Genomic DNA, 288,358 nt, shown 5'->3' on the forward strand with positions numbered 1-288,358 from the left:
GCTTCTCTACTTGGTAACTTGCAGTGGATTGCTCTTCCAAGCTCTCAATTTGATTCTTTCTCTCCTCGCAACAGGTTTTTTTTTTTTTTTTTGCATTCTTAAATGCTTTTACATCTTGTCCTTGTTCAGATGACTCCTCTTTAGACTGAACGTTCATTTCATCTTCTCTCATAGGTCATGTCTTCTAGTTTTCTGATCTTTTTGTGATTGATCTATGCCTTTCTTACAGCATAGTTTCTGACACTGGGCATATTAGATCAGCCAAGCCTTCACCCATGCTGAATACGTACCTTCTTTATGTCCCACTTATATCTTATTGATGTCATTACTAATATGCCGTGTTTTCTGGGAAGTGCGTTCTGTTACAGGTAGCATAATCGGGATTTTTGGCTGTGGTTTTAACAGAATCTGTGACTTGCTTTTGAAGATGCTTCTGTTCCTATTGAATGAAATGGGACACAAAGGCACTCGCTCTTCAGATGGCTATGTTTGAAATCTGTAACCATGGAGAATATTTATACATCTCCCTCTGCATCTGAGGCCCATTCTCATTCTCACTGAGGTTATTGTTAGCAAGCTCTGACAGTGCTTGCAGTAGTCTTAATTTATGCTGTAAATGATCTTTCCTGTCGGACGAGGCAAAAGATTTTTCTTAGCCACAAATTCCAGCCTATTTCTGCAAGTTGGAAAGGGATGCTCTTCTCTTTCTTTTTATGTGAAAAGAAGAGCTTGTGCTTCCACACCCTGCTGTCAATTAAGTGGTGTGTTCCCTGCAAGTAGCTTGTCGGTCACGTCAGTGTCACTACATGACAATGCATTGCAATGCATTCAGTATTGTGGCTAAACCAGGAAAAAGTAATCTATAAAAACCCATCGCCTCTTCATGTTTTTATATATTTTGCTGTGGGGGACATTCTGTGAGTCTCCAGATGAGAGAATCGTTATATACGTAACAATATTTAAATGTCTAACTCCTGCTTAGTTTCCGAAGCTTCCATTGAGTAACTAGCTGTTTGACTTCTGTGTTGTAATGGATAGAGCCTTGAAAGTATCTTTTAGACATGCTGCAATCATATGAGGGCTAACGTTGAAAATCATACTTGCTCATGGACACTGCCCAGATGAAAATATAAAGGGGAAGTTCAAATGACTGCAACATTCAAAGAAGGCTAAGTCTAGCTGAGTCCAAGGGAACCCAAATACGTGTTTGTGACTCTTTCCCTTTTTGCTGAAGGAACTCTGCTGTTGAGCAGTATTGAGAAGCAACAGGCTAAAGTGTGTGCCTCTGTCGTGGTTTAGCCTCAGACGGCAACAAAGAACCACGCACCGCTCGCTCGCGCCTTCCTAATACAGGAAGAATCGTAAGAAAAGGCAGGACTCTTGGGTTGAGAGAAAGGCAGTTTAACAGGACAGCAAAGGGAACAGGCAGGCAAACCACCACCACCACCACCACCACCACCACCACCACCACCACCACCACCACCACCACCACCACCACCACCACCACCACCACCACCACCACCCGATCGAGGCATATACAAACACGATTACGGAACCGCCGCTCCCCGCCGCTCGCGGGCCGGACCCGGGACGCCCCAGCCCGCTTTTAGCAGCAACTTCCTGCCCCCTCCCCCGGCAGCTCAGGGTGGGCGTGGCTCACATGGCATGGAATACCAGGAAAAATTAACCCTATCCCCGCCGGAACCAGGACAGCCTCTCAGTGGTGCAATGATGGGAAGGATGGAGTGACCTCGACAGTAGACAACAGAAAATAGGCTCAATCCTGGATGTTGTGCTCTGTCTTTGTCACTGAGAGTATGTGAGATGTGAATGAGTAAATAGGATTACTCTGATCTCTGGGTGTTGTTCAGGATTGGGACAGGATTCAGTATCTCAACAGATGAGTATCTCACTGAATACCCGTGACTGAGAAAGCTTTGCCTCAGAGGAATGCAGTGAGGTGACGTCCTGGAGCAGTTGGAACCAGGTGTCCTTATTCTAAGTGGCTGCATAATATGGCGGTTTGTTGCTGTGCTGCTCTCTGAACAGCTGGCTGGTTTAAGATGATATTTTTGTTTAGAGCTGTGTACAGATTGCCCAGTCATATATATCTGAAGGATTTTTTTTAAAGAAGGATTACATTTATAGAAGAAAAAAAAAAAACCACTGCTTCCTTTTCAGCCCCCTTTCTCCCCCTGCCCAAATGAAATTAGCAGTCAGAAAACTGACTTGTTACTAGTTAGAAAACATCAGCATTATTCTGAATGCTGACAAAATCTTGCTTCTCAGTGAACTGCAGCATTTGCCTTCCCTGCTACAAATCAGTTGCTAGGAAGGAGGGTAATAGATCTGATGATTTTGTGGGTCCTGGTCCTCAGCACATACTCTATCCTGGCTCTTGCAGCCGGCCCAGCAGCTGAGAATCTGTCCCAGACATTAGAAACTCTTTATCACCATGCCTTTCAATCCAAATCATATTAACTTTCATTTGCAGAGAGGTTGCCCTGACATGGCAAAGATCATGAGCTGTATTTTGCAGATGCTGTTACTGCACAACAGCTGAGTTGGCCAATGTATCTTTAATTTCCTTTTGGCATCCATCCCAAGGGACCATGCAATGAGCAATTTCCTCAAGCATAGTATCAGTAGGAAATTCATCTTGTTCTGAGCCAGCTACGTGATCTAAGCAGGGGACAGTGTGATTTTTTCAGCTCTGGTACTCTGAAAAAGAAATTGGAATATAAAATCAGCCTTGGTACTTGGATGCCTGTACTTCCCCAGTGGGCATTTCAAGTGACACAACTGTTTCCTTATCCTGACATTTTCTTAGAATTTCCTTATACTGTAGCTATCAGTAGGTTGTTTACAGCGTACTGTATAGTCTACCAAACCTATGCAAATATTTTATTTCATGGCAAGGAGGGACAGTTTAGAAAACAAAACAAAACTAGGCAGGATGGTATTATATTTTTGAGTCTTTAGAATCAGTTCCTCCATTATTATTTGTCCTCCTTGGTTTCTAATCCTTATATCTAAAACCACACCTATTTTTCTCAACATTTACTTCACCTGTCACTAAATTTTAGTGGTTTTATCTGATTCTTATCTTTGTCTCTCTTTATCTTCCCAGTTGCTAGGTTGTTCAAGTGTCTTGGGTTTCAAAACCGTTCCTCACCCTCTATTCTTCCCGTTGATCTTTTTTGAAGTGATGGAAAGCTGTGTATGCATTACTTATGACGCCTTGGATAGATTTTCAAGATTTCTCCTGAGCTAAAGATTTTTGTAGAACCTCTCACTCCATCCATGTCACCGTACTTCATAGTTCACATGGAATTTTTTGTGTCTGATACCTGTTACTATTGTATTGCCACATTCCATGAGTTCAAATACAGGGCTTGCTTTGCTGTAAGGAGTTTGCTGAAACTGATAATGCAACTTAGTTGTTGTTCTCATCTCCTCCATCCATTTCTTTCCCTTCAGGTTGGATTTTTGGGGTTGAGACTTGCTGCAGAGGTGAATCCTTGAACCTGTTATGTGTCTGGGACAGGAATGCAGGTCACTATGATAAAAAAATCAATTACTACTTTGCTGATTTAATCTAGTTTCTGTTTCATGATTGACAGGTGCTCAGGTACATCGGTCCTCAGTCCCTCTCAGCTGGAGTATTTTGACTGTCCATAATGCACAGAATGTTTGGGATACAGAGACTTCAGTGTAGATTAGTTGCCTCTTCCACCTTCTCGCTTTCTTTCTTCTCTCCTGGTGGGTTTCCCTCTGTGGTGGTAGTTTCTTGGGGGTTTTCTGCTTCTTTGTCAATCCTTGGGCACCCACCTAGCTTTGAGTTAGGACAAGTTTCATTGTCTTTGCTTGTTTTGCATAAATGTACTTTGCTTTTCTTGATAATCAGCCTTGGTCATCAAAGTCTCCCTCCTTCATGACTCCTGCTCTCCTCTTATCATATGATAGGTCAGATGGTGCCTTCAGTTCCTGGTTTTTTGAAACAATTTTCTGAAGTCTTGTTTGGCTTCTCAAGGCATCTGGCATTTGCAGTCACACAATGATTGTAAGTGCATGTGGATGTTGCAGTCTGTCCTCCCTTTTCCTTGATGATTTTTGAGGTGATCAACTTCAGCTGCATATGATGGAAATAATTGAGGAGCTGGACATCTACAAAGAACATATGGATGTATTTCCTGCAGAAAGGGAAATCAGCTCATTGCAGATATTGTTGCTGCTTCTTGGTCTCAATTCAGGAACACAGGTCATGCTTGCCTATCTAGTGTTTATTATCTCTTCCTCTGCATTATTTTATTTTCTGGGAACTTCATTAATGTCACTTTTTTGAAGGAGAAACTGTTAGAGCACTTTTTGTTGCTTCCATTGTCTTTGTTCATAAATAGCTGACTTACAGATCCTTCTCTATTTGCCAGTGGATTACACACTTTAAAGATGTTGACCAAGTGCACTTGTGCAAAGCCTTTGTACAGAGAAAGGTGAGTTTAGAATTATTCTTTAGTCACCTTTAATCTGAATTCAGTGTGACTTATTGTCACCATGCTAGAATCAATCCTTGACAAACATGAGTATGCACGCTAACTTGATGGACAGTCTATTCAGCTTCACCTGTGCTGTTCTGTCCTCTACCAGATGTCTCAGACGTATTCTGATGCAAAATTACATATTCATAAATATCTTTTTAACCTCAGGCTGGTAACAGTTGACTTGGTCTTTTTTATTTCAGAAGCTGTAAATGCAAATCATTTTGTTCATGCAAAGTCTTAGTCTTCCGCTGAATTAAATTGTGTAAATTAATGGTGACTTGTAAGATGAAGTATCATCAAGACATATAAAAATATATTTGTACTTGTAGCAACTGTAAATGTGTTGCCTTAAATTTGTCAACAATGAATTTCTACTTAAGGAATGTTCTTTACTTTTCCCTTCTTCTTCCTAAATGACTATTTATTTTATATTCTGTATACATTTCCCAACCCAGAGGTAAACCCACATCTTTCTTTCATACATCTTTGTAAAACTTTTGCAAGATTATAATTATTCTTCATGATTTCCTCTGAATGTCGTATATGTTTTTTGAGAAGGGATGTCGAAGTTAACACAGAACTCAGGGTGAGGCAGTCAGCTAACATACATTCATTCCCTTTTTCCCATCGTGATAGTTTGAGTTTTTATATTTTGCTTTATGTTTTCCTCTCTACTTACTATCAAGCCAGTTTTATATAGAGCAGTTTGGCTGACCTTGCTTTGTTCTGTTCTCTTATTTTGGAAATGGCTTCAGCTATTTTAGGAGTTGTTAATAATTTTGCCTCTTCAAAAGAGAGCATAAACTCAGTAAGCATGCAGACAGGGCATCTCTCCACCTAGGACATGATAGCTATTGACAATAAACAGCAGGCAGGGTGAAAATAAACACAAAAAATACAGCCTGTCTCTTTGGGTTAGAGTTATTTCAGTAGCTGTGGCACCTCTTCAGGACAAGGGAAAACCCACCTCCCAGCAGGACCCTAATCACAAGCCGTGAGGGAATAAAGAGCAATAAGGGGTTTTGTGCTGCTGACGGTTCCCTCTAAATTGAGCTACTATTTTAAGTACAAATATAGAGTGTGAAGCACTCCGATGGTACAAATTCTCTGAGGACTGGCATAGTTGTTTTTTTTTTTCTTCTCTTGCAACACAGTCAGTTGTGAGCAAACTTGTCAGAGTTTGCTTGATTCCCAAGCAGGAGTATCACACTGCACTTTTTGGGTGGGTTTGGTTTTTTTGGTTTGTGTTTGTTTTTTCGGTTTTTTTTTTTTTTTTTTTTTTTTTTTTTTTCACCCAGAACTATTTCTGGTGCACAGAACTTTCTTGTCAAGGGCAGCACACAGTTCCTCCATGGCTTTTGCTATAATATCATGGTAGATAGAGCATGTGTCTTATCTCTCTTTCTCCCAGAATTTCAGAGGTTTGACTTGGATCACGACAAAAATACCAGAATATAGAAGTGCCACAAAAATAGTTCAGGAAGCAGAAAAGATGAGGCTTGGGAAGTTTTCAGTCCTTTTTCCAATAGCTCAAACTTTGGACACTTTGTTCAGCCTTTTGACATTTGAGGTTTGCACATCTGCTTGAGCTTGCCAGTCATCTCTGAATGTTTTTGCATCATACTATATTACAAAGATGATGCTTAAAGAGGAAAAATTATAGCATTCCATTAAGTCAATGATCAGAATTAAATTGATGACTAATGTTTAAACTTTGTTACAAAATTAACTCTAAGCTCCAGGCAATAATTACTCATTATTTTGAACGATACAGAATTCCATTAATTTGTAGCCATCAGTGCTGGAGAGTGATTCAAGATCAAAGCCGCCCAACATGAGCTAGCTGGAAACCTATCACCCTGTTATATATCTGTGGGACAGGGTGAGTATTTTGCTCATGTCATCATAGCTCCTAATAACACAAATTTTTGGTGAAATGGTTGAGATTAGGAGGAACGATGGAGAGATGGTGCCTCTTTCAATGCATCACTGAGCCAAAGCCTACCCTAGCTGAGATTTGGTGGTTTTTGCTTAAGTTATTTGTTACCACTTGGAATGATTTGTATCCATTTGCTGCTCCATGCACTTAAGGTAGAGGAGGTACATGAGAAGGTGGGAAGAGCAGACAGCTCCTATATGTATTGCAAACTGAATGTCAGTGATTGTGTCTGTGCCTTTAACCCCTTAGTTTATTACTGTAACAGTAAGGAAACAAGAGACATCTGCTTTGATTTGGAAATATCCATATCACCCACCAGCTGAGAGAAACTAGGAGAAAAATAAAAGTGGAATTGAGTCTTGAGTCTCCAACTCCCAAAATATAATAGCAGCAGTGACACTAAGGGACACCCTGGAGGAGCAAGCAGTGATGTCTTCATTTCAAAGAAACCCAAACTGGACCATGATATTTTCTCTTTTGCATCATGCAGTTTAGTCCTCCTGTAGGTTGTAGGCCTTCCTTTGCCTTCCCAGTCAAGTCAACCTGGAAACTGGGTCAAAGCTAAGCCTGCCACAGGAGATTTGAGCATGGAGGTGATTCCTCATGGACAACTTTGGTCCAAGCCAGTAAAAAATGGAAAGATAGGGTAGAGGAGAAGCAATGATTTGCGAATAGCACTCGCTCTCACAAAGTGCTACATGAGTCAGTATGTCTGATGGCAGTAACAGTTTCAAGTTAAACAGTGAGGAATCTCATTCCTTATGATCACACAAAATCAGGTGTATGAATGTTTAAAGTATATTCTAAATGGTGACCATTGCTTTATGGTACACAAGCTATATGCTCTGTTGTACACAAGCTGTGTGGCTGTGATAAAACTTTCACTGTCTTGGTTTGGGCTGCTTAATGCAACATAATGAAAGATTTGGGGTTTGTCTTAGTTTTACCCGAGAAATTTCCAAACAGAACTGCAAAATATATTAAGCATAAACATTAGTATGGTAAATATTCTATATAAAACACATAGGACAAAGTGCTCTTCAGGGGGCTGCATGGGTGATCAGTTCCTTTCTAATTTAAAAAAAAAAATAATCTGTGAATTTAAGCTTTCAAGCTACAGAAAGTTGAAGTCTGATGATATTAAAGGATCATATCCACAATATACATGCTGTAATGCATTTTCATTGATCATTTATATGATTAAAAGTTAATAAATAAAACAGTCACCCTACAACCATCTCTTTCTTACATGGATTAGCTTAATTCACCGCTACGGGTTTCATCTCTTCAGGAATAAAGCAATACTCACTATGGGAGTAAATAGTATTTCTTGTAAACCTTGTGTATTGTGGCTTGCATTCAGCCCTTTTCCCTGCAAGTTTTTTGATTATTTTTTTACTGTTCTCCAGTTCATGAAAAGAGCCATTTGACTTTTTAGGAAGGCCTTGTGTTGTGTGTTGACGTTGCTATTGTTTACTGGATTCTGTTTGGCAGAATTATTGTCAACAAGTTTTCCTCATCATCTCTGTTGCTGAGTTGAGAACTGTTGCAGAAAAGCCTGAGCTCCAAGGGGTGGTCATCATCATTGACCTCCCTGGAGTACAGGCATGGGATGGTCTCCATACACTCTTCTGAATATTTACCTTACTCATCCAGCTTACACTAAACCCAGCTAATATTTGCCTTGAGTGTCATTAGTTGTATTACTGCTTTTTACACTATTTGCCTTTTCTTGATATTTGACTTTTTTGTAGTCTGTGCTTTTCCTGCTGTTCCCTTATGGCTGTTTCTTATTTGCTTGTTTGCTGGATCAGAAGCCTATCTGACTGCAGAGGAGAAGGTCTGCTATGTGCATAGCTGCAGGTGAAACAGCCCATTCTTTTGTTACTGTACTTTTCCTAGCAAAAAGCAAGCTTTGGAAAAAAGAAAAGTATTTCTCTTGAGGAATCTGAATTTTGTTTAAAAAGTCAAATCAACTGCTGAAAAAGTCAAACTCGGTTACTTAAAAATGGATTGTTGGCACTCTTTATGTCTGTGGTTTTGGGGCATAAAGAAAAGTATTTACCATATAAGCTTGCTGTGGGGATTGGTTCCTCACCCTCTGGGGCACTGTCTGTAGGTGAGTGGAGAGTGGACAGGACTTTTCGTACCTTCAAAAAAAGTTCAAAACTTTGCATAGTCTGTCCAACTAGGTGAAAAGCAAGGGCATGGGACTGTATTTCATGCTGTGAGGTGGACTCTTAACAGCTGCAGATCTGTTGATATGTGCCTCTGGAGGTGCCTGTTTCTGCCGTCTCCAAGGACAGTGATCCAAGTCAAGCTCCCATTCAAGTCTATGGGTCAGATCCTGAGCTGATGGGAATGGTTGCATGTAAATGGAGACAATGTCTCTACTGATGTGAGGATCTGGATTTAGGCTTTTTGTCAACCTTTTGCATTGAAGCAGAGTTATAAGGTACATTAAACCCATGGTCTCTCATGTTGGTTGCTGGAGATGGGTGAGGTACAGTCTAACTGAAAAGCAGTTTGAATGAGTTTTTCTGCTTTTGTGATTCAATGACACTTTCAGAAGTGCAGCCCAAGAAATGTAACATCATAAAGGAAGACTGTTCCTACAACTGTAGTTCCTTAACTGCAATTAAGATAGCTGGCAAAAGGCAAATCTCAAAGGACTTCTGAAAAATGTGTGTAACTGTACTGGGAAGTAAATGGAAAGAAGCTCACCCATTTCCTAATGAAAGTTCTGGGTTTGCTGCTTCAGTGCAAACCTCGCAGTGTTTCTGCACTGCATATGAATTTATGATACAGATATTTTTCTATGTGCCCCATCTGTCTCCATGTTCAATATTGTTTTTCATTAGATGAGAAAACACTATTCTGAAGAATGGGATAACTTAAATGACTATGATCTTCTGTTTGTTGTGATTCCTCTCTAAAATATCTAGATATTTTCAGTGTAAACATCACAACAGTTAGTAAAATCTTACTGAATTCCAGATCACTTTCTCTGCTCAAACTTTGGAAAACAAACAAAACTGGAGTTATTTTAGAGTTCTTAATGCCTCTAACATAAAAGAAGAACTATGTTTGCTCTTCCAGACCAGTCCAAAAGTTCATCCAGTCTAGTAAATAGTCTCAATGAGTAGCTACTTGGGGAAAAACTCAGGCAAAGAGTATGTGAGACAATGTGTGCCTAAAATATCTTTCCACACATATTTTTCTTTAGCTCTTGGTAATCTGCTGAGTACTGTTTTCCAGACTGGGCAACTGTGGCTGGGCCATCCTGATTAATATACACCAATGATGAATGAGTCTAATTTATTCTTCAACCTATTTATAATTTGGCTTCCACAACAGGATGTTGTGGAGAGCTCTGGAATTAAACTAAGTGTTGCATAGGGGAGAAAAAGATCTTGTTTGTTTGTTTTCAGTGTGCCAAGTAATTTTGAGTCCAAGCACAGGAAATGTAAGCCTCTCAAACCTCTCAAAAAACATTTCATGCTTGGGATGAACGTGACGCTTTCCTAGTGCTGAAGTTTCGCATATAGCTATAAAGGGCTCAAAACTGGTGGTCTTTCAGTAATACCACCAACTGGTGATATCTAAACCTGGGGCCTGCATCCATGCTTTAAATATTTATATTTTTTTGCTATTTAACTTTGGCATTGTAAATGATGCCTGCTCTTGTAAAGAAGAGTACTTTGTTATGGCGGCAGAGGGATCCTGTGCTCTGTTGTAGAGTTCTCGAGGGAAATCTTTAGGTGGTAGTTATGTATTGAAAATACTTGCACCAAATGGTAAATAGCAATTAAACATTTCTAACAAGTCACGGCATCCATTATGCAAGCATCACTGTTTAATTTTTCATCATCTTTTCCTCTGCCAGTTCTGCTTTCCTTCCTCAGAAATATCTGCTCTGGTTTGAATATATTTAAGAAAAAAAAAAAAAGGCGGGGGGAATAAGTCAGGTCTCTCCTTTGGGTGCTGTCTGATAGATAGTACAGATTCTTTGTGTTTATCTCTAGGGAATGGTGGCTGATGGTGAAAAACAAGAGCATGTCTTAAGAAAAATTACATACAGTGGGTTATTGATATATTCTTTGTACGCAGCCATTTGATTAGAGCCACTTCTGTAATAGAGTATAATAAGACAGAGAACCCAATTAACAGTCCACCAGGAGCGGTGATGATGGTCTTTGTGTCCTGTGAACTTATATCAGGATTTAGTTAGGCTGGAGGCTACGGCATTTACTGAATATTTTCCCTCAGTGGCAAGAGATGCTGGCTTTGTTCCTTTAAGGGGAGGAAGCAACATGAAAACCAAAAGAAAGCGTATCCAAAGGTTGCTAGCAGCAGCAGAGGATGGGTAGGCTCGATTCTGTTTAATTTTGCTTCACAATTTACTTTATAATTACAGATCTCTTCTACCTAAACCCCAAATGACTCTATAGGAATAGAGCAAGTATGCTACTAATTAAAAAAACCAACAAACAAAACAAAACCAACAACCAACAAACTTCACAGTAACTTGGGGTGACTCAGTTCTGTTGTTTCTAGATGCCCTTGAAGTAAGGAACAACAATACGTTCTTTTCTGTAAAGATATATTTACGCATTTATGTGAATTGAGGTCCTGATACAGTTAGTTCACAGAGATGCAGATATTTACAATGCTTATCTACTTTCTTACTGATATTTTTCAATTGCTAAGCAAGAATTTATTGAGGGCATTGTCTTCCTAAAATGACTTATTTCAAGAGTGATGGGCAGATCTCAGTATGAGTGAAATACTTTGCAGCATGGAGTAGAGCTATATGTGACTGGAAAGAGTCATGCTCGTGATTATTTTGGAAAGTCATGCCGCTCTCTATTTCAAGAAGTAGGACAATGCGTGTTGTTGCTGAGAAAATACAGCAGCATGTTCTGAGCTGTTGTTATATCTCCTAATAGCGGTAGACATAAAATAGCACATCTCTGATGAGTGACAAAGAGCAATCAGTCCTAGCCCTCAAACTGGCTTTGGTAGCTTGTGACCTTCCCACCAAGAGATTTCAGGAAGTTCATGTGACCTTCTTGCTGGTTGCAGCATTGTCAAGACTATAAGTCACAAAGTTTTTGTTTTATGATAGGACAAGCTGTTCAACACAGAACGGACAATTTCATTGTCTTTAGCAGGACCTCGGTGTTCACTGTGAAGTACATCTACAGCTGATGTAGAATTTCCCAAACCACTGCCTGTTTCACCCTTGTCAGCTGTAGGGATTCATACCTTCACAAAGGCAGAAGCCAAAAATACTGAATTTAGATACAGGCAGACAAAGACTGGTAAAGAAGAATTATTACAGCCCCATTTTACCTTGGGAATGCATGCAAGCCTGGTTCTTTCCCCCACATAGAACTGCACGTAAGTCCTGCTGTAAAATTTGGAATGAAACCTTGAATTAACTAGAAACTTATCCTACCCCTTGCATCTTCAGTTTACTGATTCTTATATTCTAAGAGTCATTTTTCTCTGATAAATCCAAGCCCAGCCTTATCTTAGAAAATAAAGATATCAATGCTCTAAGTTTAAAGTGTAAGTTTTAAAATGCCAAAATAAAGCTGCTTTTGCAATTTTGGTGGTTTCACAAAGTTGTAGGCAACTGAAAATAGGATCTTATAGTGGGAAACGTTGTTGAATTCTAGTTGCATTAATTATAAACTGGATTGTATATGGTCCCTTGTAAGAATAACAGTAACAAGCCATTAAAGAACAAATCTACAATGGTCTCTTATGGTAATAGAAAAATCCTGCTGGCTTCATGAACTATGTTAGCCCATGGAGTCCATGTAAGGACTAAACCACCAGAAATGGCAATCTCATCCTTTTCTCATTTTCGTGACTTCTGTTGCCTACAGCAATGTTTGATATAGCTGCTTTCAGACCCTTGCCAGAGAGGCTTATTCTCTTTGCCAGGCCCTGGAGTTTTCAGCATTACTCAACTTTAGCTTTATTTAGCTAGGATTCTTTTTTCTTTTTTTGGCAGTCAATTTTCCCTTGTTAAATTCTGAGCACTCTGGCACTCAGTCATTTCAGTGTAATTTATTCATGTTCACTTTGGTTTTCCTCCATGGAAAATTAAAAGATGCTCTAACTAACGTGTCTGTTACCCTCTGGAACTGTATCCAATAAACCTCCTCTCCCACTGGGCCCTCCAGTACAGCCATGTCCAAGAGAGATTTGCTTACTTCAATTTTATTGCTGTCTTGTAAAGCTATTCCTATTCTGTGTTTCAGCAGGTAGTGCTCTCATTGGACTTGCGGAAATATTGCTTGTGTTGTCCTTTTTGCTAAGTATCTTTGAAGGCATAGTGTTTAGCAAAAATTTCTCATCCTCTCTAGCAATATGCAAGCTGCTGCTACTTTCACACGTCTTGAGCTCCTCTTGGTTTAGACAAATTTATACAGTCAGATTGTTACAGGACTTCGTTAGAGCTTCAGCCTGTCTTGGATCTGGTCCTTTGTACCTAAGCCTAAAAGAGCGAGCCACAGGTGTCCTTCCTGTGGGATCTGGCAGCTTTGCAGGTTCCCTCCAAAGCATGTAACTTTGTACAAATATCAAAAGGAGTTGCCTTGGTAACAGAACCTCTGAGCCTTCATTTAATTTCAGAGGAGCAGAAGGTCATATGCCCAGTCAGCAGAGCTGTGTGTCAGGTACTAACGGTGGGGGGAGAGAGTTAGTAAGGCCAGAGGTACTTTTGTTTTTAAATGTCAAGAACATTGAAAACCATGTGAGAAGCAAACGATAAATTTCCTTGTTGAAGATAATGGCTGAAGCAAGTGCTTTGCTTTCATGAGGAAAGAGGAGTCAGCTTGCCAGGAAACTATCCTGCTGTCTGCACCTGCTTAATCATGCTGTTATCACAGGTGACATTATCATTAGCGCGGTCATAGGGACATACCCTCCTGTCCCCAACAACAAATGTAAGAGACATCCTCAGACACTGCCAGCCCAGTGTAGCTCTGGGGGGTTACATTGAGGGCAAGGAACAGTCACAAAAATTGGACTAGGCCTTCAGCTGGTTTAAACACTGCTGTTCCACAAAACATCCTAAATCTACCCTACGATTCATCATAGAAAGGTGAAACCCTATTTCCCAAACCCTTTTTCCTGCCTTTTAGTGATTTATTTTGTGTATCTGATAGCAAGTGAGACTTTAAAATCCTGCTCAATTAAACGTGTTTGCTTAGAAGCTGAGTGTATTGTTATTGCATAGAGCAAGTACAGAAACCATGTCAAGGAGAAGAGCCCTGATGGCTGACTGAAGCACAGATGGTCAGCTCTGTGGTGATGATGTGATGAAGAGGGCATCTCTTTGTTGTTATGGGATGGGATTCTGCTTGCAACTGCCTCTGTATGCAGAGAAGCAGCAACCGAATGTGACAGTGGCAAGCACAAGTGAACACCGTAACTGTTTGAGGTTTCTCCATAGGGGTTGAGAGTGCTCAGCCACACAGCAACACTGTGCAAGGAGCAAAAAGCCCAGCTCTGCCATCCTTTTTTAGGCATTTTTCTGAAGTTCTGCTCTAGCCTGTATTGTTCTTAAAGTAGAATTAGTGAGAATGATTTGGAGGCCATAACTAAGCTGTATATGCACAGATAAGCCAGCAAACATGAGAGGAGAAAGCTGGTAAGGGGGTGAGTGCTCTGAATGTCTTTTCTGAGTCTGCTGACCTGCACCTACCTGTCCAGTCGAACTAGAGCATTGGTGTTGCACTTCAGTTCTTGTTCTCCAAAATCTAGATAGCTTATGTGTGTGCCTACCTGCCTGGACCAGAGAAATCAGGAGAAATAGGAAGAGAGGAAAGGACAGACTGACTTGAAGCCAGCTGTGTATTTCACACATATTTCGTGTGGCCATCAACTTGGTATTGACATAGCCCTCAGCCCTTTGGCTCTAGTTCCTTGTGATGCCTGTTGTCTTGCTTAACAAACAGAAATGAGTGTGGTTACCATTTAACCTGCCACTGTTCATCTGACACCATTTCTGATGAGCCATTTCCTTCCCCATAATTTCCTGACTCTCCATATGGATTGCCAAGTATAAATACAGATTTTTGAAGATGGCAAGCAAACTTGAAGCTACCTTACGAGCAACCAGTTAAGTTGTCGATAACAGTCTGTGCTTAACAAGGTCCTCAACAAACGGGATGTTGCTCAACACCTACCAACTCTGACACCACTACATCATGGATTGATGGAGTTTATTAAATCTGGGCAGAGCATTTTATTCAAAAATATTTTGCTATGAAACTGACAGTTTTCTAGGTCATGTTGTCCCTGAGGGCTAAATTGTAAGATGAGGAATGGTTTTGATTAGAGAACAGGCAAAGAGTATCTGTCAGTGATAACTCTTCTACAGGTGACTGCATATTCATTCTCCTGACACTGGCTCTTCACTCAGCTGTGACATTTAAAATAGAGAACTGGAAAATCCTGAGACAGAATGGCAGTCATAACCACTTTAGATACGGTACAAAGAGGATTGGAAGAAGTCAGTATGCTGTGTTACTCTCGTGTTAGAGCTAATTAGAAGAAGAGAGGATCAAGTGTTCCTGCTCGCTCAAAGCCCTGGTTTACTGCCTTACCAGCTGCTCTGCCTCCCTCCTTTCTTCATATATCCGTGACAGAAGAAGCAAATTTCCCCCACAGAGAGCGTGTGCAAGTGGTCTGCTGTGGTCATGAGGCTCAGAGGGAGGTCTGCTGGGTCTCAGTTCTGTAATTGTAAATAATAAGCCTCTTGTGATTCCTTCTTTCATACTGTGGCTTCAAGTTGTTTTGTGCAGATCCCTGACATTCTTGACAGCCTTTGCAGCTCAAGACAATCCTGCCTGTCAGGGCAGGTTATGATTTTTTCCTCTACAGCCATTGTGTGATCACTTTCAGGAATGCTGCACGCAAAACCCTTCCTGGCATGAACCATGCATGGCTTTTTAGGAACTCACTCCCTTTGAACTGACATGGGACTTTCTGGAGCAATGTGAAAACTGACATGCTGGATACTCTCACAGAGTCTTAGTAACCTCACTATGCCGACAGAGGAATGAAAAGTAACTGTGTACTAGGCTCCCTTAACTGGGAAATGATAAACCTGTTTGTACAGAGCAGTGATTCAGATCACTAAGGTTTGAAAAACCACTGCGTCTCCTCATAATCAGGTTGAGGTTAAGTGGGAGACATATAAGAAAAATCTTCCTGAAGGTTGTGGTTAATTATAATTCCTTAGGTGCTGTTGTCAAAACAGTCCTATTAGGCAGCTATTGTGCAGAAGAAGGGTCACTTTCTGCTGCTTTGACACCTTGAACTACATGCAGTGCTGCTGCGTTTGGGGCATGAGAGACTTCTGTGAGGCCAGCTTGATGCCTTATTATATCTTGTAAGTTCTGCTTTGGAGGTTCCAGATAAATGTACGGAATCCTGATTACATTTTCTTTCACTTGTAAAAACAAGGAATGGGAGAGTACAAATGGTCTGCCTAGTTCTCAAAAAGCAGCACCAGCACTATTATAGTGCATAAGGTTGTGGGTTTTTTTCCTCCCTTCCCAATTTTACATAAGGCAAGCTTATATAGCACAAAATTATACTCGGAAAGCATTTTAATTCAGCTTGATTGGAGTATCATGAAGATCTTAAGTGTATATATGCAGACAGAACTGGAAGCAAGAATTATCCAGCAGCATTATCTTTTAATGGCTGTTTCTATTTTTGTCCTAAATTCATTTGATTAGAATAATAGCTAAAGTCTTATGCAGTATACGGAGAAAGCATCACTGATGGTTCAGTTAGCAGACAAAGGGATAAATACATTTAATTTCATGGAAACTTTGTTAGATGAATTTGTTTAATGCCATATCAACACTTTGTTTGGTTTTAGCTAGAAATAATTAAGCAGGAACGATGGCTAACAAGTCACCAACTGGCAGAAATGAACCATTAGAAGAACAGATTAGTTCACAGTGAACAAAGAAGCAAGGTCGCTGTTAAGTATCTTGATTATCTCAAGATGTCTCATGATAACCAATTATTCATCTTCTGAGGTATTCTTCTGCTTTTCAGAGCTTAAAACTTTTAGAGAGGGCAGCAATTTAGGCTGAATACTTATGGTAGTAAGGGCAAGGAACTGAACCCCCTTTTTCTACAGGATGCATAGAAAAGAGGTTTTTGTATTGCTTATGAAATAGGTATACAGTTGGAGATACTGCATTTTTATTGGGTTTCAGCGTATTCACAGTCATCTGTTTTCTTTTTCTCTCTACAGATAACTCTACATCTGATGTATGAAATTTGGGTAGTCTATTAAAAGATTTTGGGCTAGATACTAGACTCTAGAAACTACAAGGTAAGATCTGTCTTTCAGTGCTTTTGGATGCATTTACATTGTCTCATAAAACAAGTGCTGTCTGTATGTGCAGCTATAATAAGATCTTCAGTTTGGATTTTCATTGGTCAGGTGTATTATTTGATGTTCTGAAGATGATCTCCAAAGATTAATTTCTTTCCATCTCCTGCATCTTGCACAGAGATCCATTTTTTATTATTTACCCAGCACAGTCTTCAGGTTATTTGATAATGCAGCTGCTGGTATTTGCTTCGTGAAACCAATTGTCTTCTGAAGGTAAGTGCCGTGAGGCCCTCGCTGCTTGTTATTATAATGATAGTTTTTCTGTGAAAATAGCAGCACACTTATACTCAGGTTCATAAAAGTATGCTATTCAGAGCTTTATACCATACAGTCATTTGCAAAGAAAAAAAAAAAAAAAAAAAAAACAGACTAGGCGAAGCTCTCCACAAGCAGTGGGTAGAGCTCATTCATGTAATGATATCACTTTGAAATGGATGCTACTGAAAAATGCGTGGTATGTAACTAGCTGCCATTTCCAAATGTCATAGAATTTTTTGCCCTTAGAGGGACAGCAAAACCTAGATCAGGTTAGTTTTAAATTTAATATGGCTTGCTCTTGTGATATATCCAGGCTTAGAGTTGAGAGAAAGTGAATAGATATTGATTCTGTAAGTCAGTTTTCTATTAATCTTGCAAGATTGTTAATGATCTGGGTAAATTGTTTAATATGCATTTGCATATTTTTAGCCCGTATCTTTTAGTAGGTCTTGCTTTTCTTAATAGATTCATGAATAGCTACTGAACCAACTGCGATCACGTGGGCACTGAATTTCATTGAAAATTATTGACTTACCTTCTTGTGTCATGTCAAGAAATGAGGCAGATTTAAAAGAGGAGGCACATTTTTATGAAAAAGACATATTAAACAAAGATGTACTACTTTATCTTTGCATTTGCATTCTCAACAAACTGATAAGAAGCATCAGTGGCATAGATTTTTAGATAGATACAAAGACACGGATACAGATGCATGCAATAACCTAACAGTTATCTTTCCTGGTGTCTGCATAACAGAGGCCTTTTCTTAATGATTTACCTTATTCCGAGATTTCTGATGGCTACATAAGGCAACCTGAGCAAAGTCTTAATCCTAGTTTATCAGTACTAGGAGACAATGTTATGTGATGTGTGGGCTTGGATAGTATACTATTTCCTGGATAAAGGTTTTTATTAAATAAAAGGGTTTACTTAGCTTTATTTCCCCTTGGGGAACTTCAGGAGGGGCGCAAATAGTTTCTAAATCTCTTTTGTGCTGCCCTGAAGGACTGCAGATTGCTACTTGGCTGCACTGGGCCTGCCTCAACAGAGAGTGTGAGAAGCTAGTCCTTTGCTTCTCTTCATTCCTTCACCTTGTTAAGTCAGTTCTGCCTATATTGAAGAAGAAATGAAAAATCTTTGCTTACAGGAGGAATTTTGTTCTTATGTAGGCCTTATCTGGGGACAACTTCCTAAGTGGTAAACCTACTTGAAGATCTACCCAGCCCTTCTTCAGAAATTTCTCACAATGTTGTTTGAAGAGACCCTTTTTGTTTGAAATAGACCAAATCTGATGTTTGGATTGGATAGCTTGTGAATAGAATCTTTCATTTAGAATCATTCATTCATTTGAATGTGGTTTAACAGGATATTTTATAGGTGATTGGGTCCTTCATTTTAAATAAAAGAAGGGTCTAAATTGTGGAATGGGCTTTGACTCCTACTGCCCCTGATCCCCACTCAGGTCTGCTTTGGCCAGTACAGCAAGACGGGAGGCTACCTGTGGAACGGCTGTTACTGTGCAGCACAGCAGGAATGATGTCTCTGAGCCAATGTGAGAAGTAGCCTCCCAAACAAATGTCATTTTGATAACATAATGCTTATTTATAGCATGCTGCAATTTTTAGTCTTGCTCAGGATCAGGGTCCCAATTTGCAAGCACACAAAGCATTTTAATTTAAGTTAATAGAGCAGAGGAAAGGGAAAGGAAAGGAAATAGGGAGGTAAAATGTCTTTTTCTCTGCATGGACAGAAATGGGAGTAAAAACCCATTGTCCTGATCCCAGCCCCGTGTTCTGCCTCAAGACCTGCTCTGCTGGAATCAGCTCCCTTGAGATATCACAGATGTCATAAATTTTGTGTCTGACCGACTTTCTGCTCATCCCCTCTCTCCTTTCTTGGGCTGGCCAGGGCACACAGGCTGCGGGTTAATTATTTCATCTTCCACTGTGGGGAAAGTGCGCAAGATTCTCAAGTGCTGGCAGTTTCAGCAGCTCCCTAGGTAGTCATTCCTGCTCAATACCAATGTCACTGACTCTAGGGCTTTTCTGCTTGTTCTCTAATTCTCTTTAATCATATGCAGCGGTGTGAGACAGCATTCAGCTTTTTGGTTTGTTTTTCTTGTTAGCCTTTCATGCTTGATTCAGATATCTTGAAGTTATGCAGAGCCCTCAAATGTTTTGATGAGTTGGAAAGAGAGTAAGACACACAATTAAGTGTAACAAACCCATTCCTGTGACAGGGCACCTTTTAGTTTGTCCATCCAGGAACTGTAATTCAAGCAGCACAACAAATTAATATTTCATTGATGGCTTCTCTGGTCTGGGGGTGTATTAACTAAAAGCTGTTGTGCATGTCAACAGGAAAACAAGTATGTTTTCATGGAATGGCAGAAAGCTTGCAAAATTGATGTTGGAGGCCGGTAATTAAAACCTAAACACTGAAGTACAGTCATCCACTCCTGGGAGGAAGGTGTATAAGAAGGGAAACTCAAGTAGTCTTACTCTAACCTAAGGACATTTCAGACTAGATTGGAAAAAGGCAGTAGAATGCTGCATGAAGCATGTAGAAATGGCACTGCTTAGCACCTTCCCTGGGGTAGAAACATGGAGAGAGGAGCCCATGCTGGAGCAGGTTTGCTGGCAGGACTTGTGACCCCATGGGGGACCCACGCTGGAGCATTCTGTTCCTGAAGGACTGCGTCCCATGGAAGGAAACAAGTTTGTGGAGAACTGTCTCCTGTGGTTGGGACCCCACGCTGGAGCAGGGGGAAGAGTCTGAGGAGTCCTCCCCCTGAGAGGAATGAGCAGCAGAGACAATGTGTGATGAACTGACCACAACCCCCACTTCCTATACCCCCGCACTGCTGTGGGGCGGAGGTTGAGCCTGGAAAGAAGAGAAGGATAGGGGGAAGGCATTTTAAGATTTGTTTTTTATTTTTCGCTACCCTACTCTGACTACTAATTGGCAATAAATTAAATTAATTTCCCCGAGTTGAGTCTGTTTTGCTCATGATGGTAATTGCTGAGTGATCCCCCTGTCCTTATCTGAACCGATGAGCCTTTTGTTATTTGATCTCTCCCCTGTCCAGTTGAGGAGGGGGAGTGATAGAGCAGCTTTGGTGGGCGCCTGGTGTCCAGCGAGGATCAACCCACCGCAGTGGATGATGAATAAGGTGTCAGGTGAGGTTGTTTACTTGGAAAGCAAAATGGAGGAAAGCAACCCTATAGAAGGAGACAGTCCTTCAGGAGGAAGGCAATTGCTGAAGGAGCACAAAGCTGTCACTAATTCTTTGCAAAGTATTATTTATGTGGGTTAGATTTCTGTGAGAGAAAAATTTAGATTTAAGTCAGAATATAAAAACATACCAGATACTGGTAATTGGATAAGCATTTATGGGAAGAAAAATTTATGAACAATGTTTTTCTTGTTTATATTCATCTCTCCTCCATCACAAGGCCTAGTGTATTTCCACTACAAGCAAACTTTATATGGACTGAAACACAGTGAATCCCATAAACTATTTGGTAGTAGGAAGAGAACAAGGGAATACTAAATATGCTGCAGGGAGAGGCTTGGTGATGAAGGAATTTTCTTCTTCTAAAGCTGGATTGAAATAACTTTCATATAAGAATTAGAACTGACCTATCTCTTCACTCAGAAATGAAACCTTGAACTCTGTTTAGGTTAAACCTACAGAGGGTTATGTGGTCTGGATGGCTTGCTATATTATTCTCTTTTCAAAGACCAGTCTAGTAATTTAAATGTGGTCTAACTAAAAGTACAGCCCTACTAAAATAAACATAAAAGAATAATTTTTTTCTCCTTCCAGAAGCTTTTGTGTTTTCCTTGGGCACAGTGATAGTCTTAATTTTCTACTTTGATAATTATGTTGAGTTATATTTCATTTAATGTTAAAAACACTTACTGAGTTCTCCCTGGGCTGGTTGTGTATCCCTGCTTAAAAAATAGATGTTTATACTGACTGGTTGTTTGAACCATTGCAATTATGTTAGACCCATTGCGTACGCGGAGTTAAGTTTCACATTTGCTGGATACTGTTTTTAATGCATCAGCAATGAGCGTATCTGAAAACATTTATTATGGCTAGGATAGTTTCAGAGAGCTGTGACTGACAGCTGAAAGTTGCTGAGCTGATTACCTGGAGCATTAATGCAGTGCCATCCCTTAGCCCAACCTTGGCCCTAAGCCAGAATGGTATTACTCTTTCATAAGATAAACCTCTGAGAGCAAAACATTTTGAATACAGATTTGAGCAGCAGTGAAATGAGAGAAGCAGTCCAGGTCAGATCCTCAGCCATCGTAAATTGGTCCCATCGGGCCATGGAGGTGTGCTGCATTTTGACATTGTTCCTTGGAGAGCTTCTCACCGGACAGGTGCAGATAAGGAAAGCAGATTTCTCAAACTGTAGGCTACAGATAAAAACTAGAAAAATGTTCCTATCTTTAGGCCGGAGGCTTGGAAAGTCAAGCTGGCTGCTGCTGCTCCCAGGTGCAGAATTGCCGTTTGGGGGTGGGAGATAACTGTGACTGCACCCCACCTCCCTCTCCAGTTCCCTCTGAAGCATGCCTCTAAGCCTTGATGTCTCTGTCCCAGCCCTTCCTCTTGCTATTCAATTCCTGTGCCAGAAGTAGCCTTGCACAGCCTGGCCTCCATAACCATTCACCTCATGATGAATGGAAATGTAGATCCCAATCTGGCTGTTTACACACACGCAGGCACAACTTTGGGGATCCATGCAGACACTCCACAGAAATGCAACAGCAGGCCCAGTGTGCCTAAACCCATGATGATCCCTACACAGCATGGATGGCTCTCCCACTTTTTTGGCTCCATGGCTTTGTTCTCATAGCTGATGTGCTTTCAGTCGTCTTTGAGTCAATAACACAAGCCCAAAAGGCAGCATGAATGATAAGGAGCTGCTTCAACATGCTTCTCCCTTAACAAGCCAGTTGTGAAATTGTCATTAGTTGTAGACACAACAGAAAAGATATCAGAGGTTTTTACCATTCAGGAGATTAATTGTATCTCATGGGGACCAGCATTGTGCTTTACCTAAGCTCATCCAGGCAGGAATTGAACAAAACCTGCTATGCTATTGCCTGAACCAAACTCAAACAGAAGCAGCTCTGTCATATCAGGGGACCACTCATAAAGGACTATGCAGACTAAACCTTATCAAGAAAGATATAGTTCTCGTAAATATTAATCCATTTTACTCAGAGGCAAGAATCTCTGGTGCTTTGTAACTTTGAGAATAAAATAATTTGAATTCCATGGTGCAGGCTAAACAGGAAACTAATAGTCAAGCAGACTGTAGCGGTGAAAGAAGAACGCATTTTCTGGCTTTCAATTTAGAGGTTGCGTAAGTGGAAGAAAGGCAGAAAATGTAATATTTTTTTCCCTGCAATTTTTTATCCTTTGTAATTGAAATACACCTGGCTGTAGCATATGTTTCCATAACTGCCAAGCTAGGCCAAAATGGGGGGTTTCAGAATGGATTAAAGGGACAGGGCCCGTTGAAAAGCACTTGGGCAAATTGCACTGAGAACAAAGTAGGTGCTGAATTCTTATTGAAAATCGAAAGGAGCAAGGCTTTTACTTCTATTTGTGTCAAAGAAAGTCCTTCTTAATGATGTATTCCATCTTCAGGCCTCATTCACACAGAGCTGGGTGGGTTTTTTTCCTTATGTGTTGTGTTTTTTAAACCTACTGCTTCCAAAGGAAGACCCCTTGGTTGAAAAGGGGATGTTCATTACTTGGGACTGCATCCAGCAAGGTACTTGAGTAATGAGAAGGTGGCCTGGCAGCCTTCTGACGTGCTCAGGTGGAACCCGTGTCCTGTAAAGCGCATAGGGGAGAGAGCTTGGGGTTTGCGAAGGAACTTTAATTCTAATCCAAACCAAGTAATAAAATTTAAAAAGAGGTGTCATGAATTGTGAATCTGTTCCAGATTAAAAATTAAAAAAAAAAAAAAATAAAAAAAAAATCAAAAGTTCTCTTATGGCACCTTTTCTTGGTAGCTATTTTTACTCTGACAGGCTGAATGTTCTTTTCCTGCTACGCCACTTAGTTGTGCTCATTTTGCTTTTGCTGACAAACCTGCAGATTTAGGATGAAAACAGTTTGCAGCTGATTAAAGATGGTGTGCCTGGCAAATTCTTGCTAATCTCTCTTATTGTGCCCTTCATAAAAATGACAGTCATGGTATAAATCCTAGTTTAAATCAATACCTGCAAGTGCTAATCTCTGAAGAGGAAAATGTCAAATACCTCCTGCTGTGTGCAAGGACTCAAATTGTATGGCATCAAACGTTAAAGGCTACGTAAATTGTTCACCTTTTCTCCTTTGTCTAATGCTTTGTACTTTCTTTTCTGTCATTCCTTATGTCATTAACCATTCTCACATAAACGGTGCCATACTGGTGATAGGTGTCATGAGGACACGTACAGTGCAACATTGTCGTTTCTTGCCCTGTAGTGGAGCCACCATTGGTCTCACAGAGACATAATGTCTTGGACAGTGTCCTAAACTCTGGAGTCAGCTTTCTTTCTTACCTATGGGACCTCTTCTGAGAAATGTTTCTAAAAGCTCTGAGTGTTAGTTGCATATTTAGGTGCAACATAGCACTTCAGGTGACCAGTGCTAGGAATCCTGGAGCCAAAGTCAGTAGTAAGATTAGTCTCTGTTTTGGGACCCTAAACCCAGCTTTGAACACTTACAGTCAATGCCTATGGATGCTTTTCTTGCTGATGAACATTAGGACACACAGTGGTTTTAAAAGCCTGCTCTTTGCTCAGAAGTGCCAGAGGGCAAAAGCAAATAAGTAAACTGTAAGACTGAGAGGTCGCTTAGAAATGAGAACGTAGTGTGTTTCAAGGTAAAAAGGCTTTACCTGTCCATTCTGCATCTGTTCCATGTCTGCAGAAGTGTATGCTCTTTTTTTTTAAATTAAGAAAAGTGGTTAGATCATATTAGCTCATAAAACTATTTCAGAACGTAGAGAGAATTTCTGCTTTCACTGATTCACAAGCTGCTTGTGAATCTCAGTGCATTTGGGACCCTGATTCTAGGAAGCAGTTGAAATCATAGCTTTTTTTTTTTTTCAAGACTGAGATTAACAAACTGAAACTCTTCATGTAATTTTTATAAATTTTAGCAATTTGATGGGGTTTTTTTTATAAGGTACATGCCTGACTTTTGTTTGTCATTGATTATTTCCATTGCTAAAATACCAAGCCAAATTTCAAAAATCCTGAATCTCCTTTCATTGCAACCTTAGATAAAAACATTGCTGATGCTATCTCAGCCCAAGGAAAATCCAAGCAATACTGTGTCACTTGCATCTTCGGTTATGTTTAGGTGCTCTGTTTCTGAAATATGTTCTAGAAGCTCTTCAAATACAAGCAGCAGAGAGTGTGTCAGGCAGAAGTAATTAGAGCTGGGGGATCCCTGTAATCTTGAGAAACAAATTAGTTAAGTATTAAAAAAATCAGTCACACAGCAGCATCTACAGCCACACTGGATGAAAGGCTTCCTAGGAACAGACACCTGAGTTTTGGCCGTGTTCCCTTGGCCACGGAACAGCAAGAGAGAGGGATTACTGCTGGAAGAGGGGTACCTCCTTGGTATTTCCAAATGGACAGTTGCAGATACCCCAGGAACGATTGGGTCTGTGCAACTGACTCTTATGGGGGTTTTGTGAGACAGGGAGAACTTCTCTTAGAAGAGAAGAGAAGCTCTGGTCTCCTGAGGATTTTCCTGTGTGTTTTCCAACAAAAGCAGCTTTCAACTGCCATCTTTGAGGAAATGCCCTTGGATTGTGCATACTCACACTGATTCCCTCCTGTAAAAATACAGTCAGAAAGAATATATCTAACAGCTATCACCTTTTCATAGCTCTGCAGCTGGGAGGAATGCCACTTTTCTGTCATTTCACAAAAAAAGCTGTAATTTCTTTCGGTTTTATGGCAACTTTTGGAAGCCAGCAGCAAATAAGTGTTGGAGAAATAACACAGGCTTATGAGTAGCAAATTTGCACCTTTATACCCAAGACAGCTAGTGCCAAATTCTGTTCACATAAACAGTCCTGCTGGGGAACACCACGTTTGTGTGAAAGCATACTTTGGGGCACGGTCTGCTTTAGATATGTTTACTATCAAATAAAAACAGTGCAGAATTGCAATCCGTTCTGCCTCCATTGCATTGGTGAAATTTCTGTTGACCTCAGTAGGACTTGTGTTGCCTGTGGCTGAAGCAGCAACTTTCCTTTTCCTGGAATGAGGCGATTTAGTTCATTTTAAGGGATGGAAATATCTCACACCTCAACGTTTTCATATTTCAATAAAGATTAAATGTAATTCAAGTAATCTCTCAGGAATTTGTGTGGTGAATCTAGTAGGCGGATTGAACCTTATTGTGACTCCAGGGAACTGCATGATAAATCAACAACTGTTCACCAATTGGATTTATTTGCAGCAGCTTAAAGGCATACTGTAATGGTGCTGTACTGAAAAGGTGCTGTGTTCCAGCTCTTACAGATGTGCAGAGAGTGCACTAGCTGATTATTTAGAGCTAGTTTTAGGTGCTTTTCAAGATACTATGTCAAATATTAGAATCAATAGATATGGAGATGAACATTTAGGCTACTGGGCAGCTGTACCAGAAACGCAGGCTGTTGCAGGGAAGCTGCCTGAAAGGAGGCAGACAGGAGGCAGCGGGTTTGCCATGGCAGAGAAGTACATCTCATTTACACATCCTCTTAGCTTTCTTACTTCCCATAGCAGTTTCTCACACTGTTCTGTTTGGGCTCTGCACAAGTTTTGCCCCCATTCCTTTGAAGAAAGTGACTCCTTGACTTCATCACTCTTGCTGTGTTATTTCCGTCTCTACATTTTCCTGGGCAGCATGCGAGGGCCAACTGGTAGGGTGTAATCATCCTGGCTATGTCCAAGTGGGAGCAGGGCTGCAGCTTCTTGAGACCTTAAAACCATTGCATCTTCCAGGTTCCCTTTGGCTCTGAGAAAGGAGAGGACCAGCATGTGGTTCCTCCCATGCTAACTGATCCAGGCAGTGGTGTTGTGCAGGGCAGCTCAGGAGAGCTGCAGCTCAGTTTCCTCTTCAGGGAGGCTCTGAGACTGACCTCCCTTCCCAGTGAGGTCCTCAAGGTACAATAAGGACCTGAGCCATCATATTTGGATCAATGGCTCACCTAGGAGCGGTTAGGTCTCCTGTATTGTTTTGTAGAGAAGGTCAGGTCAAGACAGACCATATATTTTGGGATTTTTGTCCTCAGTCATCCTTGGTCTAATGTAGTTAGAACTGATAAAGGCCGTTACAAAAGGTACAGTTGTTATCCTGCCAGAAGGATGTGTACTACAGAACATGCCTTAGGAGCAAAGGTCTAGGACGTATTCAAAATCATCCCTGCCTTTGTAGAATTTCTGTAGTCTAAAAAAAAAAATAAATCAACTGCCATGTTTGGCATTTGCTCAACCCACAGAACTTAGTTATTATCTATCATGGGCTTGTAATTTTATCATGGGCTTGTAATTTATCCATTAGCTGCCAAGGCCTGCTGATAGACTTTTCAGAAATCTGTCACCCTCTGATAAAATGCTTAGTCTTAGCTCTTTGCCTTTCTTCACTGGGTAGTCGCAGCAGATGTTTTGTTTGTAATACAGGAAAAACAAAGTTTAACAAATTTTTTGCAAATCCACAAGGGGAAATGAAACTTCTAGGCAGATTGTTTCATATGCATGTTTCTTGAAAAAAATTGCCTTATATTAAGCACTGCCTTTTTATTTTCTTTTATTTTAAGAGAAACATTGGTACAAAGAACTGGGAGTGTTCTACCGATTGAATTGCTGAATGCACCACATCCCAGCCTTTTCTATAAGCTTAGCAAACCATATCTTAAAACCTGTTTCTCAGCTATAGGATAGCACCTCACTCCTCTAATGCTTTTCTTCTAATGCTTAGTCATTTAATTTTCAGTGTAATTATGCCTCAGTATGGCTTATTAACACACTTTTTTTCTTATAACAATACTGCCCCTGGCGTTTCTTCCTTGCCAGTCCTTTCCCATAGATGCGTTATTTGTGATTCTGTAGCTGTGATTTTCAGAGCAGTACTATTACTTCTCTTCTGTTGCTTTGACTGGTTGAAAAAACCCAGCTGGACTTTGCAACTATTTGGCTTACTCTTGGTTCCCATGACTGTCCATGTTTTTTTTTTTTCTTAATACCTGCAGCATTTTCAATGTTTCTTGAATCTCAGTGATGAGAATTGTTCATATTAGTCCAAATATTCCCAGTGCAGCTCATAAAATTCCTGACTAAAGAGAGACCCTGCTTTTGTCAGAAATGTTAGGTGACTAAGAATTGCTAATGACTATCAGCAGAAAGATAGCTAATAAATACTTCAATCTCAGATGCTCTTTCACTTTAACCTTGCAGCAAATACCGATTTTAAGATACAGTTTCCTTTAGATATGCGTGAGTAGTTCCTGTGATGTTATAATTATGTCTTCTTTCCAGAAGGCATTCTCCCTTCTAGCATTTGCCTGACTTCACTTTGTACGTTCAATAAAAGAAACACAGATCTGACATCTTAGCCAAATCCTCGGAGGTCAAGAAAACTGCAATAAGCCCATGTGCCTGTAGCCACAAAGCCATCCTTCTCCTGCTATCGTGAGCACCAGCTCACAGCTCGCTCCTGCTTTGATTTTCCGGTGACCTTTTGTTTTGGTGCTCAGCCCTGTTGAGACTCTCATGAGTGATGCTACAGAAGTGAATGGAATTGCTTTCTGAGCAGAGAAATGCCAGACCTTAAACAGGCAGCCAGGAGAGTGGGGGATAAATGACTCTAAGAGTGGTCTGTTCTTGAGAAGGAAAAGCTTGTTTCTCTGCCAAAAAGTTACAGTCCCTGTAGACTTCAGTCAGTTGCTTCTGGAGGGAGCAAACGTGAGGTTTTGCATTTCCTCATAATCTTTCATGCAAATGTTCCAATATTTGGATGCCTTATTACATTAGATATGCCTAATTTATATAAATGCCCCCATTTTGTACATGAGTGCAACGCTGGAAGTGAGTGGCAGACCTGAGGGGGAATTCAGTCTCTGAATTCATGTATTGGAGCCACAGAGCTCACCCACTTCCCTCTGAGGGCATGCTATCATCACATAGGTTTTCCTTTTTAAATCTTATTGTCAGCATCATCATCTATCTTGTATATGTGAGTAGTTCTAATAAGATGACTAATATATTAATAGCAATCACTGTTCATTTTTAATATTATAAACAGACTACTTAATTATTCTTCAATGGCATAATGTGTACACTCAGCCCATGTCTATACAGCGGTGTCAAGCTGTGATAGTCACCTGTTAACCACAGTGATTCAACGTGTGATTTTCAGAGTACGTACAAATGAATGATATTGGCCCATCTGCACTGGGCTATTTCAGGAAGAAATGGTACTTGCAAGGTAGCAGGAGGGGAAAAGAGATGTTAATCAGTGGCTGGTATTTGCTGGATTGGATGAAATAGAAAAGAGAAAACAAATAAACAAAAAAAAATCCTGGACTTGTCGTGAAGGGTCTGTTTTCTGGCCGAACCTGTGAGGGAATTTGTTTCAGAAAAGAAGGGAGAGGGGGACTGTTGTACTTGGACATCAGTGGCGTCTCTCAGGCAAGCAGCACACCAGCATTGTGCCCCATGCCTTAGGCTGAGAGCACAGCACGCAGCTCTTCCTGCTCCTGCTAAATGGTTCAGAAACTGATTTATAGACACTTTCTTGAGAGCTAGCATAAGGGACATTCACTGATTTTATCTAAACTGATTCAGTTAAACTGCTAAAACTGTTTCTTCCTGTTATTTTTTTTTTCCCCCCAGTGTGTATTCAAGGCCCTTGTAGGCTAAAGACAATAGTTACTATTAGTGCTAAACTGCTTTCATCCCTGGACCTCAAGTGCTTTGCAGGGATGAGTAAGTGTTATCAATCTGATTGAACAGTTACACGTGCCCAATTACAAAGGCTTGAAGCAATTGTTGGAGAATCTATTGAATGAAACTCAGGCTGTAGGGGCTCAGAGAGCGAAGAACGCTTCCTTGACCCACTTCTGTAAGTCTGTGTCTCGCTTCTCAGAGCTGGAAGATGGTCGTGTGCATGTTTATCAGAGTGAGGGGACATATAAGGAGAAGTTTGAAGGAAATAAAGGTTACTTTACAACAGTTCTTGGACCTTTGGAAATTAAATCTGTGTAGTATTGAAAGTGAAAATAACTATTTGGTTTTTTGACTGACTTGACTTCCTCCACTGAAAGTACTCTATCTTTGTCCTGAAATAGTTTAAAGAGAGATGGAATGGCCATGTATTTCTCCTAAAACTGAGTGATATGACTGTTAGAAATCACCTCATTCTTAGGATGAAATCTGTTGAACGTGAACGTATAGAGCTGTTCTGACTGCTGAGCTCAGGAATATGGGAAGGGTCCTTGCTGCTGGCTTAATGAAGTTGATTTGTTGAAACAGAGGCAAATACCAATCAGCTTGTCAAGTCAGTAAAGCAGATACGGCCATCCAGGGCATAGAGTACATTCTATTAAAGGGTCTGTCTTGGAAAGGAAGAAAAAAATCTAGCAATGGAGCAGAGGCTGTAGGTGTTAAGATAGTAAACATGCGGGGATTTCTTGTGTGAGGGGCTGAATATCCTCACTTGTTATCTCAAAAATGTAGACGTGGAAGGATTATAATTTTGTAGCTGTTGCCTGGGGTCCTCAGCTAAGAGTGAGGAGTTCTAGGCTCTAGTCCCTTTTCCAAGACCTTGCTATATTTCTTACACAGTGACTCCTGAATACCAAGTGCATAAGCAGTCTTTTTGCCATGTCTGTGCTTTAGTTAATTACAGGCTAGGGGATTTCAGGATTGCATTTCTGAACGTGGCTAAACTTTACCTCCTCGAAGCTTTATGTTCTCTTTGGGATATGCTACCATTACACTTTGAGTCATAAGCCTTACATATGTAGGATTTAGTTTCTGAAGTCAGAATGAGATTTCAGTAGTTTCCAAAATTGAATTGGGCACGCATTTTGCTAAGGTGGTTTCAAAATGGAGGTTTGAGTTCTTGTATCATTCTATGCTGTTGAAAACTTTATTCAGGTTTAGAGGTAATAAAAACGTTCATGCTTTTTTACTCCTCTATTTCATGCTGTCAGATTTTTCATTAACGGCTTTCACAGACAATTCAACAGTTCAAGTAAAAAAAAAAAACAAACAAACAAATTGAAAATAACTTTTTAACTTTTTTCCAAATTCAATGGACCAATGAGCTAACCCAGTGGTGCAGTGAACTGGCAAAAAGCCCTGGCTTTACAGCTGTTGTACAACACGTAAACACGAGCTGTAACCTACTGTGCTGTCCCTTGTGGAAGGATTTGTGAAGGTGAATCGTGGAAGGGGGTAGCCATCAGAGGGGGCTGCAGTTGTTTTATAAACGCTTCTGAGCAGGCTGAGGTTTTCGGTTAGAGTAATTGAATGTCTGGTTATGGACTGTGTTTATTACTATGGTAGTAAACAGAAGAGTTGAGGCGAAAGTTAGAATAAAATCTCTTACCATATAGATTCGCTGAAGCGTTGTACGCATATTTTTGGAGCAGCATGGCTGGCACCACTTCAGTGAAACCTGCGTCTTTTACCAGCTGTTAGAATGGTACCCATACAGGAAAGAGCTCAGAAGAGAGGCACTGAAAGATTTAGAGCAATGCCACCTAGTGATATAATATAATCTTCCGATATAACTCAATTTTAATCTTATGGGCTTTAAGATGCTTATTCCTTTACAGTACTCTCTGGTGATTCCACTTACTAGCATTGAACTTGGACATCAAAAATACCTTGAGGTGTAGTTAGAGCTTTTGCTCAGCACCAGCTTAGATTTGTAGGTATGGCTCATAACCCACCGAGAGCAGCGGGCAGAGCTGACCAGGAGGAGCCCTCTTCCCTCGCTTTTTTCCTGTCTTACACCAGTTAGTGGCTGAAAGCTGATACCGCTACTTAGCAGGAGGGAGTGCATCTGAATCTGACCATTTTTAGCCTTTGATGCCTGATAGTGAATCATTTTTTTTTCCCCCCAACAGCTGCTTGAATAAGGTGACCATCTGTTCCTTCTTAAAAAAAAAAATAAAATCCTTTATTCAATGCTTAATGTTCTACAGCCTATATCAATTGAATATAGGGTATACTTTGTCCCACATTTCAGCAATAATCACACAGAAGAGTCTATACAAAGACCAGTGGCATGATTTGATAAGATCAGTGATTGTCGTGTTGCAAATAGAACACTGCAGACTTTTCTTTCTATTTTCCAGTGTTCTTTTTTTTTCTGTTTTTCATATTTCTTCTCATTATTGTATTTCCTGGTAATGCAACATTTAACAGCCCCTTTAATAGCCAAAATTTTTTGGACTGTTCTATATTACGTACTTCCATAAGGTTGAACCGATACTTTTCCCACTGAGATTATTTTTGCCTTGTGATGCCTTTCATGATGTTGGTGAACCTGCTGCTTAATTTCCTCATGCAAGGTATCATCATGGTTCAAAGGGGTGGCTCCTGAGAATAACCTGAACAGGATACAGCTAACACATCCTGCCAAAACAAACCTTTGGGCAAAACAGCAATGCACATTTGGGGAGCCAGATGCTTTTTCCTCTTTATGTTTTTAAAATAGTGGTCCATGGGTTGGCCAAGACCAGTGTCCTATCAAATATATTAGGAGAGATACGTGTACAAAGGCAAACCTGTGGTAAAGACCAGACTTTTTGTTTCTTTTTCCATCTACATTCCTTTGTCTTGAATTTGAAACTGTTGATTTCAAATGAAGTGTCACCCTCTCCTCTTTCTTTGGTGGTGTGGTACTCTTTTTCTCTGAAATAAAATCCAAATCGAAAATTTGCTGAATCCCAAGCCCTCCCTTTGTATGCTGATGCAGCTCTGTTCCCATCGAGAGGTAAGGGTTGAAAAGAGATAACAAATTACTGCAAAGTCTCTTGAAGGGCCACTTCCACCCTTGAAGCCAGCATGGTAGCTCTGATGGAAAATAGGTTCTCACTGCTTAAAATCTGATTGTCTAGCAAAGTGAAAACAAAACCAAAATCAGACCCAAGAGATACCCCAAAATAAATTAAACTTTAGTTTTGCCTTAACAAGATGTTTATTGAAGACTTGATCTCTCACCTGCTCATGGCTTCTTTATTTTCTACGAGTAAAATTAAGATGTAGGCAAACATCAGGTTTTTGCAGTGGTTTAGAAGTGAGCTCTTGAGCAGAGCCTGCAGACATTTTTGTGATGTTCATTATAGTTATCGCACAGCAGAAGTAATAACAGGAAATGCATTTCTTTATGAATAGAATGATGATATGAGAGCAGTTTAGGGGACAAGCGATGTGTTTTTCCTAATGATTTATTTGCTCATATTTTTCCTTTTTTTCTTAAGCTGTCAAAATTGACTTTTTCAATTATGAATGTGCAGTGGCTTTTTGGTGAATTGCTTAGGAAGCCATGATACTGCTTAGTGTCACAATATGTGCGTATACACTTCGTAATGATTTGGAAAGGGACAGCACTACAGAAAAGAAGGTGTAGGAATAGATGGGTTTGTTTTCATGCCAAAAATCCAGACAAAATTATTTCTGCCAGGGGAGAATTTCAAAGAACAGATAGGCTTTGTCATCCATCTCCCACTGAATTTCAGTAGGCTTTGTATGGCCTGCCTTTTAGAAAATCCTTCCTTTTTCTTTACAAAAGGCTGTTTATTGTTGTTGTCTACAGCGAAGCACTTCTGAACCTCAGACTGGAATGAGGTTTCATTGTGCGAACAGTCTTAGTAATCATTATATGAGGTACATGTGAGATGGAGGGAAAAATTCAAGGTTTTATTTCTCCCTGTGCCTTTCCCATTGCTAACTTGTCTCCTCTGTGCCAGCTGTGTCCTCTAGCAAACAGCTCTTTGTGGCACAATTGGTGACAGAGGGTCAGGATGGTGTGTGGTGGCAGCTGTACTCAGTGCCACCATGTCGGAATGTCACACACTCTGACCCTCCCGATGTCCAAGCCGGTATCTGCAGAAGACTGTCTGCAGCATCCTCTGAGCTTTGTGCCCCCAGTTCTTGCCCTGTGCCAGCATCCCAGTTCCAGCGCCTCTGTACCAGGCATGCGAGAAGGTCACCGGTTGCAAGGGGAAAGGCTTTTAGGCAGGGCCTGGGAATGAGACAGCTGAATGTGACAAAATCTAAAGCTCTGCAGAGATCCTGAAGGAAATGAACCTTAACAGGGGTAAATAGCTATTAACTTAAAACTGTTATTCTGGCATGATGCTTTAAGCTAATTTGGGGGTTTTCTTTTCTATTTTTTATAGTGATGATTAAGACTTTTTTTAATTCATGATGACATGAACTAAAAATCACCAGTATGCAGCCTTTTCCCAGGGGTAGGGGGTGAACTGCAGGCCTGTGAAATCGATACAAGAAAGAGCATGGACAAATTCACCTCAGTCATGTACCAAGCTACTTAACTCTGGCAGTACTTGGCAGATGAATTATGAGAAAAGTCATCGAAGTAGCCCAGCAGAGATGGCGGAGATATATTTTTCCTATCTTTGCCTCTACTTTTCAGTAGGCTGCAAGGCTTTAATTTGAAACAGAAAATACAGAAATTTTGTAAGTAAGTTTCATCAAAAGGATTTTTATACAATGGAGTCTTGAAAAGTTTATTTTCCTGTCAGCAAGAAGAACAAAGTTAGTAGTGGAAGAGTTTAATTTGCCTTTTAGAAACTTGGAATCTCAAAGATAAACTTGAAAGAAACCTACATTTATCTGAATATATGGTGCCGTATCTCTAATTTATGGAAGCAAATTTGAGTCTGCCCATGGAGACCTTTCAGCTCAGATAGGAGCAGCATCTTGTTTTATTTTCACTTTTGCCTTTATAAATTAATTTTTCTGTGATCATACCTTTTTTTAGTGCTTGAGTTTAAAAAAAAAACAAACAACACAACATGGCTGTTCTAATTAGCTTTCTTCTTGATAGGAAACAAAACCTGAAGTTTTAATACATAGAAATTAAAAAAATATTCTGGAAACATACCTTTGTTTCATACTGACGATTGGTAACTACTAAGATAAAAATTATTAAATATGCTATGGGGAGCATAATATCTTTGAATTAACAAAATCCAAAATGCAATGGACAATAGTAAATGCAAAATGTTCAACATTGTTTAATTAGGAATAAAACTTTTGGGTTTTATCCAACAAAATTGTCATGGAAACTGTCAACACTGCGTATGGGTTTTGATTGCAGTAAACTGCATTTTTGGTGGACAGCTGTTTTGTCCCATGTTTCGGCCAAACATTCCCAATTAGTGCTCCACCAAAGTTGAAGAGCTCGTTATTAGTTGTGCTAAACCTGTGTGTTGTCACCCATTTCTCTTTATCAAAGAGATGAGCAATTACAAGGGCTCAGAAAGTTGAACAATTACTGATCTTTCTTCCTCGCCTTCCCTGAGCCTTTCTGTAATTCATTTGGGACACAGTTAGGAGATTCCCAAAGCAGTTATATTTGTTAGTAATTCATGGAAGTTTTATCACCCATGTGGCTGGAGTTCTTGGAGGCCGTTTTATTGGAGTGGCTTTTTCAGTCTTTCTTCTGATGCATGATCTCTGTCCCCCACTCCATCTACCCAGCCATTTGCCATTTTCCTTTGGCCTAGTCATTCCCATGGTTCACAGATATCTTTTACCTTGACTTTCTTCTGCCTGTCTGCTGCTATTGATGGGGTTTGGTTTTGTTCTGTGTTTTGGGTTTGGTTTTTTGGTGGTTTGGGGTTTTGGTTTTTTTTGGTGTTTTTGTTTTTGTTTGTTTTTTTTTTTTTTTACACTAGTATTTCCAGGTCTCGCTTAGGAGCTTTCTTTCATCCATTGTTACCTTCTAAAATGTCACTGAGACCATCTGCTCCAAACTGACTCTGCTGAGCAATTCTAGTTCTCTAATATCATTTGCACAGACCTCTTTTCCAGACTGATTCGGTCTTCAGTAAAGAACTCGTTAGCATAAAACCCAAACAAGCCTGGTAAATGCGACAAGCATATCCTTTTACTATAAATGAACCACATATTTTCATTACTTCTAGTACCTCTCTGCCATGGCTGCCTAAGCTGAACGTTTGTCTACATGGATGTTAAGCAGTGGCTAAGAGTCAGATTCAGGAAACCGCTCCAGTACATGGGTAATCATATCCCCATTTAGCAGACAGACACGTACATGCTGTAGTCCTGGTGAAATCCATGGGGCTTTCAGCAAGGACCTAAACTTAAGCGTACTCAAATGCTCAGTTAAACACTCTTGTTTCAAGGGCTTTACTTTTCTGGTTTGTGAACATGTATTTTACATGTAACATATTTCTCTCTGTCCATGTTGGATTGTAAACTCATAAAGTAAGCATGGGAGATTGAGGAGGAAATTACACCTTTCCTTTTCTCATCCTCTTTGCTTGGCCCTGCTGGCCTGCAGTCAATGGATGCTGAAAACCAATTCTTGTACTCTTCTTATTTACTTTTTGCATTATCATGTTGCTAAATTAGTACATACAGTTCTTGTTTACTCTGACACTTGGCAGTATAACACTTACAAGTGTGTGTTGAGAGGATTCTGCCTGCAACTTAAAGTCTAAGTAACTAGAAACTGTGGATTAGGTTACCAGTCTTCCAGTGTCCTTTAAGCTTGAAAGGTCCATGCAGCCCCACATGGTGACAGCATGAAATATTTCATTTTAGTTCTTAATTCCTGTGCCCGGTAACTGCCAGCCTTCCTGTGTTCACATCTTAGATACAAAGTGTACCTGCTGTAGCTCTCTCTTTTCACTAACAGCATTTAACATAATATATAGCAGATTGGGAGCCATGTGCCTGTAAATAGTGCTGCCATTGTTAATACATTTGTAACAGTAATAAAATATTCCAATAGTATAAAGCAATGAAAATGCTCAGGTGCATATTTTTAAATAGGGCAAATGATCTTGAAATTATCTAAGATAACTGTATCCCGATCTTTTTAATCTAGAACCTCTGTGCAGAAACACTGGTTTTGCTTGGCTTCGTCAGTTTGCTACGATAACTCATACACCCATCTTTTCATCATTGCGCTCAAATGGCCCAGATATGTTTTATGAAAACCCTTCTTGAGACAGCCATGGCTGATTTGGCAATTAGCCCAAAGTGGAGCAATAGTAGCTGTGCTCTCTCTGAGCTCATTTACCGTGCTTTCTGCTTTGCTTTCCTCATACCCGTGCTGCACAGTATCAAAACAAACCAATTTAAAGCTTGCTCTTAGGCGCTGTCATAAGATGATCCACAGCACGGCTGATCCATAGATGTACCTTTAGAGTGCTTGTTCTGGAATCTTTCTGAAGTGACTTTTATTCTGTAGCTGAAGTGGGGCAACGCATTGCAGTGAGTTGGTCCACTTAACTGCCGTGGTAGTTCCTGATAGCATTTTTCATTTCATACTGTACATTCAATTACACAGTTCTCTGGTGTTCCTGATATGCAGAGAATATAAGGCTCTAGTTTTTGCTTTTCTTCAAACTGGTCTGTTCATTCCCAGTCCAAGTAACTTCTGAGCAAGATTGTCAAACGATACTGTTTCACTTTCTTTCAACCGTGGGCTTTTTAATGCGCATCCAATTCTTTCCTTTTGAAGTCTCATGCCTTTTTAGTCCCATTTCTGTTGCTCCAAATGCAGGTATTATCTTTGAGCCTGCTCCAGACTCCACTTAAAGCATGGTTTTATGCTCACCAAACGGCTTCAGAAAGATAGGTTTAAGGGAGACTCAGAGTTGTGTAAAAGGATTGTCATCTGTTTCACTCTCTCATAACACATGAAATTTGATTATTGCAATATTCTATTTCCAGTTCTTCAGAATGCTACTGCTCACGCATCTGCTAGGATGAACAATTAAAGATGAAAGCAATGTAAATCTTGTACTTAGGACTCGGTTGACTTTGACAGCAAGGAAATGAGTTCTTACAGCTTCCTCAGACATACTGGTCTCTTTTGTCACGGTACCATCCTGTGTGGTCCCCAGGGAAAGAAACACCTCCTGGAAATGTTGGTGCTTTGTTGACCTCATACAGAATGCCAACAACTTGTTGTAAAATAATCGTAGTAATTTAATGGTTGTTTATGGTTGTTTAAAGATGTAGTCAGCAATCCATTTGGGAACTGGAATTGTTAAACTGATTTTATATCATTTTTAAACCCTATTGTAGTCTTGACTGGTAAAACTACTAGTGTTGTTTATTCATCTTCTCGTAGATGAGCCAAAATTTATGGGAAACCTTAATCTCTTTTACTGGACCAACTGATGAAGTTGGGGGGGGGAAAAAAAGCAGGTTTTTTGATCCATCATGTCTATGACATTAATTGTGTCTGAGAGACCCTTGCTATCACGTGACATGTCAGTGAATAAATTGGATAAAAAATTAAAATGGCCTTTATGAAATAGACTAAAAACTGATTAAATGCTAGGTTCTTAAGTATGATTACAAAGTGGGAATCATACTTAAGTATGATTACAAAGTATGATTACAAAGCAACTACAATTGCTGAAGTTGATTTGTTTTTGGAGGCGTTCCGGAGGACTGGGGCCAAGAAATGATCTCTGTAAGATCTTGCTAAATCCAGTACATCAATGTAAATTCATTACTGATAAAGTTAGTAGGTTAAAGGAGGAAGTTGTAAAGTGTAACAGAGAGGAGTGCTGAGCAATGTGGACTGTTCGGAAAGCTGCATGCAAGTAAAGGAAATGTATTTCAATAAAGTAGGGTAATATATATCTAGGGACAAAGATCATTGGCCGTGCTGGATATAATAACCTGTCCTAGAGAGCGGCAGTCCTGAAGAGGGCTTGAAGGAGATGAGGATTGTAGGAGTCAGTGTGGGTGCTCTGCTGCGCATCAGGGAGACTCGGTGGTAAGGAGACTGAATGAAATCCTTGGATGGTGAAACACTGGTTAGCCAGTAAGAAGAGAAATGTGATGTAACGTCCATTTAACACTGACCTGACTTCTGCTGAAAAAATATCTGATGCAGCAATGGCTCACAATTCAAGGAGTAAAAAGGTCTAATGGGAATGGTTGAATCATAGAATGTGTTGGGTTGGAAGGGACCTTTAAAGGTCATCTAGTCCAACCCCCCTGCAGTAAGCAGGGACATCTTCAACTAGATCAGGTTGCTCAGAGCCTCATCCAGCCTGGCCTTGAATGTCTCCAGGGATGGGGCCTCCACCCCCTCTCTGGGCAACCTGGGCCAGTGTCTCACCACCCTCATTGTAAAGAACTTCTTCCTAATGTCTAATCTAAACCTGCCCTGCTCTAGTTCTAAATCTGCCCTGCTCTAGTTAGGAAGAGGTGGAAAATATATATGCCTGACATGAAGAGACTCAGGGAGTGCTTATCTAGATATCTTTGTCATCACAACCTTAAAGCTACCATCTGAGGAGGAAAAGTTCAATAAAAGTTCAGTAGTTCCATGGACAAATTCATAATAAAAACAACACCTAGAAGTCAATGCAGGATGAATCAGTATTTTAAAGATAGGCAGAGTTACATCTTTTTACTGTAAGCACTCCTTGGAACATTCCACAATAGCTGTAATAGATCAGCCTTGATTTTTCACTCAAGATTGGTACATTAAAGAAAAAGAAAGGCTATAGACCAGAAGCAAGAATTAATACAGATAAGCCTACAGCTTACATAAAGCACTAGGTTAGAAATGCCAGTGGTCCAGTCTGGTCTGAAACTTCTGTAGTCATCAACTCCTAATGACCGTTTTTCTTTAAATGGCTTCTTTGAACTGAGTTTTTTCTTCTTGGTGTTATTCAGATTTGACTTTTTAACCCAGTCTTTCCTAACCTAATCTCTCTTTTTAAATTTTTTTTAAACATCATCACATAGACAAAAGCTCTATATCATGAGGTTTATAAGCTAGAGCCCAGTTGGTGCTATCTCCTCAGCATTGCAATATCCCTGCCGTATAGTTCTTCAGTGGCATCAACTTGCAGAGCGGTATGTCAGGTGCAGGTGGGGATGTCAGGAGATATACAGTGAATGATTTAGTCGTGCTCCTCACCCGGACCTGCAATATGGTCCTAGTTTCTGAATCTGTGCAGATTCTTGTCTTGCTGCTTTGAGGGAGCCAGGGGGGCTGCTCCATTGCCTTTGTTATTGATGTTCCTCTTTCTACAGACTGGCAACAAAATGGAAAGAAGCACGTCAACTGACGGAAGACCTCTAGGGGAAGAAAGGCTTATATATATATGTATTTTCACAGATAGGAATTTAAAGTAGAGAAAATCCCTTTCCCCTGCTTTTTTTTTAATTTTCCTTTAGTTTCTGATCGCAAGGAACAGCTATGGATGGAAACCAGTAGGGTCTCCATCGACTGTCAAGCAGTCACCAGCAGGTATTACTGACCCGAGAGTCTCATGGGCCCCAAGTCACCTGGAAACACGTCATGCAACAGGATCTGCTTTAATACTGGGAAAGATGTTCTAAGGAGAGGTGTTGCTGAATATTGATGAAAACAAACAACTTGGCTTAAAGAAATAACGTATAAAGCTGTTTATAATAACTGTCTATGCTTAGAATAGGCATCTAAAAGCTGAATTCTATTGACATAGTCTCTTAATGAGGCTGCAAAGATGTTTTCCTTCTCTGCTGTGCCATTTCTAATGTTTTACCTTTCCCTTGTGTTTGTTTTTTTTTCAACATCAGTCATTCATTTACAGCACTTTGGTTGATTTAAATGGGCTTTGGATTAGGCTCCAAGTTACCGTTTCCCTTCTGTTTGAATAGGGATTTTCTTTTATCCAGAAGAAGGAAATCAATAATCTGTCATGACAAACCAATGCTCATTTGGATTCACAATCACGCAGTGAGCTCTTCTGTCATTTCCTAAAGCATTTTAGGATAATGGAAGAAGAGTTTCACTTGTGATCTTTGCTGTTTCCCTTTTTTTTTCCCAGATTGATGTAAATTCTGTACTCCATTTGACCATTTTTAGAATGGATTACAGTAAATCTATCATTCTGTTTGTTTTAAAGGCAGTACTAACTTTCCATGTTTTCTGTGCCCCAAGTCCTGTGCCCAGGGGACCATTCAGGGATCCATCAACGGATTAACCTTTGGCATGACAAATTAACAAACATCTCTGTAGGAACAAGCTAAACTATACCTTGACGTAAGTTTGCATATTCTGTACCATTTGTTTCCACTTGGAGTTTTGCAGATGGCAGATTGTTTTTTACAGAGACGAGTTCCCATCCCCTTAGGTGCTGCCATCTCTCCGAAATCCCACCCGCCCCCCATCCTTGGCTGTCTCATTACAGGGGATGCCCAGGTGCTTTCCTGGCAATGATTTCCCTGCAAACTCATGTTTGGGGATTACTGGGGGAGCCCGGATCCATGCGTGTCCCTGCAGAGCTGAGCTGCTTGGCGGTGCAGGCTAGTGGTCAGAGCAGAGTGGGGGCCCTGAGGCTTTCCCCAGCTTTGTGCTAGAACTGCCTGACTACCTCCCTTCTGCAAAAAGAGGGATGGTGACATGTTGCCGATTGCCCCGTGAGGGGCTGATGTGGGGTGCAAGCTGGAGGGAACAGTGCAGGGGTCCCTCCCAGACACTTTGTGGTCGCGGGGCTCAAAAAAGAAGCTGGCTACCGGCCCTGCAAGCCTGGGTTTTGCCAAGGTGTTCAGCCCTCCTGACCCTACAGCCACCTGCGTATCGGCTCCTGCTCTGGGGCATCTGGGTCCACTCGGACACCACTCCCCCGACCCCAGACCCACGGGAAGACTAGCTGGAGGGACTGGGGCAGGACTGGTATGGGGGGTGCTGAACCGGGGCTGCTGTGTGGTGTACGGGTGTAATCTGGGGTACGTGGGGGCTCTGTAGTGGGGATTGTGAAGGGTGTGTGAGATGTGTTGGGGGGTGCGAGGCGTGGGTGGGGTATGTAGAAGGGGGTGCGCGGGGCGTAGGGGAGGCGGGAGGGGTGTTGCGAGGGCCGGGGGGTGTGCGATGCGTGCCGGGGCGGGGGCCGGGGCGATCCTCCTCGCCCATGATTGGCAGCGCGGCGATCTCCCCTCCCGGCTGGTGCTTCCCTCCGGCCGCCGCTGAATGAGAGGCGAGGAGGGGCCGGGAATGCGGAGCCAGCAGCGCGCACAAACGCGCTATCCCTCGCACGCACATCGCGGAGCAGTCCCCCGCAGCCCGGCCGGTCCCCGCCGCCCAGCTCCCCTCCTGCCTCCGCCGCTTTAATTTTTTTTTTATTTTATTGTTTTTCCCCCCCGCTTCCTATCTTTTGGGCGCTTCCCCGCCCGCCCCGCGGCGCGGCGGGCTGCCTCCGCGGGCGCGCAGCGCGGGGCCATGCCGGCGGGGCCGCCGCTGCTGCGGGGCCCCTTCCTCCTCCTCTTCCTCCTCCTCTTCTTGCTCTTCCTCGGTGCCCCTGCCCGGGGAGCCGTCTACACCAACCATTTCTTGGTGGAGCTGCACGGCGGGGGCCAGGCGGAGGCCGAGCGGGTGGCGGCGGAGCACGGCTTCGGCGGGGTGCGGAAGGTAAGTCCCCGCGCAGGCTCGGGGTGCTGGGGAGGTGCGGGGAGGCGGTGCGGTGCGGTGCGGTGCCGTGCCCTTCACGGCGTCCTCCCGTGAGCATCCTGCCCGCGACTTACCCGGGGAGAGGGGATGGAGTAGGGGCGCGTCCCTCCTGTCACCACCTTAATCCCCCCCTTCCCGAAGGGATTTTAGGAGTAGCGGTGCCAAGAGCCATTGCAAGTGCTCCTCAGCAGCGGCCCAGAAGGGTGATTTTCTTGGACTGGAAAGCAGAGGAGTTTCCCACATGGTAACTCGGTGCCTTTTGACTTACTATGTAAACATCCTCCAATTGAGCGCCCATCCTGCGGGGTCGGGAGCCGGGGCTGGCCGCCCGGGGCTTCCTGTGGAGGGCTGCGCTCCAAACTGCTCGGAACACTTGAAAAATAACTAAAGCCGTATCTCCATGGAGAAGCTCACACACAATTTAAATGGGAGATGTCTTAAAGGGTTTGACACTCAAGTTTGTGTGGCTGGTGACTTCTTAATATTTAACCTCACAGAGAAACAGGATGCTGAACAAGCTGCTTAATATTAAGCATGATAAGCAATTAGTGCTTGTATCTAATAAATGTAAGTTGTGAAACTTAAAATGCCATTGGAGGTTGTTTTCTCTCCTGAGGTCCCAGGAAATCCAAGGGAGCCTCGGTGGCAGGGAGTCTCTTCCTAGGTCCTGGGGAGCCCAGCTCCAGTAGAAATCTCCCCTATTCAAATAATAATTAGACCTCTAAGTATTTTAGGGTACAGTCAGATCTGGGGTGAAGACACGGAGAGGCTAACAGAGTGCCCTGGTTAATACAGTTCCTGGCAGATTTAATGCCCAGGCAGCACTCGGCTCGGACACGGAGGGAAGGCGAGCTGTGAGCATCACCGCTGCAGCTTGTTTGGGTTTTTTTCTTTCCCTGGTAGTTATGCAATGAGAGCCTGATCCTACTTCTAGGGAAATGAACGAGAATGGTACCCAAACTTGCATGAGTGAAATGGATCAAGACCTTGATTTAAAAAAATAATAAAAAAGCATATGAAGCGAGACTCCCTCCCTCGGGCTGCCTTGTCTCAACTCCAGTGGGGGCTCATTAGAGAAATGAGGACAAAATCACTGTTGCTTTGACCACAGCTAACTCCTGCTGCTGATAAGATGCTTTTGTTTTGGGCTCACAGCTTTGTTCTGGTAGTGATGGAACTGGGCTGCTGATGCCCTTGGGAAAGGATCCCTTGTGGGGATTAGGTCTTGTTACGTGAAACTTCTTAGATATGATTCTTTGGTCAGTCATTTTCCCTTCATGTTCCCCCTCTGTTTGCACTCCCTCCCTCCTATCCTGGGGATATCTGACTGATAAGGCCTTAGGGTGTGCAGAGCTGAATTTCTTCCTACTTTTGTTAGGTGCTTTCAGATGATCCTGTGACCCACATGGGGAAGAGACAGGGAGAGTGGGGATTTTGTAGGATGAAGAAATGCAGCTTCTGGGCTGTTACTGTCCTCTCCCCTCCACCGTGCCTCTCCCCAGGCTGCCTCAGGCACATTAGGAGATATACAGATTCTTCATGGAAATCAATCTTGTAGCTCATTTCGGCAGAGAGCTGGAGGGAAGTCCCTCGGGTGTGCAAGAGGAGAGTACCTGCTTTCCAGTACGTGCGGTGGGGGGGACTGTTTCCCATGGATGTGGGTGTCTCTAGGAACGAAGCCTGGCAGAGCTGTGGCGTCATGTGCGTGTGCTCGTGGGATGGGGGGGGCAGATGGTGGCAGTGGCTCCTGTACCGAGCACACGCTGTCCCAAGAGGTTTTCTAGGTTACATCATCCCAGTCCCTGAAAAGCTAGAAAGCCTCCCACCCCTCCTCCACAAATGCGAGAGGAAATAGCACCCTACTAATTTTAGGCAGTAATTTTAAGGAATAGGAAAAGTTCATAGGGTTTGGCATTTAGCTGTCTGTGCTGGAGGATAATCCATGAGAGGCTGATGGCAATCTCCGTTCTGCAGCAGGGGAAATCTGTAATGGGGCTTGGGTGGAGATAGTCGGCCGTTAGTAAAAGCTTGTGTCATCTATTCCAGCGTTTCTTCAGTATCACTGAACAGAAGAGTCTCCTAATCTGTTTTGCTATCATCAGGCTAGTCTAGCATCTCTGCTTACAGTCTGCAGACTCAGCTTTCATGGTGATAACGACAGTGCAGAAAGTTGAACATGTCCATGTGTGCGTATGGAAACAGAGATGTTAGTGGTAAACTCTCAGGGGAAAGTACCATGCGCGTAGATATGCTGTCTAATGAAATATTAAAAAAATACCAGAAAAAAACCCAAATTGTACCACAAGAAGAAGTTATCTTTGCATACTTCAACTACATGTACTGTTTGGATAATATAATGAGTTATTTACTTAAACCAAATGCCGTTACCTTTACCCATATTGGAGAAGAGCCGTTGTCTGAAAATAATCACCTTTATTTCAGCGCAGGGAATTTCCCAGTATGAGCACAAGGGCAGATTCAGCTTTTTTTCCTGTGTGGGGACTTAAGAAGTATATGAGAGGGATTTCTTTTATGCATGGTATTGTATCATAGACATCTTTTAATATGACTTTACGGGAGCTGATTTTTAAATTACATATTTTTAGCACACATGTTTTTTTCCTAATAACAAACAATCTCTGAGGAAGTGCGTACTACGTTTACTTAACAGCAGATTTCTGCAGAAATACAAGAGAAAGCATTGCCTTGAAGATTAATGTTATGAACTGTGTGATGTGCTTTCTAATTGATTCTTTGGCTGTGCTTCCTACCATCATTCTGAAACCGCTACGAGATTTCAGGTGGGCTAAAATGTGTACTTTAAATTCAGTGCTTGATGAATTGATTAAGAAGGGCTTGGTACTTACGTAAACAGGTGCCTATGTTTAGATCTAGGATCCTAACATCAGAGAGAGTCTCAAAAACACTGGTTAATTTTTCTTTAGCCTTCCCTGAATTAATCCTGAATACGAACCTCTTTGTAACTCTGATTGTTTTCTTTGATTTATTATTTTTTTTAACATTTGCAATTTTTCAATCCATTTGTACTTGTCAAATTTGATTCTATATATTCCTGGTGAAACAGATATTGTGATAAAGCATTATTTTTTTCTTAAAATGGTTAGCCTTACCATCTTCGAGCATTTAGGAGTCATGAGGACGCCCCCTAATAGCTAACTGTTAAATTGTGAGAACTGCAAAGGGAACAACTTTCCCCCCCCCACCCCTTCATTTTATTTGCCTCCTGGCATGGTTGCCACCAGAATACGTTTCTTAATGCAGGCTGAAAAAAGCTGCTTTCTGACCTTGCCTTGCAATTCTTAATTCATTTCTAACAAGGAGAGTTGGAAGAAGCTTTTGGAAAGGTCTCCTAATTTGGAGATCAGAGTTTAGACACCTCTTTCCATTTCATCAGCAACAGTGAGAACAAGACAATTACAAAATGCCACCATAAGTAAGTATTCCACCTCTGTTAGCATTGAGGTGAAGGGTTTTAAACAATTAGCATTCAGTGGCCTCAAATTTTAAAATAAGAAGCAAATACAGATTTCAAAACATGGAGAATTTTATGTTCCCCAAAGCTGGTCTGTTTTTCCTTTGGTGTATCACCCGCTCACCTCTCCCTCTAAGCCTTGCAAAACCTGAGGTAGCTCTCACAGCTGCGAATTTTCTGCTTCCCATTTTTGCTTAGGAGGCTGCTGGTTGAGGACCAAGCTTTCTGGATTTGGCCAGGAATTTCTGGATGAAACGTTGGGAGCTTGGCGTGGTTTTTTTTTTGTAACATTGCATAAATACGGACTCATTGAAAGCAAAACTTAACAGATAAAGACAGATTTTTTTTTTCTGCAGCAGCCCACTTCTGCATCTAGGCTGGGAGCCTGGGAGTTGGGAGTTGATGTGGTGTGGAAGGCAGACCAGAAGGCAGAATAACGGGTTTGCAGTTTTGGGGCTCTTTGCCAGGATCTCCTTCAGGGATCCTGAAAATTTCACCTCGGGGTCCAAACACTAAAGCCCTGAAAATCCCTTCCTGTGTAGATCAACCCCTCAATCTGGAGAAGAGGTGTTTTCCTAGCTTGGTATTTAAGGTGCCAGGATATGCTTCTGCATGCCTAGAATGCACCATGATGGACAGATGGGACTCCGTGCGTGTAAAAAATGCTGGTTGCAGATGTGGCCTTATTTATAGATATGCATGTTTATATACATATACGTGTTTCGTGTTCCTTTTCCCTAAATAAAAAGGGTGACTTCTTAGCCAGGCTCGTGGCTGACCCTGGGCATATATATATTATCCAGCCAATTGTGCACATATATGATGGTCCATGCTTTACAGGTAAACATGCCTGTGTTGCCTTCACACGTGCTGCTAACCCAAGTTTGGGCTAGTCGAAGGCAGAATGGAGGGTGCAGATGTGCTCCAGTGTGGAAAGAGTTGCTGAAGCAATGGAGCATCCCGTGCAAAGAGGAGGCAGAGAGCCCGGGTCTCCTCGCATTGTGCCTGCTGGAGTCCTCAGACTTGAGATCAAGCCTCTGTCTGCAGTGTTTCCGTGCACTAATACATGTTTAATAATTAATTAGCTTTGTGTTTTATGCTGGCCTAGAGAAAAGGATGCTTGTTTGCAAAAGTAATTCTTATGGAAATAGAAAAAACCTCTTAGAAATGGAAGGTACAATGTAAATTTTTTGAGGAAACCAAGAGCTTTAATTTCCTAGATTTCACTGTTGCGATTTTGTATTACTAAGATAAGAACAAGTAAATTCCATGCAAATGCTAATTGTGCAACTACTGAGATTTCAATAGGTCATCTCACCATAATAGCAAATGCTTATGTTTCCAAGAGATAGTCTGAGCTGATATGTTTAAATTAGGGGGAAGAAGCAATTAACTAGCAGGAAAAATTTGATCCTGCTGTGGGAAGGCACACTGCTGGGTGATGATGGAGAGCGCTCTTTTCCAGAAAAGCCCTGGAAGAAAGTAACTGGGGAGACAGAGCAGCCGTCTGCGTTTGGAGGGATCCTTGTTGGCTCCTCACAGGTGGAGTCCAGGCATATCACTGGGCACAGACTAAGAAGTCCCATTTGCTCCTATTTACAGTCTAGAGAGATGTTAGTGGAATTAAGTGAGAGTTTTGCTGTGGTAGGAGAGAATTTGCCTCATATGTGGAAATACTGTATTTCTTTCAAAACAATGCTTTTTTGGTATGGAGTTTTGTTTGTTTTGTTTTGTTTTTTATTTTGCATTCTGCCTTGGATGCAGAAACAGCCCCAGGAGCAATCACTGTAACTGGCTAACTCAGAACAAAAAAAAAAAATCCCCCGTTACTTAAATGTGCTTGCTTATGCACGTGAAAGCTGTAATCTATCAACAAGAAGAAGAAGAATGTAAACCACAGGCTCAAGTACATCCCTAACCCAGTTTCTATAGAGCTCCTTCTCTATCAGAGACTCAAACCGACTGCTTGTTGGCGGTGAGTGTTCTGTTTGAGGTATGAAAATAATTGCCTTGTCAGATTTTCGTCGCATTTATTATTTGAGTGTAAAACAAGAAGGTCAGACTCCTCTACTATAGATCCCTGCTGTAATTGCTCTATTACTGTTTTGAATACATGGTGTAGTTCTGTTTCTTGGCAAAACACACACATTAAACATTACCTTTACAGATAAGTTTTGTTTTGTTTGCTGAGCTACAGCTCAGTAAACACAAGGATACCAAGTTCTGGGTATTTATAATTTTGTTTATATCATATTGCTTGAACTCATTGGTGAAATTGAACATGTGGTAGGGACCTAGGAAATAAGCTGTGCATAATTCTTTTTTCACTTGTTTTTTTGATGCTCCAGCCCAACTGGGGATGTTCAGTTATTTGTTTTCATTTAAATTGCGTTTAGTTTTTCCAGTGTCAAGGAGAGAAAAATACAAAGAAACAACATACGAAGAAGTGAACAGCATTTCCAGAAAGCTGTGATTCCGGCACACCAGAACTGATCATGGTGCGTATCTCCTGCAGTCTAGCCCCGAGCTCCTGCCTGATGAAAGCTTGTTGCGGAGTGGTGTGAAGGCACCAGGGACAGCTTTCTGCTCCAAGAGGTAGCTCCAGGTCTGAGGGGCTTAAGCAGCTGAGGAGCATCGGTGTTCAAAGTGTGAATGCTGGGGAGTGCCGCCTGCTCCTTTTCCACCTTGCCAAAGCTGGTGGAGCAGGAACAGCTCACTCAGGTTCGTCTTTGCCAGAGGCTGCCTGCGCACCACCAGACCACAGCAACCTCCCACGCCAGCGTTTTCAGGATGGTGTAGCACCATGGAAGGCAGATGCTGCCAGTGGCCCCCTGACTTGTTTTCTAGAGCCCTTGCTCCAGAGAGTACTTGTGAGATGGGGCAACCACTGGTGGAGCAGCCACATGCTCTTTGTTGACATTGTGTGTCAGGAAACAGCTTGTTGCCCTATACTGTATCTTCTAACCCAGGTGATGGTCCTTTTCCTACTTTTGTGAAATCCCTTCAAAGTGTTGTATGGAGTGACTTCAGCTCCCTGGGTTATTTCTCTCCTTTGTACACCTCTGTGTAAAATAATCATGATGGCACATGGAGATTTTTGTGCTGCAAAAAGAGGTTCAGGATTTGCACCGAGAGAGACAGGATTATTATAGGGGAAACAGGTCTCTTTCCATCATTTCAAGTCCACCAGTTCCTAAGCTATTTTGGACCTGAGCTGTGGAACTTAGAGTCAAAGGTGTCATTTTAATATCAGCACTAGATAAACAAAGATCATATGGTATCACCGTCCTGCTCTCAGCCTGAGATCTTCTTTCTTCTGCCCGGATAGCTTTCTTGCAGATGACTTTCAGGCTATTTCTGGACTCTGTACCATACGGATATATTCGTTGCCTGTATGTGTTTGAACTCTGGGATCCCTTATGCTGTGTCTCTGTCTGGGGCCCTACTTGAAGCTCTCATTCCTCTGGGTCGGTTTTCCGTGTGTTGAGAGCAGTCTGGAGCTACTTCTAAGAGTCAATATGGGTATCTATTGCTATTACCTACACCAAAGTTGAGTTTGTCCCCAGACCTGTGGTTGCAGAGCTGTGCAGCAAAAAGATAACTGTTTTTGTAAGAGCACCCCTGTCTTGAAGACTTGGGTTTTGGCATCAGGCCAAATGAGCAGATCCTATTGCTGTGCCCACAACCAGACCCGGATGGTTTAGGTTACTGCGGATGAGGTAGAGCGTTTTGTTTCTAGCTTGGGAATTCAAATCCAGATTAAAACTCTGGACCAAAATAAATTGCCAATTCACTCTCAGCTCAAAGTTCTTCCATTTGAGAGCCTGTGGCATCCTTGGCATTTGTTTATTAGCAGGCAAACAGTCCCAGAGGCAGACTGTGCTGCTACGCTTGGCTCCTTCAGAAAAGCACTAAGGTGCATTGTGGGGTGCATGAATGTGTTCTCTCTTAGAACCAACCTTTATGTGAAGGTGGAAGATAGCCTTCTGTCCTCTCAGAAAATATGACTGGTGACAAGATGTAACACCCTGCCCACCCTTAGAAAATTTTTACTGTGACTGTACTGATGTAGTTTAAATGGGAAAACAAACCCAGTTGCAGCGCTGTTACTATCAATGTAGGAGTGCTAACATCTTTAACTCATTCCACATCGGAACAATATTAGCAGAAATTTCATTTAAACTAGAGCTTTTACCAGTAAGACCACACTGATTTTTAAAAAAAAAAAAAATAACAAAACAAAACCAAACCAGCAACAAAAAGGGGGAAAAAAAAGCACGAGACTTCCTGGAATAGTTGTACTGGTAATACTTTACAGTGGAGCTAAGTAGAAGTTTGCGTGTGACCCTTTCCCTCATCCATCTATGGAATTATTCCAATTAAAATTAATCCGTACAACTGAAATTTCAAATGCTTGTAATAAAGCACTTACTAAGTAGTTCCTGAAACATATGTAGAATTTATTTGGTAGACAGTTTCAATTAGTAAGTCCTGAGAAATGTCCGTGCTCATGGAAGATTCTGTGAGCTGGAAATCAAGCCAAAATGCTAAAATGAATGATAAATTCTGCCAGCTCTTATTAAAAAATTATACCTGGAAAACCCTCCTGTGCAGTTCTAGTCCGTAGCCTGGGTGGCTAGTTTCTGTGCGAGCTGTAGTAACAAACTCAGTGGTGTAGCTAATGGGTCTAAAATTTACCTTCGTTGTGTAATGCTATCCTAGTCGTCAGAATCCCGGTTGTTTGTTTTTTTTTTCTTTCAACTTTTTCAAATAATTAAATGGGTCAGGTCCCTACAGGATGCTGGCTGCATGGTGGCTATAAATATTGCAGTGAGCAGCCCAGAGCTTCCATCCATCACTGGCCTCTGGTGGGAGGAAGCCAAACTGCTCAACTATTTGTCAAAGACAGGATTTCTCTAAGTAACCTGAAGCAGTCTGGTGTATTGCTCTTGCTGTAAATCAAGGCAAGCTCTACGTTTAACTCTCCTAAGTTCATTGAAAAAGCTAACCCTATACTACTGAAATGGAGATTTAATTTCAGCTCAGTGGTCCTAGGCTGTGCTTTGGGACAGAGAGCGCTGTTCCAGAGGGAGCCAAATTTGGTGTTGTGTTGTCTGAAATTCCGCATGGCCACCACACGCAGTTTATCAGCCGTCATGAAATCCAATTTGGTCATGGATTTATGACAGTAGCTCGAAAGTCTAACTCAGCTGAATGCTGGCTGTGTTCAGCAAGTAGCAGGAACTTGGACCTAAAAAAGGAAATTGTGATCGGGCCCCATCTGACCATTTATACACTGGGATTATAAACAAATAAACTAGGTAGTGATAGCTCTAGTTTACTCACTGAAGTACTGAACTGGGACGTAATGTTCTTTGTCTTGTATTACCTACCTTCTCAAACAAAACTTCTGTGTAAATGTTACATTCTTAACTTCTTTGTCCACAAAAAGCAAATGGAAAGAGTGACCTCAGTGTTTACATCAAACCGGTCGGCATGTGTGTCCCAGATACTCATGAGTGAACTAGATTATTTGCTTACCTGTTGAGTAGAACGGTAATATGTCAGAGGTGCTTTCTCCTAGAGTACAGAACCAAACTGTGGAAACCTGAAACCCAACAAATATATATTTTATTACTATTATTATTAAGTAGAGAAACTGATACTGTTATTAGGCAGGTGTTGGATATCAAACTAGAGTCAAACAGGTGAGTCTCTTCCTTGTATGGGTAGTAAAAGAGGTGGGATATCACCTCCCCTCTCCTAATGACAGGAGAACCTCCTTTCTGCCTACTCATTCTCTATGAAACACGTGTGAAACAAAGGAGTGATTCTGAAATCTGCTCTATGGGCGAACACTGTTGGTTACCGTGCAACACCAAGTTTAAGGCTTTTAGTTGCAGCCAAGATATGGTGAATAAACTATAACCATGGCTGGTGGGTTCCCATCGGTCCCACAGGGACCTTATACTTCCCTGTGTCAATTAATGTTAGAACTCTGTTTCAACTGAATTTAGTGAGTTAGAAGTTACTCTGAACCAAATGTAGGGCGGAGCTGTCAATTCTGCATTGGGGTGAAGAAGTATCAAAACTCAGAACTGGAACACCTTTGCAGGTTTGGAAAAAGCAGTTGTTAACATTGGTGGAATGACGGTTGTGGGTCAGGACATCATCTGAAGTTTGGTCTTCGCAGCATTTCTGTCTATTAATTTTTACATTAGCATTTAAACCCCAATACTTCACAGGCGAATGTACTTCTCTTAACTATAAAACTATTCCATTTCTCCTACAATTCAGATATAGCTCAGAGTAAAACCCAGAAGACAGAACAGCAAGTGGATATTTTTCCTCTTTCTTCTGATGTGGATTAAAGAATTCAATTTCATTCTGTAAAATCCCTTTTTTTTCCCCTTCTAACTGAACATATTTTATTCACATACAATATGTTGTACCTTGTTAGGGAAACCAGTATTCCAGGCTCTAAAGGCTGAAACATGCTGAGTGATTAATTAAAAACCTACGTTTGTTGCTGCTTGACTGATGTAATAAAAGCAAGACAACATATTAGCACACGCTGGATTGACCACAATTTCTGCCTCCAATAAACTTCTGTCATTTATTAATTGGCAGTAACAAACAGTAAAAAGACTTATTTCACAGCTGCCTGAAAGGTCAATGAGGTAGGTCCTGGGAGGAAGGGGAAGAGGTGGTGGTGCTATTTTCTTTCCTTTCTTATTGTTATTCCTAGCATCGAGGCAGATTTGGGTCATCCTTTTTCCTCCATCTAATATGGAGCTCTTGAACCCACTCAGAGCAGTTAGTCTCAGTTCTGAAGTGACGATTGTACTGCAGTATACTGGAGCTGAGAGGATCTGTCTCCAGTTCGTGCTGGTACAAGCAGTGGAAGAATTTGCCTCTGACCTGGTCTTGTGATGGTGGGGATTAAAGTCCATGACTTTCTCTTAGCAGCGTCAAGCAACTTTACAAAAATAAGGAAAACAGCAGTGTCCCAAAATTTCTCTTTCCCTTGGCCTCACTGAAAATGTTTTTCTTAAAGCTTCCTTGCCCTTCTCTTCTTAAGCCTACTATCTTAAGGTTAAAAAAAAACCAAGACAGAAGCAACGGCATGCCCCGCCCCCCGTATTTTAATGTCACAGTTTTGTTTCTAATTGTTAGCCATAAGCTTCTCTCCCGTAGAACACATACTTTTCTCCAGGACTCGACTGCTTCTCTGGGAACTGGAAGACTTGTTCAGTGTGGTCTAACAGAAACCTCCCTGTGAAGCACTTTCTGTCAGTGGGCTATTGCGTGGCAGCCTGGCATTAAACAGACATGGAGAATAAAGAAAAGAGTAAAAGTTTTGAATAGACAGAGCACTGCAAATCTTCCTTAAGTGTTGGTAAGGGCTAGCATCTTTGCATTAGTGCAATTCACCTTTTCTGTGCTTTCTTGAGTAGCTCTTGTCAGTAACCAACTAATTTTGGTCTAAGCTGCTTATATAGCACTACTTCATCAGAGCTTGAGTTCATGAGGTTCCTTTTAGGTGCTACATTAGCTGAGCAGTTGCACACATGTTTTTGTCCTACACACTCTGCTACATGGACATAGATTTAAAAATAATGCCGAAGTGCTCTGCTGAAATGTCAGTGAGCAGCCGTGTCTTGCTCCCTCTCCATCCTTAAGATACAAGTACCAGTAATTTTTGGCTGGGGCACGCTACGTCTTAACGCTGTTTTAAAAATAGCAAACTTTATCTCATGGCTTTTATCTCAATGTTTTTAGAGTTGACATGACACCGGGTTCCGGTGTGACAATAGTAGTCAACCTGTTTGATTACACGCTTAAAAGGAGAGCCGAGCTGTAGATCAGGAATGAGGCAAAGCGGCCGTTGGTAGCAGTGCTAATTGCTGTCAGCAGTATCGATCCAGCTTACTTAGAAATGTACCATGGTCACTTAAATTTGCAGACTATAACTAAATCAAGCTGTTTCTTATAATACGAGTTTACCCTAAAGCAGATGTACTGATATGAAGAAGAGACTTCCATCATGTATTATGTAAACATATTAAAATATTTACCCAATATCTGTTGCTAATGAGGTACCTGATTACATACACATATATTATATGTGTAGATATATCCATTAATGTATGTTGACAGTGGCACTTGGCATTTTATAGTTATAGCACAGTCTATAGTGCTGTGCAAACATAATTAAATGAATCCTATCAATAAATAAAATAAGTAAACAAGTAATTATTAGACTGCGCCGTTTCACATGCAAGGCAACTGAAATAAGAATATTACAGCTGCAATTGCCTGAGATTCTTGCAACCTTAGTAGGTGCTGGGGTCCTGAAGATGCTGAAACTCATGTCTTGTGAGTATTAGTCCTGGCTCTGTCCTACAGCAGAATGCTACCGTGTGAAGCAAAAGCAGAGAGGGGAAAAAGCAAATGAAATGGTCCTGGATAGAATGATCTTGGTGAGAAGGTTATTTGAGGTGTGAAAGCTTTCACAGAATATTATCACCCTGAGAGATGCTTTGAAAACAGAGCCTTGAAAGAGTGGTGGGATACCCAGAGGAGCCCCATTGCTCCAAGCAGGAGACAGGCACTCGGAGCAAAGGTTTTGTTTGCCTTTAGTAATTAAATGTAGAATCAGCAAAACCATATTTGGGGTGCCATCCTTTTTTTCCCTGTATTCTTAGAGCATTGACTGTCACAGGCTAAATGAACTACAGTTAATTAACTCAGTCTAAGTACTGAGCAGCTTTCTGGCTTATGTCACTTACACTGCAGAGTTGTGGAGACCTTCAAGTCACTACTAACATGAGAAATTAGGGAAGCTAAGTCTAGGGGCAAGTGCCCCTAAAGAATGTCTGGAATATAATTTCTGTTTGTCTTTTTCTGTTTTTTTTTTTTTGAGGGGGATTCTTGGGGAGGTCTTTGGGGTTTTGTGTTTTGTTTTGTTTTTTAACACAATGAGTAAAAGTCTCCCAAATTGTGGAGAAAAATCATTTTGTGCTACTGATTCCTGTTTTAAGAAAATTTAATTGATTCACTCTGATGGAATCGTATTTATTTTATTTTCTAAATGATGTGCATGTTTATCGGTTGCGTGTGTGGCTGTTATGGAGCCGCGTAGTTGAAGGATTGGAGGGGGCTGTCTCATTTTCCCAGTGGCCGTTTGTTGTTGCTAAAAATGACAGCACAATTGTCAGATGCTCACAGTGACTTTTCTGGGTGCTGAGCTCCAGGATCCTTCCTGGTGCCTAGGGCTTGGCTGAGGTGCTCTTCTTGCAGGATCCTCAACAAGAGGACATAATGACAATTGCTAAGCCTCCCCTTCATGGCTGTCAGCCAAACAGCAACAATCACCTACTCCAGGTGATGATGATCTGGATTAATCCAGACAGTCCAATGCAAGTGCTAGTGTATTATAAGCAAGAACATTCTCCTCCAAATCTGGAAAGTATCCTGCTTTCAACAGTGCACGTGGTAGAATCGATAATGGGTTTTATGGTTACTGGTGAGTAACGGATAAAACTCTCTAAAATGCCCAGATCCATTCACATGAACTAGAATAACTCTTTTAAAAGCCTCAAATGGCTTCTTCAATTCACTGATAAAACTATCAACAAATCCACAATCTTGTCGCTGATGACTTATATGACTGTTACATGCTTGCAGGATGAAGCTCTTCAGTGACAAAGTTAACAGCGATATAAATACAGTAAAACATTAAACCTGTATTATTCATTCAATTGCAAATCAAATTGCAAATACTGCAAACTTGAAACCAAACTAATGGAGCAGTGTTTTATAAGTGCTTGGAAGCACTGTGTGTGATAACGTAAGAACAAAACTGATGAGAAAATGAGGACTAGAGATTTAACATCAGAATTGACCTACCTGAATGTGGACAGATGTGCTCCTCTTATAGTCTCTGGAGTGAAAGAGGTGCTCCTGGGGCTCAGTTCTGCTCATTTTAACATGGCCGCCTAAAATAGGTCAGATGAATAATGCTCTGAAAGTGCCTCTTTTTTTTTTTTTTTTTTTGCCATGAATTGTATGGGGAGCTCAGATGAATTCCACAGGGACAGACTGGACGTGTAAGTGTAATAACAGTCCACAGCTGGTTCCATTTCTTCCATTTACTTCCCTGTATTTACTGAACTCCTCATGTCCAGCTGTTGAGAAGACTGTTTAACCTTGTGGTTGCTGCATGCAAGAGGGACTGGACAAAAGGCTTTATTTTATCCTTTTGGATAAAATAAAATCCAAAGGCATATATTCTGCAAAGTCTTTGGATATCACATTTGACTCTACGCTGTTTCTAGAGGAAAAGACATTTCACTGTGGGGGTGAGGGAACCTTTCAGAAACCGTTGGAAACTACTTCTGCTGGCTTGAGAGAGACTGAACAGAACTTTTTAAGCAAGGTTGCCACATTCTTACAGGATAACCAATATCTAAATAACAATGGGAGGTAGCCTTTATACCGTGCATATCACAATATTTCCATTGGCTTCTGGAAAAAAGGAAGAACTAATAGATCAATGATCTCTCAACCAAGTAGTCACAGTCCTTTCTTATTATCACCACCTGTTGCTGATTCCCGTAAGAGGTGGTTAGAGGTGCATATGAAACAGCTGAAAACATATGTAAGTATCTAAATCAGGCATTTCTGAATTATTTTGTAGGAGAAATGTACTGTGTGTTAATCGGTTGATTTCACAAGGATCGTCTTAAGATGAGATTTACATTTTGGGAGTGTGGAAGCTACGGCTAACACCTCCATCTGCCAGATTTGCCAAGACAAGCAGATTAGGCTTTGGTGGAGGCAGCTAAACAAGACACAGGTGCAATGAGAAACATGCCAGGCAGACTGAGTCATAGCACTCCAACCTGGACCTGACTGTGCCAGTCTTCAGGGCTGTTTGCGTGGATCTTTGCACTGAGCCTTCGGAGTAATTATAGCATGCTAATGAGAAAGTGTGAAATCCTTGTCGGGGGCCTTGGGGACATAGTGGACTGGATTCCACATTGGGTAAGCTCTGGCGCAGCTTTAGTCCTCTGTGCTATTTCACATTTCTCCACCAACATTTGAATTAATCCTTTCTTGGTTGTGCTTTATTCTGTGTTATTTGGTGACTGGGGCTGCCTGTGTTTCTAGCTGCCTCTACTCTTACGTGGCCCTCGTCACTGTAGTGAGTGAGTGAGCGCCTTTGACTTCAGACTTGGCTCCCGTCTGTGTATTTAAAAGTAAAACGATTTCTAATGCTGATTGGGGTGAGGGAAAATGAGAGAAAGAGACTTTAAAAATTCATATTGAATATTTATAAGCATCCTTAGTGCATTTGGTGAAACTGGGATGAAAAGGTTTCTAAAAGGTTTCTAATTTCTGCTGGGAGGCACTTTGTTGTGCTTCAACTATAATGGCAACTGAAGGAGTGAGGCCTGTGGAGGCTCCAAATACATTTACTCCTGCCAGGTTTAGGTCGTATTTTCTGTTGGTGTAATTACTGAGCAGTAATGGGATGAAAGAGCTCACCTGTGCAGATTTATGGCCCCTTTTAAAGTCAGGAGCTGTGCTTGGGCTCTGTGGGGGAGGTATGCTTTGTGTTAAAGTATACTTTATTTTAAAAAAAAAAAATCTTTTAAAAATTTCTTTTTAATTTGCAGGATGGATATTGTTTGGTTTTTTTCCTCAGAGCAGACAAAGGATTTCTTTAGCACCAGTGTTTGGTTGAACCCTTGCATGCCTGGCCATGTATTCATCCTAAGGCAGGCAAGGAGCCCTGAGGACGAATCTTATTCACTGACAGATCCATTTATGCCGATTTTGGTGACAATCCAAAAAGGCAATCCTGGGGTAACTTGTTATAAATCATCCTTTGCTTGTATTTTTAAATTATTTTGCTCAAAAGAAAGTGATTACAGACTGTTGTCTCCACTGGTAACTTGGGAGAGGAACCTTAACAATAGGTTCAAGTGCACCGTTTTTGGAATATTACCGTATCAGGGAGAAGTCGTTGGAAATGATGCACAAAAGCTAGCAGTGTACTTACTGAAGGGGTGCTGTGTTACATGGTACAGCATGAAAGGCTGCATGGGAAGACTGGGCAGAGATCAGTCCCATTAAAATAGGAGGGGGCCATCCAATCTGTTCTTAAGCATTCTGTAAGCACCTTAATTTGCCTGTGAGATGTATGCAGAACAAATAGAGCTCTGAAATGAGTCAGTAAAATTTAATGTTAAAGATAAGCCTGGGAACTGAGGTTCCTCTTTATTTTTCTGTTGTATTTGTTACCTCTTAAAACCAGTGACAGGCTGTGAATGGTGGACCTCTTGCGGAGAGCCAGGTAAAGTACTGATACCACTGGCAGCTTTATTAAACATATTTTTAATTATTCTAGCCTTTATTTCAGCTTTGTAGTACCTTTGCTGCAGATAGGCTCTTCTGGTCAGATGACGCTGATGCTCTTACAGTGGTTTTCAGTGTTAATTCTGCCCAAGGTGGCCCCAGAGCTGCTGTGTTAGAATGAGGAGCAGTGTCTGAGTTTAGTCTTTCTGTGGCTTCTTTTCTTTAAACCCCTGCACTACTTTGGAGCAGATACTGATGCCCTTTGCTTTCAGACAGGCAAAACTACATCTGGTGTCACTGGGTGTATTGTCCAAGGCGAGACTGCAAAAGAAGTGCAGTTTGATTTTTTTTTTTTCCTCTCTCAAGTAGACAAAATAGGATGGGAGCCATCATCTCCAAGGGAGCCGTGTGTGCAGCCCCATCCTAGATCCAGGTGCCTGTGAGGAGCAAGGTGCCTTTTACCTGATTTTTTCCTTCTTGGAGCAGATCAGTAGTTGAGGGCTCAGCAGTGGACCATGTTGTCTTTTTCCTGCTTCTTTCTGTACCGAATGGTACATCCCAGCCACTGCTTTCTAGATAAACCTCTTCCATTGAAAGAGTTTTTTCTTTCCTCCATTTAGTTGAACACCGAATTTTTAAAAGCTATTTTCTGGTCCGCATCCTTTTCAGGAAGGAGGTTAAGCTGGATTTCATCTTTACTTTAGATAGTGTTGTTAATAACCACAAAGAGGTTGCGAATCTGAAGAAAAGGAGGAGACAAGTGCACATATAAGGTTTTGCTCTACTTGCTGTGTTTTATTTGTGATTTTGGTTTTGTTTGTTTGTGTTTTTCACCAGTAATTTTATACAAATATTGCAAGTAATGATGTGCACGTAATTCCTGAGATTCTCAGAGTCCTACTTTGTATTGAACCACATTTATACATCAAGGCAATAGTAGATCCTTTTCTTACTCTAAATAATCCTCCTCCCTTGAATATTCAAGTGCTTTCCAGTTATTAGTTATCTTACATAATCGCTAATTTTTCTCTGAGGGCAGGAAGCTTTGCTTCTGTCTTACAAAAAGAACCTGAGCCACCAGGCCGAGCGCATTATTTCCTTGTGTTACAGGCACAGCCTGCTGCTGCCAAAATAGGAATTGTACTTAAATAAGATTCTAGCTTTGCAGCGAGAATATTCCAGAGGAGCTACTGCTGGTGACGCTTTGGAGTTTTTTGTGTGCAGGAGCTCTTCTGTTTTCATTTCACCTTATTACATGCACTGTTCGTTTTGCTATTTGCTCTTTTGCTCTAGCTCCAAATTGGAGTGGATCTCCTGGAGAAGCGAATAGCAGGAATATAAACCCTTCTGGGAGCTACCTGTGTCCTGCCAGTTGGTCGCTGCAGAGGAGTCACTGACTCAGTAGCAGGAGCTCATCAAAACTGGAATGCTTCAGGGATTGCTTGTGGTATTCACAGATCTCAATGCAAAATCCTCATCAAAGCATGTGATGTTTTAGGCCCTTTTCTGGCATCTACATTCTGTCTGTACATTCCTTAATTTTAAGGATTTACTGAAGAGTTTAGATTCTTCCTGCAAATTGCTTGGTTTCTGCTCTTAATTATCCACAATCCATGGTGTTTGATCATGTCATATTCCAGGTGTTGCCTCACTTAGCTGTTTTCTTGTCTTGTCCTCCCCAATTTCATTGAATGAGTGTGAAAACCTTGTGAACTGGTAAAATATCCGAGTTCCTTGGTGATTATGGCGATATCTGTGGAAAGAGTGGAATAGTCTCAGTCAAACTTACTCATGACTTTGTCCATAAATCTGGTCATTGTTGTACTAGTTGCAATTGCTTTTGCTTATGGTCAGGCTTGAGTACGCCAGCTTTAAAAGTTTACTATATAATATATTGCTTCATTTGAAGTGTCGCTAGAAACTAACCCTTCACAGAAAACGAACAGTGAATATGTGTGATATGTTTCCAGATATCCCCAAAATTGCTGAGAGTCTTCCTTAATGGAGGAACATCAAGATCAATATTTGACTGGAATTGATTTGAATGGTTCATACTGAGATATAAAAAGAAGGAAAATAGCCTGATTTCACTAAGAGAATTAGAGGGGTAATTGGGCCACAGCTTGCGATGGATGGTAACGGTTAGCATGGCGAGATGGATTTCAAGCTGTAACTGATCTTGCTGTTTAGGCTTTTTTCCCTGCATGTTTTTGAGAGTAACGTATCTGACATGGGGGAAGGCCTGTTTCCTGGACAGTCAGATCTATTGCCAAACTCTGGATTATGGAAATACCCGATTACCCAGTTGTTGAAGATGCCAGTATAGGCTTTTGAAAAATAAATCTGCATTTTCAAATAGGACCTAAACCCAGATGGAATTTGAGCCTTAAGAGCTGTGGCTCTGAGGATGGATATGAGGTGTAGGAGACTTCTGTTGCCACTGCCATGAGCTTTTGTAGCCTCATTTCCCCTTCTGCCTGAGCTGTTGTGTTCTTTGCTTGTATGGAACTGATGCAAAATACTCTGGTTATTTGCCCAGAAAAGCTCACCAGCCAGCCCCACAAATCAGCTCCAAGAGACCATAATGTTTTTGATGAAGTCTCCTTAACCTTTTATATACACTTAAAAGGAGGTCTTTTTATCAGAACGAGATGCTTTGATTTATTTATTTTTTTAAAGCTACGTTGCATTAATGTATTATGTATCATACACTATGGAATTTTAAAAGTGAAAATGAATTGCTTTGATTTCATTGATATTAAATGTTTCAATTAAGATAAAAAAAGGAATTTGTAGGAAAAAAAAAAAGCTCAGATATTAATTTTTGAATGTGACCAAATTCTAAACTTTCAGAATTCAGTCTTCCATTTCCACACCATTCCGCATGTATGCCAAAATATATTTGTGTAACCGCACCAGATGTAGTGATAGATTTAATGAAACAGGAGATAATTTCATAGAAGGAAAATTATATTTGTGAACTGCGTATACCTGTACACAGTAGCAGAATCTGTTTTATGGCAGTAAGATCCTGCTCCCCTTATTCAACCCAGGTTTTCACAATGAATATTCTATCTAGATGTCAGTCTCAGTTTTTCAGTAAAGAACTTTGAACTCCTGCTAAGAGGTTTATGTTATCATGAAGTATAGATAATAAAAAGGAGAGGAACAGGGCTGTCATGGCTGTTCTGGAATATCTCTTTTAAGTAGTTACTTTGCATGCAGGGCTAACCTTTGAAGTTGAAATGTTCACAGTATTAACATATAACTTCCAAACAAGAAACACCCACCCCCACCCCCCTTTTTTTTTTTAAACTTTTACAAAGAGAAACTTAGTTTAAAAATACACAGTTACTTGCTTAGATTTAAAGATTCAACTGGAATCTCCCTTTTTAAGCTGGAATAGGGAAAAAGCTGTAGAATTTGAGATGCAAATGGAGCTTCGTAATTGACTGCTAGAAGTGAGATGCTGTTCTCCTAACGGCAAGTCTTTTAGCCTTCTTAAAGCTAAGTGTCTGCTGGCCTTCCAGTCACTCTCTGCCAGTCTTGTGGAGAGAGATGCCTTTAATAATGGCCATGCATCTGCCTTTGCTGGGGCTGGAAAGCCCTTGGGAGGTGTTTGCTTGCTGCCTAAATGTCTTAAACAGGAAAGCTGTACAAGACCGCTCCCCCCCGCCCCCCGGACACTGTGAGCTGTCTGTTTTCTTAATATTCTTCTTCTTACATTCCATTTCCTGGTTTTCAGAAGACATTCCAAATACCATATTTTTCAGAGAGTGGAAATTGCTCTGCTTTCTCTTTACTGCTTACGGCATCAGTTCGGGTGCGTTATAATGGCTCAGAAAAGCACTTGTGTAATGCCTTATTGCTGAAGGATGGTTTGTGGTAGTTTCAAATCATTTGCAGTTCATTTTGTTCTTTTATTCTGGCTTTTTCATGAAATAGGAAATAATCCTGATGTGATTTGGGAAGCCCTTCAGAAATACTGGCACTGTTGACCTTAAACATGAGGTGAGAATAGTACCAAGTGTATACAAGTGAAGTTACACATTGTAAACCTGTAGTACATAACTCTAATGCTGCTGGGCATGCTTTTCAAAAGTAACTGCGAAGTGACATTCTCAGGAATGATTTGGGCCCCTTGGCATTACTCTTCACAAGTCTTGTTGTAGACTCCTGATCACTTCACAAGTAGAAGTTTTCCCTGTCATCCTTACTAGTGGCCAATAGCTCCATGACTCTTTTTTTTCCTCTCTCTCTCTTCCTCAGCTCCCTTTTTTAGATACTGGATACTTCTTTTATCACAATGGCATTGCCAGGGCCAGGAGAAGACGCAGTCTTCAACACAAGCTTCATCTGGAAAAGGATTCCAGGGTAAGTGTTTCATCATTATGTGCACCTACCGTGTTTTCTTTGTGACACAGACTATTTTTTATGAGATCAGGGTGACAGTCAAATCTGTGGTTATGGCTACGATTTTTACCCTGTGCTTGTTTCAAGCTTGGTGACTGCCTTATGCACACACCTCCCAAACAACTACTATTTCACTACTACAAATAGTCTTACATTCTCTGAGATTTATCCTCTCTCCAGTAAGATTCAGTGATGCCACACTGTCCTGGTTTGAGGTAACTGACATGTTACATGTCTCCAGGACATGTCAGTGGCCGTCCGAGGTACATCCCACAGTTGTCCCCTGGCACGCATCCTGCTAGTCTGTGGCTCATCCAGCCCAGAATACCTTGTGGTGTGAATGGTGGCATTTTCTCTGCAGTCACACTGGGAATTTTTCTCAGGGAATGCTGCACACCACAGATGCTAAGAAACTGTATGCTGTCAGACTTCATCATTTCTTTTAGAGGCTTGTGCTCACAGTTTGCAAACGATGTGCTTGGTTTTCAGAAGCATAAGGCCCTCAGACAGGAGGAAAAAGCCCCTTTTGCAGAAGGCTATAAGCTGGCACTAGCAAATTCTTTTTTCTTTTCTTTTATTCAGAGTTCTTACACCACTATAATACTGGGCTGGAGTGGGGCCAGGTGACACAAAAAGTGTATTTACTGCCCAAAGAAAGTAGATAAGCCTGAGGAATGGTATCATGACAGCAAATAGGTTATTTTTTTTAATCCTTCAGTAGGCTTTAAGCTCTCTGCACTGTGAGCAAAAAGGAGGGGGGAACAATTCTATTGCAGACAGAATTTTATTGACAGATATTATATGGTATTGGAACACCTATGAAAAACTGAGTAGGAAGACAAGAAAAACAGGTTAAATAAGGTTGTAATTGTTGTTGTGACACCAGAGCAAGCAAGATCTGATGAAATTCCCAGCTTAATTTTCCTACTTCGGCAGAAATTTCAAGTGGTTCAGGGCCCAGGTCCAGCTGGGACGCACATGGCTGGTCGCTCCTGTGGCTGGGAGCCATGTGAGTGAACCACACAGGTTCCATGTGCTGCCTGTCCCTGCCACTTCATCCTGAGATGCTGAGAGCTGGCAGGTTCCCTGGGGCTATTGCTGGTCTTCCAGTGCTCTGAGGTACCTCTTCCTGCCCCTCATCTCTAAAGCGGGTACCAGGTACAGGTGGGGGCTGATGAGAGAGAGACCCATTCAAGCTGCCTTGAGTGGAGTTTCTCAGGCTTCCCTTGTTTTGTTTACCAAGCAGGGGTCAGAAAGTGAATGGTTCAAAAACCATCTACAGTTAGGGAATACTAAGCAGATCTTCTGAGAGGTGTCTTTGATTTCCCTGAACCACCCAATCTTGTTAAAAGCCGTTTCAGAAAAAGCATACAGTTGAGTAAGTATGTTGCAAGATAGTGACTGAGTACAGTCACTGTGCAGGTGACACTGTATTGGAAATAAATATTCTGTAAGCCTCTGAAAATGTTACGAATATCTATATTTGTATGAATCCACCAGTTCCCATGGCAGCCTTGGTATTATGTGGCTGAGCATTCCCATAATCGTTCCAGACTGGCTTTTGCATTGACTACCTCTTAGAGTGTCTGCAGTGCTATTAAGAACAGCTTAAATGAGTCTGCCTTCTCGTTCAGAGATGTTCTCTTTTGCAGTCATCTGATATTTGTGGTCTCTAGACTCGTAGTTGGCTTCTGTCACGCGCACTCAAATCTCATTTTTGCTGTTAATCTCCACTTCTTCCTGGTGCTGCATGCGAATGGCTTGGCTCTCCTGGGCTCCCTACTTTGATCTCAGGGAATGCAGCCCTGTGTTTAAATAACTAAGAATATCTCCTGTGTGAGGAAAAGGATGATCCTGCATATATATCCTGACCTCATGGGTTACACTGGGGGATGGAAGCAACATTTCATTTCCACATGTAACATGACATTTTCTCAGCTAGCCCTCCTACTTACTCTGTCCTGTTGGATAGTCCTTGAGCTCTTATGATACCGTATAGGTCGGTTGCTTTTTGTAATACAGTTTGAGAGCAATTAAAATCATTACTCTTATTTCCCTTCTTTCTTTTTATACATGGAGTTTGGAGAAGTCATTAAAATTCCTGTCATATTTGTGTATAAGTGGAAACATGAGTTGTGTTGACAGTACTTAATTTCAAACTCCAAAAATAATTTCTAAATTTAATGGCAGCTTTCTAGACCATTTACATTCAATTTTACTTAGCAACAAATGTCAGCACTGTCATGGTTAATATGTTAATGCATGAAGCCAAGAAGAAAATGTTCCTGTTGTCAGGCTAGCCAGGAAGCAAGCTTCCACCACGGGGCCTTACAAATCTCTCAGGAACCATTCTGGGAAATGCTGTAGTGGCTTAGCCCTACCCAAATGTTGTGAGAGAGTGGGCTGCAGTTATTCTGTATACTTTTCACTTTTAAAGAGATTACAATTCCTAGCTAATTTTAATTATTAGTTGAAAAACAGCACAGATGTTCACTCAATTAATTAATGTTCTTTAATCAAGTAAGTCTCTTGAGGAACCATGTCAGTTTTTCAAGAGTCTGGGGAGATAGATGGCAAAACGCTATGCAAACAGGTTACTGCACCATTTTAACACTCTGCATGTCTTTTAAAATGCTCAGAAAAGCTTTGTTGTGTAAAATTTACTGTATGTTTTTACCAAAATAATTTGGAGATACCCTAAACATATACAATGGTTGTGTGATAAACATCATCGCTATCAAGGGGGTGGGAATGGAGCATTAATAAGATGCCTTCCTAGAGATCCAGCAAGAACTAAGTCTTTGTTCTGAGGAACAGCCCCAGATATGATGGATTTGACATTATTTAATACTTCAGTGTTGCTGAAGCTTGAAGCAGCGCTGGCAGCAGGTGAAGGCATATGTAATAGTAAGTTGTGCTATTGAACTGTTCAAGAAAAAAGTGCAGGCGTATGAAGCACTGTGGCTTTTGCTGTCAGTCCAGTCCTCTCGGGGACCCTCACTGTCAGGATGGCAAATGCCACAGTGAACTGAACTACTTCAAATGGAAACTGTTATTTAAATTACATGCTCTGAGGTACAGAGACCCTTCCAGGAGAGGTTTGCTCAGAAACAATGCTTTTGTGTCAGTTGCAAATTTTCATGTTTTCCAGGTGCACTTGTATTTTGTTATTTTACCATATGTACCTTTGGTGCTACATAGATTTTGGGCAGGAGAAAAAAAGTCCCTTTAACATTTTTACATGTTGAAGCTGGATTTTTCAATGAGATAAGTCATAACAGCAAGATGTCCAGCATTCTCCAGGTGAAATTGCATTTTCATCTGCCTTTATCTGTTAATTGTTTCAGCTGAAATTTCTCGGACCAAAAGGTCAGCCATTAGCCTTGCTTTGCCTTTGGAAACTTCATGTAAATAGCTGCTGTACTTTGCCCTGGAGCCGCAGGCAGGGACACAGTCCTTGCTGTCACCCATGGGTGCAGGCAGCTGGGAGGAGGAAACAGCAGGGTGACAGCGAGGGACCCTGAGTGACATAAAGACGCTGAGGAGAAAGGGTATGATGGGACCAGCCATCAGCGTGAAGGTGAGAACAAGTAGGACAGGCTGGAACAAGAGCCTGGGGTCAGAAAAAAGGTTGAATGACTTGGGTATGGAGCCAGCCCCTGAGCCGAGGAGGACATGGAGAAGCACAGGGATTGACTGGAGAGGCTGGAACCAGGATGTCCACATTGATATCAAAGCATGCTGGCTCCTGAGTGCAGGTCACAAGCAACTTTGGAGCTAGGTGATCTCTTCCAAGCGAGGTTTCCCTGTGAGCAAGGGGAAGAGCAAACTTTGTTTTTAATTATGAGGAGCAATGGTATGTTTTATCAACATGATTGCTCTGGAAAAGTAAATCAGAAATACAGAGGTGCTTCTTACTGTCTTGTTTGTTAGGTTTTCTGTCTCTGAAAGTACAACAGAGGGAGGATGGGAAGCAGAAACCTTTCCTGCTCCACCATAGCTAAAAGAAAACCATGGGATTTGTTTCATTTTGATTTTCAAAACTGACTCAGATTCTGGCCTTCGGTGGAGAGACTCAGCTGTATTATTAATAAATGTTTTGAAAAGTGGCCATGTAAGTAAAAGGAAGGAAAAAATGCATGATTGTTATATTACCTTTCAGACCAATACTTTTGTGTTTTTCCTGTTCTTGGGTATTTTCTGTTAGTAAATAGTCTTCCACTGAAGGAGCAAGAGTTGAAACACAGTTTGTTCTCTCAAAGATTATTTTGCTTTCTTTCAAGTTTTAGATAAAACCATTTTCCTCCCACACAGTCTCTCCTGTCAGACAGCTGCCAAGATTAATCCCACTCAAAAAAGAGGCTTTAATATACAGAGAAGAACTGAGTCCCATTACTGGTATCTATATGCGAGTGCATCTGTGTTGGGGGAATAAATATATATATGTGTGGAGGGGGGAAGGTGAAATGAAAATCTTCCACTGAGAGTGAGTGAGTTTGGCACTTAGATAATGACTTATTTGGAAATAAACATCCCAGCGATGGTGTCGTGGTTTAGCCCCACACGGCAACAAAGAACCCCGTGCCGCTCGCTCGGGCTTTCCCAATACAGGAAGAATCAGAAGAAAAGGCAAGACTCGTGGGTTGAGACAAAGGCAGTTTAACAGAACAGCAAAGGGAACAGGCAAACAACAACAATAACATGGATAGAGGAATATACGAACATGATTACGGAACCGCCGCTCCCCGCCGCTCGCTGACCGGACCTGGGATGCCCCAGCCCGCTCCCAGCGGCGACTTCCTGCCCCCTCCCCCGGCAGCTCAGGGTGGGCATGGCTCACATGGCATGGAATACCAGGAAAAATTAACCCTATCCCCGCCGGAACCAGGACATTATCCACCCCTTATTCCATACCATCTATGCCATGCCCACCAGGTTCAAATGAATTGCCACCACTTTCCCAGTCATATATATATATACACATATATATTCATGCAGATATAATGCCCTTAGTTTATGGGCCATCCCTCCAGAGTGTCCGTTGAGTTCTTTTAATCCATGGCTTTGGGCTCCATCTGTTAGAACAGTCTCTCAGGGCAGGTGAGATGCTGGGTGGTGCTGGTCTGTTGCATGCTGTATTTTTCGGAGCTTGTGACTGGTGCACCTGGTGTGGCTCATGCACGCGGTCCGTGGGCTGAAGATGTAGATCTTGAGGAAACTGCTGGGCACCAGCTGCTGAGATCAGTTCTTATCCCATCATCCCTGTGCCTTACTCATAGTACAACTGATAGCAATTATAGCAATGAGGACATACAGTGACAGTGTTACTTATCAATTAACAGCACACAATCTGATTCATTGGCTATTCTCGCCCAAAATCAGATCCCCATGAGGTACACATCGGACTTCCCCATCCCTCTGCATCACCCACCAAGTGCACCCAGGTCCTTGGGCAAAAGCAATCCCACGGATGGGTTTGCCTTTGCCTGAGGCAGGACTAACCCAGACTGTCTTCCCTAGCATACTCTTCATGTGCACTACGGGGACTTTATCCCCTTCTACAGTACGTGGAAGTTTTGATTGGGCAGGGCCAGCCCGATTGTTAGATCCCCTGGTGTTAACTAGCCAGGTAGCTTTTGCTAAATGTGTATCCCAGTGTTGTAAAGTCCCACCACCCATTGCTCTCAGTGTAGTTTTTAACAGTCCATTGTATCGTTCTATCTTCCCAGAGGCTGGTGCGTGATAGGGGATGTGATACACCCACTCGATACCATGCTCTTTGGCCCAGGTGTCTATGAGGCTGTTTCGGAAATGAGTCCCGTTGTCCGACTCAATCCTCTCTGGGGTACCATGTTGCCACAGGACTTGCTTTTCAAGGCCCAGGGTAGTGTTCCGGGCAGTGGCATGGGGCACAGGGTATGTTTCCAGCCATCCAGTGGTTCCTCTGTGGCCCGATTCTTTGGTACGTGGGCATCTACATGGCGTACTTTCACAACCAGATTCTCTATCCGGGCAGCAATATCTTTCCATAGTTCAGCAGCCCAGATGGGTTTGCCTCTGCGCTGCCAGTTGCCCTGCTTCCACTGCTGTAACCACCCCCAGAGAGCATTTGCCACCATCCATGAGTCAGTGTAGAGATAAAGTACTGGCCATTTTTCTCGCTCAGCAATGTCCAAAGCCAGCTGAATGGCTTTCACCTCTGCAAACTGGCTCGATTCACCCTGTCCCTCACTGGCTTCTGCAACCCGTCGTGTAGGACTCCACACAGCAGCCTTCCACTTTCGATGCTTTCCCACAATACGGCAGGACCCATCAGTGAACAGAGCATATTTCTTCTCATTTTCTGGCAGTTTATTATATGGTGGGGCCTCTTCTGCACGCGTCACCTCCTCCTCTGGTGACATTCCGAAATCCTTGCCTTCTGGCCAGTCCATGATCGCTTCCAGAATTCCTGGGCGACTGGGGTTTCCCATTCGAGTTCGCTGCATGATCAGTGCAATCCACTTACTCCATGTAGCATCAGTTGCATGATGTGTGGTGGGGACCCTTTCTTTGAACATCCAGCTCAGCACCGGCAGTCGAGGTGCTAAGAGGAGCTGTGCTTCTGTACCAACCGCTTCCGAAGCAGCTCGAACCCCTTCATATGCTGCCAATATCTCTTTTTCTGTTGGAGTGTAGCGGGCTTTGGATCCTCTGTATCCCTGACTCCAAAACCCTAGGGGTCGACCTCGAGTCTCCCCTGGTGCTTTCTGCCAGAGGCTCCAGGTAGGGCCGTTCTCCCCGGCTGCGGTGTAGAGCACATTTTTAACATCTTGTCCTGGCCGGACTGGCCCCAGGGCCACTGCATGGACTATTTCCTGTTTGATTTGTTCAAAAGCTTGTCGTTGCTCAGGACCCCATTTAAAATCATTCTTCTTCCGGGTTACTTGATACAGAGGGCTTGCAATTTGACTGTAATCTGGGATATGCATTCTCCAAAACCCCACAATGCCTAAGAAAGCCTGTGTTTCCTTTTTACTAGTTGGTGGAGACATAGCTGCTATTTTGTTGATCACATCCATTGGAATCTGACGGCGTCCATCTTGCCATTTTATTCCTAAAAACTGGATCTCCTGCGCAGGTCCCTTGACCTTACTTCGTTTTATGGCAAAACCAGCGTTCAGAAGGATTTGGACTATTTTACCCCCTTTCTCAAAAACTTCTTCTGCTGTGTTTCCCCATACAATGATGTCATCAATGTACTGCAGATGTTCTGGAGCTTCACCCTGTTCCAGTGCAGTCTGGATCAGTCCATGGCAAATGGTGGGGCTGTGTTTCCACCCCTGGGGCAGTCGATTCCAGGTGTATTGGACGCCCCTCCAAGTGAAAGCAAACTGTGGCCTGCACTCTACTGCCAAAGGGACTGAGAAGAATGCATTCGCTATATCAATCGTGGCATACCACTTGGCTGCCTTGGACTCCAGTTCGTACTGGAGTTCTAGCATGTCCGGCACGGCAGCACTCAGCGGTGGCGTGACTTCATTCAGACCATGACAGTCTACAGTTAGTCTCCACTCTCCATTAGATTTTCGCACCGGCCATATGGGACTGTTAAAGGCTGAGCGAGTCTTGCTGATCACTCCTTGAACCTCTAGTTGACGAATCAGCTTATGGATGGAAATCAGAGAGTCTCGGTTAGTGCGATATTGCCACCAATGCACCGTTGTGGTAGCAATCGGCACCTGTTGTTCTTCGACCCTCAACAACCCCACAACAGAAGAATCCTCCAAGAGACCAGGCAAGGTAGACAACTGTTTAACTTCCTCCGTCTCCAAGGCAGCTATGCCAAAGGCCCAGCGGTACCCTTTTGGGTCCTTAAAATACCCTCTCCTGAGGTAATCTATACCAAGGATGCATGGAGCCTCTGGGCCAGTCACAATGGGATGCTTTTGCCACTCATTCCCAGTTAGGCTCACTTCCACCTCCAGTACAGTCAACTCTTGGGATCCCCCTGTCACCCCAGAAATACAAATGGGTTCTGCCCCTCTATAGCTTGATGGTATTAAAGTACACTGTGCACCCGTGTCCACTAGAGCCTTATACTCCTGTGGGTCTGATGTGCCAGGCCATCGAATCCACACCGTCCAATAAACCAGGTTGTCCCTTTCCTCCACCTGGCCGGAGGCAGGGCCCCCCTAATACTGGTCATAGTATCCATTACTCACTTCTTGCATAAATGACTTGGAAGTTCCTTCAAGAGGGTCAGAAGCAAGACCAGGCCTTCTGCTTTGTCTGGGGAACGGCCCACTGGAAACTGGGGCGGCACTTTTCCTGGAGGGATCCCCTTTTGTGGTTGTTCTTCCTTGCAACTCCTGTACCTGTGTCCGCAGGATCGAAGTAGGTTGTCCATCCCACTTCCTCATGTCCTCTCCGTGGTCACGCAGGTAGAACCACAGGGTGCCTCGTGGTGTGTACCCTCTGTACTCTCTCTCTTGAGTGGGGAAATGCCTGCTTCTAATAGCTGAGACGCTGGCCCGTGCAGGTGGGGAGTAGGAGATATTCTCTTCAAGTTGCTGGACCTTCTGCGACAGTTTCTCCACAGCTGAGACAAGGGGGGAAGAGAGACTTTCTTCATATTGCCGGAGCCGGCCAGCCACCTCATCCACCGTTGGTCCCTCTTCACCTTTCCATTCCATTACTGCCAGTGAGTTGGCATATGACGATGGTGCGCTCCATACAAACTTCCGCCACATGGGCCTTGTGCATTGCACCTCATCAGGGTCTGTGGGTAAGTCTGCATTGTCAAAGTCATAATAAATCATCTCCCGCACAGCTAATTCTCTCAGGTACTGGATACCTCTTTCCATGATAGTCCGCTTGCTTGGCTGACATACAACATCCTCACTGAAGGGGTACCTCTCCCTCACGCCTAACAGGAGTCATTTCCAGAGGCTGAGGGCTTGGGTCTTTTTCCCATTTGCCTTGTCAATGCCGCCTTCCCTAGACAGGGATCCCAGCTGCCTGGCCTCCCTACCCTCTAATTCCAGGCTACTGGCCCCGTTATCCCAGCACCAGAGCAGCCAGGTGACAATGTGCTCGCCTGAAAGTCGGCTGAAATCTTTGCGCACATCCCGCAGCTCACTCAAGGATAGGGATCGAGTAATTATCTTTGGTTCTGCCTCTTCCTCCTGCTCTCGTGATGACCCTGGTTCATCATCATCTCTTACTAAGCGAACTGATTTCTTCGTGTACTTCTTCTTCTGTATGGGGGCAACTGATACCGGCACGGGTTGGTTCCCTGGTTCAGTGGCAGTGGCTGCTGTGGGGGTTGGAGTAACTGCAGTGGCTGCCACAGGGGTTGGAGTAACTGCAGTGGCTGCCGCAGGGGTTGCAGTAGCCGCAGTGGCTGCCGCAGGGGTTGCAGTAGCTGCAGTGGCTGCTGCAGGGGTCGGAGTAGCTGCAGTGTCCGTCGCAGGGGTTGCAGTAGCCGCAGTGGCTGCCGCAGGGGTTGGAGTAACTGCAGTGTCCGTCGCAGGGGTTGCAGTAGCCGCAGTGGCTGCCACAGGGGTTGGAGTAACTGCAGTGGCTGCCGCAGGGGTTGCAGTAGCCGCAGTGGCTGCCGCAGGGGTTGCAGTAGCTGCAGTGGCTGCTGCAGGGGTCGGAGTAGCTGCAGTGTCCGTCGCAGGGGTTGCAGTAGCCGCAGTGGCTGCCGCAGGGGTTGCAGTAGCCACAGTGGCTGCTGCTCTGGTTTCCATCTCTTCCCCCTGAGGGTGCTGCATAATTCTGAGCAGTGCCTGGTAGATACTGGCCAGGGCCCAGCACAGCGCGGTGAGTTGTGCCTCTCTAGAATAGCCACAGCATTTTCCCTTCAAATATTCTACCACTTTATCAGGGTCCTGTAATTGTTCAGGGGTGAAGTCCCAGACCATTGGAGGTGAGTAGTTCTCTAGGTACCTGCCCATGCTCTCCCACATGCCATGCCACCCCTGACTATCCAGCCTCGGAGCAGATCTCCGGGTGGTAGTCTTAAATAGTTGCTTAACCGTAAACAAGACCTGGAACGTATTCAGGAGACATAACACTAGGAACATGGTGGTTTGAGTATCCCAAGGATATTCAAAATTCTCAAAAGCTGCCACACCTGACCTGAAGGAGAAAAGGGAGGCAAAAGAGCTGGGGAAAGTGCCCCCCCCCCCGTTTCCCCCACAGACTGGGTGTAATTATTAGTAAATTCTGAGAGACGGTGCCCAATGTACGGACAGGACAACAAAACCACATAAACACCCCAAAATAGCTGTCTGAACAGTGATGTTATCATATCATAAACAGATATCGCACAGGACAGCAGAATGATAATCCTCATCCCTCTTCCAGACACGGTAAACAGCATCGCAGGGAGTACATAAGCCATATAGGAATTTATGTAACACAGCCATGAGAACAAACCAAGCAACATGATGACCAGCGACTATTTACCTAATAAAATAAATGCATACAAAAAATCCGTTTTCCCACGTTCCAGTTGGATTCTGTCGTTATCTCAACCCTTCGAGCCCCACGTTGGGCGCCAAAAAGGACTGTCGTGGTTTGGCCTCAGACGGCAACAAAGAACCCCGTGCCGCTCGCTTGGGCCTTCCCAATACAGGAAGAATCAGAAGAAAAGGCAAGACTCTTGGGTTGAGACAAAGGCAGTTTAACAGAACAGCAAAGGGAACAGGCAAACAACAACAATAACAGGGACAGAGGAATATACAAACACAATTACGGGACCGCTGCTCCCCGGCCGCTCACCGACCGCTCACCAACGGGACCTGGGACGCCCCACCTCCCCCGGCAGCTCAGGATGGGCATGGCTCACATGGCATGGAATACCAGGAAAAATTAACCCTATCCCTGCCGGAACCAGGACAGATGGCTATTATTGTGTTGCAGGAAAGGATTAGAGAGGGAGACTTGGTTGATACCTGTGCTGGTACAGAAGTCTGGGGACGGCAGATGTGTAGCTTCTTCAAGGCCTAGTTTCTAGGTGCCCAGGGTTAACAGTACTCCCAAACTGCTTGTGTCAATGGAAGAAAAGGCAGCTGTAAATGCAGAGGATCTAAGCTTTTAATTAAATAAATCAAAATATTCCATATCCTTCTTCACCTCACATCCCGCCCATGCCCCCTTAATGTGACTGGCTTGTGGTTGGACTATTGTAGCCTGTGAAGGCAGAAGTGCCCTGTGATGCCAGGCAGGGGGTTGCCAGGTGCTGCCAGAGCTGGGTATTTCATCTATGGTCACCTTCAGCAGGGGGAAAGGGTCAGCAGCCTGGGAAGGGCACCACCGCTTAACAAGCAGCAGCCCTTAGCAATGGCAGTGTAATGTAACCCAACTTACAGTGCCCTTTCTGGCAGCATTAATGACAGGCTTGAGAGGAGTTAAAGGTGGAGCAAAGGGGCAGCAATACCAAAATGCGTCCTGTAGGAAAAAGCTGGCACTTGAGCTGTGCACTGTTGGAATCCTGCTGTCAACTCCCTTTGCAGGTAGAGGGATTAATTTCACAGAATAACAGAAGAATTAGGGTTGGAAGGGACCTTTAAAGGTCATCTAGTCCAACTCCCCTGCAATGAGCAGGGACATCTTCAACTAGATCAGTTTGCTCAGAGCTGCACCAACCTGACCCTGGATGTTTCCAGAGATGGGGCATCTATCATCTCTCTGTGCCAGTGTTTCACCACCTGCATTGTAAAGAATTTCTTCCTTATTTCTAATCTAAATTTACCCCCTTCTTAGTTTAAAACTGTTACCTCGTGTCCTATTGCTACACTCCCTCATGAAGACTTCCTCCCCATCTTTCCTGTAGGCCCCCTTTAGGTACTGGAAGGGGCTATAAGGTCTCCCTGGAGTTATCTCTTCTCCATGCTGAACAAACCCAACTCTTTCAGCCTGTCCTCATAGGAGAGGTGCGCCAGCCCTCTGATCGTCTTCGTGGCCTCCTCTGGACCTGCTCCAACAGGTCCATGCCCTTCTTCTGTTGGGGGCCCCAGAGCTGGATAGAGTACTCCAGGTGGGGTCTCATGAGAGCGGAGTAAAGGGGCAGAATCACCTCCCTTGACCTGCTGGCCCTGCTTCTTTTGATGCAGCGCAGGATGTGGTTGGCTTTGTGGGCTGCGAGCACACATTGTCAGCTGATGTCCAGCTTTTCATCCACCAGAACCCCAAGTCCTTCTTGGCAGGGCTGCTCTCAACGGCTTCATCCCACAGCCTGTATTGTTGCCAGTGGTTGCCCTGACCAATGTGCAGGACTCTGACTTGACCTTTTTGAACTTCATGAGGTTCACATGGGTCCACTTCTTGAGCTTGTCGAGGTCCCTCTGGATGGCATCCCATCCCTCAGGTGTGTCAACTGCACCACTCAGCTGGTGTCATCTGCAAATTTCCATGCAGCTCACCACAGCAGTGACCCCAGATCTGTACAAAGCTTTCAACTTCTGTGGGAATAAATGTTACGTAAAGTGAATGTAATGCCCAAGACTTGCTCCCCAGTCTCAGATCTTGTAGGGAGGCTTCAGGTCCCTTGTCCAGTTCTCTGCCATATGGAGAGGTATGGATGTGTGTGGTAGGATAGAGAGACAGGAGAAAATCGCAGCATAAAAAGCCCTTCATGTTTTCAGCTCTTTTATGTAAATTCATGCTGCATATGGTAGAAGTGACAGACTTCCCAGTGAAGTCAATAATAGATGCTATATATTGCCTTAATATATGCTATCGTGGGGCTGGCATGCTGGTAGGATTATGCCCAGGAAAAGTTTGGAGCTGCCATCAATTTTATGAGACTATAGGGCAGCATTATGTGAGCATTGGTGTTATCCTTTTGGAAGGAAATGGAACATTAAGTAATAAAAGCTCTGCTTAAGTACCTGTAATAAATATTGAACATCTAAGGAAAACTCATTAGAGGAAATGTCTTCTTTCCAATGCTGAAAAAAGCCCCAGCCACCCTCAAACCTACACGCTGTTGGTTGAAGCTGCGTTGCCAGCTTGTTCACCAAACAAGAACTGAAGGCGTTTTTGTTGTAAATCATCCTGACAAAATGAAGCATATTATGCAGAAAACGGGCAGTGTCTTCCATGAATGGATCCCTGGTTCATCCACTTCTGGAGTAAGTCATTTTCACTTTTTTCCAGTGTATTTAAGGAAGGGTTTCCAAGAGTCTGTTCCAGTTCAGAGAGAGGCCTGTTTCTTGTATTAATAACTTTCTCAGGTGGATATTATCTTGGACTATATTTGTTTCATTTTCCCATATAGCTCAGGGCCCTTTCTTAAGAGTTTGGGTTTCTAATTCATAATGAAGCCAGTTGGCAGGCATTATGAGAACAAATGATGATTTTCTTGAGGAAACTCGTCAACTGTATGTATTAGATCATCTGATAATGGATCTGGTGTATGTCTTATTACTGAGAATTCAATGCTTAAATGAGGCGTTTTGCTTTTATGATATTTAGACCATCTGCAGATGTTGGTGAATGTTTGTTTAAATGTACAGGTTCGTCAGTGGGGTTATCTGAGAGGATGAAAAGGAAGAAGCAGCAAAGATTACAGCACAGTTTAAAAAAAAAAAGGGAGGTGCAGTTAGAATCAGTTCATGGGAAGATGGAATTCAACCTGCACTTCGGACGTGGAAAGAGAAAGCATCACACAGCTGGTAGGACAAGAATAAGTAATTGTAGGAAATATGCTACATGTGTTGTACGATCTTCATCTCAAAAAATAAATCAACAGGCCTGCAAAGAGTAGATTTGTGTGTTTAAAAAGCAAGGAAAAACATTTTCCTGCTACTTAAGAAAATATTTTGCCACTCTTGTGCTGATGACAGAAGTAGGGGGGCACCACTGTGCTTCCAGATTGCAGAGGATGAACTAGTCATTAGACATTATGTTTGGGATGATGTCAAAAGAAAAAACTTGGAAGTTCAGTGAAGTAGCAAGTTCAGTTCATGACTCTGCTATACACATAGTATGGCTGTTGTCACTGCAAGTAATGATTAGTAAGTTAGTTAGTAAGCTAGTTAGTAAGTTAGAATCCAAGTTAGATTCCCTGTGATGGCATTTTGAAAATGGAATCTGAGGGATTCCTATTTCTTCTTGTCCCTGGCCTTTATGGACTCTATACATGCCCAGAAAGAGGTTGATGGAAATTAACTGCTCACAGAAAGCCCTGTTCAGCTGGGTTTTGCATAGTTGACCAACAGTGACTCCAGCTGTAAAGCACATAGCTGCTCTTTAATTGAGATATCACGATTCTTGCACAGGAGTCAGTTTTTATAATAAGAATAAAAAGAACTCTCTGATATAAAAAATAATGAGGGCTAGAGTCACTCAGATACTTAAGCTGTCACTTAGGTTGACACAGTAGTCCCCCTTCACTGCAGGGTGGCTATGTTAAGCATACGCTGAAGAATTTCCCAGTTTCTAAGTTTGAATTCTTGATATTAAGTGTTTCATTGCTGGCTCGTATTTGGACTGTGTATGTATTTGTGATGTGCAATACAGTTCTAATGTAAAATATCACAACACTATTGAGTATGGAATAATACATATTTCAAACAATTTGCTACTGGAGGAAATGCAGTTATATCCAGCATGATGTAAAACCTAAGCTGAATTGATCCATTATTTCTATTTGTAACTAGAAGGACAGCTTCAGGGAGAAAAAAAACATCTATCAACATCAGCATTAGAGAACGTTGGAAACCTTGCGTAGCTGTAGTATTTGAAAAAGCACCATTAGCTGCACATAATAAAATAGCAGACTATCAAAATGACATCAAGCTCAAACATACATGTGTCTTTTATGGAAATAATGTATAACTAAAATTACAGGGTAAGCTAAAGCTATTTCTATTAGAAAAAATACAGATGAGTGTACTGCAAGATAATAGACTGATAAGTGAAGACAATGCTGTGCAGATTCACATAGAATTTTCCAAAAATAAAAGTACTGACGCACTGCAGTCCTGGTGCCACTGGGGGCTGTGGAGTCCGCATGGTCAGTGGTTTCAAGACAAGGTTAGACAGTGATCGTAACTGACTTGGGTGTGGCTGATTCCTCCCCAGGGCCCTGGGATGCTTGAGGTGACCTCTTGACGTTGCTTCCAGTCACTTATTGCATCGTTTTCACATTGCTGAACATGATATGGGGGGATAAGGTGGGGTAAGGCAATAAGATGAGCTTTATCCGTCAAAAAAACTTGTAACCACGTGGAAGGTCGGTGATTTTACAAAATCCTGTTGAGACAGCTGATCACCTTCAGCCTTCACTCTGCTGCCTGTAAACTGCTGAACTGGCATTAGTTACGTTTCTGCTTTATTGTTGACGTCTGTTCTCTTGACTGCAGCATTGCTCCCTGGTCTCCCTCTGCCTTTTCCTGGCTCCCTCTTGTTTCCTGTCTGATGAATAGAGTCTCTGTTTTGTGGAGCAGGCCTTGCCTTTGTTACTTGTCTGTGCAATTTCCAGCCTCAAATCTTCAGTGGGGTCTGTTTTATATTATAATACAAGCAGGGGTGAGAATATATGGTTAGCGTGTTTTGTTAGTAGGGTGTTGAGAAGAATGGACAGTGTATTAACATGGAACCAAGTGTGCTGCACAAGTTTGCTTTGGTTTGGGACGAGTTTGCTTTGGTTTTGAATAAGAAATGCAGTGCTCTGATGTGCTGAGCTAACAGTCACCACAGGTTGTGAATATCTCTGCATTCAGTGGATCTAGGAATCCACTGATGTAGTGTTGGTGACAATCGTGCTCTTTCTCCCTTGGGTAGCTCAAGCCGGCTGCGGCCTGTGTCGATGAGATAAAAGAAAGCAGCCCCTGGTTGGCTTTGCCTTCTCTGGGCTGTCATCGCACCAGCATCTCTTGGCCCCATGTGGTGACCCTGTTCCTTCCTCTTGCCAGGGCTTAGTTCAGAACGGCTGGGGTTGACTTGGAAGAGTCATTCGTGGCCTGGGAGCACTTGTGCTTGATGGTGGTAAAATATGTGGGCATTCAAAAATGCTCTCCCTTCCCAAGTCATCAACATTAGAGCTACCACAGAATCTAGACTGCCATGTGTAAGCCCATCTTCAGGGCTAACTTCACTTTCAGTTTAGAAAATGTGTGTATTCAGCTATACTTTCTTGTTTTCAATATGAGTAAATTGTATGCTAGAAAAATTTCCTCAGGAACAAAGCAAGAAGTTTTGGAGTCTTATTTTCTTTCGGCAAATCTCTAAGCCTAACAGAAAATTTGGAGACTGGAAAACTGCCTTTGAGTTAAACCCTATTGAAAGATTGGAAATATATTGGTTGACATATACTTTGGGAAGAATATAGAATTAGTTAAAATATTGTACCTGATAATATATCAGGTGTTCAGTTCTGGGCCCCTCTGTACAAGAGGGACATTGAAGTGCTGGAGCGTGTCCAGAGGAGAGCTACCAGGCTGGTGAGGGGTCTGGAGACCAGGTCATATGAGGAGAGGCTGAGGGAGCTGGGCATGTTTAGCTTGGAGAAGAGGAGGCTGAGGGGAGACCTCATTGCCCTCTACAGCTCCCTGAAAGGAGGGTGTAGAGAGGTGGGTGTTGGCCTCTTCTCCCAGGTGAGTAAGGACGGGACCAGAGGAAATGGTCTGAAGTTGTGGCAGGGGAGGTTTAGGTTAGATATTAGGAAGAATTACTTTACTGAAAGAGTGGTCAGGCACTGGAACAGCCTGCCAAGAGAGGTGGTTGAGTCACCATCCCTAGAGGTATTTTAGAAACATCTAGATTTGGCACTTCAGGGCATGCTCTAGTGGCAGAGATTGTAGGGGTTTGGGGTTTTTTTTGTGTGTGTATGGTTGGACTCGATGATCTCAAAGCTCCTTTCCAACCACAAAGATTCTATGATTCTATATGATGCCCAGGTATTTTAGGCTGTGATATGGTAGATTCAGAATGAGACAAAACAGATTTGTAACAGTTTATTGCCATTATTTCTTGACTTCAGAAAATCAGCTGTTAAAACAGTGACTGGGTTTCTTGTTTTTACGGTTAGATGACCAGAACCATTTACTGTATATGACATTGGCGATAAATAAAAGGCAGTGCAGTAAAGGGTGTACAGTTAAATCAATAACAACATAATACTGGAACACTTTTTGATGTAGTTTTCTGGGGTATCTGAGCATGCTGTGCCAGGGCTTGAGTTGCTGGGCCATGACGTTAAAAAACACCCCACCACCTTTCTTCTAAGACACTTAATCTAAAAGAATTGATATAATGGCGTAAGTTACTACATCACACGATGAATGTATTATGTAGTGCATCCACTCATGCCGTTTAACATCCTTTACTGTTGTTTAAAATTTGATGAGTGTTTTCATTGTGAACAGCATTTCAGTCTATTGGTTTATTGCAATCTGTTCCAAAACACTCTTGCTACAAGCATTCTGTGTTTCCAGATATTCAAAGTGTGTATGCAATATCTTAAATATATTTTTTTTTCCACCAACTCAACAGCCCAGAAGCCAACAAGGAGTTATAAATACATCTGTGAAATCATTGCTTGTATGCATGGTGCATTCCATGAATACGAAATGGGTTTACAAAGGTCAGAGAAAGTTGATTGCAGTATTTGGAGATACAGTGGAAATGAATTAAAGGTTTAGATTTAAATTGTTTCTGAATAGTTTTCTGCAGTAATTATTTGATGCTGCATTGGAACATGGCTTTTCAGTAAAATGAGTACCTCTAACAGCTGAGAATAGCCAAGAGTAATTAAAATGCTAATATGTATGTCATGGGTTGGTGAAGTTGAATAATGCTTCTTGGCCTTGTAAACTTCCATACTGAGAGGGGAACAGGACTGGGTAGAATAAAGCATTGTGGAAAGACTAAGAAATACCATAACATCTCCACGTTACATAATTTTCTGAATTAGTTGTATAATATCAGCTCCATACTATCGTAAATGGACTCTGGCCAATATTACAAGTTTACTTGTATGAAGTGATAGCGCAGTGGCCCCATTTCTCTGAAGATGTTGCTTTATGTTTTATGTTGATAGCCATCTACTGTCTGAGTGCTGAAAAGAAATATGATGTAATTATGTGTACAGACTTAACATTTCATAAATGTAAATAGCCGGTCCCTATTTTATCTTTATTGATTCTAAGCATTATTCTTTCATACAGAGAAATACACAGTAAGGCATCCATGAGCCTTGCAAATGTGAAGTCCTCACAGAAGAACCAGAGTTGCCAGATCTAATTGTTATTTTTATACTCCTGGTCTCACCGCAATATCATTAAGCTGATTACTGCCGGACTCCAGTTTATGTAACACTGCAGTGCCGTGCCGAACATTAATAGCTGGTTCTCTTCTTCCTCACCACCTCTGCACACTCTCTCCTATTCCTTTTTCTTTGGAGGAAGTCCAGATGCATTGGTTGTATCCTCATCAAGAACCTGAAAAATAAAATAACCCACTGGGGCGAGGAGGTGCCCTGTGTTTTGTCTTGGAGTCTGAGGCTGAGTGATCGATTACATTTGTTCCCATCTAACTTGGCTTTGTCATCTGGCAAATAAGATGAACTCAATCCTGAGCCCATCTTTTGTGTTAGGCCACTGATTTCCCTGATGCTGAGCCAGCCTTCCCTTGCAGAGCTACCGGATCACTTTTGTCCTACGTGTGATTCCACCAAAGTCAGTGCTGTTATGCCTGGAGACGTTTTCTATCCGGCTGGCAGCTGCTGTCCCAGCCCCACTGCGCTTTGGAGAGCCATGTGCTCTGCATCTGCAGAGTGTCTAAAAATGCGAGATACCTTTTATAAACCTTACAGGTACCATTATAACTGCTGGTTTTTCCAACTTGAAACATGCTGAACTCTTCTTGTAATAGCCTGCCTCACGGATTTTATGGATCTGATACCATGGGGCAGCAAGCAATCTTTGGCAGAGGTTGGACAAAAAGGCTGATTCTCTCACACCAGGAGATACAGACATAATTGAACAGCGCTTGCTTTATTTTCTTTTCTCAACTGGGATGCTCTCCTGGGAAAACTTTCATTGTAATCCATTTTATTTGTTGTGGAACACAGGCTTTTCTTGGAATAACTCCCTTGATTGCTATAGGAAGAGGATTTCTGTTTGGACTACTTGTTTTCTGAAAAGAGGAAGGGAAACCTACAAACTTTTATTTCCTTGTTTCTAGATCTAACCGTATTCGTACCTCATAAATCTCAAGGGTCCTTCCCCAAGTTGTGCAGGGCATGTTATAAGAAACGCTTATGCGAGTTTTTCCATTGAACAATCAGCTAACTAAAATGATTATTTTCCTAGAGAAGAAAAAGATTTTTAAGACTTCATTTTATTTCTGGTAGCGCAATCACAAAGTAGCAGGAACAGAATCTACATTTTCATATTTGAAATACTGAATCAGGGCAAAAATATTTTATTGCACCAAATGATTTTATTTAGCAAAAAGCCAAGTTTAATTTTGTTTGAACGCTTCTGGTTGGAATCTTTGTAAGATTTTGGTTCATGAACATTTTTGGCTGTTTTCTTCAGTTTCATTATTTCTTTCCAAATGGGCTTCGTATTTCCAGACATCCATAGGTCTGACTCCAGTTTCCACAGCGTGAAAAGTATGTTTCATGCAAGGAAAAATAGCTGGGAGACAAGCTATTGTCTCCCACAATAGTGGGAGACAAGCTCTGAAACAAGCATCTGATTATCAGCCAGGACTAGAGCCTTCTGCTCATAGAAATGGCTACCTAGCTGCTCTCTTCACTGCTGCTCTTAATTTAATCTAAATGGCTAAAAACAGATTTAAAGGTAGCAGTGCCACTGGGAGGGCTAGAGCTTCTCACAGCTGTGCAAACCTCTTGCCAGTTAATGCAGACTCCAGTGGGTCTTTGGTCCATAGCCATTTTGAAAAATTGAAGCAAAGGGGCTTGGCACAAGCCATTTAAATCGCTGATTCACTGAACAATGACGATTTGCTCAACATCTGCATCAAAAGGTTTTTTTTAGTCCTGTTTGGATGTTAGTCTAGGAAGCCATTGTTATCCAAAACTGCCCGAAGAGTTTATCACAAACAAATCCAGGGGAGCTCAACTCACCCTGCCTTTTCTAAAAACATCTGAGGAGGCTGAGATTTCCCTCCGTCAGAGCGTATTTAGCGGCTTCTTAAACACTGTTCTGAGGAGGCAGTGGGAGCTGAGGGCTGCAGTCCTCCAAAGAAGGAAGCATTTTTTACTTGTAGGCTATAATTCACTGAAAACCAAAAAAACTGCAGTAGTTAACTTGAGATGTACAGAAGATGAGGTATGAATAATTTTGGTTTTATCTCCAGGAAGTAAGTTGGAGAAAAACCTGGAAAAGGGCTTATAAATTATTTGGTTTGATTAGTTATCTCTAAGGAAGAAAACCTTTTCTGCTGTGAGCAACATAGCAAAAAAAAAAAAAAGAAGTTTTTTTGTTTCATTTCAGAGTTGCCATATGCAGTCTCCATGGAATTTGGCGTTTAATTATGAAATGTTTTCACTTTCGTGTGTCAGTGAGGTTTGGAAGAAAGTTTCCGTGTATGAAAGAAATGCAAATGCCAGATTGAGATTGGAAGGTATGAAAAAGGACATTGCTTTTAGGGAGTATGAGTCAAACTGACGTCTACTGATGTCACACCATTCACTGTGGAATACTGACTATTTGTGCATAAAGAAAGGACGTGTTTCCGTAAAGACAGCTGTTTACCTGAGAATGTTGTTTGTCAGAAAAATCTACCCATTGTGGTTTTCTTATTAGCACTGCACTTGAGAAGCGTGTGCAAGGTGAATTACCTACCTGACTTGTAAGCAATGAATAATTCACTGTAAGCCAGAAAGTCAAATAAATCTTTACACGTACTTTCTATCTGCCTACAAAATAGACAACAGTAAGAAAGGGACTGCTTTGGTGATTTAATACTTGTAAATCTCCCACTGAAATGATCTGCTTGTCCATCTGAAATAATTTGTGGTCTTTTACAGTATGTAATGAAATAATCTTTAAGTTCAGGTTTCAAAGCATGTTTCAAATATGGATTATGCCTATTTCACAAATGCTGGAAACAGAGAGGGGCATTAAATTTTCCAAAAGGTCATACGGCAAAGCAGCACAAAAGTTGGAGTAGATTCCAGATGTCCAACCTACTGTTCTGGTAGCGGGGGAAAGAAAAAAAAAAAGAAAAAGGTTGGATTACAGCCATTTGTGGTCTTTACAGCACCTGGGCAATAAGAAAACTGAGATGGGAACAGTGGGGAAGAAATAAAAACCAAGAGATTAGCGCAGATCCTCTGAAGCCCAAAAGACTTAGACAAAGGACAGTAACCTTAAACTGTAATTACTGTTGTCATTTAGTGTTTCCACATGCATGATCTGGAGGCTCAGGGGAAATTAATCTGCTAGAGGCTATCTAAGCATAAAATAATAACAGAATTGTATGGAGGCATTTGTCCCTGGGTATAATCCAGCACTAGCGGTCCTGCCTCTGCTCCTGTTCTTGCTTCTCCATGGCTCATTTCAGCTTTGCCCAAGATGGTGCTTGCTCCTCCTGGGGAACAGCAGCAGCAGCAGATGGAGAAACACGTTTACCTCTGTAGCGTTAAAAGTGTGCTCTTAGGCTAGGTGCCTGTAGCCTAAGAAATGTTTTTTCATCTGCTTTTTCATTCTTTGCTGTCCAATAAGCAACTAATTTTTTGCATAAACTATGCACAAGTTATTTGACTGAATGTGCTGCAGTTTGTACATTTAAAATGTGTAAGTGCAGATTTCCCAGAAGGTAAAATCCAACACCCCCCCTTGCCTTTCAGATGGAAAGAAGCAGAAAATCAGGGAATTGTGTTTCGTTGTGCTACTTTAGACCTGCTTTAGACTATGCTGCTGACCCCAAATGAGTGTTGATTGAGCGTGGAAGGTATGGTTTGTCTGAGGGATGTATCAGTGATTTCTCAGCAATTAGGGTTGCGTAGGTGTTGCGCAGTTTTAATTATAACATTTACTTGTGGGAATTGGAGCTCTCTTTGCTCTCTGCGGGTAGGAACCTGACATTTAGCTCCTTTCAGTTCTCCTGCCCCAACTGCCAGGAGAACCAGTAGGACATCAGGACAAACATCTTCTTAGCTCCAATCCCGAACTGCAGCAGTGCCTCCGGGCCAAGGTGCTGTCTTCTTTGAGCACATTACCCTCAGATGGAGACGTGGGATGAAATGATAAACAGTTTCTGTCCCCGTTGTGAGGTGATTTGAAACATCTTTTTAATAAGTTTTGCCTGATTGAAACGGCAGCTTCCCACCTTGACTAGAGGAACTAGTGATTTTGATGAAAGACATGATGAATGATTTCCTTGAGGTTTATGTGGGTTTTTTGTCAAGTCCTGAGTTAAATTGAGAGGGCACATGTGAGGCAGGGAATAGGAGAGAACTTTTCTCTGTTCTGCTTTTATTTTTTTGTTGTGAAGGTAGAAACAGGAAAGGGATTTTTTTTTTTTACTTTTCAGCCATATTTTCCGTAAGGACCTCAGATAAGCTTTTACTGGACAACACAGTAGCTTTCCAGGACTCTATTTTCATAATGTATCTCAAGGAAAACCAAACAAAATAACCATCTGCTGCTTTTATCCCTGACCAAACCATGACCTCAGTTACATGCTTGTGTAAGGTATGAGGAGCTTGTGCTTTCTTCCTCTCTGAGTGTTGCCTGCTTTGTGAGTTACGATAAAGGGAAGACAAATTCCCCTGGACAGTTTTCATCACCTGTAGGCACCTGTGGAGGAAGAGGGTACCTGGCTTAAATGGGAGGGAGGACAAGCACGTAAAGGAACAACACATACCTCAGGAGGGGATCACACTGGGATTTTTGCAGTATTTCTGTTGAATTGGACACAGGCACTTATGCTGACCCTCCACAAGGTCCAAGTTGGAAATGCTGGAGAGAAGCCACCTGTGAGCCACCACTAATGAGGTCTACACAAGGAGCTCTCCAGGCTGTGTCCATCTGCCATTGCTGCTTGCAGAGCCTGAGCCTACTGATTCACCAGGCTCTGCATGCTGCTCCAGCTTCATGACATGCACCTCCTTTGGGCACCCCTACTTACTCATTCCCCTTCAATATCTCGGTGTCTTTTCCTCACCAGTGGGTTGTGTATTGTGATTTGGTTACTTCTTTGGAAACAGATGTTTTCCCCTGAAGCAAAGAACAATAATTTGTCCTCACAAGTTCAGCCCAGCAAGTTTGAACTTGAGTTCAACTGGAGGGAGGCTTTTAACAGTTTTTCACTTCACAGGGATGGTGTTCAACACAAGAGATAGATGTTTCTCCAGTTTGTAGCAGTGAAAATCTGAAGTAATTTCACTGAAATGAATGGAATGAGTCTGTATTTACCCTTGGGCAAGAAGAGGTGGAACCTGGGTCTTTGCACTTCTGGAGAACTGAATCTCGGCCAAGAAGCTAACACCAAATGTGTGCTGTTGTCCCACTGTGGTGGTTTCACCTGACTTTTTTCTCAGTGGTGTTCCTGAGCTTAGGTATTCCTGCCTCCCCTGTCCTCACTGTTTTTTTCCTCAGAGACTTTTCTTGTTGCAGGGATAGCTGGTGTTGGGATAGACAATATGATTGCATTTAAAAAAATGTTTCTAAGCTAGAGCATTTCTCTGATCTCATTTGCAGTTCAGGCCAGGGTGGCATGTGGTGAGATGAAACAACAGGGAATAACTTAAACTGGTTTGACTCTTCTGAAGGGGAAGTGAGGAATGAAAAGGGGCCCTACCCAGTAGAGAAAACAGTAATTTTCAGTCCTTTTCAGGGACCTCAGTGTTTTTTGTATTATTTTTTTTTGTTGTTCAGGTTTTCTCGTTTTGCAAAATACTGTTTTTATCTTTAGTCTCATGAGGGTAATGACATTTTGAGCAAAGACTTTGGCAGTCCTTACAAGATTCTGCTGTATCTTTGGTAGCACTTTGTCCATCAGGTTTTGGAACTATGAAGCGCCTCTAAATGTGCATGCAGCCGGCACTGTTAGTATTAACCAGAGATTCATCGCTTTTCATACCGAATAAATGTAATTTCATCAAGGAAGCTTTTCTTTTTATTTTTTTTATTCTGTGGAAACCATAACATGAATTGGGTCTCAAAGTTTGGACACAAAGAGCGATTTCCATAGAATTTGCGTGCATCATTTTTGATTGCCTCCTGTGTGAAGCCTGAGCAAATTATTTTCTTCCATGATTTGCTAAACATTTTTCTCAATGGAAATAAACTAGGAAGAGCAAGAAGTATATAATGAGGATAGCGGTTTACAGGAGCGTATGGAAATCTCTGGTGATAAGCAAAAGCATATTTAGGGTTTAGTCTTTCTCAGTCCCTTGGGGTACAGCCTCCTTTCAATGAATGTGAATAGAGAGGTTCCTATTAATATTGATGCAAATTATGTGTCTGCACTGGGAAGAAAATATACTCCAAAGTCTAATTATTTTATGCTAATAACTGAGCTGAAAAGATACTCCCTCATTCCTGGCCAAAAAAAGCAGCAATAGTTCAGATAATTTACAGCAGGATCATCATTTTATCACTTCATTTAAACCACTCTGTGCTCTGACCCGGTGCGGACAAGGGAAATTCTGTCCCCAAAATCGTTGCTCGTGCACATACAACTCCAATTAGTAATGAGTTTTGGAGTCTTTGGGGCGCAGTTTTCGTTGCTCTAGGCAGTGGGTAAATAGAGGCGTCTAGGACAAATCTCAACCAATTGGGTGTCCTGGTCCCTTGAAATCAAAGCAGAAACCCCTTTGTTTCTAAGATTTTTTGGAAAATAATTTTAATTGTGCAGATGTGCTTTGGAGAGAGGCTTGGCCAGCAGGCCAGGCTGCTGGAAAACATGGGCAGGGATGTAAAAAACCTCTCTGCTGAGAGGGGGTGTTGAGAAAACCCATAAAGAATATTCAGACCACACTTCTGTGCCTTGTACTGTTTTGTCTCCATGATAAGCTAAGGAGAGTTTCAGCTGGGATAAACTCGGAGCGTATTAATACTTGTCTCATTTTCAGAGGTTCTTCCTTGCCTGTTAATTCTCCATGTGCTCTGTTTCATTGGGACTGGCTCTGTGTCTCAGCATGGCGTCTCCTCCCCGCTTTGTTAACCCCACCGCTGCTCTGTGTTAGGTCTCCTGCCTCCAGTCTCATGCTAAATGTGATCCCTTTGCCAAATCGCTCGTGTCCTGGTGACTCTCTTGTCAAGAAAAGAGCTGTAGACCTTGCCTGGGGAAGCACGGGTTCAATACACTGCTCAAGCCAGGCACTAGGCAGCTCAGGAGTTCAGGGGCAGAAGGGTGGTTTTCTGCCACTTCTGGTGGCAGCCAGATTCTGGGGTGAGGTGGGAAAAGTGCCCTGATATACATCTCAGTGCCTTGGCCATGCTCTCTCCCATGGTGCTGGGCACCAGGGAGCTCTGCAAGTGCGCTCTCTGCAGGCTCCCTGGCAGGAATTGAAGGAGAACATTGAAAGAAAGGATTCTGATGTACAGCATGTCATGACAGGGGTCAAGGTCAGTCCTTTGGAAGTACTAAATTAAAAACTGATTTGGGTAAAGGACAGAATTATAGGATATGGACCGTTTCTTTCCTTTTTGTAAACTAATCCCTTATTTCCCAGCTTTTCCTACCTTTCTTCTTGATACAGAAATTGTTCTGTGGAAACTGTTCTGATTTGATGCTTCCTCTGTGGCAGATGGCCTGTCCCTGGCAGCTATACGCTACTAACCCAATGCTGTACAGCAGTGATACATAAACCTCTGCTGATTTTATTAACGTGCTTTGTGATGGGGATCTATAAACCTCTGAATCTAAGAGCTGAAGAAGTGCAATTGCAACTTTTACGGTCTACAGCCTGATCGATACAAATCATCAGTTCCTTCCTACTGGGCTGGGAAAGGCATGCATGGGAGCAAGTTCCCTTGTCTTTTCTGTCCAGTGTATTTATGGTAATAGAATAAAGAAGTAGCTGTGCTATAAACAACCACTTGGCTGGTGGGTGCATGAGCAGATACGTGAATGTGAGCAGCGGCATAATTGCGGTTTTCCCTCTGTCATAAGATTGGCTTCTGTTTTGTGTCTGGCTTCTAGTTATGAAATTTCCTGAGAGAAGACATTGTGCAGCCCATGTAATTCCCACCAGGCAGCACTTTAGGAAGATCAGTGGTTTGCAATTCTATATCTCATCTCCACTGAGATAACAACAGAGCTCTGAAGGCGTTAAAAATGGACAAGAAAGGCTTGCTAATATATCACTACCGCTCATGCGAACCTTGAAGTTTAAGTATTGCAGGTTTGAAATATTAGAATAAGCTTAGACTTTCTGGCAGTTGTTGCTATATCACTCCAGGCAGGCAGCTTTGTAAAAATAGGCTTTGTTTTTTATTAAAGCTAAATGGGCCTTCTGCAGATGTCATTACCACCTGGCTGGGGAGGTGTTGACAGCAGTGGGCAGAAATCAGTGCTGGCAACCTGCCTACGTGGTGCAGCGGGGACCTGACTCAGAGCAGAGACTGCAGGGGATGCCGCAAGAAGAGTAAGTGCCCATTGGTGATGGTTTCCTCGGCCTGCGCAGAGGTGCCTCTTTCCACATTAACCGAAAGAGATGCCTCTTTGGCAGGTGGTCTCCCCAAATTCAAACTGCGTCATTTGCTCACAGAGCAGAAGAAGTAGGGACAGGAAAAATTGTTTTGAACAATGACGGTGTAGAATAGGTTACAGAAGAGAAGGATCATATTCTGTAGGGCACTCACATCCAGGAAAAAGAAATCAAAAGGCACTTGTCCCCTTTCTGAACCTAGGTTTGAGAGAGCCTGGGTTCTGTGTGGTGGAACCAACCTTTTCTTCACTGTCATCCCATGAGTCCAGATTTTGGGGACCCACAGCTAGTTTTAAGTAACTGAATTCAGACTTTCTTAAATGATTTTAAATCCAGTTGATTTTTCATCTTGGTTCATACGCTGCATGTAGGATAATGGCATTGACATTACTCTGCCTGCCTTTCCTCCTAGTTTTTATTCTGGGAAGCTGCTCTTCATCTGAGATTCTGGCAACAATTTAGCAGGAAAATGTTTCCCTGCCACTGGATCCAGCAGGGCCCATCTGCTCGGAAGGGCCATAAATGGCAGGGGAAACCGAAGTAAACTTTTACTCTAAGCCCCGCTGCATGAGAGGAACCCCAAACAGCTCCTACCGTGGTTACTGTGACTGAACACTGTCATCAGGCTTGGGGGCAGCTATATAAAAAAGTTTGGGTTTTTGACTTAGAAGGTGCTTTGAAAAGGAATATGTACACATGGAAAGCAAAATAAATCACATAAAGGGCAGGGCAACATGCAGCTCTTCAATGAGTGGGACGTTATGGCGTATTTACTGTTAACGTGGGAAGGAGATAATCCATGCCAGCAATTCCATGAGAGAAAAACGTGTATTATGTTTTTCCAAACAGATGTTTCAAGGTGAATGATGAGCTATTAGATGAAATTTGAGTGGGAAGGAGGCTGTGGAGAATGAAGTGGAAGTATGATGAGTTGTAGCACAGGTCAGAAGCCAGCTTTTAAGTGCAGAATCACTTTGGAGACCAGGGTGTCTATTTTCAGCGCATGCTGCAGACTTACTTTAAAGTCTCATCCCCTGCTGACTCAGTTTCCCTAAATGGTGATGCACACCTACACAGGCATATTGAAAGGCACTTCCAGTCTGACCATATGGACTACACTTAAACATAATTTCTGTAAAGCAAATTGGCATCTTTAGAAAGGGAATACATGAAGGTAGAGGTAAAGCTACTACAAATGAAACTTAATGACTGGAAATGTGTTTGAGCATTAGCACAAATATTCACACATTTACAAGTCTCTTCTGCATCAGTGTGAGTCAAGGGTACACTTCAACAAAGAGAAAAACTTTACCTGTTGGTTAAGTCTTCCTAACAAACCAAACTGAACAGATTTTTCTCCAAGTGATATTTTCCCCACAGTCCCCACTTATCTGGAGACTTGCTTCATGAAATAAATTAACTTAAAGTCAACAGAGTTAGAGGAATCTTTAGCCTATGAGCACTCCTGTTCTCTTGGGATGTATCAGATATTCATCGCTTGTGTGGAAGCAGCAACTGTACTAATGGAATCTTTAAAAAGGAGATTATATAAAGGTGGACTCTGTAGTACCTCTCTTCTTGTAGGACCAGTGAGCTATTGTGGAGCAGGAGGAAAGTCCTTTGCTGGAAGACTGCCTAGGAATATAAGAATATAAGAAATGGTCCAAAGTTATAAATGAACAAATGACGACTAAGAGCACCTCTCTTCTTTGAAGTGCACAGATACATCCAAAAGCTAGTCTCAATGCCAAAAGGTTTGCAATCTTAGAGATGAACTGGGCCTGATTCCCATTTAAACTAAAACCCTTTTATACCACGGAGAGGCTGCAAATAGAACCTAGAGGTACATTGGGTGTCCCCTCAAAGGTTGATGGTGGCCTTTGTAATAGATGAAGGTCCCTCCATGAAAAGACTTTTACTGTTGAGGGAGAAGGTGGGGGGTTTTGGGCTTTTTGTTTTTTTTGTGTTTTTTTTTTCAAACGGGATGTTTTAAGCAAGTTATATCTGCTGTACTTGCCAAAGGGATGTAAGAAAAGAGAAAACTGTGACTTGTAGCAACAAATTTTGCAGCTAAGAAGGGAGGATCTGCAGGCAATAGTGCCTCATGTGCATGGGGCCCAATTTGCTTCTCTGTCACCAGGCATGCTGTTGTTTGCACCTGCACTGAGAGGTGGTTATTCTGATTGATTTGGAGAGGCTGATCATTTCTGTGGCCCAGTGTAACAGGTGAGACAGCCTGAGTGCAAAATTTGCCCACAAGCTGCTGATAAAGTGTCCCTGTGGTTTGCAGTCACTCCACATCCACTGGAGAGACTAATGCATGTGGTTATAGCCCATCTTCGCAGAACTTCTTTCCCACAGAGATCTTTGATTTTGTAACTGAAGTGGCTGTTCTGCTGCCTTGCAATAAGACATTGTTTGAAATATAAATTACTTTGACTTTTCTGTCATTATATACCATAAAGTGTAATGTCAGCTTCTCCACGTAGAATAAGAAGCAGTTTTTCATTCCCTTGGAAGCTTCTTAAGATTTCAGAAATGCTCCTGCTCTCTTGTTGGCTTGTCTAAGCAGTGAAAAAATTGGAAATAAGAACGGAGTTCCTAGAATAGCCAGCGCCTGTGATAGTGTAGATCTGGTATGGCCCTTATACCAAACTGAGGAGAGAGCGGAGGTGTGAACCCGTCTGCTTGTTCTTGAGGCAGTGCACTGCATATCGAGATACCCAGGCTTTTTATCTTTTTCAGTCTTTCCCCTTAATAAATTCTATCTTAGGAAAAAAACCAAAACAACAAAACTTTGTCAAAGAGGGCATGATCCTGTGAAAATTTCCATTTTACCAAATCGGCGTTTTCCGTTGCAGCCCATCCATACTCAGCATTCATTTTACACTGCAGCCTAAACAACTCACTTGCATTTCAAAGTACGAGCTGGAGAAGCGCTATTGATTGCTTAGCTGAGCAGGTTGAATATGATCTGCAGCCTCCTCTTACACATTGATTCCTTGTCTCTTTACTCACTGCTTCCTGAATGTCACTGAACTGTGAGAGGCCTGCTAAATGGACAAAAATATTGATTTCTTTTCCTCCTCTTTTATTTTTGAAAGCTCCTTATTTACCAAGCACTGAAGTAATATCAGGAAAACAAAAGGTCACAAAATAAGGCAGAAGCAAGTCAGTTCTGGCATATTTTTTAAAAAAAATATGAACTTGGTTGAAACACGAGTTCTTTAAATTGTGTTTCCATCAAGAAAGGTTAATTGCCTGAGTGGAACCTTTGAGTTCAGGCTGTTCACCTTCATATTTTACTATTGTCTGATTGATGCTGAACTTCTGGGGCAGTTTCCTAAATGGCTGTACCTCTGGTGTTATGATTTTCAGTGATTTTTGCAGAGAGGTTAGTGAGCAGCCCCAACTATGCTGGGATTTTCTGTGCAAGGCAATCAGCAACAGTCTTTCATCAGAGTTCAATGGTGCAGTGTTTTTTGCCTGTTTTGTTCTGCTGGGAACGTGACACTTTGCAATGCCATGTCCAGGGAGAGGGGAAAAAAGTTGAAAGAGCACAAGCTGGAGTCAAGTAAACCAACAAGACATCCCAAGAGGGATGACTGGCGACAGCATAAGTGTCCAGAGGCTTTAGTATCTGCTGATGGTCGATATAAACTAAGAAATGTTTGAGCAGGGAAATGGGGTTGGTTAGAGAAAGCGGAAAACTAGAACTGGTCCAGAACATCTAAGTGTAAGAAGCAAAAAAAGCAGCAGGTCCTTGATATCCAATGACGCTGCTTCAACTAGTAACAAAGCAAAAAAAGTTACAGCAAGGTAGAGGGAAGGCTAAGAGCAATGAAAAATTGATATATTTTACAGTGGACATGACTTCCTAGAAATTAAAGCAGTTCTCGTGCTGTCTATGCTTGTCATTATGAAAACAGCTGTTTAAAAATGTATAAAACAAGAGTGATACAAGTATTTCGATTGAAAGAGATGCATTTTTACTTTCAGGAAATCTTTCAAATTGAAAAAAAATTTCTTCCTCTGTTCTTTGTTTAGAAATGGCTGGGAAGGTTGTGTTGCTAAACTTTAGATTTTCAAAGGACTTGTGCTTTAACAGCTGCTGCATCTTTGCTGTAGCAGCTTTAACTGCACCTGCCAACAAGTGGCAATAAAGCTTGGGGAAAAGTCCCTGTACAGAAAACTTCCTGGGCATTAATGGATACAGGTAGAAGAGGCACTTGGAGACTGTTAGGAATAATCCACCTATGGTTAACAACAGGGACTTGGTGCTATGTATGGGAGAGATCCATGAGAACCTTTTGAAAGTTATTCACTTGCTTGAGAGGAGTAGTTGTTATTTGATTATTAAATATTGTTTGGTCAGTGACACGCACAGGCCCCCTGACATCCCTGCTCTTTCTTTCTGGGCCTTGAAACAGGCTCAGAAAGTTTGAAATCAAATAGATGAATCCAGCTACTTTAAGACAAAAGGCATCAATTCTTTGCATTGCTGTGGCTGGATGGAGTCTAGCAGCTTCACCGCTCCAGGTTGTCGCTTCAGTAGCAGAAATGAGCTGTCCCTATTGCCATTTAAAAGTGATTCAGTTTTGTTCGGTTCATCTGACTTCAGTTCAAGTAGGTCTGTACTTTCCTCTTGCTGGTGAGGAGGGTCAGCATTATTCCTTTTATTTTGTAGTGGAGTCACACAAAACCTGGTTACTTTGGGGCTTTAACAAAACCGTAGAAGAATGTGAGGTGGGTGCTCCTCTTCAATATCTTCAGAGCTTACCAGCAAGCAGCTGTTGGACGATACAGGTGATAAGCGTGGACTCTGTGAATGGGACCAGTATTTCCATAATAGGTACATCTCAGGATGTTCTCAGACCATCTCAGGAGGGTTGACCCTGAGGCTTTAGAGAAAGAAGAACTGCTGCTTCCTTTGGTTGATCATCCCACTTCTACTTTTTTATATTTTTTTTTTAAAGCCATGCCTACTAGATGTCGTCAGTGGGACTGCCTTTTTCTTCCAGAATTTGGCCCGAATTCTTCTCTTCTGAAGTTCTTGATTCTTGAAGTTGGGGATTGTGTGTACTGTTACACTTCTGCGCACCCGCTGGTATAATTTAGTAAATCTGTCATTTATGCTCGATGTAACAGAGTCATTTAACTGCAGGAGCTCACCAGTACAATTAACCCTGTTCTGTCAAAATGAGGAGCTGATTATCTTGGCATTCACAGGAGCATAGAGCGCAGTTAGAGTGCTGTGGTTTCTGGCCCTCCTGGAGCAGTATTGCACTCAATTGATTATTTTGTTAATTTGTTCTGCATCAGTATCCTGCTGGTTTATTATCATCCAAGTCACTTCATGCGCCATGCATAAGTACATTAAAAATCAATACTTGAACCTTTTTTCCTTGTAAGGATCTTATCATCCATGGGCTGCCTTCTTTGATCCATGACCTTCATTCTGATTACAACACAGCTAGTAACTTTTAGATTATTTAGTCACATGCTAATAAAGGAGATGCTCAGATTTTGCTCTCTACTTAATCCCGTATCCTAACGAAGAAGGAATAAATGAATTAAGAATGAAATAAACAAAAGGCTGTTATTGCTGATAAATAAGCCTAATTTTGAGACAGTAAAATTAACGCTATTTTAGTAAGAAAATCTTGTTCCTTCGCTAGGTTCTAATAAGTATCATGCTTCACAGGCTCAAATCATTTAGAGATGCTATTATTAGAAGCCTGAGTCTTACGAATATTTTGGTTTTCCTGTTTCAGTTAGAGAAACAAGTATTTAAAAGATGGCACAAGGTTGCAGTGTGCAGTGGATTGAGGGCTGGATTCCAGCTCTGAACTTGACATAAGTACATGGGACTATGGCTGTTTTAACATCAGAATTTTTTCCGATGATCTTCTACCATTGCATGTGCAAAGGTGTCCTCTTGTGTATCTGTTTTTGAAAATATTACCTGTGACATGATACGTAATGCATTTATGTTACTGATGCCACAGGGAGGCCTGCTCTTCTTTAAGAAGAAAACCATAAGGAAGAAGCAGAATCAGATGCATACCCTCTCCTGATCTAGACTAGAAACGAAAGCACAAGTTTCCAGCTCTGGAAGAAACATAATTTTTCTGATGCAGATACCCAATTGGCAAGAAGACTGGGATTCTCCTGAGTCAGCTATCTGAAGCCCTACATGGGCAGTTGTCCACTCAGATAATTGGATTTGCATCATTCTTTTCCAATGCTAAGTTGGTTCTGTTGGGGATTGTTTTTTCTGGAATATATGGATGTTATCTGATCTTGGGTTCACTGCTTTCTAGACATACCTTCATAAGGAGAAAGGCAAGTTCTTAGGCTGTGCAGGGTTATACGAGGCAACTCAATGAGGCAATTTGTAGCTTATGTAAGTGAGAAGCTACCAAGGCCTTACCTAAACTTTTCGACTCGTTTCATGACAGAAGCGCCTAGTCTTTTCTGGATGCGATTGTGTGAGTTCCCATCGTTACTGAACATGAGGAAAAACCCCTGTTTCTGTGGTGGAAAAGAGGCCTCAATTTCTGAGACTGTTACCTCTGTGGATGTGTGCCTTGTGTGCCTTTTCTCCATGGGAGATGTTCAGAAAACAGCCTACAGAGTGGTTTTAGTTCAGAAGAGGTTATACCTCCTTGAGGGGTATATTTCCTTGTCCCAGGAAATTATAATATAATGTAATCTAATATAATACAAAAAATAAATTACATTTTATTTTGAAGATGGAACAAATCAGCCAAATGAGATGATCCTGAAGAGGGAAACCAGCCTGTGCTATTTCTGCAAATTGCTCCCCCACTTCCTCTGGGTTGTCTTAAAGAAAAGCCAGGGCTCCAAAGCATTGCTTTTTAATTAGTAGAAATCCTTTTGTACTAAATCCTAATTCAGTGCCTTAATGCAGCAGGTCCTGCAGAGCCAGCAAGCTCGCGTGGGAGCACGAACGCATGAAATCTTTTTCTCTGGCATCACTCTGACGGCTGGCTTCTGTTCATAATTATTTTCTGTGGTGGCAGCTCGGGGTTTGCAGTGGCAAGCGGAGAGGCAGGGGTGGAAATGGGGGAACGCAGAATGACAGGTGATTGCTCTGTTGTCTCCATGGCATCACTGAGCCTTATCTTAGCGGTATCAAATAGCGGGCTTACACATTTCTTTACACTGTACAGATACCTACCTACAGATACCTATGGGGCCTACTTAATCACTGGTCTCTTTCCAGCTTATTTTGTAATTGTTTTTTTTCTTTTTTTTCAATCTGCTCTGCTTTTAATGAACCTACACAAGCAACAGAAAACACACGTATAAATGAAAGCACTTACCAATTCAAAATTTTATCATTTTGTACTTTTAGGTAAGGAGTTAGAATTCATACAAGTACATTTTTAGAAACGTTTTATACTGCCTTTTCAGGGCGCGCTGCCCCACTATGAATTGGTTTTAGGTTTTCAGGCTTATAATGAAGCGAAATAGCTTTTAGCCACCATCAGTTAGATCCCGGTTTCATCTCAGCCTTAGGCACCTCACTGAGCCCTGTCTTTTGAGGCTCCTGCTTTAATTAATGGAGACAGAAGGACACCTCCAAGAATGACTCAGCTGACCTGAGATCCGATTTAGCCTTTGGATTAATTTCTCTGCTGTTGATTTTGACTGACACTACATGAGTTATTGCAACACAGCGGTGTAACTCCTGTATGCATCTTCTTAATCAGAAATGCCAAAGCCACACAAGAAGTGGTTCTCTGAGTTACTAGATTTATTTAATAACCATGCATATTTTTCAAGAAAATGCCTAAGGAAGCACTAGGGGTTTTGCTGCCTTCTTGCTGCACCTCAAGGTGTACTCAGTTCGTGGTTTTAAGTATTCCTCTGATGAAGAGGGCTATATTTTTTTTTTTTTTTATTTCTAATTAAATGCTGGGACTTATGCTATCTTGGTTTCAGGTGTTAAGCTAAAGGGTACAAAAAGAGCATGCCAAACTTGACAGCACTTCTGCAAGGTGTAGGAATACGTTAGCACATATTACAACAACAGTTATAACTGTTCAGTAATCTCCTTCAGGAGCGCTCTTTTACATGGGTACAAATAAGATGATTATGGTCTGACATTTGTAGTTCCTGCCTCCAAAGATATTTGTTTGTCTAACTTTTCTTGTTATCTACAGTCCTTAGTTAAATGTTTTTTGTGGATTTGCTATTCATAAAGGAAAGGATACCTAAAAAACTATGGCTACTTGTGTTTCATAACTGGTATTTTGATATCTTACACTTTAGCTGGTTTAGTGGCTTTTTTGCCATCTAGTTTTTCATGCCATTGTATTTATCACTTATTTATTGCGAGGATAATCCCTGAAAGTAGATAGCTCTACAAGATGTGGTTTTGAGAAACTCGGGAGTATGATGAAAGCACACAACCCCAGATATTTTTCTCCCAGCAAATCTCTTTGGCAGGAAAGGCTATCTAATATTCCAAAAATGCCCTGAAGAAAAATCTGAAAAAGTGGAAGTGTGGTTGAGATCTGCATCCTCATTTTATCAAATGCCTGCAGCTTGGAACAGTGACATATTGGGAATTAGTTAAATAATTTTAGCTTCTAATAACAGCAATGTTTTGATATTGGTGGCTATAAAAAAGAAGAGTAGGGCAAGAAGATCCATGACACTAATGATACCTGAATAGGGGCTCTTTCTTATGCAAATTCTCAGGTATCTGAAACGTGTTCAAGCTGTAGCGTTCCACTAGGTGGGACACTTCTGAGTGTCTCTTCTCCACATAGCCATCATAGCAGTCCTTGAGCTAGCTCTCCACGTCTTTGCAAATTTGGACTGAAATCAGCCACAGGTTTAGAAGTTGCAAATGAATTACACAGACACAAATAATGTGATTTCATAATCTTTATCTGTCATGAAAACAAGGCTAAAAAAATCTTTGTATCTGTGGTTAAGAATGTTGAGCTAAAGCTGTAAAAATTAACCTTTCCAGGTAAAGAAAGCTGTGCAACAGGAAGGCTTCAGCAGAAGGAAGCGAGGATACAGAGACATCAATGACATCGACATCAACATGAATGATCCTTTATTTACGAAGCAATGGTACCTAGTAAGTTTTGAAAGAAAATCACAGTAATCATAACTAAATAATTGGCATTCATGCATTCTGTGCTATTGCAATGTTTTGTAAGAGTCCTTTCCAAATATATCACAAGAACTTGGGAATGGACCCAAGGCTCTGTCCTGTTGTTTTTAACTGTACCTCTTTTACGCTGGGAAGACCCAGCATATTTCAAGAGCTAAATTTCCTTTCAGTCAACGGAAAGATCCTTAGAAGGCTTGAAAGAGAATATATTGGTGTCCTGTGGGCATTCCTGGTGTGCTGGTGTGACCCCTAAAACTGCATATGAATCATGTCTTTGAGCTGTTGCCAGGTAAAACATTGTTACAGAAATATAACAAAAAGTTCTGGTGCATTGGCTAGAAAAAGTTGAGATTTTTCTTTTCTTATGGAAATTTGAATATTAATTGATTTTCTTCTGTCAAAAGCAGAACAGCTGAAAACTGATGACTTTTGACTTAAGCTAGTGTCAAAAGAAATTAATATTTTGCTCAATTGTTTCATTTTTAATGTGTCATATTTTATAGCGAGAAGTCTTTAGTCATAAAAGAAAGATTACATTTTTACACAAAAGTAGCCAAAATGATATTTTTCTATTTAAGAAGCTGATAAAGTAATTTTGGTCAGTTTTAATGTTGCAACCTATTTACGATGAAATAATAAACGTAGTACTGCCTTGTTCACTTAAGAAGGGTCTTTTTGCTTAAGGGTAGTGTTTCTTATTTTCTTTCCTTTTAATCCATGACTTATGCTTTATGAATCCATCCAATATGACTTTTTTTTTTCTAAAACAAGAGTTTTCAGATGAATGAGTGCACATTAGCACTTAGCACACATTAGCACATTAGATGGGACTTCATCCTTGATGAGATGATAAACTAAAGTGTGGATTAATTCATTTCTTTGTGGTACCTCAATCAAAATTTTGCAGTGATAAAAATAACAATTTTTTTATGAAGGTATAAATTTATAGTTTTTAAATTACAAAGTACGGTAAAATGCGTTTTGAAATGAGATGTGTCTGACACAAAATTGAAAATTTTTGCATCTGGAACAGCAAAAGCCATGTTACTTTTCCCTCAAAACTTGAGAAATTTGCATAAGAGGTTGGTGAACATGAGTAATGCCTGAAGATACAGGGGATTGCCCATACTGCAGAATCACAGAATCATACACACACAAGGTTGGAAAGGACCCTTGAAGTTCATCTAGTGAACCGTCCTGCTTAAAGCAGGGCTAATTTTGTTAACAAAGAATGAATTTCTGGTACTAAACCCAGTGGACCTGAATTTCAGTAGATCCCTGCTTTCAAGAAAAAAAAACATTTCCTGCGCATAAAAAAGTCCTCTGTAAAATCCACTGGTCTAACTTTTGTCTGGATTGACCTGCTGCTTAAGTAGAAATGTCCTTTTTTGGATCCAAAAGATTTGGTGTTTAATCAAATCTTGTAAACCGCAAAGAAGTGAATTTATCCAGGGTTGGTTTGGGTTTTTTTTCATCTTACCACTGCATTATTGCAGTAGATATGATTACATACTCCTCTGGAGGCTCTGTACTCCCAGCAAATAGGAGATATTTTCCATACCAAAGATACGCACAAAGATATAAAGCAAAATTCAGTGGCTGTGGAAACGTGTCTATCAAGTAAAAAAGCTATTCTTCTTTTTGACTGATGTATTAGATTAACACTGGTCAAGCAGATGGGACTCCTGGACTTGACCTTAACGTAGCTGAAGCATGGGAGCTGGGATATACAGGGAAGGGAGTTACCATAGGAATTATGGATGATGGTAAGTGAAGACTGCCTGCTAATTTAGTATTTTTAAGTCTCTTTTTCCATGTAATGCAAGTCAAAAAAAGATTAAAAAGTAATAATGGATTGCTTATAGTGCTGAGATTACTAACCTCCATAAAGACTTTGAGATCTTCAGGGAAAATATGTTATAAAGTCTTCACTAGGGATACTGAAACATGGCTACCCAAGCATTAAAAGTAGTTTGCAATTATCACTTACGTATCTTCCAGGGCACACTGTAATGGCCATTAAGCCAAAGGAAAGACTCCCCTTGACTTCTGTAGGCACTGACTGGGGGACGTAATTGCTGTGCAAAAAGTACTTAAGAAAACATTTTCTGAGTTACATTATTCTCAAAGTCATATTTGACAGCTGAAATAATTAAACACTTCCATGCTGAATGTCAATAAAGACCTGCATATTAAATATATTACTAAATTGAGGCTAAGTTCAGGGAGGATGAAGAGAAAAGGTACAGTTGAAGTCGCAGCTGTTCTGCCTATGGGTTTCTTGATGAAGTACACCAATTCTGTGCAGTCTCTCAGTACTTTTCTTTTGTCTAAATTTTGAATGTTTTCCTTTTATGGCAACTGAATAAGATTAAAAATAAATAAAATGTCTGGATCCACGTATGTTTTCTAGGGTCAGCTGAGATCTGTCCTCATTTATTTCTGTTCCTCATCTGCTTACTCCTAAGACAAGGATTTTGTGGAAGTAAGAAAGTAGACTCAGACATCTGTATATTGGTGTCATGAGAAATAGCAATTTCACTGATCCCACAGAGGTGGGACTTAGCTTTCAGAATCGCTAGGCATGACTGTGATGGAGGTGACGACAAACTATTTGAGCTTCAGGTCAAATAAAGCTGTTGGCCCATCAGATAGAGCTTTTAGAGAAGGGGGTAATTTGCCTTTTACTCACTTCCAGTCGCTCTGGAAGACAGCACCTGAATAACATGATTCTTCATTGAGACTTTTGTTGTTCAGCTGCCATTTGCATCAATAAGGGCTCTCCACAGGTGCAGGGGTCTCTTCATGTAAGTCGGGTGCTAAGGACCCTGTATAATGGGAGGTAATTGCGTCATCAGAATAACCCCGATAATACCACATTCTCCTTGCAGATAAAATTGACCGTGTAGTAGCCTGGTGGTTGGAGACACGGGGCAGAGGAAGGATCAAAATGTAACATGAAATTGGTGGCTGTTTCTTTGTATGTTTTAACTGAGTATGTAATAGGTCACCTTAATCCCATCTGAGTGTAGATCTGCTGCTTCTGTTACACCATCCACTGGGATTTTGTATATTTGCCATATGGGGAAAGATTTGATGCGTTAGAATGAGTATATTCCGCACTGCTGCCCTGTTACAATCTTTAGCATGCTACCAAGGTGCAGAGCCTATGCTCAGGTGTTTGTTAAGATGATCTAATGCAACGTTAAAAGTTCTCTTTCATACACTTAATCCAAAGTGTATGTGATCTCACCAAGTCTAGGTAATTTTTTGTCTACTTAGTTTACCATTTTCAGTGGTGTTTATGTCCTGTACTGACCCAGTGCTTACTGATCTTGTTAGTTTTGGGATGCTTTGAGATGATGGAACTTGTATAAAGATAAATTGTGATTTAAACTAATTTTAATAATTAAATGTGATCTAGTCTACAAAACAGGTAATAAATTTTGTCGCTGAGCTCACCTTTACAATTGGCACCTGGATTTTGACGTAAATGATTGAAAACTCCTAGCTGGGACTGCATCAGAAATGGTATACCAGTTTAAAAGTCCACATTTAAAAACTGGAATTTCACTTCAACCAGTTTCATTATTCGCCATGATCATTTTCCTATGGTTGCAAAAGAATCTTGTTTTGTTCTGTGATCATTAGAAAATCTCTTTTGAAACTCTTAACCTTTGGTTTCTGTTCCGTCATTATCTTATTGCAGGAATTGATTATCTGCATCCTGATCTTGCATCAAATTACGTAAGTACATGCTGACCTTTTCTGTAAAATGTGGATTTTCTTATTGTTATGGTTCCTCTGCTACAAAATTCTAAATAATGAGTGGAACAACAGTACAGCTGATCCTACAGATGATACATTTCACATTGAAAGAAGCAGGCTGAAAATGGGACTGCCTGTGCAAGGTGACAAGGCTCTTTGTGGAGGAATGAGAGTGCTGCCTCACATTAAATAAGCTGCAGCTTGCGATATTGGATTTAGGACAGAAATGAGTAACCTGGGAATTGGTTCTAAATCCTGCTATTAAGATGCAGAACGCGTCTGTCACTTGGAGGGGCATGGAGCTGTGAGCTGTGGCAAGGCATGTATGAGCCTTTGAAACCTCCAGGAACAGCTTAATTCCTTTATAACAGGTGATTTGATCCAGTACTTCAAAGCATGTGCAGGGCAGATTGTGTATTTCCAGCACATGCTGCGTCAATTGATTGTTCCTCAGACCTATCTCAGGCTTACCTTCTGACCTGAGGCTTTTTATCTTGCTTAATTCTTCCAGGCTCTCCCCAACCCCCTGCTGACACTAGGACTCCTATCTCCAGGTGTCTACAAGGGCTCCCAGCACCCACGGACTGTGGGTTGCCTTCGTGGCACGCTGTGCTTGTGGCACTCCATTGGGCAGGAGGGGGTCAAGAAGCTGTGGCTCCTTGCTGGGGGTGTTGCAGTGTCTCTGCTTTAGGTTTTGCTATTCTCCTGCAGTCAGTGGTTTCCTGAGGGAAGCCCAGGCTTCTTCAGCCGAGCAGTGTAGTTTAGTTTGCACTTGCAATTAAATGAAAAGAAGAACAACTGGAAATCTTGGTAAAAACATGAGCTGAGAAAGAGTAAAAGAATTATTTTTATGCATTTTCAATTTTGAAAATAGTAACGACACACAGGATGAAAACCTATTTGGTGTAGAAAGTAGCAAAACACCTTTGGTAGAGAATAAATGGATATAGAAGGTGTTGACTTTGGACAAGGAATTTGGGAAATAGCTGACCAGAGAGATAAAGTGCAGAATAGCTAGTTTCACTCCTTATGAACTCACTTAATAACCATTCCTTATGAACTGGCTTAATAACTTGATAGCAGCTAATTAAACCCTGTGCCCTAGCTGCAAAATTCTCACCCAAGAGGAATAACTCAGTAGGAGGTTTCCATAAACAAAGAAAGCCTTTTTCTTTGTAGGAATTGTGCTCTGTGCATATGTTTTAACTTATGATCTGGGGACAGCATGTGCTCTTTACACACTTTTCAGTACCAGGCATGGACAAAGAACGTGGGAATATTCTGGTTCTAAAAACCACATTTCAAATAAACGAGTAAAAAGTCTGTACCACATGTCTGATATAATGTCAAATAGGAACAATTCAGTTGTTAACAGTGAACCTAGGATCATCCCCAGAAACAAAAACCAGATTTCTTATCCCCAGAAACCAAAAATAGATTTCTCAGTAATACAGGGTTTTCTCTTTTAATTCTGAAAATAGCTTCTGTTTGATGGATAAATATTTGTCAGGCTTGGCAGAAATGTATTGTTTTTAGAGTGGCAATAGTGAGTATTCTAGAAGTTAATGGAAAATGACATAGAGAATGACAGCGCACAGACGTGATGCTGGAAGTCAGAAAACAGCGGAGCTGGAGAGAAATCTGAGAGCTCAGAAAAGAAATAGTGGAATGAAATTTTAGACAAGAAGATGTCTGGGAATGCAGAAAACAAACCCTTAATGGCAGCCATGAGAGACTTGTGCCGAGACCGATCTGGAGATGAGAATCTGACAAAGGAAGGAGTGGTTCAGTAGCGGAGCAATGATCAGGCTGTCAAGGGACAAACGAAGATTGTCTGGCCAACGCAAAATGCAGACTTAGGCCTGGCTTGTGCAGGGCAGATCAATAGCCAGACACAGGGGAGAAAAGACTGAGGAATGAGTGGTTGGTAAGACCATTAAAGGAGCAGCAGAAAACCCACCTGAAAGGAGATGCCACCCCAATCCTTTTAATACAGCAATACAAAAATATGAGCTATCACATGAAACCTGTGGTTCTAGGCTGTCGTCACAGCACTGGGGGAAAAAAAGCTTGAGTTTGATTGGTTCATCTTTTTTGCCTCAGGTTCACTTTTAATTCTGTGCTGAGTATTCGAGAGGTCACAGCAAGGAAATGTGCTGCAAAATAGGCACATTATATGCAAGGTAACCAGTAAAATGGTAAACTTGGTAAGAAGGAAGAGGTGCCGGCAGCTCCTCACACAGGGCTGATTGCAGTCGCTGCATGTGAGAGATGGCTGGCTGAAGGGCAAGGTTGACTCCTGCTGCTAAAATCTGCTGTCTCCTCCCTTGCCCGGGTATCGCATAGCAGTTGCAGGGCTTGGTTCTCATGCACTTTGCCTCTCCTGCTCTCACTTGCATAGCTGCGCAGGCCTCCTTGAGTCCTCGGAGATCATGCTCTCACAGCATCTGCTGTGGCTCCGAGTCCACAGGGGCCTTTTTTCCCAGTAGGTAGTAATTTGGGCATGAACTAAAGACAAGGACTTAAATTTAGCTGGAGGAAAGATCAGGTTAGACCTAAAACCGCAACGAAACGAGTCTCTTAGGAATGCGTTGTTAACGCACTTCAGTCTGGCATAGCAATTGCAGTCACCTTTGTACAGTTCCTATACCACAAGTTCGGTGCTGCGTGACATTTGCACTTTGTGGCATCTTTCTCTTAAGGTACATTGTTTATTTTTAGGAAATTAAAAGCCTACTGCTTGTGTTTCTCAAGTGTGTAAATGCCTGCATACCCTGGCAATGTCTGTACATCTTGCTTGGAAAATTGGGAGCAATTAGAAAGTCTCTCAAAGGTGGTGGTTTTGGCACTTGAGCATTTTCAAGTACAAAAACTTGGCATTCTTTCACTCACTTTAATTTGGCTTTTATGTTTTTGACTTGCTGGTTTTCTTGCTTGAATAGTTTAATGGGGGTTAGCAATTAGACAAAATGTGGGGTCAGGGAAGAGAAAGAGCTTTCAAAAGAAAAAAAGAATTCGTATTTTCTCCTAAAAATTGCTGAACTATGACCTATCATACAGAGTGCACTTTTACCCGTATTTTTCTTTGCAGTTTCTGAACCTTACTGCTTGAATCGTCCATGTCTCTTTTTAATGCACTTTATGTACGTGGAAAGGAGTGTGCCTGCTCACAGTTTGGATGGACTGCTCTCCCAGCACCCCCTCCCAGCTGGCTGCAGTATAGCTACTTGCTTTTCTGGGATCAGGGGGTTATGGCAAAGCTGGAATTTTCCATTCTGCACCGTGAATGCAGAGAGACTCATTGTCAAACAATCGATATTTTCTTGCAAGCCTTGGAAACCCTGCAGAGGTTCAGCCTTCAGGAAATTATTTTTTTCCCCACAAAGAGAACCCTTCATTATGAACTGATAATTAAAAAGCTGAAGCCTAATGTACTCCATGGTTTTCTTTCAACTCCGACTATACATACAAAGCCAGCAATTTTCAGGACTGACTTCTTCAAGATACAGCATCTGGGCGAGAAAGAAAAGTGAAGTAAAAAGGTCTGCATGTTAGATATGCCTAATAAAAGAGGAGAAAGGAGAACAGCAGCTGGCCGTGTGTACACTACAAATTTCAGTACATTGTTTTAAAATAAAAACTAAGAGAGCAAATGGAGATTTGTTGTGCCATGAACAGAAACATAAGCTGATCTCTGTCTTGTATCAGTTTATGTTGCAGTACTTTTATACTTGGCCAATATCTGCTGATGAAGGTCAGTGTAGCGGCATTATCCCATTTACAGCAGCAGGGAGCTGATCATCTCATGTAAGTGGGTTTGTCCCTGATTAGCAGTAGTGAGGAAAATCGGGCTCCCACCAGGAGACTCAGGCCAGGAGTAAAAAATTGCTGGTTTCAGTGTCTGAGCTCTGCCTGAAGCTGAAAGCTTCTTTAAAAAAAATGGAGAGGGAGAGACAACAAGACAAACATTTACTGCAGGAAAACTGGAGGTGACTACGTGAGTAGGTAACTTTTTTAAAAAATTATCGGTACTTGTAAAATGAGACTCATGCAGCAATTCTTAGCAATAATAATAATATAACATTCAGATGAGAAAAAAGATTTTGAAATCTGTAGAATTACACAGATGTAAAATGCATATGAACAGCCACGCGGTAATCCCAGCAGCACTTCATTGCTGTCCCTCCCCTAGCTTTTCTTCTCTGTAATGTGTCTTTATGGTACAACCTTATGTTCCGTCTTCCAGGGTTCTTACCAGCTGCCACTCGAGCTGTACACAGGAAAGGATTTGCTGAGCAAAAAAAGGCCACGTGTAAGGCATGAGGGAAGGTTTTTGGGAGTTACCCCGGGGTTAAATGAAGTTTTCTGTCATCTAATGTTTCTTATTGAAATGTGAACAGCAGGTGGTCTTACCTGTCTTCTCTTTCCACTTTGGTGACATCTCCAAACACAAAGCAGTCTCTCTCTCACAACTTTTGGTAACTTGTCACCAGTTAATATGATAACAGCTCTCCCCGTCTTGCTGGGAGGCAAGTAGAAGCATATTTTTGGAATAATTATCACATAAGCAGGGAAGCAGAGGAATGTTCTACTTCTGTTATGAGCTGCAATTTCCATTGTTTGCCAGAGGAACAAAAACATCATTGAATAATCTTTACAGCTACAAAAGAAATAAGAATTAGTACAGGCAATAAATTACATACTGCAATATGTGTAGTGAAGCTTAGCAACGGAATAAAAAAAATCATCTTTCTTTTAGAAAGTCTGTGTTTCCACCATTAGTGTGAATTCCTGAGTGTGCCTTGAACCCCTTGCATGCTACTGAAAGGACCAGCAAATTGTTCTGGAGGCCTTGAACCTGATCTCAATGATTTACCAGTATAAATCATCAGTATCATCACTAAAATCACTGGAGCCTAATTGTGGGGTTTTGTAACTTGACAAAGCTCCATTGACATCTGTTGAACCATGCTGCTTTGAACCTGGTGATCTGCCCCACAGAAATCCCAGCTGATGCAATTACCCAAGTCGAACAGAGTTCACCTCTAACTGGTGTTGAGAAAAACGTTACCCTTCCAAGACAGAAATTTTTTGGAAGCCCTCTGAAGACCTTGAAAAGCTCCCAGTGGCTCTGTGCAGTCATTAATATCACCCCAGGGGACGCATGGGAAACGTAAAGCCAAACCATAGCAGAGCCGGGTTCATCCTTGCCTGGCATCACGAATTATGAGATCCGACTCACGTGGCATGATTTTCAAAAGAGCCTGAAACAGTTACACTGCCATTTCCTACTACGTTTCAAAGGGTTATTGAGCACATGCACCAGACACTTAATGTCAATAAAGCTTTACTGCTAATACATCAAAGGTATTTTATGGGCAAACTCTGCACGCTGGCCGTTGATGCTGGTACCTCTTTTTAATTGCTATGTTGAAATAACACATTATCAAAAAATAAGGGACAGAATAAACTGTTTCAGATATTTCAACACTAATTGGATTTTAGATGGGTTGGTTTCATTTGGGTTTTTTTGGTGTTGCTTTGTGGTTGGGTTTTTTGCTAATACGTTTTCTAAAATAAGCACTAACATAACAATTAAAAATCATCAACCAAAACCTGGGTTAAATTCACAAAAATCCTTCTACTAACACTAGTAAGCACATTGTTTGATGGATGCTGTTAAAGTAGATTGTGGCAGAAATTTCATCAAGAAATTGTTGAGACAAAATGAAGCCTTTTTTTTGCCATGATAGAAGGATGGATCAAGTGTTTAAATGCCAGGCTGACTGATGCCTTAGCAACCGAAACGGATGGCCTTCTGTTGGGCTGTTTATGCTGCTCGGGTGGCTTCTGGCAGCTAGAAGGCTGGTTTTAGCATTTAGAAGGTGATCATTTAGGACATGCAAGACAATGAAGTTTCACCGGCATAAATTAGAAGTTACTGGGAAGAGAACAAAGTTCTTTGTTTTAGGCTTGCCTATTTTTTTTTTTATGTTAGTCTGTGCAGAATCAGTTTCTGGGTTCATCTCTCTGTTTTCTGCAATCTGTTTTTCTCTCTGAACATATGAAAGGCTGTAAAAGAGATGATGCCTTCTCTGATAAGATCAGCCAGGCAAATGAGGTTTTCTGTGTACTTGGAAGGCTGTCCTGGGTTTACCATGTGCAGAAAATGCTTCACATCTTGGAAAACATAATGGGGTCCTGCAAAGAGTCCTCTCCTGCCCCTGAGAGTACCTGTTTTTGCAAGTGCTTGTTACAGTGGAGTTCATATGCTGAAATCTAAATAAGATGACTGTACAGTTCCTCTTCTCTACCTTATAGCTACTTGATATGGTCACTGCTAATGGGAGAGAGAAGCCACGGTGCTATGTAAAGGAGATGGCTGTGTCATCTTACTTCATGAAAAATTCAAATGTTTTGTAATCATAGATGTTATCAGAGCTTTCTAGCTTTCAAGTCAATTAAAAAGATGGAACAGCAAAAGGAATTTGAAGACTGTTTCTCCTCTGGATCATCCCATATGGCCAGAGGATAGAAAGAAGCTTTTTCTGCAAAGGAGGCTGCAACTTATGAAGGAGGCATGATTGCCTTAAGGAGGGATGATTTGTGCTACATACAGAGTTCTGTTTGCAGCTGAAAACTGGATTTCTCACACTGAAAGATGTTATGAGAACTGTTTTGTTAAAGCCCGTTACAAGAGATCTGGACCTGGAATGGTTGGCAAGTTCTGGGGCTTGGTGCTCGGCACCATCTCTACAGCTGGAGTTGGCACTGCTCCGCTGATGTTGGCCTCTTTAGGGGGATGCACTGATTTATACTGGCTATAAAATATCCTCAAAGTACAATTCCACTGGAATCAGAAAGACACTAATGTATTGTAGTTGCATTTGCCTAAGATTATTTTCAGAGCAATGAATGCTGCAAAAATTTTCCATCTTTATTCGATATTAGAACCACTTGAAAAGGATAATCTTCAAGTTAAATGCATGCCTGGCATGCAGGCAATGTGAGATGGTGCTAAAGACACTTGCTTTGCAAGCTAAAGACCGCACATCATCCGCAGCATTTCTTTTTCTCTATAATCAATGTACTTAATTAATCAGCTGCACCCTGAGAAAGTGCAAGGTGGCTAATCGCTTTAATCATTAAGCAGTGGTATTAATTTTCACTTAAGGCATCATCCGTGGAAAGTAAATTAAGATTCTTGAAATGAGAAACACACAGGGGTGGAAGAGAGCTGATACGGACATTTCTGCATCAATTCTGGCTGGCGCTGTTGAAATTGGGTTGTGCCTCTCTTCTGGGCTTCTTCAAGGAAGTTTTTTGGAAACATTTTCTTCTTTTATTTGGGCAGGAAAAGTAGAGGAAAGATGTTAGTTTTCAAATGTTTGCCATGGAGGTAGCTGGCATTGCTTTGTTTTGTTTTTTTGTTACCTCCCTTTCTGGAGACCAATTAGCTTTTGGAGCTGGCCAGCAATCTTCCATTAGAACAATATCTTTGCTAGTAAAGATGAGTGTTTTATAAAACCAAATTGTCCATGGGAAAATAAAAGTGAAATATATTTATTTTGTATCGGTTCAACCTCATTTTAAATATTTGACTTGTAGAACGTTCTGAATTAAAACAGCAGCAACAAAATCCCACTCTGGTGCATGGTCCACTTGGGAGAACAGGGTCAGATACACCATTCCCTGGAGGCAGTTCACACCATGTAGTTTTAAAACCAGTTTCAACAAAATTAAATAAAGAGTTTCTGTTTCCCCAAAGTGAAAATACCTCATTTTGGGTTGAAAAGGGCAAAAACATTTTGGTAGATTTTTCAATTTGGAAGCTTTTTTATATTTTCCATTTTTTCAAACAGTAGTTATTTTAACTGCTCATACTGTTTAAGACAATAACCAGTGTTGAAATCCCTGAATATCCATCAGCATTGAAATGGAACTTAATTAAAATTCATGCTGTACTTATATTTTTGGTTACCAGGGTATCACGAGGGAAGTCTAAATTAGATGGTGCATGTGGGGAACACTACTCCCTCACAAAGCTTCCTCAAAATTGAACAGGTGTTAGGGAGAGACTTTCAGGTCCAATGAAGATTTTAGCAAGGAGGGTCCCAAACCCGCTATTAACTACTGGCCATACAGCTAGTTCTAAAAAGGGAGTTTTGGCCAAGCTCTTTGGATAAACCAAACTTGCAGAAGGGGAGAGCAGAGAGGCACAAGGAGTCCGCTTTCTTTTGTGAAACTCTAATAGCCTAAATACAGTAAATAAAGATGCAGATGACCTCCAATAAATTAAATATCTCTGCTTCACTGCGCCTGTACATTAATTTGGTTCATTTGAAATGAATTCATTTTTTTCTGTCCTGGCACTTCATCTTGACATGGTTGTTTCCTTTGCATTGTTTGATTTTAGTGGTATGAATTGATGTTCTCCATATTAATATTTTACTTCTCAGTAGCTATGTAGGTGGTTAAGATATTTTTAAACAGCTGCCCTATTTCAGATTGCTTTGATTTAAATATAATGTTCTTCGTTTCTGTTGCACTCCCAACAGAAGTAATAAGCATAATGAGCATCTCTTACAGGGGAGCAGAATAGCACTGCACAATGTCTGATAAAATGTTGGCCTCGTTCAAGTCACTGGTAGTGTTTCCATTAAGTTCAGAGCAAGCAGAAATTTGGCAGATCATATAAATAACAGGTTTGTAATGTTTGTTCTACTGTGTATTCCTTTTTTTTAATCATCACAGTAAGAGACAGAAGCTTCCTAGCTTCAACTGAGCAAATAATGATGCTAGGAGCTGTGGAAACGTGACTGCCTGGGGTAACGTGTTTTACTGTAGAACGGGAGCTTGTGTTTAATGAAACTTTGGCCACTTTCAGTCTTGTGTGGCTGCTCTTAGGTGAAAGTTAAATGGATATGGTAGGGCACTGTAAGCTTTGCTGTAGATTGGGGATCTTTGGAAAGGTTCTGCAGGGAGGTTGTGGTCTAAATTTTATTAAAGGAGATGAATCTCTCTTTGCATATGTACAAAGGAGAGCAGAAGGACTGTGCTGTGTTCAAGAACTTCATCATTTCAATGCCAGCGCATGTTTTTTAGAATTAGCTCTTGTGAGAAACTAAGTCACTTTAATTCAGTGGCACTTAACTCAGTTGCAGATTAGTCAACAGCGTCTGGTGTAATTGTGAATCTTTCTTTCAGTCAGCTAATGATGCCTAGGACATTTCTTAAGTTTATGCATCTAGTAAATTACTGTGAAAACATTAGCTATAATCATACATACTAATCTTTAGGAGAAGAATTTGGAATGATCATGTATTACTTAAAAGCATAAACACTTGCAAAAAGTAGTATGTGTAAATTTACATGAGAATGTCAGTTCTCAAGATCGCACTTTCTCTCCCTGAAATTTTTGGATTTAGCTGTCCATTGGTTTTGCTGATTCCACATGGAATAAACAATGCAAACTTTTTAATTAATGCAAAAGCGTATAAATTGGTCCATTAAAATCCCTGAGAACCCAGCATGTCTTGACAGGTGTTAGTCGCATTATTAATACTCCCCTGGAATGCTCTCAAATTGTGCTAATGAGATCAGCATGCAGCTGGAATAAAACAGCGTAGATCTTGAAGACCTTCTAACTTTAAGGCGTGTAAGTCAACCTGTGCTTGCCTTTTGTGACAAAAGAAATGGAGATAATAGTTTGCGTTATGTTTTTTGAGTCTCTTCCCTGAAAGGTTTGTCTGCTTTTGATTCACCTACCATGTCACTTTTATGTGTCCATTCATCATCTTCCATCTTCATGCAATTAGGTGAAACACCAGTTAAGCAGTTGTTAACAGTTTCTTCTCTCGTTAGCTGAGAAACCTTTCAGAAGAAGGAAAAAACCCAACCACTTTTCTGTCTCATCTGTTCTTACCTTCAGTTCCTCTGTACCAGCAATATGGTACCTTGTATTGTACCCTGTCCTCCCTTCTCCATGACCACCACAGACCAGGTCTGTCTGTTGTAGCTAACCCCCCAAACCATCTGTGCCACTTTGATTTCCCTCTTTGCAAAGCCGCAGTTTGCCTGTTTTGTAGCATGATTGGTGTAACCCATTAAAGTAGTCATCCGTAATATCCTGCCATGTTTGTTTTATGAGTGCCATTACAACCGCATGTCGGGTATTCCTGCGCTTTGCTGGAAGCGTTGCTGGTAATTGATGAGTTTTTAGCGACTCTAACTGCGATGCCTTGTGGTGACAGAGAGTGATGTGGGTGCCAGTGCCTGCTAACCACGCACAGCAGCAGGGAAGCGTTTGCTCTCCCAGTGCAGGTGGCCACCTTCGCGCAGACCATGCCATGCTAAACAACTGGATTCGAATGACTGATGAGTTTATACTGCAAGCTCTAAGCTGTAGTTTTTCTTCCACTGATGGAAAAAACTGTCCCTTATCCACCATTTAAGAGACCTTTATGCTGGGCGTGATCTGAATCCTGCCTGCTGTGTTTGTGGGAGACCCGTGACAGATTTTGGTAGACCCAATGGGCTCAGGCCCATTGAGAGGAGTAAGAGGACTTAGCTCCCTCTCTCTTCCAGCTCATCCCTCAAAGAGGCTGGAAGTGCTGGCTGCCATCAAAACTCTGCAAAACCTTTACTGCAGCTGAGCACCCGGCACATATTTGATGTACTGACAAATTTGTCAGTTATTTCTTACAGGAATATAACTAAGAATAATGGACCTGCACCTCATTTCTCTGCTGCTAGCTTTATACCTCTATTACTCTCTCAGCTTCAGTAGGTCGCACTAATACATAACTGAAATATCTGAAGGAGGGAAAAAATCCATGTATTGGAAAGGGAATGGGGGCCAGGTTTTTAATAAAATGGAACACTAAAACTAGATGAAGTGTGTGTTCACAGTATTTTTCAGCAGAAGTCATTGCACTCTTTGTATTTGCTATTAAAATAATCTAATGGTTGATAAATCGCTAGCCACTCAGATGCCAGGGTTTTTTTTTCTGTTTTCCCTCCTGAATTAAAGAAATCAAGGAGTTCATTTCATAGTCTGAAGCTTTAAAGCTTTACATTTGCTACTTGCCCTGAAAATCTTTAACGGTAACTAGTTGCTTAATTTATTTTTATTTTGTGAATTTAATTTTCTTAGCAGTGTGCCTCCCTATAAATATTCAATACCCCTTCACTATGTTGCAGGTATAGCTTAAAGGTTCTTGTCCACCCACTCTGAAAATTAAGGAATGTTTGGCTGAGCAGAAATAGGTTTCATTTTTTTGTAGGTTAACTTGCTTTTGCCTTCAGAGCTCTGGCTCTAAGTAATTAAAAACTGGTGATGTGCTTCAGGATTCCTCCACATCAACCTGAAAATTGTGGAGCAGGCTAAGAATGCCAAGAGGTGAATTGTGAAACAGCCTCTTTATTATAAGCACGAGTTCATTTGACCGCTTCTTGGGCTTTTTTAATAAAGTCTCATGCCTGCTTCAATTTCTCACAATTTTTCCTGTTGGGTGAAGATGCAAGAGAGAGGAAATGGAGGGTATTTTGATAAGCTAGTTTTATTTTTAAAAAATTTTAGGAAAAAAACTTAAAATTATCCACTTAAAAAATCTAAATTTTCTCTTAATCTCTGTGATTCTTTTTTTTTGGTCCTGTTTGACTGTGTACCTCTGAGCCAAGCATTAGCAAACAGAGATGCATCTAACAGATGGACTTTGGACTTTGATTTGGTTTACTATACTGGGAAAACATTCGACAGTCTTGGTACCTAAGAATGGAATTGATAATTTTGTCCCTTCTTTGAAGCTTGACAAAATTTATGCTTAGATCTAGCTGTGTGGTGTATGTCATTGCTGTACTGCCCAGGTGCCTTATCCCCATGGGAAATAGTTTGTTTAGCTGCAGCCTTTCTTTTTGAAGATGCTTACGTGCCATCCGGCAGCATAACTCATGTTGGTTTTCTGATTTTTGTCTGCAGGGGAGATAGGAAAGAAATTAGTAAGGAAAAAGTAAAATAAGAGGTTGTGTGACATTGTAGTGCCAAGTGATACGTAGAGAAGAGCATTAGTTACTTGACAAAGGACATCTGCTTAATGTAGAAAAAAAAGAACACAAGATGATCTCAGTGAAGCTATTTTTCTTCATAACTGTTACTTTACAAATAATGCTACTTTAATGAAAATAAATATAAATATTAACATGAGACTCCCATTTTTTTTGGCTGCCTTTTTTGTGTGTTTGTTTTTAAACCTAAACAGCAAAAAAGCTTCAGCGTTGCAAAATAAGAGGTGGGACAGCCAGTATGTCTTCCTATAAATCCTTATAACTGGATTATTAGAATTGTTGCTGCTTGTTATCTCAACTATTTTCACTGTTACAAGTTACGCACCAGTCACCTGTTGTTCGGAGTCCATTTATCGTCTTTTGGCTGTAATTCCACTACTTTAGTTTTTGACCTAATCCCAGATGCTTGACGAGTGTTAAGGAAATTAAAATAAGAGCTTTTTCAGTGATAACTGGAAAATGAAATCACCACTGCAGTGTGCTCTGTACTTGCTTGTTCTATGGCCAGGCAGGGCCTTTAATGAATACCTGAAACTGGACTACCAGGAGGGTTTATGTTCACTTCAAGTATTATTCGGGACCCAGCACGCTTCTGTACTTCATCTGTTTCAAGTTATGTATCATTCTCTGACTGTTTTGAAAAGGAGGATGGCAGAAAAGTGTGTTGCTGTCTTACTCATTATTCAAGATCTGGCTGTTGTTGTCTGGCTGAGTATTTTTACTTTTATGTTCTGCCTGTGAGAATTGGGTAAAAGGCTTATGTTTCTGGAGGGGCATGATGATATTCACCAGTAGGGACTTCGGTCTTTAAGGTTAATATTTTTGAACATAGCCCTCCCAATATTGTGGAGTTTGGGATCCTGCTGAGCACACTGAAGTTTGGTACTATGACAAAGGTTTTGGATTTCAGAAGAGCAAACTTCGGCTCGCTCAGAGCTCAGTTCGGAGCAATTCCATGGGAAGCTTCCATGAAAGATAAAGGAGCTAATGAGTGCTGGGAGTTTTTCAAGAATGCTCTCCTGGAAGCATGAAAACAGTTCATCCCCTTTAAATGTAAGGGAAGTAGGTGGAGCAAGAGACACCCTTGGCTTAACTGCGAGCTTCTGAGTCTGCTCGGAACCAAAAGAGAACCATACCAGGGATGGAAGAGCACGCAAAACCCCATTGAGAGCTACAAGGGCATTGCCAGGCCGTGCGGAGATGCAGTTGGAAAAGCAAAAGCTCAACTCGAATGGAAGTTGTCCAGAGATGTCAAGAACTACAAGAAAGGGTTCTTCAGGTACAACCAGAAGAAACAGAAGGGAAATATTGTCCCACTGTTAAACAGGAGAGGTGAATTAATCACCAACAATGCTGAGAAGGCAGAGGTTCACAACAACTTCTTCACCTCTGTCTTTACCAGAGGTGTTGGGCCCCAGGCCTTGGGAACAACAGTCCAGACTGATGCAAATACAGACTGACTGTCATTGAAGGAAGAGCTGGTATGTGAACTATTAGAGGAGCTTGACCCCTAGAAAATCGATGGGCCCTGACAGTATCCACCTGAGGGTTTTAAGAGAGCTGGGTGACATCATTGCAAGGCTGCTCTCCACTGTCTTTGAGAAGTCATGGAGACTGGGGGACATCCCTCCCAGAGGACTGGAAGAAGGCTAGTGTCACCTCCATCTATAAGAAGGGCTTAAAGGAGAATCCGAGCTCAGTGTTGAGTGAACAGTGTGCTGCTGCGGCAAGAAACTCAACAGTATGCTGGGTTGCATCAACAAGGGCATCACCAGCAGAGATAAAGAAGTTAGCGCTTGTTAGGCCATACCTGGAATACTGTGTTCAGTTTTGGTCCCTGCTATGAAAAAAAGATGCGGAGAGGCTGGAGAGGGTCCAGAGAAGGGCCACCAAGATGATCAAAGACTGGAAAGCCTGCCATACAAGGAAAGGCTGAGAGACCTGGGTTTATTCTGCCTTGAGAAAAGAAGGTTTCGTGGAGACCTTATCACCATGTTCCGGTATTTAAAGGGTGGCTACAATGAACACGGAGACTCCCTTTTTACAAGGAGTCCCATGGAAAAGATGAGGGGTAATGGGTACAAATTAATCCTGGGGAGATTCTGATTGGACACAAGAAGAAAGTTTTTCACAATGAGAACAATCAGACATCAGAATAATCTCCCTGTGGAAGTGGTGGATTCCCCAACATTGGACACTTCTAAGGTTCAGCTGGACAGGTTGTTGGGTCATCTTGTCTAGACCGTGCTTTTGCCAAGAAAGGTTGGACCAGATGATCCTTGAGCTCCCTTCCAACCTGGTATTCTGTGCTTCTATGATTACTTTGTGGATATATTCTTGGTGTTGACAGGGTCTTGCATGCAGCTATGAATTTGCTGGATAGTGATATAGGACATATAAATTAGAATTTATAGGTGATATAGTGATAGTGATATAGGACGTGCAGAGTTTTTTTCATTTCCATTAAAAAAAACCCAAACAAAACCCCCAAAAGCCACAAACCAAAACAAAATAAAACAATGTGCTTCCCATGGCAGAGAGGAGATGGCTTACTGTATGACTACTGACTTCAAAACAGTGCCTCTGTTTTTCATTAATGACCTTTAAGCCTTATAACACCCCTCCTAGGCAAAATACCGTGTTGCCTCCTTTTTTTGCCTCCTGGTGAGCATATTCCATTTTCTTAAGCTTATGTGTACAAAACTGACTTTCATTTTTCCACCACATGACATTTGGTGTTATTTTATTTCAATTTCTCCGAGATGTTATATGTTGTAATTTGAGCCCAGAGGTTTGCTCACTCTTTGGATCAGTAAAGAAATCAAACAAGCAAAAGGTATCTTTCTGCCTCAGATCTCTAAGGATTTGCAGTTGCCTGAAGAGGATAAGACCAGATGCCACCTGTGTTACAAATGTTTCTCTTCTTTTAAAAGATAAAAATCTCTGGGCTAAATTCACCAGTGCTTTTAACGTCATGAATAGAATCAGACTGTGACGGTGGGACATGTCTTTAATTGTTTGTCTCCTGGACTAGCATGTGAACAGAGGCACATTTCTTGACTTACAGAGAAAAAGAGAAGTATATGTGTATTACTCTTCAGAGGCTTGTAAAGACATATAAAAATTTGTGGGCTTGCTGCATTATTCAAGGTACATAATTTTATTACAGATCTGAGCAACACATGCGACAAATGATTTATCATTATTGTCGTATTTTACAGAATGAATGTTTTACAAAGATTTTACTGCATGTATCTTAAAAAGTCCAAGGCAATTCTTTGGAAAATGCCAGTCTAAGCTTATGTTTTAAGGAAACTAGAATTTTATACACAGGCAAAAGTAATGTATTTGTATTGTGGTATACAGGCCATTACTTAGTAAACGATTGAAAGAATCTTATCATCTGATCCAGTACTCTTCTGGTAGCATCTTATTTGGGGTAGAGGTGCAGGATGCTAGAAAGCAAAAATAAAGATATGCCTAAAAATACAAGTCAGTTCCTCTCTGTAATAGCAAACCAACCATTTTTATTATATAATACACATTATTTATAAGTAATTATGTATAACTGGTGACTGATAAACATCAGGTTTAGATTGCTTTGCAACAGTGAACTGGTTTTGATTGAACATGAGGGATAGGATTCATCTCATCCTAACACTATATGCCTAATGACTAGTCTTAAGTTTTGACCCCAATGCCTAAAATTGGTGGGTAGAATTGTTCCTTGGAGAAGAAGATCAGGCAACTACCTTGGATGTTGAAAACCAAATGTTAGACACTTCAAGTCTAAGTAACTGCGGGTAGACAAGTTTGGCCTTAAAATTGGAAACCAAATCACCTGAATTGAAAAGCAGAATGTTTTCATTTCCAGTGTGCTGTTGCGGATCCTCACCTACATCGGTTTTGGTTGCCACCTCCCGGGTTCCTACCCTGATTACATAGCGATAAATCCCCTCTCGCTGCCTGCTGGTAAGTCCAGCTGGGAGAGGAGAATGGCAGGCCATAGATTTTAATATTCGCTTCCCAAAACACAGCATGAAACATTTTGGCTATCCACTGAAGCAGTTCCCTTTCTGGTCCAGTGTTGAAACTGATCTAATTTGTCGCTGGTTTATGCTTTAAAAAATGTAAAAAATAAAAAAAAAGGATGAGGCTTAGATATTTGGGAATTTGATCTTTAAATTAGGGACTTAAAGCAGTCCATTTGTACTTGTCTCTGCTGTTTCATTATCTGTTCTGCTGCTTCCATGGTGTAGGCGGAATATTCCTTCATGAAGCTGAAACTCGCTGTCTTTTCTCAAAGACCCTAATGAAGATAAATCGTACAGTCAGCAGTTGTTTTCTTTCCAAGAATTCTTCTTAATTTTGCACTTTGTGGATGGTTCCTGCTACATTAGATATCTTTTTCCTCTGAATGCAGTGATCCAAAACCAAGCGAGTAAGAGCTACAGGATTTGGAAGAGTGCTGCACGACTTTGTTTATAGCCTGCCTAAAGCAACCTTTCCATAATTTGACATTTGGTTACATGGGACACACAGCAGAGCTGCAGTCTGCTGTAGGGTGGGCTGAATCATTCTTGCTGGAATCCCTTTGGCTATCACTAGGCTGGACACAAGTGGTACATCTGCACAGGTAGAAGGGCTTTTCCATCCATAATTCTCTGCACATGGGAATTCTAGAGTCATGAGTGGTTGATGGCTACCACGAGGTGCTTGCATGTCTGATGTTCTTCTGAAAAATCAGACTCGCCAGACCCGCTTTGAGCTTAAGGTCTATGTAAGTAGGACTGCATTTCTTCCAGACGAGAAAAAAAACACAGCTGACCCACAGCTGAGTTTAAATTCTCATCTGTGCAATATTTTTAGAGTTAAAAGAGAAGTTCTGACTGAATAAGAAACTGTCAATATATTGAACTCATTACATTTAGTACTGAGTTAGACCATACCTACATGAAAGAAAAGATCTGAAATCACTAGAACTAAGCTTAGTTATTTGCAGTCTGCATAGTTCCCAGGCCATGTCTAGTCCAAGGCAGTAGCATAAGAAAGTTTCTTTAATTTGTGATTGAGCTGCATTTCTCCCCAACAGCTGTCAAGCCTAGGCTCTTTGACAGAGGTGGTTTTATCTTCTTATTAAATTACTCAAAGAGGTTCATTGTTTGTATTTTGACTTTACCATAGGATATGGTTTCCCAGCTTGTCCTGCTAGGAGTAGATACTGCACTTACTAATAAAGAACAGGACTGGATCTTCTATTGACAAGACCATTTCTTTTTCCTGCCGTGTCTTGGATGAAACCTGGCCCCTTGCGCACATCCTTGTCACAGCTCCCCTGGCCCTGCAGAATCCAAACTTGCTCTGTTGCATTAAGATCGGATGTTTGTGCCGCATGGCTTTTGCCAGGCCCACTGAGTGAGGCCCAAAGTCTTCTATCTAGCTCAGGATCCTGCCTCCAGCAGCAGACAAGAGTGGAGGCTTGGGGAGCGGTATGGTCACCAGGTCAGAGACTGTGTGGTATCTACCCGGTTTTGGCCTCCCAGGTTTTAGCATTTATGGACTGTTGGAGAAGGAGGAAGCACAGCATCTAATAGCCCTTCCAGATTCATCTTCCGTTAATTTCTCTAGCCACTTTTTGGTTTCATTCAGGCTTTTAACCTCAGTGTTGCTGGGGGGCAATTAATTTTGCAACTCATGACATGTTCTGTGGAAAAATACTACTTCTTTTCTGCTGCTTCTGAATCTCCCCTCTGGTAATTTCTATGGATTCCCACTAGTTCTTGTATTATGAGAAACAGTAAATAATAACTCCCTGTCCACCTTCTCTGTGCTATTCATGATTTATAGACCACTGTCAAATTCCCCTTCTTTCCCTGGCTGAAAAGTTACATTCTGTTTACTCTTAGCTCATACAAATCTATGCCATTCAAAGTGCTGTATAAGCACTTGTGGTAATTAAAGGAGGTAAATGAAACATTACATAAACGTGCTTAGAAGAACTGAGAATTTGTGGCTATAGCTGAAATTATTGGAAGGCATCTTCAGGCTGAAAATCAGGGCCTTAGTGTAGAGATATGGAGAGATCAATAAGGATACTCGCAGAGGGATTCAGTTCTGAGCTGGAGAAACAGCATCAAGCCGCTTGATAGGCATTCTGCAAATCTCTGCTCCATTCAAATGCTGCAAAATATTTATTGTCCATGCTGAATATAAGCAACCAGGCTTTTTGAAATATCACTGTACAGTAACCTGAAAGGTACTTAGTTTTACCCTCCAAGGATCAAGGACACTGTTATCCCTGTTTCATTCTGGCACAAGTTTTTGGGAGTTAGGGTTTTTGAATCCAAAACCCAAAGACTTCGGTGCTGCCAATGGACTGTCTATTCCTGTACCCCAGGAACTGAGAATCTGCTGAAGGGGAATGTTTTTAGGAGCAAAGCTATTCATAACGAGTCTCGAATTATCTTCAATAGCATGCTCAGCCAAATCTTAAAAAGAATACAAGTACACATTAATTAAGAATTAACATAATTCTATTCCTTGAGTATGGTGTTTATTAAAACATAAACTCTGTGAACATGCACTTGAAAGGAAGCTTCTAAATATTTTTAAAAGCTTAATTTTCAGTCACCCTTTATTTATTTCTTCATTAAGAGAGAAGAAAAAAGATGGCACTTGACTTTCTGAAACTTTCCATTTGCTTTTCAGATATAACATCAAAAAGTTGCTGAGTGTCCTTAACTCTGCTGATAGGGCAAAATCAGGAATGATTTAGATTTATATGAAAAGCAGAGACATGGGATGACATTTTCAAAAGCGCCTGAAAGCTGCGTTTGTGAAGCTGTTCAGACAACTAGAGGACCAGAAAAATATGCAAAGAGATTTTCAGGCATATGTCCAGAGCATTAATGCAGTTTTCACATTTGAATTTTGAGAAATTTACATTCTCAGGCATTGAAATGTTTTTAGAAATCTGACTGTTTGTTGTAGTACCACAAATGAGCTTTTCAAAAATAGTTCTATGATGGAAGACCCAAGTGCCTGGTCACTTCCAACAACTGCTTGGAAAATAGGATTTAACCTTTGTCCTGCCACACCACATAGTGTAACACCTAAATACTCTTGTAAGTGTTGGTGAACAGTCCCTCAGTAGTAACCTGAGCTCTCGCCTCACCTCGCAATTAGCCCCACTGTTTGGAAATACTAATGGTCCACAGGAGGATTTGCACTCGAGAGGGCATCTTTCCTCAGGCTTACTGGTGTGGGAAATGGCACAGCACAACAGTTTGCGTCCAGATGCATCTCACAGAACAAAGAGGACAAAGTTTGCTAATGATTCTCAGCTCCCCCTTCAATTTGCGTTGCACTTTGCCCTGCATTTCTGCTTTTCTGCTGACTCACTGAACTTCTTTGTGTTTTGCAGAATGCCAAAGCCAGCTATGACTTCAGCAGTAATGATCCCTACCCCTACCCCCGCTATACAGATGACTGGTTTAACAGGTAAATGGGTGGTTTGCTTAAGAAATTGCAAGTATTTGCTGGTATTTGTGGAATGCCTGTTTTCTGCTAAATTCAATGGTTGCCAGAACAGAAGCTGCAGTCTCACTACTGCTTGAAAATTAGAGGTGACTTATGACATCATTTTTTGTGTGTAACCTCTAAATAGCACTGAACAACCATTTTATGGTTTATAAATGAAGTTGCTGCTTCAGAAGAGTATATAGGTAAATTGCTTCAATGGGTGCTAGCCACATACCATTTTCTGTCAGCTGTCCTAGGACATTACAGTAACCCCAATCTGTATGTGCTTAATACAGTTTTGACTGGTTTCCCATCTACCGTGTCTGAGGCAGTATCAGTGCTGGCTAATTTTAAAGGGAGTAAGCTGGAGACAGGAAAAGGCTTTGGGGGGGAAAATGTCTTTGCATCTGACTGTAGGCTAAGAAGGCAGAAAACCAGCACGGTGTAGAATAACCAGGTTAAAACCAATTACATAAGTTCTGAATCGTCTGTTTTTTCACCTTGATTAAAGGATGGTGTACATGGGTAGCATTTCAGGGTTGATTCGGAGATATTTCTAGCTGCTGAAGGAATTAAAGTCCATGTACACTGACTGGGAACCTGTTCTGCTGTGTTTGTAAACCTGGAACCAACAGTACAGCTGTGCTTGTTGTGATATTTCTAACACACATTGTGATTGCCCAAGGCCCACTCCTCCTTCACTGTGTTCTGAACTTAGCCCGTTTCCAGCAGGTGAAGGCCTAGTCCTCAAGGTATGATATAAATAAGAATGGCCCAAAAGAAAAGGCTTCAGATTTTAGGAAACGTGACCTTTTTTCTTTCCCAAAATTAATTTTTGGTTAGAATGGAACAGTTGACAGTTTTTTAAAAACTGTGCACCTTGGATTCTACGTCCATCCCAAGAAAAAGCCCTTTCCGTCAGGCACCTAGCAAGATGTGAAAGCAGTCAAGGGTGCAGCGTCCAAGGCACACTCAGAGGGTGTGTTTACTCCTCGGCAATCTCAGCATCCAGCATCTCCGGCTCTGCAGCATACTCCCCAGGGTCTCAGGCAGGTTCTGGCTTGGACTTGCAGAAATTGTTTCGGGATATTTTCAATGAAATTTCTAAATGTCTTCTAGATGTAAACATAATTGATGTTGCCAACATTTACATAGCAGCAGCACTGAGGATCTGAAAACTTTTGAAGATTTCAGGGCTTAGTCTTAGTGCTTATCAAAAAATATTTTAGGCCTGTTTGATGTGGTTTTCATATTCTAAGATGTATGGATATTTTGTATGGGTTTTTTGTTTTTATTTCTAAAGAAATCAATTTTAGCTCTGTCGGAATGGCACAAAGATGTGGAGCAGCTGCGCTTCCACCTCAGACACAGGCTTCCTGGAATGGATCAAACAGATTTAGGAGCTGTGATGTCCTCCTTTGTAGTCCTGCCATTTTTCAGCCGAAGCAAGATGCCAAAGAGATTTCTCCTTCATTTCAGGAAAGGACATCTGACACTTTTAAACTAGTATGCATCCAATTAGTGAATGGAAAGTCGGAGAAAGACTAGGGCTCTAATTTGTGAAGGTCTGCTGCCTTTCTCGCTTTATTTATGCAAAGAATCTTTGTAGGGGAAAGGTATCACTTAGCTCTGGAGCAGCACGAAGGAAAATTAAATTTAGCTTTAGTGGGTAATGGCAGCTTGTGTCATTTTCAGTGTGGAACTTCATAAAAATAAGTGTGTTCTGCCAAGCCCCATTAACACTGATTGTTCTGCTATCAAGTATTTTATAGCGGGGCATAGTTTGCAGTCCTTTTGTGTTCTGCAAGGTGGCTGTGGAGCTGGACTTACCTCCTAAAGTCTCTTAAAATGGGCCCAAAGCTTCCTGGATGTGGCACGGCTTATGGTGTCTGGCCCCAGGTGCCTCTGACTAACTTCAGGCACCCAAGTGAGGAATCGAGGGTGGGCAGCATGGTCACCTGTGACCCAATCTGTAATTATTGAGAACAGCATGATGCTGGTTTTTAGAGAACTGCAACACTTTCTTCTATTTCTTTTCTTGAGAAATGGCTTTGCTGATTTCCTTCATTATTCTTTCCAGAAAAAAATGATACCTAGAAAGTAGAGCGTTCTTGGTTATAAACCTTGAGGTTGGTGGTACTGGGAATTTTCTGCCTTGCAAGGTGAAATATGGGAGCAACACATTCAGTAAAGCATCCCTTTCCTGCCTGCACAATTTGAGAAGGCTTTAAGATGCAAGATTTCATGTTCTCTCCAAGCTAAGATGCAAACCAACAGACCATATCCAGCTGTTCAGGAGTAGTTGTGACCCTTTTTCTCTGCGTATTTCTTTGCTATACTGTTAATCAGGCTGATGTGCTCATATATAACCTATCGTCATAACTTCTGACTCCTGAATTATTATTACTGGTAGGTTACAACCATCTGCCTATGACAGTCTGTCTATCCGTATGTGTAGCTGCACAGGTGCATCTGGATAGAGAGTAGTTACACAGAAAAGCAATTCAGAGAAACCTGCAATAAAGACTCCGTTTTGCTCAGTTTGCAGTCAGTGATGTATCTCCCATTGAATTTTATGTATGCCGGAGGATCACACTCAAAATAGGATAGCGTAATATCCCTTTTTCCATAAAGAATATGTTTCTATGTGAGCAATTCAAGTGATTTGTGGAACAAGAAGCAGAGGATTGTTTTTTAAAGAGATGAACCAAGGGGCTTTTATGAGCTACCAGCTGCATGTGCAAAGTGTCATTAGACTTTAAGAAAAAAAGGGAGAGGTTTTTGCATGGAGTATTTCATTAATTGTAGCTGCTCTGCTTGTAAGCACAGATTCTCCTCCACTTCCTGCTGTTAAGGCTGCTGGAAGCACTTTGGCCTTACCATCTGACAGCCACTGGCCCATGAACCCAAGCAGGACGGGTTTTGGAAGGGGACAACATGGTGCCTCGGGCAGGGAATTGCAGTTGGGCAGTTTGGCTGCTGTTACAGGGAGAGGCGCACACACGGCTGGGCAGTCAAGAGATTTATTCCTGTGCTTACCATAGTGACGGCTCGACTGTGTTCAGACCCACGGCTTGGGAACCAAGCCAGGACAGGGGACACTGGGTGCAACATGGGGCAGGGCTGCATTTGAACTTGAAGAGCAGTGAAGGAACCTGAACCAAGCCCTGTTCCCAAAAACAGAGGCAACTCCAGAGTGCTCACTGATTTTTTTTATTATTTTTTTATTTTATTTTTTTAACACCCACTCCTCCTGAACCACATTAGGGACCTTGGCACGTACCATGTTGTGTGGTGTGGAGGTACCCATAGGAGTCAGAGATAGCTTGGCCTTTCTGTACAGCCCTCTGATTTCTTGTGAGCATGCGGAAGGCTCAACTTGGGGCTCCCCATCTCAGAGCACTGAGATTACGAATTTCTGCCATGATATAAATAACTAATAACTATTTCCACTCCTGTAGCCTTTGTATTCTCTTACCCAGATAAGAGGTAGCGGGGCAAAAATTATTCACTATCTTGGAAACCCATATTCTTCAGATGTAAAAGTGTCCTTTACTTATTATGGATCCAAACAAAACAGCACTGAGCCAAGGAGAGAACTCCCCTTGGCTTCCAGACAGCACTTATTAACAGTAAAAACACCTGCTCCCCTCCTCCTCATTTTTCAATCAATACAATGGAAACAACATAATAATTGAGAATTCATTTAAACAGATTTAGCAGCTCTTTCTACCTGCAGTGTTATGACACAAGAGTCAAGGAAGAGCCGCAGCACTACTGCTGGTTCTTGGCATGTTTGGATGCAAGCAGAGGTCCCCATGGCATGCTCCCCAGAGGAGGGGAACACTTTCCCTTGTGCAAACACTCAAATGCTTAGAAGCTGGCAATGTCATTTGAGTCAAAAGGGGATAGCATTTGTCCCACAAAATTGTCCCTCTGAGCTTTGTGTATTTAACTGCTGCCCAGTGCACGCAACTAAGTTGTCAAATACGCAGATTGTCCCAGCTATTGAGACTGCAGCTCTGCATAGCCCTCCCCTGAGGACAGCTGGAGTTAGGAAGGATGGATCCTGTCCTTCACTGTCTGCAGAAGCATTACAAAACAGGTGAAAAGGAACCTCGATGAAAATCTGTGCCACCTCTGACTCTTTTAAAATAAGTCAATAGAAGGACATGCACAATAGCATTGGCAGTGGGTTTTAGAAATGGAAGTAGTTTTCAAAGACAAAGCAGAGTGACATTTTCATAACTAGTACAGATGTGTTATTTAAACCAGCTGAAGGCAAAACTGACTTTCGGCTGAATCACCCTCTCCCACCTTAGGTTTTCATGAATGTTCATGTAAAATGTTTGCATTTATATAATGTTTATGGAAGACTTGCTCTGCATGCTAATACATGGTTTACCTTTGAAGTAACTTTTTCATAGGTGGAAATATTCTTAGTTGTTTTCTGTCCCCTTGTTTTTAACATTGAAATAATAGTGAAGAGGAGAATGTTGAAGAGAAAAGCTGAGATTTGTGCCCGTGACACGGGTCACTGCATAGAAACCACAGTGGATTTATCAATGATACATGAACAGCAAATAGGGCTAAATTGGAAAAGTCTGCTTTCTGCCATTAATAATTCAACCAAATGCATTTGCACTAACTCACATATTTTTTTTCTCCAGTCAGCAGCACAGTATCTAAACCCTGAGCTGCTGGAACAGGTCTGCTTGCAGTTTCCATCATGTGGGCTGGTGCGCTGGGGAGGTGAGGTTGGGGGAGAGGGTCTTATGATTCAATCTTTTCACCAGGAAGGTCCTAATACTGTTTTTCCCTCTGAGAGAAAGAATTCACCTGGCAGTGTCACTGATTTTTTGTACCCCAGGATCAGTCAAGTCGATTTTTTAACAAAGCCATTTATTCTGCTCTGTGGCTTGTAGCTAGCCCACAGGTGACTAGATAATGAATGCCTAGCAACAGTATATTTTTTTCACAGTTCCTTGAACAAGGGCATGAGGGAAAACCTGCTTGATTGTTGAAAGAAATTTCTCCAGCAGCTGAATAAGAAATCTGTATCGCTGTCCTCTCTGCCCCCTTTGTAAAAGGAACTTGCATGAGTTCTTCACCCTTTCATGATCAAGACACTGTGTACATTCAAGGCCACTCAGTTTCTTTTGTGGAGCTGCCTTTAAAAATATATTCTTCCAAGTACAGCAGGAAGAAGAATGTGTTGCTTCTCATCCTTTTATTAATGTTGCACTCACCTTGGCCAGAAGTGCTTAAAGGGAGAGAGAAAAAAGATGATTAAAACAAAACAATTCTGCTGCCTCCCGGGATGGTTCATCTGGTAGTCTGTATAGCCTTTATAATACAGCACTGCTAATTGCATGAATCCTTAGCGTGCTATAGGAGCAATGCCTGTTTTAATGCACAGAGTGGATTGATGTGAGCAGTAGGATGGATTCATATTGATTCAACATCTTAAACGTAAAGAAACCTGACAGCAGCGGACGTTTCACAAGTTTCTCTGCTGATGTCCTATTTTTTAAAAACTAGACTATATTGTCCTTATTTATCTTCTATGTGGTTCAATTTCCATGATGAATTAGGAAAAAGGAAAAGGTAATCTGCCTTCCTGCAGGACTGCCTGAGAGCCACTGCCAGTTAAAGGCTCTCTGTTAAGAGCTGTAAAGCACTTCAGAGATGCCAAGTGTTTTTGAAATGCCACGTGTCAGCCCGAACCTGGACCTCCGTGTCAGAGCGGAGACATTTCCCACTTGAGCAGAAAGCCGTAGCTCCGTAAGCTGACAGCTGGAGCACCTTGCCAGCTCTCCTGGGAATTAGGCACTGGAGGGGAGCGATGCACGTGCCTTGGGTCTGGCCAGCTTTGGGCCTGGCCAGCCAGGCCACAGCTCTGCTGCCGAGGGGTGCAGTGACCTTTGTGGCTCCCTTCTGGCACTCCAGCTTGATATTGCACTCACACTCTTTCCATAGTGTTTCTTTTGTGGGCAGGGATACGCTCCTGGTACATGTCTGAACAGCAAAAAGGCACCTAGACTTTGTTCTGTGGGGTTCAAAATAATGGGTGTCACACTGTGAAGTGACAAAAATAAAGGAGTTAATATTGATTTTATTTTTATACTGGTCTGTCAAAGGCACATTTCTACTGACTAATAGTTGGTAAAAAGGCAGAACCTGTGTGATAAAGTTAAAAAGAAAAGGTCCGAATAACTTCACAACTAAATGAAGCGTAAGTATGCATGTTAACCTAAGAGCAAGCATCGCTCATACTGCAGAGGGGAAGTTGATTATCTCCTGCTTCAGGAAGGAATGAGCTCATCCAAGTACAGCGCTCAACAGCTTGCCATGGAACAGTTTTCCTCTGAAGTGTTGGGAGCTGACTATGAGGCAAAAACAAGATCGCGGTGATCCAGCTCGATTCAGCGCATGCATTAGTTGGGATTCATGTGGTATCTCTGTCTTCCCTTTTGCAGCCATGGGACAAGGTGTGCAGGAGAGGTGTCTGCTGCTGCCAACAACAACATCTGCGGCGTGGGAGTTGCGTATAACTCCAAGGTGGCAGGTATGGTTATCAGTTCGAGGTGTAAATGGTCCTTATGCCACTGTGCCTCAGGCAGAACTACTCCTGCAGAGAGAGGGAGCATTGCCCAGGACAGGACTGCAGGTTGGCACTGGGCCATGTGTTTATTACTTTTCACAGTAGCTGGGGAGAGGAATTTCTCCACCGCTTTGCCTTTTCAATTGAGGGCCTTATATAGCCTCTTTAATAACATTGCAAATAGGTTTCCTCTGTTTTAACAAGCGATGCAGAGTAGTAGGAGCAGATGGACAGAATGAAATGGGTGGTGCTTAGCACCCAGCATTCACACCTTAGGTTTATTGGGTGTTTTTACTTCTAACTAGCTCTTGTCTGTGCGGATAGACTGAATACAGGGATTGGAGTGAGGCAGGTGCTTGGACAGGCTGTGTTGGTTTAGTTTAATCTAAAGAAATCCAGTTTTTCCACTCTAAGACTATTCCGTGATGTAAACAAAGGCACAGCAAGCAGAGGTAGATGTTGATTAACTTCATTTCATTCCCCAGCCCACACTAAAACTCCAGTGTGGGTGCGCCTGTTGCTTCCTGGGAATGGTTCACAGTGTGTGTGCCTGGGCAGCTCTGATCTGCTTGGCCAGTCCCTGTTGCACTGCGTTGTCAGAAGAGTCTAGAGGCAGCTACGTTTCACCTATCACCTGCTCAAATCAAAAGCTGAGCCTCCACTGAGCAATGTTTGCTAAGCCATTACTCCAAGAGATATCACTGAGTTAGTAACTGGCCAGGCAGCTCTAGTGCACATCCCCTTCTTCAGTAATAGTGATGTCCCCTCCAGAGATGGGACGTTTCATATTTACGTTCTGGCAATAACTACTTTTAGAGGTGCTTGAATTGAGGCGCGGGATTTTGGGTGGACCTCATCTGTATTATTAGTGTGACTCTACAGCTTCAAGCTGATTGCTTAAAAATCATGAGGTGAAGGCCTATTCTGATGACTAATAGCCTACAAATAATATTCCACACTTGTCCACTTAGTAGCAAAACCCCCGCAGATTTTTGGATGTGCCAGCCTTTCCTGCCTGAGGACAGCGTGCACCTGTAGCACCACCCTGTGGTCAGTGGGAACGTGGAAGCTCATTAGAGCTGAAACTGCTGCTGACGTGATTCGGGGTCCATGTGTGCAGATGTAATTGGAAGTTGGTAGCCAAGGATCTGGGGCACCGTGTGTTTTGCTTCTTGTACCTCATTTTTTGCGCCGAAGTCAAGCCAGATGGCTTGGCTCCTCCTGTTGTTCCCCTGCCTCCCCGGAGTCAATAGCTAATTCTGTGATTTCAGTGCAGAGCTGCATTTTACAAGCATGTGAAGGGATTTCTCACTTATTGAGTGTGACTTCATGATTTCTAGCTTGAATGAGCAGATCCAGGGGTATCCAGCTTTGGTCTGGTTTCTATTTGAAATTTATACGACTTTTATCAATCTCACATTTGGCACATGGATTTTGTATTGTATTGAATTGAATTGCAAAAGCCCTGGCTCCTCAATCAGGGTACTTGCTGCCATTGACACTGTTTGGCTCTGTGGTATTGATTTCTGTCCCATCTGTGTCCTATAACTGTTGGGAAAAAACTGAACGTCAGCTCAAGGCTACAAATGAGAGTTGGAATATGTCCCTGGTTACTCAGGTCTCAGCCAAAGGCCACGGAGAGGTTGGCTGTTGGTGAAACCATCCTATGTGAGGGGCATTATGGGTGTGAGGGCTTGCGCTGCTGTCTTTGTCACACTCTATGGCTTGCTTAGGGCCAAGACTTTGAGGTTTTATGAAGTTGGCATGTCCTAAGATTGTACCCTTTAAACTCTAACTCAATTTCTACTGCAGTATGGGTTAAAGGAAGCAGGTTTTAGTTTGGTTTTTTCTCCAAATACTGGCCATATTTTCCTATTGCGTCTGCATGTTGACACAATGATATTTTTCCAGGAAATTGTTCTGTAGTGTGTTTCCCCTCTCTGATTAAATTCTGGAGAAGAACCAAAATAAACAGAAAACTTACTTGAAAAACTAATGAAGTGTCAACGCATCACTGAATATAAATTAGAGATGGGGGGGCCTCAATCCTTTTCCCTAGTTGTTACAAAAAACTATTTTAAATGCTCTTAAATGATGAGATTGGCGAATACTAGTGTTTTTAAAGTATTTTCAAATAGCAGATGGAAAATTCTACGCAATTAGACAGCTAACCATAAAGTGTTTTCTCTTTCTGGACCACGCTGTATTGCTGTGGCTGAGTGTTTAAGTGCTGCCATCCTGCTGGGTCAGCGCACCCTGGTGAAATGTGAATGGCGGGTGCGGAATTACTGAGTGGGTGAAACTGCCAGTGAATTAAAATACCTGTAACTGGGGGACTTCTCAGGGTGCTGAGATTCATCTTGTGCCAGGTAATGCATAATTCATGGTTATGTTGATTAAATCTACAGGTATTCGAATGCTCGACCAGCCATTTATGACAGACATCATTGAAGCTTCCTCTATCAGTCATATGCCTCAAGTCATAGATATATATAGTGCCAGCTGGGGACCAACTGATAATGGAAAGACTGTGGATGGACCTAGAGAGCTAACGCTGCAAGCGATGGCAGATGGTGTGAACAAGGTAAGTCTCATTATATAATCTGGGTACCGGGGCAGAAGGACAAGTACACACTCGCTGAAACCAATGACTTGGGAATACATGCTACTTCCATAGATGCCACAGAACACAACGCAGTTGTGTAAACTACCCCAACTTTCAGCCTATTTCAAGGTCCATTGATGTTCTCTCTGCAATATTGTGGCATTGCTTTTATTGTATAGTCTCAGGATACTGTGCTCTCTTGCATGGATCTGTGTTTATCTCTTAAGTCAGTTTACATAGGCTTTTCATATGCCATCATGGTGAAAATGGAACAGCCTGATCCTGTAAATATTCCCCAGATTGAAGCATGCAGCTGTACTACTGACATCACATCCTCTGTTTTGGTGTGCTACCAGTTTAATTATCGTTTTGGATTTGTAGTGTGTTTCAGGTCACTCATATACTGTCATTATTATAGCTGTGGTTGAATCACAACTATTCAGGTGTCCATGGAATAATAATATTCCCCAGTAGCAGGAGTCTCCTTGTTTATTCCCACCTTTCCACCTCCTTCTAGGAACAGTCTGTGGTCTTTGTTAAAGACACTCAGTATCATCCTGGAATCTGTTAAACTTGTAATCCATTAGAAGGTTGGGTAAAATGTGTGCCACAACTCAAAATCAAAAAAAAAAGACAGTCCAAAACAAGCAAACAGACCTTGCATGGCTCTGTCTCCATCTCTTCGGTGTCGTGCAGCCAGGACAACCACAGTTGCTCCTGGTGTTGTAGGGAATCAGCCTCCTCTCCTTGGCTGATCGTAGATGGGTTTCCATAATGAAAAGATCTGACATTCCCCAGCACATCTGGGCTGCTTTTGTGTGGGAGCTCCGCAATTACTCATTTTTCCATCCAATTATTTCTTCCTCTTACTTGTGCCAGTTTCTCCCACTCTTCATCACCACCTCGCTGTGAGCAGTGCATTCAGTTTACCATGTTTTGTGACATGTTAATTAAATCTACCGCTGTGATAGGTAGTGAAGCTTCTAAAGCTTTCTCAAATCCTGAGCCTCAAATGTTTTGCCTGTAACAGATGAATTATAGTCATCTTCATGCTTTCGCCCATAAAATTAGTGGTGTACTGCAATAACGCAGAAAGACTTGTCACAAATTTCTCCTGAGTCTGCTTAGTTTTGTAGTATAAACTTTACAAACCTCTGACAAGCTCAAAGTCACTGTGAAGCCATCTTACACAAGCTGGGTTTCATTCATTTATCTGGAGTTTCCACAAAGATCCTCTTAAATACTCCTGTCATGGGGACAATCTTTCTTAGGTATGTGACACAATTGATATATTTTTAGCAAAACCTTCATGTCTTATAGTTAGTGGATAATTGATCTTCCTTCCACTAATGTTGCTTGGAGCAGAGATAAACTCTAAATATAGAATTGCCATATAATTTTTTTGTTATTCTCCTCCCATGCAGAACTTGTCTAAAAGTAACAGAAAAGGCACTAATAACCCTGGCAGGGGAATGCAAACTAAAGTAAACAGAGGTATTTTACCCTCTCAAGAGAAGCAGATTATAATTTGTAGTCATGTTTTTTTGCAGTTTGGTATTACTTGCTATCGTATCGCCTTATGCTTTAGTTTGTGGATTTATGCTGGAATTAATCTTCTCTTTGAACATTAAGTATGGGAGAAGGGATTTTTTTCTTCTGTTTTGTTGTCTGGTCGTAGTCTTATACTTGGGAGCATTGGGCAGATTACTTTACTTTTTAAATTCTTTTCTCCTCAAAAGTGTCTGTTATTTTCTGTAAGAAATAATTTGCAATATTAAGGTCAGAAGGGGCCCTGGGATCTCCGGGGTTGGATGCTTGTGAAGGAGAGAAAATGGTGACGGTGAGCTGCTCTCTGTGAAGGATTGCTCTCATGTCTTATCAGAAAGTATAAAATGAACAGATGAGCCTCCATTAGGAAACCAATTCTGCCAAACAGCCATTGCAGAATTAGAGAGCAGAAGGAATAATACTGGATTCTAATTAAGAAAGATATTGTCCAGGGACAATTACTTTTAATTTTATAGTGGCAGTATCCCAGCTATCTCCTGGCAATACTTGCAGCAAAGACGAGGCAGCTCCACCCCAAAAAACTCCCTTTGCATTGCCATCACAGCTTTATCTACCCTTATCTTGTTCATTACATTTCCTGTCATAGAAGGGTCTTTTTGGGGGTAGTTTGTTCTGATTTCTTTTCATGGAGACCCATATTTTCTAAAGGTATTTCAGGGTGTCGGTGGATGCTACGTACTCTCCACAGTGCTTTGAAAAACCCACTACAGACTTTCCTGCATGTAAATGAAGACTAAGCAGCCTTTGATATAATACCCTTTTACCAAGTTTAGGTCTATAATATATGCATCAAATTCTCTATTGACTGTACAAATGTAAATCTAATTTATGATCATTTTTCAGGATAAACCCCTCTCTTATTAAAGAGAAAAGTATCTTTTATAAGCCAAGAGACAAATAAATGTAGGAATTCTTTTTCTCAGTCTAGAGCTGATTCCCACCAGAGCGATGGTTCATGAATTAGTGATGAAGCTGAAATATTGGCAGGGAGGAAGCAACATGCTGAGAATAAAAATGTGTTATTAAACTAAAAGCAATACTTTCAAATGTCATAGAAGGAAATGTAAGATCTCTTGCACAGAGCAAGATTAATATCCTTGCTTCTAATGCAATAAACTAAAAATAAATAAGTGGGAGTGATACGAAATGCAGTTAACTGCGTTGACAAACAAACATTTACCTTGTTGCCACCACGCCTGGGAACCCAGCTCAAGGATGAAACTCACTGCCAAGAGTTTCCCCAAATTCCATTCCACTGTCCTTTTGAAGTCTTCCTTACAGAGCTACTGGGATGCTGGGTGACTAGCACCTGATAACGACAAACTGTGAGACTTCTTGTTTGTATGTCTGTTTTTATGACTTGAAGCTGTATCCCCATAACCAGGTGGGCTAAGCCCATCTTCGTACCTTTCCTCTTCCATTTTCCATTCCTGGCATTTGTGAAGCTAATTCTTACCTTCTGTCTTATTCATACCTTCACTTCGGTGTGCTCTTGTAAATAGCATAAGTAAATGCAGCACTAAAATAGCGTAATTAAGGACAGCAGAATCTGTCCATCACATTGGCAACTCCTTTATGGGCTCTTTTACTAAGGGGATGGCTTGTGCGTGAACTTGGTATCAGTGTAATACATGTCATCAGAAGGTATTGGGAAGGGGACTCAAGCTGCTTTTTGTTATTAAGCCACGATCTCACTCTTTTTTTAGTGCAACCTGCTCTTCACTGTGTTATCTCATGACTTTTGTTCAGGGGCAGCAGTCAGCAGCGTGACTGCGTCACCGAATCGAGGTAGTTGCACTGCAAAGATAAATGAGCTCACAGCTGAAGTAGCAGGTAATTGAGAATGGGGGTTGGAAGAGTTTCATACACACAAACATCCACAAGCAGTTTGACAATTACCAGCACTGGTTTGACACAGACACTGGTTTGACATTGACACTGGTTTGACATCTTACCCCAATGCAAATTCCAGCTTCTAGAAAACACCTTTGGGACATAATTGGAAAGGAATTAATACAACTTCTAGTTATTAAAGACTAGGTTGAAACTTGTGAGTACCGCCACATCCAGTACCTGCCTAACAGAGAGGTCTTGCGCTCACCCTTGGCTGTGAGGCACCTGATGCTGGCTGCCAGCTGGAACAGGAATCGGTGCTAGACTGCACCCCAGTCAGAGATCCATTAGGGTAGTCCGCAACAGGCTAAGGGATAAATCCTGTTCTGTCTGGGGAAAGAGAGATCCAGAGAACACGCTCTGTCACACTCGCTCTCTCTTTTAAACAAACTTGCTAGGAGCAAAAAATGGATATAATTAATGAGCTTTTATTATCTGGCATCTAGATTCTATCTGAGCCACGTCTATGATCAGCAGTGGGCTATGGGGTCTAGGAAGAAAAGGTATATGTTTCTTTACAGTCTCAGCAAATCACCCACCTAACACTGTTCTGGACTGTCCTTAGATATCTCAGCCCTACATCAAGACCAGGCTGCTCATACACTCGGTTTCATCGCTCCGAATCACTGTGGCACAGAGTTGCAGATCTGTTTCTTTCATGACTATGGAGGGATTTTAGTGCAGGTGCAGCAATACAAACTAAAATTCAGAGCAGAACAAGAAATCAGGATGATGGACTTGGGAACAAGCAGTCCAGCAGTGCTGAGCAGAGCGAGCTGTCTCATCTGACTGAGCGATAATCTGTGAGAAGGGGGGAGTGAGCCGGTAGTAGCTTTTTTTATATAGTATGGCTGGACAAAGCAATGTCATATGATTTACATATCCTTTGTCTGACCTGTGCTTACACACTTGGGGGTTAGACAGTTTGGAGCGGGATAGGTAGGGATGGTAGACTGGATTCCTGTGACAGCACAGCTCTCAAATATAGACCTTTTGTTCTCTGATGGCTTGCATCCAGAATTGTATCAGCAGTCATCTTAAAGAGGAAGAGGTAACTAGCTCAAGAACTAATTCCACCCATGTTTTATGGTTCATCCTGTCTTTAATGCAACATCCAGTAAATGTTTCTTATTTGACGTTTTATGAGTCCAGTTCTTTCCAGCTTCAGCTATTGGAATTTAAGGCAGTAAAAAGAAGTAATCAAGCTAAACTGGTCTCTGTCTATTGCATTTTTATGATGTAGGCTTTTATATTAGTAGGTTGTGAGGAGTTGCTCATGGTCTGAATTAATTTCTTGAGACTTTGCTGGCCTGAATATTCAGCCAGAATATATAAGACATGATCCATTTGTGCTTGTGCTGGTGAAAACATTATTGCTTCCATAATATGGTTGTACCTAGGAAAATGCTGCACAAGTACAAATTGCCAGGGGAGCAGTATTAAGAATTTATAGTCTCATCATGGCTCTGTAATTGGGCTCACCAATGAAAGAAGAAAGGACGGTGTTAAAAATGAAAGGGAATATTTCTCATTTGCCTCTCTCCAAGGCCACGGACATTGTGCTACTGTTCTTTGAAATATGCTGAAGATGGCACGTTAATGAAGTGTATGCTATTAGATACCTCTAGCACTGTTTTATTTGCTCAACAGCCAAGTGAAGATAGGGAAATTAGTTTATGATCTGGCAGCTGTTTGATTATCCCATTTCTGAGGAAGCCTTACAAGCTTCTTTATAACTTGGGAGCCCTTTACTATCATATTGCTAGTGTGTCTGGAACATGCATTATAATTCCACGGCTTGTCTTATTTATGTAAGCTAAAATCAAACCTTATTAAAATCCCAGATGAGTATGTTATATCTGCTTGGATTTCTGGTGTCACCTCACAGGGGATATTTTCAGGCTTTTGTAAAACAGCATGACCAGCTTTTCTGATCTGGTGATGGGATACAAGACCTTCCACTGAGTACATGACCCAGGGCTGGAGATCAGTCTGTGACCATCTGTGCCTCTGAGGACAGGATGGGGGCAAAACCCAAGCGCTACTGATTTCTGTTGTGATACTGGCCTCCTCAGGGATGTCTTAGTCAACTCAGGACCTTGGCTGTCATAGGTTTGTGCTTTGCATGGGCCTGTGACAGGGTTAAATACAGCTCTTTGTGAAGACTGTCTCCTAAAGAGCAGAAAGCTGCTCCGTCAGTAGGTTGGGCCAACATGGTAATATTTGTAAGCTCCACATGTAAATATTTTCTCTATTGACATGTAAATTACTGTTTTCTAAGGAGACAAGACAACAATGTAGCCTCAAAACGTAGATTTTGCTGTCTCACTCTGATCCCAGGAGTGTTTTTGCCTAATGTCTGTGCCACAACTCAGCAGTCGTGTGCTTTTGATTCCCAGTAAGGCTGGTGCAAGAGCCACAGGTGAAGCTGTGAGGCCTCACACCGGCTGGGAGCTCTGGGCAGAGAAACCACCATCATCCCTAGTGAAAAGTATATGGGGTGTTAATCTTTTTTTCGGTGATAATCTAGCTCAGAAATACGGGATTGATTTTTGCAAATATTGTCGATACCAGAATTATGGCTTGAGAATTGGTCGACTAGAGTAATGCAGTATCACTTGTAGTACGCAGCCCAGGATCCAACATAAAGGAATGGATAATTAAAAGGGTTTGTCTCAGCATTTTCAAAGTTCCCTCCCCATTTCCCTGCTGGATTGAACCCTAATTGAAACCTAATGCTGTCTCTCTTCACCAAAAGTGTAATTTTCCATTTGTTTCTCTTGGCTAACAGAAGTCAACAGTATTTTAGACGTGGAAGATGGCTCAAGCATTATTTTTAGCCAAAGGAGGTATTAATAATTATGCAATTAATTGGGGGCTGGTGGGGGTTCAGTACTCTTGTGACCAAGTCTAGAATAAGTTACATAAAGCCTTTTGTTAGGGTTTAACAATTACACGGCTTAGTTCTTTGAGAATCTCGTATGCAGCATTCTCTTGTACTTAGGTGATTATTAATTGACCCGAATAGTTTCAGAAATGTGCTAGGAGGAACTAGACAGGTGGTTATGGAAGGCAACGAAATATGAAACAGATGAAAACAGGAGAAGCACGATTGAAACATGGTTCCAAGTGTCATCCCCTGCACAGCCAGCCAAGTGTTCAGCTGAATTCTTGCTCCTGCCAAAACAGCCTTTCCACCTTCCCTATTAAATGCCTGAGGGTTAGACAAGCCAACAGTGAAGGGACACCACCTACCACCTTCAGCAGTGGTGAATTTGAGTAGCATAACCCAGCTGCTGTTTATTCTGGGCTGAACTCCACGACTTGGGGGTGTGCTGGGCAGGCCAGGCATCCTGGGCTTTTCCAGGGATATTGTACAGCAGTTCCAGGCTTTCGGAAGGGGCTGGACGTGGGAGAAGTGCTAAGGCATTCAGCTCAAAAAAGATAGCTGTCCCCCTGAAACTTTGGAAATCCAAACATGCTTCCTGTTTAAAACTTTGGTGTCTGTGTGGTTAAATTGAGATTACTTGGCTGGCTGTCAGGCACATGTTTCTGCCTAGATTTTGCTTTAGATCTTAGCAGTCCCCAAGAAGTCAGCATAGGAAAGGAGCAAAGGGTTCCAGAAAGTTACAGGCTACCAGATTGCTCTGGGCAAACCAGCCTGGCAGATGCAGAGGGAGCTGGAGGAGCCAGGAGAGTGAGGGCTCAACGGGTTGTCCAGCTGGCACCCCGTCAGGGGTGCAGGAACATGCAAGTAGGCTCCAGAAAACCCTGGCAGTGCAAAAGACGAGCAGCAGTTCAGTGATGCCAAGGACTCGCTGCCTCCAGCTGGTGCTCCCCGCCAAGACATGACAGTGGGCAAGTGGTCCCACAGCTCTTCCACACTCCATCCTTGCCTTGGCCTGCCACAGCCTGGGCTGCAAACCACACTTTCTAAGGTAATTAGCAATTATTACTGAAGGATGCAGTTTTTAATTACAAAACACGTAAGGATTTTCAAATAATTCAGTCCTGAAGAGAAAGAAACACCCTTTTCAGAGGAAAATACAGTTGAAATTAATAGGGAATGGAAACTAACTTTGTCCTGTTCATAAGTCAGTAGGACCCACGGCACAGATTTGAAAAAGCTGTAGAATTTTTTGCTTTCCTGGAAAACCAGCCTCTCTCTTACCATAGCAGGCACATAAATTGCTATTAAATTATACAGAAGGTGCTGAAACCCTGTTTTCTTAAGGGGAAGAATTACAAAATAGCTATCATATGTCACGCAAAAAGAAAGATGCTTATAAAATAACATGTGCTTTGAATTTGTTACAGAAAGCAATTTCTAGCTGTTTTTTTTTTCAGATGTGCTCCATCTGCATTTTCTTCATTAGAAATGGGACAGTCCATAAACATCAGCAAACCATTTGGCTGTCCTTATCCTGAGATACCTTTTCACTGTGCCTAAAAAAAATACCTCCTCATAGGCAGGTGCTGCTTTTTTTTCTTCTTACCCTGAGCCCATCTGCCTGCTGGTGTCCTGATGCTGTCCTTCCCTGCTACTTGGCTTTTCAGGGCAGGATTCTGGTCTTCGGTTTTAACTTGTACTGGTTGGAAGCTGCTGGTCCTGATCTCTGACTGAGGGATTAGGCCAAAGCCAAAGGGCATCAGAAACACGCTGTAAAGACTGTTACGTTCCTTCTATCCATCTTTAGCAACCCCGTTGGCCAGGCAGGACTGGAGGAGCCATTGCAGAGGCCGTGCCGTGTTAGAGGCTCAGCTGTTACTTGCCAGCCTTGATGGGAAAGGTCAGGGAGGCTGGAGGAGATTTATTTGTCAAATACCACCCATTATTATCTGGAAAGTGTGATCCAGCAATCAAAACTTAGAGAAACACTGGCTTAGGCACTAGCCCAGTGACCATGATGAATGAACACAATAACAAGGGAAAAAAAAAGTTTAAGATGTGCCTGAAGTTACACAAAGTGAATTAGGCTGCAGTCCCCTGCCAGCTCACTTTCGCAGGTTGGTTCAGTCAAGAAGTTTTTCTGGGATTATGCTCTTTAGAAGATGAGAAAAGGCTTAAGAAAAATTCTCAGGGATATTTTTTGCTAGTAGCAACATCCCACGAAGGACACTGGAAATAGAAAACCTGCTGTTTCTGGAAAGAGAGCTGCTCAGTAGCTGTCTGTGACTTTCTAAGCATATAGTGTTGCCCAAGATTTAATTCTGGTTTAGCCTGAATTGAGAGGTGTGCCTCTCTTGGGCTAGTGCTAAATGCACCAACATCCATTTTCAGCTCTGAGATACAGGTTCAGATGGCTCAGAAGTGTGAGTGCCATGCTGTGCATTGCTTTTGTGGGGAAATGAGCAGGTTTTAACAGGATTCTGGAGGAAAGATACTCTTTAAAATGTATTTTATTATCTTGCTGGTCTTCTCTCTTCTTCCTGAATCTTCCTTCAGGCTCCCTCTGGTGTGTATTGTGTATTACTACTGACTTCTCCAGTCTTGTTTCTGGCCTAAATTTACAGCAGCCTAAATTGAGTGATGCCACCAAAATCTTTTAGGTTCATACAAGGTTGAGATGCAAATAGGAGTTTTCAGTTCGCTTTAAATATGACATTCAGTTGACCCAGTTGGGATTTTTCTGGTTTAGACTACTACCATCCAGAGAATTGAAAACTGACTTCCCCTGAAGCTGTATATTTCTGCCTGGTGAATGAAATGATGCCTGAGGACAGCCACCAAACAGCTCGTCTGCACAAAGTATCCAACTCCTGCGGGTCTGGCTGTGGGAAATGGAAGCAGCAAGTCCTCAGCACCGTTGCCAATAATGCACACTTGGGCTGCTTATCAGTTTAATCTGGTAGTGTTTGTTCCTCTTTCCAGTCCTGGCTAAGAGGGAAACACAATTGAAATTAGAGTGTTAAGAGGTGAATTACGGGGTTTTACCACTAAGCCACACTTGTGGATGTGACTGGCATACAAGTGATAGCCTGAGGCCATTCTCACCTTAATTACATGCAGACATGCATCCCCAGGAGCGCTTGGCAGGATAACTTAACCCACTAACTCAAGCCCAAATTTCATTTCCTCTGTGGGTTCCACCTGCTCCCACCAACAATGTTACCCCTGTTTTCTGCCATTCTAGCCACATGCCACCTGTGGGTTGAAATGCCTCACAGCAATACCCAGTTTTGGCAGCCTGGAACAATTTGCTGAGCAGGGCTAAGTCTGCCTCCCCATGCTGAACGCTGCAGAGGCTAACTTCCAGGCGCCAAGCTCCTTTGGTGAATTTATCACATGAAAATAAAGTGTTTCCTCTCCCTTTAAAATAGCTGGAAGGAAAAGGTGGTTTAAGAACAGGTCCATACACGCCAAACATTCTGCTCTCTGCATTGGGCAGCAGCCTGCCTTTTTGGGACAGAGAGAGATGTGCTCGAGCTCCACCAAGGCTGGCAAAAGGAGGCGGATGGTGGCAAGGTGGTGTGATGGTGTGTGTGGGCATGATGGCAAGCTTGGGATGTTGCCTCTGAAGTGAGTCCAAAGCCCAGGGTTGGGCCCTGTAGGGGAAAAAGTCAAAGGGAAAAAAGGCATAACTGTTCTTGTTGTGCTGATCTTTTTAATTTTTAAAAAATTATTTGCTGGAATTATTTTGTTCTTCAAGTATATATTTATTCAACAGTATCCTCCTCCCTTAAAACTCAAATGATCGATCTCGGATCTTTGTGGGAATTCTTAGACTGCTTTCAATAAGCTTTTTCATAGTCATCTTTATTATGAAAATCTATGTCCTGAGATGTTATGTACCCCAGTGGCAGCAAACCTGCTGTGCAATTCAGTGGATTTTAATGCAACTCGCTAACATGCTTGAAATAATGAGGTTGCCCTGTTCAGTGGAGTATGATGAAAAATAGAAGCTACTGCTGGGAGCTTAGATTTGATTTAAATTCCTGGCAGAAAAGGTTCCCTATTAAAATACCATTGCAGGTTGCTATGTTTGTATATTCTTTAACTTCCATTTTATGCTGCACAATGAAGAGGCCAGAAGAGATTTTTTTCCTCACATTCTATCCAATGCATATAAACACTGTGTTAAATTGAGGTCTTGTGCTCTTCTGGTGCTGTTGGAGGTAAACATCGGATTACATTAGACTAAGCGCAGAGAGAAATGGTGGCTGTGCTGGAATCAGTGGGAGAGCTGAGCTTTGGGTTCAGTAGCTCTGATCTTTCCCTGAGTGTTGAGGTTCTTGGGTCTAACCCTCTTCCCGGCAGCCCCTACCTCTTTCTTAGTATGGGATGAGAAGAGTTGATCCCTTTCCACTCCTTGCCTATCTGGAAGCTGGGGAGAGGATACGCATTTCTTTCCTTTAATGGGAAGCCTTTATAGCTGCCCTTCAGCTTCAGTCTCTCCCATCCATCTCTCGCCTTCTCAGTGTAATTGGTAGACCGTCTTTCCATAGATGATTCATATGGTCCCATAACTTTATTTTCTGCTTAGGAGTAGAAGCTGGTTTGTCAGAAAAACAGCTCTGAGTCAGTGATATCTTTGGAGAAAAATCTATTGACAGAAAAAGGTGCCGGTTTTACAGAGTTTTTCAGCCACTGCCTGAACCTAATTGGATCTTACAAACCCAGTGTGTGAGATGACCTATATCCCTTTTAAAAGAACATTTTCCTCATAGCACTTAGACCTTGACATAAACGCTAATGAATCCATAAAATGTCTTAGCATCTGGCACAGGAGCCTTCAGGGTGTCAAGCAAAACAGGAAATAAATGGAAGTGCTCTGTGTACATAAGGTTGCAGAACTGGCTGTGGCTGACAGTTAACCGGATTTAATAACCTGCAGAAGTCCATGTTATTTCAGGTTAAGGTTGATGTATATTTTGTTTGGACCAGTTTTCTCCTTTATAGATGCCCAGCTTTACAATTAGATGTGCAGTTTAAAGTAGCTGCTGTCTCCTATTTGCCATTTAACACAGAAGGGTCTATTTTCCCCTTTCCCAGGGCCGAGGCGGCAAAGGAAGCATCTATGTCTGGGCCTCTGGAGATGGGGGCAGCTACGATGACTGTAACTGTGATGGTTATGCATCGAGCATGTGGACAATCTCCATCAATTCCGCTATAAATGATGGACGGACAGCTCTGTATGATGAAAGCTGCTCTTCAACCTTAGCCTCCACCTTTAGTAATGGTAGGAAGAGAAATCCGGAGGCTGGTGTGGTGAGTCCAGATATTATTGTGCTGTTGCTGCTGTCTTTGTGCACTCCCACGACCTATTACAACTCTATCTGCTTTGGAGCAGCAGATGGTTCTTTGTTGAGATGGATATTTTCTCATCTGCAGTACATGATGGTGCCAAAACTGTCAGCTAAGGAGATACGAGATTGAGAACTGCAGTGATCTTCCATCTCTTAGAGCTTCATATAGTCGGTGCTTTCCTTTATTTTCTCTATCAGAAATCACATTTAGAAGTTCAATTGCACTCTTTGCAGAGGACAGTGTGACAAAAGGTCTCTGTAAAAATCTAATGAAAATTGTCAGCATCTGAGATCATACTTACTTGTAGTGGCAGAGCAGTTGTAAACCAGGCTTCTGCTGTACTACAAGCTGCACAGACATTCAGTCACCCAGAGGGGAACTGGGGGGTTCAGATCACCCTCAGTCTCCTGTTGCGTAGCGCGGAGCATTGTACCCCAGTCCCCTACAGGGCCACACCTACAACTGGAAAATGTTCTGTTTTGGTTCAGATGTAGTTGGGGTTCTTTTCCACCATACGGATCACTGCTCTTCAGCACCTTCAGACTAGCCAGGACACAGTCTAATTCACAGAGTAGAAAATTCAGGTGTAGTAACTCAAGGTTTGTTTTTGTCACAAGCTGTTATGCATTTTCCGTGGCCCTGTCTCAGACTCCAAAGACACATTGTATAATCCTAAATGCCCATGTGCAGTAGCAGATGGAAAAATACCAGTTTCTGTCTTGATATCAGCTCTGTGCTGATATAGCCAAGATGATCTGTGGCACCTTTGTAATTGCTGCCATAAAATGTATCTCTAAGGTTTCCTTCTGGTCTCTCCTAGTGACTAATCTGCAGAGAAGATATCAGCCTGGTACTGCTGTTAGTTCTAGAGTTGCACAAATGTTAGAAAGCTCAATACTGTTAACAATTCTAGTTTCAAATTCTTCTGATACCCACAAGGGAATTTAAGGCCTTTGGTTAAACTCTGTTTATAGGAAATAAATGCCATGTATATGAGTTTATGAGTTCCAGGTGGTAATGAATGTTGGTTTATTACATCATGATTTAGTCTTGCATTCATGGCTTCTCTAACTCTGTCTCACTGTGGTGTTAAATTGATACACTATTCTAAAGAAGAAAACAGACCCTGGAAACAAACACCAAGGGCACAAACGCCACTTTCTGTATTTTCGTGAGTCTGTAGCTGCAAGGAAAATGGACTAGCTGGTTTCATTAATTACATCTAATATCATTGCAGGCTACAACGGATTTGTATGGCAACTGCACGCTGCGTCACTCGGGAACATCTGCAGCTGCCCCTGAAGCTGCTGGAGTGTTCGCCTTGGCCCTGGAGGCTAAGTACGCTCTTGAGAAATTCCTTGTGAGCTCTAGAGAGGAGAGGGCCTGCGGTCTGTTTAATGTTATTCATCATTTAAGTTGGCTGTCTGTGGCACAGGGCTGGAACGAGCAGCTAACAAGCTGCCTGCTACAGCAGTGGGTTCATGGTAACTTACAGGTGGAGCAGCAGTCTTGCCAAAGCTGTATGGCAGATGCATTTTGGCTGACTTGCTCTCTCTATGTTCCCTCCCATCCACTGCTTACAGGGGTTTGTTTTCTCCAGCGCTGTTTGGAGGGAGAGATTACTTCATTTCTCTACATATTCAGTGTGGAATGCCCAGCCTACAAAAACATAAGGATGAACCTATGGTATGGGACAGGAGTTCATCTCGTGCCACGTATGGTCAGCAATGACAGATGCTTAGGGGAGAGGGATCTTTCAACAACACTTCAGCAATCAGTGGTTTGGAGAGAGAGCAGTCAGCCTATCCTGTTTAATAGCCACGGGCAGATTTAGCTTCCCTGAATTTGTCTAACTCTTTTTCAACTTGTCTGTATTTGGCACCTGTGTCATCGAGTGGCCACCAGTTCCACAGTATTAATATTTTTGGCGATGGTGGTGGGGAATGTTTCTTTTGGGTGTTTTTTTAGCCCATTGCTGTTAATTTGCTTCTGTGCTACGCAGTTGATGTTAGCTGAAAGAATAAATATTGTCTATTTACCATCTTCATGCTACTCATGACATTGGAGCCCTCTCATATAACTTGCTTCATTATCATATTCTCTAATGATTAGGAAAAGTTTTCCTTACTTAACCTATACTATCTTTTTGCTTTGTGTTAAATGATTTTATGAAGTGAGGCAGCATTTGCTCAGTTATACAGCTTCAGTTGCTGTAACCATGGTATGAAGTGAGCACTAAGTACATAGTTTTCTTCAACAGTGGCAGCAGGATGAAAATTTGGCAGAGGAGACAAAGTTTACATCATTAGCAGAGCAATGATTATTGTGCTCAGAGCATGACTTGGGCCAAGTCTCATTTTTCAGGTTTTTACATGTAAAACACACATGCCAAGTGTCTAACTTTGGATGATCGTTCCTTCTACTATCAAATTCATTCAATGGGACAGCCACCATCTAATAAATTAATATAGCCATAAAAATATAAATGTTGAATGAATTTTCTGACCACTGCATGTTTAACCCATACTGCAACCTTAATATCTCAGTAATAATTATCATTCCTCTTCATTTGAGCTATCCATGAAGACCGGAATTACTCTTGCCAAACTGTCACAAGTAGAAATTAGGCTAATACCCCTAGTTTGCAATTGAGTTTTTAGCCTTTGCTGAGAAGCAGGCAGGGGAGAGAAAGAACTGTGTTTCCTGTCTCCTTCCAGACTGGCTCTATTAAATTGTATCGTGCAGAACTGCCCTGGATGAGTTACGCCAGCCTTCACAGGAATGGCTAACAATCTCCCATGCAGACAGCTCTTGCCTGCGATGTGTCTGTCAGCTCATATACAATATGTGCCTGACAGGTCTCTAAAAACAGACCAATCTGTGAAATGGAAAGTACAGCTTTAAGCAGCTCTTAAAAGATTTCAGTAAGAATGATGCAAGTGGTATCTGGTTTTCAGCTATCTTGTGTCACCTTGGAAAAATGACGGTAATTGGCTATTCTGGTGTACATTCAGCATGCACACATGCTTATTACTTAGGGCACAGAAAGCTGAAAAGTGGATCCTTTTAGGTTGATGGTTTGAATCAGACATATTGTAATGTTGAAAGAGTTCATCATAAAACAACTGGAATAGCTTTAGTTATGTAGAATTAGAATGTCAGTTCTAAAGCTTCCAGAATAATAACTTATAAGTGTCCTTCCTGTCATCATAATCACTGCAAATCTAGGAAGACAAGAGCTGATGATGAAAAATGATCATTGAATCTAGACAAATGTTACTTGACTGCATCCATCCATGCTAGTGTATCACGGGTGACAGACCTCTCCCATACCTTATAATGCAAATCTACAGCCACCCACAGCCCATGTATCCATATTCACAGAATATGGAAATTACTAACACCTTGGTTTTTATAGCTCATCAGCTTCATCACACTGGGGCTTCTCTGGGTGAACCTTGGAAGGTCCATGGGAGAAACAGGAGGAGCAGCAAGAAAAAGGGGGCAAGATTTGAGGGGAAGGCTAGGCGAAATTCTGTCATCATCTTTTTCTTTTTGTGTACTTTTCAGGATCTGGTATAATATCCTACTCATTTTATTAGCTTAAAAATTGCACACTGGATCTATAATGTTGTTTTCAAGAACAGGGAAACAATCAGAAGTGATTTTGCAATTTTGGGGAATATATTTTGGGGAAGTACTATACAATTAAAACCTATTCTTGTTCCCACTGAAATCAACAGAAGCTTTGTTATTGATATATGTATAGACAGAATTTCTGTGTGATTCATAGAAGCAAATTTTACCAAAAGGCTTAATCAAACACACTATCCCTAATTATCTGCTTGGAAATACTGTGCTGTTTGTTTTCCATGTTGCTCTTCCACAGCTTGGATCTGACATGGAGAGATATGCAGCATCTGACAGTGCTCACCTCCAAGAGGAACCAGCTTCACGATGAGGTTCATCAATGGCGTAGAAATGGCGTTGGGCTGGAATTCAACCATTTGTTTGGTTATGGTGTCCTAGATGCAGGAGCAATGGTTAAGATGGCGAAAGACTGGAAGACTGTTCCTGAGAGATTCCATTGTGTTGGAGGGTCAATACAGGAACCTGAGTAAGTGACTAGTCTAGTATGTGTGTTTGGCTTCTTCCAGGCATTTAGGAGACCACAAGCATGCAAATACAGTGACAAAGACATAGAGAGTCAAAGAAACATAATGAAATTTTTTTTCTGAGAAAGCCTCACGTTACAAGTAGCATTCCAACTCTTTCAATAAGCTGATAAAATAAACTACACGCTATTTCAGTTCCTGTTTTCCTGGAGGAGTGCATTCCACAGCTCATCTGTATCATCATTGCTAGTGCCAGTAGTGTTAATAGCAACATCCATTTCTCCTGGGTACTTACAGGTATGTTTGTGCCAGAGTTTTCTGTGAATAAAGAGCCTGCGCACAAGTGAAAAGCTGGGAGGCTGGCACTGTAAATTACGTAAACTGCTGCCACATGAAATATCTGTCAGCCAGGTCATATGTCCTTGTGACATATTCCAGCAGACAGTTTTATCTCCAGAAGACTGAAGCAATCATCTGCAGGTAGCAGTGATTCAGTTTGAACACTACAGCATTTAATTGTGTTTGGGTTATGTTCTTCAAATCTCTAATTGCAGGCTAGGTAGTCAAATTATTTTCTGATTTACCTTCATGTGCTAAAGTGAATGAGTCAACAAGTGAATGAATTAATACTAATTGACTGCAACAGCTATAGTTCAATTTAATTATTTGAAATACTAACCTAATAACGGCCAATTTATGTCTATACCATTTGAAATTTGAGTTTTCAGTGCCATTTTTGAAGGCATCATTATTCTACTGGAAAAAGAAAGCAAATCAGCATGTCACCCTGGCACGTAGCTCAGCCAGGCAAAGAATAAGTTTGTTCCCAACCTCCAGATGGGTTTGTATTTGCAGGATCCTGGGTTCTACAGCTGAAATCTGAGTTTTAATTTATCTGGCCTGTGCATGTTCACAGGTGGGAAAGAAATGAGAGTGTGCTGAAGCTAATTTTGAGCTATCTCTAGTTTATTCATAATTTAAATGCAGACAAATAATCTCATTTATCTTAGTGCAGCCTTGTTTACTGAAATGGGGATCACCCTAGAGGAAGAGAGAAAATTGCTTTCTGTAGGCTTGGCTCCTCGCATTAGACGATGTGGCAGAGGTATTCTGGCAGCAGACTGCGCCAGTCGGGCACAGGCTATGCAGTAGTATTGTCTCCTTCTGCCTTTGTTTTTCTGTCGCGTTTCTGCTCTTGAACAGATAGAAAAGCAGAGGTGATGGTGCATTTCCTCCAGCCCAGGGATCTGGAACTCTGCAGTAAAGCTTCCCTATAGCTGCTGTTGCTTATCCAGAGTTGAGAAATACACTGCCTTGTATTGGTGTCTCTTGAGAGCAGCGTCCAGAACAAGCTTTGTGCTTCCAGCATGCCGATTTGTGAGGTCCAACCAAGTCAGTCACCACCTGACCCTTCTAACTCTACTGTAGGAGTGCCCCCTATAATTACCTGACACATCTATGTGTTAATAGGACTGCTGTAATATTTACATCCACCAAGGAAAATGTCACTGACAGGAGATAATGAGAATCATGACTTGCAACATCTACTTTTTTTTGAATTGCACTGTAAATAAAACTAGTTAAATCCCAGCATCTCCAGAGATTCCTTGAAAATTAAAACTACACTGCACTTCTGCCATGGTAACTGGGTTATTTTTCACATTTGGCCTTGCTGGAGCAACATTTTCTATATATAACCTATATGTTTATGTAAGTATAGATATCTGTATATATAAAATACATGTTCAATATAGATTTAGGTAGGTGAGTAGTTGATCCAGAGGTGTGTACCAGAGCAGTATTGTCAATTAGTAGAAACAGGCCAGGAAAGAGTTGATAGCCTAGAATATACAGTGTGTGAAAGCAATCAGTATTTAAAGCATAGAAACACTTCTCGGCAATAGGAACTTTCCCTGAAAAGGGATTTTTGTTGGGTCAGCAAAAAGAAAAAAAAAATGGACAAGTCTGGTTCTGGCTGGTTCAGGGAGACACAAAGATGATTTAGGACATCGTAGTCCATTAGCTGAAGAACAGCAGCAGAGCAGCGTGCTTCTAGAGAGCACTTAGCTCCCCCTGCTCATCTCTAACTGGGTACAACACTTCATGAAAAAGCGAATGTATATTTTTTTATATATACATATATCTCAGTTGTGCACACTGTGAGGGTTTAGAAGACCCATCTTCTTTTCTGCTCCTTTTGGGTCAGGCTTTTTCCACCACCCCTGCTTCTTTTTGTTTCTTTGGGGAAATTTCAGCTGGACTTTAGTAATTAGTCTAGCGAAGCAGAGAGTATTGGATCCGAATTGATAGGAAAGGGGCAAACAGAGCAACTATTTCTAGTGTGTTCTATAGACCCGAGATAACTTCTGCACTGCAGCATTTGAGAAGGTGGAGAGAAAAGCTGTTTGCAGCTGTCAAGCTGTCTGCAAAGCAGATGGAGTGGTAACGCTGCTCTTCTTTGGGTTTTGGTGTTGATAGATAGAAAAGACTCACACTGTGGTGTCCTCCCTCATTTATTGGAGGAGATATAAAGCACTTACTTATCACAACTCTTGGAACAAAGCAGTTTGACAAAGCTTTGTCTCCTGTGTGAGATCTCTGTGAGACAACGTGTATTCAGATTGCTTTGAGGACGATGCTTCCCATGAAGAGAAATTGCAAGTGTGTGACAACTGTGAGACGATGATCCTTCACCTCTGGCTTCATCTAGTGCCTTTTTCTTGTGCTTTGGCATACAAAATAAATCTTGAGGGGTTTATAATTATATGTTCAAATATTTTATCTGTGCAATATTTATGTTACACCAGCTTCTGCTTGAAGGCATCCATAAGATTCAGACTAACACAGGTTTTTCAGTTTAAGGTAAGTGTTTAAATGCCTTGAGGACCTGGACCTGAATGTCTTTTTACTCTGCGAGTACTCCCAAGCAGGCAGTACTCTATGAAAGGGCGACAGAGACTGGCCTGAGCCAATTAGTGATGTATTAAGCTCTAATACCTGGAGCTCCTCTCAAGAAGAAAATTCCTGGAAGTTACGCTTGAATGAAACACTTTCACTGCTCTCTGAAGAGCACACTACTTCATTAGCAAAGGGAAAAGGCTGCTACTCATTTCTTTTGAAATGAAGGTATTCATTACTGCAGTGTGGTCAATGCCCTTTAAAAGGGATTCTCCTTATTGTACTGCAAAACCTAGGTCAGGGAGAAGCCGCTGGAAGAGGTAATGACAAGCTGACTGTAGTCTTTTGTGACTTATTCCCTTTTTTAATGATTACAGTAATTCTTGTCTTTCAAGTATTTCTTTTAGACAGAGGAAAGTGTCACACTGCTCGCAGCACGCTGATGGTGAAGATGCAGAGAATTTTATTGACATTTGTGGTGTAGTTTGCCGGCCAGTTTCTGAGGCAACTGGTAATTGCTAGCCGCATCCTGACCCCGAGGGGTTTGGCAGGCACTTGGCAGCCCCAGCTGCCAGCAGGGCGCTACTCCCGGGCCAGGGGCCATGCCCTCGGGCCTGGGCTGGGATCCCAAGCGAGTCAGTGACTGCCGGCCTCCTCTGTGAGAGCTGGGAGGGCATGGATGCACCTTGCTCTCGCCTCTTCCTGGCAGCGTCAGAGGCACGCTTTGGAAATGCTGCTGCTGCCTCACAGGTAGGGAGCAAACACACTGTGAGTGCAGGGAGCCAAGAGTACCAACCAGTGTAATGCTGCTCCCTCTTGTGCGTAATTCACCCCGTTGACAAACCCTGGTAAGACTATTAGCAGCTGTGAGGGATTGCCCAGCACACATGTGAAGTGGTTTTCTCATCTTGCGTGCCAACTTCCAGGCGATGCATCCTCTGATGTCCAACTCTCTCCAGCAAAGGAGCCCTTTGCGCTGATAACAGGGATCTGGTTTCCATTTGACGACAGGGTCCTTGCAAATTAAATGGAGCAGGACTGAGCTTGTGTTCCATCTGTGGGTCTGGCAATGCTTGGGACAGATGTCTTTCAGTGAGTTGTGCATTTGCCTTCATAATGACTGAATTATAGTAACCAAGAAACTTGTGACTTCAAGGGGTAACACTTTGGCAACTTGGTTAACAAATGCAACTTCTTTCCTCAGTGCGTGTGCTCCTGTAGGGGAGCAGTTCAAGGGTAGCAATTTCCATGGAAAAACATTTTTCAAATGAACTGAGACTGGGAGTCCCATGTTTGTGCTGGTTTCCAAAGCAGAACAAGGATGTAGGCTTTGACGTGACTGCACTGAAACTGTGCAACTGGCTCCTCTGACTCCAGACAGCCGATTGCTGCCGGCTTTTAAGGTGACTGACATGACTGACTGCCCATGGTTCTATTACTAAATATACACATTATTATGCAGTTACCCCATAAAGTAGTGATATGTAGAGGCAACTATTAAATATATGTTAATATTTCTTAAAGAGCAGTATGTAACTCTTAGCTGTATTCCTTCTCTCTTTGTGTAGGTGTACATTCATAATGTATTTTCAAATTAAGGTTTTGATTTATTTTTTTTTAAAAGAGAATCTTCTCTTTTTGGCTAAGTATTATTTCCTTACTTCTCCATGTATTAATAAGGAAAATAGTATTTTTTTTCTGTGAGGCACCGAAACCCAGTAGTTGTAGCATCAGCCATGTCATGCTGTGTATATCCTTTTAATTTGCTTAATTATCTTTGACCTGCAGAAGGATACCACCAAGTGGCAAGCTGCTGCTCACACTCACAACCGATGCTTGTGAGGGGAAGGAAAACTTTGTCCGATACCTTGAACATGTCCAAGCAGTTATAACTGTGAATTCTACTAGGCGAGGAGACCTCAACATCAACATGACCTCGCCCATGGGAACAAAGTCCATTTTACTGAGCCGGCGCCCCAGGGATGACGACTCCAAGGTGGGTTTTGACAAATGGCCTTTCATGACCACACACACTTGGGGAGAAGACCCCCGAGGCACCTGGGCTCTAGAGATTGGGTTTGTCGGCAGTCTGCCGCAGCGGGGCGTGCTGAAGGAGTGGACACTGATGCTGCACGGGACTCAGAGCGCACCATATATAGACCAAATAGTAAAAGATTATCAGTCCAAACTGGCCATGTCCAAGAAGGAAGAGCTGGAAGAAGAGTTAGACGAAGCAGTGGAGAGAAGCCTGAAGAGTATACTGAGCAAGAACTAGTGCTGTTCTGCATGACGTGTCTTTCCTTCCCCAGATCCCTCTACTCACCTTTCTACTATCCAAACCTCTGTGTTAGACATATTACAATGATCGTCTCTGTAGCCAAATTATCACACTTTCTTGATTTTAAAGTCTTCTATCTTGTCAATAGTTATTTTAATTACCACTGAAGCAATCCTTTTTTTACTCTAAGCCACAAATATACCATCCCCCACCAAATACTATGTACAGTTTGTGACTGTAAATGATTTTTCTTTTGTGTCATACGAATAGGTAATAACCTGCAGAGAAGTTGATGGCTTTTCCCTTCATATTTTTGTGGTAAATGTTGTTTGTATTAAAAAAAAAAAAAAAGAGTGAATTTTAACATTGGCAGTTGGTGATAATGGGCACATTTTTAAAAAATATTGTGAGAGAGGGAATCACAAAGAGGTTGGCTGGAGAGGTCTTTGAACGTCTAACAGCTCCTTCTGCATTATTGTCCTCAGTGGGACTTTCCCCATTGGGTTCTACCAAAGTAGCACTAGACCCTACAGAAAGAAATAGTCCAGAGATGAAGAAAATTTACTAATCCAATTTGCAGAAATCCAATTCTTTTGAGAGTTTTCTTTAATATATACACTTACACAACATCCACACTAACACTTCAGTCGCAGAATGGGACAACAGGCACGCAATAAAGAAGGCAAAGTGATGCCAAAGCCGGGTGACATGGGGAAGTGCTTTGCAAACAGGATCAGGGCATTCTAGAAGCACAAGTTTCAATTTTGTTTGTTGGCTGGGTTGTTTTTTTTTTAATTTTGGCAATTTAAATCCATTTACCATCTGACAGCAGAACGAGCACATAGGGAATGAGCTGTAGGATTTCTGGCAACGTGTGTGCAGAAGTGCATCTGCTTGTCCCTGTACCAAGATGTGCTACAGCAGCGTAAGGTGAGGCCGTGTCAGTGTTTCCAACCACAGACCCCCTGTTTTCTGGGGTTTACAACCTGGCCGTCAGTAAATTGCTGTGGGAGAAATTTGAAGTACGCAGCTTCAGTCTCAAAGCAATTTTTTATTCAAATTTCATTTTTAAAAATAGAGATTTCTTACTTTTATGTTATATAAGTATTTTTAAGGGAGAAAACATGCCTAAGTTATTAATGTGTCATGCAAAGTTGGCCTTCTTGGGAGATAAGATGTACTGTGTTTGGGCAGATTTGTTGGTAATCGTTGCTCTTTACCTTCGCTTTTCATACATGAGTAAAGTCAGTCTCTCTCGCCCTTGGAGTCTGCTTTGGCTATTGCCGCTAAGACACAACATCCTCCTCATGGTAATTCCTCATGGTAGCAACCACTACATGTTCTCAGGTGTGAGATCCCAAATTTAACCTTTGAATAATAAAGGCTCTTGATTCTGCAAATATTTAGGCACTCGCTTACCTACAGGCCATCAGTGGACCTACTCAAATACAAATTTTAAGCAGGTGCTTTGGATCTTTGCAGGGTCCAAGATCTACTTTTTAGCAGTGACTAGTTTCAGAATTTTATTATGTATTTTTAATATGCAGAGTATTAATCTAAAACATTTTAATAAGAGTTGTCCTGGTTGATCAGGTGCATAGTGGTAGAAACACATTCAGTAAGTAAATATTTATCTAACAAATTAAAAATGTAACCCAAAAGTTATAGGGTGGACACGTTTCACTTAAAGAATGTATAATCGGTACTGTTTTTTCTAGTGAACATCCATCTTTTATCTTTCCATAAGAGGCCTGTTCTTTCCTTTGCAAATCCAAATGACAAAATAAACAGCTCAACCTACTCAAAGTCTATGTGAATTACACTCTAAAGCCAAGACGCACAGCCTCGCACTACTCACAGGTTCCTCGTTGCATGCAGCAGCCCCTTCAGACCATCCAGTCACATTGGGATAGACAGGCATCAGCAGGGGAAGAATCGGGTCCCGGGTGATTTTTATTGGGATAAACAGGTATCAGCAGGAGAAAAAGCAGGCCCCAGGTGATTTTTTTTTTAAGAGCTCTTGGTTATTCCTTCAAGTACATTGTAGTGCCAACCGTGTTTAATTTGGTGATTTAAAACTTAACCCAAGGACGAGAGGGGCCTACTTCAAAGCGTGAACTGGAGTTCATGAGGCTTGAGCCAAAACTCCCTGAAGTTAAATGGGTTGGGGACAGGTTTGCTTGTGTCTTTGGAAGTGAACGCAACACGCTGGCGGCAGCAAGCGCTGTGGGTGGCACCCAGATCCCACAAAAAGCAGCGTATACATATCAGAGGGAAGAATTTGCCATATATAGATTTATATATTTATGCATACACCTGTATGTCTAAATGCATACAACACACCTGTGGTATCTCTCTCTCTCTGTGTATATATTACATACGATATGTACATTCACAGTATGTTACATATATTTGCTTATAAATATATATAGGATTACATATGGTATGTAATGTATAATACATATGCACGCACATAACTTTGTGTGTGTGTGTGTGTTCCAAGAAAGAGGTAACTGGAAGCTTTTGAAGGACTCTAAAATGTGGAAAAAGTTTTGGAATAAGAAAAGTCCATGTGGACTTTTAATGAAGTGGACTCTATTAAAGAATGTGGACTTTAAATGAACATGTACATGACTTTCCATTGCATTTATGTAATTTTGCAGTTCTCTGTTCAATCATTAAATATCTTATAAAGCAGCAAAAGAACTAGATGGTTGTTCATATTTTCATAATGCTGACATAATTTATTAAGTGAAAGATCACGATAATGAGTGATATACAGAAATGGCGAGTTTTGATATAAGTATATATAAAACTAAGTGTATATAGAGATCTTCAAATTCTTCAGGATTTTTGCATCAGGGGATCAATGAAAAATATGTCCAGTTAGACTAAGTTTTTAAGGTATTGCTGATGGAAAATAAAGTTAATTTGTTAGTAGTTATAATAAAGGGGGAAATGAAGTTGAAACAGGTGAACACTGTTTAACTAAAGCCCTGTGATGATGTTTTATTATATGAGTAAAATAAAGAGCTGTTGCAACCTGGCAGGCCCTATCATCTTTGCCTATCCGAAGGTCCACAGGAGGTAATATGCTGCTCGAATTGGGATGACCTCCTCCTCCTCTGCTTTTTACACTGATAAAGAAATTTGTAGCCCATGTATGCTGGATACTGAGAAAACAAACACAATCCTCTGGAAGAGTTGATTGATAGCAAGAGCTGAGGAGTAACGGGCTTTCTGTTAGCTCTGTGAGGCAGTGGGACGCAGGAGATGAAGGCCACAGGCTGGGAAGAGCCCTGGGCGTTACTTACGTGGTTCAGACCCGCTGACGCCAGGGGCAGCGCTGCAGTGAGGTGGTGCCAAACTGCTGCCCTCCCTGGGAAAGGGGTCACTCGGGAAGAGAGACAGTGACATTTTGGCACTGCATTTCATACGCAGTTCTGGCCCCAAAGAAATGCTACAGCAGATTTTCTTTTTCTCTCTCTCTCTCTCTGCGCGTTTGGAGCACTTTGGTCCACAAAAAAACCCACCCTGGTTCCTTCTTCCTCCCTAATTCCCACCCTCGCGTTTGGGTACTTTTTAGCTCATGTGTTCCCATGGCACAGGCTACATTTCATTTTATAATTTCTTACCGTGTCTGCAGCAGTATAAGATGGCAGGGGACCTACTGATCTAGTCCTGATCGCCACCGAGGTGAGAATGTGCCTGTAGTAACCCAGGTCTCCTACGAGGCTCTGCTGAATAGCTGCTCGCAAGTATTTCACCCTCACACTTTGTATTTAAACACTTCACTGAGAATCTGCATTTAAAGTAGAGGTTAGACCATCAATTATGAGATTTAATATACCTTTCAGCATTGTCTCTATGAACAATAGAATGCCAGTGTTTTTTTCCATGTAAATTTTCATACAAATTTACAGAAAGATGCCCATCCTCTGCAGCTTTACTGGACTACTGCCATGTTTGTGGAAGGCAGGTTAGCCATCCTAGCAGAATTTAGGCCTTAGTTCTTCACAGTCTTTGACTTCTGCTGGTGCTGGTGTCCGTGGTGCAGCTCAGCACCAGCTTGGTGCAAGTCTTGCACCTCGGGTTGCTGCCTATGCAAAACAGTACATGACTTTTTCAGTAATACATGTCACCAAACATGCTTTAGGAGCATTTTTTTTTTTTTTTTTTATACTGCACAGCTGCTGAACATGTTCATGAGCATCAGAAAACCATTGCTAGGTCAGCAGCGAAGAGCGGTGACACCACAAAATAGATGAAGGTGGTGGAGGATATTCACGCTCTAGACACCTAACCCAGGCTCTACTGATGTGTTGCCTCCTTGCCATTGCCTAAGGCTTTTTGTATGCCCAACAGGAAATTCTCTATTGCAGTGAAATCAGATGTGGGGGGAGGGACGGAGGGGAGGAAATACTGAGTTCTGGCCAGGGACTGCCTGAATCTGTTTGCACCCTGTTTTGTGACAGAATTATTAAACAGCCTTCCTGTTGCTGCAGTTGGGTTCTTTTCCTTTGCAGTAGTCAGAACCTGCTTTTTACCAGCAGTTATTCTGAGCAGTTGCTCCTAGCTCCAGTGCAGCCTGCATGCGCATTGATAAATTCCTTCTCTGCAGTTATTTACTGTGTTAATAGATTAAAGTGAAAAGCAGTACACACCCTAATAAGCCATGTCTGGCATGAACTGCCACAGCATTCCAATAAAACAGCAGCGACAAAATAAAAAAAATCCTGACTAAAAATGTGACTAACGTGGGTCACTTGTCTTTGTTTCAAAAAAAGAAGGTGCCACTTTACCAGACATAATAGTCACAGTAGATTAGATGCTACACCTGCATTGGACCATGCTAATGAAAAACCCAACGCAATGTCGAAGGGAAACCTTGGGTGATGCGAGAAGGTCACCATGAAGTTCAGGGTCTTTAGCTTAAATTATGTCTATCCCTACCCCTTCCTTCACAGCTGACAGGCATCACCAGCCAAAAAGAAAAAGGCTTAAAACCGACAGCTGAAATGAAAACTTTGAGAACTGGGATGGGAGAAGGAACGCGTAGCACTCAGCCTAGTAAAGCACTTCACTATGTACTTTGCATAAGCATATGGGATTATTTGAGTGCCTAAAGTTAAGCTGAGGCCTAAATGATTCACCAGCACATCAAATAGTTCTCAGGATATCTTTTTTTTTTTTTTCCGAGTCGAAGATTTCTGGAAGCTGCAGGAAGCTGTTGCAGAAGTATTTTTTTTTTTGCTTCCCCAGGCACGTGGGAAGGCACTGCTTGTTCCAGCAATCCCGTGGAGTTCCATGGGACTGCATGTGCCTGGGCTACGGTGGGATCACGTGGCAGTGTTAAACTCTATAAAACGCTGCAGTCCGAGGAAATAGTCAACAAGAAAAATAACAAAACACAGTGTCTTTTGACTTGGCCGCAGTCTGCTCAAAAGCTTGTTGGCATTCGTAAATACCTTAGTTGTGTTGGTGAAGGACAAATAATGCCTTTAGTGTCTTTTAGAAGTGTTAGCCCCACTTTGGTGGAATTTCAAGTTTTATTCTGAGAAGATATGCAGTAAGAGCTTATTTCAAACACAGAGAGTTTGTCTTTAGAGTCAAACCAAAAAAAAAGTCTGCCAAGCTGACCCCTATTTCAGTACTGTAAATGAGAGAGCTTTGGAATAGGTTATTTAACAAGTATCCAGCCCTTCCCCTGGAAGAACTCCTGCACACCAAGCCAGCTGTTGTAGGGACTGTTAGCCAACGGTAAAGGCAACACACACCCACAGTGGGTATCTTTGGTAGAAGGCAAAGCTTTTATTAAATGAACCAGATGTCACAAGTTAACATTTGCAGCTGTCTGAGAGATGGGGAATCATATGGCAGCTATAGGGGCAGCAGAAGAATACGCAAATTTGTCCCAGATACTGTGGAAAGCCAGGCAGCTCTCTAATAATAATTACTTTCGACTTGTCCTAATCATGAAAAATCAATTGCATAGGATGTGCCTATTACTTGTTGCCCTGGACCGCTCTAATGGTCATGGCACCGAAGGTCAGCCTACATCAGACAGAACTGCCACCAAGGTATCAATCTGTTCCATACCAAACAGCAAAAATCTCACTACTGTATCATTCGGTCAGGAAAAAAAACAGTCATTTAATAACTATGCCAGACAAGTTGACTGTCAAGGAGGGGGTGTGTGTATGTCACTTAAGAGCCTTTATCACCTGGTTTCTTCTTGCTTGTCTTCTCTATCATCGTCTCCACAATCATGGCTGTCTCTTCGTATGTCTGAATTCTGTCATCTGAAAACTTCTCGATGGATTCCACCACCTCCACCTTCTCGTAGCTCATGGAGCCGGGCAAGCCTGCCTCCCTGAACAAAAGGCCCTGCTTATCTTCTCGGTCATATTCTGTCTCTCGAATGACTCCTGGCTCAGTTGGGCTTATCAGACCAGGGCAAGGAACCGTTTCAGGCTCAGAGATATCTGGATACTTTGTGATTTGCTCAATTTTTCCTCTTGTTTTTTTGCCCCATTCAAGTATGTACTCTTTCTCTTCCCCTTTCTGTTTATCTTCGAGTTCAAACTCTTCCCTCCTTTCACAGATAGCCCTTTTTTCTTTTTCTGATGGTTCAGGCAGCTCCGGTATGGCCTCCACATCACCACCGTTCATCACCTTCCCGTTGCCGGTGGAAACTGTGATCCCTCCCCCAGGTGGGATGGAGGGGGCCGTGATGCAAGGTTCCTCATAGCCTTCCTCCCCTGTTACCAGCACATAACGCCCTTTGGGATGGGCATCAGGTTTAGGCTCCGGTCTCTTGTAGACTCTTATTTTCTCCCTCACAATGTTACACAGTTTATCGAAGGCTTTACTTATCTGGGCTCCATCAGGTACGTCCTCTGAGCCCATTTCTGTTTCATCGGGTTCTAATCCTTCCTGCTCGGGGTCACATGTGACTGAGCCCTCGTGCCTAAACTCCAGCTGATCTTGGTCAAAACCTTCCAGAGTTCTTTCGTACATTCTTTCAGGCGAGAGACCGTCAGTTATGTCTTTAGATATCAGCTCCTTTTTCCTGGCAATTTTCTTTGTCAGAGCTTTTTGTCTGGGCTTTACACTGGCAATGTCTTGCGCCGCCTGGGTGATATCTATGGAAAAATCAAAACAAAGCAAACAACAAACAGTGCTGAACACAGTTACTGCCAACGCTAGAGCTACCTCTCACTCTCCCTGCTGCTGGCCTAAAGCTGAATGCAGCAGCAAACGTGAGCGCAGCTTCCATCAGTGCATGAAACAGCCTCTTTCTTTGCATGGGCCCCTTGTCAAGTAGCATCCGAGGTCGCTACTGCCTGTCCTGAGCACAGGACAACTGTGCAATTAAGACCAGCAGCTGCACAAAACATTCACCTATCAATCAGACCTGCATTAATGCTCAGCAGGAGCATTCAGCTGCTGCTGTGGTCAGGCTCATCTCCTTTCTCCCATGGCAGTGGGGTTTGGTCCCCTTAACTAGACAAGAAACCTCGTCTCCTAAGGCAGAGCCTGAAACCAGGTGCCTACAGTTAGAGGCATGGCCTGGCAGTGGAAATAGCTTGTCTGGCTTTTACAACTCCTGCTAGGGTTTGGGGAGAAAAAAAAACAGAAAGCACTATTTAAAACCTTCCAGCTGAAGGCAGGGCTGCTGGGTGATCAGTCCAGGCCTGACAGGAAAGGTGGGTGCCGTCAACAGGTTTTCCAGTGCTTCTGAAGAGGGGTTCGGGGGGGGGGGCACCTCGGCTTTGTGTCCCAGGGTGGGGGAATCTGAGTGAGCCGGGCACCTCCCGGCAGGGCAATTTTGGATATGGGCAGAGGCAGGGAGCTGCGTCAGGAGGGAGCAGCCAGTGGCTGGCGGGCACAGAGCAAAGAAACATTTTGGCATTGCGGGACTACCAATGCCAAGCTCTCGGCCCATGCAGAGGGAAGCCCATCCCGCAGGCTGTGTTTTGGCTCTCCTGGGCAGTCGATAGTCACAGACCCCCCCATGGCAGCTCAGCAGCAACAAGAGCATGGGCAGGCTATTGATTTCCATGGCATGTTAGAGCACAGTAGGCAGAAGTTGTTACTGGGAATTATGAGAACAAGGGGACAGACGGGTATTAATATGCTTTCCCACAGAAGCTGGTTTATCCCATGTCACACATACAGTAATGCACATAAAATGCTGAATCCTCAACAGGTATAAAATGAGACTCTGGAGGACAGTAGTAATTTACGGTTGCCAAGGATTTGGCATTGGGCATTATGGACCCATTTGATATAAAACTGCTATGGTTCACAGAGCAGTTCGAAAAGTTACAGCTGCACTCCAAAAAAAACCCCTCATTTGAGCATTTATCTCCATTCTGAGGACAGTTTGCCTTTAGTAAAACTCCAGTGAGCCTCAGATTTAAGCTACAGTAAGTTATTCCAAACATTAATACCTACAGGACCTTTCTATATACCGGCTCCCCTCTTTACTAAAAGAAGCCTCACTAGTTTAGTCCTGGCCATTCCTTTATTAAGCATCCTAAGTCTAACAAGCAATCATGTGGCAGGGAGGAAACATCACTCAGAGGAAAATGGGCCCAAAAAAGCATCCTCTGCCTTCCCGCACCACTCAACATGCCCTGATGCTCTTTGCACGTAAATGAAGTGTGGACCAATGACTCGCAACAAGTCAGCACAAAGGCCCCAGCTCTTTCCATAATTTCAGGTGCCTTCTGCCTTTGCTCTATTGATTGGCTTAAGTAGTAAATTGTAAAAATAAGAAAAAACCTCATTTGGTTGTGGTTTTGCCCTTTGCGAGCTTGTCCCAAAGCTGGCTGAGGTAAGCTGAAATTGTTGTGTTTACTTAGCAAGCCTGGAGTCAGGCTGTCACAGCTGGTGTTCGTATGGAAGACAAACGGAAAAACAGCTAAAAATACAATGATGCTGCTCTTGACAGACACAGAAGACATGTCACAGGTTTACCTCTTCCCCTCAAAGCTTGAGGCTGGACAGGTCTATAGATCTGCGTGAAGAGTGTGACTGGCGTTCCTGCTATAGCAGAGTTTAACCTACCGGAGAAGACGTGCATCGGTCAGAGCTTTCCCCTTCATTTCCATCAAAAGCAAGTGAAATTAAACAAAAATGAAGCATAGAGGTTAAAGAAATGTATTTCTCTGTGATGAAGAGTCAAAGAAAATGATGGGAGCCTGTTTCTTGTCCGGGGAAGAACAACACAGCCGCAGCACCTTCACAGGAGTTAGGCTGGTTTCCACAGCAGGAGATGAGGGCTTCTTCGCTAGGCAAAGTACACCGGTGGTAAAAACCCATAGCAATACGTTTGAAATTTAGCCCAGCACTTAGAAAGGATGGGAAGATTTTGGATGGGCAAACAGACAACCCATGCCCACCAGAGGTCAGCAAGAGCTGTAAATGGTGGCCAGTAAAATATGAAATTTGCTAGCCATTACAATGTTACCTGCATATGCCTGACTTCAGAAGGGCAAGAAGAAAACTGAGCAGTCTTCCTTGGAAATATATTCGAGGCAGTATTATGTGGCATTAAGGGTTTAAAATTAAAAGGAAGAGGCTGGCTCATATGTAAACCAATTACTATATCTGTGGCCTTTCCATTCTGCTGTGCCAGAATTTGAGAGAATATTTTGGCCTGTAGGGAGGATATACACCCTGTGTAGGTAGGCAAGAGATGCATATGTTGATTTTTTTGGTGCTGAGAATTACCCTGACGAGATATCTCTAACCAGAACAGAGTGTCCAAAATGAGACGCTGAAAAGTGATGAAATACCTGTTCCCCACATGTCAGACCCTTAATGGTATTAGGGTCTTAGCGGTATTATGTGGCATTAAGGGTTAGTGACTGTCCTTTCCCTGCATCTTCTGGACCACCCAGAGCAGCGGTTCGGGCGCTCAGGGGTCAGGCCCTGCTGCATCTGCCAGCGCAGGCAGCACCAGGCACTGCTGTGAAAGCCCAGCTCCTTTTCTTCTGTGAGGCTGATGTAACATTAGAGGGAGCCAGTGCTCCTCTGTCGGTTTAAACACAATAAAAATCCCTGCGAATTTCTTGTATTTTACCCTTTTTTCCCCCTTGCCTGTAGAGTGTTTTGCTTTACAGGGCATTTGTCCTGTCTAAGCCCTGCGAGACCAACCTGCTTGTAATCCCCAGCAACCTTTGCTAACCCCTGGCAGTGGAGAGGGTGTTCAGTTCGCTTTCTTGTGCACTGATGCCAGGACAGTATATGGAAAGCAGACTGTATGGAAAGAAGAAGCTCAAAGTGGCTCTGACCCTTTTCTTGGCAGAGGCTTGACCAGATTTTGCATCTACTGAGATTCCTGTCCCTGGGTATCTACCAGTGGAAGGCATGAAATGGCCATAGCTTTGGGTCAGTCAAATGCCCTTAAACATATATTTTTTTCAAAGGAGAGAAAAGACATCACTGGCCCCTTTGGGAGAGTCCAGAAATCCAGCCTTACCGGCTGTCCTCGTTCTCAATTATACGCTTGTACCGTTCCAGCTCATTCTCCAGGGACTGCTGGTAGATCACCAGCTGGCGGCAGTCGGTGGTGTACTTCTCCAAGGTCCTCTCAGCTTCCTCTATCCCCTTCCTGAGGTTTTCAATCTGCTCGTTGTAAAGCTGAATTTCATCATCATAACTCTCCTGGGTGTTTTTAATTGCTTGCTCCAGCATGGTAGTCTGGTAAACAAAAATGGGTGGGTGAAAGAAGAAGCTCTGAACCATTCACCATTCCCATATTTCAAGCCTAATTAGAGGCAAAAGGTTTTATTACGAAGAGTAAGGCTACAATGCTGAAACACAGCAACAGTTTCACTGGATTTGTTTAGTTATAAAAAACCAATAGGTCCCCACCCTCCAGCCCGCTGTCTATTCCAAGGATTCTGTTCCACAATAAGCATTGTGGGCTTGGCATAAACCGGTGGAATAGTTGTGTGACTGCTCCTTCCCCTTGCACGCGAGGTGGGCTGATGTCTTGCTGCGTGACCCGCAGCTGACCATGGATGGCCTCGGCAGAGCAGGCACTGTCTTACAACAACAAAAGTGCTTAACTGGGAAGATGTGCACAGGCAAAACCAGTTCTTCCTCCACTGTGGACCACGCACTGAAGGTAAGGGTCTTTTTATAAAATAAATAAAAAGCTTCCCTTTTGAATTTAATTCATCGTTTTTTTCACTTCAGCGATAAAAATAACTGCTGTGAAGCCCATCATTGCAGAGCACATCAACCAGGAGGTGGCGATGAGTCCCTTGCAAAAACAAGGGGCAGGAGTTACAGGTGGGATATCTGGCAGTGTAATTCCACTCTCAGCTATGAAAGATTTGCTGCTGTGTCTGTCCAGAGCAGTCCAAAAATCTTTTATAGCTGTCTTTTTTACTGGTGTTTTATACCAGTATAACACTTCCCCTACCACGGACGGACAATTCAAGGCACAAATGGAGCTGTATCTGGGGGACATAACGTGGTCATTCTCCACCCCATCCACTAAGAAACATTAAACCGCACCGAGGCTGACCTGCCACTGGCATTTATCCAGGTCTGGTTTCCATTCACTGCAGCCTTTAGCTGCTCCTCTGTCCCCTGCCACCCTTGTCCCCACACAGCATGCTTACTCAGAGACAACGGCAGGTTTGTCTGGGAGATGGGCAGGAACAATGAGTGAAAGGCTTGGCCAGTAATTTTTCTGAAAATCAGGAGCAGGCAAAAAGAATGTGGTTTTGGTGCCGGTTGTGTCTAAGCACAGAAGAGGCGTTGACTTAGTGCTTAGTAGTGACAGGGATGAATGCAGGATGTCAAAAGTAGCTCAACACCTATTTCAGTTTTGATTACAAAGTCTGCCCAGTATTTCTCACGGCAAGCTCAGCATTGCATGTGGCACTCACAGAAAGAGCTAGGCAGAGCCCTGAAGGTCCCTCTTCATTCTTCATGGAGTCAATTTCCAGCCTGGGCTCAGTAAGAAAGAAGGAAAGCAGGAATAGCCCTGTGTGGCTGAACTCCTGCTGACTCTGTTCTGCAGGAATCCAATTGCAAAGTGGAAACTTCTCCCACCAGCTACTCTGATAAGCAAGGACAAGCTTCATTGTGCTACGATACCTGCAGCCCTCCCTGGCCATCTAAACCCGATGATTTTGGCCGTCAAGAGAAAGGGAACGAAACAGCTGAGTAAAAAGGTGGAAAACTAAAATAAAAAAACCACCTACAAACGTCCAAGTCACTTGAGTTCACAAGACCCTGTTAAGGATCAAGTAGCCATAAAGAGAGCAGATTCCATGAGCATTATAGTTGCGTATACAGATAGTTATGACATTACCTCTGTCTGCAGTTTGTATTTCTGGGACTGTAGCTGACAGAGGATGCTCTTGTATTCCTCCAGCTGGCTCTGCAGAACAGGGATCCTCCTCTCAGCTACCAGTTTTTCCTGGTTGAAAGAAAACAATATGTTTAGAGGAAAGTATGTTTCAGTCTTAAAAAGAGCCAAAAGAAATTCTACTACTGGGAATAAGCTGTAAAGACAAATAGAAAATGACAAAAGACAAATAAAACCATGGGTATTGAACAACAAAGAAAGCCCTGTGGCGTGGCTTAAAGAATAAAAGATGTCAGATGGCAGGAACTGTAGAAGTACAGCTTTTGTTGAAATTAGACCCTGTAGATACACCTGTTACATCTTCTTCCAATGAATAAACATTCTTGGCATAGAAACATATTGATGAGCATCACCAAGCTTTCATCTAGTCTGTAGGAATTTTTCTCCAGAACTCGCCCCTTCAGGACAAGATTTACTCGCTGTCTAAAAACTTACATATCTTGCCAGTTCCTCCTCAGAGGAGGGGTCCAACTACTTTGACTGTCTTTGAACCAACCATTTTTGGAGATAATACATATGCTGGAGTGCACTTGACTAACGCTGTCTCTCTCCTCCTGAGCAACTGAGTTTTCCAAAGGTACAGTTAGTTTTTTTCTCTCATATTCAGTAGTTACTTACTCATAGTTGTTGCAGTTCTCATCTAGCCTTGGCGTGGGAGTTAGAGGTTCTGGGGATGCTTTAGGAGTAAACATTATCTCTTTCTTACTTAGCGCAGCATGAATTTACCAACAATAATACTTACTTCACATATGCCAGTGGTTATAGGGGAAACACGAGGTGTTGTCTGGATGATCTGCTGCAAAACAGTCACGTAGGTCTGGATTTCCATTAGGTTCTGTGGTGAAGTAAAAAGGATTTTCATCACAAAATGCCATAGCAACATGCTTGCTTCAGTGCGCTCCACTTCTGCAGTTTATTCGTAGGTATTTACTTATTTAAGCACATAAAAGTCCAGTTCACGTTCAGACTTGTTTAGACCTAATTTTGAGTGCATGTGTGCTAATAGGTTCATCACGCTGAGGCTACGTTACAGGCATTTGGCTAACGGACAGTATAGTTTAAACTCTTTGTTAAAGATTTTGTGATCTCTGATTGAACAGGAGATTTTCGAAATAGTAATCACAAATAGCTTTGCATGTAGTCCAAAAAAAGTAAGCCTCTTCTTTCAAAAGCAGCAGGGATGGGAGAGTGGCCTGATCAGAAGCCTCACAGCTCTCCCAGAAAGAAGAGGGCTGTATGTGTTAAAGTCGGCTGCAGCTTAATCATACAGCCACAGCTTATGGCTGATGATTAATCTGAATGCTCTGTCCCAGAAAATTGGGAATCCCCCTCTGATGAAAGCTTCTTAGCGTGAAATAGAAGACAGCTTGACCAGCACGTTGGCTTGAGTCATGATAACAGGGCAACAAATTCAAGACATTGCTATAGCGGTAGACCTTAGACTCCAGGGAGTCAATCTGGATGCCTGCAGCCAGCCAGCTGTTGGGCTCGACCTCCACACTGCAGCTGCTGAGACTGCTAAAAGTACAGACTGCTCTTTTACCCACCAAAATACAAACGGGATATGCTTTAATTTTCCACTGGAACAGCTCATGGAGAAGGGCAAGGCTTCACACACGTATCTAGAAGGAAGAGCTAAAGAGGATGGCAAATTCAGTTACCTTCTTGTATCTGTCCTTAGTGGCATTAATGTCATCCTGCAGGAACTGTGACTCGATCTGCAGCTCCAGGTTGCACAGCAGTGCTTCATCAGCTTCCTGCAATGCAGAGACATGTGGCACGGTCATTACATATGGCTGGAGTGACCGTATGACCAGAGCATATGAGTGAACATATGACCAGAGCAGTCACTTAGCCACAATGCGAGTAGATATGCATGTGAAGCAACCTGCATGGAGAGCTGACGCCTACTGGGAGAAACCGACACAGAACAGGCACATTATTCATGAGGCTCTCCCATAGTACACGCTGCTTTTCTGCACAAAAATAATTTATTATACACTTTGGCACTGGCACCGTCAAAATATGTTTACACTATGCTTTATGAATGCTGGAAGCCAAATAATTAGCGCTATGAAATGCCAGTCTTTGACGCTTGCAGTGGTGCATGACTCTTAAACAGATGATATCAACAGACTGAGGCACTGATTTCTGTAGTGTTTATGACAGGACTTGAGGCGTCCTGATGCCTTTTCACTCTCCCCATTAAAGAAGCCCTTATTAAAAAAAAACCCAGGGTGGGCCAAAGCTTTTTCACTCCTTTGGGTTTCTTCTCAAATATCACAAATGGTTGTCAGTTTGGAGCCATTGCTGGAAATAAAAATGACAGATGATCAAGTCCAGAAAAAGCCACCTTGCTGCAGAGATTTCTAATACATGGGCATTTGTGAGGATGAAATTTCATAATGTTCATTAATTCAAAGAACCAGGCATATGACTACCACATGATCTTAAAGTACGTAGTATGAGTGGCACTGGTATATAAATCCAGATAAATCTCCATTTCTGTTCAAAGGTCTAATTTATATATTTCCTATTTGTACTATTTTCCTATTGTAAAATCTAATAGAACCCCTTGAATATAGAATAATTTCCATGGAACTTGGCAATATATTTTACAGCTTTATTCTTCTACTTAATGCATACCTTCTTGGTTATGTTTATCATTAACTTATACTGTAAAATAACACTTTTGAGAAAGTATCTTGAATTCTGCCAACTGCATCTTCCATGCAACTCTACAAAACTTGTAATTTTCTCCACCAGTTTGCCATTTGCCTCAAGAAGGTCTTGAGTTCTGCATGTAAATCAAGATGTATAAAGAAAAAAGGATTTAAAGGCGTCACTTTAAAATTACCTACATGCCATTACCAGCTGTAAATATGTTTCAGAGAGCATATCAGAAGTTGCAAATAAAAGACTGGAATCTATGGGTGCAGCAAATGACTGAGTGATAGAAGAGGATCTTTCTTTCTTCACACGCACATTCCAAAAATGTGTCGGTGTTGGCTGCCTCATTATGCTGCTGAGCCTCTCAGCGAGAGACCTCTCTAGTGGAGTCACTGCTTTGTTAGGCAGCAGCTGATTCAGACACAGCCAGACCAGCACATTCAGAGCCAGTCATGGGGAATGCCCGCTGCTTTTCTGCATTCCCCTGCCTTCCTATTAAGCGGAAGATCAGCAGGACAATGGCCACGTTGGGAGGTTTGGGGGAGCCAAAAAAAGCCACCAGGCCTCTAGATCTTACTGATAAGCATATATTTGTGCACGTAATAAGCAAAAGCAGCATTCGGCTTTCAAAATATTCCTTCAAAGAGGAAAAATACTTTTGCTTTGATTCCCCGCTTTCAAATAGATTAGCTTCATTGACAATTTTTTTCTTCTGAATTCTGCAGTATTTACTATTCACTCAACTTCCAAAAAACAACTGTGCTCTAGGTACTGGTTCCAGAACGTTGAAGCGGCATTCTCATTTAGAATGATCCTTAGATCTCTCCAGAACCACTGTTTGCTGATTTTCCAGAGTGATTTCAGAAAGAAAAGACACGAATTTACGTCTGCACATGCAGATTTCAGGCTACATCTTGGGCACTGTACGGAAAATCAGCAGTGTTGTCTTCAGCATTTGGTACCCCAGTACAAGGAGCTGCTGCAATGGGGCATTCTTGGGTAAAAACACAGCGGCAGTCTGGGATAAAAATACCCCCCACGGCTCAAAACCTTGTCAACTGTGCCTGGGGTTGTCAAATCTAACTACTTTTCTTTAGCTACAGAGTGCCTGAGAGCAACTGTGAAGATGGACCCTCCAGCTACACCTTACAAAATATTTGCTTCCACAAAGTTTTTTTAAGGGCTTGGAGGATGACCAGAACTTATTATGTTAGGAAACTTTTATCTTTCCTCTGAGCCTTATTATTATTTCTCTTCCCATGGTATTCAGGAAAGTGCAGCTTGATATAAACATTCCTCATGTTTCACTGTGAAAGGAACAAATCAGGGGGGTTTGTGGCTTCTCTTTTGTTTGGAAGCCTAATGGGAAGCTGTGGGGGGGTTCTGTCCTGGGAAGGGCTGGCCATACCCTGGAAGGGACTGATGACTTTTGAGACCACCAGACTTCAAGACTTGGCCACAATCAGCATTTTCTCATGCCATGATCTCAGTACTAAATATACTTTAATACAGTAGCCGTATTAAAGAAAAAAAGGGGAGCAGAAGGTATTTAGCAACAAATACGTTTTCGCCGGTCATATTCCGGAATCATATGTGTGATTGTATGTGAATTGGCTGAATAATAGGACTAATAAAGGGGCTTTTTCTACCTCTGTGTATAGACCCTAATTCGCTCACAGACAAATTACCTTCTGAGTTAAAAAAAAACATTAAAAGAATTAAAAAGATTTACTAAAGGCACCTAAACATGTGTGAAATCTTACACAAGGGTTAATTTGGAAACTTGACATTGGATGTGGGAGCAGCAATCCATATTTCAACTCCAGGTCCTGAAATGAATACTTAAGGCATTTGCTGATGCTCTAAAAGGACTGCTACGGAATAGATCCTCCAAGTTCTTGGTATTACTGAAAAATTTATTAAGTTCTGAGCACAGCTGAGCTACGGGCTACAGATGGCATGTGCTACAAGACCAGAATCCGCAGGATGGTACAGAGCAAGGCGCTACACAGTGCATAAGCTCACACCAAAGCTCAGCCACTTGCTCAAGCGGAAGGTGAACTTTTCATCAGCGCAAAAGTGATGAAGTGTCTTGCTCTGACTTTTTATCTTCCCACTGCTCCTTCAAAGCAGCTTGCTGTAGTAAATGAAACCAAAGGAAAAAAAGATATAGACCTTTCCTTTTCCGTTTTTCCAGGCTTACCTTATTAAGGCGTTCAAGGGTTTCTTTTAGTCTCTGCTGATATTCGCGTTCATTTCTATACCTGCAAATGGCACAAAGGAGATGAATGTCAATGGTTAGTCCTTCTAACTGCATTGTCATTTGCACTATCATGCACAATATATGCTTCACAGTACAGCAGAATATGAATCTTGAAAAGGCCCAAAGTTTTCTTTATACATGAGCATTAATATTTTGTCACTGGTCCTGAGAGTAATTTCAGAATTTATAAATTTCTTGTCCTCAACTTACGCAGCAGGAAACCATGGAATGCCACATATTTCCCATCACTTTTTCAGAGAAAGTGCAAGAATAGTGTATTTACAACAAAAGTACGTTCGATTGGCATTGGACTACAGTGACAGCCATTTATCACTGTTTACTATGTGAGTATTTGCTACATTGGCACATTAGCATTTAATTACATTGTACGTGTTTTCTGTTCTACCTGTTGTTGTTCAATAAACATTTTCATGACAGACTTTTTAAACACAAAGCTTGCAATTTCGCTGTGTACGGATAATGTTGTTTTAGGATGCTTTGATGGATCAGGCTTTGTGTCCTCTTTAATACCAATTCATATTTTAGCTTTGTCAAAATTACATGTGAGTCTTACTAAGAACTGCATTTACCCAGCTCTTCTTACTCATTTACAAAATGTCCACCAGTATATATCATGCATATTCCTGTACTGTGTGAACAATGGATACGTATCATGTTTATTTTTAAATTGAGGAAACAGCTCGTATTCTTTAAGAATTAAGGTTCTGTATTTCTATGTTAGATAGAATTTTCTTCTAGAAAGTCCTTTTAGTTGCAGTGTACAAAACTTCCTAATTTTTGATTATTGTTGTCTATTCTTTCTCTAAATAAACTATAAAGTTTAATAAGAGACAGGGTTTAATGAAACTCCATTAAAAAACCAGCCAGAACCATCTTATAGTATAAAGGTGTGAGATTTTGCCATCAGTACTGAACAACTGGGTCATCAATCTCCATCTGTTGTCACTGCCAAAGTACACACAGTCAGTCTACTCATGTTTATCTCTTTGCTTTCCCTAAAACAATAGAGATTCAAAGCGCTCACTTTCTGTAAGAAACCCTCATGGTGGGTGACAAGTCAGCTCTGGTGCTGAATGTCCTTCATTCGCAGTACAAGCAATGAACATCAACACAAGCACGAACTCTGGCTGAAATTCAGAATTGAACATAAGGCCTTTTCTGTCTTTTGAAATCATCAATTCAGCCCAGATATGCTAGCGGCATCTAAGGGACTGGCTCCGGTGAACAGGGAACTTGTCATTTCCTAGACTGAACAGGTCACGAGTCAAGTTATAATTGTCATGTCAACCTTGCTTCTCTCTTTTATCTCCTGAAGGATGAACTGACAACATTATTCTTGTCTCTTTCAACATGTCTTGGAATGCTGAAGGGACGGGGTCAGTCGTGAACTGAGCAGGACCACAAAGATCTTGGCAGAACAAAGAAATGGACTCAACTTGATGCTCTGCTGTCCCAACTTTCCCTTCCTTTGAAATCCCATACTATTAGCAGGATTCGTCACTGGTCTGTTTTCCATTCTTACCATGAACAGTAAAGAAAAAAATGAAAATGATGAGCTTTTATTTCGTTATTACTCCTATAAATTGCTGGACATCCTCAGCTGAAGTGTTATTTTCTGACAAAACTAATACGATATCTTTTTTGCCAAATTCTAATATCACAGGGTTCACAAGATACAGACAATATTCAACTTCAACAGCAAGGCTGCCTTTGTTTCTTTTGTTTATTAAGTACCTTACCTCAAATCAATTTTTCTTTCTATTTTATAAATTTTTTGTGTGCACTTGACCACAAACACGTCATTAACTTAGATACTTTCTGACAAGAATGAAGCAGATTGTGGCAGCTTGTGAAAATCAAATACATCGCTACAAAAAAAGGTTGGGGTTACACTGTTAATAATATAAAGCAACACAATAGATTCAGGGTCAAAATCTCAGTCCTGATGTCATTCAGACCTGCTCAAGCCTGCCAAGGTGCTAGATCCTCACTCAAAAATTCTTTCACTGACCAAAATATTGATTCAGCAATATTTTCCTCAAGTCTCAAATAACCCAAATACGTGCTGTGTCAGGCAGCCATAAAACCACCTGGCCGCCTTGAAAGAGACAATCTTGTCCCATTATCCATTGAAGGACTATTGCTTTTAAGTGACGTTCAATGTACTCCAGGAGGTCAGTGCAAAAAGGCTAAGGACCTCTTAGAAATGCTTCAGAGACCTCGTGCTGTCTTTGTTCCCAGTGAAATGTATCTATGTAAGTGCAATGCCTGGCAGATTGGTGCCTTGCTATGCTTCAAACCTGATTTCAATGTTCAAATAATTAGCTGGACATGTTGGAAAAAAGGTCAAGCTTTTCTCAGATGGCTGCTGGTTAGCCTTTCCTGCACCTTAAGAGCCATGAGGTTCATTTACTTTGTTTTCTGGTTTTCTTTAAATAAAAATTTCTCACTACGCAACTAGCTTCAAGGGCACAAAAAAATCTTTTTGGACTGTTTACAAAAAAAGTATCAATTTTTTTTTTTGCATAGAAATGAAATGGAGGGGTCTGCTAGACTTAAACAAACTCAGATCAGCACTTTAAGGTTCCCGTCGTTGCACATCTCTTAGGTGAGCAGCGCTGTTGGGCCGCCTACAGACTTGCAGATATTTGTTAAGCCCGTTTAGCCGCCCTACAGCTTGGTGAGAGCACAGGGTATGCAGAAGGGAAGCCCACCGGTAGGCTTGTTTCTTCAGCTGGAAAGCATGGCTCCAGCAGCGCCATGAATCTGTTTTCCCATCCCCAGCTGATGGACAAGCTAGGCTTGCTCTTAAAACATGGGATTACATCTAGGCCCTTTTTATTCAGACCCCGCCTCTGCTTCAGTGCAAGAGCTGGCTCCTTTCTAAGGAGAAAAGAGTCATAATACTCCATTTGCTGTCAAGACTCTGATTTCAATATAAAGGGAAATGCAGCCTCTCTGTTAAACCCTATGGAACTTTTCTATCAATATGTGAAATATTTGGCTTGCTACAAGCAAAGGCTAACTTTTTTACTAGTTTTTGTCGTTTTCTGTTTCACTGAGGCACTTCAGTAGCCTTTTCTCAATCGAGGCAGCAGTAACTTGGGTGCCAAATAGAGAGCAAAGTGCAAAACGCTGGTCCTGCAGAGATTTCATACCCTGAAAGCTAGGATTAGCCCTGTGAGGGCTCGGCTCTGCTGATTTAGGAACATATTGCTACCTGTGTTATCAAGAAGCTGCTATCGAGCAGCTGACAGCCATGGCACAAGATTTCGTCACTCTAGGGAGGGGATAGAGGGTAAGCAGGACCTCCTCACCCGCAGCGGGCTAAAAGTCTCTCTAGCACCAGAGAAAGAGCTGCAGAACAGACACAACCTCTGCAGACAGGGCTTGAAGACTGTTTTGCCAGTGGTCACTGGCTACGGAATCCCTGTTGCTTCATATATCACAGCTATCATGCAGCAGCTCTTCAGCACAGTAATACCTCTGATTTCAGTAGGCCTAACACATCACCCAAGATTATTTCTACCATATTTATTTAGAGACCTTTATTTATAAGTTAAGTAGGTGAAATCGCAGCCATCAGGAGGGCTTTGAGCCAGAAACAGGATGATAAGGCAGAGTACATGGTGAAAGGGCACTGGCCTAGTTTAAACGCCTGCAACTTCAAGCCTAATCCATTTTTTTCAGAGTCTGAAAAAACTTTCGTATCTATCTTAAGGTCAAATTCAGCAGATCCCAAGACAAAAAAATTAAACACAAATTCACCTCTTGATATATACTGAAGGCAATTCGTATTAAAAGCAGCCACTGCACTTCCATTGTAATGGCTTTGCATATCTTTACTTTATAAATTGCAGTGTTGTTGGTTAGGATGGAGTGAAAGTTTCCTTTTTAGTTTTGCTTATGGCTAATAAGTGAAAACACGAGGATTTTACAATAAGAGACAATTCATTTTTTCTAAGTCACTAACTACCCCTGTGACAGGCCATAAATCTCACCTTCAATAACCACAACCCCCTTCTCTGCTTGTTTACCCCTAGGATTTTCAATGCTTTTCACCACCTATTTACAGCTTGCACCTCTTAAAAAAAAAAAAAATTATCTTTTTGGCACATAGCTGATCCGGCTGATGAGGTACTCTACCGGCAGTTAATCCATAAACTGCTCAGGTGTATGCAGGAATCCATTAAAAGTTTGCCAGTAGAAACTTTTTCTTACCGATTTTCCTAAATTTTCACTTTGCCAATTTTTCTTGGAAGTTGTTCAAATCAATGTTTTCGATTTCAGTGCACTGACTTCCCCTGCCTGAAAATACTCCAGAGGGAGAGAATGCATTTTGCCCAGCTATACCATAGCTCTGCATGTTTCTATGTCATTTAGAAATATTTTTAACACACGTAGGGGCACCATCCATGCATGAGAAGCAGCCAGTAATACCAAACCGATCCTTACTACTAAGGTGTCCTGTGGGAATGATAACACCTATCTTCCTCCGTTCGCAAGCCTTACTTGTTGCAGTATTCATCAAGCATGCGCTGGGCGTCCTTCTCCTCCCGCTCCAGCTTGGCTCGGTCGGATGCCAGCTCCCGCATTCTCTGTCGGTTGAACTCGATCTGCCCGGCGAAGGCTTCGTCCAAGCCCACCAGCTCATCCATGCGCTGGAAGGTCTCCAGCTGCTTGCGCAGGATTGTGTTGCGCTGCTCCAGCACACGTGCCCGGTTGATGTAGCTGGCGAAGCGCTCATTGAGCTCCTGGAGGTTCTCAAGGCCCCGGGCTTGGGCCAAACTGTCAAATTCGGGGGAGCCTCGCAGCTCATCGTAGGCATCCGACCGCTCGTACTTCTGCTTGCGGACCTCACGGAGAAAGCTGCTCCTGTACATGGTTTCGGGGGGAGTGTGCGGTGCCGGAATCCCCTCTTGCGTGCCTTTCTGTCTCTCCAGTTTGGATCTGAATTATGTCTGGGGGTTTTGGGAAGGAAGAACTAAACATAATCACCACCCAGACGACTGGGACTTGTCTCCAGGGCTGTTTGTGGCACTAAAGGCATGATCTGCAGCAGCGAACTAAATAAATCCCAATGGCCACGCCTTGGGGCTGCCCATCCAGGCATCAGCAGTTCAGAGGAGCAGCAGGTATGGGGGAATGAAAGGCTTTTCTTTTTGACTGTTGCAATTGTGTACTGCCAAAATAAAAGCGAGCAAAATCCAGCTTCCACCCAGTGGATTAAAGCATTATCCACAGACAACAAAAGGAGTGCTTTGCTGTTTTGGAGTCTGAGCTCAATAGCCTTTCATGGCTGTGCTGGAGAGAGCTTTGTCCTACGGTGGTGTCCCCAGGGCTGCGCGCAGAGGCCTTCTGCTGAGCCAGGCTTTTGGTGTCGATTTTCATTACTTGATTTTTGTTATTTGACAGTTTTGCTGTCATTTAGGATGATGGGATGGTGTATAAAAGTCAATGTGACTCCTGCTCCAAGTAAAAAATTTGGACACTCGGTTCTCACTTCATGGTAGCCTTTTCTGCTTGTTATTTCTACGTGGCACGAGAGGTATCAAAGCAGCAGTGGTACTTAAAGACCCATGCTTAACAGGGCCCTGTTGGGAGGCCAGTTTTCTTGGGGATATCTGAGGGCCATATCCCCTGATGACACAATGGACATAACCATGGGGAGCCACCATCCTTCCTTCTGTTCACTCCCACCGTAATGGAATCTCATGTGCTGCCGTTCCATGAGATACTTTAATTTCTCTGGAAGTGATGGTTGTCTTTCCTCTAGTACTTGTTTCGCAGTCTTTCTCTTTGCAAAATCCTGTTTCTTAGGCCTGTTCTTAGAGAAGCACATCTACTAGCCCAGCTGAAAAGGACAAAACCAAGACAGTTCAATGTTAAAAATCTCTGCTAATAATTCATTTATGTAGAAGTCACTTATTCATTTTTTAATGGAGATATCATATATGAATATTTAAATCACACGTATTGAAACCTTATTTGGGAGTGGCCTCACTTGCAGCAAGGGCAGAAGAGAAGAAACTCATGTGAGTCTAAAGTCTCGGTTCTGCATTATCTAATGTGAATCAAAAGAAAAAACGAAAAATTCATTAGAAGCTTTCTGCATCTTTCCTATTCTGCTTAAGATTATTTCAAAGTACAATGGGGAAAGATCAAACAATCATTCAGAAAAACAAAGTGCGCTTCGCAAATATATAGTGCAGCTCCGCACGCAGCCTCTAAACTACATAAATAGCAAAACAAGGCTAGATTTTTTAGAAATATTTGGAGTCTTTATACAGCAGTGAACGTGAAACCCTTTTTTTCTCTGCTGCACAAATACGTTGGCATTTGCAGCTCTTTGACTGGACGAGCCTTCCCAGCGAAACAATGTAGCTGAACTTTTTACAAAGTTAATCTTCCAGAAGAGATCAGAAAGTAGACTCTGCTGGATTGTGGGTGGTGTATCTTGATGCCAAGAGGTTTTTTGGCTTTAGATAGCCTTTTAGTACAATACTAGTCTATATGAATACTATCTTATCCCTTTCTCTACGGCTGGAAGCAGCCCTGACTCCATGCTAACTTTGCACCTTAACTCCTTCGGTAATAAAATGAAAGTTTCTATGAAGGCCTCTTAATGACCCACCGTGCCCCCCAACAGAGCCGTCTGTCTGCAGGGGAGCCCTCACAGCAACAATTTTTATTATTAAAGTTTATCCCATGCTTTCTTCTTGGAAAAAAATCTGTGTTTGCTATAGCATGTATTTCTATATGCTACAGCACGTGGGATTCCTTACTCAGATCTCACCTTGGACTGTTTCCTCTGCTGCCTTGCTATAGACACTGCTTTACTCGGACAAAGCACCATTCAGGCTCTGTGTTAGTAATTTTTGTGATGGAGGCTCTGACTTTTAGTTAGGTGGCTTAACGAGACACTCTGGCCTCCAGACAGCTTGTGAACACTGAAATGCAGCAAACCGGAATGAGACAGTCTGAAAGGAAAAACAGCTTGGCGTAGACTCCAAATGTTATTCTTCTTTTCAAACAGAGAACTTCAAAAACACCACAGAAAAATCAATCTGCTCCTCTTATGCACTGAAATATTGGGGTCATCTAATGGACCATCAAGGTGAATTTCTTACAAACGGATTCTGCACACTGCTTCCTATTTAGACATGGCTTAGAGACTGAAAGGTTATCTATACTCACACTAATGAAGTGTCTGAAAAACTGCTGCCTGGAAGCTTTTTAGATTTAAATCAGTGAGTGTGTACACAAAAACACTTCAATACGAAATATACAATCTTTTAAACCTAATGCCTGCAGTATAAATAAGAAGAAACTTGAAGAGACAATTTGTGTCTGTCCCTTTTTCTCTCCAGAAAACTGGAAACTGGAAGAGGGTACATTTAGATGGGAATATCACGAAGAACTTCTTTTTTGTATGGCTGGTGAGGCGCTGGAGCAGTTTGACCAGGGAAGAGGTGGGTGCCCCATCCCTGGAAGTGATCAAGGCTAGACTGGACTAGGCTTTGAGCAGCCTGGTCCCTGCCCACGGAACTAGATGGTCTTTAAGGTCCCTTCCAAACCAAATCACTATATGATTCTCTGATCTTCCGGGAACAAAATCTGGCTCTTTGCAGTTTAAATGTGCCGTGCGATACATCAGCATAGTCCCAGAACAGGAGTTTACCTACCGCTGGGTAACTCAACAAACCCTTGGTACAGTTTGTTTCTTCTCTAATTGCTTGTATTGCTATGAACTCATTCGCAGACAAACTTGGCTATATCCCTCATGCAGCATACGAGTATATTTCAGCAGTGCCATCAAACTGCTTATACTTCTTACTACTCGGCTAAGCCAACACAAGTTTCTCATGGTAAACTGAAAAACAAACAAAATAACCACACCATTCCAAATGACATTTGATCTTTCTTCTAGAGAACAGGCTCAGCATTAGCTGTGGTCTGCCAGGTTGGTAGCTGAGCTTGTGCTGGCCACCACGCTGAGGAAACACTGGGGCTCCTGGGCCCTCCTTACCGAGGAGACTTCCAGCTCCATTTCTTTCCTGATGGAGAAAAAAAACCTTTCAACATTGGTGGGCTGAGACAGAGCCCCAACAGGCAGCCTGCTCAGGGTTTCCAATTTAATCTTCCAAGCTGAGTAATACTACAACAGCTTTTTGGTCTTTCTGTTCAGCTGCTGTGAACTGATCACAGAAAACAGTGGAGCTCCACCATGACAGTCCAGCTGAGGTACTCACTTCATTTTTCCTTTGAAGTTATTTATTCAGAGCCCAATGCTATAAGCCTGAAGTTTCCTCCTCCTGTAGTGCAGAATGAAACTTCAGAGCAGGGTGTGCTAACAAAATGTGTCACAAGGATTTCATGGCAAGGTCTCATTAGATGGAACTTGATGTTATTCTTCATTTGGGGAAGTGATGCTCAAAGAGCCATGTCCGATTACATTACGTCACATGGATGAAAAGAGCTGTGGTGAAAGCATTCAAAGCAGAACTTCTTGCTGAATACGACTAATGAGGGGATGAAATGAATTTGGGATGATTAACCTTAAGGAATACTCAGAGAAACGTATATTCAAATAGAAAAGAACACTGAAAAAAGCTTGGCTTTTTTCTTTTTCATGTCCGTAGTGAATAGGACAAGAAATAAAGACAATAAACCGTGCAATGTAAAATACAAATGAGTTATGCGGAAAGTAGTATAACTGTTCCTCTAATGAAACACTGGCAATAAAAGATTGCATAAATTTCAGCCACTGAAACACTTTATAGATCAAACTAAGCAAACATTGCCCAGGATGGAGGGATATTTTCTTCATACTACCTCAGGAAGGAGAAGAATTTACTGATATGACCAGGACACTAGAGGGGGCTTCCTTACTCGTCTCTTCATGCCGTGGCAATGGTTGATGCAGTCTCTCCCAATCCTGTGACATTTCTACCATCCTACTTCTTATACTTTCTTGCATGCATTTATGTTTGCTTTAGAAATTATTCTCCAGTGGGTTATTTCCAGTGTGGTACATCACAGCTGCATGCTGACATGCAGCCTGCCTTTTGGGCTTCCGAGCAGAAATATTCCTATCCCTCCAGGCAACACCATCGAGGTCAGGGCCCAAAGCTGATATTTAGCAATAATTTTATGCAGCTCTTTACAAAATATGTGGCTAGGTACCACCAGATGGCTCTACTCCTATAGCAGAAGAAGGCTGTGCGTTTCAGATTCTGTACCAGATGGACCAGTTCCCAATATAACAGAGCTAGTGATTCCTACAGAGAGCTGGCTCTGCAATATGAAACGGGCCGAGTTTTTTCCTTATTGCGACAGTAGATGTTCCGCAAATGAGCCTGTGCTTTTGCTCAAGGGCACCAAAGGCTTGTGGGGGCAGGATCAGTCCCTCGCTGGTGGTGAATGTGTATCTGCTGCATTGCACATGACATCCACCCCCCAGAAACCATCTTAAATAAACGTCCCAAAGTAACAGGAGCCCTGGGACAGATCCTTTCCTGAGCTCCTGCTGTGACCGCAGGTCAGCAGAAGATCTGCTACACAACTCTGGTGTTTTACTTGTCTCCTCAGCTTCCTCAGGCATGATATGAGGAATCAGAAAACTACATCATTAATTTTCTGTAATGATCACAAAATAAAAACAGCAGCAAATTTTTTCTCTGTTTTTACTAGCTAGTCTGCAGCAGGAAGTAACTAATTTTCCCTATTGCTCTACCAAGTTAAGCTGAGAGATTCACACCACCTCTACATTTTGGCTATCAGCCAGAAGAAACACCACTCTGAAAGACACACTTTTCAGTCAAAGGATCAGAAAATGGGATAAATTCTCAGAAACTGGTTTTTCATTTTATAGTTTTATTTTATAGTTTCATTTTAGTCTAACCACTTGTTTTTTTTGTTTCTCTTTCAGAATAACATACAAAGTAGCAAAGGACAATATATCAAAAAAATAAAGTAGCTCTCTGGAAGACGACAGTTGGTTTAAACCTCAGACTCCTGAGAAAAAGTGGAACTGAGGAAGGCAAGAAAAAAAGACAAAAAGTTAGAGCTAATTGCTGATAACGCTCCTTTTGGCTTTCAACGTCCCCTGACTGGGGGCCCTCATCCATATACCTCATTACGTAATAATATTGCTAATTTGGAAGGACACAAAATTTCTGAGATACTCTGATTATGTCTGCAAGTTTTCATCCCAAAACTGCAGAAAACTGAGATATCTATTTTGTCTTTGTAGAAATAACATTCAGAAAACCTTAAATAAAATGTGACTATTTTCTTTGTTCTTCAGAATGAAAAACAGACCTGTTTTTTAGAATATCTCTTAGGGACACAATATTTCAACCCAAATTTTCCCATGCAAGCCTAAGGTTTTCCCAATTCTTTCTTTTGGGGAAAAACATAGCAATTGATAAGTAATTTTGATGGGGCCAATAATATAACTCAAAATATAGAGGAGAGAAATACAGTTTTCTCCCTAAAGACTCCTTAACAAGAGTAAAGGAAAAGACATAGCATTCTTCATAAACTACAAAGCCTTTCTTTCCCATAGGAAAAAAACTAGTAGGAAGCTTTGTTTTCTGATACGGTGTGTGATTTCCTATGGGAAGCAAAAAAGCAGTTTAACTCGGTCTGGACTCCAGTTGATCCCTGTAGGCAATAATCTGAATTCCGTAACAGACGTAACAAGGAAAACAGGAGCCAGGAGAGGTTTCGCTGGAGTCAGTCTTTGCTGGAAAAAATACCCTGAAAAAAGGAGCAGAACTGGGGAAGGAAGATGAGGATAGAAGAACCCAAAAAAGGGGTCAAAAGGATAAACATAAATTTTGCATTGGTATAGAACAACTGTCTGCATATGCCAAACTGCCTGTCTGGGGAGCTCTACTAATGGCGATGCAGAGCTCGAGCTGCTCGCTTCTCAGCCGTGTAGGTCTGGTTTGGCAAAAGGGACCAGGAGCCTCCAGCAGACTGGGGAAGTGATTGAATCCCAACGTCTCACCTTTCCGAGCAGCAACTCAAGTGACAGTCTTTTAAAAACAGGTGGTAACTTCAAGCCACCTTCACAGAGGAATAGGGCCACAAGCCATACATGTCCAAGCAGATGCAAATCTGAAAAGCTGCCTCTGGTCCTTATAGCTACCAAAGTCACCTGGCAGTCAGGTGACCCATTCAGATCTCATGAATTCTCCCTGACCTCTTGGACGAAAGAGAGGCGTGAGATGGAGGCCAGACACTGGTCCCTTCCCTCCCGAACACCAGAACGCTCACAGCATACCTTCCCTGGCCCCCATGCCACCAGCTGTTCTTGCATTTTCATGCCCAGGAACCCACATTCTGAACCCAAAACAACTGGCACAGGATAATGTTTTTGCTAATGGAATCCATACAGAGGGGTGCTTGCTCTCTATAGGGAGCTACTGTCAGACACCTCAGCGATGTGTCATCACATTGCTGGACCTAAACGCAGTATTACACATGTTCAGCACAGAGAAGACTGCAAATTTTAATAACCACTTTTCTTTCTCCTTCCTTGGATCTTCAGCACAGTACTTCTAAAATCCTGCTTTAAGATTCTGGCAGTAAATAAAACAAGATAAGATGCCTGAATTTTCTCCAGTAGTAAATATATAATGAAAGATATTGAGCAGGGGGAATTTCTACTGGATTGCGTCGTCAGTGCATCATCATGAGAGTGAACCAGACATCTTCCAATTCAAAAAGAAATTTTTAAAACATGCAGTGTCCTTCTGCACAATCGTTCAATCTCTCAGAGCTGTCAAAGCCAATCTAGCAATATAAAGTTAGAGAGGGAGAAGTAAATAGCCCAGAGGTTTGTGTCATGGGGACAGGAAACAGAATTCACCAATTGCAACAAAACTGATAGAACTCAGAAATGTTTTTTTAAAAAAGGCACACCAGTTAATGTTTTCTTCTACTCTTTCCCCGGTTTCTTTTCACTTAAAATGAAAATCTTATGACATGCAATATATATAGAGGGATGATAAGTTATGGAATTTTGGTTAAACTAATGCTGAAAAAAAATTATTTCCATTTCTGTTTGTATTGCTTTTCAGTCCTGCTTACCATGAACTAAATTAAACAGAAAACATTATAAAGCTTTTTGTTAGTTCTCCCTCACTGAAAGTTCAGAAAACAAAAAGATTGTGTCTGTGGCTGTAGCAAGAGACCAAAATAATACTTTTTGTAAATGAAATCCCTACTATTGTTTAAGAAATACTTCTGTTCATTACCATCGACATTGGTTGCAATGGTGCATCAATCAGCTTGTTAGTGTTGTGGTTTAAAAGTGGTTAGAGGATGTGCACGCTACAAATATAGAAAGAAATTAGTTGATGCGCAGCAGAGAAAACTTCATCTCTCACCATAAATCCAAGATTTTCCATATTATAAAGCCATTTAAAGTCTCTTGTTCGTCTCTGATTGCATATACCAGGGAGCCATGTGTGCAGAATTAATCAGCAGCATTCACTGGTATTTAAGTAAGAATGACAGTCCTGTTTGCTCCTAGCCTGTTTCTGACTGGTCCCTGCTGGGAGCAGCTTGCTACGAAGGGCTCAGGTGACTATTTCATATTTTGGGGAATAATGACAATCCCTGTTTCACTTCTCTCGGGCTATTTGCAGAGGGACCTCCTAAAGACACCAAGTGGTTCTTATGCTCCCCAGCAACTCCTTCCTCCCAACAGTTTACACGGTCTTTCTGGCAGCTGAAGCAGTGGGGTATAACTCTTTAGGAACCCCTAAGCATGCAGACAGTGGCGTATAAAGAAGACCACCAACCTGCAGGTTTCAACAAAGAAGGCACAGTAGAAGTAGAACTGAAAATGGTATTTGACCCCTGTACCTCTCACCCTCAGCTGCTCTGCAAGGCTACCATGACTCATGCAATACAGAGCAGGGGTCGCTCCTTCCATGTATCATTGCACTCTCTTCTGAGCTGTGCATATACTTGGAAGCAGGATGGGTAAGAGCTTGAGTTGTCAGGAGATACTTCACTACGCTGCCTGCTCATCTCACAAATAAATGGCAACTTTGATTTTCAGTTTTTGTTTTTCGGTCTTAGTACTGCCTGTTATGAACCGTCTATTTAAACACCTCATCTCGCTGACTAAAATGCACTTTAAAGCCACAGTAGTTTGCAAACAAAATCCTTGTCAGAAAATTTAGGAGTGGCACTTGTAAAGTGAAGTGCATACCTTCATCTCTCTGTAGCTTCAGAGAGGGGCTAGACAATGTCTCCTCAAAGGCATGGTCCTAATTAGCTTTTTAAGTGACTTGCTGCTTTTCATCGACTCATGGCCTGTGCTACTGTGGACCAAGTCACTGGAGATTTCCTTGCCGGTACCTTTGACTATCAACAAGTCTCCACTCTTGCCTGCATCTAAATACCAACAGCCTGGAGTTTTGGTGATGGTGTGGGTGGTTGGTATGGGGTCAGATGAACCAAGCCTCTGAAATGAACTCAGTCAGAATCATGAAAAATCCTCTCAGCAGAGATACACACCGCAGTTTTTCTCCTTTTTGAGACCCCCGAAAGACTGTTTCTTTAAGAATTTTATTCTAAAAAAAAAGGGCAGCCTTCTTTAGAAGATCAGAGATGTGAACAAACGCAGATTATTAGAATACAAGTATTTCTCTAATTTGGCTTATCAAGGTTTTTGTCACGTTGTGAAAACATACTCAAACGACTGCTGCACTGCTGAGAAAAATAATAACTTATTTACCTGATTAGATTTCTCCGTGCATATATGCTAATCATAAATCTTCCAGAACATTAAAAAAATGCCCTATATATTAGAACAGAAACTATTTGTGTCATAACAAACCGGTCCACTTGAGGCTACAAATAAAATACAGAGCACCATCTGTGTCTACAAAGTTTATAAGGTGCACAGAAAAGCTCACACAGCGCATTATTATACAAAAAGGCTGCTACCAACTTTTTAGCACAAAATACATCAGATCTTTATTCAGATATATCCTAGGGTCAATTTATGTCTGTTTGCAGTGGTGAGGGACCAGTAGCCTCTTAAATTAATGCAAGAGGCTTCAGCACTGATTTTGTGTAAGACGACAACCATAATCCTCATTCCTCTGGGGGCGGCAGTGGGGAAAAAAGCCAAAGTGTCTGGATCGTGCAGATTAAATATATGATACAGGTTGTAATGGAGGAACAGAGAAGAAATGGCAAAATTCTGGCAAGGCAAGGCCCTCTTTAAGTAGAGCCATAATGTCCTCTCTGCCCTCACCACTAGTGACCCTTTCAGCAAAGCAGACGTACTGAACTTTGAGGTCCCATCACATGAAGTAATGCTCCTAATGCCATGACCTTTTCTTTCCAAAGCATTAAAAAAAAACACCTCAGCGTTCATTGCAGGAGTACTCAACAGCCTCCTGTACCGACTCTGCCTAAATGCCCAGTATTTTTCATTGAGCGACCTTTTGGTCTCAGGTTAGTGCTTTTAACAGCCTGATTTCTTAAAGAAAAATTGCACCCTTAACCATGCCAGAATCCATCAGAGCCTAGTACCTGACAAAAGGAAACCACTTATAATTTACTCCAAATTCATTGCATCAGCCTTTAAAGAAGATCTCATAAACACTCAAGGCAAATTCTCTAACCCTAGTCCTGCAGAATTACTCTGTGTTTGCCGAGTTATTTTTTATGACGCCAGTAATACAAAGACAGAAAGTAGTTGTTACTATGCAACCTCCTCTTTAATTAAGAGGACATGTTTTAGGGAGAAAGCGATCCCCAATGACACTAAACACCCCGTGACAAGATGCATTTCGGGGTTAATTCGCTTTTCCTCTATAATGCCACAAATTCGTTCTGACGCTTGCTGGGTTGAGTTTGGAATTTGGAAAGGCCTCCTGACAAAATATGAATTCTTGCTGTGGAGAGAAAACTTAGTTAAGGGAGCCAACGGAGATAAACAACCTCTAAATGAAGATTTAGAGTGGTGGTGATTTACATGGTTCTCAGGGTTGTGATACAGCTTTTCCCCTGTCATAGCCCTCGGCCTTCGCCACCACGGGTTACAGATCACTGGGGAAGGCTCTGGCCCAGCACCGCCAGTTTTTGCAGATTCTGATGCTTCTCTTCGCACTGACTCCTGGTCCTGACTGTCACTGTTTTACACCTGTTGTCTTTGGGAGCAGAGGAGGGTAATGCTTCCTGTCACTTTTTCCAGCTCCTGCTTCACATCTGAACAGACTGCACCCAAGTTACACGTTCCCAGTTTTTTTGAGGTGTCTGGACCAATTTATCCTTTTGACATCACTTACTTTTACTATATTCCCCTCCACCTCACCCATGTGATCTCTGGTCTAATACAACACAATTTCTCTTTTGTCCCTATCTTCTGCTTTCTGAAACTTAACCTCAATTTAGCTCAGGACTGGACATGCTGGGTTTTTTTTGCAACCTTCTGTATGGATTTCTGCTGCATTTCCTTTGATGAGCCTTGCTTTTGCCACACCCACTGCAATGCTGTCACATCAGGACTTGCCAAGACTCACAAACTATAAACACATTTTTTGAATTTTGCTCCTTTTTTATTCTCAGTACTGCTATTAGCATGTATTAGCTTTGCATGTAACAAGCCATTTTATGACAAATAATTTATATAAAAGTATCTCTACTGTCTTAAGAGAAGACACAATTTATTAACATTGGTAGTGTTTTACTGTAACTCTCATAAATCATTATGAATGATATGGTGATATACAATTTTCTTTCCACTGCCTCATGCGTCTTATTTACTGACTTCACCAGAAGATCCAAAACTATCAGGGACCAGATTGAGCTGAACTGCTCATTTTCATGATTTTACCCCTGTTATCACGGCAAAGCTTTTTTCTCTATTCTACCTGTAAACTAGAATAATGAGAAAACTTAAGCCAAATGTTGCATAAGGTGTATATAAAACCAGAGCAGATGTTATTGGAAATTTCACTGGCACTATATGTGACCTATCTCCCATGTTCCTGGCACCCTTAAGAGCTTTCTGCAAAACCAAAACAAAACTGGAATAAAAATTTTCCCTTAGCTTTTTACCTAATTGAGCTTGTAACACCAATTAAAGATCAGTGCCCAAAATGTTCTTCCACCACGGTTCACTTATGTAAGGGTTTTGCAGTTCGGAGAGTGGATTTCGGATTTACGAGTGATAAAATGAAGGGCTGAATCAAAGTCTGTAAGAAAAAAAGCCCCACTATACACCATAGCCTGTTCCTCCATCACAAGACACTGTTTTTAGTGTAGTATATTTCTTTAGAAAAAGAAGTATATGGCCAATAAACAGAGAACCCACTTATTTCCCAGTTGCTTCCTGATCTTGAAGCATCCCCTGCAGTAAACAAAGCATTGATTTCTTAAGTAATGAACTTTAATTTTCATATATAATTGACTGATCATAATTCCCCCCCCAAATGCAATGTGTTTAGTTCAATATTCAGTGCGTCAAGAAAATTTATGCCAGCATGGAGGCTGTGCGTGCAGCAGAAGGAGTGAACTTTGAAAAATATTGGTTCCTGCAGTCATTTAATTATGGCCTTTGCTGAGAACATCTCCTGTTTTAATAAAGTAAATTTATCTCCTGCCTGTGAAAGGTTTGTGCAGGGCTGGAGCATCACAATTATTCTAAATGGCATCTTGAGGCATGGTGATAACAAACTCACCTGTATGTGTCTTTTCATTTTAAATGTGTTGCAAATGTTAAACACCTGACATTCATAACAAAATAGCAAAAGAAATTGCTCTAAATTATTACTGCAGTTTTGCACAAATAGCCAGTTACCCGCAGCTATGCTTAACTGTCAATCTATTTCCAGGTCGTTGCAAGGTAATGCCAGATAATGTAAATGACTGTTGCTCCACGATGGGAAAAGTGTGCCTGAACACAGATTTCAAATACGCGGTTCCACTTTGCTCTCTGATGTTCAGCAGAAAGCAACACTACATTAGCCATAAGGGTTAAAATAAGGAAACGGATCAAGGACCATGCTTAAGCAGTAAGAGCATAGCCGCTAGTCCCCCAGTTCCTGGAAGAAGTCATCTGTGTGAACATTGTAAAAAGCTCTGTTCCCGCTCCATGCCTTGCATCATCGCAGCGTGGGCGATGGCTGCCTTGCTTACCTTGCCCAGACCAGCTCTTCAGCAGGAAAAATAGGAGTCTTCCCCTCCTGCTTTTTCTTTAAATAGATACCCTATCGATTAACAGATTACTTGATTACATGCAGAGCTCTTCTCTCTTAGAATTGCTTAAGGCCAAAGCACAGTATTAACACAGACTGGTTTCACCAACAACAGAGGCAGCACGTGGTCCTTAAGGACAAAAATTAGACAAAAGGAAAACAAAACTTATATATATACACACGCAAAACCAACCATAGCCTTTACCAAAAGCAAGGTATCCTGTTCTCCATACCAGAGAGCAACGCAATCCCAAGGCATACGAAGTTTAAGCTGGTGGCTTTCTGTAAAAACAAAGGCAAATATAATCCTTGTCAATGTAAAATAATATTTACACATCAATATTAGAAATCTTTCATACCTTGCAGCTGTTTTGCTACACTCTGTGGAAGAGCTGTTGCCCCTTCTGTTAGCCTGCAGGCTAAAATGGCCCATGAGTGCCATGAGATATCATTTTTAATATGTTTTTCCAGTTGAAAGTATCCAAAGTACCCTGCATGCCTCTAGTGGCTGTATTGAAAGTCACCCCGGTGATATTTTACAGCAAAAGTCCAAGATGTGTTTTACACACACTGGGGTCCAAAGCACACCGATATAACTTTTGGAAGACTGTGTAAAGCAGCAAGAGCTAATTCTGCGTCGGTCACATGCCGCTATCGCTTGGGAGTGGCTTGTTTTTCCAACCATCCTGTGTCCTTGTGAAAATCAAAACTGGTCAGCATTTAATCCGCAACAACAATTGCCAGGTTCTGCTATTCACTTCGCCTTGTCCTTTCCCACATGCGCATAACAGTGCTGTGTTTCAGTTCTCTTCCGTCACTGTGGAGGCCATAACCACAGACACTTGAAATGAGTAGCACACCCACACCAGGAGATCCTATTCCTTTTCTCTTGATTTATTCGCTACTTCTGAAGCAGAGCTCAATCAAATCAAAGGGTGGGCCAGAGTCATTCTAGGTGTAAAAGAAAGTAATTAAAAAAATATATAGTGGCACTAGCATCTGCAAAGCGTCTCTAATCAGACAGACGCTTTTCTGGCTAGTGTTATACACTCTGACATATTTAGATGTAAGCACGCATAGATCAGGGAGATTTCCTTAAAATTCTTTTTACAGTCCCACACGTTCCCCTTGAAGAGCTCATAATTCCCCTGGTCATCATCCTTCCCTCTTATCAGTTACAAAAGTCGAGGTTGAACCTCTTTGAGGCTATGCCTGAAGCTTTCGTGGCCCGTTAACTTACGGCTGAAGAGTTTTATTGTTGGATACTGTGGCCTTTAATCACTAGCTTGCCCTGTTTATGTTTTTGTGTTTTGTTTATTGCTTTCCCTGTTGCTTACTGTTCCCATTGAACTTATGTTACTCCTGCACGAAGTGGCCTAAATGAAGTGTATGCACTCACATCTTTCCACCAACCCTTGCAAAATGGAGGAGGAAAAGCATCTCAGGGTTGCTGGGAAAAGCTGCTCCTCCAAGGGACAGCGGGATTTCCAGTGCTAAATATGCATCCCACAAAGATATCTTCTTCTTTTCACTCCTTATCATTTGCAGGACAACAAGCACTCGGGTCCATCTGGTCCTAGCTGGTTAGTAGCCCTGGAAGTTACTGGATTCCATTTGTTTTAATCTGTTTATAGGCTGCATAACTCCAGTTTATTTTTCTATTCCCTCTCCCCTCCCTGTTCAGAAAATACTTCTTGTTGCTTTCTGTTAAAAGAAAATACACCTCTATTTAAGCCTTCCCTCTTTTGGCAGTATCTCTCTGATATCACAAATATCTTTCCATTGACATCTGTATTTGGCATTATAACTCTCTCTGTTCTGCAGCTCATATGATTTTGGTTCTTTGCTGCGTCAGCTGAAATGACCGTGAGGATTTTTTTTTTTTTTTCCGGGGAGCTGTGTGTTCCAAGCCTGCTCACAGCCTTACAGTCTGGGAAATGAGGAAAGAACAACAAAAGCTGCAACTAATGTTAGATTTGGAGCTTTCCTTTCAGGGCATATGTGAAGTCCTCCTCAGGTAGGTCTTCTACAAAAGAAACTGTTTCAGAGTCTTTCAATGAAACAGTCATTTGTTACTTCCTCAATAATTGCTATGAGTAATATAACGATGCCTTTCCTTCCCAAGCACAAACAAACTCCAAATCACAACAAATTATAAGACTTGAAAAGAGGTATTAACTCTGCCAACAATAAAGAGACTTTAGGCCCATAAATTAGGAACTGCAAGCCAATAAACACCTCTCTTCATCCATCCTTTTTTCCTGCAGATATCACTGGGGACTTCATATGATGATTTCTTTCAGAAGCCAGAAGTTTCCACTCCTCCTTTTTTAGCTAAACAAAAAGGATATTTATAGCATCGGACACAGTAACTTTGCACAGTAATGTTACACCAGTTCAGCAGATACGACTGAAGTCACCTACATTTATTTTTTGGGTCCAAAATCAAAGGTTTTGCTTATGTGTTTTATTCTTTTATAAGAAAGCTCTTTACTACGTTCTGTAAGGTTTGGCAAAGACATAGCTCTTAGACTAGAATAATCTTGATTCCTTATATGCCCCATAAAGAGCAGAGGTGTTTAATTTTTCTTCCCACATCAGTTGGCTGAAAATTGCAATTAGAAAAGGCACCGCAGGCAAAACTCTCACGAAGCAGAAAAGTGTTACTGTGACTCCAAACTTCATTAGGAATGCCTATATATGTAGGTTTCTCAGAAGTGTCATTTTTCCCGGATATTTTCACGCCTATCTTGATTCATTCGATGTACAAGTTCCATTATCAACTGACCATTTATTCCTGTTTCCATAACTTCCAATTGGTAATATCTAAAAATGTAGATGGCTGCAGCTTTGGTTTTCTCCTGTGATGGTATATCTTGGTTTTGCTGCCTTTTTAAATTTATTCTTAATATAACTACTTAGAAATGTCATTTCATCAAACATACTCCATGGTTAATTAGGTTTGCTGAGTGTTTCTCAGCCTTATTGTTGTGGTCTCCGTTCCGCCTTAATGATAACTCTACAGAATTGCCCTGCAGTAATGAATATTCTCAAAGTGCTCACTCTGAATGTGCATGTTGTGTGTCCTTTTCTAGGCATATTTAGCACAAAATACCCTTGCGAAGTTACAAGAATGGACTGAAAAAAGAAGGGCCAATAATTATCTACCCAAGTGTGAGATGAGGAGCAATTAGGTGGTGACAGTGCTGCAGAAAATTATTGATGATAATAACAGGGAATCAGCAATATCCTCCAGTTTGTAAGAAAGATAAACATCAGATGGGGACATGACGCTTGAGTGTTCGATGTTCCGAGCGGTCAGGGGAACAATAACAATTTTCATATGCAAAAAGGATTTCTGCATAGAAAAAGAATAACGCGATGTCTGTGCCCTGTCTAGGGAAGATATCCATAAGATGGCTACGACATTCAAGCAGTCACATGAAATGCAAGAAGTTTACTGACTGCCTTGGCATGCAACACACGTAATGGATTTCTGCATTTTGATAAATGAACATCTGGCTGTTTGGATGTCATTACAGTAAGATATAATCTACACCACTCATGTTTCGTCTTTGGTTCCTTAGTTTCCAAGATAGTAGAAGGAATTAGCAGAATATTATGCTTTCTTTTGATGCAGGAAGTGGGATTTGAAATGCAGTAACCAGTTTGTTTTTATTATCATTGGATGATAATAAAAAGAGAAATAAATAAAATCACTGTTCAAGAAAGGGTAAATGCCAGAAGTTGGCAGGAGCTTGTTAATAATCAAACCTCCAAAAAGAAAAATGAGGAAGATTAGTTTAAAATCCTCAGTATATGTATAACAAAAAGAAATAATCTTCCTCCTAACAATGAACAGAGCAGATATGAATGATGAGGTGCTGGGGGAAAACATGTACAAGAATTTCTCCAGGAAATACCTTCATCTTCAAGACACTTTCAAACAGATACGGCAATGACAGTAAAGCAAGTAGGAACGTAGTGTAAAGTAGTTTGACTTTAACGTCAAGTGAAGAAAATACCGACTGAATCTAAACAGCATGTTCCTATCTAGAACATACCTGGATCTAGTAGCCTTATCTGGGTTTTGACATCTTTCTCCCTCTCAGGCAATTAGCTTAGGTCAGTTTTCCCCTCAGCCCTCTTAAAGAATAATTCATTTTCCCAAAATATCCTCCAGTCTGTCAGTATTTCCTGGTAATGAAATAACAAGAAACTGCTGTGTCATTGCAGGGTGACTTCTGCGCAGAGTGAGACTCGTGACAATTGGTGATCCATGCAGAAAGCCACTGTTTAAACAGTTCCCTTTTCCCTCCTGCTCATTTGTCTGCTGCAAGCCATTTTTGTGTATTTGATTTATGTGCTTTTATATTTACAAAAGAGAAAGAGAATTGCTTCTCTCATGGTCCCCACCTCCCTCTTGCCCAATAATAAAATCTGTGAATGTGCACCTACAGTTTTCTGGGAGTTCCCAGGTCATACTCCTTTACTCTGTTTCCATCTGCCTCCTCCACAAGGTGAGATTTCCCACTCCTTTCCCTGGTGAAGCATCTTTTTTTTCTCCCAGTCTTCATCTCCTTTGGAATTATCTTTTCTATTTGTAGTGGTGTGTGTACTGTAGGATCTGTGTGCAGTTTCACCATACTCTGTACTTTCTCACCCTGTTTACTAGGGAAAGTGTTAAAAAGGACAAGAGCTATTATGGTTTTCCACACCATCTCTCCTAAGAGATGTTTTAGCTCAGCTCAGCTGATGACAATGACATTTGTCATCCTTTGCTGAGTCTTTAAACCATTCACTAGTACACCAGAGAAAGCTCCTATATCAGAGAATGTGAATATTTCATGAGCTACTGATAAGAATTCACTGAAATTCAGTTATAAGTAGCTCAGGTATAAACACTTCTTATCAACCGTGTTTGACACTACATTTAAAGGGCCTTGCTTTAACCTGGCTTGCAACTGTGCCAAAACTGTGCCAAAAGCTTGAACTTTTTTGAGTGTACTGCTTGATATTTCATCTTTCCTTCTAACTGAGTGTACTTACATTTCTTCTTACACCTGCAAGTTATGTTGACGCTGATCATTAACGTTGTGGTTTATCAAGAAGCCCAAATAACTGAGACACAATTCACTTGGAATTGCATGTATTCCACAATGCCATTTTTTCATACAAAACCAATGAAATACTACAGTGCCTAGGGCAGAACAACAGAATCTATAACTGAATTCCAGGTTTAAGATCTGACCCAGTGGTAACTGCGTCATACTGGAAAACATAACTGGCTTCTGGTATCTTAATGTAAATCCAAATTGAGGGAACAATGCCAAGGAGATATTAGGTAACACTTGCTATCAAGTAAGAATTCAGAAGTAAATGTGCAGATTCACATCTTGTCATTGAGGTGCAGGAAACCAAGAATTTTGTTTCAAGACTTCGTGATTTGATATTAGAGATTTTATTCCCCGTCATGCACTAGAGGAGACACAACCACCAGAGACAGCAGAAGAATAACTATTTCAATCTCTGCCTTGCATAACAGAGTACCCTGGGTTACAGCCGAGTGCTCTGCACCTCCAATTTCATTAATTGTCATTAGCCAGGTACCCAAGACCTGTTCATAACTGCATTACAATTCGTTGTGGCTTTAATTTTATACAAAGAGTAAAAGCTAAATTGGGCTGATACCTTTTCAGTCTCAGTAATAACGCATTCTTTTTCATCAATAGCTCTTGAACTGCTCAAAGACTCCACGAGCTTTCAACTCTGCAATATCAACACAAAGTCGAAGCTTTCAAACAAGAGAAGGACTGTATACTTCCAATGCTTTTTATTTTATTTAAGGCAAAAAAAGAGATTTAAAAAGGTCAGTAAAAATATTGGCTTCAAAGAACTCCTAGTTTTTTTGATCGAATTTTAGCTCAGACCTCTACGCTGCAAATTTCACCCCAATTTCTTATAAACTACAACTGAATTTTAAGTAAATCCAACTAGCGTATTATCATGGGAAATCATTAGCAACTTTAACAACACAGATCTTATCAGTCAAAATGTACTAAGTATATTCTGTAATAAATTATCAGGCAGCGGTTTTCATTTCAGTCCCTTCCCTTTTCCATTAAGCTATTCACCATATTTGAATTTTCTGTTTAGATTGCTGGCTACTCTTTCTTTTCTACAAAAGCATTGCTGGTATCTTGGACAACAACCTTTGTCAAAAACAGTCTCTCAAAAACTGTCTTTCAAAATTTGACAACGGTTCATTCTTTCTTCTTAATACTTTCTCTGGACACTTATACTATGTCTCTGCCTGCCAACGTTATAGTTAATCTGTCTCTCTCCACTATAGGACCCGGAGTCAGAACACTGAAGCGGAAACATTCTTGTGAGGTGCAGATAACAAAAAGAAGTGCTAAAGACCTCAGAGCAGCCTTCTTGAATGACACATGGCACAACACCATAGGAAGGCATTATATGCAAATCCACTTCCATGCAGGTATCTGTATGCCTTAGCACACCAGCCCTACCTCCAGCTCTTACAGGAATACTGTGGGTTTGGGACCAGCCCACAAGTTCCAACAGTTGCGTAGCATCTACAAAGCGCTGCCAATACTTAGATTTCTAAATGTCGGGCTAGACAGAAAAGGCACTTTCAATGTGGTGAACTTCAACATTGAACTCCTGTTAATTATGACAGCCAGCTGGAGCTGTCAGGTTCTCACAACTTCTGAAAACCTTGCTTGCCAATTACCAATCCAGAAGCCTAACAGCAGATGACTATCCACAGCTGAACATCTAGGCTTCTGCTCTCTTTTATATTTCCACCACCAGCCTCTGCCTGTGCTCAAGCTAAAATACTACACTCACAGCATGTCCATTTCTGATGTCCATAATCATTTATGTATTGAATTCAGAGCGCCTTTGAGTTTTTTTGTTTTGACGGTTTTGTTTCATCAATTCTTTCATGGGGACAAGAGCTGTGCGGAAACATTTGCTTTCACTCCTCGCTACCTCCTTTTGTAAAGTCTCGGTCTGCAATGTCTGCTTCATGTTTATTGTGGTAATATTAACAGTCACAAGCCTTCCGTTTTGGATAAATAACCTGGGGTAGGTTTGCTTAGATGTGCTTAGGTGTTTCTCAAGGACAGAGGTGGGAACTGCAGGCTAGTGGTGTTTTAATAGGAACACTAATGTTTTCCAAAAGTCAGTATTTTAAATTCCCTTGGGTACAGCGTATTTTTTCTACTGTCAAGAAAACAGTAGGAAGCCTTGCAGCAATTTGCTGTTTAGAGACAACGCGTTAGAGTGAATTATTAACAGTCAAAAATCACTCATTGCAGGGATATACGCATATGTAGTAAGAAGCAATATTTGGCTAAGCATGTAGGGAATGATCCCACACTGAAGCAAAGCTTGAGTCCAGCTGCTCAAAGGCACACCTAAGTAACACAGTCTGTAGGTCCAAAAGCTTGGGTTCCTGCTCATCACTAACACTGGAGGAGAGCTGCAGCTCTGAAGTAACTCATTTCTGCTGCGGGATATGGCGCTGTTTTAAGTCTTGTATCTGCCAGTGAAGTTCATTAACATGTTTCTTTGCTCTGACTCTCCCACGGCTCTGTGTTACTCGCTGACACGCAAAAGCCAACACTGTGCATTAAGGTTTACAGCCATTACAGCCTAATGCACGTCGTGCTTGGTATTCCTCTCCAAGGTAGGCAAAGAAGCTTTCCCCCAGCAATGGCACTGGCAAACAAAAATATTCCTTAATGAGGCATTTCTGGATTTGTGCTGGGCCAGTACAGCCTTATTCATGTTGCACGATGACTTCACTGATGATGTCTGACTGGATTTGTTTTCTTTGTTTTAAAGCTTTTAAGCCCCCGTCATTGGTACGGCAAAGCAGAGCAGCTCACAGAAGCAGTTCTCCAGTTGTGTGGCTGGTTGGCGCCAGCGAAGAGCTTGGATCTTCACTTAGCAGATCTCGCTTTGTATTAATTGACCGTCAAGTCATGACAATTCCTCCACTCCCCGCCGCTGCTCTTACTACAGTTTGCGTGGCCTCTACAGACAGGTCTGTCCTTGTTTGCGTTCATGTCTGCCTGAAGCATTTGTAAGCACAGAGTCGCATTTAGTTCTCCTTTGAGCTGAACCCAGTTTTCAAATGATTCATTAATGTTGCCCAAGCACCAGCTCCAACCACTCGGGTCTCTCTCAAATGCTGCTCACTGTATAGAGTATGGCTGTAAGGCCATTTGTTTCAAGAGAAGATGAGGGGGAAAAAATATCCCTTTGACTAAAACTTCCATATGGATTTGTGGGTTGGGTTTTTTTTTTCTGAGGTGGATTTTTTTTTTTTGCAGATTTTTTGTTTGTTTGTTTTTAAATTCTGCAACAGGGCCCATAACCGAGCACCTCAGAGTGAAGGCCACCTTTGTCCCCCACCTTTCCTTGCTCAGGTGCCACCTTAGTTTTGTGGGTTTTCTGCTGCTGTTTCAGGGGGTATTTTTCACATTAGATTCTATACCTCTTTTTTAATAACATGAGCAGACTACTTCCTTTGACTCTTCATATTGATATGAAAATATAGCAGAGAAAACACTGAAGCTGTCTTAAACCACAACACTAAGTAGCAACCTAGAAAGTCATTTTTGCTCCAAAAGCTTCATCTTTAAATCAGCTCTGGGAGGCGACGAGAGACCGCAGTAATTAGATTCTCCCTGTTATCAGAATTGCATTATCACTAAATGATCTAAGAAGTCTGCCTTCTTTTTTAGTTTCCTTGAGTTTAGCCAGTGCCTGAGAACCTTGTTAGAACAGAGCTCCGGTATAATTAACCGTAGTCAATATCTACAGTATTTCAAGGCCAATTCGCATGTGCTGAGCCCAGTACAGTCAATGCAGTCCTCTGACGCTTAGAAACCAGACCCCTGCCAGAAACAAGGGAAAAGAGAAATAGAGTTACAGGCCTGAACAAAGTAAATTAGTCCTTAATTACAGACACTGATCAAGAAAAAGCACAGGAGGCTTTGTGTTACGGAATAATTGGCGCACAAAATTTCAATGAACACACAACTTTTTCTCATCATGTCTTGCTCCTTCTTCTGTTTTTTTTCCTCGTGTCCTCTCTTTTTGTCTTTTCTGCATTGATAAAATGCATAATTATGCATTAGTTGCCATAATAAGCCAGATGGTATATTTTGTTAGTCAGGAACTCAGAGGCCCTTCCAGAAATATAGCAATACTGCTGGATAGCAACAACAGAAGAGTTCCCGTTAGGATGCTGATTCACAATCCTCAGTCTGTGTTATGACTATCCAGGCTTTTGGAGGAAAGATATTATGGGCTGAATTTTAGGGTGGGAATCTTTTGTAATGAACCCCTGTTGGATCTTGCTGGTAGATTAAATCCTTTAAATGGAAGGAAACAAAGCAGAGATTGTCGGCTGGGCTCTTATCTCATATGGTGATGCTCTCCAAACATGCCACTCTGCTTTCACCTCTATTTGCCGTGACTGTTAATATTTATGCCTTTAAAGATTCTCTGTCTCAGTGACAGAAAGTTAAAAGTTTTCCATCAACTACATATGTTCCTGGAAACTAGAATTTTTGAGGAAAATTTGACAAAGTTAGGATTTTTAAAAGAAGGTGCATGAGGTAACTGAATGTTTTCAAAATAAAACAAGGTTGCAAAACAAACATAGGTTTTTTGGAGTTTCTTAAACAGGTTAATCTGTTAATCTTTTGCAGTCAGCAGAGAGACACACATTTCCTGAAGACCACAGCTAAGCCATAGAAAGGTCTATTGAATACTCCAGTGTGCAACAGACTGTAGTTGAAATCCTCACTGGGGACCCTGGCTGGAGCAGGTGAACTCAGTGGAAATGTTGGCATTGATTTTAATAAAATTGGGCTGTCGACTTTAACGTTTCCACCTTGTGGGTCCTGAGATGCTTTTTGCAAGGAGTGCAGCAACATTAAAAACCGTGGGAATAGCTGTGCTCCCGTATGTGCTTTCTTGGCTATTAGCATCTGAGTTCATGTACCTTCCCAGGAAGCGAGAGTAGTGTGCATTTCTGGAAATTTAAGCCACTGCAGCCCAGCTGCTCCTCCGTGAGTTCCTAACATGATCCCATGTCACTGGCTGAAAGGATGAACTTCCCCAAGTTTCACAAAACCAAAAACTTCAATTTCAGTCCTGAAACTCTGTAGTGAGGCTGAGAGATGAGGGAAAGCATCCTGCTGCCCTGGGCTGGGCTTTCCTTCCCTGCAGCATTGCAGTCAGGAAGCATTTACCTATCCTTACGGAAAAAGCTGGAAAAAACATCAGAACGAGGCCAAAGGCTGCAGAGAAGCTAGTCAGGAGGGAAAAATCCACTAGCAGATGAGCAACTGTCTTGCTCAACATGAAGTTTACACATATTTACAGCAGGAAATTGATAGCTCACTGTTTGCGTGCATGGCAAGTCCTAGTAGAATAGCTAAGAAATGGGATAAGAACTAGGAGCAGAATGATCGGTTTTTGTGTACACCTCCTCCATCACATATGGCATGACAGTATTCCCCTGCACGCATTTATCTGCAGTAGAAACAGGAGAGAAACAGAGAGATGGGGCTTCCAATTAATTTTCTCGACCTCCTTCCCCACACAACCATTGTGTTTGTTTCCCTTCGCAATCCTTGTGTTTTTGCTGGCATGAGAAAGTCAGTAGATGCTGCCCAAGCTGTGGATATCCTCGGGTCCCTTCTGTGCATCAGATACATAAATATCTCACACATGTAAATCTTCACATCTTTTGCACTGCGGAGAAGTGTTCTAAGCTAAAGCTGTTGCACAGAAGCTGTACAAAAGAAGTCAGAATACATTCGCAGAGAAATAAAAGCCAACCGTTATTAAATCTGCCCATATCACTCATCTACAAAAATTGTCATGACGTAAAACCACCATCTGCCAAGACAGTCCTGAAGCCTGTAGATCGTTCCAGCCTATCATGACAGATGTGGAAATAACGTACAGCTCTTTCCTAGCAGCCTCCGACAAAATGCAGACTCCAGTCTTCCTGCCTCTCTTCTTCAGAAGAATACAAATCTCAAGAAACTAATGACAGACCTTAGCATTAGGAAGGAAACGTGCAATTGGTAATAAGTAAAAGTATTTAAAAGAACTGCACTAATAATACTTGTCAGGACTTCCACCTTTCAAAAATCATTTAGGAGTAGGTATCCCAATAACTTTTAAAGAGTCTTCAAGATAAAGGTTGAAAGTACATTTGTGTTAGATTCCAAAGTGATTTAAGTGTTTGAGAATGGACAGGGCTTATGACATTAAAGAACTATAAGGGAATTTATGCACCTGAGAGTATAAAAAGAAATCAATAATTTTTTAAAACTTTCCTAAATATGAATAGCCTACCTACAACTTTTAAAGAATAGCATTTTCTGGAGCAGTCCTGCTAATTTTGCTTGCTCTGAACAGCAAAACTGCAATCACACCGTGTTTTGGGCCAGCTTTTGGGATTCATCATCCGGCTTCACGGAATGAGGCATTTCATAATGGATCCAAATTGTCAAGACTCATAGCAGCATGATTGTTCCTATGAAAAAATAAGGAAAGCACATTCGCAGATTCTTAAAACTGAGGACTATTGTAAATTGTGCTACATTACTAAAAAGCTTACACAACAGCTGAGCAGTTCTCAATGTCAAAGTCCAACTGCCAGCACTAAACATTTTGCAAAATGTAATCCAACTATGATAACAAATGAAATGGAATCCTTGAATACACAACGTAGGGGTTCTGCAGAGACAATCTGAGGACTGAATAAAATATGTATTGAACCTGAAAGCCAGACTCCTCCTGATTGCAAAAGCCTCAAAAACAATCATAGTAAAATTTCTATGTCACAGAATTTTTGGGAGCAATGAGAGGGAAAATCTGTTGGGTTATGAATGGCCAAATAATGACATATAAGAAACCGTCTCATGGGACACATTACCCTGTGTGCTTAGACCCTCAGTTACTGACACTATTTACCATCAAATTATCCTTGTTCTCACAGAATAGTAGCTTAGATTTTACTTTTTTATGCTCACAGTCTAAAGAGATGACAATTAATCTTTTTAGTTCTTGATGATAAACAATCTTTTCAAATTTTGGCATCTTTCGGTGAACAGGGGCAACTTTAATCCCCTTCAGTGTCTAATCAGACACATCATCATTGAGATCTAGAGAGGAACGGACACAATCAAGACCCTGGCGGGTGATGGGAACCCTCCCAACACTGCTGGGCATCCCATAGCTGTACCTGCAATAATTCTGCTCCCTTACAATGAGTTTAATATCCCAGGATCTGAAGATTAATGGATTGGAGGCCAGATGGTGGCCAGGGTTGGCATCAGGGGTTCCTAGTGCCTTACAAGATCTCTGTGCCTGTTTCTGTGAGACCAAAACACATACAGAAACACCTCCCCAGCCATCAAAGAAAGCTGCAAAGAAACACTTGCAAAAGGGGTCCCACAGGAAATTTTTGTATGCCTGGAAAGTAACACTTCACACAGTTTGGATACAGCTTCGTCGCCCATAATGAGGAAACTGTTTTTTTCAAAATTCTTACATGAACCAGCCTTTCATATTTTAATAAGCAGGTGCAAAAAGAAACAATTCAAACTTCACATTTTATTGATATACAGTTAAACATGCACTGTAGAGAATGCACGAAGCAGTCATAGGGCTTAAAATTACAGCTTTGGGAAATTCATTTCCAAGGCTGTTGAACAGAAGATCCACATACCTCGCTTTGGGTGCCTGAAGCCTGCTATACAGCTCTTTTCCCCCATTATTGCAATACTTTCTAGAGATCTGTATCCACTGACCTTTTCTATGCTCTGTAAATCTCTTGTGAGGAGGACTGTCGTCACAGTGCCACATGTACTATGCCATAGATAACAAGCATTTTGCTAATGCAAGTGCTAAATAATAATAAAGACTAATGTTTCTTTGATATAAAGTACACATGGGTATTTGAAAGACAGACGATAATGTAATACTCTAGCTTTCTCTTTCCCTGTGAATTGGCCAAATCTTAGTGAACAATTTTCAGCAACTTCAAATGAACAGGATTAGAATCTCTGGTCTGTTGTCTCCAAAACGTGGTATCTGTTAGCAGGCGTATTTTCCTGTGTACTCTTGGCTGAAGATGGTAACTTATGCCAGAATGGCTTCTATAAAGATGCACAGCACAAGCAAATTGCATTTGTTTTTTTAAAAAGACATTGGAAAGATCAGACGTCAGTTGACACACCGGCTAATAAGAGACGCCTAGGAGTCATTTTCTGTTCTGTTTTGCTTTTACAGGGAGTACAGAAGTACAGAGAGGAAATTAGGAGAAGCCACCAGGACATGCTCTGATAGTGCCTTTTAAGATAAAATGCTTATTGAGTCCAACATTGTATTTAGAAAGGTTTTTGTGCTAAATCAACAGGTCTAATGTGATATCTAGATTTCCAAAGCTGACAGAGGCCTAGAGATACATGAAAGAAACTTGAATAGTTCACAGCAACAGCACTGAGCTTTTAAAGTTGATTCCTAAGGCTGCCGGGAAGGATAAAGGAAGATAACCCTTGTAATAAAGCGCAAAAATCACTGTCTTCACTCCCTTCAGCATACATCATCTCCTGTAAGCTATTTAGGAACTAGGATCTATTAGGAACACCGTACTGCAAAAACAGACTCCAAATATTTGCTACTTTTGAGCCCAAAAAATTAATTTGTTTTAGTTCAGTGTGTCAAAGCTAACTGTTCGAAGAAAGGGCCAAGAAAAGGCATCATTATTTAAAATAAAAGTTCACATTCTGCTTTGCAGCTTCCAATTTAGCCATCAGCGATTTTCCATCTCAGACCCCTCATTTTTATATTCTTAGTTTTAACCAGAAGCCAAGAGACCATTCGTTAAATGCGTTAATAACGTGGGAGTAATTTGCATTCTCACATCTCCTAGGCGGCAAAATTATTGGAAATTAGTAGAACAACAGTGTCTAATAATTGCTGAGAAACACATTGAGTCCATTTGAGGTACAACCATAACCCAATCTTGATAAGGTTTATCATCTTTCCTCAAGAACAACAGCCTGCTGAAAACAGCTTGGAAGGTAGGCTTTAACATAAAGGATGACTTTTTTTTGTTTTGCTTAAGAAACTTCTTACACCTACATAAGAGTCACTGTGCACAGAAGAGAAAGAAAGAATGGGGTGAATATTAAGTTTCCTGGAGTGTCTGCCCCAAAAACTAAGGATGAAAGGCAACAAAAGGAGAAGTATCTCACTAGGTCCTACATTCCTGTGGGAAGTGTGGAATTTTTTTTTAGCGTTTTTCTGAAGCTCTTGGCAATTCTCTGCACTGCACAGTTGCAGTACCCAGATGCGAAGCAGCTGACTAACTTCGCAAATATGGAAGTGGTCCAATGCTCCCTGCTCAGCAAATCTTTGTGAAATGCCCAGGTATCTCTCCACCAAAGCATAACCAAGGTTTACTCCTGGTTTTCTGTTTCTGGCTGTTCCCATTAGAAGCTTTGCACTCAGAGTCTGTCCTCAACGCTTTTTGGGTACCTATTGTTTCTGACATTTCTTTATAATAGTGTGACCGGCAGAAGTAGGGAGGTGATTGTTCCCCTGTACTCAGCACTGATGAGGCCACACCTTGAGTATTGTGTCCACTTCCGGGCACCTCAATACGAGAGAGATATCGAGGTGCTGGAGCGAGTGCAGAGGAGGGCAACGAAGCTGGTGAAGGCCCTGCAGAATAAATCTTATGAGGAGCGACTGAAGGAGCTGGGACTGTTTAGTTTGAGGAAGAGGAGGCTGAGGGGAGACCTCATCACTCTCTACAACTACTTGAAAGGACACTGTAGAGAGGTTGGTGCTGGTCTCTTCTCACAGGTAATTAGCGATAGAACAAGAGGGAATGGGTTCAAGCTGCAGCAGGGGAGGTTTAGGTGGGACATTAGGAAGAAATTCTTCACAGAAAGAGTGATCAGACACTGTAACAGGCTGCCCAGGGAAGTGGTGGAGTCACCATCCCTGAATATGTTTAAGAATCGTTTAGATGTGCTATTAAGGGATATGGTATAGGGGAGAACTTTGTAGACTGGGGTTGATTGCCGGACCCGATGATCCCAAGGTTCTTTTCCCACCTAAATGATTCTATGAATATCAAAATTCTTTTAATTGTGACAGGACAAGTGCTTGAAAGGCAGAGATGCACTGGGAAATCTTCAGCATAAGAATCCCAAATGGAAGTAGCCATAAGATGGGAAGAGAATTAGTGGACAGTCTCATTTATGGGAGCTAAATGGTGACTGCTTGTGACAGTGCTGACCTTGAACCACAGGTTTGCACCAGCACGGCTGCTCTGAGGTTTTTCCAGAGGGAACCACATTTCACAACCAGCCTCATTCTGAAGCAGGGCACCTCAGATGGTGTAAAAGCGAGTCATAATGTTTTCTTTAGCCCCCTCAAATATATGTTCATCGTAGCTGAGAATTATCTTATTACTTGTTGAGGACTAATTATATGTGAAGCAGTGATCACAAGGAAACAGCTGCTGTAACCTTGGACATTTTTTTGTGTTGTCTTATTATGTTGCTGTTTATGGGTGCCTTTTATTTTCATTTGTGTTTCAGCCCTGGCACACATGACAGCTTATGGCTGCCATGTCCCACAGTACTAAATGCACTGGAAAATACTGGAGGAAAATAAAAAAGTGCTGAAAAAAGGCAACCTTATTATAGGCTTTATCTCTTTGGACATAAATCTGAAGTTTTCAAAATGTCTTCTTCCCTTATCCCCTGTCCAGCACTCACCACCATTTTCCCCTCAGCATATTTCTTTCCAGTGGGTTTCTCCCTGAGTCTTGTTTCACTCAGTTTCTCCTGTCCCCCCGCCCCGAACTGAAGCTCGTTTTCATTCTTCTACTTCAGTGTATCAGCCACATCATTCTCAGCAATGCTACACTTTCATTTCCCTTTCCGGGAACCGAACAGATTCAGATCCACCTGCTGGTGCCAGCTGCGCTGAGTGACATTTCAGCTATAAATTCATACCTGCATTGGCTGAGCTGTGATTAAAAGATGTGACAAGAGGTACCAAAGGCACACCAGAAGGCACAGGAGATTACTTTGCTAAGCTCTCTTATGTGCCATTAAGCTCTCTTATCTATGCCAGGGGCTCTTTTTTTTAATAATTGCTTGGCAGTATTGTCTGATCTGCTGGAAGATGTTATTTCTAAGGTCGAGCATCTTCAGTTGCTGCAGCCACCCAAAGTGAGTGGGGGGGAAAGCCAATTGAAAAGCAATTTTTCATACTGAGGAAGGAAATGAATTTGCAATTTCTTATTTCCAAGTGAATTCCTTAGCATGGATTGTGACGCTGCAGGTTCAATGCCATTAGGACCTGGCAGTCAAACTGGAGCATGCGCAGAGCTCCTGTTGGACAACAAACCCGGAGGAAAGGGCAGCTGGCTCATCCAATGGGAGAGATCAGATTTATAAAGCCTGTATTTCTCCCAGGCAGTGTAAAACAAATAGACTCATCCTAAAGCTGATGCTTTAATGTGGAGAATAGCTTCCTGTGGGAGTCGTTCTCAGAATTTCACAGGCTGAATTGAGACACTTATTTAGGCATCGTTTTGTGTCCTACGCTTATGAACATGCTTCATATTTTTTTCTGCTCCTGTCCTCAACTGCAGTCAACAGACAAAGCATTATAGATGTTGTCGAGCACCAAGTGCTTTGATCATGACAGCAAATAAGGTTAAAAAAATGCCTTACTGGGCAATGGCCTGCTATTCTTTCTACCACAAAGTACAAGAGCTGTAAAAAAACAGTGAGAATGGGCCTTTTGTGACTCTTACCCATTGTCCAGTGAATTCATCGATGAGTCACACCTTGGTTGTACCTTGTCAGCAATTAAAGGTATTGAAAATGTTAAAACAGGTATTAGCAACTATTGAGGTCCTGGAGGTTTTCCAGGCAATTTCAATCAATATATTCACACTTTTCTGGAAAGGGAAATATGGCTTGTCTTCTACCTTGCAGGACAGCACTAACCATTTAGTCATTTAATTCTGGAGCAATGGATCTTCCGCGTTTTGTGGGTGGCTTTTTCGTTCTGGTTTACTTGTTTTCATACAGTTTAGCTGAAAGGAGCACAGGATGCCCCTGCCAGAGGTGCAGTGTAATCTTTATGGTTTTCCTGGGAAACTAATGATGACTTTGAGCTTTTTTTAATAGTCATCTTCAGTATGTACACATACATATGTATTTTTTAAACTTAGGCTTCTGGAGAAATATACCAACATGCACGACAGCCCTCCTTGCAGTCAGTACTGCTAGATGCAGGAAATTTTCCATAAAAATGGGGTTAAACGTCAGCATGGTGCTGAGCTTAAACTGACCAAACCCTACTTAGCAATCTGCTTCAGAGCAAGTTTCTTTCCCCAAGAAAAAAGATTTTGATTATTTCAAGATAAAATGCAAATGGTAGCAATATCCACTTTTGAAATAAATTGCAACCACCGCTGTCTGCATGAAAAGAATCAAGGATTCATTTGTCCATAAAGCTCTTCCGTCAGTGTCATCCACTTCCCTGTAAAATACCTGAATGCTCACTAATCCTCGGACAAATGATGTTTTATTACTTATCGCTGAAAAGCAATACTATCACCTTGCAGGTACATTGCTCCGCGCAATGCTGAGGCAATGGAAATGATTAGAGGTGATTCCTTTTCCTCTGCTTTATCAGTAGCTGGGGATCATTTACAGGTAATTTCCTGCCTTTTGGCTGAGGAACTGGAACTTCAAAATTTTAAGAACGGAGAATGTCCTAAGGCTATCATTTGCGCTTTGCAAGAGAAATTTGAGGAGATGTCTAAAATCGCTGTTTGGATGGTAAACTGAGGCACAGTCATAAGACCCAGGAATTAGTATCTGCGCTGTTTTCGTGTAGACGTACATGCTCACGTTGAGTTCAGATTGTAATAGAAGTTGGGACTTGGCATATCGAGGCTCCACAGCACTCAGGCAAAGTAGAAAATAAACTGGTTTCTACCAGGGCAGCATTTCAATAACGTTCAGTTCCAGTCCTCTCTTGTAATGTTTCTGATCATTCTGAAGAGCAAAGTATCTTGTGTGTTATGTGTGCCTTGGCATCTTTAAACAGTAGACCTTTGCCTTTTGGCAAAATAAGACATGCCTGTTGACACTTGAAAAAGAGCAAGAGCTCAGGTGAATTTGGCCTCTTTGTTCCAAAGTTGCACCTGAGCAAGATCCCAAGAGATGATGAATACCTGCAGCTCTTACTGACCTTCCCTTTGCTAATGTAACTCTGCTGCTGATGGTGCAGCACTTTCCCGTTACTCACAGCTTCACTAAAAGCCTTTATGACATCTGGTTAGTTGCAGCCTACCTGAAATCTGATCATGGTACACATCAGAGGAAGAGTGTTCACTGCGTATTGCTGAGTGTGCCTTCGTTGATCGTTAGTCATTCCAAAATGAAACAGGAATGCCTTTGAGTGACATATATGAGCAAACTCAGTGCACTCGCAAACTCAGCATTTTCCACCACCTACTCAATGTGCCCCATTTATTTCAGCTAATTCATACCCTATTCTAAATTGAACGTAATGAGTACAGGTAACCATACATATCGAGAATTTACAGGGCCTTCAGATGGTGTAAAGCAGCTGCCAAAGACTGAAGGGATTTTCAAACACACCTGCCCATGAACCGCTGCTGTTTGGAGTAGCTATCCTGTCTCCATACACTATTTTATAAGACTCCCTTAGTAAGGTGCAACCTATGCCAGCATCTGCTATCACAACATGCAGCAAGAGTTTAACACTCCAAAGATCTGGTACCTCGTGTTCCCATCTATGACTCCTCAGGCAGTCTGCAAACAAGCGTATGAACCTTGACAAGCAATTAGGCACCAGCATGACTCTGTTAACGATCGGCAGTGAGACATGCCTGCCTCCTGTGTCACTGACTGCTTGGTTTCAGGGTATTTGCTCTGCAGGAAGAAGAAGAGAGGTTTTATGTGTGTTAATAGTGGCCAATAAATTATAAGAAACAAGCAAATGAAAGAAAGATTATACTGTCCTGCCTCGAAAATATTTAATTCCATTGTAGAAAATGGACCAGCTTCAACATGATGGAATGTGAGGGCCAACTCTTCAGAGCAGCTAGGGGCCTTGGTGTGTCATGGCACTTTTCTGAATTTTGCTTGTCCTCCACTATCAGGGCAGCTGGCACTCAACAGCAGGTGAATTTGCCTTGTGTTTCCTCCATAAGGAAGAGACATTAAAATACTTCCTGCATTCTTCCCTCTTTACTTGGTATTCCTCTCCTCTGCCATCTAATCAAAGGGACTGAAATTCTTGCCTTAAATGTACCTGTTGCCTATGTAAGAGTTCTGTGCTAGTACAGCAGTCACTCCTCAGTTTCTCTTGGAAACTTAAACTTTTCACCTTAAATTTGTTTTTTTGTTCATCCTCTCTTTCACTACTCCAACTTCCCTACCTTTTCGAAATGTCACTCAGCCTTCTCCCTTACCTATCTGCCTTCCCAAAATACCTGGCCTTTAATTTGTAGAGAATAACTTTGTAAGTTGTATCTGGCAGTTCCATGGGTAGGGTTACTTTCGGAAACCTCTCGCATTCACATTTCACAGATTTCCCCAGGCTTTTTGTTTGGACGACCAGCATAAATTCAAACAGTCAGGGTACAAGCAGTGTCAACTGGTACAGGAACCTTACCAGAAGCTCTGCAAAAGATTTTTGTAGGTATAAATTGTTTTAAAGAAGTTTTTCCATTAGAAATTTTAGACCTCAAGCAAAATCAGAAAATATTGCTAATGTTCTTCATTATGATCTAGTGAATTCCAAAACTTCCAAATGGCTTTAGAATGCAAAGCTCTATTTCATCTGGTCCTGGGAACAGTCGTCAACATGGTTTGTAAGCATAAACCACCGGGTGAAAGACTCCTGAGACCGTTTCATATTTCAAATGAAAAATTAAAGCATAAGAAGGTGACATAAATATCTCCTGAATGACCTCTCATCATATTACTTAACAATAAAATCACACTTTTCTGCTCCAAAACTGCTTACGCTTAGTCTGTGTGTGGATAGCCCTCAGGGATGTGGTTGGACCCAATACAGAATGAACGTTTAACCAACCAATCAGTCAATCACTTAACATTCAATAAGCATTTAACTACCAAGAGAAGAAAAGACCTTTAAAGCCTGGGAGTTATTTTTCACCTCATGAAGACAACCACCACTGTGGACCCCCAAGTATAGTACAGAGACGAGACAAAGAATGAAAACATTACACCCATAATAATGCCCAGGCAGTGTAAAACCTGCATTGAATGAAAATAAGCACTACTTATAATTGAAACTTCCCATGGTATGCAGTTTTGTTGTGTATAGTTTAATTGTTGCTTGCCTTCATGTCATAACCTTTTGATGAATACTTTATGTAGTTTTTAGAAAGGCAAATGGATTACCTGGATGGTGTCAGAACATGCCAGCTGATACTTCTTAAGTCACCTGACCAGCAGAGCCAAGCGGATGAGGCCCTCCATATGTAGTTAGAAGTGGCTTCGCGTTTACAGGCCCTGGTCCTTGTGGGGGATTTCAACCACCCTGACATCTGCTGAAGGGACAACACAGCAAGGCACCAGCAATCCAGGATGTTCCTGGAATGCAATGATGACAACTTTCTCCTCCAAATGGTAGAGGAACCAACAATAAAAGGTGCTATGCTGGACCTTTTTTTCACCAGCAGGGAAGGGCTGCTGACCAACGTGAGGCTCAGGGCTAACCTTGGCTGCAGTAACCATGAAGTGATAGAATTTAAGATCCTCAGGGCAACTAGGAGGACATATTCCAATCTTACGGCTCTGGACTTTAGGCATGCAGACTTTAATCTCTGCAGGGATCTGCTGGCCAAAGTGCCGTGGGACAAAGGTCTAGAGGGAAGAGGGGGGGGCAGGATATCTGGTCAGTATTCAAGGATCACTTTCTCCGTGTCCAGGAGCAAACTATACTGACAAAGAGGAAGGCAGGAAAGAATGCTAGGAGACCTGCCTGGATGAACAAGGAGCTCCTGGACACACTGTCACACAAAAAGAAACTTTATAAGGACTGGAAGAAAGGACAGCTGCAATGGGGGCATATAAGGAAGCTGCCTGAGCAGCAAGAGACCTGGTGAGAAAAGCTAAAGCTCAGTTAGAATTAAATCTAGCCAATGAGAAAAAGGGAAACAGCAAAAATTTCTATAGGTATATTAATGGGAAACGGGAGAACTGGCAACAAGTGATATGGAGAAGGACGAGGTCCTCAATGACTTCTTTTCCTCAGTCTTCACTGGCAAGTGCTCCAGCCACACTCCCAGAGTCACAGAAGACAATGGCAGGGGTTGGAAAGAACTGCCCATTGTAAGCGAAGATCAGTTTTGTGACCATCTGATGAACCTGAAAGTGCACAAGTCTGTGGGACCCAATGGGATACACCCACGGGTACTGAAGGAACTGGCATACGAGGTTGCTAAAGCGCTCTCTATTATATTCCAAAAGTCATGGCAGTCTGGTGAGGTCCCCACCAATTGGAAACTGGGAAACACAATCCCCATTTTCAAAAAGGGAAAGAAGGATGAACCAGGGAACTATAGGCCAGTCAGTCTCACCTCCGTGCCTGGTAAGATTATGGAGCAGATCCTCCTGGAGGTACTGCTGACGCAGAGGAATAACGAAGAGGTGACTGGGTAAAATCAACACGGCTTCACCAAGGGCATATCGTGCCTGGCAAACCTGGTGGCCTTCTATGAGAAGGTCACAACATCAATAGACAAGGGGAGAGCAACTGACGTCATTTACCTGGACCTGAGCAAAGCCTTTGACACTGTCCCGCATGACATCCTGGTCTCCAAGCTGATAAAATATGGATTTGATGGACAGTGGATAAAAAATTGGCTTGATGACCGCACCCAAAGAATGGCTGTCAATGGGCCCATGTCTAAGTGGAGGCCAGTGACAAGTGGAGTCCCTCAAGGCTCAGTACTGGGACTGGTCTTGTTTAACATCTTCGTCAGTGATATGGTCAGTGGCATAGAGTGCACCCTCAGCAAGTTTGATGACGACACCAAGCTGTGTGGGGCCGCTGACATGCTGGAGGGAAAAGATGCCATCCAGATGGACATTGACAGGCTGGAGAGGTGGGCCCACGCCAACATCATGAAGTTCAACAAGACCAAGTGCAAGGTCCTCCATCTGGGTCGGGGCAATCCCAAGCACCGGTATAGGCTGGGCAGTGACTGGCTTGAGAGCAGCGCTGAAGAAAAGGACTTGGAGTGCTGGTGGACGAGACGCTCAACATGAGCTGTCAGTGTGCACTAGCAGCCCAGAAAACCAATCGTATCCTTGGCTGCTTCAGGAGAAGCATGGCCAGCAGGTCGAGGGAGGTGATTCTCCCCCTCTACTCTGCTCTGGTGAGACCCCACCTGGAGCACTGTGTCCAATTCTGGAGCCCCAACTACAAGATAGATATGGACGTGATGGAACATGTCCAGAGAAGGGCCACGAGGATGATGAGAGGGCTGGAGCACCTCTCCTGTGAGGACAGACTGAGAGAGTTGGGGTTGTTCAGTCTGGAGAAAAGAAGGCTCTGAGGAGACCTTATAGTGGCCTACCAGTACCTGAAGGCGGCCTACAAGAAAGCTGGGGAGAGACTTCTTAGTATGTCAGGTAATGGTAGGACTAGAGGGAATGGATTAAAACTTGAGATTGGTCAATTCAGACTGGACATTAGGAAGAAGTTCTTCACCATGAGGGTGGTGAGACACTGGAACAGGTTGCCCAGAGAGGTGGTGGAAGCCCCGTCCCTGGAAGTTTTTAAGGCCAGGCTGGATGGGGCTCTGAGTAACCTGATCTAGTAGGAAGTGTCCCTGGCCATGGCGGGGGGTTGGAACTAGATGATCTTCAAGGTCCCTTCCAACCCTAACAATTCTATGATTCTGATTCATTTTTGGCCCTGCTACTTAGTCTGTACAAATCCTGCTGAAGTCAATCCTGCGGATGCAAAGTGAGCAGCTCCCATAAAACTGCCAGGGACCTCTGTCATTGAGCTGCAGGAGTCTGAGCACATGAGCAAAACCACTCTCCTAAATAAGTAATGGGGCTTGAACCATTACAAACAAATAATTATACTCAGGCTTCTTGCATTTCTCTTCTCAGCACATACTGCCAATTGGTTGTCCTGGGGGGAAGGATTTAGGATGTGTTCAGTAATGACACTGAAAGTGAACATTAACAATTAATGCAATTCATTATCACACTATTTTAAAATGAGTGCAAATTCTTTTTTTGAAGGGTATCCAAGCCAATCTCATTTAGAGTAACTGCTAACAATAACTTTACCTCTTTGTGGTGCTTAGCATTTACCGAAATAAAAATGCACTATTCTATAATTTATGAGAATTGATTTCAAGGTCTTAGTGAACTTTTCAGAAAGTGCAAATGTCTTGGGTAAGCTGCTTAGGCTGGGAGTCTGACACTCTAACTGCCATTCAGGAGACATATTTTATTCCAAGAGAGCTATTAAGGTCCGTAAAGACCATTTGAAGTACCGAAAAAAAAGTGTGTAATTCAGTGAGTAAACATATAAAAATTTGGTATTACGCAGTGTTTTTCATTATCAGAAGCCTTGCTGTTCCTACATTGAATCAAAAGCACTCACCAGCTCTGACCACCTATTTACAACCTCACAATCAATTAGTGCATCATTACTGGTTACTGCAAGATTTACAGGAAAGCAATGATAAGGAAAAATAAACGCAAGCAGGAAATACACAATTATTGAAAGTCCCAAACTTCCTAATTGTTACTTCTCATTAAATATAAATGGATGAGAAATGTCTGGCTCTAATCCTCTTGTCAGACCACCACAGGGTAACAAAATGATAGATCACATCACACGGGCAAGCAGTTTTTCTCATAAGAAACAAGCCAGATGATCAATTAACTTATCTGGATTCTGCTAAGGGAAAGGGATCCAAGTGAGTTTGAGAGACGAATTCAGAGATATGAACCTAAACCTGGTGACAGTTTAGACCTTTGCAGACACAGCAAAGCTTCCTGGAACTATGCAAAGAGCCAGATCAGAAAATCATCATGCTGTCATCTTGACAAGAAGGTGAACGCTTTCTCTCCATCAAGTAGAGCCATTGACATAATGGATCATACTGTTTGCACCTAGACATTTTTTGTAGATGTGAATTTGAAAACGCACAAATGGACTTTTTTGTTCCTGCTAGTCTATGAATGACCCACAAAGTTCAGAAGTTTGCCATGTGCAGTCAAAACCTTTTTAAAAGAGGATGTGTTGGTCAGCAGGGACTGAGCTCTATCCAGAACAGTACGCAGCAAAAGATAGTTTGGTAATACACATCAACGTGAGAAGCAGACCTTAAATATTTTTCCACACTATATCAAATTTGAAATTGAATGGGAACACACTTCAGTTAAATGCCTTGTAGTTCACTGTCCTTGCTAACAAAAGGCAAAGCAGTAGTAGAAAAAACCCACAAAATTTGAAGCATTTATGAAATCTAGTAGAAGACAGTCATTTCAAGTCTGGTCGGTAATTCACATTAATTCTTAGTCAATATGAAAGCTTTGTCCATTTCTGTTTTTTCTTCTCCTGTTTCCACATATTTCTTTTGAGAAAAAAAGAAGATACATCCTAACACACATTTTAGTTTTATGCCTTTCATTCCAGCTTTACTATTTTTTCATCTGGTCCCAGCTGTGTTATTACTTCTTCATGTTGACTTTGCCATCCAGCAGTAGGTGAATAAAACAGATTACATTGGCGAGTACCATATGAAAAGTAACATTCATGCTGGAAGAGAAAAACATCTTCTTCGGCTATTGCTTAAATCCACAATTCTGACTTCAAAGAAACTGGAAGCACCAAGACCAGTACAAATGGGAGTTTCACAGTAAAGGCATATAGCACATAGGCCCTCACAGGGTTCTCAGCTTCCAGTAGGATGTCTCTGACCATGGCACTGCAATGGTTTCAACCGTCAGCGTGTGAAATGTATCCCCTACCCAGCAACCCAACACAGGAGCAGAAGTCAAGCTTGGAGGCCAGGACTGGAAAAAAGGTGCAGTGCATATGCGCGAGCTGATTCAGATGGAGGTGACACTGTGTCCATCCCACTTGGTGTGTGAGCCACGGTGGAGCTGCACAGCTGGGTTAGAGTCTGGTTCTTCTACTAGGAAGGACAGCAGAGGGCTGGGCATCTTTTATGAAGTCTCTGAGTATTTCAACCAGAGAGTTTAGAGCATCTCCCAGGCATTTCCTACTGCTAGGGTCTGCTCTCGTGTGTGGGTCAAGGATGTGCAAGACCTTTCTGTCATACTCGATCATGGAAATGGTTCTTAGCATCAACCTCAGGGTCACTGCAGTGATGGTCTTCATTCAGACTACGGCCTATCTGCCTACACCTGACTCCAGCACTCACTCCTATGTGGGTACCGCACGCCCTGACTCCTTGCTTTTCCTAAATGTGCTTTTTTATGATAATTTTGAAGATCTCACCTGTGATGCTAATGCCACGTCTGGACAGTTTAGCATGGGATTTACACACAGGATAAACCTTTCTACGCAGTCAGGTCTTTGTGCAGTTAAGAAGCTACTGAGCTGCAGTAAGTGACAGTATGAGAGCTTATAATCCACTTTCGGGGTAAGAAGTGATAAATGATGTTATTCTGTTCTGGTTTGCATTGAAATGGGGTGTGAATGCTTATTTACACTGTGCAAGCTGCAGGATGGTGACGGATGAGTGGTAACAGTTTGTACGTCTGTCCTTCCAGCTGTAATGTAAGAAGCCACTCTCACACCTGAACTTATTGCAGCACAGGGACATTCAAGACCTGTTTACAACAGGTGATCACGGTATTAGAAACTCCGTTGAAAACACTCTTGTGCCCTTTGAATTGTACCCTCTGTGAAAGAAGTCACCATTTACTCAAAGACGTTTCTTTACATGCACTGTACGTCCTCCCCTTGCTCACAGCTTTCTGTAGTGGATTCCCAGCACAAGGACAATCTATTTTTTTCTTGCTTGAGCTATAACCTTTTTCAGGTGTTAAGTGTCTCACAAGCACAGAGCAAAAGCAAATGAGTACTTACAGCCCATACATGATTCAAATGCTGGCCCTCTCTCAGTTACTATTAATCACCAATGCTTCTCTCACTTACTGTCAATTACCTAAATCTTAGATTTTTATGGTATCATGAAAATCAAAATGAGTATCGCCTTCTCCTAACTTGTAACTCATTCCCAGCAGCTGTGTGACAGAGAACCCAGCAGATATCCTATGTGAATCTGAAAAACATTACAGTCGCCTTTCAAGTACTAGCACTTAAAAGCTAATTAGGGTGCCTACGCAGAAAACCACTTTATAGAGGCTTTACATCAGTGGGACTACAGGTGAAAAAATAATAAAGTGATAGCAGCAGGCTGCAGTTTTCACTTTTAGAGGAGGGAGATATTTACAGAGCCAACACTCAAACTCCTGTTTTCTGCAGAATAAGATCAGAGCCATGTGACTGCTTAGCAGCACCATGACAGATGGTAGCTCTTGACTCTTGGTGGAAACCAAAGGGACCAAAGCTCTTCCCAAGGAGTTCTTAGCTCTACATAGGAAATATTTCCATGTTCCCCGAAGGCCCCTTGCACATTTGCTGTGTTATTTACCCATGTCTGTTTAAATAATAAATCTCTTGGGGCAGGAGCTGCCTCTCACAGCATGTTAGCACAGAACTTTGCTTTTAATCTCAGTTGAGGCATTTAGCTGCTACTGTTAAGAAAAAAGGTAAGACAGACTCTTTCCGGTCTCAGAAATGACCACCTATCTAGAATAACAGTGTTTCAGATGTCTCATTTGAAGTTTATTTTTTTCTTGTTTATTTATGAATTGAAAATACCCATCCCCAAAAAAGAAGCAATCAAGAATGAAGGAATAGATATCTAACATCAATTTTAACCTAAGCTTTTGTTGTTGGCTACAATTTGCAGAATCTTACACAGAGACACAGGTTTTGGGGTTGTTCAAATAACAGGTAATCAAACATAGTTCCAGGCAAACCTGCAGAACTGGGAAAATTTATAAAGAATTTCTCCAAAATACTTCTCTTCTGCTGAAAGTCAGGAGCTATTTAAAAGGTAACTAATGCCAGCGTTTGTGGGTACATATAGGTAGCGTAGTTGATCCTACAAAGAGAGAAGATGAGGATCACAGAAAAGTTCAGCTTGAGGATCACAAAAAAGAATCCTTCATTTCTCTTTAATGATTTCTTCCCAATAAACCTCTTGCAAAATGCACTTTAAAACCTTTCTGTGAATCAAGAGCTTGCAAACAGTAGGGGATTATCAGCCCCAAGGCACGAGGTGCAGAAAACAGATAATGGACAATCACAAACTTCAGAAAAATCTCATGCTAGCAATTTCCCAGCAGCTCCTCCCCTCTCATTACCTTCCAAAAAAATTACCCTCAAGGCTCACTCAACCTTTAACTTGTCAAACTGAGAGCAAAGGAGATGCCCCAGAGTTTGGGTAACCAACAAGCAGAATCTGACGCAGCAGCACTGGTACCAGATGGGAGTGCCTTTCTCCCACTAGCATCCCTCCAAAACAGAGGTGCCCTCAGGAATCCCCCTGGTCCATAAAGTGCTCCCTGGGGAGGCAGTCCTCAGACCTATGGCAAAACCTGCCTGGCTCTGTTTGGCAGTATTCTCCTGATGATTTTATTCAAAGCAGCGCGCACTGTACATTTACTGGAACCTTATTAGCCATTTCAAGCAAAGGGAAGCATTTCGGTTATTGTAATGTTTCAATAAAGTTGGCGATCTGCTGCTACACAGTGACAGGAGTTTTCCTGTGTGAATGATTTTGAAATATTGCTGTTTAGTTTTAGTTTAAATCACAACAGGGGACACCAGCTTTGATATTCGTCTCAAGGCAAAATGCTAAATTGAGTTGTTATCATGGTGTTTTGATGTGTTTCATTGTACTTACTCTTTTTATTACATTTTGCAAAAATTTAAAGAAAAAGTAAAAACACTTAAATATTCAATTTAGAAAAATACAGAAGTTGTTCCCCTCATAAAACGAAATTCTGACTAAGACCTTGAGGGGTCAGATTATAGCTTGATTTCCTGCAGCAATGAAGTTTGCTGCCTCTGCGCGACCTCCTAACTGCCAGTCCCAGTACTTACTCTTTTCTCTCATTGAAACTCACTTCCCAGTATCAGCCAAATTTTGGTAGAGGTTTTGCACATATTTTAAGCTTGCAAATAGGCAGCTGGATAGAAAATCCACTTCTTTTGCAAAGCGTATTATGTTTTCATGTTTTGTTTATGGCATTAGTTTATTTAGGGTGAGGACATGCTGCTATGAGCTATTTTAGTATAAGAAAAAATAACTTTGTCACTGGAAAATGGACACAACGTATTATGGGCTCACGTTTCCTTCCTCAAGCTGTTTTCCTTCTCCACCAGGCTTGTGAGCACAATTCTGTTTTTTTTCTGGGGACGGAGTACACACAAAGCTCATCTTAATAACAAAGAGACCAGAGATATCCTGGCTTTGCAGGAGTGGAGGAGAACAATTACACTAGTGGAGAAAAAGTTACATACAAAGAGGGCTCTGTTTGGGTCTTACGGATTTCAAGCAAGAAGACTATGAATAAATACGGGGTGAGCAGTGCAGGTAGAAACCCGGTACTACTGCCCTGCTACATCACCCATGGCTCTCAAAACAGAAATCCCAACAGACTTGGCATGGTTTTGCACTACATGCCTCTGCAGATTGGCAGCCAGGAGTGAATTTTGGCAGTTATAATCCATCACAAAATAAGCTCCCGTGATATGATACTCATTTCAAAGTGCAGTTGAAACTGATTGATGTCAAATTTCATGAGGGATGACCTAAGGCAGAGTGCTGCACACAAATAACAATTGCTGCACAGCACACGACTGTTGGTTTTTGATATTTTTTCATTAAAAAAAAAAGTTCTGAGATGGGTTAAACAAGTGATACTGCAGGAAGGAGAAGGAGCAAAGGCTATCTGCAGTAAAGGGTGGCTGCATTCCCTCTTCCTTCCCAGTCCTTCCAAGCTGGAGAACACAGGGACAGCCCTCATTTACCTCCTGCATTATTTATTCCATTTATTCTTAAAATAAGTATTCTTTTAAAAAAAATATTGTTAATAACATCAAAAGAGGAAGTGAACATGAAATAATATATTTTGTCTAGAAAGAAATGTAACTTCTCTCATTCTCAGGCATAACCAAACTCTTGTCTGCAGAAGTTAGTAAAATACTTTCCTTATAGGGCAAATTTTGACATGGATGTACAGTTTCATTCTGCCCACCTCCAGAGTCAGGAGTAGTAACTTGAATGTAGGTAAAATGTTTCAAACCTAAGATCTGCACAGGTCAATATTCTCTCTCTAATTGTGAATATGAAGGCAGGCTGTTCTGTATCCTCTTTTATTATTGTTGTTTGTTGTGCCCTGATACCAGTTGTTTTTCTCCTTGTTTTTTCACTTTTCTCTTTTACTTTCCTGCCGCGGAAGACTTCATTGTTTCATTAGGTTCATGCCTGGCCATACAAGGAGGATCCGGAGGGGATGAGAAGGAATAGTGCAAGAACGGAGCAAAGAGAGTCAGACTTTGCCACAGAGGATGGAGTCTCAGCCTCCCCTTCCCGCTGTGTTTGCAGCATCTGCTGTTACCCTCTCTCTCGCGAGCTGCAAAGCAGAGGTTTTGCTGCTGTGCATCAAGCTAAGTGTAAATACAGATGGCAAACCATGACCTGGATCTATAATGGATGACTTCTGAAACTGCTCAGAGATACTCCATGAATATTTTAGTTACAAATAGGTAATAACTCAGCCTACGAATGCAATATACATAGAGGTGCTGTTACATGGGAAATGAACATAGTAAATCAACACAGCATTTGTCCCTGTTTTTCAAAGAATGCCTAAACTTTCTTTCTAACTTTTGAATACAAGGAGAAAACAAAGTGTCTTTTCTCTGTTACAGCAATTTTGACTCTGCTCCCAGACATTTCAATGGGAGTGGGGGGGTCATTCGGGACTTCTGAAACTTGGATCTTGCATGGGCTCTTACATTTGAAATTTTTTCTCTGTGTCCATAAACAAAAAAGCTTTATCTTAATCTATACAAACCCCACTACACTTTCTCTCGTTTTTTGTTTGGAGGTTATAAAAATGAATGTTTGATTGATCAAAATAAAGTAGGAGGAGACAAGAACTTGCAAACTATGTACATTGTTTCCAAAATTTACAACAGGTGCAACATTTCTTTCCTATAGATTGTCACTTGTGAAATGTGCTAACTGATTCGTGTCAGTGTGGAACAGTGTTAGGGCCACAGGGTGAAGTGTGACCTTTGATTGTTTTGTCTGTATGGCCGCAGACGAGACGGTGTGTCTATCGCAGACGAGATGGTGTGTCTATCGTGTCTGTGTTTTGCAGGAGCCACCTGGTGAACATTCTAGAATCCTGTAGGGGGGGACACACCCATTTTTGGCAAGGGCCAACCATTTTAGAGACAGTTATGAATATGTATTAGTATAAGAGATATAAACCAAAAATGGGGTCTGTAAGGTGTGTGTCTTGGTTGGGCAGAGACCCCCGGCACACCCAGCGCTGTTTGCTTGCCTTTGTTCCTTTAATAAATTATGAATTCTAGTTGGAATCCTGTTTGCGATTAAATCATTTATCACATCACTGGTAGAGGTTTCTGCTAGGCTCGTGTGACTTTACCTATTGAAAAATACAGCTAACAAAACTTCAATGAATTTTCCGTACTTTGCTGTAAAGCAGCGTCTGAGAAACAAAGCAGAATGTGCATCCTATATCTGCATTTGTCCACTGTCCTGGCGGACTGATTCCACCAGTTCTACACCTACCCAAACACAAGAGCTGATACAGGTAAGTCAGTTGGAGGACAAAGCCAGGAGTATGGGCAGGGGGAAGTAACCACCTTCAGAGATGGAAGGTACACCATGAAACCCCTAGCTCTGTCTGTGACAACATGGTGTGAGTCACTATCCATGGGGATAATTGACATGTCCAGCTAAAGCATCTCTCTGCACTGAGATGCTTGGAGTAAGGAGGGAAGCAGCCCCAGGAAATCCTCCTTTCCTGCAGCACTCTCAGTCTGCATGGATGTGCAAACAGACATAAGTCTGCCAAGAGACGAGCTGTTAGTGTCCTTCACTGGGAATACAGGGAAGGCCCAAGCAGCAGTTGTGACCCCGAGTCTCCATTTTGCTCCAAAGTACATGAAAGACCAAGTGGCAACAGTGGTCCTTGGCAAAAAGCAGCAATCCATAAGTAACTGGGCATCAGGTATGCTTAAGCTCAAATACTATAAATTTGTCATCTGACTTCCAGAAGCCAGACGCCTTCCTCCCTGGTGGCATCTTTGAAAATCTTCCCAAAGCAACTTCTCAGAAGTCTGCAGTTAGTCAGCCCAGTGCCCCCCTTCACAACATTAAGATGGTGAAGTGCATTATTTATGGATGCAAATGGCACATTCTTCTTCCAAAATAATAATTGTATAATTGGGATAATGCTCTTGATTCTGTGCTATGCCTTAAGTAACACTTTGGTAGTAAATAACTACTGGCTTTCAGTCATTTAATCAATAGTCAGAGCTCACTGAAGAATCAAGGCATTCGAGAATAATCAAACTTTTCAAAGAAATGAAAAATTTCACGGTAATACTTGTCTTCCTTAAAATACAGTGCTCTTTTTTAGGTCAAAAGAATTAAAAAATGCAGCTTTTTTCCTTTAACTTTTGCAACAATGTACAAAGCAGTTATGAAAATCCTTTCCACCTATTCCCATCATTAATTCCCTTGTATAAAAAGATGACTGTCAAACTGCAATAGGCAGTTATTACCTGTATGTAGGCAATAACTCTAGTGTTCAAGCTGCTACAACCTTGGTAAGGTTTCAGAAGTAAGTTAAGAAAAATGTTTCCAGATTCCAGAGAATATGCTTTATAATGTGGAAGAGAGGAAACAGAATCAATTTTCCATCTAAATGAGAAAGTTAAGACTATGATAAACTTATTGGATGTTGTCCACAGTGCCACTGTTGAAGTAAACGTACCCAAGTAATCCTGGTACCCCTGTAGCTGTGTAGCCACAGTAACATGTCATCACTTGGCATGTTAATTAACTGTGAGTTTACACAGCTTTTAGAGAAAATTTTGCAGACAGCGCTGAGCCCTGGTTTTCTTAAGCTGAGAAGGTTGAGAATTCTTTCTTCTTTTGAACTTGGAAGCTGTTTGCTATGCTGGAAAGCATTTTTCCTCTTCACTTTTGTGTCCAATTTGGAGAGACTCTCCTTTTGATAAATGTATGAGAAGGAAGTGTCCTTCTGCACTGCACTGAAAAATAAAATTTCAAATCCAGTCCTAAAAAAGGCCTCACAGGAGGGCCTGTGGGGCAGGAATTGCACCACTGAAATACAGTGTTTGTGAAATAACAGACCAACAGTTACACATCTCTAACATCCACTACTAAGGATCTGTATGAGGATGAAGAAAATGTCTCAGGCACACAACATACGGATATGCCTCTTCAGGCTCACCAGCTCTGGCACCGTTTGCATGTAATAAATTACTGCCTCTTGGAACAGAGTTTGTTACAGCTTAATAGCAAACTCTTACCTCTTGGTAAACCCCACACACTTTCTCATTAGCAGACTTGTAAAGATCTTTTCCCTTAAGTATACAGCATTCGTGTTGGCAGGGCTGAGCCTCCAAACAAAAGCAGATACACCTCCTACGAAGTTTTCAACACCTCAAGGCATTTAACAGCTTCTGTTTTATTACAACTGAGCAGAGCTTGGTTTGTGTCTGTTGCCATTTATCTTTGTGGGCAGCTGCTTTATTTCCCTGTTTGCAAAACGTAGTTATAGTGCTTCTTTACATCACAACAGGGTTACTTGATGGTTCAACAGGGAGCAGCCTACAATTCAACAACATTGTAGGAGAGATGCCCTAGATAGATAAATCTGTGATTTAAGTACGGAAAGAGTCAACAACCAAAAGAACACCCAAAACATTTCTCCATACATGAGACATATGGTGGACCAGATGCTCCCTTCCTCCTTTCCCTAATATCTGAAGATATTAAATAATGAATAAGTAATGAAAACCGAGAAGGAAGCAACTCCCAAAAGTGAAACAGAAAATTATACAACAAAGAATCAAAATATGTGGATAGATAGTAATTTCCTGAACTGAGAAACCTGTACATACAAACAGAAATAATTCCTTGTGAATTAAAGCCCAGTCAGAGATAAAGTAAGTGGAACGAGCAATTTGGTAAAGTAAGAGTAGTAGCAGACATCTGTCTGGGTTAGGAACATGACTGTAGTATTACATATCAAGTGACTGCTAGTTTTCAGCTCAATTTTCAGATCAGAAAAAGAAATCACAGTAAAAACAGCAAGTAGCAAAGTGGTTCTGTAGGTTTCTAATCTAGTAAGTAAGCAGATGGAGGGAGAAAAACTATTAATCAAGGAAGTGTTGCCTTTTGCCTTATTGATCTGCCAAGAAAAAAAAAAAATCTATCTCAATTATAAAAAATAATTATTTGTACATGTTGATAGTAATGATACTGAAAAATACCGTAAATCTTCCTGGCTGATTAATGTGTTATTTTAAAACACCATGATAAATGTTAATTACATGCAAATGACAACAGTAAAGTTGTTATGGCAGGACTGGGAGCTCAGTGATTAGCTCTGTTACTCCTTATTCCCTTGACTTCATGTAGTAAGCCTGAAAACACACATAAGTAAATAATGTAATGATTGACACACACTGAATCCTTCTTGAACTGGGTAAAGATGGTGAAAACAGTGCAGGTCCTTGCATTGCATGAGACTTAGAAAAGACAGTCGAAACTCAACCCACCAAGCAAAGGGCTGTGCTGCAAGACATTACAACACAAACAGACAGCAGATCATTTTCTTGCTTTTGCTTCACACAGTTTCTCTTAACCCCCAAGCTTCCTCTGCTCCGTAAATTTTCAGCTTACAGCAAAATGAGGAAAAGCCTTCCTATATCTCTGCTTTTAAAAAAAATATAATAAAATTAAGCAGCTGTGAGAGGTCTCACAGTCACTTGGCCTTGTTCTTGTGGGGGACTTCAACTTCCCAGATGTCTGCTGGAAATATAACACAACAGAGAGGGAACAGTCCCGGAGGTTCCTGGAGGGTGTGGAAGACAACTTCCTAACACAGATGGTGAAGGAGCCAACTAGAGAAAGTACCCTACTGGACCTCCTACTTGTTAACAGAGAAGGTCTTGTAGGGGATGTAAAGATTGGAGGTCATCTTGGGTAAAGTGAACATAAAATGATAGAATTTTCGATTCTTGGTGAAGCAAGGCAGGGAGCCAGCAGAACTGCCACCTTAGATTTTCGAAGGGCAAACTTTGGCCTGCTTAGGAGCATGGTTGAGACTGTCCCTTGGGGGACAGTCCTGAAGGGCAAAGGTGCCTAGGAAGGCTGGTCTTCAAGGAGGAACTCTTAAAAGCTCAGGAGAAGGCAATCCCCAAGTCCCCAAAAACGAGCACACAGAGAAGACGACCAGCCTGGCTAAATAGAAAGCTTTGGTTGGACCTCAGGAGAAAAAAAGAAAGTTTATGATACTTGGAAAACGGGATTGGGTATTTATGAAAAATACCAAGATGTAGTGAAGCTATGCAGGGTGAAAATTAGAAGGGCCAAAGCTCAAGCAGAACTTGTCTTGGGCACCACGGTTAAAGACAACAAAAAGAGGTTCTTTCAGTATATTAATAGAAAAAGGAAGACTAGGTAAAATGTAGGCCCACTAACGAATGAGATGGGCGCCCTAGTGGTGGAAGACACAGAGAAGGCACAGCTACTGCATGCTTTCTTTTCTTCACTCTTCACTGCTAAAGCTGTCCCTCATGAATACCAGGGCAAGGGGAAAGGTCTGGAGAGAAGAAGATTTTTCCCCAGTAGAGGAAGATCAGGTTAGAGACCACTTGGCCAATCTGGACATCCGTAAGTCCATGGGCCCTGATGGGATGCACCCGTAAGTGCTGAGAGAGCTAGCAGATGTTATTGCTAGACCACTCTCCACTGTCTTTGAAAGGTCATGGGGAAAAGGAGAGGTGCCTAAGGACTGGAGGAAGGCTGACATCACTCCAATCTTCAAAAAAGGCAAGAAGGAGGACCCAGGGAACTACAGACCGGTTAGTCTCACCTCTGTCCCTGGGAAGGTAATGGAGCGACTCATTCTGGATGTCATCTCCAAACATGTTGAGGAACAGGAAGATACTGGAAGTGGTCAGCATGGATTTACCAAGAGTATACCAATCTGATAGCTTTCTATGATGTTATAACTGGTCGGCTGGACGAGGGGAGAGCCGTAGATGTCATCTACCTTGACTTTAGCAAGGCTTTTGACACTGTTTCTCATAACATCCTCCTTAGGAAACTGAGGAACTGTGGACTAGACGAGGGGACAGTGAGGTGGATTGAGAGCTGGCTGAGTGACAGGACTCAGAGGGTTGTGATTAATGGAGCAGGGTCGAGTTGGAGGCCTGTAACCAGTGGCGTCCCGCAGGGGTCAATACTTGGACCGGTATTGTTTAACGTATTCATCAGCGATCTGGACGAGGGGACAGAGTGTATGCTCAGCAAGTTCGCTGATGATACCAAACTGGGAGGCGTGGCTGACACTCCAGAGGGCTGTGCTGCCATCCAGCATGACCTAGACAGGCTGGAGAGCTGGGCAGAGAAGAACCTAATGAAGCTCAACAAGGACAAGTGTAGGTTCCTGCACCTGGGGAGCAAGAATGTCAGGCACCAGTATAGGTTAGGGGTCGACCTGCTGGAAAGCAGCTCTGAAGAAAAAGATCTGGGGGTCTTGGTAGACAGTAAATGATCCATGAGCCAGCAATGTGCCCTCGTGGCCAAGAAGGCCAATGGCATCCTGGGGTGCATCAAGAAGAGTGTGGCCAGCAGGTCGAGGGAGGTCATCCTCCCCCTCTACTCTGCCTTGGTGAGGCCGCACCTGGAGTACTGTGTCCCGTTCTGGGCTCCCCAGTTCAAGAGAGACAGGCAACTACTGGAAAGAGTCCAGCGTAGGGCAACAAAGATGATTGACGGCTTGGAGCATCTCCCTTATGAGGAAACGCTGAGAGAGCTGGAACTTTTTCGCTTGGAAAAGAGAAGGCTGAGGGAAGACCTTATTAACGTTTATAAGTATCTAAAGGACGGGTTTAAGAAGGATGGAGCCAGACTCTTTTCAGTGGTTCCCAGTAACAGGATGAGGGGTAACGGGCACAAGCTGGGACATAGGAAGTTCCGATCAAATATGAGAAAAAACTTCTTTACGATGAGGGTGACAGAACACTGGAACAGGCTGCCCAGGGAGGTTGTGGAGTCCACTTCTCTGCAGACTTTCAAGACCTGCCTGGATGCAGTCCTGAGTAATATGCTCTAGGCAATCCTGCTTTAGCAGGGAAGTTGGACTAGATGATCTCTAGAGGTCCCTTCCAACTCTGAAAAATTCCATGATTCTGTGAAATTGAATTCTTGTGTTTGCATCTTCTTGATTGTGCCATTGAGATTTCTCAACAGGAGGAAGTGCAAAGTTTCAGCTAAGCATACTATGAGACTCCTTGAACATGAGAGATGTTTGCCCCTTCCTTCCCTCCTGCAGGTAACTACAGAGCAATGGATACCTCAGACTGATGCAGCAGAACAAGAGTATGGCATTTAGACGATTCTGAAACAGTTCTTTAGCATTTGTTTGTATGAGAGGTCCGGCATTCTATGGTGCTTCTTTTGGAGGAATTTTGTATTTGTTCTTGTTTCCAGAAGGCCAGAATGCACCAAGGATACCTCTTCTCAAAAGACTGCAGATCAATGCAATGTTTCTGAAAAAATGAATCTAATCATATCTGTCAGGCCCAGAAGGTATTGGCTTTTAAATGGATTTTTAAATTGCTAAATGAACGTTTAGATTCTTAAATGACTTACCATCCTTTCCCAACTACTTTTCTAGTTTTTGGGTTGGTTTTGGGTTTGGTTTTTTTTTTTGCTTTTTGGTTTTTTGGTTCTTTTTGTTTGTTTGTTTGCTTGTTTTTTAAATGAAGGCTTCCCTCAAACTAATCTTCCCTTAGCTGAGACATTTTGGGTCAGCTGCTTTTCCGCAGTTAGCTGAAGAGTTAAACAGCCAGTGCAGAGTACTAAGAGAGCGCAGGCAGCTGAGGTAAACTGCAGTGAAAGCCATGCACATGCTCACTGCAAAAGCATCACCTGACAGCAGCTGAGAACCCCCTGCCAAACTGAGCACCGTGCCAGGGTTACATGCACCTCCCGGCTGCCTCCTGCCATCTCAGATAGGGCGGACAGCCTGAGTGCAACCCATGGCCAGCAAGCGGTGATGCAAACACACAAGAGCTGATGGAAGACACTGGAGGCTTCTTCCGTAATTGGGCATGTCCTGGCCTTGTATAAAAGAGCAAAGCTGTGAATAATACCAGTGGCTCTGTGTGGTTGTACCTGGACTAGGATCTCACCCCCAGGAGCACCTATCAATCTATTTACACAGGATAACACCAGCTAAGACATAAGCCCAGCTGCTCAGAGCTGGGCAGACTGAAGTAATTTAAAAAAAATCCAAGCTTTGTGGCCATTACCTCCAGGGGCCAACACACAATGTAGTTAGTCACACAGTCTCACACGTCCCCTGAGCCACGGTGTCTATCCATATGTGGTTTTCAGCCTCAGCAAATATCATCTGAGTCATGCCCTCTAGGAATGAAAAGCTGAACACTACTTGCAAGCACTCTGTCTGCTGCCTCGAGAACCAAAGGATGGCCATCTGGCTCATTTCCCTGCCTCTGACTGCAGCCAAAATCAGATGCCTTGGGAAGAGGAGGAGGGTCAGGGTAAGCAAATAGGAATTCCCATCTCCCAGGTGCTCTCCCAGCCTCCATTAGCAGGACTGCTAGTTGGGGGCACATATGCTGTTGGGTCCCACCACACTCAGCTATGGGACTGTGTGCAAGCCCTTGAATTAAAACCAGGAGTTCATACAGTAATCATCCCGCAGGTTACATTATGTTTTAAAGGTGGAGGAAGCAGAAGCAAACAACCTAGCACAGCTATGCAACAAGGAGAAGATGGCCAGACTCTGCAAGACACCAACCAGCTGGTCACAGCAGAGGGCTTGGGACTCTGAACAGATGAAGAGATGCCCTCGTCCACAGATAAACCTAAAAAATTGTGAGGTGTTTCCTCAAATACTATTAGCTGTGCTCAGGCATTGGAACATTTCCTGCTACAAGGCACAGATAACTTAACACAGGCCCACAGCTCAGCTGGCTACAGCTCATGCATCCCATGCTGTTACTGCATTGTGCTGCCACAGCTCTGCAGACCCTCTGACTGAACTCACTTGAAAACTACTCCTACCTTCAAGAGCCTGATCTCTTACATGACGCCAGGACAAAGTATGCCATTCACTACTTTCCCCCCCAAAAAACCAAAACCCCAAACAACTCAGCTTCACTGGTTTTTGTGCATCTGCTCTGTCTTTTGTAGACAGTGACCATGAATTATCTAAGCGCTCTGGGGGAAAAATAACCAACAACCTTTGTTGTTTTCTATGCCTTTCTTGCATGTTTTCCAAGGAAAGACAGATACGCAGCCTTCTGCAGCTGAGATTTGCTGTAAGCTATGAAAACGTACAGTCTAGGTGTCAACTTTAATCATGTTTCAAAGCAGCCGGACTCCTTAAGCTCCCCACATAGCTGCTGTCTAGAAATTTGAACGCTTCTGAATATAGCTGTGAATTTCCAACTGATGTACACAGATTCAGGGTATCACCTTGGACTTCTCCATGAGTACAGATATATAGGACTTACCGTAGCAAATACAGTAAATATCTAATTAGTAAATGGACATTTGCATTGTTTGCAGCAGAACTTGAATTAAGCCTCTGATTTGTCTCTGAATGGTCAAATTTGGGATGCTGGACACATCCCCACATGGTGAAAAAGCAACGTAAGAAAGGGGTACACACAAAGCAAATGTGTGGAATCAGACTTCTTACTATTTCCAAGGTCTAGTGGTATTTCACTGACACAAAATCTGTTGTTTACTCTTTGCCTGTTGCATAAGCCCCAAGTGTTTATTAGAACACTTATTAGTTATTAGTTATTATTATTATTGCTAGTAAGAAGCCAAACAGGAAATCAATATAGACTCAGTTATGCAAAAAAATATGCTTACTCTCTCTCTCTGATAAACAGCCAGCCAGGCAAAGCTGAAGGATCTCTATGTCAAATGAGTACCTGAGGCACTGAAAAATAAGTTTCAGTAAATTACATCAGGTTCACCTAAAAGGATGCTAAATGTAGTTTCATTTTTTAAACCTACCTGTCACAAAATAAGTTTACACACAGGGAAATCACTAGAAGAAGCTACAATACGTGACTTAAGCTTATGAACTTGCATCTCTATCAGTTTGCCCAATTTAGATAAAGCAATTAATTACTGTCCAGTTCCCCCTTACTTGCAATAAAAGTGCTCTATTTGTAGCAATTTCTATTTCTTTATTTCTCATGTTTGCCTTCTTAAAAAGAACTTAATTGGTCTTAACCTCACCCCACTGATGTCATTGCAAATATTTATCAGGCAATCACTTTTCCTCTGCCCAGCCCGCAAGATTAAACAAGGCAGACCACATGGAATTCCTCCACTCATTTCATGGCACCCTAAAAAACCTCCTACCACAAGGTACCCGCACATTATTTCCTTCACCCCACTGTCACTTTTTATTCATTTCTGAGCATATCTATTGTCACCTCAGCTTTCACATGTTGTTTTTTCCCTATGACTTTGAAGATATACGCTGGGGTCATTCTCCCTACTTTGTAGGTGGCGAAACTGCAGTGGGATGTGGTACCCAATGTGAAAATGAAGAAAGGTGTAGGCAGCTGTGGGCCTCTTCTAGAGTACAGGAGGAAGAGGATGACAAACATTAAGATACAACAGAAGATTAGGAAAAAAAGTAAATCTAAATATGTTTTGGGTATTTGAGGAAACTAATGCTTTGGGTACTTTCAAGGCACAAAAAGCATAAATTGTAATCACTATAAATAGTTTTTCTAACATCACTGCATGTTATCCATGTTCCTGCTGTGTTTTTCTCCACTAGATGGTAACCACAGAAACCAGAAATCAAACAAAAAATGAGCTCTAAGCAATGGAAGCATGGTGATATGGTGCAGAATGATACTCTATGCATTTGTCATCTGAGACTTCCAGAAAGACAGAGAAAAATAGGGTTGCTTTAAGATGTGTATTAACTCTCAGCATGTCAAGCACAAAACCAGAAATACAGTGTCTATGACAAACTTCTGAAGGAAGAAAAGAATTACCCGATGAAGTAGATTCAGAAGATGAAGCTGCGTTTTTTCTCTGTCCATGATTTAGTCTCTCTTAAACATTGAATATAAGCTGCCAGCAGAGAGATGGCTCTAGAGCCACTTAGCGCTCTGTAAGCTGCATGCACAGGCCAGCATTTACTACTTGTGGCAGAGTGTCTAGCACATGCACTCAAACGGGAGTGGGAGTCATCCCTTGATACACAAAAAAACCCTAGCCCTCTCGTCCCGCAGACAGCTGGAATACAAGGAAGAACCATATATTTAGACTATTCTTGAATAAGCCTCCACATGCAGAAACACAAGCTTTAATGTTCACCCATAGGCAGAATCTTTAACTTTAGAGGTACAACTACCCAGATATTCATTACTTTCTAAAGACAAGAAATGCAACCAGTATTAGGACTGCACATTAACCTATTGTTTAATTAAGAGTTAATCCTTTCATACCTTTCTAACTTGGAATAGGACAGTCACCAACATGAGCTGTATCTAAACAGCCTCAAAAAAATGTTTGTAACTGTGTTTACTTTCCACTCATTCTAGCAGACAGACTTACTTAATTTCTGTAACAGTGAATTTTAATCAAATAAACACATAATACAGGGAAGCACTTCCAACATGTGATTTCAAAGGTCTGCTGCAAAACAGTCTTGCACGCTCCCTTATTCAGTGAGGCCTGAATTTCCTTGTATGTGTGGCAGGGGAGGAAATTTCTGTTCAGGCTCGTTTGAAGTGAAAAACCAAATCTTTTAAAATCCAGACTACCATTAAAAAGCCAGCCTTTTTCAAGAGCCATCATACAATTTCTGCATTTATTGTAGTTGTTTTTTTTTTTTTAATACAGCTAGACTTTCAGCATGCAGAAGTCTCCACTTAACTAAAGTCCATTTATTTTCAGTTTTCCTAATTTTGCATCTCAGACCTCTCTGTGCAACACTCCACCTCATTTCAGGGGTGAGCTTACCCAACTTGTAGATCCCTTCTCTTGAGACACAGTAATTACCAGCCCTGAGGAGTCAAGAGGGCAACTCCTCACAGAAGGTGTAAAAATGACTGATTTAAAAAATTTTATAACAAACTGTTCTAGAAATAATAATTACATTTTCCCCAGAGCCTTAAGGCTTGGGAGCTTAAAGTTTATTCTGTCCTGTTTAAATAACAAAATGAGTCTCTGTCACAGGTTTTTAAGAGACAGTGCTCTGACAAATATACTAAAGATTCCTGTTGAAGTCATTTGGGTTGGCAATGTTTTCTTTTCCCATTTCACATCCAGCCAAGATGCTCAAAGTATAAAACACTCATTATTCTGAAGCACATGGCGTTGGCAGAACTTCAACAGGACCGGTTTAGATTGATGCGGAATGTTTTTGAAAAAGATCCCATTTTTCTGATGCAAGATGAAGTTTCACATTAATGGGATTGCTGCAGCTTAATAGGAGTAAGTCCTACATCTGGAAGAGAGATAATGGCAGTAATAATTGTATCATAGCTCTTACCCCTTCTTGGCTTTGTAATAGCAGTAGTTTTTATCTTTTCAGTAAACACAGTAATTCATGTTTGTGCAACACATCAGAAATTTCAAATGACATCTAGGTAAAGATAAGTGGTCTTCTCCCTTCAGTTAATTTAATCTTGCTACGTGTCTTTTCACACCACCCTCCCCAAGGGCTATATCGGCCCTTCCAGCACAGGGCACATGCTGCTATGTGGGTAGACACCACAGCCCATGAAAAAATCCCCCCAGTAGATCAGGACTGAACAGCCTTTTAAATCAGAAGGCAAGAAACAGAGCCCTTGTTTTGCCATTTAGGGTATGCCCCAGCTTTTCCTACCCAGGGAAAAATGCATCTGAGACATGCATGGGATGAATCCCCTTGGAAAACAAAGCAGAAAGTTTTGCCGAGGCCTCTTGGAAAACAAGGGGACCATGCAGAGGCACAAGTTGTGGTACTTTAACTGGCAACAATCCTTTAAATAGATAGTTTTTACTGGAAGATGTTGATTTATTTTTTTAACAAAATCAATCAGAGCGGAAGTCAGTTTTGAGGGATTTCTCATTTGAGCTTTAAGCTATGAAGCTGTAGAAAGAATTTCTCTTCATATTTCTGATAAACTCTGCTTCCTTTCTGCTTCAAAATCACTTTTTGTTTAAATGGAAAGCAAGTGTTAGAAATAAGAGTACAGAATTAAAGCAAAATGTTTAAACCTAGTCAGATTTTTTTTTTCATTTCCAAGCACTAACTTTTCACTTCAATTAAAAACATCATAAAACAAGAAAAATTTTTCTGCCTACTCTATTAAAAATGTGCAAACGTACTTTGTTTAATATAAATCTAAGAATATGTGGTCTACAAAGAAACAGATATCTGTCTTTTAATTTGCGTAAAAAAAAAATTATGAAAGCATTTAATGAAAAACGTCCATTTGAAACGGAAGAGAAAGGACGCATTTAAAGGACTGGCTAAAACCCCCAGCTATCTGCTATGGAGTTACAGTTTTGAAACTAAGTATTATGTTAGCTAGGAATAATTCCCACTTTTCAAAAAGCTGGTTTTATAAAGATTAGCTCAGCTATATCCACAGAGATGGCGTGCCTCAGGCAGCTGCTCTAATACATCTGTCAAAGATGTATTAGATGTATTAGCATCACCTTGCAGTGATGCTCACAGAAACATGATTTGCAAGCATAACACGGACTTTTTCTACTACTCTGGATGCAAAGGCTACTTATACTTCTCTCTTCCGCCTTCCCTAGCTCCGGATGGGATAAGAAGTCGTTGCCTCCCTCACACAAGCACTTTCTGTATACAGCAGCCGAGTACAGAGAAATTCACCTCTGCAAAGGGAGGCCCAGGCTTCGGACTTGGATTTATTCCAATGTTACTTGTTGCAAGATTTGTCTAAGATGCCCTTTAGTTCCTGACACCAGCCTGTCTGATTTCCTGGGGCCGCAAATCATGAATTAACACTGCACACACAGCAGAAGAGGAGATACCACTATTTGTGCACTTTATTCAATGACTCTAATGCAACTCAAGCCTTGCCATTGCCCAGCAAGACCCTCTGTCACTCCCGTGGCTGTGAGAACCAAAGCTTAAAAAAAGAAAAAGGTAAAACAGAAACAAAACTAAAAACTGAAAAGAAAAAGTAAAAGTGTTTCAAACTGAAATAACCTGACTCTGGTCAACTCCTCTCTGCAGCATCGCACCACTGCAGACCTGAGGACACTCAGGTGTCAGTGTATCCATGCAGGCTGTGACAACTACCCGTATATTTCATAGGTATGCAAAAATAACCTCACTGCAACATAAGCATCCCTTCAAGCCTCAGAACACTGGTATCTGCTGAAGACCAGTGCCAGCTATAAGGGCTGGAGGGAGGGCTCATGGCACAGAAAGTTTTCAACCGGTTCTGGTGGAGGTTCTTTGCAGACAACTGACTCCCTTAGCGGCTAATGCTGGATTCATCTGGTGCTTTACCCAGGAGGGAACGCTGTTAGGTAAGAGAGTGAGGTAGAACGCTCCCTCATTTTTGTGGCTGTTTTAATGTTGTGCTTACTTATGTTCTTGAATTTTTCATGAAAAATCTAGGCATGTTTCTATTAGCCAGTGTCTGCTGTTCAGAGTGTCTCAGTCCAGCTCTGCCAGGATATTCAGGGCACCCCTCAGTGGGAACATGGTTGGACATAACCTTGGATGATCAAGGAGTTCAGATCCCCTTGTCCAAAACAGCAGCACACCCTGAATCCCACTGATTGTCAGTGTATTCTGGGGCTTTTAAATGGCTTTGTTCTTCTTTTAATCAATGGCATTGTCTGAGGAACCCACATGCCTTGGGAAAAAAAAACAAAAACAAACCAAAACCAAATGAATATGAAGGATTTACACCAGAGCCATGCACAGATGCCCAGGCATTGGTAAAGGCATTTCACAGATGACTGGAAATTGAGCCAAGCAACTCTGAAGGACTGTCTTGTGGTCCCTGTTGTTTTTAAAGCCCACAAGGATGGACAGGTAAGTGCACTTTGCTACTTTTTGTTCCTAAGCCTGCCTGTGAGCATACACCCATGTTAGCAGAAAGACTATGTGCCCTCTGAGGAGGGCAGACTCCGAGGAGATGCATGTTTGCTCTGCTCACACTTCTATAACAGGTGGCAAGCTGTGTGGCTGCAGTATCGCTGTGCTGCTCAGGGTTAAAACACATTTGCTTGGGCACAGCACCACACCAACACAATTATTTTGTTTCTGGACTGAACTGGTTCACATTGATGCAAGATCAGAGCCTGGACTGAGCAAATATTTGACTGCCTGCATTTTCCCACTGAGGCACAGCCTGCTCATTACCTGCTCCAGGCCAGGCATGACTGGGAAGGAAGAACTGCTTAGTGCAATGGATATATTACTTTTGCAACCCTTTTTTTTTTTTTTTTTTCCCCTTTTTTTGTTTTTGTTAGCATTCAGTCCTTAAAATACTGTCTAAATCCACATTACCACAAACCAGGGCAGAGAAACAGAGAAAGCAGCATTCCAGGGCCACATAGCTGTGATGTAGCTCCAGGAATGTGGAGACTCCATCTGCAATTTGTGGGAAGTGTGCAGAGCTATAGGGCTAGCAGTGGTCCATAAGAAATGATAACTGTAGGGGAGCATCAGAAAACACACCTCCTTCTGCAGAGCTTTGGCACCTGACTCCGGTGTCCCAATGTCATAGGATGGGGAACCCCTAAACCCTGCCCCGAGGGAGACATGGCACTGGAGTTATGAATTTTGGCACAGCCCTGGCGCTTTCCATTCTGGAAAAGGGCTTTCAGTTCTGATGATGGAAAAGAGATATATTTCACGTAGGCAGAGGCTGAAATGTAAAAGGTATTTTAGCAGTCGGCACTCACAAGTGCAAGCATTTTCTGACCTTTCCGCTCCTGAATATCCCTTCATTACAGTGTCACGCAGTCTATTCTGTCTGACTAATATCACGGTGCTCCTGCCTTCTGGGACATTAGGGCATGCTCCATCAACACAGAGTTTAATGCATAATCAGAGAGTTAAAGGATGTAAGTGGCTTCTTTAGAGTCCGTTTACCATTTCACGTATGTACTAAGGGTTGTGAACTGTTCATTGCTAGAAACCAAGAGTACCATCTCCCCAGTGCTACCATTATAAAGAAGTACTCAACACACTTATACTAACAGATAAATATGTCTCTCTGTGACAACATGCCCTCAAGGCCTATCTGATCTGCCAGACTGGACCGAAGTTAAACTGGACCTGATTAACACTTGCCAGTTCTGCTAGGTATCTTTCACAGAAATACAGAGATATTTGTCAGTCTTTGCTGTTAAAGCAAAGCAGTTTTGTTTGTTCTAGGCCATCTCAACAGGATTAACAGGAGGATGGCAGAGGCCAGGGATATGACCCTGAGGAACTGAGGAGGGCAGTACAGAGCCCTTGAGCCTATTTAGGCTAAGGTGCCTTCAACATTCATTATCAATACTAAAATTTCATTAGATACTATTTTTGTATGTTATCATTACTCATAGTACTATAGCTGTATCATTATTACAATGAATCTTTCTCTTTGTTATCCAGCACAAGAAATTTCATCAAACCACACATTTCAGCCTCAAAAATCCCATCCATCCCCCTTCTTTTAATCATTGTGCTCTGGGTCCTAGATAACTTCCAGCTACAAACATTTCTACCCTGAAATCCCTGTTGATCAAGTCTGTTAGATCTAAAATTTCCTCCTCTGCATTTTTGCCCAACTGTAACATAACAGGGGTGACAGAGAAAGACCAAAGGTAGCAAATGTTGGGGGGGGTGCCCAGCCAGCCAGCTTCACCTCTACCCAGGCCTTTTTGACGGCTTTAATACCCAGCATGTTCAGGCAGATAACCCTCTCATTGCAGTCTAACAAAACTGCAAGCACAAAAACCTGTGGCAAGGCTGGGTAAGACTAGTAAAGCTCATTATATTATACTAATACACAGTACAGCTAAGTGCATTTTCTTGCACAGGAGAGAAAACACCAAGATCCTGAATTGGCATAGAAAGTTTCTCATTTACTAGAAAACAAAGTTAAGGAAGGTGCACATTGTCAGAAAACTCTAGTTACTGAATTTGCCTCCAGCCTCAGTGACAGTGGTTAAAAGCTTTCCTGGTCTTCTGGAAAAGAGGTTGTAATTTAAAAAAAATTCATTCTAATGGTCAGTCTTCAAGCAGCTGTGTGCTACAGCCAAATGACAGAACAGCCTTTGGGTATTAAACAGATCAAGAGGTTTTAAAGGTGGCATTTTTCAGCAGCATACACGTCACACTTTCTGCATTTCGTATTTGAGTGACACCTAGGAGTAGATCGAAGATGAAAATACTTCAGTTTTAAAATGACCTATTCGGGCCATTATGATTCCCTAGGAGAAGCATCATCCTCAAAAATGAAAGCAATAAATACCATACATTTATTTATGAGGGAAAAAATTCACTTTGTGCTTGGTGAACACTAAATAGAGCATTTAAGCCTCCAGCAGGCCCACTTCATACATACCCTACTGTCAGTTTGCAACCACTTAAAGCTACACAGAGAAGAGCTGAGAGCATTTGTCAGGGAGGCATCTTGACATGTGCTGCTCAACTGCTCTGCAGCTGAGAACGGACCTTCTCACAAAGCAAGCAACCAACTCTAAGGACACCTGTGAAGGGCGCTTCACTTTTACTATCTGATAACAACTACTATGGGATGACATGAAGTTGTGGCTAAAACTTCCACCCTAGGACAGCCTGCTTAGGGTTGGGAATCTAACTGACAGATGTACAAAGTTAGGGGAAACCACTTTCACCCATGATACGCACATGAGAAAAAGAGAGCAGGCCAGGCTGACCTGCAGCACCCAAGGGACTGGCAGGGCCTCTAGGACATAGCAGGACACCAGGAGGAACATCATTTATGATGCAGGGGGGCACTCGGCACACATCGGTCCCAGCAAGCCAATGTTTGGGGGGAAACTATTCAACTCATTCTTTCTGGCTACATCATAAAACCCTTCCCAGAAGTACTAAAGTTTTAATTGAATTGCTGTTTTCAGTCATTCGATTTTAAAGACCAACCTCTTTTCTGGCAATATGGGTTTTTTTAACAACCCTAGTATCTCAGAACAGCATACTTTATATAATTAAACCAATCTCTCAGCTATTTGCAGACTGGCTGCATAGTACAGCAGTCCCTGGGCGGTCCATGCCTTACTCAATATCAGCGCTTTGGTTAGACTGCACTTGGTGATGGCAGGAGGAACACTGACTCAGAGAGGAGAGAGAAATCGGCAAAACGCATCCTTTCCTGACTGCCTGGCTCCTTTCCCCTCCAGGCTATGCAGCCTTGGGTCCAAAGGCCACATAGCAAATCTCATTCCCTCATTTGAGACGTGCATGGTTTACTAAAAACCAGGCACAAACGGCAATTGCATGCAAATGAGGTAGCCCAGTGCTGCTGCGACTGCTGCACAGCACAGTTGGAATAAATCAAAACAACTGCCTTGAAAATAATTGGAAGTATATCTGTGTACATGCTAACAAGGGATCTGGTCCTTCTCTGACTTAAACAGATTTCAGCTTATTTTCCTTGTTTCTCAAGTTCAGAGAAAGACCATTTAAATCAAAGACTACATTTCAAATCATGTCCCTTCTTGAAACTAAAGAAAACAAATCCCTAGCTGTTATTTACTTCCCAGCTCCTTTGCAGATACTGCAGTCCTCATTATTCAAGCATAATCACAAGAGGAAAAGCAAATGTCCTTCACTTAGTTATATTTCAAATGGTTTACTTTCAGTTCATTAAATCTCTGGTACCTTCCTCCCACTCTTCCTGCACCTTCTTATTTTGTTGCCCTTCAATGGCTGCTGCCAGTGTGGCAAGCCTTTCCAGCCACTAATACTCTTCCACCCAGTAAGGTGCCCAAGTAGCTGAAGTTATTTCTTCGAAACTATAATCTCTTGAATTTATTGACCATGAACTTGAAATTACACTTGCTATTGTGTTGCTTGCTCATTTCTCCCAAGAAAGGCCATCACAATCTTTTTTTAAAACTTTTTTTCACCCTATAAAATGTTCTTTTTTAATTCTTCTCTTCCACTGTTCCACTGCTCCTTTTTTCCTCCCTAGTCATTCACTACAGTACACTTAACATCAAGATCATTACATGAATGGAAGGTCAGATCAGTGGTGAATGCACAGCGAGAGAACAGCAATCTGATGTCAGTCGCTACCCTATCACAAGGTACTACAGAAAGTCAGCACAACTCACCTGTAATCTTCCATGAAACGTGGAAACATTGTTCCATCCTCCAACCCCAGAGGTATTCTGAGACTCCCCCCACAAGGCACTAAACCAGTGCCTTAAAGAAAGTTTCAGTTCTAGATCATGAACTTTTTTTTTTTTTTAAAAAACATGTTTTCAGAAGAAAACTCCCAAACACGACCATGCACAGAAGTCAGGATAATCGGGGTTAGGATTATCAGGATCAAAATGTCTATACTTCTGGGTTTTTTTCCAGACAGTATTTATGTTCTTGTCCTGAACTTTCATAAGTATCTTCCAACACGGTACTGATGGAAGACAACACAACATACATCACAAGCACAATGTTACTAGGGCAGCCTCCCAGAACCGAGTGGTATTTGGTTCATGCAGAGACTTGTAAAGGGAAATTGTTCAAACGGCACTATGGATACATAAACAAACAGAATAAAGAATGGGACTAAAGGTGGCTGTTAAGATTTTAAGGTGCTGATACTGCAACACTGCAGTGGCTTGTAAAACAAGGTGATTTCAAAGCACCTGAAGCCAGAGTAACATATCAAACTAGGCATTGGTTTGAAGAAGATTAGACCAGTACTCATGCAGGAGCAAGTACTCATGCAGGAGCAAGCTTTACTGCACTATGGATTCTGAGGGAATTGCACTGGCTTCACCCTGAAAATCTAGTTGTCAGTTTTTTTAAGTAAACATACATTCAGTCCTAACAATAACGTTTTCTTCCCAAAGTGGCTAAGCTTCAGCTCAATGTAGATTAATTACAGAGTCAGCGTTTTTCCCTGATTGTTGATAAAACTCCAAAGTTGAGAGGACAGTCAGCAGTTAAAGCACTGTGGCATTTTTGTGCGTGTGAAATCAGGGAGTATAGAAATGATGTCTCTGAAATCAGGAGGATTGTTTTGACTTTTGTTGAAGAATGGTGATGCTGAGCAGCATTTGCATAGCTCTCCAAGGAGCAGCTCTGATGTGCTGGTTTTCTGGCTGGAGTCACCTCAGTATTTCCATTTGACTGTCACTGATTTCCTTTCTTCAAAATAAAGGATTGACAAATGTGAAAGGAGTGAGCTGAAATAACCTCTGAAAGATGACAAAAAGCGAGGCAAAGTCTACAGAAATCGTTGTTCTGTACTTACTTTTTTTTTAACTGTGTATACTCATAAAACATGGTGGCAAGCTGTTGTTCTTACACGTAAAGTGGTTATCACAGCTATGATCAAAATGATAATGAGTTCCCCGACGTCAACACAAAGTTCTACACACTGTCTTCTAACGCATACAAAACAAAGACTTTAATAAATATTTCTCTATTGCTTTAAAAACAACATCTTATATGAATGGATAAAAACCATATTTGTTAACTGGTCTGTATTTTACCCATGCAAAATGCTGGATCATCTTTGAAAATATTGAATTTTAGAGACTAATTCATAGAAAATATTAACAGAGGTATTTTGATGATTCACTATCAGAAGTGAAAGTAGGTTAATATCAGCACGAAAAACTTTTTAGAAAATAAATTGTTCAGAAAACTGCATAAAATTACTGGAAAAGTGAAGAGCAGTTATTGCCTGAACTGGGTAGCCTGATATTACTTCACTATCTGTATCAGCTATATTGAGTGCTAAATGTTTATTTCACTACGTTAAAGACAAAAAGATTAAATCAACTCCTTTACAAGTATCTTGGTAATTTATGCTTTACTTTGCCAGAGCAGGTACATGGGAAATGACAAAATCAGTGTTGCTGGGGTTCAGGTTTCTGGGGTTCTTTTTGTCTGGGAAGGTGGTTAACATTCTGCATTCTTTTCCAATTAGATTTCTCATGGTATACATGAAAAAAGCTTTGCAATCTTTGTGTGTAGGACCCTACACTTAGTCTAGCAGTACAAAGTTGGAAAATAACTACACAACAGCATCGACCAGGATAATAAGAAAATAACTATGTTATTTGTAAGTGATATTATAGGTATTTTAACTGAAAATAAAGCCTGACTCTAACCATGCAGAGAAGCACTTTCTACAGACACTGAAAGGTGCAGCTAAATACTGACAGCCATCCAATACCAACATTCCTTTACCTTGTTTCTCTCCAGTTTTTAATCCTTAGTCTGCTTGTGGGAGTGACACCTTTTAACCAAACAGAAATAAGCTTCAGCAGGTTCCTTTCTCATCCTGTATTTTGCAAGCCAGTCTAAAGGATTCTTTCACCTATCCTGATTAAATCCTTCAACTTTGTTGTAACCACTCTTACTCTCAATAGCATCCTGAGAGCCAAATACTGGTCCTAAGCACAATGGAGCACTAGATTGGGAAGAAATTCTATGACACACGAGACCACTCAAAGCCATTCAAGTGGTAATTTGTAAAAGCATTGCAAACTCTTTCCTATCTTCTCTGCAAGAAAAGGAGTATTTGGTTATGAACATAGACTCCGGATGCTTAGGGAGGCAACAGACAGAACACGACCGCCACAAGGAGCTTCCAAAATTTGATCCCACTATTTTCCAGCCTTCTCTGCTAGAAAATTAATCTCTCCTGAGAACTGCACAGGCCCAGTGAATGGCACAGCACTCTAGGATCTGGGTTCCTACTGTGGAAGCTATGAGAATCCATTCTCAGAAGTAAAAATAAATAAATAAAATCCCTTCTTAATGACTACACAAATTTGAAAAGAACAACAAGATTATCATGAATTTACAGTGGCTTAACTTCCCCTAAAATCACAACAAAATTGATTCTCCTTTACACTCAAGTGTCTTTATGGTAATCCATCAAAATGAGGTAGTAATATTTAAAGGCCCTTCATACTATTCTAGTAGCATAGAGTCCCTAGGGCATGAGAATCAGATGTCATGTGCACACAGGCAAATAAGAGCAAAATCCCCTCAAGTGCCTACATCTATTTTTTATCATCTATATATATGAAGAGATAACAGCTGCGGGGCTGAATAAAAATAAAACTGTGCTCAGCCTATAGCTGTCTATCCCGTTCGGGTTTTTTGACCAGGAAGGTGGCTGAGGTGCTTGAGTATTTTAAAAGCTGTACTATAATCTTGATCTGTGTGAAAATTGATAGTAGAAATGGAGAAAACCTGAGTTTTGGCAAAGCTGTTAGAAAAGGTAGGTGTTCAGCAATGAAAATTGCAATATTTATAGACTTAGGAGTCACAGGCCTACCTTTAGAAAGTATGCCATGGCACTACAAGCTGTGGTTTTTGAGAACTAAGTGTCATAACTGAAGTAGGGTTTCTATAGCATCTCTTTGGAAGAGGATAAAAAATCAGATTTGCTTAAAGAACTAGTTGTAGAAATCATTTTTCTCACTTAAGTAAAGGATTACACGGAATGGTTCCATCCCAAGCTGTAGCCAGCTTTCAGAAGTTTCTCCACATCCATTGAACATTTTAGCAAGGCCATGCTACTGAAAAGAGCGAGCAGTACCATCAACGCTTGGCAAGAGACTGCCGGTAGGTTCAGAGAGAAACATCTAATGACCATGTCTTAACCCCAAAGGAAACCTGGCTGGAGCAGATAACCCAGCCACTACACCACCAAAAACACTAAGCCTGCAGGGACCAGAGCTGCTCCTCTGGCAGAAAGAGTAATTATGAAACACCATATATTTTATAACCAAGTTTACTCCCAAGCAATGTAAGCAGAGCACCACACTGCCCTTGAAAGCAGTGACACCTTCTGTCTCATGCTAGTTTATGCCAGTTCAGCTCCGTTGCTTTGTAGTACAAAGCTTTACCAATAGGGTCTCAAGGCATATTAGTTTTATTACATGTTCCATCCTATCCACTGCTATAAAGTAACTTAGTCAACTTTATCTGCACATTCCCTCATATGCTTCAGTACTACTCAACTCATTGAAAGACCAAATACTTTTCTAATTTTCTCTGCTGCCCATTCTGTAATTATTTTTTTGTCCATTTCTTTCACATAAATCAGAATTATGCTCTCCTTTGATTTACCTTGTAGGTGGTTTTTTTGTTTGTTTGGGTTTTTGTTTTTTGGGTTGTGGTTGGGGCTTTGGGGTTCAGGGTTTTTTGGTTGTTGTTTTGTTTGTTTGGGTTTTTTTTAAAACAGGAATGCATAAGACTAAGAAGGAACATAAAGAACACATTTCTATGAAACCATACATTCTAATCAGAGTAACGAAGGGAAAGCCACTGCAAATAAACAATTTGTGATTTCTTATTAGTCACAGGAAGTTTCTTAATGTAGCATGATACTGCCCACCAGGAAACCCCACCGAGAACTAATAGATTCAGTGTCATTACAGAGCTGTCATCCATGTATCCTAATATAGACTGTAGCTGATGTTAAGGAGGGTGACTTAAACGTGGGGGGGAGGGGGAGGCAAGCTTTTCCCCCTGGGAAGCAAGTGGAAAAGCACTGGCAATCTGACTTTTGACCGTCTTCTGATTTGGAATTTTTTTTTCTCTATTATTCCCTTTAAAATAAAGCCGCAGGTCTCTTGTTCAGCAACTCTGATTTGTCTTACAGGGACATGTAAAAGCTTCATCTGAGGCCAGGGCCCCACTGTGGTATGCTATCAAAAGTAGATGTCAATACTGTGTTGAGGTATGTCAGATGGAGCGTATGTCAGAAATAAGAGTGAGATGATCTGCTTGTTTTCCCCAGAGGTCATACATGGATCCAGAAACTAAGATGACAGAACGCTCTGTCACCCAGTGCAGTACCTTTCAGCTGCGGCTGAAGCAGAATTAGCACTTGCTCCAGGAGTAAGGGTGTCTCACAGGTTTGAAGGCCATATTCACTGGTATATTTTCCCCCCTTCAGAAAATGCTGTGTTTGGTTGGGTTACAAGATGTATTAAAAAAAAAAATAATATATATATATATATTAATCCCGAACTTGGATAATTTGTTACCACACTTCAGCACAGTTCTTATCTTAAGTTGTAGCAAAGTCTGCCTGCAGGTTCTCCATCTTCTGTTTGCAAAATGAGGAGCTAAACTGCAGGGACGGGAATCTAGGCTCACAAGCGTACATTTTCAGTGAGCAGGGCGTTACAGTTCAATCTGACAAAAACAAATAAGCAATCTGATCAAAAACCTTCTTACATTACACAAGCACCATTACTTTGTGGAACATCTGGTGCAAAGAAGACACAGGCACGTACTAGGTTACAACACTTCAGCACTACAGTGTGAATTTGCTTGCTTCCCCTGTATTCTATCCAAGTATTAAAGAAGTTATGGCATGGTAGACTTGCAGGATGGAGTGAAGTGGCAGCTAGAAAGCCCTGAATAAGTGGTGGGGTTACTTTAGATATAATGGGATTTCACGTAAGAATGACAGGATAATTTAGGTTGGAAGGGACATCAAACAAATGTCCTATTCAAAGCATGCTGCTTTTAACCTAATTTGCAAGGATTATTTTAGATACATTATTGAAGAGCCACAGGAAGACCAACAGAAGCTGTTCTGTACTTTTTCTCACCTCGGAGAAACATTTAAAATGTATGAACACATCCATAACCATCCACTTTGACACAATCCGTATGTTGCTGCTCTTTCTAGAAGCACTTATAGAAGGAATTATTTTGTTCACACAGGTGTTATTTTTAAAAAAGGGTAATTAGTATTTCTATATACACACCCTCCTCACAATAACATCCTCAAATCTTTTACTAAAACTGTCATTCAACTCAAAAGTAGAAATAACTTCAATCAAACTATCTGATAATTCATAATATAAAATATCAAGTCTCAGAAAGAAAAAGGTACAGCCTGTGTCAGAAGCACAAATTTAGAAGCCTTTGCATAAAATCTATTCACCCTGCAGCCAGCACGCAGAAGGGGTGTTTCTTTACCCTTTTGATGTACAAATTAAGCCTGAGACCATGTAGTCTCTCATATCCACTTTTATATATCTATATGTATTACTTGCAGTGATTCACATTGGGTGAAATGAGGTTGGATCAAAAGTTTGACTTATGCATCTTTGATAAATACCTTACAGATTTCATCCTTTCAATATTCTCAATGTTAAAAAGGCGTAACTGATATAAAACAGGTTGATGTTTATACTACTTTAGCAACTGCAATTACAAAGTAACCGAGGGAAAAAACCCCACCTCTTTCAGCACATTTCAATATCACATATAAAGGACACTCACACTTTTAGAAACCTCCAGTAAATGAGAAGTGGCTTATATTTTGGACTAAAAAGACAGAAATTACAATTTTTTTGTTGACTTTTGCGCAATTTTTTATAGAACTGCATGAACACATCATTGAACCCCATCATTACTCATTAGACAACATGCTTGCATTCTTCACTGGAAATAAAAACACTTAGGGATATGATAAATTATTTGCTTATAATTAAATGGGAAAAAAAATAATCACCAGTGTTACCTTCTTTTCAAACAACACACCAATAGATATTTCTACCTGCCAGGTATGTTGTTTTGGTGCTCCCCACACCTGTTTCTTCAGTGACTGCTTGGCATCTGATATTCGCTATGGACCTGCCTTCAGCTGTGTTGCTCTTTACAGTTTCTGCTATAACTTTGCATGCACACAGTCAGAACTCCCCAATGCTGATTTTAAAATGCTAGGTTGTCTTTTCCAGCAGTTTTTCCTGTATAGACACAATAGAAATATCGAGCTGGTGAGTAGTACTGCTGTCACTTAGACAGTGGAGGTGTTGCTGAGAAATACTATACCAATAATTAATGTGTACAGTGGAAAAATGTACATCAAACTGACTTGTAAAGGTCTGCTGCAGTATTATTACTAATTGGCATCTCACTGTATATAATTATACAATCATGCAGCATACTTGAGTGATAATGCAAAAATAGATAATTTATGGGAGAAAAAAGTACTAGGCAGGGTAATTGGGACTGTGCAATACATGTGGCCTGCATTGAAGTTTGCCATGTCTCCTTCATAAGTAGCCTATTTTCTTCTAAAAAAGTTTCTGAAACATGTGATGGTTATTTAAAATTGACTCCTGCACTTCACAAGCAGAATTAGCAATATTCTTTTACTGGAGCAACTGGTACATCCAGTAAAGACAAATCTTGTCTCTTCTCACTTCCACCAACTGGTGGAATGAAAGGTCTTGCTCAGTCCCTACAATACTTATTTCACCTACATCTTTGCCACTGCTAATCCTGAGCCTGCAGAAGTATGCAAGCATGACCTCAGGAGAGCAGCAAACCTGCCTTCAGGAACAACACGCTCGTTACAGCTGTACTCTCTGTATGCTCAAAGCTATCAGAAAGCATATGGCCAGTATCATATGGGCCCATAATGGCAGCCCATCACACTTGGGCTGCATCAAGCCTGGATCTCTCTCTGAAAAGCATGTCAGCTCAGGTAGTAGTTAACCGTCGCTGAAGAGACAAACAAATGTCTTCCCATGCTCAGCGCTAGTCAGTTTGCAAAAACACCATCTAGTTTTCAAAGCCGATGAAAGAACATACCACAAAAAACCCAAAGTATCCAAGCTGCCACTTCAGACTCTGCATTTATAGAACACAGACAGTCCTGACAATGTGGGACACCCAAGCTTCCACTGCACACCTTTACTGCCCCATCCTGAGCCAGCACCCCAGAAACCACCAGCCTCCCTGCCTCTGCAGTTGAACAGCTCCTGCCCTGAGGAGCCTTTTCACATTTTAGCAGCTATTTAATGAAAAACAAAACCAAAAACTACAAGCTTACACAGCCTGCCTCTGCCAGAAAAACAAGGTTTGCCCTTCATTCAGCATAACCTTCTAAACTAATGATCAATACTCATCTCTCACAAAGTAGCTGTAATGGTGGTTGAAGAGTTCAAGAGCAGGTCTTGCCTGTGTCTTTCCTGCCCAGGATTTATCTAGTTTGGTTTTTACCACATATGGACGGCACAGAAAGACTTTAACCAAAAGAGCTGGACTCCTTGGCCTCACTTTACAGTAAGAGCTTAGTCGACTTATAACTCAGACTTCTGTACAAAGAACTCCAGACTGTCAAAAACCCTGCACTGCTGTTAATAAAAATGTCTACTGAGAAATGAAACTACTTTTAACTTGCATTTTATTTCCTGGATTTCAACTTTCTCTCTGCCTTCCCCTGCATCTATCATCCTTGTGTCTAAAAAAGTAATGGCTGATCCGAGGGCATAAGCTGTCTTCATCTAAATGCAGGAGGCAACTGCTTCTGAAGTTCACACATGTTTCACAGTCATGAATTGCAGAGAAGACAAAAACTTCAATAAAATAAGCATAAATCTTCTCAGAATCACTGTGGTAACTCTTTATCACGACGATAAAAAGCCATTAATTGCACAGTCAGAGAAACCTCATTGTATCATTTGTAATGAAAGGACATCAAGATTGAAAATCTTGGAAATAGCATGACAGCTACAATGAAGCACATGCATCATTCTAACCATAATCATTCCAACCATAATAATTCAAAACTGTAAGAGTTTCAGATTGGGGTGTTTCAGCATGCACCCTCTAAATCCAGATGAAAACTTGGGATACACTCCTTCCAATCTATCCTCATTACTGACAATACAAGGCAGTGACTGAAGAGAAAAATAATTGTGGGAATGAAAAAAAAAATTAAAAAAGAGATATTGCCTGTAGCGCCAAGAATACTCCTTTTCAAAGTCAAAATTCTGTTAATGATTAGAAAGCCACCAACAGTTATGTTGTGCCACTGAATTTTCCCAGCACAGGAAAGGCACTCCCAGGAATAAGAGTCTCTTCAGGGCTGAGAATTCTTTCTTTATATACTCTCATGCTACCTAAGGAAAAAAAATTAATTTTTAAGAACAAATGTGCAGTGTGGCAGCCTGTGCCATCTGGAAAATTCTCACGTCTGAACTTGTGATGAGCAAGAGCTGAAATGTTTTGTCTTTCAGACAAAGTCAGGGTTGATAGAGGGTGTTCTATGCTTTGCTGAAGAAGCTCACCAGTTTACAGGATTTGACTGGCAACAACCTGTGAAGCACAGTGACAGCCCAGTAACTTGGAGCATTTCAGCAGGTGTATTTCTAGGATTTATTCAGGGAAAGCTACTCATATGACCCCAGCAACAGCCATAGAAGAATCCTAAATACAAGTGTGAAAGCTCAAGATTTCCCTTGTTTAAATTAAAATGGGAGAGGGAGAACAAATGTTATACTTGAAAGATTGATTTTTATTTTTTTTCCTCCCCCTAAAAAAAGAAAACCTACAGGAAACTCAGTAATTCCTCCCTGTCTCCCTCATTAAACAGCAAGCTCTTCCTACAAATGTTTGCATGCAAAATATATACAAATCTCAATACACAGATCTCAATTAGTCTGGCACAGATATAACTTTAAGGCTCTCTGCTTCTGAATATCTGATTACGTGAAAGTTTAAGCTGCTCTTCTACCCTCAGAATAAACAGATTATCTTTTGTAAATGACAAAATGCACAAGTTATAGTTATTCATATCAATGCCCTTCGTGACAATCACAAGTAATCAACAGCAATCATATTACAAAAGAGCAGGCTGGGCAGATGTGAAGTGCTGAAGTTCAGCCTCCCTGGGAAAACAAAGTCCATTACCATATGCATAAAAAAATGTTAATTTTTTTTTGTCTAATAGTTGGGGATGTTTCTAAAGACTGTTTTCTCAGTTTTATATCCTCTGTGCTTTTAGGCCTTCTTCTTGGATCCACTTCTCAGCCTGTGCATGCAGTACCAGTCCGCACTCAGTCCCAGCACTAACCTAAACAGACTGGAAATCCCACCTCATTTCCCGTTACCTTTTCAGCAAGGAAGAATGTCATAAACCCATCCTTGCCAATGCTGTGATGACTGCCAAGAGCTGAGCATATGTGGAGGGCATATCACCATTCAGGATCAATTCATTATCTGGACTACTTCTTCCAAGTGTGTTTGGAGGTACCTTGTCAGCCCTGATGAAATGTGTGCCAAGGCGTGACCTGTTCGGGTCTAGCAGGCAGTAAAAGTGCTATATATCATATCTTGGTCCATGTACACTCTAGATTAGCTCAAGTGAAGTGCTTGGAAAGTTATCTTAAGGCTGTGGGAACAGATAAGAGCATAGTTACAGTTAGGCAATGACCATGAAGAAATGTGTCTCGCTCACTGCTTTATTATGAACATGAATTAGTGGGGACAGTCCATTCATTTTGGATGTTTCTGTACGAAAACAAATTACCCACCATGAGTATACAACATCTACACAGATTAAAGAGGAGCAAACATTGGATACTAGCTTGTCTCTTCTGCACAATTCTTTGGAGACAAGAAGGCGGACAAATAAACTCTCAGAATATCTACTAAAATGCATCTTCATGTAATTAAGTATATTCGACAGAGAAGCCTTCAGCGTTTAGACTATTTAGACAATTTTCAAAATAACTATCTGAGAAGTCCAAGGATACAGAACTACCAGTTTGGACGTTGCAGCCAGCATGAATTTTATTTTGGGTTTTTTTTTTGGTTGGTTGGTTTTTAACTTACAAATTAATAGATGAACTTTTATTATCTGGTCAAGACAAAGGGATTTCTGAAAGTTACGAGTACTAAACTATCATGGTTTTCACTGTTATATGTATTTTCCTCACTGATTAGAATCTCACATTTCTATAACCACAGGATTATTTATTTTTCCAGGAAACTAACGCCAGCAATTTTTTTTTTCCACAAGTTTTGTAAAGCACACACTTGGCAGTGGTTGGAAACCGCATTAGGTTGTAAATACCGAACCAGAGACCAATTCCTGAGGGAGGGAGGTAGGGAGGTGTGGAATAAATGTACAAAAAATACAAAAGTACAGCATTGTTCACATATTAAGGAAAAGTTGAAAATCAGTAGCCGCAGCTGGCATGAAGGATACAACACCTGTGGTTCCCTGATAAGCTACATGAGGTACAGGACGGGATGCAATTATTCCGCGGCTTTACCTTATGATGTATAGCGGATACGGGAATGAGATGATACCATGAAACAGATAAGCTGCCAATTAGCTGCCCGCTCGATACTCGGAGCCAACATTTTGTCAAATTTTGATGAAATGCTGTCCTTTGTGCAAACTTTGCTTATTATAATGTCATTATAATACCAAAACACACCTCCATCCTGAAGGCTACCCGCCTCCAAGGTGCGACCACTCCTTCTTGAGTCTGTGCCCTGAATTTCTCGTAAACTATACCTTTAATTGTGAAGCAAGAAAAATTTACACCAATCATGATAAAAGTATGTATGACTAAAGTCACTCAAACTCCACCTTGAAGATAACAAATAGTATAAAAATAGCCCGGGGAAGACACCACCTCAAAGAATTACATCACTGATTTCTGGGATCAGTCGACGGGCTGGGCCTCTCTTCCGCCCCATAGGGACGCCTTTGGGTAAGACTTAGATTATACCGAGTGCTTTCTTGGGAAACTTAGAAATTTCTCTAGAGGCTCTCTTTTCTACATTTAGAGCCAGGCTGTATCATTTATAACTTTGTCGCATGTTTTGTATATGTAACAATACTTTCATTTACATGTGCTTTGCAGACAGTGTATTTATCAGCGGCAGTCCTAAGAACCTATATATATCTATTGTTTAAATAAACTGCACTTTTTTTTTTTTTAAGTAGATAGTCATTTTGGTTTCTCAGTGAACGCGACCAAAGACTCGAGAGTGGCTGTGCTAGTTCATGAGCACAACTAGACTGAAGGTGCAGTCCACTATTAGTGTATCCAAATCATAATAGTTTAATATATATTAAACGTGATTAGACCGATAGTGCCGAATTGGGCATCACTCAGAATTTAAACCTAGCCACACCTAGCCTCCCACCTCGGTGAGGAGTGTTAGAACTCAAGGGGGTTTATTTTCTGCCAAAACTGCTTTGCCCCTTTTCACACAACAGAAGGGAGGGAGGAAGGAAGGGAGGGAGGAAGGAGAAGAGAAACCATCTACATAATGCCTCTGAGGCAGAAGGTCTGCTCCTCCAACATCACTAGCAAACCCAGAATTACAACGCGAATGTGACAGTTTCCTCCTCTAACAGCACTGCTGCCCTCTCAAATAGCAGGTTTTCTCCTAGTAACAACTCGTAATCCCATCAGCAGTAACTGAAATAGTGAGTATAGAGTCATAGAAGCCAAGCATGGAAAGGGTCATTTAAAGAAAGTTATTTACAGATTGGATTTCCGTCTCTTACAGCCATTGTTCTCACTGCACAGCCACATCACATAAACCCAGTTAAATTCACAGAGCATAACAGAGAACAGGGAACACTGGTGAACCACGTGTCCTGTGACATTAACTATCTTAAACCACAAGAACTGTTTTTCATAAGTCTATTAGCCCTTCAATTTCAAAGCCAGGTAATAATTTGTAGGGCTTCCCATGCGTGAGGCACAAGCAAGCCAGTTCATTCAGCTTCAAAGATCATCACAATTACAAAGCAGCAGAACAAGTCAGTGGTGAAAATATATGCTTTCAACCACACAAATACATAGTAGGTAAGAGAACAAGCAAGTTCTTCCTATTTTATGAATTTTGTCACAAAACTAGTGGTTTAGAGCATGAGATGTTTGCATGCTTTGGTCAGCCAAGCGGAAAAGGTTTAGGAGAGGCTCACAGACCCCTGTGTGGGAGGCTGTGCAGATGCATCACTTCATTAGTGCCCATGTCCTTCCTCACCCAGGATGTTGGGCTCCTTGGGTCTCTACCACAGGATATGTCAGCCAGTCACAGCCCTCAGGAGACACTGTGACTGCAGCTGTGCCCTGCCCTCGGACACAGGAGATGTTCTGCAGGCTTGCACAGGGCCAGAAATGCTAACATACTGTGCTATGACTACATCCAGCTGTGAGAGGGTCCCATCTGCACATCCTTTAAGATTTTCCACATCAGAAGAATGTAAAATGCTTTTAAAGTACTATCAAAGACCTTCATATAAATAACATTTCTATAGACAGACTGCCTGCAGTTTTATTTCACCTGTAGCTGAAGCGTTACCACAGTCACATAACTGCTTTTCCGCAGTTCTGATGTATGACAGAGTTATTGGCAACACAAGCACTTTTGAAAAGTGATGGTCTGTAACTCACTTGCATTATCAATAAACCCCAAACCTTCTTAAATAACTGCAGAATAAAGAAGACTTGTGCCCTTTGCCTCTGAAGATCTAGCTAAGCTCCAATATTTTCATTTATATCGCAGATAAATCTGTTTTCCAAAGAAGGCAAGAAGGCTCAGATAACTCAGGAGTGCCCTCTTGATGATGTGCAACAACTGCAATACCCAATGCTGTCACTTGATGTCTCTGTGATGAACAAAATGCCTGTCAGGCGCGGTCCCCTGTCACAAGGCTGGAAAGTGAGCAGTGGTGGAAGCCAATTTGGCTTTCTGCACTGCATCTCTTCAGCACCCATCTCTCCGAGACAGAAATCTGTGCACTATCATACAGACGGTGCCAACTACGGGACAAAGAAAAAAGAGAAAAAAAGTTGAAGATATGTAAAAATATGCAAGAAGACCTTACAATTAATAATCAGTAAGATCAGGAAGAAACAGATACACTGATATGTTGGCATCAAAGAGAAAGTATACGTCATATATTTAACAGGGAAAATGAGCAAACATGTAATAGAAAACAAGTGTTAAACTTTAAGCTATTCAAACATGAATTCTGGCCAGTCATCCTTAGGAAGCTGTGTTGGAGAATGGATAAGGAAAACTCAAGTACGAAGACATCTGCTGATTTCAGAGCTAGCTAGTTAAGAAGTAGGTCAGATGTTTTGAGTATGCTTCTGCAGTGTTTGATGTGACTTTGGTATACCAGATACCCATTCACCAGACATACTCTGGCTTAGAGAACTTTTGAGTTAGAAGCAAATATTATGGTGGCTCTTCTGCGATTACGCAGGAAAATTGATGATCTTAATGATCTTCCACCAACAGACTCACAAGCCTCTGACATGCTAATCCTTACAAGCGTATGGGAAATTCGGGGGCATCTAAGGCCTCCCCACAAAACCATGATCCTCCAGTAACTTCCCAGCTCTTCCTCCCCTGCTCCTCCCTGCATCTCACAGAAGAAAGCAGACAGAGACTTTTCAGCCCTAAGTAAATCTGTCTTGTCATGGAAAGCAAAGTTAAAAAGCTCATCAGCAATTTCGCATTCCTCTTGCCAAGTAAACTGCTATTCAGAAGGGATGGAAATTGCAATGTGGCTTGTCTGGAGTGCAGCCAGCAACTCAAATGAAATTAAATATATCCAGTATGGAGTTGATCTTGATTTTATTTTCAGGTAACATGGAACAGTATGCAAATCTAAACTCTAAACGTAGTACTTTGTCCTTTCAATTTTAATAAGGCTATAAAAATCTATATCATAACTTCAGAGTGTAAGAACAGAGCAATAAAATCATCTATCACCAGTTATTTATTTTAATATAGATCGCATTTCTAATTGTTTTCTACCATTTTAAAGCAATTTGCCATTCACTGAACTTCAACAAATGAGATCTTTGAAAATACAGCTATTAAGAGACATTAATAACAGCTTCTCACCTCTTATCCCAGGAGCCCAAGATATTCTCCTGCTATTGCTATGCTTCTCAACACACTCTTCATGCAGAATTAAAGAAAAGGGCATGAGAATGTGGAAGCCATACGCAGCTTTCAATTGTGAAGATATGGCAAGACAGGCAATAACATTTTCCTTCAAAGCATAGCCTATTTAGTCTAGTGAAATTATTCTGCCTTTTAAAATTGTAAATCCACTTAAAAGTAGAGGTCACTAAGTATTCAAGCTGCCAAGCAACAGTAGTACAGTCAGGTACCTTGTGATGCTTGCAAAACTTAATGTTAACAGATATGCTGTTATAGTGTTAATGCCTTGTTTCAGTGCTCTCTTTCATTAAGATTTTTTATTCCTAAGGAATAACTACTTTGCACTTCTTATGCTATCTACAGTATTTTGGGTAATCTAGACACTAGAGTTTCTGAAAAGTGAGATTTCTTCAGAGAAAGCTCACAACAGTGCTAACAAAACTTAATTGCTGCCTTCTGAATCTATACAACTTTCCTTTATTTAAGCAAATAAACAGTGAGCAGTTATCAAACGTCTGTATCAGATGTTCCAATGTGAGATAAATTCTGAGACTTAAATAGAGCCAACTATATAGTTGGAGGTCAGTTGATGCTTCATAGAGAAATCCTGACAATTTTTCTATAAAGAATACAGAAGCTAATGCAATACAATACATATATAAAAAAGAATTTTCAAAGCCAATTAAATCTCTTTGGCAACGTAACTACTTGTTATAAATCAAGGCGTGGCTATCACTCCTTTTGGATCAAGGTTAATCTAGCCACAACCATTAAATTCACACACACGCATTATCAAGGATCTATTTTACCGCTTCTCACCCCAATAATCTGAAGCATTACCAGCCAAACAGGGAGCAGTGTGACATTTCAGCCTCTTAGACGGAGCTCCTGTGGGAACATGCTACCACACAGACATCAGGCTCTAGGCTGTGCCCTGCTCTTATGGCAGGTGTCGGATGGCATTGATGGGCACGCCTGTGGGAGATATACCCAGGTAGAGGATCTCCTCCGATTAGTGATGGAGCTCAGGGAGGAGGTAAGTAGGTTGAGGAATGCAAGAGGGAGATAGATACTTGGAGTAGAACCCTGCATCCCATGACAGAAACCCAGCAGGCAGACAGAACCCCTGCAATAGAGAACTCCCTATCCTCTATCACCTCAACCGAAGGTGGTGTCGTGGTTTGGCCTCAGACTGCAACAAAGAACCACGTGCCACTCGCTTGCGCCTTCCCGATACAGGAAGAATTGGAAGGAAAGGCAAGACTCTTGGGTTGAGACAAAGGCAGTTTAACAGAACAGCAAAGGGAACAGGCAAACAACAACAACAACACGGATAGAGGAATATACGAACACGATTACGGAACCGCTGCTCCCCGCCGCTCGCCAACTGGACCTGGGACGCCCCAGCCCCCCCCAAGCGGCGACTTCCTGCCCCCTCCCCCAGCAGCTCAGGGTGGGCATGGCTCACATGGCATGGAATACCGGGAAAAATTAACCCTATCCCCGCTGGAACCAGGACATTATCCACCCCTTATTCCATACCATTTATGCCATGCCCAGATCTTACAGGTTCCAATGAATTGCCACCACTTTCCCCGTCATATATATATATATATATATATATACACACATATATATTCATGCAGATATAATGCCCTTAGTTTATGGGCCATCCCTCCAGAGTGTCCGTTGAGTTCTTTTAATCCATGGCTTTGGGCTCCATCTGTTAGAACAGTCTCTCAGGGCAGGTGAGATGCTGTGTGGTGCTGGTCTGTTGCATGCTGTATTTTTCAGAGCTTGTGACTGGTGCACCTGGTGTGGCTCATGCACACAGTCCATGGGCTGAAGATGTAGATCTTGAGGAAGTTGCTGGGCGCCAGCTGCTGACGTCAATTCTTATCCCATCACCCCTGTGCCTTACTCATAGTACAACTGATAGCAATTATAGCAATGAGGACATACAGTGACAGTGTTACTTAGTAATTAACAACATACAATTTGATTCATTGGCTATTCTCACCCAAAATCAGATCCCCATGAGGTACACATCGGACTTCCCCATCCTGCCGCATCACCCACCAAGTGCACCCAGGTCCTTGGGCAAAAGCAATCCCACAGATGGGTTTGCCTTTGCCTGAGGCAGGACTAACCCAGACTGTCTTCCCTAGCATATTCTTCATGTGCACTATGGGGACTTTATCCCCTTCTACGGTACGTGGAAGTTTTGATTGGGCAGGGCCAGCCCGATTGTTAGATCCCCTGGTGTTAACTAGCCAGGTAGCTTTTGCTAAATGTGTATCCCAATGTTTTAAAGTCCCACCACCCATTGCTCTCAGTGTAGTTTTTAACAATCCATTGTATCGTTCCATCTTCCCAGAGGCTGGTGCGTGACAGGGGATGTGATACACCCACTCGATACCATGCTCTTTGGCCCAGGTGTCTATGAGGCTGTTTCGGAAATGAGTCCCGTTGTCTGACTCAATCCTCTCTGGGGTACCATGTCGCCACAGGACTTGCTTTTCAAGGCCCAGGGTAGTGTTCCGGGCAGTGGCATGGGGCACAGGGTATGTTTCCAGCCATCCAGTGGTTGCTTCCACCATTGTGAGCACATAGCGCTTGCCTTGACGGGTTTGTGGCAGTGTGATATAATCAACCTGCCAGGCCTCCCCATATTTGTATTTCAGCCATCGCCCTCCATACCAAAGAGGCTTCAAACGCTTGGCTTGTTTGATTGCAGCGCATGTCTCACATTCATGGATGACCTGTGCAATAGTGTCCATGGTCGAGTCCACCCCTCGGTCACAAGCCCATCTATATGTCGCATCTCTCCCTTGATGGCCTGAGGAGTCATGGGCCCACCGAGCTATGAATAGTTCACCCTTATGTTGCCAGTCCAGATCCACCTGAGCCACTTCAATCCTAGCGGCCCGATCCACCTGCTGGTTGTTCTGATGTTCCTCCGTGGCCCGATTCTTCGGTACGTGGGCATCTACATGGCGTACTTTCACAACCAGATTCTCTATCCGGGCAGCAATATCTTGCCATAGGTCAGCAGCCCAGATGGGTTTGCCTCTGCGCTGCCAGTTGCCCTGCTTCCACTGCTGTAACCACCCCCAGAGAGCATTTGCCACCATCCATGAGTCAGTGTAGAGATAAAGTACTGGCCATTTTTCTCGCTCAGCAATGTCCAAAGCCAGCTGAATGGCTTTCACCTCTGCAAACTGGCTCGATTCACCCTGTCCCTCACTGGCTTCTGCAACCCGTCGTGTAGGACTCCACACAGCAGCCTTCCACTTTCGATGCTTTCCCACAATACGGCAGGACCCATCAGTGAACAGAGCATATTTCTTCTCATTTTCTGGCAGTTTATTATATGGTGGGGCCTCTTCTGCACGCGTCACCTCCTCCTCTGGTGACATTCCGAAATCCTTGCCTTCTGGCCAGTCCATGATCACTTCCAGAATTCCTGGGCGACTGGGGTTTCCCATTCGAGTTCGCTGTGTGATCAGTGCAATCCACTTACTCCATGTAGCATCAGTTGCATGATGTGTGGTGGGGACCCTTTCTTTGAACATCCAGCTCAGCACCGGCAGTCGAGGTGCTAAGAGGAGCTGTGCTTCTGTACCAACCGCTTCCGAAGCAGCTCGAACCCCTTCATATGCTGCCAATATCTCTTTTTCTGTTGGAGTGTAGCGGGCTTTGGATCCTCTGTATCCCTGACTCCAAAACCCTAGGGGTCGACCTCGAGTCTCTCCTGGTGCTTTCTGCCAGAGGCTCCAGGTAGGGCCGTTCTCCCCAGCTGCGGTGTAGAGCACATTTTTAACATCTTGTCCTGGCCGGACTGGCCCCAGGGCCACTGCATGGACTATTTCCTGTTTGATTTGTTCAAAAGCTTGTCGTTGCTCAGGACCCCATTTAAAATCATTCTTCTTCCGGGTTACTTGATACAGAGGGCTTACAATTTGACTGTAATCTGGGATATGCATTCTCCAAAACCCCACAATGCCTAAGAAAGCTTGTGTTTCCTTTTTACTAGTTGGTGGAGACATAGCTGCTATTTTGTTGATCACATCCATTGGAATCTGACGGCGTCCATCTTGCCATTTTATTCCTAAAAACTGGATCTCCTGCGCAGGTCCCTTGACCTTACTTCGTTTTATGGCAAAACCAGCTTTCAGAAGGATTCGGACTATTTTACTCCCTTTCTCAAAAACTTCTTCTGCTGTGTTTCCCCATACAATGATGTCATCAATGTACTGCAGATGTTCTGGAGCTTCACCCTGTTCCAGTGCAGTCTGGATCAGTCCATGGCAAATGGTGGGGCTGTGTTTCCACCCCTGGGGCAGTCGATTCCAGGTGTATTGGACGCCCCTCCAAGTGAAAGCAAACTGTGGCCTGCACTCTGCTGCCAAAAGGACTGAGAAGAATGCATTCGCTATATCAATCGTGGCATACCACTTGGCTGCCTTGGACTCCAGTTTGTACTGGAGTTCTAGCATGTCCGGCACAGCAGCACTCAGCGGTGGCGTGACTTCATTCAGACCACGATAGTCTACAGTTAGCCTCCACTCTCCATTAGATTTTCGCACCAGCCATATGGGACTGTTAAAGGCTGAGCGAGTCTTGCTGATCACTCCTTGAACCTCTAGTTGACGAATCAGCTTATGGATGGGCATCAGAGAGTCTCGGTTAGTGCGATATTGCCGCTGATGCACCGTTGTGGTAGCAATCGGCACCTGTTGTTCTTCGACCCTCAACAACCCCACAACAGAAGAATCCTCCAAGAGACCAGGCAAGGTAGACAACTGTTTAACTTCCTCCGTCTCCAAGGCAGCTATGCCAAAGGCCCAGCGGTACCCTTTTGGGTCCTTAAAATACCCTCTCCTGAGGTAATCTATACCAAGGATGCATGGAGCCTCTGGGCCAGTCACAATGGGATGCTTTTGCCACTCATTCCCAGTTAGGCTCACTTCCACCTCCAGTACAGTCATCCCCCTGTCACCCCAGAAATACAAATGGGTTCTGCCCCTCTATAGCTTGATGGTATTAAAGTACACTGTGCACCCGTGTCCACTAGAGCCTTATACTCCTGTGGGTCTGATGTGCCAGGCCATCGAATCCACACCGTCCATAAACCCGGTTGTCCCTTTCCTCCACCTGGCCGGAGGCAGGGCCCCCCTAATACTGGTCATAGTATCCATTACTCACTTCTTGCATAAATGACTTGGAAGTTCCTTCAAGAGGATCAGAAGCAAGACCAGGCCTTCTGCTTTGTCTGGGGAACGGCCCACTGGAAACTGGGGCGGCACTTTTCCTGGAGGGATCCCCTTTTGTGGTTGTTCTTCCTTGCAACTCCTGTACCCGTGTCCGCAGGATCGAAGTAGGTTGTCCATCCCACTTCCTCATGTCCTCTCCGTGGTCACGCAGGTAGAACCACAGGGTGCCTCGTGGTGTGTACCCTCTGTACTCTCTCTCTTGAGTGGGGAAATGCCTGCTTCTAATAGCTGAGATGCTGGCCCGTGCAGGTGGGGAGTAGGAGATATTCTCTTCAAGTTGCTGGACCTTCCGCGACAGTTTCTCCACAGCTGAGACAAGGGGGGAAGAGAGACTTTCTTCATATTGCCGGAGCCGGCCAGCCACCTCATCCACCGTTGGTCCCTCTTCACCTTTCCATTCCATTACTGCCAGTGAGTTGGCATATGACGATGGTGCGCTCCATACAAACTTCCGCCACATGGGCCTTGTGCATTGCACCTCATCAGGGTCTGTGGGTAAGTCTGCATTGTCAAAGTCATAATAAATCATCTCCTGCACAGCTAATTCTCTCAGGTACTGGATACCTCTTTCCATGGTAGTCCACTTGCTTGGCTGACATACAACATCCTCACTGAAGGGGTACCTCTCCCTCACGCCTAACAGGAGTCGTTTCCAGAGGCTGAGGGCTTGGGTCTTTTTCCCAACTGCCTTGTCAATGCCGCCTTCCCTAGACAGGGATCCCAGCTGCCTGGCCTCCCTACCCTCTAATTCCAGGCTACTGGCCCCGTTATCCCAGCACCGGAGCAGCCAGGTGACAATGTGCTCGCCTGAAAGTCGGCTAAAATCTTTGCGCACATCCCGCAACTCACTCAAGGATAGGGATCGAGTAATTATCTTTGGTTCTGCCTCTTCCTCCTGCTCTCGTGATGACCCTGGTTCATCATCATCTCTTACTAAGCGAACTGATTTCTTCGTGTACTTCTTCTTCTGTATGGGGGCAACTGATACTGGCACGGGTTGGTTCCCTGGTTCAGTGGCAGTGGCTGCCGCAGGGGTCGGAGTAGCCGCAGTGTGCGCCGGTCTGGTTTCCATCTCTTCCCCCTGAGGGTGCTGCATAATTCTGAGCAGTGCCTGGTAGATACTGGCCAGGGCCCAGCACAATGCGGTGAGTTGTGCCTCTCTAGAATAGCCACAGCATTTTCCCTTCAAATATTCTACCACTTTATCAGGGTCCTGTAATTGTTCAGGGGTGAAGTCCCAGACCATTGGAGGTGAGAAGTTCTCTAGGTACCTGCCCATGTTCTCCCACATGCCGTGCCACCCCTGACTATCCAGCCTCGGAGCAGATCTCCAGGTGGCAGTCTTAAATAGCTGTTTAACCTTAAACAGGACGTGGAACACATTCAGCAGACATAACACTAGGAACATGCTGGTTTGAGTATCCCAAGGATATTCAAAATTCTCAAAAGCTGCCATACCTGACCTGAAGAAGAAAAGGGAGGCAAAAGAGCTGGGGAAAGTGCCGCCCCCCCCCGTTTCCCCCACAGACTGGGTGTAATTATTAATAAATTCTGAGAGACGGTGCCCAATGTACGGACAGGACAGCAAAACCACATAAACACCCCAAAATAGCTGTCTGAACAGTGATGTTATCATATCATAAACAGATATCGCACAGGACAGCAGAATGATAATCCTCATCCCTCTTCCAGACACGGTAAACAGCATCGCAGGGAGTACATAAGCCATATAGGAATTTATATAACACAGCCATGAGAACAAACCAAGCAACATGATGACCAGCGACTATTTACCTAATAAAATAAATGCATACAAAGAAATCCGTTTTTCCACGTTCTAGTTGGATTCTGTCGTTATCTCAACCCTTCGAGCCCCACGTTGGGCGCCAAAAAGGACTGTCGTGGTTTGGCCTCAGACTGCAACAAAGAACCACGTGCCACTCGCTCGCGCCTTCCCGATACAGGAAGAATCGGAAGAAAAGGCAAGACTCTTGGGTTGAGACAAAGGCAGTTTAACAGAACAGCAAAGGGAACAGGCAAACAACAACAACACCACGGATAGAGGAATATACGAACACGATTACGGAACCGCCGCTCCCCTCCGCTCGCCGACCGGACCCGGGACGCCCCAGCCCCCCCCAAGCGGCGACTTCCTGCCCCCTCCCCCGGCAGCTCAGGGTGGGCATGGCTCACATGGCATGGAATACCGTGAAAAATTAACCCTATCCCCACCGGAACCAGGACAGGAGGTAAAGTGGAGGACGGGGGCAATGGCAGGAAGTTCCTGCACGGTGCAAGAGGCGCCGCACTCGAGCCCACCCAGCAACTACCCCATCTTCCCGGGTGCTATTATGTAACAGGTACAGTGCTCTGCAGAGGAACCTGGATGATGACGAGCACAATAATTCTCCTACCTTGGAGGCATCGTGGGGGGTCTAGTCAGACCTCTCCCTGCATCAAAACCTCTGCAGTAAAGAAGAAAAGACGGGTCCTTGTCATAGGTGACTTGCTACTGAAGGGAGCGGAAGGCCCAATATGCAGGCCGGACCCGGTACATAGGGAGGTCTGCTGCCTCCCTGGGGCCCGGGTCAAGGATATGGAAAGGATGCTTCCTCCCCTGGTACGGCCCTCAGACTACTACCCACTTTTGCTCTTTCAGGCAGGCAGCGACGAGGTAACAAAAAGAAGTCCAAGGGCAATGAAGAAAGATTTCAAGACCGTGGGACGCCTGGTCAAGGGATCGGGAGCACAAGTTGTGTTCTCGTCTATACCCCCAGTTGCAGGGAATGATGAGGGGGCAAATAGGAGAAGCCAGCAGATCAATGCCTGGCTTCGAGCCTGGTGCTGCCGGCAGGACTTTGTGTTCTTTGATCATGGCCTGATCTCCAAAACACCAGGCCTGCTGGTAACAGGAGGGAATACCTTGACTTCCAGGGGAAAAAGGGTTCTAGGACAAGAGTTATCAGGGCTCATTGAAAGGGTTTTAAACTAGATTTGAAGGGGGGTGGGGACAGTACTGGGCTTGCTGGTGAGGTGTCAGGGTGTAGTTGCTCAGCGTTTGTGGGCCAGTGTGCCAGTATTTCTGAAAGCCAGAAGGCATACCACATCTCAAGGGTCAAAACTATACACATGACTCCCTCTCTGAAATGCTTATACACCAATGCACGCAACATGGGGAATAAGCAGGAAGAGCTGGAGATGTGTGTGTGGTTGCAGGGCCACGATCTCATTGCAATTACTGAGACGAGGTGGGACAGCTCGCATGACTGGAATGCTGTCATGGATGGCTATATCCTTGTCAGGAAAGACAGGCCAAAGAGGCAGGTTGGTAGAGTTGCACTCTATGTGAGAGAGCAATTGGAATGCATCGAGCTCTCACTAGGGGTGGATGAAGAGAGGGTCGAGAGCTTATGGGTAAGGATTAAGGGGCAGGCAAATATGAGGGACACTGTTGTGGGTGTTTCTTACAGGCCACCTGATCAGGATGGCGAAGCTGATGAGGCTTTATTACAGACAGCTGAAGATAGCCTTGCAATCGCAGTCCTTGGTTCTCATGGGGAACTTCAATCACCCCGATATCTGCTGGGAAGACCGCACAGCCAGGCACGCACAGTCCAGGAGGCTCCTCCAGTGCATTGATGATAACTTTTTGACCCAGGAGCCAACAAGGAGAGGAGCACTCCTGGACCTGGTACTGACAAACACAGAGGGACTGGTGGAGGACATTAAGGTTGGGGGCACCCTAGGTTGTAGTGATCATGAAATGCTAGAGTTCAGGATCATGGGTACCACGCACAAAACAACAAGAAGTAAGATTACAACCTTGGATTTCAGGAGGGCTAACTTGGACCTCTTCAAGAAACTGCTTGGAGAGATCCTGTGGGCTAGGGCTCTGGAAGGCAAAGGGGCTCAAGAAAGCTGGTTGGCATTCAAAGACCACTTCCTCCAAGCTCAGGATCGGTGCATCCCTAAGAGCAAGAAATCTGCCAGGGGACACAGGAGACTTGCATGGTTGAGCAGGGAGCTTCTGAAAAAGCTCAAGTGGAAGAAGGAAGTCTACAATAAGTGGAAGAAGGGACCGACCCCTTGGCAGGATTACAAGAATGCTGCCAGAGCGTGCAGGGATGAAACGAGGAAAGCCAAGGCCGCCTTGTAATTAAACCTGGCTAGGGATGTCAAGCTCAACAGGAAGGACTTCTACAAGTATATTGGAAGCAAAAGGAAGATCAGAGAAGTTGTGGGCCCACTTGAATGAGACAGGAGGCATGGTGTCAGAGGATGCGGAGAAGGCGGAGTTACTGAATGCCTTCTTTGCTTCAGTCTTTACTGTTCAGCCCAGTCCTCGGGAGTCCCAGGCTTCTGGGAAAGTAACAGGGAAAGAAGACGACTTCCCCTGGGTTGAGGAAGATTGAGTGAGGGATCAATTCACAAGTCCATGGGCCCCGATGGGATGCACCCGAGAATGCTGAGGGAGCTGGCGGAAGTCATTGCTGGGCCGCTCTCCATCATCTTTGAAAGGTCCTGGAGAACAGGCGAGGTGCCTGAGGCCTGGAGGAAAGCCAACGTCACTCCAGTCTTCAAAAAAGGCAAGAAGGAGGAGCCAGTCAGTCTCACCTCCATCCCTGGAAAGATGATGGAACAGCTCATTCTGGGCGTCATCTCAAGGCATGTGGAGGAAAAGAAAGCTATCAGAAGTATTCAACATGGATTCACCAATGGGAAATCATGTCTGACTAATCTGATAGCCTTCTATGATGACATGACTGGATGGATAGATGAGGGGAGGGCGGTAGATGTGGTCTACCTTGACTTAAGCAAGGTGTTCGACATGGTCTCCTACAGCATCCTCAAAGGGAAGCTTAGGAAGAGTGGGTTTGATGAATGGACAGTAAGGTGGATAGATAACTGGCTGAAAGACAGAGCTCAGAGGGTTGCAATTAGGGGCACAGAGTCTAGTTGGAGGTCAGTGACGAGTGATGTTCCCCAGGGGTCAGTACTGGGTCCAGTCCTCTTCAATATATTCATCAATGACCTGGATGAGGGGATAGAGTGCACCCTCAGCAAGTTTGATGATGACACAAAGCTGGGGGCGGAGTGGCTGGCACACCGGAAGGCTCTGCCGCCATACAGAGAGACCTGGACAGGTTGGAGATCTGGGCAAAGAGGAACCTTATGAAACTCAACAAGGGCAAGTGCAGGGTGCTGCACCTGGGGAAGAATAACCCCATGCACCAGTACAGGTTGGGGGCTGACCTACTGGAGAGCAGCTCAGTGGAAAGAGACCTGGGAGTCCTTCTGGACAACAGGGTGACCATGAGCCAGCAATGTGCCCTCGTGGCCAAGAAGGCCAATGGCATCCTGGGGGTGCATCAAGAACAGTGCAGCCAGCAGGTCGAGGGAGGTCATCCTCCCCCTCTACTCTGCCTTGGTGAGGCCGCACCTGGAGTACTGTGTCCAGTTGTGGGCTCCCCGGTTCAAGAAGGACAGGGAACTGCTGGAGAGGGTGCAGCGAAGGGCTACAAAGATGATTAGGGGACTGGAACACCTCTCATGAGGAAAGGCTGAGGGATCTGAGTCTCTTCAGTCTGGAAAAAAGACGACTGAGGGGGGACCATATCAACACATAAATACTTAAAGGATGGGTTTAAGAAGGATGGGGCCAGGCTCTTTTCAGTGGTGCTCAGTGACAGGACAAGAGGTAATGGGCACAAACTTGAGCACAGGAAGTTCCTCCTAAACATAAGGTGGAACTTCTTTCCTTTGAGGGTGGCAGAGCACTGGAACAGGCTGCCCAGAGAGGTGGTGGAGTCTCCAACTCTGGAGACATTCCAAACCTGCCTGGACACGTTCCTGTGCAACCTGCTCTAGGTGGCCCTGCTCTGGCAAAGGGGTTGGACTAGATGATCTCCAGAGGTCCCTTCCAACCCTATGATTCTATGATTTCATATCATAGATGTGGAAAAGCAAGAAAGGATTTGTAGCATTATCTCTGGCTTTCATGCTGGTTTTAGCTTTACAGGAATAAGATCAGTGGGAATTGTTTAGCAATACATAGCAAGGCAAAGCAGTAAAAATATGAAAAAAAACCAGAAAGACTGGCATACTATTGTTTTTTCCCAGCAAATGATGGGGACTATTTCTGTACAACAACAGAAGCGTTAAGCCATCTTCTCAAAAAGCATAGCTAAAAGGTGACCAAGCTAAGCCTCAGCATTCCTAAATGCTGGAAATTAGTGAATGCTGAAGCCCAGCCTATATCCCCTTGCTAACAGGCTGAAACTTTATTTAATTTAGTAGACTTTGCTGTACTAACCGACAGATCTCTAACTAAAAGATATCAAGTTTTCCAGCAAACGATCCTGAACTGCAGAGGAAAACCAAAACTGCATTCTACTCTTCATATTTCTAGGAATCTCATAAAAAAAACCTAGCAGTAGTAAAAGCCATATGTTTTGGTAAGAGTAGACAGACTACTACGTAGCTCTGCAAACAGAGCAAAACAATAATGGTTTTCCACCACCTGAAGATTTGCCCCTCTTCCTCTACAATAATGTATTAGAATACACCCTGTTCGCTGAAAACCTGCTGGGCAGTTTGTGAGAGCACTGGAAAACTGTGCTAGTTCAAAAGACTAAGGAAAGGAAATGATAAACAGAAGATAAATGCTAACTTGAAAACTGCTTCCTCCACAATCAGAGAGAATTGCTTTAAGGCATATTAAATCTAGGCTAAGTGCATTTAGTAACCCACTAGCATTTGCTGCTGAAAACCGCTGGATTTGAATTGTTAAGCCTCAGCTTTGATTAACTATCCAGTAATCTATGAGGACAGCTCTATGACAAAAAACATATTTATCTTTAAAAGGAAAAAGAAAGCAAAATGTTTCCTCTCATTAACTTTTTTCAAAAGTTAATTAGAGAAGCAGCAAATACACAGATCAGATTAACAGAGAGATGAGGCACTGACATTATTTTTTTTGCAACAGGAGTAAACAATGTAAATTTTAGACTAATTGTCCTACTTTAATGTTAGCAGAGGTATTTTTGATGCCCAAAATTAAATTCACAGCAGTGGCACTTTTGTAGTGCATTACCGAATGGAAAGCCAAAGCTGGAGGCCGAGTAGTTTATCTTACATTTAACAAAATTCACACGATCCTCCACGATCCATCCTGCATGAAATGGCTGTACTGATTATGTATATAGGAGCACTCATGTGGATGCAGAATGAACATACAAGGAATGGATTCACAGCACCAGGCACGCAGAAACTGAAGTGTGCCAAACACTGTCACAAACAATCCAGTAAATCAGGTTTAAAATAGGCTATAAAAGAGATTTCAGAGAATTAGAAGTTCAATGAGTTCATCCATGGACACACACTTTCCGAAGTGGCATTTTCACAGATTAAAGCAGTACCAACCTCAGTATATTGCAAAAGGTGTAATTACCTGGCTGTAAGTCACATAATTTTGCTGAGAAAGGTGACTGAGGCTTTTTATGGAGGCCTGCGTAGGAACCACGCACTTTAAATGGGATTAAGGTTAAGCTTCTTAAATTCACATACAAAACCAACAGCACATTTAAACATCCCACATGGTGCCTCACCTCACACAGCCAGAGGACCCAGAATTTCCTCCCAGGAATTGGGTGAATGTGGGGACCCCTAGGAGAGCCGAGGGAGGGCAAGTGTTGAATCCAGGGTAGAGCACACTGGAGCACGGGTGGCCTGGACACAGCAGGGAGTTCCAGGAAGGCTTCCGCTCCCAAGGAGACTCTGCCTCTACCTCTCTCCCTTCTGACAGAAGACACTAAAAGGACGCGATTTGGAACTACAGTTTTAGCCAGACTCCAAATATGTTTCAGCCCTTCTGAAAGAACTGAAACTATATTGAAATATGTAACCAACATAGCTGGGTTTCCTTTTGTGGTAGCTTTTCTGAAGCCCATAAAGGATATCTCCCAGCTAAGAAGTCCTGCTCTTTTCAAACTAGAAAAGATTGACATTGGCTTCAAAAGACTCCCTCAGGCACTTTTTCCACATGCACAATTTCTTGATGCAACTCTGCTAGTTGTGTGTTCACAGCATGGTCTTAAACTGCTCATACTTCTCTGAAAAGACAAATGCAACAATGCATCATTTAATGCAACCATGCAGCTGGGACCAAGACCATCAGATCTGTACAGGTAATGTAGTTATGTCTGAATCTCAAAAAATTCATGGTCCTTTCACCCACCAGCCTGCTGAGTGAGTAATTATACTAAGTGGACTGCTGGGCTATGAGATTAAATGCCAAACTGAAAACAGGTTCATGGATCTTTCCCTTCCAATGGCATTTCTCTTGTAAATGAAGGGAGTCTCTACTCAAACGAGTCTCCCAGGCCAGGAAGGGAGCAGTGTCTAAATGCAAATACAGGTAAAGACAATTACTTTTCTTGCCACCTGGAACAAGAGGCAGCCGGCTGGAACTACTCAGCATGAAGTCAGTCAACACGAGGAGAAGCCGTTCTGACAAAGCATTAAGAATGGCCATATTCTCTACCAAGTTTTAACCCGAAACGGATCCAAGTATAGCCTGAAGTAAACTGCAGTATAACTGAACAACACTGATGAAGCTGAGGCACAGATGATAGCAGCAAGCCTTTCACCCAGGAGGAAAGGACAGAGCTGCATAGCCAGATGCTGGTAGGAACAGCACAGTCCTGATCATGACATGGTCCTCAAAGGCCAACCAGATGTCTAACTAGCATGGAAAGCATTTCATAAAAAGAAATATACTATCAAAAGAGCCCAAATCATATTTGCTGCTTATCCCCATTTTCTTTAACCTGCACAAAGCCTTCTGAGTGGGCATTTATGCACTCTCTTTTAGGAACTAAGAGAATTTTAACCTTCCTTTCTGAAACGGGCAAAGGGAGATAAGGTCTTCAGCATACCGAATACTCCCCTTATTCCCATAGCTCTACAGCAACTCTTTCAATAAACTAAGCATAATGTTCCTCCTCGCCACTGCATGTTCAGGATCACAATGTGTTAATCCGAGCATTTGCAGTACAGAAAGTAATATAGGTTGGAGATAAGTAAATTAATTCAAAAGACTAAAATACTCGTGAGGTTTTAAATAGCATTATCTACCAACACTATCTTAATTTTACAGGGTGCATACATAGGCATTGTAAAAATCCCTGTGCCCTTGGGAAGGACTGCAACTGGCTTTAACATTACAGCATCATGGATTTTCTTAATCTTTCCTCAGAGCACTGGAATGATTCTATAACTTTCCTGACTTATCTTGCAAATTAATTTGGAGCTGCAAATATGGCTCTAGGGGCTGATTCTCCCTATGTCTGCACTCTGTTTAATTATGCTCAAGGAAAAGCAGGAGCAGCTGAGGAGAGGATGCTGCTGCTCTGCCAAGGTAGAGCTCACCATCACTGGGAACAGGAGAAGATGCACTGCAGATGCCAGAACACTAGGGATCCGACTATTTTAACACACCCCTGCAAACCCACTGGGAAGGGCACTGCAAGTGGAATGGCAGGTCCATATACTCTAATACGCTTGGACTCTAGGTATTTCTAAGTCTGGGAATAACTCACGGAGAAAAAGAAAATGCTGTTCTGTACCCCAAAGAATTTTTCTGACATTTTGGAGCTTGGGAAAAAAAAACGCCACATGACTAGCAGCTACAATCAGCAGCTTGGCACTGGGCCATCCAGCCATAAGCATGATTTATATTACATATAACTCCATCAGACACTATCCCTATAATAGAGCTATCAGCACCTTGGGAGCAAAACATCTATTCTGATGCAGTTTTCAAGGTCACCTTAGTAGCACACCAGAAGTTTTAATTGAAAAAAAACTTATGTTGCAGGTCATCTGCCTCAGTGGAGCTCTGAATCTTCAGCCTGAACTTCACCTTGTCCCCATTTCCATGCTACACTCACATTTCCATTGCCCACATTTTCCTCCCATGCAGTTCATTTGCTGACAAGTCACTCTTTGAGAATAGTGATGCTTACACAATTTTCTACCTGCTCCTTATTTTTTTTGTTCTTTTGTTCATTAAATAGCTTTTTAAAAAGCCACTTTCTAGATGTTCTGATTTTTTCTTTAAATCAGCTTTTTCAAATGGCTTCTTTATGATCTGCTATGTTTTTTTCAAGATACAGAGCTGTTTATTCATCATCATAAATAGATGTGAAGGCTGAACTAGGCTTAGTCCTTCAGGACTGGGACATTCTTCCAAGCTTCTTAACATGTCATGTTCTGGTGACCTGTTGTTCAGAAGTACAGATCTCAAATTAATAGGCAAAGGGAGATGAGGCAATCGTGAGGAATCATTTTAGAGCACCTAGATCTTTACTTGATGCAAATCTGTGTAACCAGGGAAACTTCAGTGATTCAAGGTATAAAGAGGTACCTTTGTCATGCTAAAGAAGTGTATAAAACTACTATTTCTGAAGCTGAGCAAATGTCACAAACCAGGGGCCTGGTTTGCATGGGTACTATTTTGCTTGCTCTGGCAAGAGAGAGAAAACATACTGTTTTCGCACTGTCTACACTAAGCAGCATTTGTCATAAATTATACTGGATCAATTCTGCTTGGGGAGACCTCCAACGCCCAGGAATAACCACTCTGCACCATATAACACCATTGATTAAAAGCTACTTCATTGCAACAACACTTATTCAAGCATCATCTACGTGACCAATCATCTTATTTAAAGCCAAAACCATTCCCCAGGGAATCCTCTTTTCTAATCATTTATACTATTCCTCCACTTTCATATTTGCAGAGCAGAATTCTGAAGTTGCCATAACACATACCTTTCATTGCCAGGAGCTTTCCAAAACCCTCCTGACGCTGCCTGAAGATCGCAATTGAACTCTGACCGCCACAGTTAGGGATGTTTGCGACCCATGAAGCATGCACATTATTACTCAGCATCAATGGCAAATCAGCTACTAGTTGAACCCAGAGCAATGACTACCAACACATGTGTGGTACGACCTACAGAGAGGTGTAAAAGCCGTCCCAATTGGAGAAGCACCAACTTTGACCTGACCTGCAGAATGACACAGTTGCAAGCCCCTGCACCAAGCTTATAAAACTATTTAGAGTCAAAAGCTGAAGCGCTCTCATGGAACGTCACTTTTGGCTTAATTAACTATCAGGTTTTTAGCTACATCTAGTGACTATTGTGAAAACACATTACCTACTAAAATACTTCAGCAATGAGGAAGTTCATCTGAACACCAAAAAAAACAGGTGACCGACTTTCATGTGTTCAGATTTTTCTGGTGGCTTGGCTCTAATGAAACTTGCCTTTTACAATCACCTATAATTTTGCTTGTTTTGCAGTCCTGAAGTCACAAAGTGACAGTGGTTCCCATTCTACATTTTTTCCTCTCTCCCCCCCCCCCCCCCCCTTTTTTTTTAATGACTAAATGACCGTCTGAAAACGTTTTTAACTTAAGTTCTTCTCAAGGTAGAAAATGGGCTCTGTAAGCATAAGATGTAACATAAACATGCACAGCTTGATTTGAAGCTTGATATTGTCCCCCACCCCAATAAATCATTCCCTGTGAACACTCTTGCCCCATGGAAAAGACAGGCCAATAGTGAATTAAGGTCTGAAATGTGAAAACACAAGACATTTTGGAGAGGCAGTTTCTGAAGGTGAGAAAAATATTAAGTGTAAAATTCAGAACAGAGTCTGTCCCCAGCCACTAGCTGCTATTTGCTGTTTTCTCCTGAGGCTGATTTTAGTTCTTCTACTCTGCCAGCCAAATTCCTACAGCTCTTTTGCAGACAGTCAGGTACTTTAATTCCTATAATATTTAAAAAACCCTAGGTGAATGCTATTTTCACAAAGACTAATTGGGGGAGCAGGAGGTGTAAGGGAAGATTATGTTCTATTATGTATGGACAACACTTTGAAAAATTTTCTGCTAGATCAGTAGGATCTTCCATCTCATCTTCATCCCTGCCTTTTAATTCACATATTTGTTGTCTTTTTCAATAGCTTTGTTCAAGAAATATGTTGTCATATCCTCGGCATTTACATCAGAGTATTTCAGCAACTCACCATACTACCAGAGGTTGAACAATATTACATCTTCAAGTATCTTGTCATTGCTTCATAACGCATTTACACTGATTCCAGAGGCCAGTCATCACATCCATGAAGAAATCTCTTTAAAGGGCTATTTCAATAGAAAAACATAATTTGGAGCTTTGAAGGACCACAAAGAGCCTAAAGAAAACAGCTTCTGCAAATTCCCTTCCACAGTCTTTCAAAAGAAAAAGCAGTTGCTTCTTTCTGCACGTTGTGGGAACCAAATTCAATCTCAAGGACAGAATAACGTGTGCTATTATCCCAGGCAAAATAATATTAGAAGAAGAAGTGCTGAGATATTTCTGGCTACTGTGGTACCAAACTATTAGAAAATAAATGTAAAATCAATTTAAATGGTAGCTCCCAGTACAATCCGTACAATCCAACATTTGCTGAGCTAACAGTTTACAGACAGATTCCTATGTTGGTCTGATTCAGCATATCATCCAACAATCAATACCTCTCTTTGTGATATTCCAGCAATTCCAAAACTGTATTTGAATGCTATGCAGTTCTATGCATTGCCAAATCTGACCTCATTTCACAGAAGTCTCTGCTTTTAAGGCCAACTCTTCTTTCCTGTGGATAACACAGGTCATTTGTTTGTCAGTTAAGCCCACACCAGACCAAGAGTTGTTCAGACCTTCCTTATTTTCCACCACCAGCCACGGACAAATCACTCAGTGTAATACAATTATGTAAGGTTGCGCATTATTGTTGCTACTGCTACCTCCCAAATCAAACTGGTCAGGCTCAGTTACACTCTAGGCCCTGAACTTGCAAACAACGAAGAACAAGTGCTCCTTACTCAAAGAGAAATGTAACAGCAGACTTAATAGGAGTAAAGCAGTAATGTACTCGAAATATAACCCAACCATACTAAACCTTGTCTCCTTTTATTCACGGGAATTTTATATATATATATACACACACACACAAAGTATATATGAGTGTGTATGAGAGAATCTAGGAATCCAACTGCATAGTAACACAAGCACAATTTAGGACACGTCAGACAGAAGCTTTATTCATGACTACCATAGTGAGAGATCATTCAGACAGCATCTCCTCCCCTGTTCTCTGCCAAGTGATTGCAGAGATCCTGCCTATATACTGTTTCAGAAAACAGGAAAGAGGTGGGCAAAACCAATCATTTCAGTGCTATCAAAGCCAGGTCTCTGTCCCTAGAAGGGATGGACTCCTTAAGTAGCTTGCTAACTGCCAAAATGCTAAGGAATTAAACAGTAAATAACATGACAATGAGCTCTTGGTGGAGCTCATAGGGGCAGCACACCTGGTACTATTTTAGCTCAAAAGTAGGGACTTGGAAACAAATCACAGACTGTTAGCTTTTAGTGGAAAGTAGTGTTCTTTTAGTAAAGATGACAGACCTCTCAGTCTTAAATATTAATAACTTTACCACCACAGTAAGCATATATGAGTATATACATGTACATACACACAGATATCGCTGTATCAGGAAATACCTACTCAAGTATAAAGTAATATCAATATATGACTTAAAAGATTCAGAATCTTTATTTCACAGATTTCACAGTAATGTTTAATAAATAATAAAAAAAATTACTTAGTAAATATTCCACCAAACAATGTAAGAACAACAGCTCCAAGTATCCACACCAGACACCTGGAAATACTTGTTCTATATTCCAATTAGCAGTTTCCTTTAAAGAAATGCGAGCATCACTCCTAAATCTGTGGCGAGAGGCTACTCCTGCTCATTTCTGAAAATCACGCAGGGGTGCTTGTATTGCACGGGACATTATTGGGGTATATTCCTTTAACTACAAATTTACCACAGCAGCTTTGACAGTTGCAAACACCTGTGCATCCTTAGAGACCTGAGAAACTACTTTCAATAGACCTGTGAAACACGAGTGAGCACAACCCAAACAACTCCTACAGCATCGATAAGAGGGAAATGTGCAATTAGATGAATTCTAAAGATTTTTCAGGTGTTTAGATCTGTTAAGTGTGAAGCTATAATCAGCAATTCCTCACAATCTAAATGAAACATTTTTCAGAGGACACTGGTATTATCCTTTCACTTCACAGGTGGGAAAGCAAGGAAGTGTGCAAGTTAACCACAACTACCCACTAAGCCAGTAACTAAGTCAAGAATAAAACTTCTTCCTTAAATTTCAGTTCCAAACTTTACATACGAGAACCCAAAGATGACAATTTGGATGGAGTCCCCATCAATTTCTATTACCTTTAAATTCTAATACTAACAGCAGAATTAAGAGCACAGGCATCTGAGCCTCTGCTCCCTGCCCTTGGCCACCTATTTGATTCATACATCAAGACATATAGTGGTGTATTTTTGTAAGCTTTTTCTCTTTATTGGGCAGACTTTTGAATTTATTTGGGAGGAATTTTTGCCTCACAGCAAAATTACATGCAGGATTACTATTACATCAAGTAAGTGTGCTTTACTGAGTTTCCTTTAAGATTTAGTAATTTTTTTTCTCCTGTCTATCTCAAAAATAACTATTATTTTCCAATCCTTGTATAAGAACGTTTTCTTACCTGTCTATTCTAATACCATTCCTAAACCCATCACATATACGTGACTTCATATTTGATTATACATTGCATACATCTAACCATAGAGGATAAGAAACTAAGTACCTGAATCCTTCCTTCTCAAGCGTGCAGACAACAGAACCAAAATAGAATCCACGTTTCCAAACCACACTTCTCAAAGCAAATGTTTCAGCAAAGGCAGTTTTCCAGACAAAAACTCGAGGTACATCCAGAGCAGGAAGAGATAGATCCTAAAGCAAGGACTGCAACACAAATCTAAGGTCCATCCAGGAGACAAGGCCACAGGCAAAGCAGCAAACAGACAGACACAGCTACAGCATCCCTGGTGCAGGAGGTAGGTGTGTGCCCAGGGCTGACCTGAAATTGGGCTTCTGGGCCCCTGGGCAGGGGTGTGGGCGGAGGCTCCAGATGAGGCTAGTCAGGGTCATTAAGAGCTATTAGTGCCTACAGAACCCTGATACTGAGTTTGTGGAACAAAGATCTGCAAGAATTGGAATTTCTCACTGTGCCTTTTTTAGGCACAATGTGCCTAATTTTAATTTCCATGTCTCATTGCCTGCCTTGAAGCTCAAAAAGCGATCAACATCCTTATCTAGTCTGAGATATCTTAGCCTAGTAGTTTACCCTCACAAAGCGAGGAATGAGAAATACAGCGTTCATACCATCATTCATCATTTCTACCCACCAAATGAATGAGAAAAAAATACAACCTTTAAAAGTTATTCATACCTGAATGCTGAATTTGGTACTGTGGGAAATTCATAATTAATGTATGCTGGATGGTAGGGGGTGGATTTTTTCAGCCATTTGTATACAGTCCCATGGGCTCTATTAACCCCAATTTCATCCAATTCATGGAAATGATCTGTCAGGAATTAAGAGGTATCATCACATTAAAAGTAAAATTTGACCTTTCAGGACATAAATAGAAGTGTTTGATCCTGTATTGACAATTTGCAGAAACTTATAAGAGATTCAAGGGTTTGGAGGTTTTTTCCCTTTATGCATTTAGGTCACATAATCTCATGAAGAACAACTGAGTCATTCTTGAAATCCATTGCCTTGTATTTGCTGGACAAGAGTAGAAACGATTTTTCTTTAGATTTTAAATCATGTCAATTTTTTAAAGACAGATCTTGTCACTTCCTTTGGCAGCGGAGTGAAGCAGGCATTGACTGACAGTGAGGGCTTCAATGTGGTTTCAGGTATATCAACTCATAATATAAAGTTAACTACAGCAGACTTAAAGTGCCAGAGCATCCACAGAGCACTTATAATGGAAAAGTCCTTTTCCACCTCCTTTTACCCCCACCCAGCTTAGCAGTAACTTATTGGTCTGTGTGACTTCTGGAGAGGTTTATCATCTCTGAGCAATCCCAGGCAATCCAATTAATATGATTATTTTTTAATCTTTTCCTGATTAGATCTTTTCCAATAGTTCACCTTTGTGAAGCAGAAAAGCATTATTTTTAATGACCGGCTGTTTGTGTTGCCTGCCATTTTAACTGTAGAATTTGTTTAAGACGCTTGCCTGTGAGCATCAAAGCTCAACCCTTAGACCGTCCCACCAGCATCAGGAGACTTTCTTTAAAAAAGCAGCAGAAGGGCTGCCTCAGGCAAGATGACCTGTGTACCACAGCTCACTGGCAGCCTGGTATTTCTCTTCACAGCAGGAAAGAAACAGTGCTGAAGCAATGCAGAGCAATATAAGTAGAGGAAGGAACTCTAAAGCACTGCTTTAGAGTGCTTAACTACCCTTAAAATGATCAAAAAGAGCTTAGGGAGGTTTTTTTCTGAATAGTCATGACGTATAAGAAGTAGCACCAGCTTTAGGACCTGTTATTGATGTAGTTGAAGGTGCTCAATATTTTCTTGTATCTATGTATGTATGTCTTGTATGTATGGCTGACTTATCAGCCAAATCTACAGTCTTTCCTATGGCTGGTACAAATGCAGCTGAGGAGGAGCTTCCATTCATAGGAGTAGACTGGCACACCTCCATCTGACTCATGTTAAGACTTCCTGACTTAATCTCTTTCAGATCTACACTAGAAGGGGCTGGAGGACACCAAGTCTCCCCATAAAAAAATGCATACCCTGAAGACAACAGGCAGTTGAAGTACTCCGGGGAGCACTGTTTTTTTTGATTTTCAAAGTGTACTTTGAAATTGCTTTTCCTTAGCAGGGGACAGAAGTAGGCTCCTTGCCTCCCAAAGGACTCTTTCACGCAATGTTTCACATCACCAGGTCTGCGCCTTTCTCACTAAGTGGGCTGAAATAAATTTATACATGGTCTAGTTTTCTTTGGGCTTTGGCAAATGACCTCTTAAATCAATCAACCAAACAGAATAAAAACAAAAGCAAAAAATGTTCCTCTGCCCAGGAAACCAATGCAGAAAGCTCAGGAAATCCATTTCCGCCGGCAGAAATTGCTTAATGTCCCTGTGTAGTTGGGAGGGGCAATTTTTCATTGCTTTCTTTTCACTGTATTTATCTTTGGCTAATGGCTGTGTCAGGTTCAACAGGGAGCTACAGACCTGGAATCTGCAGCTAGCTCTAAAAGCAGCAAAAGGTAGAAAATAGTAAGGTAGAAACATGCAGTGGTAAGGGAATGTTTCAGGTACTGGATAGAAAAGAATCTGACAATGATTTGAGAAAGGGTTAGTAAGCCTGAAAGGGAAATGAGCCTTAAAAAAAACCCTTCCGAATAGTACTCAAATATCCGATCTGTCATCCTTTTCTCCTCAAAATGAATTCCCTGCAGCAAAATTATGTAAATTAAGGTACTGGGAAAACTGTGAATTTTTTATACCACTAAAAATGTCTGTACAGGTGTGCTTCCTGGTGGCTAATGACAAAAAAATAGGTTAATAAACAATTTCATTTGAAAAAGCCAGCTGGGCTTATATTAAATATTTCTTCTGATAAAACTTTGGGTTTAATAGTTCAAGCACATTTAAATAAAAGTTTGCTCAGAAGAATACTGTAGGAAGGAGCAGGCTGTCCATTAGGAGACCATCCTGCTGTACCTCCCAGCCCAGGAGCTAACATTCCGGTCTGGAAGGGCTTATCTCCCTTGCTTTCCTCTACAGTCACATGGACAGAAAATCCTCCAAAGGGTATCTCACAGCAGCTAAATTATTCTCTGATTCAGAAATAGCATTAGACTCACTATGCTGGCCTTTGTGCATTATATGTCACAGGATGATATTTTTCAAAGTGAGCCCCTATCAGTTTACTTTGGTATCAGTAGTCCACAGGCTCAAATGACCTCTGAACACCTAAATTTCTTCCTAAAAATCTTCTAGAGATTGCATTCTAGCTGACTACTCCATGAAGCCTAGAGACGCCAGTTTCGGCTGAACAGCCCTTTCTTCCTGAGTTCGTTTTGTGGCATTGGGCCTGTGTCATAGTCCCTGTTCAGGGGGTCTTTTAAGATGCTTACAACTAATGGGGTTTGATTTCAAAAGGGCAACACCATTTCCCGCAAGTTTTGTTCTCTACCAAATATAAGCAATAGCAACCTTAGAAAAGGTTGGGACTTAGCTTACATTTTATTCTTCAAGGACTTGTGATTCTGGAACTGGGGGCTGCCCCCTCCCACACAGCTGTAGCCATGCCGCTTTCTCCTATTGTCTCTAATTTGTAGACATCGTTTCTAAATAGTCCATGAAACGCAAACCACTACTGTTTTGAACCAGGAGCTGCTAATTTGTTGTGATCCCAGTAAGCAAGGCACTCAGACTTCACAAATTATCACCTAAAATGCTATTCATTAGAGCTAACACTACAAAGAGGAGAATAGAGATAATCTTACCTCCCTTCAGACAGTGGGACCCTTGAGCTGTGCAGTATTAAACAGGTCTCCAACTATGACACGGCACACCATGCAGATCTCAGCCATCGAAAGGTTACCCCACTTCAGTCTTTTGAGCTTGAACAGGATTTTCTGAAAACAAAACAATTCTGTTCATTATTCCTACTATCAAAGAAAAAGGATGTTATATGACAATTTGTTACTGCACTTAGTTAAAGACAGGACACACAGGTGGTATAAATTGCCAGTACTGAAGAGAAGCTACCTGCAAGGCTCCTTCGTTACAATCAGCCAACTAAGATTATATTGCAGCAGGGGATATGGACAGCACAACACAAGCACAAAAGCCAATCTATACATGGGCACAGGGCAGCACAGCACAGGTGTACACTTAACACAGGTTAACTGGTTTGTGGATCACTAACTGCTCCATGGGCAATGGTGTTCCCGTCAGGATCACTGTGACCACCAGGAGTGAGAAGGGCAGGTTTGCCCCCCTGCCAGCACCAAATAGCAAAGAGGTTCTGTCTCAGTGTGGGGGTTTTGTTACCCCAGTCCCATGGTATTTAACTCCATTTACACATTACACCACAAAGGGAGATGCTAAGCCCTTGGCTCTGACATCCGTGCTCCTGAGCTGTCCCTCTTGGGCAAACCAGCATCTGCCTCCTTTTGGCCCTAACCCCAGACATCTGCATCCCCACAGAGCCATGGACAGGCAGCAGCACGTGTGCTCCACCACACTCCCAGCTGCACACACAGCAGTCAGCCCTGGGGTGCCTGGAGGGACACAGCCATCATCCCAAAACATGGGTGTGCAACTTCTCTTCATCTCTAAATAGTTTGGGAAGCGCGGACGTACCCTTCATCTCCTGTCAGAGCAGTCACTTCTAGAGCCCTGCTCTCAGACCTCAAAAATATTATGAGAAGAAGGCTGATTTGGCCCTATAGTTTCCACACCACATCAGAAGAACCACAAAGTGAGAAATAAGGTGTGATAGTATGATAGCAGCTTTTCATGATCATCCTGACACCAAGATTGTGACTTCATGCTCTGAGTAGCTTCAAATGAAACTACCATTGGGCATTATTCCCTTGGGTTAGAATCCAAGTTTGTGCAAATATAACCAGCAATATATATAATACCTGCAATAAGGCTTTCACAGTATATTAACCCCTTTCTCAGAATGATACTGAACTCCAAGAGCCCTTTAAATCTCAAATAACTTGTGAGAATAGAACTATTAACTTTTAATGAAGCACCAAAAAATGTCTCAGGCAGTAGAATGGGAGCTTTCAATACTTCATGTCTTGCTACAGGGAGAAGCTGCGTACCCGGAGTAGATGGGACCCCTCTCTGCATGTGCCTAAGCAACCCAGACCTCTGTGATTCACAATGCTTGAGACAAAAGTGCTTCATAGTGACATGCTCTGGGTCTGTATCTGTTTATGCTGAGACGGTATAAATAAGGAAAAGGAGGGTGTTCTTTTGGTAAAAGTGGGATTATGGGAACTGCAGAGGGAAATTCTCAGAACCATTCTGCTTGCCAGAGAAATACAGGGTGGAATGCCAAATTGCCAGTCACAAACGGCAATGGCAAAACCACCACAATATTCAAAAGGGGAACCATGAAGAAGCAGGATTCTGTTTGTGGCAAATGAATGGAAACGAATGTTCACTGAATAAAAGGAGCAGAAAAAAGAAGATGCAGAAAAGATAACAGAAATCAAAGGGCTTTGTCAACAGCCAATAGTAATAGCAAAGGAAAGTCCTGACAATTTAGCTTAAATTTGAGACTGAAGCTGTAATGGATGAGGATTAAATTTTTTAAGAAATGCAGCATCCAACTTCTCCTACTTAGATCTCCAAATAAGTCAGCACATTTTTGGAAGGGTATATCTCCTACTGAGACACTTCAGTTGAAAAACTGCTTCGTTTCCAAAAGCATTCTGGAGCTCATAGTAATCACTGAAAGAGAAGATGCACTAAGTTTATCTTTGAGTAAGATCCAAACTAAAAAAGACTGCCCCTGAAAATCCAAAGGAGCAATAAGCCTGACTGAGATACAGGTCATATTAAGCTCCTTTTAGACGTTTCTAAATTCAAAGGCACTTGAATATGGGGGTGTGAGTAAATCATTTCTTGAGAAAGAGGCCGAATGCAGACTTCAGATCTGAATCAGAGATATTAAAATGAGGAAAATAAGGCAGGACCATTAAAGTTCTATCTGGTGCATCTATGAAACAGTTAATAGTATCATCCAGAAGACATGAGCTCTACATTACAGAATTTCTTCACCAACAGGCCAGGAAAGCATTTGTCATAAATTATTTGGGTATATGTAATGCAGCCCAGGAACAGCAGTATAGATTAGGTGATAAACCTGAGATGTCTTTCCAAAATGTTGTTCTATATGATCTATGTATTATTTAATGTTAATTCTCTTCTAACAATGTTTAGAAATAAAGAAAAACTGTCTGCCTTCTGCAATTATAAACCTGTCCTAATAAGTATTCTTTTGCAATTATTGGCACAAAGGCAGAAGCAGAGGAAGATTTCCAGGTAAAATCTCCAGGTTATGAGTTTGAAAAGGCATTCCTAGAAATTCCAAGTAATTGCAGTAACATTCGTTAGAGGCTGATATCAAACCAGAACATTTCAACTGGCTAAACCGATCTTTATCTCCCATTGGCAAAAAGTTTCCAAGCAGTGATCTTTGCTATTCCATGTATCTGGCACAGAACAGACAGAACTTACAGTTACGTAGCTTTTGGGGAATCTCTGGAAATGGGTTTGATAGTCTAAAATTAAGCAGTCCCTAAGAGCTGACTGGGACTATTGTGATAGGGAAGAGAGAGAAGAGCAGAGAACAAAGGTGGTAAGTGAGTGGGGCAAAGGAGGCCATCTCAGCGATCGTCTATCTTGCTGCCATAGTGAGGATATACACTTGCTGCCACTGCCCTCAGCTGGCACATTACCATCCACCAAGCTATCAGTGTGCCCAGGCAGGATTTGGGGAGAAAAACACTTAACATTTGCCTTTCAGAGGCCTTCTGCTCAAGAGAAGGGTTTGTGGTAACAGGCATTTGCTCTAAGGAAGGCTGAGTTAAAAAGCAAATGACAAAGCCTAACAAACACATCCATCCAAATGAAAAGGGAAAAAAAGGTAATATTTAATAATTAAATAAACTGTTTGAAGACTGAAATGTTTTTTTTTTTTTTTGTGGTCATTCATGTCATTCTACTGTGGCATCAAAACTTGTGCACAGTCCCTGGGCTCGTCCCTGCTTCCTGCACTGCCCCAAATACTGTCACTTTTGGTTTAGGTAAGACAGGCTTCTCTAGTAAGGGTGATAAGTGCCAGTTAGGAACACAAGCTTCTTATCGCTATTTCTACATATTTCATAGACTACTGTTGAGGGCAGGGGTGTGCTTCTCACAAAAGACTGCTATGCTAAGCTGAGCTGAGCAAAATAAACACCATTTTCTTACACAATCATGAAATGCTGAACAAAGATGAAGAAAACAGGAAATACACACTGGCAGAGAATTAAAAAGTGAAAATAAAGAGACAAGTAAAAAGCAAGAAGCTTGTATTTGGAAGAAAGTTGCTGATTGCCACTGGGTCACCTTGCACATTAAGTGAGCTCTGCAGCTCTGCTAAGCCTTGCGTCATTTGGCTGTGAGATTTGCCTGAATGCCACTGTCCACAGAAACCTGTGCAATTTTGAAAGGAAAAGATCTTTTGGATGAAAGCACCATGTCTGTTGTTTCAACAGTGCTAATAACCATCAGTGTCACTATGGTTGTTGACAGCCTGCTCTGCTGCTCCTTGAAATGCTTTGCCCCTTTTCCCAAGGCAAGAAACACTTAGTAAGGAAGCAGAAAAAGGTAGTAAGAGGAAAGTAACATGATGATATTACCCATTAATAAAATCAAAAAACTCCCTGCTCCGTCCTTATCAAGACTTTCCCATGGCCCACGTCACCACTGGAACAGCTGAGTATGGTAGGATTATTCCTGTGTACACATTTTTGCCAAACTCCATCCAAAAGTCACTTTCCTTTAGTACCACAAGGCATGTTTTCATGTATTAGAAAAAATACACCTAACTCTTTATGTAAGCGAGTCTAGTGCCCTCTCAAACATTAATGTCAGTTACACACTCATAGATTTAGTAAAGCCCCTGAGCTGAATGTCTGGTTGGAATACTGAGCAGAAATACAAGTTGTTGTGACCCATGTGTGCTGTTACCTTTTGTTTGTTTTTCCAGAAAATCACAGGACATCTGATGCTTTTGTCACATTTCACCAACTGATTTGTACTAGCAACCTTTGTAAACTCTAGCTATACTTTATGCAAAGCTGATGTAAGTCCCCTAGGATTAATTACCTCGCTCAGAGTCCCATTTATTAAACAATTAGGAAAAATGAGACAGTAACTGGTGAGTTTGCTGTTTTGAAATGAAAGGCCACAGTAGTTAGGCATGTACCCAGTTTAAATGCTTATTTTAGAAATTCATTATTTGAAAGTCTCTAAACAAGTACTTTACATTGCAATCTTTTTTGCATCATTTAGCCTCCAAATAACTTCCCTGTTCAAACTGTGAGCATACTAATGAAAAAACAAGCCAACAGGAATGTAAATTGTTGACATAATAGTTTTCAGAATCAACTATTCTTTCTCAGCCTGAATTCGTCAAACTGGTAACGCTGGTCTCAGGAAATGCACTGCGACACTGTGTAAAATGTTTTGATACCATTGGGGAAGTCACTGGAACCACCAATAAAAGCTATCAAGAAGAAACCTTGTCTTAAGAAGCAATACAACACCAGAATCATGTGCTCTCTAAAAAATAAGGGTGACTGGCTCTGCAAGCCTCCCAGAACCCTGTTCCCATGAAGAGGAGACCTGTAGGCTTCAGAGCCCCTGGACTGGGCAGTGCTGGGACAACAGAATTCCCGGCTGCGCACAGACAAATAGATGGCTGCCTGTGCCACAGGGCAGCTTGGCTGCCCCAGGAAGCTGCTGTTTCAGCACATTTACACCAGAAGTCACAAGAAACTACGGTTTTTGAAGGCAGCCTTTGGGACTTCTTACACAATGTCTGCAGCTGGAAAATCCTCCTGCATATACCCCATGGCTTTAGAGTCCTTTTGCTATTACCACTGCCCATTTGGATCTAGACACACCTTTTAACTTTCACTCTGGCTGTTTGGCTCTAAGGGCAGCTCTCAGGACCAGTGGTTTCACTGTCTACTCAACAATTTCTGTTCAACAATTACAAAGTACTGCCTTGCACAGCAAGGCAAACACGGCAAATCACATCATTTCACAATATTACTAGTATTTTCTGAGGAACAGCTTGGCACAATTACTTCAAGCACGGTGGATGAACAACTGCTGTACAGAAGCTACGTACCAAGCATGAACTGCAGATCTGGAGGGGCTGTAGTTATCAAAGCTCCAATGCCAACTTGCCTTGAGTCAATGGGGACAGTCTGTTCTGCAGCAGCTGAGGTTTTGGCCTAAAGGAATATAAATATTTGGATATCATGTTGCTTGATTAACTCACTAGAGACAGATGAACAAAGTCTTAAAGAGATCTTGCATGTTCCTAATGTAAAGTTTGCAAGAGCTCCCTTTAGTGTACTAGCTTTTCTTAAGGGACGTTTAAGGTTTATGTGATCCATTTTAGGGATCTTTTAGATGCAATTCTGATGCACACTCTAAGTTCGCTTTGCCTCTCCCTATATTTACTATATTTACATTTTTTGTGACAGAACTCAATGAGTGGATTGTATCTGATTTTCTCTTAGTGGCTTTTCACGTTTTACACTGACTGTTAAAAATAAAGCCAAGCAAATTATATGCTGTGAAATTCTTAATGCTGTCTGCTGGCTCCAGATAGTGGGGACTCTCGGGACTTCCACAGGTTTTCTGGAAGAAATGTCAAATTAGTGGCTCTTTTACCCCAGACATATTTCACATTAATAGCTTTCTCTCCTTATTTCCTTCTGCCAGAGATAAGTGTCCACTAGCCCATGAAATTTGAGTCTTGTGAGTGTGCATTGTAGGCCACATATTTTAGGTTTTCTGCAAACCTTCTACACTCTTCATGGCCTTCTACAGCCTCCTACAGTCTCATCTGCTAAGAACTAAATAACGTGTCCCAACTACACATCGTGGAAAATGTCAGCTAATGAGAATAAGACTGGAAGTGCAGAAGAGGACACAGGATCTGCTGAGCGTTCCCTTCCCTTCTGGAAAACTGGGAAGCAGGAGAAATGCTCCCTGGGGTGCGAGTGCTTCAGAGCAACAAGATGGCAGCAACAACAAAGGACGCCAAGCCCTTAGAGATTCACTGCCATTTTCTGCTCTGAGTAATTCCCTGGGAGGGCAAGGAAAGCTGTCAGGGTCCTCTGATTTACAGCTATTCAATGTTTGACGCTCTTTCTGCAGGAGCTGCTACAGCGGCAGTCCTAAAGACAATAGCTGGGGAGAGATCCACAGGGAAATGTCCCTGGGAAAGCAGCTCACCCTCCTTCCTCGCTTTCCTCTCCACTGGAAGGTTTGCATTCTCCTTCTGTGTCACATCACATCACAGCTGCCTAGCACAGACAAAACTCAAAGAGCAAGTGCAGACCGGGATTTTACACCTTCCATGCTCAGACTTGGTAGCAAAGCCACTCCGCTGATTCAGTGCATTCAGGGGGCTTAAAGAAAGGCTGTGCTCTATTGTCTCCGTATTGCACTGCCTCTTTAAAATCAGAAATGCCTGGACAGCTTCAAGGTGCCTCCCACTGAGAAAAGGCTTTAGATGCATGCATAGAGACAGTGGAGCCATCCTCCCCTGAGCTGCAGGGCAAACCTGCTTGGGAGAGAAATGATCATTCAGCCAAGTCCTCTGGCTGCTTTCAGCGATCCTTTCTCTGCTCCAGTGACAGCAGCATATTTGCAGGGGAGAACCCCAGGGTGCCCGAGACCTCCAAGAAGACGAGAGCAACTGCAGGTACAGTTAACTGATGGTGATATGTCAGTTTGTGAATGGTTGGGTTGTCTTTATTTATTTTAAAGGTGTCTTGATGTTTTGCAGGGAAACCTGTGTGAAACAGATACTGCACCTTGCTTTGACCAACATTCGGATTTTGCGTCCAAGTATTTATTTAGTACTTCTCTTAAATTAATGTTCGCATTTCTAGGCAGCTGTGGGGATGTCTTGTAAAGCAGTCAATTGTTTCAACTCTTATTTTGTTTCAAGCTTTAGCTTTTTGTTATTCTGTTGCTCTGCAACTCTCAGTTTGAAAAGCAATGTGCAGAGAGAAGTTGTACAAGAGAGTTTCTCTCACAAATTTATAAACTGTTGGTACAGTGGGGGCTCTGGGAGGTTGCAGGGAAAGAAGGGGCAACAGCTCCACTATGCAATCTGTCCTTTGCAGCCATGATGGACATTGTTTAATAGCATGTGACACCCTGAAGACCTACTGTCTCAAAGCAGAAAAAGTGTTAATGCCCCCCCCGATTCTCTTCTGGGTTGCGGGGGGGACCGTCCTAGAGAGCTGGAAGTCTGTGGCAGATGTGGCATGGGAATATGCAAGAAGGCAGCTCTCTGAGTGTTTTGATACAGACTAGAGGCAAAATTAGGATATAGACTAGATCTTTTTTCTCAGTGTGGAAAAAAATTATTTTTTAACAGTTGCTACATTCGGCAGTACAAAGAGGGGAACCTGCTCCTCCTTGCCTTCAAAAATACAAGGCGCTTTGTCTTGCTTAAGGAAGATTTCCCCCTTCACCTGAAGAAGGTGCCAAACAGGCTGTTTGTGGAAGCACTCTCCCTGTGAATGGCAGATCTGCCTTCACAGGTAAGCCCTGCAAACTGGTTCATGGGATAAAATATTGTCTATGCAAATTGGCAGACCTTCCCTGGTTTGAGAGAAGCAATAATGGATCATGCTGGCTGAAAATTTAGTTCCCCTACTCAATTAATGTCTGCTGAAAAGGAAAGTGCTGGCTTCACTATTTTCTTGGGTCTTGGCAATTCTTAGTTAATTAAGAAATGTATTTAGAAGCCAGGACATCAGTTCTCCTTTCATTCTCACCTACCACATTGCTCTGACTGACACATCTAGCATAAAGCAAAAACTTTGTCCAAAACGCACATCAGATACTTTTCAGCAAATTGAGGTATCATGTAATTTTAGGGTTTTTTTTACCTTGCACTGGGATGACAGCACTGTGGGCTTGAAGGCTGGCAGAGGTTTAAACTGGACTTTACACTCCTCCTATATTGTCATTTCACTGTGTGCTGAAAACGAAATTTCATCATTGGTAGATAAAACTTCTGGGTGTAACAACCAGTGTATTGTGCAACTCAAGGGATTTTATGATAACAGATGCATCCTTTCACAGGGTGTTTCTTCCCACTGTGCACAGCCAGCAACAGAGCTGTGGGGCAATAAGGTGGCTATTGCTTTCCCTTGAGCACAGTAATTTGCTGTAATTTCCTCTCAGGAAGTGTTTTCCTCTTTTTGTTGCCACAGAAGGAGATAAATGAGGCTGCCGCTCTATAATATCATGGGGACAAAGACAAGGTGACTCACCGCTCAGAAGGAAACTTTGGATGAGGTCTCTTGCCTGCCACTGCTGTGCCCCGCCGCCCTGGTTAATTCTGACATGAAACCAAGGGCCAGCTGAGCCACGTGTGTCAAAAGAAGACAGACATTGGCTATGGAGAAAGCTGAACAGAACCCAAATGCTACTGTCAACATCAACTTTGCTGCAATCTATAATCTCCTCGATGGGGATTTAACCTCCTTGCGAAACTTCTCCTTCCCTTTCAATTTCAGTTATAGCGATTACGACCTGCCACTGGACAGTGAAGATGACATGACCAAAACCCGCACCTTCTTTGCAGCTAAGATTGTGATTGGGGTGGCTCTGGTTGGCATCATGTTGGTCTGTGGGATTGGCAACTTCATCTTCATTGCTGCTCTCGCCCGCTACAAGAAGCTGCGAAACCTCACCAACCTGCTGATTGCCAACCTAGCCATCTCAGACTTCATTGTGGCCATCGTGTGTTGCCCCTTTGAGATGGATTATTATGTTGTGCGGCAGCTGTCCTGGGAGCACGGCCACGTCCTCTGTGCCTCAGTCAACTACCTACGGACCGTCTCCCTTTATGTTTCTACCAACGCTCTCCTGGCTATAGCTGTTGACAGGTAAGTGGGGTGCTATCACTGCAGAAGGAGATGGCCAGAGCTTCTGGGATTGGCTGTACAGATTTCTAGGTTTTTAACATGTTCAGCTTTTCTGTAGGATCTGATGTCAAAGTAGGTATCTTTTTCATAAAAATCTAATCACATGAGGTCACAACATTACCCCAGAGAAAACTCAGTGGAAATATCTTCATTGACCTTTTGAGGTGCAAAGAATTTTGATTTATTAAAATAGTTTCTTTTTTCATAAAAATATGCCTCATTCAAGTGTAGGAGAGGATTTATGAAATAAGGGAAAGAGGAGAAAGAGAGAGACAAATCAGAAACACCCAGAGACAATGGTGTTCATCAGCACTATATAATCCTGATCCAAACTGTACAACTGCAAGGAACCTTCACTACCGGCCTAGACAGATTTACTGAGTCTAACCTTTCCTATAAACAATGAAGTAAATACTCTTCAGCGAGAGAAATAGTTGACTGTAGATACAGAATTTGACAGGTGAGTTTATGGCACCTGTATTTATAGCACTATCCAGAAAGTGATAAAATGCTAGCTAAAACCCCAGTTTAGCAGAGATTTTCCTACAGACTTCATAATGGGGTAAGCAGAACATAATGATATCCACCCGCTACACTACCTGCTTTATGCTGCAATCCAGAGATATTTCTATGCCTGCGTCTCGCTTCAGGAATTTTAACAATATAATTTAATTGTATTCTTTCTTATGACTCCTGTTCTCTTAGCCTCGTGCACCATGGACTCTGACGGACCCAAGCGCTGAGGATCAGCTTCATGCTGACATAAGTCTGACATGACTGACTCACAGAAAGCCAGAAACCCACAGAGTAAACTCTTTACAGAAAGGCCATCACAACAAGTCATCTTTTATGTACAAACACAATGTATATCTCTGTATATCCTCTGCATATACACACTGTATGATTCCCATGCCCCTTCCCTTTTTTCCAATTTCTCTCTTGTGCCATTTTATGGTCTAGTCTAGTGCTGCATAGTTTTTGGTACCTGATCCAAAAGACAGCTCAGGAGCACTTAGCCCTGCTGATGGTTGTACAGATACAGCTTGTGCATGGCTGATGCAGTTGTTACTGACGTCAAAAGAAGTCTGTGGAAAGACTCTTGGGAAGTTCAGAGATGTTTTGCCTGGTGTGGGAGAAAGGACAATCAGCTTCTGTGAAACAAATCCTTAATAATTGTCTAACAAAATAACCTTTGAACAGCAGGAGAGGACTCAGAGTTAAGCTCCTTAACACTATCATGTATGCATTATTATTTTGTGTTGCTTATCTTTTTCAACATCTAAAAAATTATCTTGGAAAGCTCTGCTAGTGCATCCCAGGACGGTTAAGTAACCTGGCTCATTGAGCTCTTATGCCTGGTAAGAAATCAGAAGATTTCTAGCATATCTTCCCACGCACCTTTAAAATCAATCCTGGAAATTATTAATCACTGACGTTTGTTGTAAGAACACCCTGTTCTGCTTTCACCGCATTATTTTATTTTTTGGTGAGCTTTTGACTTGGTAAACAGAGAGAAACCTTATTCATTTAACGATCAACCATTCCGTGTTGGTTATGTCATGTGGGTCATTGACTTCGGTCTCTAAAATGAACAGGTTCCTAATAAAAGTCTTCCCATGCTTAGATCATTTAAAAGGGCTCACATGTGTAGAGAGGGTAAGCCTGTCCCACAGGACTTCCCTTGGGTAGGGGTCTCAGTCATCTTCCTTGATCTCTATTCATTTTAAATATTTAAGGCCACATCTATGCTAGAAAATAATGCAATGTGAAAGGAGAGGAGCTGAAGAGTAAGAGTTCATGCTAGGGTCCAATGTCCATGCTGTAAATATTTTTTGGGGTTTAGCTTTAGCTGGGTCCCCTGGACCGAACAGCCATGGTCACTTGGTGTGTTTTATGTACACTTTTGGAGCACATCTTCTAGGGAAGTTTCATCTGCACTCAGTTCACGTGGTCCAGGACTACCCCGCAGTAACAGCCCAAATGTGGCAAGCAATGACAATCAAGAAAGTCACCACAAAAGCTCCATCTTGACCCTTTTGTAGAGATTTACCCCATCCAGCCAAATGTTCTGCTGGGTGGATAGGCACACTTACGAATGCATACACATACATTTTCCCACAATCTTGTTTCCACAGGACCCTATCTAAAAATATTCATTTATCAGCTCCACAATGAGGCTGAGTAATTCTGCTGTCCCTTGACACCTAGCCTGCACTATGAAGAGCGATGAACAATTCATCTGCTTCCAAGATCTGGCTGATGAAAAGAGCCACTGGCTTTCCATTTTATTTTACAATGAATATATCCTGTGGATGGTATCTATATATAGAATATACACAGATAGAAAAGCCTCTGAATGAATGAGAAATTCCACTTTTTGAAACAATCCTTTATGTTAAATACAATTGTACTGGGAGGTCTGGAGTATCTCTGATAAAAATCTCCTTCTGGCAGAAATATCCTAATCTTTGTAAGACAGTGTACTCTAATGTAAGCTCTTCTTACATCTATAGCTTGTTAAAAAACCAATCAAAAAACCCCAGAGTGAATGCCATTTGGTCCTACCCCCTTTTTAACTGAATCAAGGACAATTGATGGATCTTGCAAGTAATGTACTGCCATTCCTCTACGCTTCTTTGTGAAACACTGCAGTACACATTGCAGCTTTACAGTCATTAGGAGTGCAAATACCTAATTCAAGCTTTATGGATTGACATATTACTTAATACAACATATTTAAGATTAATTAGCAATAGTGACTGACAGCAGACGAAATAAAAATTTGCACGGGCAGCAAATGGATACACAATCCTTTGTTGGTGACTTGAATACATTCTCCCCTGTAATCATTCATTAGCATCAACTTCAGCTCTTTGCAACCCATGTAATAACCAAGAAAATAACACCACCACTGTTACGTGTATTTGACCTCTTGGTAAAAAAAGGATATTTAAATAGTTCTCCACCTAGAGAAAACATTTTTGTGTTTCTACATGTTTGTCTCTTTACCTGAACCAGTAGAGTACTGCGTGTTTCAGACTCTCACTTGAACATGAGTTTTCCAAAGAATTTCCAGATGCTGTATCACAGCACGTCCTGAATGTGACATCACCTGTGTATTATCCTGCAAATATATTTCTCAGTAAAAGGAATATTCCCTCTCTTTCTCCTCTTCCAGTCTTTCCATAACTGGCAGGCATGTGATCTCTGCTAAAAATTTTGTGATATAGGTTACATTTTCAGTTTGATCTTGTTAACGTGTGGGACTTTAAAACTGAGGTCTTAAAACCATCCTCAGACACCCTAACGTACGCTCAGATTTTCAGATTCTCAAGTACCCACTGTCCTAATAAACCCTTCAGTCACTCACTACAGAGTTTCTGCCTAGATTTAGGAACTTGGCTCTAGGCTGCTACTTTGGAAAATTTTCTTAACTCTCCTCAGAAACAAATATGTCAGTCTCCCTTTTTAAGAATGACAGCAATTTCCTTCTGCCTAATTCTGTCCACTTGTATTTTGAAGGGTGTTCTGACTAATAGTGTTTTCAGACTTCATTTTGAATGTATTTGTCTGTTCTAGGTATCTGGCCATTGTCCACCCACTGAAACCACGCATGAATTATCAAACAGCAACCTTCCTAATAGCCTTGGTCTGGATCATCTCTATACTTGTAGCTATCCCATCTGCATACTTTGCCACAGAAACGGTGCTATTTATAGTGAAAAACCAGGAGAAAATTTTCTGTGGTCAAATTTGGCCAGTTGACCAGCAGATGTACTACAAATCATACTTCCTCTTCATCTTTGGCATTGAATTTGTTGCACCCGTGATTACGATGACCTTGTGTTATGCCAGGATCTCTCGGGAGCTTTGGTTTAAAACTGTACCAGGATTTCAGACGGAACAGATCAGAAAGAGGCTTCGATGCCGAAGAAAAACTGTTATGGTACTGATGTGCATCCTGACTGCCTATGTTCTCTGCTGGGCACCTTTCTACGGCTTCACAATTGTCCGTGACTTTTTCCCCACCATCTTTGTGAAAGAAAAGCATTATCTTACTGCTTTTTACATAGTTGAATGCATTGCTATGAGTAACAGCATGATAAACACCATGTGTTTTGTAACTGTAAAAAATAACACCATGAAGTATTTCAAGAAGATCATGTTGCTCAGATGGAGATCAACATATAATGGAAGCAAATCGAGCACAGATTTAGACCTGAGAACAAGTGCAATGGCAGTTACAGAAGAGGTAGACTGCATAAAACTGAAATAAATTTTCTGCAGTTCTGATCTCACGTATTTTGGAGAGGGCCTAAAGAGGAAATAATACTCCTCAGAGCTCCTCAGAAGCTTCCTCTTGTGTGTGGGAATACCCACCATTGGTGAGAGCCCTTGAAAAGCAGCCTACTATGCATTTCCACCAGAAGTCTTTTCACTGGACTGCTGTATAACCCCGTAACTCCAACTGATGCTGTGCTCCAGTTCACCCATCTCTAAATTTGGGATGTAGACACTCATTTTAGAGTTGTTTTAAAATTAAGGTGAACAAAAAGGTCTACGAATGCATTAAATGCATATTACAATGATGGAAGAGTTGGTTGCTGATCTTAGCAATGATGCCTCTTTGTTTCTTCTTAAGAGAAATCTCTTAACCCCTTTGAGCTTATCATTCGTACCTTTAAGCTATTTGGTGCTCTTTTCCTTCTGCTTACAAGAGGAACGATGGCAAAAAAGCCCATGTTGCTTCATGTCACTGTGTCATCTCAGTTTACCCCCTCATGACAAAGCTCCTTGGAGTCTACAAACCACCAGCTTTCTATTGTCCAATGTGCAGCATGCTCTTATGAAAGGCACGTTCTCTACAAAGCTAAATACTGTTTCACAGTCTAGTAAAAACCTGAAGCCTCTTCCTCTGATACTTGTTTAAGAATATTTTATCGGCATTCCATGCTGTAGTTTTATGCAGTGTTACTCTGTTTATTATGTATTTGGAAGTGGCACAGCTACATATTGAAGGGACCTTTTCCCTATTCTCACCTCCAGGCACCCTAGGGCCAGCTTCTGCTGCCTTGAGACACTGCGCTCTTAACAGAATGAATCACAAAATCGTAGAATTGGGCAACAAGATCTCCAGACTGTCTAGTCCACTCCTCTGCTCAAGCAGGGTTAGCTAGAACAGGTTCCCCAGGATTGCGTCCAGCTGGGCTTTGACTCCAGGGATGGAGCCTCCCTGGACAACCTATGCCAGTGTTCAACAGCCTTCACAGTAAAGAAGTGTTTTCTTCTGTTCAGATGGAATTTCATGTGTTTCAACTTCTTTTTCAGTGGGACCCATATAAAAGAATAGCATGTTAGTGTGAAACAATCCACCCTGCTGAACCTGGCCTAGACATCTTATCAAGTCAGTGTACACCTTCAAAACAATGTGCAAGTAAGGTCAAAATAGCACAGAGATCTTGAGACGATCTCTCCTTCTGCAAGCAATGGAGACAGACTCTAGGCTTCAGCAAGTCAGTCACTGGTTGATTTGAGTAGCTCATTGTCTGGTCAAAGGTGAGGCAACAACTCAAGATGAATTCTGCATTGCCTCCTCCAGTGCTGTTTTTACTATTCTGATTTTGTGCAACTCCAGGACAGGTGTTTCTTAACTAATAATCATGATAAAGCAGGTGACAGTGG

The 288,358-nt window shown here is 42.0% G+C and overlaps 3 protein-coding genes across 4 annotated transcripts in view; 2 read left to right on the plus strand and 1 right to left on the minus strand.

The window, feature by feature from the left end:
- Positions 1–41,347: 41,347 nt before the first annotated feature.
- PCSK2 (proprotein convertase subtilisin/kexin type 2) lies at positions 41,348–154,575 on the plus strand. 2 transcript variants are annotated; one of them, XM_063327875.1, is made up of 12 exons: positions 41,350–41,861; positions 62,029–62,133; positions 97,815–97,928; positions 99,622–99,730; positions 101,674–101,711; positions 121,222–121,298; positions 127,799–127,887; positions 130,332–130,507; positions 141,984–142,199; positions 143,476–143,576; positions 146,128–146,355; positions 151,040–154,575. In XM_063327875.1, exons 1-12 carry the CDS (start codon positions 41,673–41,675, stop codon positions 151,524–151,526), a joined length of 1,929 nt encoding a protein of 642 aa, XP_063183945.1. In that variant the 5' UTR covers positions 41,350–41,672; the 3' UTR covers positions 151,527–154,575. The 2 variants fall into 2 exon arrangements, with proteins under 2 accessions (XP_063183946.1, XP_063183945.1); XM_063327876.1 differs by lacking the exon at positions 62,029–62,133 and having other exon boundaries at positions 41,348–41,861.
- Positions 154,576–157,403: 2,828 nt separating this feature from the next.
- Positions 157,404–173,766, minus strand: BFSP1 (beaded filament structural protein 1). The gene is made up of 8 exons (XM_063330942.1): positions 173,396–173,766; positions 168,803–168,863; positions 165,591–165,686; positions 164,672–164,764; positions 163,873–163,980; positions 162,022–162,242; positions 160,515–160,600; positions 157,404–158,674 (listed from the first exon to the last, which is right to left on the minus strand). Exons 1-8 carry the CDS (start codon positions 173,764–173,766, stop codon positions 157,737–157,739), a joined length of 1,974 nt encoding a protein of 657 aa, XP_063187012.1. The 3' UTR covers positions 157,404–157,736.
- Positions 173,767–280,147: 106,381 nt separating this feature from the next.
- Positions 280,148–288,358, plus strand: part of LOC134513774 (prokineticin receptor 2) — an 8,430-nt gene continuing 219 nt past the window's right edge. The window contains exons 1-3 of the mRNA XM_063330943.1: positions 280,148–280,431; positions 281,960–282,637; positions 286,256–288,358. The exon at positions 286,256–288,358 is cut by the window's right edge and continues 219 nt beyond it. Coding sequence (XP_063187013.1) covers positions 282,147–282,637; positions 286,256–286,952 — 1,188 coding nt within the window. The 5' untranslated portion in view covers positions 280,148–280,431; positions 281,960–282,146 and the 3' untranslated portion in view covers positions 286,953–288,358. The remainder of the gene's footprint in view (positions 280,432–281,959; positions 282,638–286,255) is intronic.

This window comes from Chroicocephalus ridibundus, chromosome 3, assembly GCF_963924245.1.
Source record: "Chroicocephalus ridibundus chromosome 3, bChrRid1.1, whole genome shotgun sequence".
Lineage (NCBI taxonomy): Eukaryota > Metazoa > Chordata > Aves > Charadriiformes > Laridae > Chroicocephalus > Chroicocephalus ridibundus.

Excerpts from the sequence above, each read along its gene's own strand:
- PCSK2 (XM_063327875.1), top strand. The coding sequence starts at position 41,673 with ATGCCGGCGGGGCCGCCGCTGCTGCGGGGCCCCTTCCTCCTCCTCTTC. Across the intron at positions 101,712-121,221 it reads CTGATCTTGCATCAAATTAC|AATGCCAAAGCCAGCTATGA; the intron begins GTAAGTACATGC and ends TGTGTTTTGCAG. Across the intron at positions 146,356-151,039 it reads GGGTCAATACAGGAACCTGA|AAGGATACCACCAAGTGGCA; the intron begins GTAAGTGACTAG and ends TTTGACCTGCAG.
- BFSP1 (XM_063330942.1), bottom strand. The coding sequence starts at position 173,766 with ATGTACAGGAGCAGCTTTCTCCGTGAGGTCCGCAAGCAGAAGTACGAG. Across the intron at positions 168,864-173,395 it reads CTTGATGAATACTGCAACAA|GTATAGAAATGAACGCGAAT; the intron begins GTAAGGCTTGCG and ends TGCCATTTGCAG. Across the intron at positions 163,981-164,671 it reads TAACCACTGGCATATGTGAA|GAAAAACTGGTAGCTGAGAG; the intron begins GTAAGTATTATT and ends TCTTTCAACCAG.